A 288358-nucleotide genomic window follows, 5' to 3' on the forward strand; every position below is an offset into this window, starting at 1 on the left:
CTAGCTACAGCTTTCTCACCGTGTCTTCTACTCAATCACTGGAATATGTTTATTTATTATTCTTGACTTCCTTTTCTTCCCTTTTAAAAAAAAAAGCTAAGCATTTTGCACTATTGACTGTGTGCAGCATTTCTTTGCACCGTGCAAGACATTTTCGTTGACATGGGATAGGAGGCAGAAACTTTTTCAGGTCCTTCAGTGTCCAGGGAGAGTGACTGTACAGTCTCTGCACCGCTTGGCCAACACGGGATTTGGAGGACGATGCAGCGGATATTTGGAGAGAGCTGGGAAACTTAGGAAAAGTCCTCAGCATCTTATTAAGGGTGAAATCCTTTCTCTGCAGAAAGCCTCAGAAAACAGATCTGCTTCACATCTCCGAACCCTGATGTATCCCTTTTGATGAAGGACAGAATAAGGGGGGGCTACAAGCCCCCAGCTGTCTATACAGAGCAGTCTGGTATGTGTTCCCACATAATATCATACGGTGGCAACTGAAATTACTCTCTTTTTCCCCCATGAAATGTGGTTGCAATATAATGCCACCTTCTTCTGCATTTCTGCTAACAGCCCACACATAACTGGGACTTAGGAAAATGATATCAGGGTTCAAACCAGAGTCATCGTCCCTACCGCCGCTGTCTTTCTGCAGCCAAGCAGTAAATTGCTCCTCTCTCACTTCATCTTAAGCTGGAGACTGCAACTAAACGGCATCATTGGGATAGTCAGTGGCCCCAGCATGCTCCTGCTGGGCTGAACCACCCAGGACTTCAGGAGGAGGAGCCCTCTGCTCCCTGGGAAAGCCCAGGCTGGGAGGTGAGCTACAAGCACTGAGTCAATGAGCCGAACACCAAGGGTTATGAGAAGGAAGGAGAACTTTCCAAATCATGGCTAAATCCCTACAAGCCAGTGAGATTTTCTTACCATTTACTGAAAGTACCAGAATTTAGTCTTTCAAAACCCACTGATACTGGGGTCCCTTGGCAAGAGACACAGGGCCTCCTGCTTTGACTGAACATGAACTCTGGGCTGATGCATATTTATTTATTATTTTTCCATTTCATGCTGCTGATTGTCCTAGATGCAGAGGAGGAAAATTACTTTCAAATGAGAAGATTTTTCATAAGTCTACAGCATAGCTGTACTTGGAATGCAAACTTTAATCAGTATTTGCTGGAAAAAATGTGTAACAAAATTGCAATCTCTGCTGGGTTCCCTTTCATCCTAGTATCAGCTGTAGGATGGTGTCTCTTGGAAGAAACATGTATTCTGTGTAAAGATTTTAGAGTCTTTGTAAACATCTTGAGGCAGAGACCATCTAACTTTCTTATGTGCCGCAAGAGTAATAATAAATATTGATAATAATGATGAAGTGGCTTGGTGGTAGAGCTGTGCTTCACTTGAGAATTTCTAAATCTTACCCTTTGAGTCAAATGTCTACTTCTTCAGTTCAGAATCATTCAGGTTTCCTGTGCTCGTGGTCAAGAGAAGGCCTTTAACTCTGAAGAGGTGGTTGCTTCTTCAGCTCCGCAAAGCCCTTTGCCCCATGGGACCTTGCAGGTAGTCACGCACCAAGTGGGAGGAGCTCTGCTTCAAGAGCAGCACTATCTCTCTGGGGCTGATTGCATAAGCTGCTGAGGGGTCCACATCATCCCTCACCATCCCACGCCCTTCTGCCCAAGGGCAGTCCGTGCCCCAAGAGCTTTTGCTGTGCACCTAAAAAATTGCAGGTGCTCATGTAAGTGCTTGCAGCAAAGAGCTACCAGAGGAGGCTGGGTTTTTTTCAGGGCACAACCAGAGAGGCTACTTAGCATAGTTTTGCATGCTGCTAATGGGGTTTTATTGCTTCTAGGACCTGACCTACTATTGTTGTGTGCTGCTGTATCATGTGCTATGGATGCTTTTTACTCATTTGGAGCTGGTCCAGGGATCTTTAGCAGGCTCTGCACTGCATGACCTAGGTGTGCTCAGCACGACACCATCCCCTGTGCTGGGACAGCTGGTTGATCGCACTGCTGTAGCCTAGGAGGATTGGGATATTAGGCCAGCAGCCTGCCCTATCTTATGCTGTGTTCTAGATCCTGCAGAGTACAAGGGGATGCCAGGGAGGGATGGAGGGGAGATACGGACACCTCTATGGTCCCAGCGCTGCGAGAGGTTACGGGGTTTCTTTTTGCTCCATTGTGGACTCACACGTGTGTGCAGAGCGCTTCAGGTCCAAGCACCGTGTGCAGGGGATTGGGTGAGCAGTGAGTCATCCCCCACTGTTGCTAATGGGAAACTTGATGGTATCCAAATCAGAAACGGACAAAAGTCCAATGGTTTCTTGGACTCACCTTTCCCCACACTGCTGAGCCTGGGAGTCTTGCAGCCACAGCTGCTCTACCTCTGTCCCTCTTCTTCCTCCGGCAGGGCAGAGCCTCCAGAAGGGAGAGGAGGATGAGGTAGAGAAAGGTGGAGGAAAATACAGAGAGTGCTGGTGAGGGGAAGAGCTCTCATTCATCCTGGCCCATCACCTGGAACAAACACTCCCTGTCTTTAATTGTTCCCGTGGCCAGAGTAAAAGGTCTTAACATTGTAGCTCTTTAAGCATTTACCACAGTGGTATATTTAGTAATATAAATTATATTTTATGTGTTTTGGTGTGCTAGTTTTGACCTTCTTCCCTGTTCTACAGCCTTCAAATTGCTGAAGTGAACATTTGCTGTTTATTGTGCTTTGCATGGTTCTTGACAGTTAACAGCATTTTACATTTGATACAGTTTTCTACTTTTTTTTTTTCCCCTACATGTTTAAAATACTGATCCAGGCAAGAAGATCTTAGTTGAGAGGCTAGTTTCTTCTGAGATGCTTAAATACAGATTGAGAAAACCTTTTTTTTTTTTTGGTAAATGGTAACTTTATGCCTGAATAACCCATAGATACCTTGTCTGTATTTTGAAATTTTGAGGACCTCTTCTTTGTTACCAAAGTAGCAATTTCATACTGGAAGTGGCAAAAATTTTGTATTATGGAGGTAAAAACTTGGTTGACAATGCGATTTTATGTTTGGGTACTGTGACACAAGCACAGGTGTTTAGATTTAAGTCAAAGGAGGTATTCATACGTGTTACTTACCATTATTCTAAAAAGTTATTTTTTAAGGGGAGGGCTTTGATTGTCCAAACACTGTTCCAGGCTTTCACTGTCTGTGATAATTCACGTTGTTTCTCTGGGTTGCAAGAATGGGTGAAGTCACTGCACGGATTGAATGTGAGACTGGAGTGAGTGTCAGACCGAGCTTCTCAAAGACTGATCCAGTTGGACTGAGAAGATCTGCAGTTGTTGTGAGTTCAGTCAGCCTTGAGGAAGCCTGGGCTGGGCTGAGATATCCTCCAAAGGAAAGGCTGCAGCAGCTGAGGCAAAGGGAATCGTGATTATGGAGCAGAGGGCCATCTCTCCAGAGAGGCAAGCCTGTGTCTGCTTGAGAACAGGAGGTGGAGATTGCCCTGAGACTGGTATTTGCCTTGGATGCTTTGAAGTAGCCTGAATTGAGGTAGCTGGACGTGTGACAGCACTGCCAAACTGGACTGGAAACCCAGGGACTGGATCTCAATGAAGAGAAATGAGCTGCTACCTTAAATTACTTACTTGAGAAAAAAAGGGGAAAAAAAGAAACCCACCAAAAAGTGACATCCCCTGTGTTTATCTAGACAGTGTCCTTCCACCACAGAGCGCACTGTTTTGCTGATTTGCAGAGGTGGAAGCTGAGGGTAAATTGTGTGCCCAAGTTCCTATAGAAACTGAGTTACCCACATACCTTACACTAGCAAACAAATTGTTTGATCACCTCTTCAAACCTCCACAGATAGCCCCAGCATGCACTTCCAGTCCCAGGGGCCTGATGAGGATCTTTCCACCTGTAGCTCTCCAGAGTTTCTGTCTTCACCACCACTCATTTTGTTCCTCCAAAATATTCCCATTCTTTCCTCGAATTCAGCTTAGGACAACATTCCCCATCCCCTTGCTTTTGCTTCCTTCCAAGCAGAAGCACCTCCCACCCCAAGAGACAGCACTGGATTCAGGCTTTTCATGTGAGCATGCACTATACAGTTTAATGAGGTGCAGAGAGAGAAGACAACTGGTATGGCAATGCTCTTGTACGACCTCAGACATTGCCTGGAGGTGCCTCTGTCTCTGCACTGGTGCCATGTGAACCTAGACTATCAGTGCTGTCACCGTGTGCTTTGCTGAAGTAGGATGGCTAAAATGTGCTGCTTAGGTGATCAAACACCAAAAAGCTCCTGCCTTCAGGGATGCTGAGTTTTTCAGCCAAAGTCTATGCTGCTCTCCAGTCCTTGAAATGGACCTCTCCTGGGGACCTACCTAGCTTTTTCTCTGCACGGAGTTTGCCATGCATGTCGAGATCATGCTGTAGGAATAACAGAGCGTTCAAATTGTGTTGGTGTGAGTGGCTCTAACCCTGATCCCGGCCCTGTAAAGGCTCTGAAAATGCAGACTCAACAAAACTGCTGAAAATGTGTTGGAGAGCTTAACCATGAGTGTACAACATCTGTAAAATATTTAAAAAGCAGTCAAAAAGGGGAAAAAGTTAAGAGCAAAAGGAGAAGAAAGTGTGCTGCTCATTCAGCAGAAAAGACAATTGTACCTGCTAGTAGCAAGAACAACTTCATCATATGATGCGTGGACTTCTTCCAGCTTGTCACAACAATACTGCACACCCAAGGCTATTTGTTTTATTAGCAATAAACCAGCGAGCACAGGGAGCCGCAGCTCATGTTGGCACATAAGTTAGGCACCAGTTACTCCCTGTGCAGATATACTTCTGTCTAGCAAGCAGGGCAACTGGGGAAGACGTGAAACGGCATCAGGGTCACACTTTGTTTTCCACCTCCTCTGAACTGGGTGTTGATCAAGCCCAAGTGCTAAATCAAGCCTCAAGTGGTGGTATTATCTGCTGTTTTGCTAGGAGTACTTAAAAGACACCTATCATCCTACAGCTGAGTTCACTTTGCTGTAGTTAAGATGGGACCAGTCGTTATTCTAGGAGTGGGCAGGGCACAGCAGCAGCTGTATTCAGATCCCAAATGGCTGCTCAGAGATTAATCTAAGGAGAAACCCACATTCAGCTGTTAATGAATAGAAGGACATTACTTATCTTACTTTGAGCTCAACCAGAACGGAGGCGAGATGTTTTTCCCGATATGCTGAGTTCCAGAGGTAGTATTATAGAATCATAGAATCATAGAATTGTTAGGGTTGGAAGGGACCTCAAAGATCATCTAGTTCCAACCCCTCTGCCATGGGCAGGGATAGCCTGCACTACACCAGGTTGCTCAAAGCCTCGTCCAACCTGGCCTTGAGCACTTCCAGGGATGGGGCATCCACAGCTTCCCTGGGCAACCTGTTCCAGTGCCTCACCACCCTCAGAGGGAAGAATTTCTTCCTTATATCTAATCGAAATCTAACCTCTTTCAGTTTAAAGCCATTGCCCCTTGTCCTATCACTACCTGCCCTTGTCAAAAGTCCCTCTCCAGCTTTCCTGTGGGCCTCCTTTAAGTATTGGAAGGCTGCAAAGGATCCTGTATAGGATCTATCCTATACAGACAGCTTAGCTCCATCACAGGGAGTTGCATCAAAGCACCAATACAGCTGGGGCTCAAACCTTTCTTTGAGTGTGTTGCTAAGGACTTTCACGCTGAACGACACCCAGGAACGACTTAGCAGTCAAGAGGTGTGCGTAACCCATGTGTAATATGCTCAGGTGGTCTGGTTGGTTCAGAAGGCATATAGACTCACATTGCAGTTTGCTAGATTCTTGACAGAACAGTCTTAAAAGGTGGGTCCAAACTGAGTGTGTTGCAATAGTGCAACCTTGGAATTGCAGAGATTTGAATGAGCTTGGCGAGAACTCCATTTTATAAAGGTATATACAATCTCTTGGATACTTGAAATGAAAGAAAGGCACTTCTCTACAGCACAGCCAGAAATAATCCCCCATGTCGCAAATGACCCAGAGGACACGTGCCAGAAAGGATGAGGAAGAAGAAAGCCCACATTACTCTTGTTAAAAGTACTTGAAGGTGGTTCTTTGCTGGATAGCACTCTGAATTATCTCATTTGGGGTAAAATCCCCTGGCTTTCATCAAGGTTCCTGTCTGTTCCAGGAACTGGATGGACAGGGAGAGAAGTGAGCTGCACCTTCTGGAAACAGATTGCAAAATAGAGTGTCATTGGCTTTCATGGTGGAAATATGTAACTAAAGTGTATACAACTTTGCAACCCACATTTTCTCAGCATCTGGGCCTGAACAAGCTATTCACAAGATAAAGGAATACAGAGATGAGAGGAACAGAGAAAGACCAATTAGATGTGGGAAAAAAGTTTGTACTACCTTGATAATCCGATAGTAGCCTCGAGGCTGCCTTCAAGACAAGTCTTGCAGGACATGCAGACAGTAAATCCTGAATCCCAGAGATGGCTACAGCAGATGTAGCCTTGAAAATCACAGGCTTAGTAGTAATTGTGGGTTAATATATCAGAAGAGTGTCTACAGGCTGCCTGGGAAGTGCTTACGTGGGAAGAAGAGAGGGACAGAGCATGAGGTACCTGGACACCATGGAGACTGATCTTTTAAGGCCTCCACTGACCAGCCCACAAAAAGCAATGCCATCAAGTCCAGTTTGGCCTCCTAGGCACCTAAATTGTACCTTATCCTTCCAATTTTCAAAGCTAGCAGCTCTGGTTTGTCTGTCAGGTGCTGATTTTGAGGTGAGAGCTGCCTTTAGAACTGGAGCTTGATGGGTGGGAAAGCAGCTTGGCTGTTGAGGAGGACGATCACATCCCGTTGTGGGCATAATTGCTGCATTCCTTGACTGGGAGAGGAGCGGAGCAAGCCTGCCTGTGTAGGACTTACATGGAAATGGCATTTTTATGGGAATGTCTGAAATGCCTCTTACAGGCACCCACTTAAACACTCCTCTCAATCTGGCCACAGGCCAGCCTGGAGTCCTTTGAACATCTTGCCCTCCAGGCAGAATCCAGGGTTGAGTATTGCTGCTGACTTCCAGGATGCCAGGTCATTGCTAGCCATAGTGAAGAGAGCCCAGCTGCCCAAAGTGTTGCCCACAGAGTTGTGTGCATCTCGTTGGCCACGGTAGCAGTTTTACAGACACATCCGAAGGCAGGCTTTGTCTTCTGCACTTTTTGTGGCACTCTGTCCACTGGCAGACCTCTGTTTTTAGCAGGGTTAGAAATCGGACCACAGCTGGTAGCCAGGCAGTCTGCCAGTGTGCTGGATGCATCAGCCATTTCTCATGATATATAGCAGCTGAGCTAGATTTTTTTTTTTTTTAGTGGAAGCTTTGAAACACGTTGTGCTTACCATGTGGGAAAAAGTCCTGTTAGTCCTGTGCTTGTCTGCATCCAATTGTAGCAGGAGCACGTGAGTTTGGGAGCATGTTTCTGCTCTTGGCTTAAAACTGGCTTTCAGCACATTGTGCATGCACACACAAGGTCTCTTGTTAAGATACCGAGGTCCTGTTTCTAGGTGCACATCTACAATGTGGTTCGCGTAGTCAGGGAAATAAAGCTACGAGTGTGTGTAAATTCAGAGGCTGCTTTTGCAGTTCTCGGGTACCATATGCTGCTCTTGGGAGAGTAGGATTTCAGCCCAACAGTCAGGCTCTTGTGGGATTGTTTCACTGCTGCTTTGCTGCCCTGGTCAGAGGCTTTGCATGAAGTTACCACCTCTGAACAAAAATGAGGACTGAACACAGCTAAGGATGGTGAACAGTACTCATGGTCTCAATATTCTGCGTGGTGTTTCTTTAAGGGATTGATTCACTTTGTCAGTGTTGGTTTTCTCCTCTTTATTCAGGAGCTAAGTTTTAGACTATACTATTTCAAGGCAGAAGAGGATAAGAGAGGAAGTCACAATATTAATCCCTGCACAGCCACCCTGATTATGCTTTTATAAGGTTATTAGCCTAAAAAGGGAAAAATAAAACTCCCATTGCTTTGTGAGTAACAAAACTAATTCAACATAGTTTCCTATGGATCTAGCTCTTTTATCTTTAACTTGCCCTTCCCAGCCTATAGTCTCTTCCCGACCACTTGCGGGGCTAAGTGGCAATGTGTGTAGTGGCTTATTGAGGATTTGTTTGTATCTGATTGACATGCTGGCTGCCATCTCGCAGAACAGACCAGGGGTTGGAGCTACACTGTAGTGGGGGCACTAACTACGATTAATTTTACTTAATTCTTCATTTCTATAGGATGAGTGGGCGTTTAATGTATCTGAATTGTCTACTTCTGTCTCAAGTGTGGTTGAAATTGGCCAATGGATTCAAAAGTTATTAGAGAGGATTAAAAGACAGACAGCATGATCAGATAAGCCTGTTTCCTCAGAAAACTAGGCTAAAAAGGGAAAAAAAATCTAGTGCAAGGACTCCTGCGATGTCCTCTGCACATCCTGCTTTTTCAGCATCTGTGGTAGTTAATACTGGAAGCTCTGAGTATTTACAAATGAGTGATGCAGCACATACAGCAATGCCGTTCTCCTTTTCTCTGACTATTTACGTTACACCTGCAGTATTGAACGTGGCCATCCCACTGATGTAGCATCAGTCCCCTCTGTCTCGGCAGACGAAATTTGTCATGTATGCATGCGAGGTGGCTCCAGGTTATCCACATCTCAACAACCCCTTGCCCAAAACAGGATTTAGCTGCCAGGAGGCAAGCCTCATGGATTAGTCACCATTTGTTGAAGAGCTGTAAGACAAGGCAACAGATTGGTCATTCTGTATCCTTGAGCAGCTGATGAGGACTTTCCTTCTTCTCAGTCTAGGTGTGAACATGGAAATATTTCAGTTGAGTAAGGGTATGACTCTATGCCTACCTCAGCCACAAACATGTATTTGACCAGCAGCTTTCATGGAGGGCAACAGTTTGCCATCTAGAAGACAACAGCCCAGTTTATAAGTCAATTTTACAGACTCTGAGAGGTGGGAAGGTCTTTGAGGTGCTGTTCTTGGTTGCTAGATAAGAGGTTGCCACTTTGCATGTACAGCAAAGCCGATGACCCTTTGATCCCTATGCACATCTCAAACCAAACTCTGTTAATTGTGATCCCATGATCCAGGAGGAGTACTGGAAAGCGGCTGGGTTTAATGGAGCCTTTCATCTGAGAGAAGGGTGCTGGGATGAAAGCCAGCCTGAATTGCAAGAACAAAAATAGTTAAAGCCTGTGAAGGTATTAAAACTTGGAATTTAATTTCAGGCTAAATAAAGGCATTTTCTGGGAGATGGATTTTGAAATGTGAAGGAAAGGTACGAGGCTAAGATTTGGGGTTCAGAGTTATCTTGGCATTTCTAGCCCAATTTCCTGTGTTCCTGTTTATATAGCAGAGCTGGTGCAAATTTTCAAGCAGACACACAAATCCAGAAATAAAAGGAATAGCCGGTTGTGAAGCCGCCACCCACGCACAAATCCAGCCAGCCAGCTGGGCTACAGCACTCCTCCCTCCCTTCCTGCTCCTCTGACATCCCAGTCGTCTCAGCCCTCACGACATGCTTGAGCTCTTATGAACATTGCTGAGGCCCATGAGACAGCTTTCCAGAGCAGAGTGGGGAACGAGCTCCAGAAGATGTCCTGGAGAGACTGCCTTGTCCCCCTGCACCTGTAGTGCTGGGGATCTAGTAGCTTCTGAGCACCTTCAGGGAGAAGAAGTTTTATGGCTCAAAATCAGTGCTTTGAACTCTATTTGGAGGAATTCAGATGAGCTGGTGAACAACGTGGTTGTTCAAGGTGATGGACACCAGATGAAGTTCTCACCTGCCAAGGAGAAGGTTTCATCTGGTGATTCCTTGGGCTTTAAGATCTTCTGAGTGTGTCTCACCCCAGCTGATGGTGCAGCTGCACTCCTTGCATGAGGAGGCAGAGGATGGGCTGCTGAGGACACCTGAGATCCCTTCATCTTGCGAGTGGAAGAGGCAAATAACTTCACACCTTCCTGCCCTCTGTTCAGTCCACAGTGCATTTGTCCAGCGTCTAGCAGTAATTTCTTTAGGGGCCTCTGGGTGCTACCGTCAAAGAATGAAAAATAGCAACAGGAATTTCTGGGGCTGGGCTTCAGCTCAGAGGCTCAGAAATTTTGTGCACACAAACCCTCCCAACCCTTCCCCCTCAGCTGGGCACTTAACATTGTGAAGGAACACTTGGTACCATGTTTTAGGATTAGTAATTTGCTTTGTTGTCTGTGTTAATCTAAAGCCCTTGACTATGCAGCAAAAATTCAGCCAAGTTCCTTCTTGGAGAAGTCTGGAAGGAGGGAATTAATCTGCTGTGCATAATAAAGCACTACCCTCAAAGGGTCATTATCTGTGAGTGTGCTGTCCAGAAGGGACCAAGCCACCTTTACCTTGGCTGCATCAGGTGTACAGCTGGGGAGAAACCCCACTGTCTCCCAGTGCAGCCAGAAGAAAGCTCTGAAAATGGCTTAGTGTCAGAAAGCAGTTTCCCAGATGAAGTCTGATGTTTCCTCTCTTCCTGGGGACTGCAGAGCTGCTGCCTTTTGGCAATTTGCTCTCCAGAGGCAATTGAGCTTCTGCCTCTGCTTTTGTTGGGTTGGTATAGATCGTAGTTGTGTTGGTCAGCTGTAAGAACAGCATCTCCATCACTGTTCTGCACAAAGAACCCCCCATGGCAGGGGGGTTGGAACTAGATGATCTTTGAGGTCCCTTCCAACTCTAACCATTCTATGATTCTATGATTCTGTATGGGAGACTTGGGTTTGCAGGGTGCCATCCAGGCATGGGTCACTGCCCATGTGTCCTGGTTTCGACTGGGACAGAGCTGGTTGGGTTTTTTAGCAGCTAGAAAAGCTCTGTGTTTTGGATTTAATATGGGATTTGTTATGAGAAGAATGTTGACAGTGCACTGATGTTTATAGTTGGCACTGAGACATCAAGGACCTTTCAGTTCCCCATGTTTTGCCAGCGTGCAGGAGCACAACAGGCTGGAGGGGAGCATGGCTGGGACAAAGGGTCCACAACTCCCCTTATGATTTGAACTTAGATTTAGGATTGAGGGCCAAACTGGCCAATGAAGTATTCCGTATTATGCAACATCATGCCCAGTGTGTAGATGTGGGTTGACCTTGAAGAAGCTCTTGCTCTTCTGGGAACTCTTCTTCCAAGGGCTCTCTTGTTTTCTTTTGGGTCTCTCACTCATCTGAGATTGCAGTGCCAGGACTTATCTGTTTCACAATCGTTTACTGGGATGGGACAGGCATTGGTCACTGGGTGGTGGGCAATTACAGTGTGCATCCCTGATTTGTATATATTGAAATCTTATTATACATATTCCTATATTATTATAATTTTATCATTATTACTTTTAATTTATATTATTATTATTAAATTGTACTTATCTCAACCCACGAGTCTCCTTCCCTTTTCCCCTTTAATTGTCTCGCCTGTTTCCCAGAGTGGGGGAGCACGAGCGAGTGGCTGTGTGGCGTTTACGGGGCTAAACCACAACACCGTGCCTAAAGATTGCAAGATGCCTTGCAAAGTACTTTATGCCTCTACCCAGGCTTTGATCCCTTGGCAATGTATATTCTGCATATATGTTTCTACCAAATGCTTCTCCCACCCCGACCCTCACTGAAACCGGCTCAGACTCACTGTTTTCCTTTGTTGTTGATTTGTGGTGGTGTTTTTTCTTCCTGTTCTGCAAGAGATACAGCCTCATATAACATAACTCTGAAAAACTCCTGATACTGATTCCCTCCCACCCTCCTTATTCCCATTCGTTTTGCGTCTCGTTTTGCAATCGTTATTATTTCATCCCTCTGGGGCACTTACTAAGGCTACCCTGATGATGGATGCTGCCAGACCAGATGCATAAATATTAAGAAAGGTGGAAAGAGCCAGACTTGTGATTTCTTTGTGCAGAACAGTGATGGAGATGCCGTTCTTACAGCAGACCAACACAACTATGATCTGAGCTCCAGATTTAAAAGCCTGTGGATGCAGGTTAAGCTAAAGTTTTAGCTGTGAGTGTAACCGGGTAGCATTTTGTGGTCAGGCAGAGAAGCAAACACTGGTGATTTTCACTGGATGGCTAAAGGCATGTTTGGGAGACTGGGCTGGTCTCCAAATATATCCTGTACCTTGTCTAATTTCTGTTGCTGATACAGTGAGACAAATTTGTGACTAGATGATCTTATTTATTTGCAGAGTTTCCTGAATTTTGGCATGTGAAATCTGATGTGAACGGTGGACCCTGTGCCTGGTCCTAGAAATGATTATGTTAACTGTCAATCTGGGATGTTACCCTCATAGTGCAGTATCACAAGTCACCTGTCTACGTGACCAGCTTAATAAATCAGTGTGTGATCTCCTGGAATTGCCAGAGGTTTGGTGTTATCAGAAAGCCTGATGACAATGTTCAGGTACTGGAAGAACAGAAAGTCTTGATTAACGCTGAGTTAGCTGTCTCTTCTCTAATGCTGTTTCCAGTTCAATGGGCGTCTTGATAATAGTGTTTGGTCTGAAGGCCACAGACTTATTGATGGTCACAGATCAAAACCCCATCACTTCTAATAAATTATGCTGCCCTATTTCTGTTAAGAAGTGCACCAAGGAACAACATCCATAAAAGCACGGGGAAAATCGGAGCAGTCTCAAAAAAGACTCATAGCACTGGTGCTCAGAGTGAGAGCAAACATGATGGAAGTATATTCCCAGAAGTGAAATTTGAGGACCACAAATTTCATGCTGGCTGTGCATCTTTTTTGTGGACCCCGCAGCACAGTAATGCTGGTGTGGTTTTTAGAGAATGCCAAATTCAAACTTTTCCTGCCAACAGCTCTTTCTGTATCCCTCTTTGCCCATCTGTCCCATCTTGGATCAGGTGTAGTTTTGGAAATTTGAGGATAGATTGATCAGGACTACTATTAAAAAGGCACAAAATATTTTTCTTATAGCTCAGAGTTGCAGCTAATAGTGCCAAAAGTTGTTGTTAGACTAAAACTAAAGTTAAATGCTCACAGTCTCCAAAACATCAACTCTCTGTTATTAGCTATGAGTATTGAGGGCAGGTGCTACTGGTGTGAACATGCAAAGATCTCAATAACCCTACACCCAGTATAAACTGAGCAAACTGACATTTTGTAAAATCAGGGATTGTGAATGTAAACCAGTCCTTATCTTCCTAGAGCTGGTCTTTCCAGATTAGAGTGGTGTATCTCAGCAATCTTGCCACCCTTCCAAGGATCTTACCTTGTCACTTCTCATGTTCTCAGGCACAAGGATGCTCATCAGATTAACGTTTTCCAAAAATATTAGCTTTCACTTACAAAAAAAATTTGCAAATTACCTTCCTCTATTTAAAACTGGTGATCATAGTCCATTATATTTTCTGTAGTAGGAAAGAGATTGGAAGACATCTTGTTTCAGTGCATACAAAAACTGACTGAAAGTCCGGAATCACTCACTTCTGTCCATTTTCTTACACGGAAGCCTAAAAGCAGCTGTTTGCACAGTTCACACATTTCCTTAAGATGAAAACTTTTGCTCTGTGATAACCTATGAACACCCATTAAAACACAGATTGTGGAGCAGAGCAGATTGTGTGGCACTGCCCATCTGCACATCGGATACCCATGCTTACTTTTTAATAAGAGCAAGGAGCTGGATGTAATGTCATGCAGTCATAATTCTTGGCAGTTGCTATAGTTCATATGTTTATTGGAAGCTGAAGCTTTGGAGCATTTATCAGATCTCTTTACGCTTCCTGCATTAGTGCTTGGGGTTTTTTTCAGCTGAGCTCTCAGGCTGCCGAAGCCCTGTTTGGTAGGGAAAGAGCTGTGTGTCCAGTGGAGTGTTTCATGGGCGGAACGAGTACGCTGAAAAAAAGTGAACAAGTCCAGAAACTCCTTCCTGGCCAATGCATGTTTGTAAACTTAAGAGGGTTTATAGACATTTCGAGAAGGACAGGGAGATGACTCTCCTGTAAGAGTTGGGTGTGAAATGGAAGTGCTAGCCTGAGAGATGATGGACTCTCCATGGAGGGAGAAAGTGGGTTGCGATAGACTGAACTGGGGGAAGGCAGCACTTGCTGCCATCTGAAAGTGGACTGTAATGAACTCATCTGTCAGCCTTGGGATGTCATTTAAAGGGTGGACTCAGGCTTGGAGCCACAGCTTGCAACGGAGGGGGTTATATGGCAGCTGGAGCCAGGGCAGAGTTTCTAGCTGGTTCATCCAGAAACCCTCCTCATACCACATGCTGTCTCAGCCACATGGCCATCTTAGGAGAAGGCTCCAGGCGTGCTGAGGATGTACATCCACCTCCAGTAGTGTTTTCCATTCCCTGAGCTGTGGCACTGTGGCATTTAGTGTTCGACATCCCTGTGCACCTAAGCCAGGCTGGCATGTGCTCCCAGTCATAAAATGAGGGTAATGCTCCTTGCTGTGCAGGGCTGAGGGGTAAGAGGTGCTCCTGGGGGTTCACAGCTCTTGGTGTGGGCTGTGGGAGCTGCAGGGAGGAAGATTTCCTGGCTTTCCTGGGAAAGCCCTGAAAATGCAAGGGTTGCAAGTTTCCCTCTTTTCTTCCTTTCCCATTCCTTCCATCTCGATTTAGGAGGTAGAAGGGCAATAACAGAGGATGCTCTGAGCTTCCTCGCTCCTGTGACCCTAACTCCCTCAATGAGCCAGGTAAGGCTGGAGTTTGCCCTTAGGAAGGTGATATGGTATAAAATTTCTTCTAGTATGAAATTCCTTCTTTTAATAGAAGCTCCATTTAAATAATCAAAATCCCAGAGATGAGATGCAACTGGCCCGTTTACCCAAGAGAGTGTTTCAGAATACTTTTACCCAACAGTTGGTCTGAGATCAAACAGACTTGGCATTGCACTGTTTCCTGGATAACACGCCGTCATTATTTATTAATCTGAATCAAAGTGCTTGATGTTTTCGTGCTATCAGTTAGACAGAGCCTTATCGTCTGCCTCCCTTCTTTTTTAATTTGTTGTGTTTCAAGAAAGTTTTGAAGCTGTTGCAGTGGGAAATCCATAGCTTAAGTGGCAGCTTGCTCATCTTTTATTTATTTTTGTAATAACCCCGTTGTTACTCATTCAAAGCTCCAAAAGATCCTTGTCCTCAGTTAAAAGTTTTATGCTTGGATGAGATTCTAATGGTGACTTTTAGAAGAAAAGTATGTTTTCCTGGTTTTGTACAGGTATTGTCACATTTCTTGCTCTGTGATGTAAAGAAATGTCATTTGTCTGGTCAAAACCGAGTAATTTTAAAATATGTTTCTATATTGGGATCAAAATGACTATGTAAAGTTCCTGATTTTTTCATATACTTTAAAAACACAAGCACAGGGATTTCAAGCCAGTGGGAGAACCACCAATGGGATGTGATTAGGGTGATTTCTGGCCATCATTCTTTGAGAGAAACTATTTTTTTTCCCCCATGAAAAATTATGATTTTCCCTGAGAAATCTGTTCCCTTTTCAGTTTAGAGGCTTCTTTGTTGTAGGAAGAAATTTGTATCTCAAAGTAGATGCTCTTTACTAAAATGCTTCTCTTATTGGAAAAGCATTTTTCTATAGAAATAGAGTTTCAATAGGAAATTTGCAGTCAGCTGTTACATACGGCAGGCAACGCTGCTCCCCCTTCCTCTCGAAAGGGTGGCTTCATACAGAACCTGCATTTCTGCATATCCGTGCCAGTGTTGTGGTTTTACAAGCACATTTTCCTATTTTAAAATGTTTTCCTGTCTCCTGTTTCTGTGTAAAACATCCTCACAAAAAAGGAGGATGATTAATTGGAAACTACAGAGGAAACTACAAAATCAATTGCACTCAAAGAACTGTCTAATGTAGAAACTAAACTAATAAAAAAATATAGAGAAATATGTTTTTTTCTCTCTCCTTAATTCAGTCATAGGAGTCTTAACTGTTACTTGGAAGATTTTTCTGAAAGAGAATTATAGCCCTTACGTTTTATGTTATGGTGCTCAGCTACATGTTATCAGTGAACATAGGATACAATCTATAAAAAAAAGGCTGAAAACTGTCTTGATGGGCTGCAGACCTATTCTGACCGTTTACACCAAAAGATCTGATCCCCAAGCTGGTTGTTCTTCTTTATAAAATTAATCCATAAGATTTTCTGCTCATAAATAACTGTGAAATGATTGAACTTTAAAACATAAGACTTCTCATGTGCTAAACCTCACGGAAGAATAATCTCTTGATAAATTTAGTTTTAAAGTAACGGAAGCATAGATGATTGCAATTCTATTTTTAGGCATGCGCAGTAAAACATTTCCATTTGGTTTGTAGTAATGTTAGTTTAAGTCAGAGCCTCCAAATGAAGACTGAGATGTGAGAACGAGCAGGGGCAGGAGGGTCAGCATGATGAAAAGTCTTGGCCCTGGGTTTGGAGGCAGTTTTGCAAAGAAGATGGACCCAGATTGTATTTGCCGAGGCAGAGAGAAGGAGGTGATGAATGAGATATGAGATGACCAGAGTTGATGGCATCGGTAGCCACGTCAGAAAGATTTGAAGACCAGGGCCTATGTCTCTGCTACTTATCTGTACCAGCCAACAGAAAGCAAAGCACACTTAAACCATGAGTTCTTGGGCTCATTACGGTGTTTATTGGGTTAAATGGAGGCAATGATCTCTGTGCTATCAGGCCATACATAAATAATAGATACAAGTAGACCAGGCATTGAGATGTGTTTCTGTTTCAGATGTGTTGCGAACAGAAGATGTGTCTGCTGTTTCAGAAGGGAGTTGCGATAAATCAGCAGAGCTCTGTCCTGCACTATCTTATTCTTGTTAGTCACTGTGAGAGTAAATGTTAAGCATGTGAAGTGGGATTTTGCATTGCATTCTTAATGTGAACCTCCAATTTAATTTAGATTCACCTGGGAATATTATAAATTGTAAGAATTGAGAGTATCACTAACGCTTTTAATGGTCTGATCTTTCAAGCTAGATGTTCTTGTCTGGACCTAAGGGCTGGCTTACAGGTGATCTTTTGTGTTTTGCGATAGCATTTTACAAGGATCTCTTTGCCAGCTCCATTCTTTCGGGGAGATGGAAAGGGGAGATAGGAGAAGTCATGCTGTAGCCCAAGGCTTCAGTACAAAACTGCAGTCTGGTCTGCTGTGACCGTTTCTTCCAGGACACCATCTTTAACTTCTCTGCAGCTCACTGACTTGGAGATAAGTGAGAAGCAGTTTCCACAAATGATGGTGTGGTGAGTTAACCTTGTCTGGCTGCCAGGTGCCTACCAAGCTGCTCTTTCACTACTCCCTCCTCATATTAGGTTAACCCACCACAGGTGATTATTAGGTAAAGGAGACCTAATATAGAACCATCCTATATAAAGAATGGTTATTAGGCCCTTGGAGAGCGTGAAATGTGTCCTAGAGACTTGGACAAGGGGAATCTGTGAAACGCCATTCAAATTTGCCTCTTTTCTTTCCCCTGCTTACATCTCTCCTCTGTCTGGTGGTAGGCATGGGAAGGAGAGAGCTTGGATCCCAGACAGCTTTTCTGGAGTTAACACTACAAGTTTTGGGAATATTTTTGGAAGGGAAGTAGAGTTGGGGAAGCATATTTTGGAGCCAGGCTAAACACTTGTGTGGGAAGAGAGGAGCTGGGCTATCCCCTCTGTTCTTTTAATTTCGCTATGTGCTTTGACATAATCTGCAAGACAATCCCGAGACTGGAGTAGGAAATTGGCTGTGAACTAGCATGAATGTGCCTTTTCAGCTCTTTTTTGTTTTGTTGAGGAGTCCTAGGAGTCATGGATGCCACTAGTTCGTGTTTCACGCTACTTTTAAAAATACTAGCTCAAACCAACCTTTGCCCGTGTAAATGCACATTTAGATCCCTTCAATTTGTAGAAACAAAACAAAAGACAAAATATTTTCCAGTTTTGTGAATCCATGGTAGGTCTGGGAGCATCAGCATAATGTGGGTGATCGTGTTTCTGGGAACAAGTGGTTGTCATCGACTGATTAAATGTATGCTCTTCATTGAAGCTGAAGATCTATACTTAATGTTGTAAAGTAATTGTGAGCACTGGAAAGCTATTGTAGAAGTGTTAGAGGTTGCCACCCGCTGGGATGTTACAGCCCTGTGCTCTGCTCCTTTGCCACTGTGCATGTAGACATACGTAGCTGTTCCTTTTTTTTTTTTTTTTTTTCCTGAGAAGAGTCATGCAGAAGAAAAGCTAACACACAGCACACGCCTTGCATCGTATTCCATAATAGTCTGAATTTCGTGAGGGGACAGATTTCAGTCCAGATGCCCCTGCTGTGTCAGAGAAAAGCAGACATGCAAGCATAGACCCTCAGTTCACACGTCCATAAAGGTACATATCAACACCTAAATTTAGGTGTCCTAATAAACAAATTGAATCATCAGGACCTTCGCTAGCGTCTAAAGCATAGTTTGTCTCACTGAAGTAGACATGTAAAACAGGAGAGATGACTCATGTCCTAACAGTGTCTACTTCTCCCTGAATGTCTGACATCCTGCATTTCTTTGGTTCAGCTAATCTGTTCCTATACATCAGAGAAGCTAGATTTTAGTTGATTCATTCTATCCTGTGTATGCAGCTATTTCACAAGAGTTGCATATCAAATACATATTTTTTTTTAGCTAAAATTGTCTAGAATACCTTATTTGTCCTAAGCTGAGAAACTATACTGCAGCACAGATAAAGATATAGGTGAATGTATGGAGGAGGAAACAGTACATGAATTTAATGAGGCTAATAGCCTCTTGCATGGCAGATTAAATATTAAGAAATCTGACAAAAATCTTCCCTTTTCTTGTCAAATTTATATTTTTTGTCTTGAGAAAGGAAAACAAAAAATATCTGAATGTCCAAACAGTACAGTCACTTCTGTATCGTTTTAGGACCCTATCAGAGTAGATGCTATTATACCTTATAGACATAATGTCCTTTGGGGGCTCTTACTTTGCCTCGAATATTTGTATATTGTTGTGGGTCTCTAGCATAGAAAGAACTCTGGTTATAGGAAGGGATTAGGGTCAAAATATTGGATGATCTCTTAGTGTGTGCTGTTTATCACTGCTATTGGTAATATTAAAGTTATTTTTAGGAATAGGTTTTTTTCTTTTACGAAGTACAAACAAGTTCCCAAATTATGGAGCTAGTGCATTTTCCATTTAGAAAATGTCCTGTGTTGATACCATCATCAGATGTTTCTCTTTCACAGACCACTTGATGTATTATTTTCTGGTTTACTCATTGACTGTTTGGTCCCATAAGCTAAATTAAGCAAGAGGCCACAACAAGGCTTGCAATACTGGACCACTATTGTATGCTTCCAGTGCATTGTGCCTCGGGCCCAACTGAGTTTTACCAACCACTCAAGCATGCACTGTTGACACATAAATGCATATTTGGATGTAGCTTGTTAGTAAATGCGATGTCCCCAGCAGTTTTATTTGGATGATTATATTATTGCTAATTAACAGAAAATGTCATGACTTTTGGAAAATAATTGTTTGTGCAATGTGTTATTTACTCTGAAAAATTCTTCCATGTAAAAAGATGAGGAAATCATGCAGGGGAGAAGGGAAGGAATGTTCAGGAGAGCCACAGGGTTCTCAGAAGCATGAGTTTCATTGTCATCAGTGGGACATAGCCAAAACCACTCCTGGTAATGTGACTCATTCATGTACCTCTAAAATCATCCATGTTCGCCACTCTTTAGATGCTCCCCATCATTTCCTCAGACGCACTTTAGATTTTGGTTAGTGTCAGGAGACACAAAGTTTAATTCAACTAACCAACCTACCAGCAAAATGTAGTAACTAGAAGGTGGCAATCTTCGTCCTAGTATTAAAGGCTACTAGATATTAAAAAAAACACAGCAATGAAAAATCCCTAGCTTCTCTGCCCCCTTGTTGCCATCGGCCTCATTTACATAATGGTTTAGAGTATTACGTAATTCAAATCAAATCGCTGTCAGTCGGCACCAGCGTCCATTGCATCTTTCCTATGAAACTACGCCGAGTCGCTGGAGTAAACGTATTTGAAAGGAATGACAGAAATGAAATAATTCCGTCTCTCCGACATGAGGGGTCTGACCCATCGCCTATTGCGGTCACACGAAATATTCCCCTTGACTGACATGAGCTGAGGATTGCACCCCCAGAGCCCATGTAAGCTCTTAACTCTGATTCCTAAACTTGGCAACTAAACCCAGGCGGTTTTCAATTGCGAACGGGCAGAATATCCCTCCTCTTTGGACAGCAATAATCTCTCTCTGTCTCTCCAGGGGGGGGGAAATCTTTTCCATCAGAGTGGAAGATCCACTAGCTTTATCCAAACAGTATTGTCAAATTTACAGTGCACTAAATAATGAATCAAATCCTCAATATACCCCAGCAAGCAGCAACCAGCTGCTCCCTGATAGGGTGCCTGCTCAATTTGTCCTTCATGAGTCTCTGTTTCCATTACTGAGCAGGATAATTTTGCCAGTGCACTTCTAAATCTGTGTCTTTTGATTTTTCTCCTGTGTATTTTATTGCAAAAGCACTGAAAAGGCCTGCCCATTGCTGGGGCTCCATTAACACTGAACACCATCCAAAACCTTAGACAGGAACCCTGCATCCTTGTCCTGGGGAACTTACCATGATAGACAGCGATGCACCGACTAGGACAAAAAGGAGACTAAAGTAGCTGTGCCAAAATCACGTAGGGTTGGTGTGAATGTCACATGAGGGTTATCGCTGTGGACAGAGAGAGGCTTTTGGAAAGGTTATGTTGGCTTGGAATAAAGTAGGTGGGAGAGGGAGATGACTTTCTTGGCTAATGTATAGGGAAGAGAGAGGTGGAGAAGGATGCGAAGCTGGATGTAGCTGTAGGTTTACAGATGAAGCGGAGATCGGTGAAGGATGGTGGTCATGGGACGAAGTGCTCCTGACACTGCAGACTTGGCAGGACCTGCCGTCTCACCTCGTGTTTGTGAGGTGTGGAAAGGGGACCTGCCACCTCTCACAGCTTAACACTACGATTTGGGTCTGTCTCTCCCAACCTTTCACATCTAGTATTTTGTTCACTCTTCACCTCTGTGTCTTTTTGTTTCTGTCACCTGAAAGAAGGAAAACCTATATTGCTTTGTTTGCCATTAAAAATGGAGTTCAGTTGTTGTGTCATGTTTGTCTCTTAATTCAGTGCTAAAATTGTGAAAGAGGCACTGGTTTTGCTTATAGAATTTCATCCATCTTTTTTAAGGTAAACATGCCAGTTCTGGTGATGGCTTTTATAAGTCTTTTGGTTTTCCTTGCAGATGAAATGTGTCTCCATAACTTAGATGAGGGGGACCAGTGATGCCTTACTTATAACTTTGTGGTAATACATCAGACATCTTTCCAGCCGTGGCTCCCTCTCCTCTGGAAGCATACAGCAAAGCTTTTTGTGGCCAGCATAAAACCTACCTTCTTTCAACAGCATAACTATGCCATAATGGCTTCAGAATATATTTTAATAGCCATTTTACAACTTCCTATATCCGTTAGAATGTCTTTACAAAACACTCTGTGAATAAAACAGACCAGTTTTGATATATTTTATTCATGTGAGCATTCGAAGCAACTAATGGTGTGAGCAGTGCACATTACATTTGGCACAACATGGAGTTCTCCCGTAGATTTCTTATTTCTTGTTCAAATGCTGGTGACTGCATCCTGTGCTGAAAACATTCCTCTTTCTTGGTAGCTCTTTGCAAGCTCTATTGGTTTAGAGTAGCAAAGGAGAAATCCTTCCCTACATCTGAAGGCTGAGTAGTTTATAGTAAAATACTCTGAGGCAAATCTCTAGCTAATTAAATAGATATCAAAACCTGTTGAGTGCAGAGAATTATAATTTTCAGCAATATATAGAGGTGCGCGCTGGTAACTATAATGTACTGCTTCCCTGTTGCTTATTTATGTTGTTTGGTTGCAGAATAATTTGAAATAAAAACACCTGCAAAGAAAGCAGTATATTTTTAGCTCACTAAAAATATGTTTTATCATAAGACTTAGTGCCAGCATTTAATTCTTGGCATAACATTTGCCATCCCCAAATACTGTTTCAATATCGGGATGAAATCTTCGGAATTCATTTCCTTTTAGCGCATGTTAGCTTTCTAAGACTTTATCTTATCAATAAGTCATTGGCAATGTCAGAATGCTGCGATTCTGATGAGTGAGATGCCAGCAAAACTCATTAAATTGGATTTAAAAGAAGATACAGCATGGGCAGAGCTCGTTGTGACGAAAGGCTCATGGGTTGGAGACTTTGAGATTTCAGTTTGGAGATTTTGTGTTGTTTTTGTTTTGTTTTGTTTTGTTTTGTTTTCCCGATGATGTGAATGCAATGAGTTCTCTTATTTGTTTCTGCCCCTGTTTGGCATGCACGGTGAACAAACGGCTCGTTTTAGGAAGTCTGTGTTATGTGATGTCATATCAACCTGCAGGGCTGCCTTGTGATGTGGGCAGCAAGACAAACTCTGTCTCACAGCTCCTCCTGCATCAGACTGGGGCTGATTTCAATGCTGTGCTTTTCCTAGATCTCCTAGCTAAACATTGCAGCTGTTTCCATCAGAATTTTATGGAATAGAAGACCTTTCCATTGCAGGCCAGCCACAGGAGCCTGCCAGGGACGGTTGGAGTCTCCAGCACCCCTTTTTGCACCTTCAACTCTGAGCTCACCCAACAAAATGTCTCTGGATGAAGAAGCATTTGCAGATTGCCTTCACACGTTGGAAAAAAAAAAAAAAAAAGGGTTTCCAGCTTCCTGCAATCTTGGTTACCCTCTAGGTCATTACTTTAAAACCTCAGTTGCACACTTTCTGATGTTCATGCTCTGTTGTGAAGGTACTCTCTTTAAAGAAGCATTTCTATCTGAATATTTCTAATCCTCATAGATCACTTCCCCAGCTCCTGTGACTTCCCTGGGATGGGTAGAGCTGTGCTGATTTGCCCCAGCTGGAGATCTGGCTGATTATGTGTGTTAGGAACATGTGCTACCAAAAAATCATTGTTTATGATCTTGACAAAATTATGCCTGTTGGAAAAAAGAAACAAACCAGATAACAGTTTAAGCAGAAGTAATGAGTGTGCTGTGTAAAATTTCAAGGACTGTTTTATTCGGTTCCTCCTTGTTTTGATGTGAGCACACAGAACCTCAGAGCGTGTATTAACAGCAACTGAAATTTTTCAGTTAAGAGAGAATTTCCCATGACATCTCCTAGCTGTGGAATTGAAGTGTGGCATAAATATAAGTGAATTAAGTCTCAAAAGGTTGCCTGTTGATTGTCAGTAAAATTATGAAGAGCATCTAAGTCACCTAGACTCCTTTAACCTCTCGATCTTTATGTATCTTTATGTAGAAGGTCTTTATTTGATCTTAATTAAAAACAGGAGTTCTCCATGAAGCCATTACTTCATGGCTCGAATAAAACTTTCATGAGTCCCATATCACTTTACGGTCTTTTTAAACATGATAAAATGTTTGTGCGTATGTGTAAATTTATGTGTAAGAATTTGTGAATCTAGGCCAGTAATGTTAAATTAGATTTGTCATTGTATTGTTCTTTATTTCCCTGGCCTATTATTCTCATGTTTTGAAGTGCTCTGCAGGTCAAAGGAAAATGCCAAAGAGATTATATGGAAAAGAGGAGGGGAAAAAAGATGACTGTGCTCCATGTAGTCTCAAGCACTAAAAGAAACCATTCTCATGACTGTTTTTGTTACCACATCAGTTAAGAATGCAAAGTCTGTATTTAGTTACAAACATTTCTTAAACAAAAGGAGGATTTAAGAGTCCTGATTGTTATTTTGTAAGATTTAAGTCTAGCAGAATCGCAGTGGAAACATACGGACTGTCATCCATCTCCCCAGCCCACAGTAGCTTCTTGAGAGACATCACAGAAATCAGTAGGGTTAAATGAATACAGTCCTACTCGAGATGAACATGTCTGAGGGTGTCTAACATTTAGCCTATGAGTGCCACTTTCACATCGTTGATCTTCAAGTTTGACTCCTTTATTATCATTGCCAAGTGTCTGAAATGCATGCATGCATGTCCTTGATACCACACCAGGCAAGAAATTCTATACAGTTGTGCAAACAGGAGATGGAGGTGCAAGAAGCCGTGGCTTCTCTGATGAAGTCAGTGTCCAACCAGGTGTAGTACATACCAAGAACCTCAGCCTCTGCTTCGCCTGTTGCTTTTAGGGGATGGAACCTCCCTGCTGGCTCATGTCAGCATCTTGGATGATGATAAGGGCTTGGTAGGCACTAGGGTGGTGATCTGAGTCCACTAAGGCCATTCAAGAGCAGGAGGGCAGCCAGCTAGAGGTGAGTGGGACCCACTTGCCCTGTACTTACATGACTGCAGGCAACATATTGCCCAAAGTGGCCTTTTTGGGTGATGGTTAGGGAGTTGGGGAAGGAAGGCTTGTAGAGGGTGCAGGTCATGTTCTGAGAACCTGAAAGGTCTTTTGAGTTGGAGTGGCTGAAGCCTATGAGAGTAAGGCTAAAACTGTAATGGAAAACTACATTTATTTTTCTGAATAAACACAAGCACTGGCAATATCTTATTTGTGTGCACCGTTCTCACTTCTTGCCATGCCATAGAAAATATGCATCTAGCAGCTTTATTTTCATACGCACATTTTGTTTACAGAACCAGTACATTTTTATCAGCAAGGACCAATGTTAACTGAATCTAACAAAGACAAAGCAAGAGGGAAATGTTCATTCTGTGCATGGTGATATCACAGAAACAATGTGTTTGAAGCCTTGGACTTCAAAAATATGCCTGAGAGGAATGGAAAAATCCAGGCTTATATTGTAAAAACGTGAGTCACAACAGTTATTATCTCTTAAGAAATGGTATTCCAGCTCTTTGATTCGGCCATTGATGATTTCCCTTTTTAAGTTGTGGTGCTTTCTTACTCTTTCAAGAAACATCTAGGCTAACCCTGGCTATTTGTAGAAATGTTTGCAATTCATAGATTAAAAGAAATTAGACATAGAAAGGACCCGTGAAATTATCTTGTCCATTTCCTGAAAGCATATGAAATTGAAAAAGAATTAAGCAAAATATATATATTAAAATTTGGAACTTTAACTTATGTACAATAGGAAGACAAAACATGTCAAGCTTTTTCAATTGTAAGGATGCTATAAAATGTAATTTTTTTTAAGGAAAAGTAAATAGAAGAGTAGCAAAAGCTCTAATAAAGTTTGTGTAGGATTTTTCAGTTGTTCCTAGGCAGCTAGGAACAACTTATCTTTCTGGAATTTGCAGATAAAATTGAAAAGACCTTGTTTTGATCAGTTTGAACTTGATTCAATTTTCTAATGGGAGAGAGATTTAAGCAAAAATAATTCCCTTTTTAAAAATAAAATCATTAAAATTTCTCATTTTGATTAGGTCTGTCTGGTTATTTTATCTCCCTCACCATCCCCTAAATCTATTTTTTTTCCTTTTTAAAAAAATTTTGACCAGTTCTCTTGCCAGAATGACTACTTTTGGAAGTTTTTAAGGAAGTCTGAGAAGGATGCTGAATTTTCTAGTGAAGATTCAGTATTTATGATCGGGCAACACTCATGTAAACTGTGGCATTTAGTAGAAACGTTTCACACATTCTCTTAGTCTTTCTTGCATGCACCCAGGTTCTGCAGCTAGGAGATTTTCTCAGTCAGAGATAGCATCTTTGTGTTTAAAACCATTAATGGATCTTTTGCCCTTGGATTTGTCTCATGGCTTTGGGAATCCTTGCCATTTGCAGCCAGCTAGTTTCACAGGATAACTCTGTGCCATGTGGAAAGGGGCCCCAGTGGTTTTTTCAAACCTGCTGCTCTGCGATTTCACTTGAAATCTCTCCATCCTTGTATTATGAGAAAAATGTTGCTCACCAGCCTGGGCTGCAGCACCAAGGACACTGTTGCATCCTCCACAGCCAGGAGGAAATGGCCTGCCTCTTGCAGGCAGGATCAGTACCTTGAGTTGATTAGTAATTAGTCCATTATCTCAACTCAGTCCAGCTGGGTAAGAATGATTGGTGCCATAATTCCCCCTTTTTGTTTTACCATTTTTTGTTTTCACAAAGGCTTTATGGGTGAGCAGAGACCCAGCCCATTCATCCAACTCCAGCACACTTCCCTCCCAGAAATACCACATCGAGGCTTGCAGCTTTACCTTCTTCTCCGAAGGACTCTTGCTCGAGCTCCCAGCTCCAGCTCTGGCTCTTTTGGCTTGGGCTCCTTTGGCTCGGCAAGGGAGTTGGGGCTTCCCAGGGTCTCACGGATGTATCACATCAGGGTCACCAGTTGTTGCTCACCAGCCTGGGCTGCAGAACCAAGGACACTATTGCATCCTCCACAGCCAGAAGGAAATGGCCTGCCTCTTGTAGGCAGGATAGGTACCTTGAGTTGATTAGTAATTCGTTATCTCAACTCAGTCCAGCTGGGTAAGAATGATTGGTGCCATAAAAAAGTGAACAATCATTCCCCATTCACCGTCCTCTCAGCACTCATGATGATCCACACCTCAACTAACAGTCTGCAATGGTCTCCTCTCTGGTCTAGAGACCTAGTCCATGTCCTTCCGGAAGCACTGATCAGCTACTGATTTTTGTTGTCGCCCTCAGCACTGCGGCAGGTTTCACTGTGAAGAAACAAAAAGTTGAAATTACGAAGAAACTCTGAGAATTCTCTGACCACCTGTGCTGATGTCATTTATAAAAAGTGAAATTCTATTTGCTTGCACTGGTGCTGAGTCACAAAGCGCCGAGCATAGGAAAACTCAATTTGTGGGAAAGGTTCTAATTTCCTGTTTTTTGGGAGGAAGGGGATAAAACAAATGATGTGGTGGGGAGAGGGGGAAGGAATAAAGAGAATAGATCTAAATAAAGAAGAATGTCAGAATACTCGAACTCCAGGAAGGCAAATTCATTTCAGCCCTGCTTGTTCAAACATGCAGTAATGCGGAGTATAATGTACAAGCTCCAGTAAATCATTCCTGTATGATAGACTGTGATCAATGACAATTTAATGAATTCATTTTAAAACGAAGTCAGAATAGGAAAAACAGTAGTTATTTGAAAGAGTACTTTACTGAAATAAATTGAGTCAATAAATATGCTATTTGTCATGCAGAGTCCAGTTAAAGTCTTGTTTGCTAACAAAAATGCTGTCATCACAGAGCCTAATGTAAACAAACTATCTGGAACTATCCACTGTAAATAGACAAATACCATCTGAAAGCAGAAAACAACAATTGAGGCTGAACAAAGAATTGTATCCTGCACACATCGACAAAAGCAATAGGGTAGCCCACCTCAAAATCTACTATTTTGTTTGTCACCAGCTTGTATTCTGATTTAGTACGAATGGTCTAGTGGTGGTGAAAAAATAAGGGTTGTGTTTCTTCCATGAAATGAGTTTTAATTGTTGCGTAGTGAGGGTTTCTCTTGTTGGAAAAACATGCCACAAAAGTCACTATTAAATTGCAAAATACAGCTTCAGTGAACTTGGATGAATTTGTGCAGGCTACTGGAACAGAGATAAGCTTCATCCCTTTTCAAACAGTAATTTTACATTAATTTTCACAGCTAGCTATGTTGTTTGGTGCAGATACAAGAAGCTTTTTGTTCTGCTGTGTTTTTAACGCTTGGCTTTATTCGTGTAAATTGACGAGATGTGGCAATTCTCGCTCATTTTCATTCAAGTGGAGATTGGAAGTGTTAACAGTGAAGCACCATCAACACGAGATGATCAGCCTCACAGGTTTGGGTTAGATGTTCAAACTGGTATTGGATGGAAGGAGCCTGGTTTTCAGATCTGATGATTTGGCAACAGTGGCTATTCAGCATCTCTGAAGCTTTGAATGCTCTCATGAAAGTCCCAGGGCTTTGCCAGGTGCATTTGGACTTCCAACATCCTTCAGATTGTAGGATCTGGAGGAGAAGAAAATCCTCAAAAGTCTTGACAGATATCTTGAAGATGGTATTTCCTATCCCAAAGGAAAATAAAAATTCTGTTGCAGAAGTCTAAGACAGAGATTATGAAGAATTTCTATGTGATTTAAGAATCTGAACTTGACCCTTTGCTCTTTAAATTTGGAACAGAACAGCTGGGGCATTTTTAGAGTTTGCATCATGTGACCGGAGATCAGATGATTTAAATCTGCCCTGCAGTCATCTTAGGCACATTGTTCATCCACTCCCAGAACTGCATTTTCAAAAATGAGTTAGGAATTCAAATCCCTGTGGCTTTCAATGAAACTTAAGCTTATATGAATCTAAGTTACACCTTAGTTTGGATTTAGGATTCCAAGTGACTGAAAAACGTAAGAATACTCCACAGTCTATCTACAAAGTCTTTTTAGCTCTTATCACAAGAGATTCCTAATTGAAATTACAGTTTCAGTAATTTCTATTTTCCTCGATGTTCCACTAACCACATAAAAATAGATGAAGAGTTTCCTGATAATAGATTGCCTACAAGTTATTTGGGTTATTTTTTTCATTCTGATGGCTTGGTTATTCTTGCTTTCCTCCTGTCACTAAACTTCAGTACTTCTTGTTTCAGTTGTTTCCACTACTAGGAGTAAAGACCAGTAAAGACAAAGCAGGATGAAAAGATGGCTGACTTCTTGTTACCACCGGGTACTAACAGCTTCCACCGGTTCACGCCTGAATCCTTGGCTGCTATTGAGAAGCGAATTGCGGAGAAGCTTGCAAGGAATGCAAAGCAGGAATACAGAGAGCAGCTGGGCGAAGAGGAGAAACCTCAGCCTCAGTTTGATCTGCAAGCTTGCAAGAAGCTGCCCGATATCTACGGGACTGTTCCTCCAGAGCTCATTGGGGAGCCACTGGAGGACCTCGACCCTTTCTACAATGATCGTAAGGTGAGCGCCAGCTGGCTGTCCTTCTTTGCTTTTGCTAGACCATAAACACTGTCTCTGTTTTTATCTTTCTACAGCCAGTAAAGATATTTTTTTCCAGATTAAGGATCAGAGTTTCAGCATGAGCAGGGCTCCCAGGAAACATGTAAGCAGGAGGGCAAAGAGGGATAAAAAGCATAATTAAAACTTGAGTGTTTTCAGATAACTCTGAGTATGAATATACAGTATCTGAAAAAAGCAGAGCAGTAGCCGAGTTAAATTAAGCCAGAGGTTTTTATCTACCCTATCTTGCCTTCTGCATGAGCCTTGACTCTTCACAGGTCTGTTTATCACTTAATGTTAAGGGCTTCTGGGTGACTTGAGTCTTGTGCTAGCACTCTGCACAAGAGCAGGAGGCACCTCCACAACCGTTCCTGGAGAGCAGCGGCTCTTTTCCTGCTGAGGGATAGTTCAACTCCATTTCTGATGACCAAAATAGAGCTGAAGGGAGATGTGAGTAGCATGTGCAACGCTGGCACTTTGCAGAAGGCTAACTTCGTCCCAAAGCGAGTGTCACCTGATGAGGAATCACGTGTAGGCTGGACCAAAGCCACAACAGTGCAAACAGCTTCTGTCAAAAGACTGTTGACAGCAGAGCTGGGCTGGTTGCTTACTACAGTTTGTTCCTCTTTCTGAACATTTCACAAAACAGAGGACAAAATAAGGCTTAGAACCACCGTGTATTTTTAGGCAGCTTCCAGTTTTTTCAGGTACTGAGATCCCTGATTTGAGGCTGTGCTATTTCCTGTAAACAATGAATTAATATGACCACAATGCTACTTCTATTAAAACAGTGTAGAAACAGGTGCAAGAATTACAGAATAGAAGTTAAATGGATAAAGACAAATAGATTACTTACCTGGAAGGGCCAGAATTAATTTACCTTTTAATTTGCCTGCTATCCCCGGGCACAAGCAGCAGGATATAGATTTGCAATTTTAGTGTCATGAAGGTCTTAAACTCAAGGTGAGTTGCTTATAGTTTATCTGTTGAGTTTCCTGATCCTGTCTCTGAGTGAACATTAGTTCCTCTGTGCATGGTGGGGCATCTTCAGAGCTCTGTAAATTGGGCTGGCATCCAATTCACCTTTGTTTTGGATTTAAGATAACTCACAATATTGGTTTCCTCCACCTGTGTTAACCTGAGTACAATGACAGTGCCTCAGTGCCAGGGTCAGATGCTGCTGTGGAGCTGTGTCTCATGCAGCTTATTACTTGGTGAGACAAAAAACATCGACCGAGAGCAACAAAGTGCTCAAGCTGGAGGAGACGGAGTAACAACGTAGTAAAGTTCATGGCGCCTGGGAAAAAGAGAATCATAAAAGTCCTTCCACCACATTTTAGTCTCCAGGTTATTTTGTTTTTTAAAGGTGATTCCTCTCCCCTCCCAGCTGCGTGATGGAGGTGATGGCACAGGACCCTGTAAGGAGTGAAGGAAGAAAAAATAGTTGGGATGTTGCAATAGGACAGGCAATAGCTTTGCTGGGAGGGTCTTGGACAAAACTCTTTGTTGAGTGAAAAGGAGTTTGGGAGTGTCAGGAGGGAGTGGGGAAAAACTGTGGGATACTGGCAGGAATTTCCCAGTGGAACGTGGGCTGGGAAAAGCTGAGCCTAAATGCAATACTGAATGTTCTCATTTTCTGTTTTGTTTTCCAGACATTTATAGTACTGAACAAAGGGAAGACAATCTTTCGATTTAGTGCCACTCCTGCCTTGTATGTACTTAGTCCTTTCCATCCAATCAGAAGAGCAGCAATTAAAATTTTGGTACATTCATATCCTTTCTGTTGATTTCCCTCCTCATGTATTTTATGTTTTTTTTAAACACAGATGGATGAAAGTCAGAAACCATTTTATTTCGTTAAGCTGTTTTAAATCTTTTGGCTGAATTTGCTTGCACAAGCAGAAATGCACTTGGATGTTTGGTTTGTTTCATTCTATATCGCCATGTGAGCTATGAAATTTATGTTATACTGCTGGCATCAGATAATGTGAACGGCACTGAAGTGTCTGGTGAGTTAACTCAGGATTAAAAGATGTGAAGGGCCTGATCATGTTTGGTAAAGAGCAGGTGGATGAAACTCTGTGTACCTTAGAAAGGAAGGGACCCAGAAGGCTGGAGCACACCTGGGGAGACCTGCACTGATGGAGACCTTTGGTACTGAGCTCTTAAGCAACCTCTCCCATGAGACTGTGACACTGTATGCAGGCACAATTTAATTTTGAACTGCCTCAGAACTGAGTATTTTTGCTTTCCTGAAATGGAATGTTTAAAAAAATTGTTTTGTTGGGTTTTTAAAATTTGTTTATTACAATGTGTTATCCAACTAGGAATGAAAGCACAGACTGGCCTGCTGGACCTTTTGATGGAAGGGCAGTGCTCGATTTCCTCTAGCTTTAGTTCTACAGTCACGCAAGATACACTGCGGTGGTTGGTTTTGGCTTGTTTTTTTTAACATGGCCACAGAAACATTATATTCTGACATAGTTACATCTCTCTGGAAGACCAAACTGACCCAGATGTTCAGCTTTGTGTGAACATTACTGAAAATACACCCTTTTTCATGAGTTGCCTGCTTTTTCTGCTGTGTGCATGAGAGACCTGGCAGTGATAATTGAAAGACTCTACATGCTGCTGTGGTGATTGTGTGATGTTTTAGTGATGGAAATCCCTCTTCAGCAATGCTAATGTCCACCACTGAGAAATAATAAATACTGAGCAAGTAGCATCTTAGAATCATTGGTTTATTATCAAATTTCAGAGGCAAAAGTAGGGAAAGAAACCAGATTCCCAGCGGTTGTCCATATAGTCGGGAAAAAAATAAAAATGAGAATACCTGTATTCTAAAATAAGAAGGAAAAATAGGTGAAGCTTCTAGTAACAATAATTCTATGCAAAAATGAATATGTGCTATCTGCCAAGACATTAGTATGGTTACTAAGAATACACCAGAGCATTTTGTAGAGAGATTTGCTCATGGATCAGGTTATATGTGCAAGCAGTGCAGCACACGCTGCTGCATACCCAGAGCTCAACAGTGGTTATTAGGTACAGTTGCATTAGCACAGCCTTCCTGAAGTTAATTGAGGTCAATGAATTTGCACGGGTACAACTAAGAGAAGAATTTGAAAATTGAGCTGCTTGGAAAAAAGCATGTGTGTGTGAATATTTGCTCCAGCTTTGGAGGCCTGTTCTGTCTTCTGCTCACTTTCTTCTACACTGACTGGTGAAGCCAAGAGGTCACAGGAACTACATGCACTTGGTAGCAGTCAACCAAAAGATAAGTATGCAAGAAATCTGTATCACATTACTTCGAAGGATAAAGACCACGGAGGAGTGAATTTGAAAGATATGTCAGGAACAGAAATATGGTCAGATAAGGAGTGTAACATTTTGGGAGTGGAAGGTCACAATGCAAATAACATTTTAGTTTCAGAAATACCCAAGTTATTACCTTGTGTTGATAATGTCAGGAAATCCAGCAGCTCAATCTTTGGCAAGCGCAGGCAGGAGGCAACAGCTCCAGTCCCAGTGAAGCAGTGGTGAAGTTCCTGCAAAAGGCACTGGTTTGTTTTCTGTCAATAAAGACCTTTCACATCAACCAGAAACACAAAGGCCAACATCCCAGGCAGAAAGGAGCCTGAATTGGCAAGTAGTCAAGCAGATAATATCACAGACATGAATCTGGGAACGAGATCTCTTGTCTTGCATGAGTGTAATCAAACAATCTTTATTTTCACCAAGGCAAAAGCCAAAATAGAGCATTAACAAATGGTGCCCTGTCACTTAAGTGTCTGAAGCAATTTCTTTAGTAGATATCATATTTCTATTTCCAGTTATTGACTGTACCTTGAAGGCCAACAGTAGAACAGAATAGAGAGGACAGAGTAAAATCATCCTATATAGAAGCTCTGGGTGTCACATTTCGTGGTTAAGTAGATGTATATGGAGTTCTTCCTCTGAGACTTCAGGCAGGATAGATCCTGTATGTTCACTGCTCATCCAGACAAGCCAAATTAGCCTAGTCATTCAAAACTGCACTCTTCCAAGGGAAAAAATATCCACAGCCTCCTAGTAATGTGAATTTCTTCAATTAATAACGTATTCTTAAACCTCTTCTAGGTATTTCTCCTCTTCTTCTGAGTCTAGGAAGCCTCATGAAAGGACCATGGCCCAGAGAGCTGCCCAGAACAAGGCCCTGGGTCCATTTCTGTCACAGAGGACTTGAGGAGTGTAGGTCTACATCCCATTGGACGAGCACTTTTTGCCTTCCACATCGTTGTTAGATATTATTAACACCGTTATTTACTATCTCCACTTATTAATGAGATTAAACCACTGCTAACATTTCATTGATGCTTTTGCTTAAAAGACTCCTCTTAGTTCTTCTTGCCTGCAAGCCAAGGACCATTCTTTGCTGTCCTTAGTTTGTCCAAGCAGTTTGTTATCCTGTATAAAAGCCATAGTAACTGCTATTCTTATTTTTTCTAGGTATTATAGATAGTTTTTCGCAATTTGCCACTGATCCAGAATGGGATTTTGGCCAAAATTACCTTCCTTGATGCTAGAATTATGGATTATGGTCCATTAAAAAAAAAAAACAAAAAACAAAAAACAAACAACTTCTTAAAGCTTTTCCAATCTTTGTTCATGTTTTCTGCTTGCAAATTTTCTCCCATCTGATTTTACACACTTTCCTCCATAAGAGAAAATGAGACCTTGTGAAGCACCAATTATATGTGCTATTGATTGGGACTAACCTTTGCTTGCACATATTATATGTAATTTGGCAGTGATCACTTAAAGCGCCTCTAGTATTCAGTCTGCTAATTAACAATTATCCATCATGATGAAGTCTAGAATAGAAGTATGCCGTGTTTGACTCAATATCTTTGTGCTAGAAGATAAAATTTATAACTTTTAGAATCAGTTTGCTCAAAGCCTGTTCTATAACTTCAAATTGGAAATAGTAGGTTTAGTTTATTGCAGAAAGGATCCTGATGAGTGGCTTAGTGTGTATGGTTTGTGGTCCATAACAAAGTCCAACCCATACTTCTGGATATGGTAGCCATGTCAACTCATGCATCAGTAGGCTTTCAAAAACTGGAATTGATAGCAGTTAGGTAACAGACAATGGTGCTAATATAGATTCTCTCAATTTATCTTCTTTACTTTGTTCTTTCTGGGTAGATCATCACTGATTTTTTCTGTTGCAAACAATTGCATTAGATTTCAGATAGGAATGCTAATTTTCATTCTGTGAGAATTTCTGTTTTCTCTTTCTTTTAACACAGATCTATGACTTTGGTGCATAACCAGCTGAAATGTTTCTTTCTTTTATGTTCTTTGTAGTTTTCAGCTTGGTCATGAAACTCAGTTTGAATTCAAAGTGCATTTGATGTCCTAAAGCTGACCCTTTACATTTTCAGCCTGTGTCCTCTGGTATATTCTCTTTGATGTTTCAATCAGAAGGTGATGACATCTGCCTATAAGTGAGCATCTGAGAAAACTGTTAGATTCGGTTTATACCACAAGGAAGCAAGGATGTATAAATCAGACCAGTGATCCTTAAATAGGTGGTTACAGAGGAATTTCTTTGCTTGGAATTCAATTGGAGGATAGTATTTGTTTGGCCTGGCCTGAAGATACCACTCTGTTTTACAGTAGTTGTTTTCGCAGCATTTCCTAGCATTGCACTATATTTAAAAAATAAATCCAGTGTTTTCTAGGCTAGCTGCAGCTTACATCCTAATTGTGCTAACCAGATGGACACAACTTTTAGAAATGTACTGAGTTGAGAAAATGCAACTGGATATCAGATATCCTTCCCAGTTTTTCAGCTGGAGGTGTTGGCCCCAGAAGTGGAAAATGTTTGTGAGATGAGCAGTCCCTGTGAGTTCAATTACTGCTTTTTGCGATAGTGCTGGGGAATACATAGGTTGCTTACTACCAATTTAACCTCGTAGTTGCTTATGTGGTCCATCAGAAAATGTTCCACTCTGTATTCAGCAGAGATTTTGGCTCTGTGAAAGGATAGTTTTAATGAAAAGATTTCAGGACATAGCTTTGAAATTATATTCTTTGATCGCTATTCTTCAACAAAAAATACCACCAACGAGATCAGTAAAGAGATGAAACAAAAAGAAAAAAAACACATTCTTTTTATTTTTTCCTAAAAAAGAAACTTTTATTTGGATGCAACTGTTTTTCCTTGAGAAGGGTCCCAAAGCATTGTCTGAGTTGTAGCCTGTTTTCTTTTGCTTTCTCTTCACTTAAATTCATTAGTTCAAGTTTCTCTAGTAGCATGATACCTATTATTTATGCAGGAGAATCCCATCATGATTTGTAATTTTTTTACAGAAAGTGGCATGTGCTTTTAGGAGAGCAGTTCAGTAAACTATGTTTTCAATTTCAGGAATTCGATTTAGGGTGCTCCTTTTCATATTTATGGCCTCAGCTTGGCAGCTAAGTGCATGGACTATACACTTGGGAGGTTCATTTTAGCCTCCAATTAGGGAAACTGGTGCCTCAGCTGAGGCAGTCAGCTTTGCAGACCAAGACTATGTATTTGCCATGTGGGTTTGCAGACCAAGCCTTGAAACTGGTGCTCTGAAACTCATATTAGCTTTTGGTGAAACTTTATACCGAAAGCGAGATCTCAAGCCCATTAGAGAGATTAGAAAGACCAGATTTATAACTTGGTCTTTAACCCTACTGGCTGAGAAATGTTTCAGGATGCAAAATAAAATGGGAATTTGCAAACACAGGTTTTTCTGTAGCTACTTAAATGAGACTAATCCCTCTTTTCATACAAAGTTGTGCACCTATGCACATTGTCGTCTGACCGACACAGCTGTAAATTTGGGGTATTGTATTCTCAGAAGACTGCAGAGTCAGTACATTTGTTTGCTGTATAAAGACTGTGTAAGAGATGTAGGCAAAGAAAAGAAAAGCAGGGAAGTTTCCCTCATTTTCTCTATGTTTATATAATTATTTATTTCCATATGCACTTGCAAACAAATGTCTATAGTGCTTTTTAAGCATCTTGTAAATTATGAGTGAGCTGTCACATCTTGTGTGAAATGACAAAAATTTATGAATTCTTATACCAGATTCGTTGTTTTCCTTAATTCGCTTATTTACATTGTTCAGTATGTTTATTATGTGCACCATTTTAACTAATTGTGTGTTCATGGCACAATCAGAGACTCCGTCATGGAATAAATATGTTGAGTAAGTATCCTTGCTATTTTGCAGCTGCCCTGTCCTTATCTTGTCCTTCCTCTTCCATTTGTTATGTTCTTCTTCTTCTTCTCATCTTTTTTGCTGTTGTCTAATTTCTTCCCAGTAATACTGACCACAGTATCTGTCCTGACAAAGTATGTTGCCAGGCATTTGTTGCCTGTGAAAACTCCCTTAGAAAGTCAACTAACATTTTTTAGTCTACCAAGCTCATACTTATTGCTGAACGCACCTGCTATGCCACCTCTGACTGAAATCCATTCGAAACTGGCCAGACTTCCACAGTTCTAATGCAAGAGATGTGATGGTTAGACACATTAGAACAGACTGATGGAGTTGAAGTTGTTCAGAAAATACTTCCTGGATACGCTTAGTTCTGTTCTTAAACTGAAACTTACTGGAAGCAAAAATTTCTTTTGGACTGAGCACATCATAAGAAATGTAATTGTTGGTAGGCATACTTTATGAGCAAGCATAAAATGGCAACACTTTTATGAGGATCTCTGTCTTTTTAGTTTGTCAAACTTTCAGAAAAAATAGCAAAGATATCACTTGAAGGGTTTTTGTTGTTGTTGTTTGGGTTTGGGTTTGGATTTTTTTTCAATTAATTTTAAAAGAGACCAACAGGCTTCAGAAAGCCCATTTTATTTCTTTAAGTTGCTTTAAAAGATTTCTGTTAGAAACAGATATTAGATACACAAGCTAATCAACCTACAGTGCATTAAACAATTATTTTGGCTCATTGAACCAATCAGAACACACTCTTTATTTTTGACTGACATATGATAAACACAACCATCTGCTGCTCCATAGCCTGGTGGTTGGTCTACTCAGGGCTGTAAGGAAAGACAGTAAAATGCCCTTATTTTAGGTTTCGTAAAATCATGCAGGGCACATCTTCTAGGCCATAAATTACTAATTATAGATAGCACTGAACCAAATATTTCTTCTGATCACAATAACATCCTAATCCCAGGATGTTTCATGTATTTCTGTATAGTGTACTACCCTCAAGTATGTCTGTGACTTTCTTTTTCCCCTGACGTTGTCCTTTTCTTATTGAAAGCTGTCACACAGTACCATAGCCATGATGTAATCAGCTGAAACATGGACATCTCATCCATGTGAGTCAAAATTTGGTCAGTGGGTCTACAGCTGGGAATTTGAACATCCTGGAGGAAAATATCGAAGTGCTTGTCATGTCTTCCATAGGCAGAAAAATGTGGATGATGTTATCAGTGCATCAAGCAGGGCATGCAAGGATCATAGAGCAGAAATGCAAATGGAACCATGTGGGATGGAGTAAAACCTTTCCCTTCCATGTTTCCTCTTCTTCTGCGTCCCCTCATACCTCTCAGCTTTTCCTTCTCAAATGCAGAGAATGAAATCAAAGGCAAGTACTTTTAAGGAGCAAAATAACCCAATGAACTGTAATTCAAATTGGTTAATATTGGATTTGGAAAAGATACATTTAATCCATTCTGTTCTGATGTTCCAGAGACTCACAGGGGATATGAGAGTAACCTGTGCAAATATTTGTCCTAGATCTTTCTTTAAAACATTTTCCGTACCATTTTGAAAAAAAAAAAAAAACCACTTCAACTTAACCCAATATTATTTTTTTTTTTTAAATCCTGACTTCTGTTGTTAAAGAAGCTGTTCAGTTGCTGGAGGACTTTGCCCGATCCATTTAGAATTAGACGATGATTATACAATCAATTAAACCATCTGACATGCTGAATAAATACAAGTGCTTTATCATTTTAATGAGCTTATGTACTGTTAAGTATTTTTTTTTTAGTTCTTTGCATGTGTTTTCTGCATGTGTTACTGAATACACATGCTTAAAGAGACTGTCATATGGGTGACCTATATTTGAAATATCAGAGCAGAACTAAATAGGAGCCATGAAAAGTCAGACACAAGATAATGCTTAGGAGTATGGTCAAAGAAGAGATGTGAGAAACATTTAATGCTCACTGTTGCACAAAAACAGCCCTGCTAATCTCCATTTTAAGATGAAACATACTGAGGTTCTATAATGTATGTAGCTTGCTCTACTCTGTGACACGATGGCAGGAGGACATGAGATTTGCCACTACCTGTATGTGTGCCCAATTGCAGATCAGTGGAATACAGCTAAAAGAAAACATTTCCTCTTTATGCATAGTGCATAAATTCTTCCTTATATTGCCACCTTTAATTGCTTACACCTTTTGTTTTTGCCAAACAGGAATCCCAACTGTTACAATTTTTTGTGTATGATGGCACCATTATAGCTACTGATGTTTAGGGACTGAACAGAAAACCCAGTTTAGTGTTTCCAGTGAAAGCCCTAACATCATGAATTATGAAATTTGTATTTTATGGGATTTTAGGTGTTTGATTCTTTTTTTTTTCAGTAGACTTTGGTATCATCTGCATCTTCTTTCACAGAAAAGGGGTAGGGAGTGCTGGTGGTGGATGCTAAACATTTATTATTTTTATTAAGATATGGCCTAGAATATCTAGTCCCATTGAGCTAGATGTCTCAGGTAGAAACATTTAAAAAGAGATGTGCGTGCCCTGGTCTATGTCTCTGATGGGAGGTAGAGCCCTGGGTGAATACAGATCTGAATGTTCTAAGTCAGGTACATTACTATCCTCCACTGAGCATTTGCTGAATTTTATTACAAGTATCATCATTATTACAAAAGGTAAGATGTATGTTCTGTCTAAGATCATCACAGTCAAGAGGCTGTTGGTAATAAACAATTTAACTTACTAAGGGAAAAATACACCCTTGTGTCTCTTTTACTGTCCAGCAGGTCAAGATTACCACATATACTATTTGGGTGGGAGTTGTTTTCCTCTTTTTCAGTGAGGGCATTCTGTTGTTTAATTCTGAGGGCTGGTGTGATTTACCATGGACAGTGAAACAGAAGGGAAGTTGCAGGAAGAACATCCTTTTTAGCTAATAAAACCAAATGGAGACATTTTTTAACCTGCTGTCCTTCAAATGGCCTAGGCAGGAAGAGATGAGAGGTATGAATGGAACAACTACCCTCCTCCAGATCAGAGAAACAACAACGAATGAAGTTTAATCCCTTCTTTCACTGATGACTCCAGGCAGAGCTTCAAAAGTCCCATAGCACAGCTTGGCAGCATAGTATTCATGCCTGACTTAATGAGTGAGGACTCATCAAGGTACACCCTGTGGTGAAAATAATCATCATGTGACTGTCATGAGCACTTTCCCATTTCTTACATGTTCCTTGGACCACACATGAAGCTGCTCATATACAGACCAGTGCTGCAGCCATGACTCACATGAGCAACCCCAAAGAGATGGGCAGGGCTGTCTCATATGAGTAGGATGGGGTTGAGTGTGCCTCTGCCATTCCTACTGTCTACTGCTTGCTAATGTTCTTGCTTATCTTGGCCGCTTTATTCCCCAGGTACACTTTCACTGGCATTTACACTTTTGAGTCATTGATAAAAATATTGGCAAGAGGATTTTGCATGACAGAATTCACCTTCCTTCGAGATCCATGGAACTGGCTGGATTTCAGTGTTATTGTTATGGCGTAAGTAGCACTCCTTTATATTTTTCAAGACAGTGACAAGCAATAGAATTTTTTTAAAAAATGGCTATTATCTTTTTTTTTTTCCACTCAAATTGTACCGAAAATGAGAAAATACTGAAGTATATGAGGATGGAGGTTTTTTCCTAAGTGGTTTCAGAGGAAGATGTCAGAGGAATTCTTGATTCTGTTCTCTCAATTCACTAGAGTATTTTGCAGAAATTATTTACTCTCTCTATGCTCCACAGAGCGAGCTGTTAGCAAAAATATCTATAGTAATATTTACCTATATAGTGTAGTTTTGGGAAGCTTCAGATCCCTCAATAGGAAGTGTTATAAGTGTGACTGAATACCCATGTATTTAAATCCCTGTTTATCCATAACACCAGCAAAGCTGTTTTCGTGCTCTTCGCTTCACAAACCCTCTTCACCTTGAAAGTAATTACTATTTTATTACAATAATTAACTTAAAAGTCTCTGAAACTTGTTATATATCTTGGGAATAGAAATTTGTCCCCCAACGTGGTACTGCCCTTCAGCTGTATGCTTCTACCTAGATTATTAGAGTTCACTCAGGACATGTGGGGTTCTGGTGTTTTGAAGGAGCTGATGAATTTGTGACATCTAGATAGCTAAAAATACACAGGGGTAGGGGAGCAGCCAGCCAACACTTGCAGTGGAGACAGGGTCAGCCCAAGCTCTGGCCAAAGACAGATGTCTGACACTGTTGATATCTCCAGCTGAGCTAGAAATCCAAACGTTCTTCATAGTCAAAGAAGAGAGAAAAGCATGTGAAGAGCACATGTCATCTTGAAGTGGAAGCTAGTAGAGATGCCCTGAAAGGCCCTATTTCCTAATTGTAGAAAGATTTCATCTGATCTTGTACTTTCTGCTTAACCACACCTCTGTATTTTGTTCTAGTTTTAGTTTAGTTCTTACTGCCCTCTTTAAACCTCATAATTCACGATCTTAGGTGAGATACAAGCCTGCTAACACTGACATTTAAGCTGAACTCCTGGGCCTGTGACATTTGAATGTAACCAAAATTTACAAAAAATATTCAACCAAACTTAGTTCAAACATCAACGAGGGCCACTGAGGTTGGTAGCAAAAATCTGATAGGGTGCAGGGATCAGGACCAATATTCAAGGAGAGCCTGGATGATGATCTTAGTCATATGATTTAGTTTTAGGTGGCCCTGTGAGGAGATGGGAGTTGTGGGTACCTTCCAGCTTGAGATATTCTTTGATTCTGTGATTCTTAGCAGCATTTAGCAGAACAGCATGAAGATGTGTAAAACTTGTGTGGACTTCATTGGGAAGACTCTCATTGGTTTTAGCAGGCTTTGGATCAAAGCCAACCCTAAGCCAAATCCTCGTATCTGTTACTTCATTTCTAGAGACTTGGCTGAACTGACATCTGGCCATAGTGATAAGCTTTAAAAAAAACCAACAAAAACAAAGCAGATGGGGAGGAGCTTTGGAGGTCAGCATGCATTAGGTATTTTTCTCAGCTAAACTTTTCCTCAAGCAGAGCTAAGTGCAATTCTCCTGCAATATTTAGAGTCAGGACAGAACAACACAAAGTGTCATCAGTCTACTCTCCTGTCCATCAGACAGGTGGTAAAAGCATCTGTGAGTTAGGATGTGAGTTTATTTGCAGGTTTCTGAATTCAGCACTGCATGGAGAGCTTCTGTGTATGGGTTCTCTCTGTTTTACAAGGAAGAAGGTTCTTGACAGTGAGACAGAAAGGAGCAGAGAAGAGGAAAGAGCGTTGGCAATGCATCTCCTCCACTTCATCTTCTCTGCTCAGACGAAGGTTGGGGCATCACCCCCAGTCCTGCACAACTCCTCAGGGAGCATCTCATTTACTGTCACTGAAATTCAAGTCTGAACAGTCAGTGCAGGACAAGGTCTGGATATTAAACTCTATCTACATTATCTTTGAGTGTTTGGAGCTTAGGGAGCTGGAAAGATGTGAAGGTTTGCACAGAGCTTGAGACGGATGGTTGTCCAGAGGTCAGTTCACTCCCTGTAGGTAACAGCAAGGGTTTTACATCCAGAGGAAGTGGGCTTACACCTCATTTTGCTTTTCTAATTCTTCTGGATTTGAATGGCCATTCAGTGCTCCAGGCCAAGGATTCATGAAAACTTCCTTAAGGCTTGTTTAACAAGGCTTTCTTTCTTAGCTACATTTTGGTTTTCTTTCCAAATGATATTTCGTCTCTTAGTTAGAAGATCACCTAAACAGGGGGGCCTGAAACTGCGAAAAATGAAGCTTATCAATATCAAATTATAGCAATGGCTGCATTCTTCAGAACCAGCATCCATTCCTATTTTTCTTACTTTAAGGCATATTATACTAACATTGTTAGAATAAAAAAAGAATTGGAATTCTGGAATAGAAAAGAAACAGAAAAGTGTTTCCTTAAGGCCATAGGCAGCAGTGAGAGAGTTAAAAGTGACTGCAATATGATCCTCGTATGTACAACGAAACCTCCTTCCCGAGTATACAAGCAGCAGATAGTACAGTGCGTTGGATAATGGACTCTATTCTGATATGATTTATCCTTCATATGAATCTCATTTGCAAGTAATTTAAAGTCAGGCTGATTACACAGATATCTCTGGTGGTGTCTGCACTTTAGCTAGTGTGATGCTAGAGGTATTTCTGTATCTGGAAACAAAGATGGCATGAGGGTTCAGAATGGGAGAGCCTGATAAGGGGCCATGAGATCTAGATGGACCAAGGGTTTCAAGCTAACAGAAAATCTGATTCTTTCGGTGGTGGGTGTTATAGTGGAATGACCATCATTTTCTTTACAGTTATTGCAAAATAACTTCCTCTTTTGGGCTGAAACAGCACAGATTGGGTCACAGAGAGCAGTTTTATATAGCATGCTAGAGAGTAACAGGTGCCACAGGTCTCCAGGGCTTTAGTCCTGCCTGGTGCTAACAGACACAGCCATGGCTTGTGACCCTCTCTGGGCAATGAATGGGATCAGGGGAAATTATGAAACTGCCCCTGTTTAGATCACTCTTTCCTAGACAACCAAGTACTTTGCAAAACAGGCAAGGCAGAGGCAGCTGTAACTCTGATTTGGAAAGTACCCTGCCAAAATCTTAAAGACAATAAGCAATTCCTTGGCTAACAGGAAAATTCAGGATGGGAATTCCAGTTGCTTCTTGCTCCCTGACACAGAGGAACTGGTCTATTGCAATTTCATCCAAGAAATGGCCAAAATAAATCTTAGTTAACTATTGTGAACAAGCAGTAGTGGTATTTTCTTCATATGCTTGTTCACATATTATGAATGTTTTTACAAATCTCTAGTCAGCAAAACCATATTCCCATGATGTTACTTCTCCCCAGATTATCTCTTTCCACCCTTGCATGCTATAGAAGATTTTGGGAGAGAAGCACTGGGTAAACCTGGGGAGGAATTCCCAAACAGGTAAATCTTTGCCCAGATTCCCCTATGAGATTATGAAAAAGAGAAGGAATATTGCTCTTCCAGGCTATAATCTGGATTAGTAGATATGAAGAGGATGCTTTGTCCTCCCCAGGGGCCTTTGCACAAAGTCCACTTAAACAGACTTTGTAAAATAACCAGGTGAGGTTTTTTTCTGAACATGTAAAACCAAATACCTCAAAGTAGAAGACGTAAAGGAAATCTAATAGAAATTTAATAGTGGAATTTAAGGGTCCAAGAAGTGTTTTGTTCAGAAAATGCAGTGGTGACTGTTTTTTTACTGTATACTGATTTGGAGGAAATAAATTTGTACAACACTGATAAAACCAAATTCATTCCATAACTGACCCTCCTGGGAGCATTTTGCTCACATGTGGCATGGGTCTCCATGATGACCAAAATAGGCATGACAGTGAAGAGCTGGGATTGGTATTTTAATTATAAATAGTTTTTAGTAGGATTGCAATTATGTTCTTTCAAAATCCATCTTTCTGCAGCCAAAGGACATGGATTTGATGTATAAAACAAAATAAAATTTTAAGCATCTCTTGAAACCAACATCTGCTTTACCACAGAGTTCAGCATCTTAGAATAAATAACCCAGTAGAAACATTTGCACTGATATTTTCCCGTGTTGTCCTATATGTAGTTTGCAGAAGCTATTATGTGAAAATTACTTGCGTATTTGAAGCTTTTATTTTTTTTAAGAGCAGCAAAATAACTCTTAATGTTTCCTAGAAGATAAAGAATTTTTGTTAAACTACATGATGGTAAAATCTTTGAAGTATTTATTGCTGAACAGCATGCTAACAAAGTTCACCCAGTAGTTTTAAAGAATTGATGCCTATTAGATTGGTTTAATAGTTCAAGAAAATGTTTGAAAGAATGTGTACTATGAAAAACCCGGGACAAATGGCATCAAAGAACAGCCTGAAAAGCGAATGCACCTCTCATTCGGCTGCATTCGCTCCCGCTATGTATGAATACATTCTTCATTCAGACAAGTCTCATACTCTATTGTATAATTCCAAATAACTGTGACTTAATTCTACAGGTATGTAGGAGAATTTGTGAATGTAGGCAGTGTTTCACCTCTTCGGACTTTCAGGGTATTGAGAGCTTTAAAAACTATTTCAGTAATCCCAGGTAAGAAGCTCTGATCCTTACATTTTGGCTCTCAGCTACAAGTGATTCTTTCTCTGTCTCTCTTTGTCCCTTTGACTGTTGTTTTTTTTTTGCTGGTGTTTTGTCATTGTCTGTGTGTGACTTTCCCTTGTTACAGATACATAACTGAATTTGTGGACCTGGGCAATGTCTCAGCCTTACGAACGTTCAGAGTACTGCGGGCGCTGAAAACAATCTCAGTCATTTCAGGTGAAAATCAGGTTAAACACTCCGGCTGCAGTTAGAGCCTACATGCCATTTCCAGTAGTAAACACAGTAATTACAAATGACTTAACCATAGATACTGATCAGGAAATGGAGGAATGTAGGGAATGTGACCTGTCAATAGAATACATTTTTCATATGTTTTTCCAATACTGTTTTTGCGGGCAGAAGGGATTAGAGTGCCTCCAAAATTACAGACCTCGCCGAGACGAGTGCTGCTGTAAGAATGGTGGTATGCAGTGGCTCATGAATCACATACACAAAGTGCTCATTCACGACCCATATGAAAATGGCAATGGAACTCTTTTAATGTATTCAGATATTGATTTTTAAAAATGGAAAGTTAATGACCTCAAAATGCATATTCGTGTTTAAGAGCACATTGGTAGAAGAATCTAAATCCATTCCGTGAGCTGAGGTTTCCAGACTGCAGGCGTAGACAGCCTAATTTGTCATGGTGTTTATCCGTTTGCATGTGATAGAAACACTGTTTAAATTTCGGACCCTTGAAGAGATAAAAAACATTTCATTATTGATTTCAGTAGGTTCAGCATTTCATCAACTCACATCTTCTCACATTTTCAAGGATATGATTTCATCCCTCCCCCCAAAATGTCAGTGTTTTACTACAGATGTATTAGCAAAAGAAGCTCTTTTTTAAAAGCTTTTTGTCTAATATATTACTATGTCTTAAAATATTAAATAATATTTACTATTAAGTAATTTATGCAGAGATGAGTCCACTGAGGACTAACCATATGACAAGAATTTCTTGCCAAGCATTATCTATGGACAGGTCTCATTCAGCCTCAGTGTTTAACATCTCCAACCTGCATGACAAGGTAGAGAAGATAGCAAAAACCATGCATGGCAGATCCTATTGGTGATAATCCTGAACAGATGTTGGCAATTACGTGTCAGAAATACTCAAAACATCAAGAGAACTGCTCAGATTCTCATGCACAGCTCTTTAACTTTCCATCCAAAAGCCAAAAGGCTTTTCCATCCATCATATTATGCACACCTAGACTATAATATAAATCTAAACAAATTAAGTGGTGTAAACTTTTAGGGATAACACTCACATGGAGTATAAACTAGAAATGGGAATTCTGGAATTGAGGTGTTAAAACATATGTATGAGTCTAGGGCTTACTCCCTCATTCCAACATTGAAGTAATGAAAATCACTGAAATTATTGAAAGAGCAAGGTACGTTTCATTGAAAGTGTATGTCAAAATATAGCTTTTAAAGATTACTTAAAGATGGTCATTTTTTAAGTCTGGTATTCCTTAAAATCAGCTCCTGTCTTAATTTTTGTCTTTAAGTTTAAAAATACTTTATTAGCAGAGATAATTTACAGATCACGTGGGACAGTGGTGGCTAATCAGAAAGAAAACCGGACTTTCCTAGCTTCCTCTGCTCGCGATTTGAAGACTAACTTGGAGGGACAGCAATCTCCAGGGCACACCTTTCATTTTCCATCTTGTCTCAAGCATGAGCCTCTTCAGAGCAGAGCCTGTCAATTTTGCTGAGTTATATATATAGCAATTTTCTGCTGTCCTATATCAGAGTTGGAGCAAAAGCTTGCTTTACATCAAATGATAAATTTTGGCTGTTTTTTTAGTGGAAAATAAAGGAGTATTAAGATTCAGAAAAAATTTATTTAAAAATACACCAAAGCCCTTCAGTGATATTAAAATCAGAGTTGTTTGATTTTTTGGTTACTAGGAAAAAAAAAGGTAAGGAATATTATTTATTAGGGTAATACATAATAATTCACATTCTCTTTATTTATTTCTGACAGACTATTTGATTAGTTTTTTGATAACTGCATTTGTAGGTACAAGTAACTATATTATTTGCTGACATAACTGCACAAAGATATGCTAATCGATTATCTGGCCTTAGATTTTACTGTCAAGATTACCTGTGCCCTGACTATGTTTAAATTACAGATGTGGAGAGCTACAAATTGCTAAGGAACACCTAGCTGCCTGTAAAACACAGCTAAGTTGTTTGTTTTTTTTTTTTTTCTTAATGTTAGCAGATAATTTCAGACAAGTCTGTTCATTTTTCAGTTAGACACATCTATTTTAAAAGAAATATAGGGCATGATGCTGTGGTTTATTTGAAGATCAGTCTGAGTTTTTAATGAAAACATAGACTTATACCGAGATGAAATATTTTTCCACAGTCTTTAAAATTGAAAAGATGGTGAACACTAATATCTTCTACGAGAATTTCGGGTTCAACTGCTAGAGAGAGGAGAAGAAAGTTATTTTTGCTTCCTCTTTTGCATCTTAGGTGAAAAGCGCTGAGATGTATTCTCCTTTGCAAATATCGAAGCTTTTCCTCAATAAAATTGATCACATTTTTCCATCAGGTAGTTATGTTTGCACAAACGTACTTGGATTCAGCATGCTCAGTGAAATTGTTTACCGAAAGTAACGGGCCAAATCCTCCGTGGTGTAAGGCTTCTGTCCAGCAAAGCACTTAGAGGCTGGTTTTCAAAGGCATTCTGCTTCACTTGAAATCAATGAGTTTCACTATTGACTCCAGAGGGAGTTCGTAAAGCTTACAATTAGTGCTTTTAAAAATCTCACCTACCTTTAATGCCTCACTCTTAAGTGTGCAAGCAGGCACAGGGACGGTTAGGGGACACAGACTCACAGGATTCATAAAGATCTCCCAAGCTCTCTGAGTCCATTCCCCTGGCCTAAGGCTGCATTACCTATGCCTCAGACGTGGCCTAATATTTATTACCTGACTTGTTCTAACAATCCTTCAAAGGTGGATGTCTCACGGTCTTCCTGAGAAGTCTGTTCCAGCACCTCATTGCTTTCACCATTAGAAGATTTGCCCTGGCAGGACGGGTTTGGATCCAGATTCACAACCCAAATATTAGAGTCTCCCAGCAAGCCATGTGCTCCCTGCTCACTGGAGATCTGGAGCTCAGTTTGGTTGCCATCATGCTGGCATCTCCTGCTCCCCAGGGCCATGGTTCACCTGTAGGTCCTATCTCTGAATCCAGACCTCCATCCAGCCTCACTCTCTCTTGGTGCATTATCAGCTCATTATTTTTTAGCCTACACCCTCTATGTAGGACATCAGATCAGTGCCTTACCCTCTGCGGCAGCCTTTAACATGTCATAGGACCTTCATGGATCTCCTCCTTTCCCTTTTCTGCACTAAATACACTCATTTCTTTTTGTTTTCCAGTCCATATTTCTATGATATCAAGAGAAAACATTTTTTTCTTTTTTACAGTGACGGGATATCTGTTTATCCAGACTCATTAAAAGAAAAAAGTTTTTAATTTCTTCATATATCTCTTATGTTCAGGTCCTTAGAAATGCATAACATTTTCTTTATGGGAGCATAAAAGCTTTAACTCTAAGTGATTTTATTTATCAATTAGCATCTTGCACACATTGCTATGGCAACTGGATTCGTTCATTTTCACTCTAGATAGGAACGATGGTCAGCAGCAGAACAACCCACTAAAGTCACTCATCTGTCTCCCATTACCAGTCTCAGTGTGCCCAATAGGAACCCTTCCCATGACAACAGAGCGTTTCAAATCATAGTTTATGTGCATGGAAATGACCAACATTTTTTGATAGCTACTAATTGAGGGCTCTGATGTACGGCTTCGTATGCCTCCCCATCAAAGGCCATCATCATCGTCATCACCAGGATTTTATGAAGTGTCCATATCCAGAGAAACTCCACTGCTCTTTCTGGAACAGGCATGTACATCACAAACATGTCACATAAAATGACAGGATACCGGCGAAAGGTGACCTCATAGAAAACTGGGCCGAGGCACTTTGGGGCCTGATCCAGCTCCCGTTTAAGTTAATGTGAGTCTAAAGGCTATAAATAGTGCTGCAAATGTTAACCAGTACTTCACTGATAGCCAGAACAGAGCTCGGAGCACAAGAATTAAGGCTGTGTTGAAGAGCCTGACCATCGTTCACTGCTTCAATCTCACCGAAGCCCTCCTGCAGAGAAATAAATGTCATCCTTCAGGTGGGTATATCACTTAACTCAAAAAGTGACTGTCCCAGAGGTGAGAAATAGGTGACATATTTGTGTTTTCCTTGGAGACTGGCCTGACTGTCACATTTCCATGAAAAGATAGTCTACGGGAATGCTGACAACCATTCGAGTTTGCCAACATGCTGTTAAACTTTTTGCTGCCCACGTGTCGATGGCTAATGACAAAATACGTTCATCAAGAGTGAACTCCTCTCTGTACACGCACATGACTCATATAGACATTTACAAGACACATGCGTATCCTCAGGAGGAGCAGGCTAGGTGAGGACAATCATGGTGCAAGTCACACTCTTTTTTTTTTTTAATATTATTTTTTGCTTTTTCCCTCCGCTCGTTTCCAGACTGTGCATGGAAGTGTCTGATGTTCTGTAGGTGATTGCCAACATCTGGTATGGATGTCATACTGAATTGTGCTAATACTTTCTCACATCTCATAGGAGGAATGAATGGTGTTGTGGGATCTTGCCATTTCTCATTGTTTGGTGTTGCTTGCATTTTCTATGGTTTCTGATTTGCATTTCAAAACTGATTATTTGATTAACCTCTGAATGTGTTAATTTCTACCTGTATTAACAGGAATGTTTGGGTCAAATCCTTCTTGCTTTCTGCAGATGTCAGGCTGCCTATACAGCCCTCATTCCACTGACTTTGGATGCTGTGGTGTTGCTCATATCATGCAAGCAGGATTTGGCCCAGAAGTGTGAAAAGAATTCAGTGATTCAGGAAAACACTGTATTGATTACTCCATAGGGAGTAGTCTACAGACCCATTGTCTTTAACGGGTGTAGATGTTACTCAGCTTTAGATCGGATCCTCAGTTTTTTCTGCATGTTGCCTGGTTTGATATTTGACTTGCAAGAATTAAGTAAATGCCTTTAATGCCCCATAAATATTATCTTCTATTGAGCTATATTGCAGTGCAGTCATTGGCACTATTTCAAAGGAGGATTATTTATCTAGAAGATTTAACAGTGCTCTAAATTTGAATACATCTAGCATTGCTTTTACAAAACATGGGATTGATTCAGAGAAACGCAGAGCACCTGCAAGAGGTTCTGGGTGTCCTTGTTTCCCCTCAGCCCTTGCTGTTATGAGGCACAGAAAGTTTAAATGAGTGGTGATTTAGACACTTTGTTTAGCCTTGATTTGTGCCAAGCAACTTACGGATGCTACTTAACTTTCTGGGCAAATTTGTTTTTTTTGAAGGGTGAGGAAAAAACAGTTAAACTGTAAGTATACCACTCCCCAGATGGTTTTCCTGGAAAGTTTTAAGAAAGGTCCAGGAGGCAGAGTACAAGTTGTTTTAAAAAGATCTTTAGTTACAGCAATTGTATTACTAAAGTGTTCTCTTCTAAAACTGTTCAGACGCCTGTGTGCTATTAAAACAAAAAAAGAAAAAGAAAGTAAAGCAGAAAGCCCTCTCGTAAAGAAATTATTTGATACCTGCAAGGAATGAACTTGTAAAACTAATAGTATAGGATTACTATTCTATTTAAAACCCCGGTAAGTAAACTGAGAAAAATGTATTTCATGAAATGACCTTCAAATTAACAGTACTGGGGCCTGATTTTGAAAACAGATAGTCTTTATTGGTGGTTAGGATTTTATATCTTGTTTCCTAATATTATCCCTATTCACATTAGGACTCTCATTGTCCTTGCCCATGTGAGTAAGATTAATTAGCGTGCTTGGATGATGCGAATGCAGGCTCCAAGCTTGTATTTGTATTGCGAACAAATAAATGTGCTCAGGGATTCCACAGAGGGTACTGAATTAAAAGAATTTGTGGTTTGGCTTTTTTCCCTTTTTTAAGACTCAGTTTGCATTCAGACTTCCCAAGTTTCACCAGCTTCAGTGAAGAAACATCTGTGCATTCAAAGGACACCCAATGATAAGATTCAATGAAAATGTTTCAGAACATTAGATAAAACTGAAACAAATTCTAGTGCATGTACAAATTATATTTCTTTTTTCCCCGTCTCACTACTTGTTTAAGACCTGGCTGTCTTAAAGGTCTTATATACTTAACACTGGATAAGGATGAGACCCCAGGAAGTCCTTCAGAATTGGGCTACAACTGAAACTAGTTTCACTTCAGTTATAAAATTCATTCAAGACTAGATCATCAGAAGAGCTGTGCTTTTTATTTAGGCATCAAAATAGGTAGCCAAATCTACAGGTGGACTCAAAAGTTCAAAGCTGGACTTCTTCTAGGTACCTGAATAAAACTGACCTCACTTATAAAATCTCTTTCTGGTGAGGAGTGCAGAGAGCATGAGAATCCAGCTTTTGCCTAATATTGGTATTGCAATATTTTTTGCTTTACTTTTGAGTAAAGCAGGGAGCTGTCTAACCTCTACCTATTTACCATGACACAAACTAGCTTTATAGATGCAAACAAAGAATTTATCAGAGAGAGGAGGCTACCCACACCCGATGGGTCAATCCCTTTTGGTTAAACTGTCATTTTATAGCTGTTAATATCATTCACAGGTTAACCTTATAGCAACACCCTATACACAAGTGTAATATTTTAGGCTGCTGGATTCGGGGACTGCTGGACCTGTTGGCCGCTCTAGAAGCTCATCCTCCTTTGAGAAGCTATGATTTCCCCTTCCTTTAACAGCAGAATTTTAAGCAAGAGCAAAATCACATTTTGCCTTCCTACGAGTCCTCGAGTACATTTTACATTATTTTAAATTATACGGCACTAGCTCAACCTTTCTGGCTGCCAAGCTCTTGGGGTGGAATTCCAGGGAACTGAGATTTAATGTGTATGATCATATTCAGTGAGCAAATCAACGTGCTTCTGAGTATTGCCCAGGAGAATTCCTCCTGTTTCCTCTTTTCATTTTCTTTTTCCTATATAACTCAATTTCTCTTATTGCTGCCATGCTGGTGACATGGATTATCAGAACCATTGATTACTACTTACCAAGTATTAATTAAATAGAAACAGTAAAGAAACAACAAAGTTGCTACCATTGTGCAGCTGATATTAGTGTCCAACTACGGCACTCGACTTTAGAAGGATCTGTTTTTGAAAAAGGTGGTTTTCGTCGCATTCGTGTAACATTCAATCAGCTCAAATAGTGCTGATCTCCAGGAACACTGCGAAAGCAAGCAATACCTTTTGACAAAACAGTATAATTATTTATATCTCTATATTTATAGAATAATAAACTGAAGCTAGTGTTACAGGGTGAAATAACACAGGAGAAGATAATTTGTGTGACCCAAGCCTTTTGTGTTTGTAATAAGATGTTTTATTTACATTGTCAGCATATTACAAAATTATTAACTTTGCACAGGTATTGTTGAAGCCTCAGGTTGTTTTACTCAAATAGTTTCCACTGGGTTTATTTGATTGCCCAGGTTATTTGGTTTATTTCTAATCCCAAATTCTTGTTGTCTTAAGCAAATGAATTGAAGGCAGGGGAATTATTCATATGAGGACAGCGAGCTGGATTTGGCACTAAAATATGTAAAATAATCAAGGAATAAATAACATTTCTGTACCTCTTCATCTGTTTATGTGAGGGATAAAGTTATCAGAATCAGCTGAGTGATTTGAAACTAATTCACATTCTCAAAATTCAATGGGATTTAGGCATTACAGCCTTTACTGCAGCTCCATGGAAATATAAAAGACGTTCTGTATTTTCTTTATCCATGAATATTTTTGTATCTTACTGTCCATCCAGTTCCTTCCCTTCATTCTAAATCAGTGTTTGTGTAAGAGTACTACCAAGACTTTAGTCCAGACAAAAGTAGGCCAAACTAAATGTTTGTAGTGATCACTTGTCTCTCGTTTCTACCATCCAGTTACAAACATGTAGTAGAAACCCTTTCAATTTTCCCTTCCATGGAGATTTTCATCATGAAAAGTATCTAACTGCAGACAAATTTCAGCCTCTCAGTCTATAAACTCTTGGCTTTTATCTCCCTAGGGCTGAAGACCATTGTAGGGGCACTTATCCAGTCTGTTAAGAAACTTGCTGATGTGATGATCCTGACCGTTTTCTGCTTGAGTGTCTTTGCCCTCATAGGCCTCCAGCTCTTCATGGGCAACTTGCGACACAAGTGTGTCAGGGACTACACCAAGTTTAACTCCACCAACGGCACGTTGTACTTGGATGGTATGACATGGAACACCTCCGACGAATTTCTTAGTGATCCTGGTAAGCTCTTCTTTACCCTGTTGTCTGTTTTTCAGTCGGTGGGGGTTTTTTTGCTTCTTTTTTTTTTAATTATATTGACCAAAATCTATATGCAAATCAGCAAACGCAGCATTACGTGACTACTGGCTAAAGCAATTTTTAATACTCTACAGTCTGCTATACCTTGAATAATGATTAAATAGGTTCACTGAACTCATTTATTAACTTCTTTTTTTTTAAAAAAAAGCGTTTAATGTAAATAAACTTCAGAATGTAAACAAGCAGCCCAGCTGTTGCTACTCCAAACCCCTCCAAATCCAGAGGACTCACACTGATTGCAACAGACATGGACTCACATCTAAAACAATTCAATGATGCTCTTGAGGGAAGGAAGCAGGCAGACTGATGTGTGTTGGCAGGAACTTATGACCAGTGACCTTTGATATTTTATTTATTTTGAGGAGAATAATGAACCACACAGTCAAATCATTAACTGGAAATTTCACTGTGAGGAAGTGACATAGTGTTATGGGATACCTCTGCTTAAACTGTGTGGACCCTACAGTCTTCATTCCTAGATCTCCAACCATCTGCACTGTAAAAACCCTGAGCCAGATTCCTGGAAGTGCCTGGCTTGACCCAGGACACTGTTGAATACCTGGCACAAGGTTGCCTCCAACTTGTGCTGGCTTCTCAGCATTATAAACCTCTTCAGCCAGGCTACATGATCCAGGAATTGGGTCAAGGGCAGTCCCACCATTCCCCACTGGTGACTTCTGGTCTTTCTGCTCAATACCTCTCCCTGCAGTCTGAGCTGCCCTGGAATCAGTGGTGTTAGAAAGGTTTCACTGAAGGAATAAAAACCTCAGCATTGTGCCTTTAATGCATGATGTGGTTGATGCAGCATTGAGGAAGGACAGCTCACAAACCTTTCGCTGAATGATGGTTGCCTTTGGGACTGACCCTAACCATCAGGTTATGTGTCCTCTCAATATCCCTGTATTAGAGTCTCTTGTCATCTGAAAGGGAAAAGAGCTCTGTGACATAGCTAAAAAACCACAGTGGACCTATGCTGGCTCATGGCTGACATGTTTTTCCACCCATGCTCTCTGTGCTTCCAGCTTGGAGATGAGTGCTCATGGAGCTAGTAAAGATATCTCTGCACCTGTGGTGGATTAAGACACTTCATGGCTCCTCCACCCACAGATAACTGACAGCTGTGCGAGGTGCTGCTCTCCCACACTTGTAGAGGCATTGGGAGATAAAATAGTGATGGCTGGAAGTATAAAATCCTGCAATAAAGGTGAAGGCGTGCAATGGAGCTGTGAAGATAGTCTGGCTTTCTGTAAATGGAAGTGGGGTAAACGTACCACTGGATAGTCTCTATTTAAAAAAAAAGAAAAATATAGTTAATGTCAGGGCCAGCTGCAGCATTGCTTTAAATGGGAGGAATGGTACAGCTGCTCCAGCATACCATGAGCAAGTTTATTTGTGTGGTCCTGATGTGGGGAGGAGGGGAGACACTCCCATGAATCTATTTAGTAAATCCAGCAATGGTTACTATGGTCATGAAAATGCATTTGTTATCACTAAAGGAGATTTACCTATTACAAAGACAATCAACTTGGTGAGATAATGGATTAGAGTGAATTAAAGTTTGACTACATGATATTAATAGTAAATATTAATCGTATCAATTAATGTTTTCGTAATACCTGAAAATATAGACATGGTGCATTAGGGCAAACAGATGTTAATTATGGAGGATGGACAAAAATGATTTAAACAGTTGAAGTGTTGAGTCAGTGCAGCAGGCCACTGAGGAACTAGAAGAAAAGTAAATTTATAGGAAAAATATAAATTTTTCCTCATGACCTCTGAATAAGAATAATGAAGTGTTCCTCAAGATGCTGGAGAAGATGGCTTAGCTATTAGGCTAAGGAGAACAAAATTAAGTAGCATTTTCTCCTAATGTTGGCTATTGCACTAAAGCAATTCAGAAATGGAAGGACTGCCTCATTTTGTAACTAGATGGAATAGTGCTTTATATTTCATTTTGCGTAAGTATTATGCTGAAATGAAGTGACTGTTTAACAGAGTAGTACTGACCACAATTTAATAACAGTCCAAATTTCAAGTACTGCAGGGAATTAAGCAATACATACAGTTAGATTAAAGTGTAGGCAGACCAAATTAGATAAAAAGAGGAATACAATAAGAAACAGAGTAGTGTCAGTGTTTATTTTGAAGAAGAACTCAAGAAGAAAATTGGCCAATGTGTTGAGATAGCAGAGTTCACTTGAAAGGAGCACAGGCAATTGCAAAAGTTCTTTGAAGACTTCAAAACCAACGTGGCTGAGTCACATAGTTTGGATCAAGGATACTAATATAGAAAATAGAAACCTGAAATATTGTGAGAGATTCATAACAATACATTAAAAAAAAGGATGTAAAGAAATAAAGAAGTGAAAAACACTCAAAAGCAAAATTGGAAAAAGTAATTGTTAATTCTGTTCATCAGGACACCAAAGTAGAGAGTCAAAATGGGATGATATGTCAGTTCTGCTCTCCTTGGAGAGCCAAGGTTTGCTTTGGATTCTCTGGGAGTGTTTTTAATGTTTTAAAGGACAGCAGGGAGCCTCTGAAATGGCATCAGCCTCCTCTTGTGCCTTTGAACCTTTTTTGCATGAATGATAAACCAAAAAAGAGTGGAACTCCTTAAGAGAGTAATACAGTGAAGAATTGCCTGGTGCTTGCTTGAGTTGTGATGTACAAAGAAAGATAAGAATTTGGTTTTCTGTCTTTCTGAGCTCCTTTTAGCTTGAGATAACTGGGTGCCACAGGCACTTGGTACAGGAAACATTTTGGTTTTGTAGAAGACTTGAGATAGCTTCAGCTCTGCATTTTTATTCAAAACTGACTTGGTATCTGGACTAACTTGTATCCTCTTAGCTCCTTTCAGCCCCTATGCAGAAATTTTTTCTCATCTGTCTTCTCAGTCCTCTTTTGATTTAATAGATGGGGAAAAAAGTCAATTCATAAACTTTGTATCATTGACTTAACCACAACTATGGGGTAACACTTGATTTTTGGTTCATCCTTGAGGAAATACCCATCATGTCCCCCGGGATCAGGAACTCCTGCCCTTAGCTATACCCTCAAGACTCATGTGTACTTTGCTGCTCTCCCACTGTGATCACAATGACTATCTTGGCTGATGGTGCAGGTGCTGCCTGGCCCCTCTGCTATCCCTGTTCTTGCCTCCACCACCAGCAAAGACAGCGTACCAACACCATTACTGATGGTGGTAGGAATTGTGATGGCAGAAGAAAAATCTCTTTTTCCTAAATCTGGAAAAAAAAAAAAAAGTGGTCCATTTCTGCTCATGATAGATCTATAAGCAATCAGCCGCACCATGTCCCCTTTCAGACCTTTGGCTCTTAATCTTTCTTGCATGAATTTGTCAATCCTACATTGCAAGGTTGCTAGCATTGTTGAGAATTGTTGGGTTCTCTCCTCCAGTTGCGCATCTGCCATGAGGCAATAATATAAACTAAATCTCATAAGGACTAATGATTTCCTATGTACCCACCCACTATTTTGTTTGTTCTTTCCATCATTTCAATGGCTCCTGCAGCTGGAGGAAATGCCAGGTAACTGGAGAAGCAAGGGACAGACCTCTTAAGCATGGGGATTCAGTGGGGAAATTCACACTGAGATATCTCTTCAATTTAGCTTCATGAATCACTTAAGTCCTAGCATACAAAAAATTCCTGATCAGACTATCAAAAAGAGGACTTTCTTGGCATTGTCGTTAAAAGTGTAATTCTGTGAAAGAAACTTCATCTAAGCTGCTGCAGATGCCTCCGGTTGCTCCGCTTAGTTACTGGACACAGCAGTCACGGTAAAGTAAGATATCTGCTTAGTCTCTCCTCAATTCACAGTGGAAATGTAGGTTGAAAATCTACCTTTCGGTGGACACATCTGTCTCCTGATGAACAGGAGGGTTTTTCTATTCTTTCCACCAATTTAAATGACTCCAGGTCTTCACAGTTTACACACCAAACTCTAAGAAGGTGGTTTAAGTAGCTCATCAGGTCTCTCAGCTTCCTCTGTAAGACTGCTCTTTGCCTGTATGAATGGAGTGTGGGATGGGGGACAGCTGAGCATGAGACAGAATCAGGCTAAAAAAATCTTGATGTCAAGTGGTAATGGTGAAGTTAAAATGGAGTCACAGCTCATTCATCCGGGAAAGAACTGACTACTGATAAGTACTTTTCTACTTGCAATTCTAGATTGGGTAAGGGACTGGAATCAGTTATCCCAAGGAGGATTATTTTGAGATATTAATAAACAAACCTGAGAATCTGAAATTGTAGACACAGCAGTACTCATATATAAAAATGAAATAAATAAAAAAAAAGGTAGAAAGTAGTGATAGTTTACATCCACAGCATTATGAATATTATCTAATCAATATATCAGTATTAAAGATATCGAGATGCCAGTTCTTTTTAGGAGAGCTAATAGTTTGGAAATACCAGCTGATTGAAAAACTGCAAGTTTAATTCCAATACTTGTCAAGATTTCTAGGAAAGCGGCTGCAAATAGCATGTTTGAAAGCCTGTCTCAGGTTGTGGTGTTTAAATTAAAGAAATATTTGATGAAGTGAACTTTATGAATGCGAGAGTCAGAGTGGATTGAAAAGTATATGATGTCAGATATGTCACTGGCTTAGGGAGAGAGGGGGCGTAGCAATGGACTGTGTAGTTGATTCAGATGGCTGATGACTGTAGAATCTGTAATGTCGTTTATGTATTCCATTACTAAAATGGATTATTGACTAGTCAGTAAGTAGTAAGTAGAAATCTGTGTTTAAACAGTATGTTCTTTCGTAGAGCAGGGCTCAATGTAAGTGCTGAATGCATAAGAAAAAACAGTTAAAAGAAAAACCTTAAAAATATAGTAAAATTATTATAAAATCACTTTTGAAATTATAATCTCAAACCCTAGTATTTTCTTTTTCTTTGAATTAAATACCCTACTTAAGGCACTCGGAAAGGCTCTTGTTTTCAAAGTGTTTCATATATGTTTTCTCTCAAAATCAGGATCTTGTAAGGTAAATTAAAGCCCTATAATTTCTTTCGGATAATTCTGTCCAAGATATTGAAATAATAATAAAAAAAGATTAAATAAAAGAATGTGTAAGCTTTATTAACCTTTTTACTGAGAATAATTTTTATAGTTTAAAAGAGGACTTTTCAAAGATGCTGGCTTTTTTCTTCTAGACTAGTTTCCAGCATTTTTCATGGTGATGATTTTTCTCTTCCTCTGAAGCCAAACTGTGTAGTAACCAAAGGTCTGGGGGAAAAAAAAGCTTTAATTTAAAAGAAAAAATCCAGATAAAGATAAAAGCTTTGTTATCTCCAGTTAGACCTGGAAGACTTATGGTTGCTTCAGGTTCTATATTTAGAAAGATGTATAAATACATTAAGTTTAGGTCCTTATTTTAGGTACTTAGTCTTTGCAGCTCCAAATTACATCCAAGAAAGTGATAAGAGTGATTTGGAGAAGGAACTTTCTGAGGTGGCTTCGTTTTCCATCTGGGAGATGGCCCAACTAAACCAGCCACGTTAGATGGCTAAGTTTGAGGAGTGCGAACACTCTTCATAGACGACCTTTGGTGGCAGAGCTACTTGCTGAACGTTGATGTGATATCCATCCAAATCATGGGCATCTTGGTACTTGAGAAGGGATCACAGGCTTATGGGAAGCAGCTGGTCTTGCACATGCCATGTCTGCAAAAAGAGCCAGTCTGAACGCTTGGAGCTGATAAATCAGGAGTGGTTCCAGACCCTTAGCCAACATGCAACGATTCTAGAGTCTTTTCAAATCCTTCTCTTTCACGTCCTAGGTGTAATGCACTGTTGAAATAAAAGGGCATGGATGTTGAGGCATATGTCTGTGAACATATAGAAATATATGTGTATATGTTGATGCATGTGCGTGTACATATATATCTTCTCCAAGCTCTGTGCCTGATGGTTAGTTCTGCCTGACAAATTGCTTCATTTTTGCTTTCAGAACCACTGAAATGGAACTATATAAACAGATCTTCTGAAACTCTGTGAGAACTGTATAGAAAATAATGATGTCCAAGTCAGATAATAAATTTAGCAAGTTTGAGGAGAGCTGAAGTGTTTGAGGTGTTGTCTGAGGCGGTAATAGAAGACAGTGAGTGTTTGATGAGTAATTATAGAGGTGGGAGAAAAGAGGGAAGCAATAAATCAGATTGAGGCTGGAATAGGTGTTTTATTATGTATGATTGTATGTGAACCAATGACTAAGACAAAGAACCTCTCTGGGCTTTCAGACTGTGCTTGTCCACGTGGAATCTATTCACGTTACTCCACCGTTAACTGTAAATATTGTGGCTGTGTTCGGGTGCTGTGGATCTTTTGATAAATAGCTTCATAAATGCTCAAACGTTAATGCTCTGATGTGTTACTAACATGGATATTGCACCTGTGCACTTTAATGTTTTAAGCTGAATAGAAAAAGAAAGGCCCAGTGGAAGAAGTGCAAGGATCAGAAAAACACAGGAATTGGTACAGTTGTATCCAACACAGTCTCTTCCCAATGATTTAATAGATTTTTTTTTTTTTTTTTGGTATTCTTGTGGTGAAAGAGTAAGTTCTTGTCGTAGAATAGTTTGTAAAACCGGAGGATTTGTTCCCCAGGTACATTTCTTTCAATCCTGGCCTTGGACTTGATTTCCTGGATAATACCGTGTATAGCAGATTTTGCCATTTCTCTGGTCACCCTCTCCCTTGTACTTATACACGTAATACAAGGGTGCAGATACAGCCCTCTGTTAGCCTTCAGAGATACTGTACATTGACTTTTCATCTTAACCTTTGTCTTCTCTCTCTTAGTCAGTTTTGGATTCAATTAATTAACTTTCTTTATCACAGTACAAGCAGGAGTATTTTTTTCTTTTTTCTGGCATGTCTGTAATCACAAATGCATTTGACCCTTGTAGCAGCTTTTGATTTTGATTCTTTTGTTTGACACATACAAAAAAAAACACCAACCACCAAACCACAAAAACCTCTACAAAACTTCCAGAGAGCATACTTCAGCATTTTGCTGCCTATTCATGTGAAGTGTGTGACTAAACAAGTGGTACTAAATATGCTTTTAGTTCCGTGCTATGCAGCCTACAGCCCTAAGAGCATGAGTCTGTGTGACTGGTCAGACACAGAGACACAGAAGGAAGTTATGTGAAGATGTTTAAAAGCCAGCATGTGTATTTATTGCTAGTCATTGTCTCCTGTCTCATCTTCCTTGGGGTGCTCATGGACTTGGCATGGTCCTCAAGCCAATTTGACAGTATATAAATTCTCCGCTCCCCTCTGGTCCGCAGCTCCGAACGCTCCTGATGCGCTTTTCCTTCCCTCGGACCGTACAGGCAGCATGAACCAGGTACTGTGGATCTTTGAGGCTTTCAGAGCCTCTTCCTAGTGCACGGGAGCCATCTAGCAGAGGGCTTGATTGATATTTTTACTGGCTTTTTCTCAAAGAGGGAAAAAGCTGTTCTATCAAAATTGGGCATGTTCTTTTCTGTGCTATGGTGACTGCTGAGCCTGGCTGGGAAATTGCTTCTTCAACTGGTGTCGAGGATGGGGGGAAGCACTGAGAGGAGCCTAGCAGAGACACTTGACCTTAAGGAGTCTGCTTTCCTCCCGGCACCTTGTTGTATGGTTTTCTACAATCTCTTCTCAGGCCTTCTATATCTCCTGCAGGATAGATGACACCAAGAGAAGTTCCTGAATTTGGGGCTGTAGTTACCCTGAAGTCATGTATAAGCCAATGCTGTATATAAGAGCCTCAAAAAAAGTTGGCTGCTTGGACCCTACCCCTCTACCCACCTGACTGTCCTCATGGTTAACTCATCTTGCTCTCTTTTTAACTGAAGTTTGGAAAACATGCTCCCAGACAGTTATGGGGTAAGGTGGTGGGAGAGAGCTGAGCAGAAGCAGATGCCCAGGGGAAGAGAGAGGGAAGGACGGGAAGCAGGAAGGGAGAAGAGAACACCCAAGAGCCCGTGAAACCCAGCAGAAGGACCAAGGGAGAGCAGAGAAGAGCCAGATCCCCTGTCATGGAGTGAGCAAAAGGAGAGTAACTGATTATTATAATTATTTGCAACCTCTTTTAGCAGGGAAGAACTAACTGGCAGTGCCATTTTTTCCCAGGCATTCTTCCCTAATAATACCCTTAATACAGCCTGTTCCATCGCTTTTGTGAGGCATGTTTTTCATCTTCAAATGCAATTTCATTTATTAGAGACTCCACCGTATGTGACACAGTGTGCACACAGCAAGTGCAGCAAGGATTCGTTTCAATTATTGTGTATTACCAGGAGGCACAGCGTGTTTGTGCCGGTGGGCGGAAGGGCGAGGAGGGGGTGTTATCTGTTTGGTTTCTGTGTCACATATCACAACTGTAAGGTGATGGAGCTTTCTGAATTGCATTTTAAGTCTGGAATCGGGACGTTTGGTGGCTGTCAGTGCTCTGTGCGAGCCATAGCGCAGGGAGAAAGCTTCCAACCAGCAAGCTCCCGTGTGGCTGCAATAAATAGTTTGAGATAACAGACACCTCTCTGAAGTTTTTGTTAGAAAGTCAGCCAGAGGACTCCTCTGAGCAGTGACTAATGATATTTGGATGCTGCTGTTTATGGAAGTGTGATACTATATAGTTGTTTTTTTTTTCAAATGGGAATTAATTTGTTATAAGAGAGTCAAAATATCGTTTTAGTTGGGTCTTCAAAGGAGGAACAGGAGCTGGACTGAGAAATGTTGTTTTCTAAGCTGACTCTAACCTTTTCCATTTTTCTGAACTGGAAACTTTTCCTTCCCTTTGTGTAGAAATGTGGAGGACTTGTACCCTGCAGCTCTACGTACCCCACTGGCTTTCTGCTCAGTGGTGTGATGCAGGTGTGCAAAGTATAAGCTGGAGCATAATTTTAATTAGAACAAATTATTTTTGAGGAATTGGCTTTGGAAGGAAGACATTACAAGAATAGTCTAGGAAATTTTTTGTATTTCTTCACTACTTGCATACAGCAACTTCAAAACTAGAGTCAATACCATGTGCTTTGAGCAGTGTCGGAGGCAGAGCATGGACTTGCAAGAGACACAGCAACTCATGGTGTTATAGGAGGAAAAATAGGGAGATATATTTTCGTCTTCCTAATGCTGATGCAAACCTAAGCTTTAAGAGACCACTGATGGCTAGGGCTGCTAGGACTGCTACCCAACTTCTTTGTGTCCCCAGAAAGCCAGGAGCTCTGAGGATGTTGGAGAGATTGAATTACTCCAGGTTGCTGTAAATGTAACTGAGAACTGGATTAGTGAATATTATTTCCTGAGCTGGATTTATTTTAAGGTCTCTTTGCTGGTAATGGGGAAGAGCAAACATTATTCCACTCTACAGTCACGGAGTTTTGCTGTCTGAGCCCGGTGTCACATCTAAAGACAATCATCAGCAGTCCCTACTAAATAATAATGTAGTGTATAACATTTGTGCTGAGTGATATTTATTATTAACTCTTTCCCCAAAACAGTTAAGGGAATTCATTAGAGGAGTGTTTACCCTTTGATGCTACAGGTGTGTTAATGACGATGCCAAGGAAGATGTGATCCATAGTAGATGGAGGTAAACCTCTACTTTTTTCCATCTAACTGGCACAAGAATTAGTTGCAGTGAGGTTATGGTAGCGTGAGCTTCATCATACCCTGGATGCAGAACAGGGTGTGGGTTTGGGTCAAATCTTTTCTGTTACTGGTGCTTGAGCCACTTTGGCTGAAGCAGTTGTCATCTCGCTGTCCTTTGTAGGTAGACAAAACTCTGTAAGAAGGTAACAAGCTGTTTGTGAGCACTCACTTTACAGGATTATTTTACTGAACTTGACACCTCTAAAACACAAGCCCTTGAAAGACAACACCAACATATGAATTCATTGTACACCTATTTAATGGCAACAGAATCAACATAACACAAGTAGTGCTATGTCAGGAGCATTGGAGATACAGGGTCTTACTATGTATTTATAAGGCTCAGGAACAAATGTGTGTATGTTTTGGAGAAGATCACATCTGGTTATTAAAAAATATATTTCTGTTGAATTTTTGACTGCTGAGTACTGACAAAAAATGTTTCATATTATTGAAAAATGAATGAGTTTATTTGGAAACAATGGAGTAAATAATGTGTGACTGACCAGAAACTCGTATGAAGCCGATGCTATTCTGACCATTTTTTAAAATTCTTTTAATATGATCAAGTAGGTATTTTTCTCTGGAAATTCCTGTAGAAAAGGTCCTAATAGACATTGTATACGCTGTAACTGTGGCATCAACATTTTAGTAAAGCTGGTAAAAAAAATAATTAGAATTTCTTTTGGAAAGAATGGTATGTTGCATAAAGACTATATACATACATGTGTGCATACAAACATCATTGTTTTGGCTTGATTTTACTTTAAAAATTTTTTTAAAAAATCTAATTAGGAGATTTTCAATTTTGTTTTCCACTTTCATTTTCCTATTTTTTTTTCCCACTGACTTGCAGAAGTTTTTCTGTGAAAAAACTGACAAAACAAAATGAACCTAATTGAAATCTTCCAAGACAATGAAAAAGTCATTGCGTTTTCAGGTGGTGTCGATCAGTTTGAGCAGTCTTATGTTTCAGAGAGAAAACCCTACTGTAAACAAAAATGTTCTTTGTCCATGTGAAAGTTAACTGATGGAAAGCTGAGGCCATGGGTTAATATGATACCAAGGTGATTTGTTCTTAAAAGGAAGAGTGATGGCTGTATGCCTCTTAAAAACCTCTGATTGCCCGGCATGCTTGATCGAAATCCAAACCAACTTGCTTTGAACGACAAATTGGTTGTTGTGCACATTTTTGATAATACAGCGATTTGTCTCCTTGGGTATAATACCCTAATCCTCCCTTTCATTTATCAGTAGAAAATCAGTAATTCAGCTTTTCCTCAGGCTGAAGATTATCACCGTAGCTGTGACACTCTGTTGTGCAGTTACAGGCTCCGTGGTGAAGATACCCCCTCCCAGCAGTGTCTACACCCTGGTTCCACAGCATGCATTTCATAGCACTCTTTGGCACCTAACGTATTGCTCGTTTTAGAAATGTAAAATCAGCAGCAGGCATCAGAATTTTGCCTGTTCTTGAGATTTTAAATTTCTTGTTTGCACACAGAGTCTTCTTTTCCTCCTTACTTCTGTACTCTGACTCTGTTCTTATCTTCCGATTTGTTTGACCAGGAGGTGTTGGTTTGGTCTTCAAGCTCCAAGAGCTTCACTCATCCCTCAAAGAAAGTGGTCAACATCCAGTGACAGATTTATAGTCCTCCTGATCTCGGCATTCGCAGCATGAAAAGTTGCAATTCCCAGAGTGTAGTGCATGTTTGTCCATTTCAGAGTATCCCCTGTGGTGACCATTTCATAACAAGTTGGAACTAGATGATCTTTGAGGTCCCTTCCAACCCAAACCATTCTATGATTCTGTGATTCTATAAGTTGCAGAACCTCTGCAGTTGTTTGTCTCTTATCTCATGGTTGTGCCGTGTTTCCTCTCTACCCCAGGGTCTGATGGGTTTGTATCACTATGTATGCCAAACAACATACTCCCTGTCCTGAGAAAAGCAGAATTGGAAGGGTGAAAGGAGATGGAAGACAAGCATCCTTTCCCTGTTTGTGGTGACTGATCACACATCTTCAACCATATTGAATGCCTGGGTGTTACTATCAGTCAAGATGTTTCTGTGGAAAGCCCACACATAAGACAAAGTGGAAAAGCAAGCAGTCTGATCTGGATACGTGCTCTGATAACTGATGGTGAACACCATCACGTGCCCTCGTAACCACAAGCTCATGGACAGTAATTCCCTCTTGGCATGCAGCAGGGCAGGGCTTTTCCGCTGCTCACAGCTTACTGAGAAAGCCACAGCACATCTGTTCGATGGCTTGAGCCATTGAGCATTCTTCACATAGCCTGCCGAGATAAGCTGTCACTCTTGATTTTTAAAACATTTCTCAACAGTTAGCCTAGAACGGAGAACCTCTTCTGAGCATCATCTGCAGAGGCCCCTCTGCTTACAAACATGTGCTGTGCAAGGCAGCCACCCTCATGTCTTATATCAACAGGGGATCATGTCCTCTCTGAGACATGAGTGCATCTACCCTACATCAGTCAACTGCTGTCCTCTGTTTTGCATTTCTTGTGTTTCTAGACCAATGCATTCTCCCATGCTGCCATTCAGGTTTTAGAGATGCTCCTTAGAACATCTCTTTTCTTCAGACTCTCTGGAAAGCTGATTTTGCTTATCCTTTTGAAAAGAAGTTGGCCTCCTGTTCTGTTTCTGTGAGTGCTAGACTTTGCTGGCTGGGGACAGAGCAGGGAGTGTGTGCACAAAGGCTCTCTTTAGCCTGGGGATGCTAATTTCCTTAAGCCTCATTGATAGTCAACCAGGGAATGATCCAGAGCACTCAAATTTAGCTTGCTCCTCTGAATCTCCCTCGAAGTGTCTGTCTCTCTCTATTGCCATTACAGGTGACAGCGTTGATAAATATTTGTCTTTATGAATACTTCCTTGTTTGTTTGATCTTCAACGGGGTGCATTTTTCTGTTTCTTGTCCTTTATATTATGTGGCTTTTATGCTGAGTAGAATCCACCAGACTGGGGGAGTGGGCTGCTTTGTTAGTATTGATACATTTTGACTTATAGCTGTCAAACCTATGAGTCAGGAATTTCTATCACAATTTCAAATAATATGTATCTCATCCGTTTAGAGTCTAAAAGTTAGGAGCAAACTTATGGTTTGTTTCACTATATAGTGCTATTTTGACTTCAGCAATGATGTTCTCAGAACAGTCAGGGACATGGCTAGATGATGTTTCCTGCAAATATTGCCCACAGCCCTGCTGCCACCTTATTAAACTGGTCAGATTTGAAATACAAACAGCAAGTGCTTAAAGAGCTTTGAAAAAACCCTTCATTTTTACCATTTACAAAAATTAAAATTATCAAAACAAAGCAAAAGCATGCCATTCATCTCTCAATTGCTATCCCAATTGAATACGCTAGTTGGTGGATGGTATTTATAATGTTATCGTTCCCACAACGTACTTGTTAAAAAGCCATTTCTCCATTTCTGTTGCAGTGAACTATTTCGTAAAAAATGGTACAGAAGATGTGTTACTGTGTGGCAATAGCACTGATGCTGGGTAAGTGCTTTAAAAATATCTTCACTTCTGGTTTGTTTTTGTTGTTGCCTTTTTTGGGGTTTTTTTTGCTATGTTTTCTTTCAGTTCTGCCCACTTCTCACCAGCATGAAGTAGATATTTCAACTTCCTCATGTCAGTTGTCATTGGAGAGAGGATAATGACAATACTGTGCATAGTAATACAATTTTCTGAACTGCAGGGAAGAGAAGTTTGTGTGTCACTTATTCGGGTCTAAAAACTTTAGGAGTCTTATTACAGTTCTTTTTTAATACGTTTAAATTTCTCAGTTAAAAAAATAGTGAAAACTAAGTAACACTTTGGCTGAGCGGAGAGTATTTTAAAGGAAATGGAAGAGGAATGGAAATAGAAAAGCTGGAGGGATTTAGACTGATGATGAATCCTTGGCTTTTGGCAAAGTGTCGTGGCTTAGCTTAGCCGACAAATAAGCTACCACTCAGCCACTCGCTCGCTCCGTGGGGTGGAGAGGAGAAAAATGTAATAAAAGGAGTGAGGGTCGAGACAAGAACAGCGAGGGAGCACTCACTAACCATGGCCCTGGGCAAAACAGACTCAGCTTGAGGACAAATCAATTCAATTTATTAACAATTTCTTGAGAGGATAACAAGGAACAAAGCCAGATCTCCAAAACACCTTCCCCCCACCCCTCCCTTCTCCCCAGCTCTGCCTCCTCCCCAGCGGCACAGGGGACAGGAATGGGGCTGCAGGTCAGTGCGTCACACGTTGTTACTGCCGCTCCTTTCTTAGAGGAGGAGGACTCCTCACACTCTTTTCCCTGCTCCGATAGATCCCCTCCTCACGGGACAGTCCACAGGCTTCTCCAGCGTGAGTCCTTCCCACAGGATGCAATCTTGACCCATTGGATTGCTCCGGTGCGGGCTGTTACCACAGAGTCACAGCTTCTTAGGGAGCTGCCGCCCGCTCCAGCGTGGGATTTGCCACAGACTTCAGATGCGTGAAGGTCCGAAGCACCTTTCCTGCTCCTTCATCCCCAACTTAAATAGGGCATTCGCAGAGGTGCTGATGGCTCGACCGTGGCCTGAGGGGATGGGGATCCAACCTGGCCAGAGACTGGTCCGATGGGTTTTGAAGCCTGGGAAGTCACAGGGGGCGAATCCCCTCTCCTGCCACCAGAACCCTTTCACATAAACCCAGCACGCAAAGGAAGATAAACAAATCAACAAATGCTAGTCCCCAAAATAACATGCTTCAGAGGTGGGAAGGTACTGCTTTGAGTTGTGGTCTACATTTGTACATGATATGTTTATAGACTATGCATGTTTCGTTTTCTTTTAGTATAGACAGTGAAGAGATCCAGAATAGTTCCTGTGGTATATAACTTACTCTGCATAACGGACTTTATTCATATCCCTACCATCTGTAGATGCTAACCGTTCCTCCTGCGTCCAGTCCTCAGGGTCTAAGTCCGTTGGCTGAGTGTGTGATTTTATTTCACAGGCTCTCATGATCTTGATAGAAATGGAAGAGTTCAGATGGAATGGAAAGAGATGGGATCTTGTGTGGGCAGAGGAGGTTATAAGCCGCACAAAGATTGTAGGCTGTTAGGAGTTGTAGGAAAAGGAAGAAAAGACCTTAGAGTGGGATAATGGATCTAAATATATGAGAATATTTGAACCAGGGACGTGGATGACCTAGTGAAGGGAGGAGGTGAGATGATCTGCTTTTGGAGACAGATGTTTTGAGATGGTTGAAGTACATGTGGAAGACTGGAAAAATATCCGAGTTTAAATTAGAAAGAACTGAATGTGAAAAGGGGCATGCGTGCACAGGGAGATAGGAGGAAGACAAAGAGAAAATAAAATCTAAACTTGCTTGTGGACAGGAGGGTGAGAAAAGACATGGAGTCCTGGAGAGAGACACTTTACTTTCTGCTGCCACTGTCTATATCTGTATTTACATAAAACAAAGGGAAAGCTGAAGTGTCAGCCTTCCCTCTGCATGTCTTCTGTGTCTGATCTGTGTTGCCAGTCTAATTTAGACTGTAAGCTCCTTGGGCAGAGGGCCATGCTTTCCCTTTTGTTTGTTCCAAGGAAGGTACAATGTCAGCATTCATTAATTAAGTGCTTTGTTGATTGTAATACATTGCATTTATCCAGGCTCAGGCTGGACTCCAAGACTACTGGGATGTTTCCTGGGGATCCCAGGATTTGGCAATCTACCTGTGCTGGCGGACTTCAGCCTTTGCTAGCCAATATGCAATAAAATTGAGCAAAAAATGTAGCTTGTATGGATTTAAGGGTTGGGTTCTAGCAAGGCATATTAGCAAGACCACTCTTATTTCATTCCCTAGGAAGTTAATAAATTGTAGTGTGTCAGCAAAAAGCCATGATTGCAGAAAGCCTCCAAGGGAGGCAGTATGCCCATGGGAGAATCACAGCCTGAGACAGCCAGGGGAGAACTTCCAGCTCTCGTGTGTAAAAGGAGGAAAATGCTACTCCCATGTTTAGAGTCCTAGTGCTTGTTTTGATAAATACATCAAAACTATCAGTCTTTGTGTCATTAAGGGAAACCCACTTTCCCTTTGTGCATCAGTTCTTTCTTCTCCAGCCTGTTGCTGTTTTTTTAGTTAAGTATTTAATACGACTGGGTAAGGTTTAGTTTTAAATGCCTAAAAATGGGGAATAAATATTCCTGTTTTTTTAGCTCAGGATTAGCAAGTATTGTCTCATCTGCTATGTATTGCACAGAGTTCCTGCCAGTCATCCCGTTGTTTAAAGACAGAAGATAATTAGGAAGATGATCCTAAGGCCTCAGGGGACTTGCAAAGTCATGTATTCCCACCTGTTAGGATAGAGAGATCATCATTTACAGGCCAACATACCTAACAGGGTGGGATTTTTTTTCTTCTTACCCTTCAATGGTCAAAGCCAAGAGCAAGTGCATTCAGTAGTAGAACACAAAATCTGAATGCGTGGGACATTTTGGGAGAGGTTGCACCATAGGATGAGGGGAGGTAAGTTAAGATTGAGTGGATGCATCAGATTGTGGTTCCCCCACCTATTAGTAATAAAGTTAATGACAAGTGAGAATGCTTAAGCTGAGAACCCATCAAGGCATCCGGAAGGGAGATGGGGAAAGACAGCTGGCAAGGCTATGTCTGAGTGTTCACAGCATTTTTAGAGCGTGCTTCTGCTCCTAATTTGGAGCTTGAATTTATCAGCCTCTGGGGTGCACCGTGTACCCAAAGGAAATGCGGGGAAGGGTGGTGTCGTGTGTGCCCTCCTGGAGGGATTTGTTGTGAGAGCGAGGGATATCTGTGTTGTGGCTGGGATACTAAATCTCAAGGCAATTGACAAAGCCATTTTAGTGCATTTTTAAAAGCATTTTAATGACACTCTGAGGTTTGGCTGGTTGCTGTTATTATAGAAGAGTCAAAAAAAAATCTAAATAAATCTGCTATAGCAATTATTAGGTGATGAGACTCAGATGATCTGATGTAAGAGTGTGTGGTGATGGAGACTGCAACCTGAGCTGGAGCAGCAGGCCAAAATCAGCAGGGAAATGATCATCAGTGGATGCTATATCTCAGACAACCTAATTATCTCCAAGGTGGGGGCTTTATTGCATTTCTAGGAGGGACTGTTTTCTGAACAAACACCCGAACTGCCAATAAAGCAGGAGGTAATGGATCTAGCTAATATTGATTCTAGTTCAGAAGGGATTTGTGTAGATGTATGTCACTCAGCAGCAGCAAACATGTCTCTGGTACTTTACCCGGCAGTTGGAAGAAAAAAAGTTTGTTTATGTTTTTAGGTATTCTCAAGCAACCTCCAGGAGCTACTTTAAAAATCACATTGCAGAGACATGGTAGGAATGCTGGGGAGATGGCAGTTTTCTTGGTTGCATAAAGACTAACCTGTCTGTGGGGTTTCCCATGTGAGGCCTCAGAAACTTTCCTCATTTGATTTTTCTCCATTTAATCAAATAGAACTTTCGTGTTGTTTTTCATTTTGTTTGTCCAACTGCATTTTTCCCCTTGATGTACTGCAAGAATTTTCTTTGTATTTACAAGGAACAAAGAGTCCAATGGAAACAAGAAGTAATGTTTGGAGTAGAGAGAAAATCAAATGATTGTGATCAAAGGTGTTCTTTGGCTCAAAGTGAACGCTAGTGACGCGTGCTCGGTGTTTCACAACAGGCACATTCAGAGCACTACGTTAATGGAAAAATCCTCTGCTCTGAGATGAGCGTCACAGATTGGTCAGACACTGGAAGCAGTGCCAACAGCAAGACTCTTTTAATAAAAAAATGTGGTTTATTTGCAGAATTATTCATGTTTCTAGATGTGTTTCGAGGTTAGATTTCATTGTTCTTTTGGATATGGCTGCACTGAGATTTGTCCACGTTGGTTCTCTTTGCAATTTCAGCTTCTTGTATTTGATTTGGTTAAAATAAACAAAGAAAGCTCAGATAGACAGTCTGATTTTCAAAGGCATTACAAATTCTATAACTTTGCTTTTCAATTTAATTCCCAGTGTAGTAGCTTATCCAATTTTGAACACCTTGTTTTAGCCCTGAGGAAAGTCCAGTAAAGATCCGGTACAATGATCAAATTGTACCTGATCTTAGCTGGGAGCAGAAGCTAAGAGCTGCTCAGCATTCTTGAATCATAGAATCATAGAATCATAGAATCATAGAATCATAGAATGGTTAGGGTTGGAAGGGACCTCGAAGATCATCTAGTTCCAACCCCCCTGCCATGGGCAGGGAAATCCTCCACTACACCAGGTTGCCCAAAGCCTCATCCAACCTGGCCTTGAACACCTTCAGGGATGGGGCATCCACAGCTTCTCTGGGCAAAATCCAGAAAGAATCTTGATGCTAAGAAATCCAGTCTTAGCATCAAGTGGACTATGCTTTGCAAGGGCTGCAGAAAAGCAGGTGACAGCAAGCAGCACCATACACTGCCTGTAATCGGGCATCACGGACTCTTTGAAGGCATCTACCCTACTGAGTGAAAGTGGCCCTTGAAGGTAAAACTACCACATATCCACAGATGAGTATTTATGGTGACAGTGCCAAATGGAAGGCCTAAAGTTGGATACAGTGCTTAAGGGTGTGCTCAGGGACCTATGGCAAGGACAAACCCAGGGCCTCTGTGCGTGGCGCCAGGCAATGGGACGTGACCAACACCAGGTGATAACAAAGGAGCTCCAAGGGCACTGCTATCAGGGGGAGATGCAGTCAGTCCTCATCCCATCTTCAGATCCAGCAAGGCATCCCAGTAGAGTACATCAGCAGTGCTTCTACCAGGCATCGCCCTGCTGCCATCACCAGACCAAATCTCCCTGCGAGTGGGCTGTGGGAACTGTCTCATGTCAGGCTGCACCGACCTGCTTCATGCCACACATGCAATTAGGTCTTGCTTCTTCTCCATTAACTCTTAGCCGTTCATTTTGATGAAATGACCGATACTGCAGAGTCCCGTGCTTCCCCACAGAGTGAAGACTTACAGAGGCTGCAGCAGCATGGAATTATCTGTCCGTGAAAAGGAAGATACATTTCAGCTCTAAAGCATTTCCACTTTTATCCTGTTGTAATTTCACAGGATCATTTTTCTGCTGTGCTTAGACTGCTGTTTGTTCTTCCCCTTCTGCCTGAAGGTTTGGAAGAGCAATAGAAACAACAAGGAAATTTGTCCATTAGGAGAAAGAGAAACAGACAAGATGCTATCAATGTACAAAGTAAACAAGCAAGAAAAAAAGAGAAACTTATCTTTGTTCTTTTCACTTTTTCACTTGAAACTACAACAGGGAGCTGGCTTTTCAGAAAAGTGTGCATGTTTTAAGTCAATTGTGTCCCCTTTGGATCTCAAGGTCAGACTGCTTACTTTTTTTTCCCCTTTCACATGATATGTCCTGTATGTTCAGCTCATGGGCAGGAATAGTCTACAAGACCATACTGACAATGAAAGCACATTTGCATCATGTCTGTACTGATATTACCAAAAAGAATAGTGAACAGGAAGGAAAAGCAGCCAGTAAAGCTACTTCAGGATGCAACAAGAAATCACCTTTGGCAACTGCATCCTAGTAACTGTTGCTATAGAAACTTTAGCTACCTTTATCATCACTATGACCTTGATTTTTCTTAACAGGGTACATTAAAATAATGTACAGCATGGGGCAAGATTCTATATGGTTTGGTAAATTCTGCTGTCACTGAACTTATTTCATAAAAAGGATGAAGGAAGGACCATGTGGTGTAATGGTCCTCAAAGTTTTTAAGTGAGTCCTAACTCTTTCTAAAGTATCATCGGGAAAAAACTTTGTTTCTTCTTGTGTTGAGGAATTTTACTAAGGTAATTAAAACCAACACGTAAAATTGCATCAGATGCCTGTTTTCATAGTCACCATGAGTACCAAAACCAACATTTTTATGGTAGGTTCTCCACACCACCATACTGTCAGCAAACTCATCGCGGCATGTACAGCAATGCAGCACTTTGAAAGTGGTATTCCTTTGCCTTTATGCATCCTCCACGCAGTGATTTAAAGTCACTTGCAAAGGCTTATCACACCCCTCAAGGGTAGAGAAGAAACACCCGTGGTGCTGAGGAGCAGCGCTGCTATCGGGTGCTTCCACCAACACTGTTTTGTGTTGCACAGCCCAGCGCTGCAGCTCTCGCCCAGCCCTTGGCAGGCGCAGAGCCTAGGATGATGTGTATGTCCTCCAGAAGAACACGTCAAACAGCATGCTCTCCCACAGCTCTTAGTCCCCTGACTATGAGCAAACGTGCCCAGTAACACAACTCCAGCTGGGCTGGAAATTTGGGAACTGCAGCGGAGAATAAGGCACCCAGTCAATTCTTTTATTCTGCTGCTAGCAGTTAGGACCACTGCAGCTCTGAATTGCCTGAAATTAAATCTGTATTATTATTATTATTATTATTATTATTATTATTATTACTTATTGTCTTAATATCAGAAGGCCCCAGATTCAGGCCATGTTGTGTTGGATACTGGAAAAGTAGGGTGAGAATAGCCCCCTTGGCTTGGAGGATTTGCATTTCAGAGGTTCAGTCCATGGATGGGTGAGGTGAAGGTGGTGCTCAGGTGTCTTAGTTGCATATATTCATAGATTCATAGATTCATACTCCTGGGCAGTATATTCATTCATATATACTCCTGGGCATATATTCATTCATATATACTCCTGGGCAGCGACAGGAGTGGATAAAGTCAGGAGAAACAACCAGTTGCAGGTGATCTCTGGACTAGCCAACTTCATCACGCAGGTCGTAGTCTGGCAGCGTGTGTTCAACTTGGTGCACGAACGTGGTCTGTCACACGGAATGGACTTTGGCATGTGCCTGGTGAGACTGCTGTGTTCATAACACTCACTAAATTCAGTTCAATGGGATACAGCCTGCTGATGAGTGGAAAAGGCTGGAAAGGGTGGTGGAGGGAGGAAAGAGATACAGTTCCCAAATGTGACTTCTTCAAATGTCATCAAAGTGAGGATATTTTGGAAAGAATGAAGTGTGTTGTTTAAATTACTAGAGCTAATAACTTAATTAGATTAGTAAGGAATATTAATGTATTTATTACCAACCTGCAGACTTCACAGCATACCTTAAATGAATAAAAAAAACCCAACTAGATTCTGATGTAAATCACATAAACTTTTCCATCTGCTCTGTGTTGGTTGCAGTGACACAAGAGTGAGAATGGTTTGCTCATGGTGAGAAAGCCTCTCACTTGAGTATGAGAAAAACCACAAAGCAAGTATATCACCTGAAAGATGCTCCAGAGGCCATGGGCATAACTTTATGTACTATACAGGCTTAGAGGAAACAACACCGGTCCGCACTCCTAGCGATCAGTTGTGTATTTGGAAGATCATTTCGCTGGTTAAACAGCAGCAGTAGGGATTAAATCCAAATCCACTCAGTTCTTAAGGATGGGTTCTTAAGCACTATCTCTTAGTCAAAGCTGTAATAAGCTGTAATAAACCCATCAGTACATGAGAGAAGCAGAGTGACAATGGGCTACAGTCTTCATTAAACAGTAAACTATGATTATGATGATAAATTGTTGCCTTACATTTTGTTCGATGGGTTAGACAGAAGATCTGGTGTCTGGCCATTGGATTAAGTCAGAAGAAATGAGAGTTTTCTTACCTTGCTGCAGCATAACGTCTAAAAAAGCCACCTTGCAGCAGAGGGAGTTAAGGGCTCAGGAGCACAAGTAGTGTTCTTCTCTATCCTTCCAGTTGCAGGGAATGATGATGGAAGAACAGGAAGAGCCAGAAAATCAATACTTGGCTCCGAGCTTGGTGTCACCAGCAGAATTTTGAGGTTTTTGATCATGGGTCGCTTTATATGACACCAGGCCTACTGACAACATGGGGTACACATGTCTCAAAGAGGGAAGAAGGTTTTTGCACAGGAGCCAGCAGGGCTCATTGAAAGAGCTTTAAACTAGATTTGAAGGGAGAAAAGGATAAAAGCAGTCTTGCTAGAGATAAGCCTGGGTGTAGCACGCCAGTGTTTCAGGGATGTTGTCCTAGCAAGGTCCTTTGGTCTGCCGTCTCAGTGGAGGTAGGGATGGAAACTCATGTGGCAGCAAAGATGCAAGGGCTATTCCGTGTTAGAAACCATGGAAGCACCTGAGAATGATCATGTAGGAATTTGGGCTTCTCCCTCCAAAAAGGTGGTGGGATTGATAGCCCAACTGAAGTGCATCTACACCAATGCACACAGCATGGGCAACAAACAGGAGGAGCTGGAAGCCATTTGCAGTAGGAAAACTATTATACAATTGCTAAAACAGAAACATAGTAGGATGACTTGCACAACTGGAGTGCTGCAATAGATATAAACTATAATGGCTATAAACTCCTCAAAAGGGATAGGCAAGGAAGGAGAAGCAGTGGGGTAGTCCTATATGTTAGGGAGTGTTTTCATTGTCTAGAGCTTAATGATGGTGATGATAAGATTGAGTGTTTATAAGTAAGAATCAAGGGAAAGGCCAACAGGGCAGATATTATGATGGGAATCTGTCATAGATCACCCAACCAGGATGAAGGCGGAGACAAAATATTCTGTAAGTAGCTTGGAGAAGTCTCTAGTAGCCAGCCCTTGTTCTCTTGGGGTCTTCAACATACCAGATGTCTACTGGAAATGCAATGCAGCAGAGAGGAAACAGTCTCGGAGGTTCCTGGAGTATATGGAAGATAACTTTCTGACAGCTGGTGAGTGAGCCAACTAGGGAAGGCGCCCTGCTGGACCTGCTGTTTGTGAACAGAGAAGGACTTCTGGGTGATGTGCTGGCTGGAGGCCATCTTGGGCACAGCTGTCACGAAATGATAAGAGTTTTTGATTCTTCGAGAAGTAAGGAGAGGGTTTAGCCAGACTGCTACCTTGGACTTGCAGAGGGAAGACTTTGGCCTGTTTAGGAGCCTGATTGACAGAGTCCCTTGTGATGCAGTCATGAAGGGCAAAGGAGTCCAGGAAGGCTGTACATTCTTCAAGAAGGAAATCCTAAAGGTGCAGGAGCCGGCTGTCCCTGTGTGCCGAAAGATGAGCTGGCAGGGAAGAAGACCAACCTAGCTGAACAGAGAGCTTTGGCTGTAACTCAGGAAAAAGAGAAGAGTTTATGACCTTTGGAATAAGGGGCAGGCCACTCCGGGGATCTGGACAGGCTGGATCAATGGGCCAAGGCCAATTGTATGAAGTTCAACAAGGCGAAGTGTCAGGTCCTGCACTTGGGTCACCACAACCCCATGCAAAGCTACAGGCATGGGGAAGAGTGGCTGGAAAGCTGCCCAGGGGAAAAAGATGTGGAGGTGTTGGTCAACAGGCAGCCGAATAAGAGCCAGCAATGTTCCTAGGTGACCAAGAAGGCCAATAGCATCCTGGCTTGCATCAGAAATAGCGTGGCCAGCAGGACTAGGGAAGTGATCGTCCCCCTGTACTCAGCACTGGTGAGGCCGCACCTTGGATACTGTGTTCAGTTTTGGGCCCCTCACTGCAAGAAAGACACTGAGGTGCTGGAACGTGTCCAGAGAAGGGCAACGAAGCTGGTGAAAGTCTGGAGCACAAGACTTATGAGGAGCGGCTGAGGGATCTGGAGTTGTTTAGTCTGGAGAAAAGGAGGCTCCGGGAAGACCTTGTCGCCCTCTACAACTACTTGAAAGGAGGTTGTAGCGAGGTGAGTGTCAATCTCTCCTGCCAAGTAACAAGGAATAGGACAAGAGGAAATGGCATCAAGTTGCACCAGGGGACGTTGAGATTGGATATTAGGAAAAACGTCTTCACTGAAAGTGTTGTGGAGCATTGGAACAGGCTGCCCAGGAAAGTGGTTGAGTCACCATCCCTGAAGTTATTTAAAAGACGTGTAGATATGGCACTTAGGGACATGGTTTGGTGGTGGACTTGGTATTGCGGTTAATGGTTGGACTCAATGATCTTAAAGGTCTTTTCCAACTTAAACAATTCTGTCATTCTATTCTATGATTCCTCTTGCTGTTTGCAAGGGGTCTGATGTCTCAGGCTGAAACTGGTGTTTTTCCATTTGCCTGAAAAGTATCCAGTGGTGGAGTCTGAAACTTTTTTTGTGGATGCAAGTCAGTGACATGCACAGGTCAGTGCATGTTCTGAGCCTGTGAACAAGCCTGATCACGGGCATGTCCTTCCCTTTGCTCCTCCAGTTTCAGCTCCTGGTCAATGTTGCTCTTTATTCTGAGGGGTTTTTTTTTTTTTTTTTTTCTGTGTGTTTGGTTGGATTTGCTTGCACTTCCATCTTTTCAGACCATTGGCACCCCCTGTTTAAGAAATATCCTTCAAATTCTTTCTGATCCGTCAGATGCCTAGAGTGAGAGCTGCTGGGGGCTCCTAGTCAGACCTATCCAGCATGAAGCTTGCCTCTGCGAGTCAGATGTTGGCTCTTAAATGGTAATTAATGGGGAACTGTAAGTCAGACCTTCTAACCATGGTTAGTCTTTAATATAGCAAAACAAGAAAGAGCAGGGAAAGGAGAGCAACCTGTGACTTTCAGGCAGACTGAGCACCCGCTAACAGCAACACCTGGCTTTGGCTTTGGTGCTGCTTCTCAGCCCCTTTCTCCTACGTGACCAGTCACTCTTACAACACTCATTTTTTAAAATATTGCCCTGTTTCAGAATGGGTAGTTTCAACTTGTCAGGTAGGAGCAAATGTCGGTCTAAGGATCTTTATCTGTTACCCTCAACCACTGCACAGTATGCACTCCTTGTTTGGCTGCTGGTCTCCTCCCTCAAAGCCAAGGGAAGTGAGAAGCAGAGAAAAGCACTCAGGCTTGCAACCTAAAGGAGATCTAAACCTCTTCTTTGTGGCCTGAGGACTTTAACATGAAGAGATAGTTTGAGGAAGACTCTATCATGCACATCATAAGCCATGTCCATCCTTCCAGCTCTGCCAGGCTTTGAAACCCACCGTGTTCACCAGAGCGGTTTCCACTCCTCTGGAATTAGCTATGTGCCAACGACACTAGCTATAAATATTTCAGCTTAGTTTCTGCATTCTTGGGCTTAAGTTGTAACCTAAGCAGGAGCACTAAAGGGCCTTTACCACAATATGTTTTGGGTTTTTGTTAATTTTGGTGTGTCTGTGGCATGGACATTATCTCCTCTTATTGCTTCTTTTATAAGCAGTTTGATGTAACAACCCACAGTGTGCCTTTGCAACCTACACCGAATTAACGGGCAGCCTTTCCCTTACAGATGTTGCAGCTGACATTAGCAGCTGTTTGATGCTAACTCCTGGTACCACATGGACAACCCTCCCTGTATTCTCAGGGTCTGAATGTTACAATCCAGCACATGGTTGTTCTACAAATCTTTTATTGCACAACCCTATTGGTCAATGCAGTCTGGATCAGCAGGTTACTTGGCTTGCCTGGATTAAACTCTTGAGCCAGAGCATTTTGTAATTATGCTCCTCAGCTACAACTCGCTGGCATTCGCAATCTATGTTATTTAAAACAAAGCTGTTTCTTATGTTCTTTAATTTCCTGTACCAATGCCAGCTTACAATGGTGATTACAGCCTGATGGATAGGTAGGTAGACTGATGCTTTTAACTTTTCTGAATCAGTGACACTAATTTTATTGTGATCAATTGAACAGCATCCTCTGAGGCTCCTGTGGAGGATGTTATATTTATGTAGCTTGTTGTTGTTGTTGCCCATCCCTGTGCATCAGAGAGGAGTGAAATCCTGTGAAATGCTTTTCTGAGATAAAAGAAACTAAAGAGTTTGCTGAAAAATCCAAAGGGGAAGGCTTAATATTATACATTGAAGATGCTTCAGGAAAATCTTGAGACTCCTTAAAAAAATCCTCAGAGGAAATGGTGTCAGTTGCAGAATGATGTTCTCATGTGAGAGTCTTACGCCTGAATCTCTGTAGAGTGTTTTTCTGGGAAGGGAAGCAGCATTTTGTTTTATTTTCAGTGTTTTTAAGGCTTTCCCACACCCCATGGGTTATTGCTGCTGTCAGCTACAAAAGAGGGTGAGCAAGAATAAGGAGTTGAAAAGTAGGATATTTTGTCTCAAGTGTCTAGTCTCCGTAAGAAGGATGTGAGCTAACATTAAGAGCAGTTTTGCGCTGGAGTTCATGCTTTTTGTGCTGAAGACACCTTGTCTGAATGCTCTGTAGTATCAGAGAACCGTGTACACTCACTGTGGAGTCAGACAGATCTTTTCACACCGACAATCTAGTGCTGGGTGGAAAAGGTTTGAGAGACACATAAAGACAGAATGAAACATGAAAAAACACTAAATGTATTATGAACAGAAGATGTTAGTCTGAGGTACCATTGCTCACTTTCACAGTCAGAGGAGTTGCATCTCCATGTCCTAGGGCTTTCCAGGCAGTTGTGGTAAAGTGCTTTGAGCAGTTGCTGTAATGTTTTTCTGCATGCAAAGAGTTTCCCCAGGAAGTAACATTGGCCGTGAACCTGAGTGACTTTGTAGCCTCTAATCTTGCAGTGCCGAGAGGTTCCTGTGAAAATACATCTAAGTGCAATGCTCCTAACATCTCCTTTCTTTCAGGCTTTCTTGTTCAAAATGATGAAGAGATTAAAAGGAAAATCTCTCTCACATTGAAATTATTGGCAAAATTTCCATTTTACTTAAGATTTAGGCAATTTATTCTAGATGAAACCTAATTTGCAACCAACTGCCCCGTCTAGAATTAAGTTCACCACTAAAGTAATCACCATCAAGTTTCTCACAGCTGTATTCAGATATTTTATCCATTAGTAATAACATTAAAATATGAGAGATGAGACCGGCTCAATGGAGCCACTTGGGATTGATCTTTTGTGGAAGACTAAGGAAAATCTGTCCACCTCTGGACATGATCACTTAGTTTCCAGCCAAGAACAGAGTGTGAGTACAGTCATTTTTTCATGGCAAAAGGAATAAGCCTTGCAAAAATTTTCATGTCCTATCTGGACACAATGCCCTAGCTCAAGGGAGCAGAAAGGATTTCCTTCTCGGGAACACGGAGGATCCATTTCTCAAAGCTCTTGAACAGTGTCAGCAGCACGTCACGGGCACTGAAGGCTGTCTGCAGCAGCAGATCAGAGGCAGAAATCTCATGTCTCTATGGCAGAGAGTGACAGCAGATGCTGCCTTTGGGAGAGAGATTTAGTGAAAAGGCTGCCTCAAAAAAAGACGTGGATATTCAAGAGAGATTCAATGTGCATCTGCATATTTTAGGGGGAAAAAGCTGAGATTTCTGCATTTTATTCTCTTCTAACTCAGTAATGTTACTTTAATTTTTATTCAAATGTGGCCTTTATCAGGAAACAATAGGTAGTCAAAGTAGGAAAGATCTAGAAGGAGACATTTCTAGGCTGGCAGGAAAAAAAATCTCTATTTTTCTTTCTTTGTGAGATATAGTTACTATTGTCTAAATTCTCACTTTATATAAAGGAACTTGGTTCTACCTAAGGTGACAGAATCACTTATTATATTCTCACTTGTATGTTTCATTTAATTCATTAAACATCAACTGTTTTTTTCTCATTTTTTATTGCTTTTTCTGAAGACTACTGCAAACAAGGACATGCACATGTTTTTCAGTGCTTCAGCACTCCTTTTCTCAGCATTCAAAGCAGACTTACTTAAAAATTTGTGCTTGACTAATGATATTAAATTAAGCTTCTTAAAATGTTGTTGAATGTCTAATGTTGGTGGCTGACACCATAGATTTGTATAACTTCAAAAGCCATAGCCATATATTCTCATCTTGACATGTAATAGAGTTGCTATCCTGAGCTGTAGAGATTTGATTTATATCGATATAAAATTAATATATATATAAATCCTTGATTTTCTTACTGAGACATACTCTGCTTTCTCAGGAGTCAATTTCTTTTTTGGGTGGCATTTTAAAAGTTACTTTTCATTATTTATATTATTGCTATGCATTTTGATTGTGGCAATATTCTGCTTTGGTAAAAAATAGCTGTGGCCGAAACACCCTATGGGTTACTGCTAAGGAAAAAAGAAGCTAAAAGCTGTACATATTGGACACACTCTACATGACCGATGAAGTGTCTAAAATGGCTGGATTTTACAATAATTGTCCTATCTGAAAGCAGTTCGGAAAATTTTGATTCCTCCATCTCACAGGTAGAACATCAAGCTCACCATCTGCTAGGACAGCGGGTATTGGTGTGTTATCAAAACACTGCCTGGAAATTGATGTCTCTCAATGTTTCTGATCTCTGACAAAATGCTTTCACAACCCCTCTTGTTCCAACCACCCCTAGTTGTGTCAGGTAGAATTTGCACCAAATCACACCAGGTTCATCTCTATCTGAATCATGAGGAGAACAGAGACAGCTGGCATTACTGCAAGTCCTGCTGAGATCTGCTGCTCCAGATAGTTAGATGGTTCCCAACTAACAAATTCCCAAATACTGTAGGGCACCAGGACACTGGCAACATCCTTAATCTCTTATTCTTTCCCTACGATACATACAGCAGTAAACCTTTGTGTATTGCTCTATGTCTTCAGTTTCTGATGGAGCATATCTTATATTTGGAAAGCAGCTTGTGATATGCAAGAGATGTAGGGTCTTTTGGCTAGTCATATTGCACCGTTCTGGAGAGAGGGAGACTCACTGACCCGGGATCTCTTCCACCTTGTGTTTCATTTGATGATGCAATTCAATACTTACGTAGTACCACTGCTGGCTGTAAAGCAGAGAGCGTTCTTTTCCTCTTCTGGCATAGGAGGCCAGAAAATTACTTGTAAAAAATCTCATAGTTTAATGAGAGCCAGTGAAATTCATGCTGTCTGCATGCCATTTGATACGTGAATCTGCAAGACACACAAAGAAAACATTTTCCTGGCAGAAACAGAGAAAATGTCATGACCCCAGACTACGGCGGTGAGTGAAACCAAGGACTGAGTCTCTTAGATTAAAGATTTAGTCCTTGCAGGGGGTGAGTACAAGGTCAGGCATAGTAAGCAATCAGGAAGGTGCTCAGATGACACATGCTGATGTCATCCCGCCAGTCTCAGGCTACGTAACTGGAAAATCAGGTTCACCATCACAGTGTTACCCACAACAATAACAGGAGACATCAAATTTCTGATTCTTAGTTAAGAATAAGTGCCAAGAGAAAAAATATTTAAGTCCTAGTTAGACACCTAATTCTGACTTATTCCAAATATATGAAATGCTGGGCCTTTATTTGCCATTGCAGCTGGAGCTATGGTTACCATTTCCCAGTTTATCCTTTCAAAGGAAAAATAAGATTGCAAAGATCTTCGGTATTGTGCAGTTAGCATCCACCTGGTTCTTGTGTTTTCATCCAGTGGAGGATGAGCATCCGTGTGCTTAACCAAGAGCGTCTATGATGCATTTAATGTATTGTCTTTCATGTTTTGCAGTACATGCCCTGAGGGGTATATATGTCTGAAGGCCGGGGAAAATCCTGACCATGGTTATACAAGCTTTGATACTTTTGGCTGGGCCTTTCTCTCTTTATTCCGTCTTATGACTCAAGATTATTGGGAACGTCTTTATCAACAGGTAGGAGATTGTTCTATTACTGTTAACAAGTATAAAATAAACACATCATCTTGTTACAGTTATATATCCAATAATTAAGGACAAGAAAGAATTACTGGTTATTAGGTGAACTGTCCTGTGTGTGTTGTGGACAAGGACCATCAATTGTTACAGTTAGTTTCTTTTCTTAGAAGTGATGATGCCAAAAGACATTAGACTGAATGTTTGGGGAAAGGGCAGAAAACTGGTATTAAGCAAAAAACACTTCGAATTCACTCCTGAATCTAAATGAAGTTCACCACTTAAGAAAGATCACCACGTCATCACTTAATGTTTTTTTTTTCTGGTGGCTGGTTTCATTCTTTTAACGTGAACTAATCTTCTGAGTCCAGTTCAAAAAAGGACCAGAGAAGCACCTGTGTACTTGCATATCTTGTTTTACAAGGCATGATAATGAACACAAATTCAGCAAATGGCAAAACTGCCTGGTACTGAACTGGTTTCAGTTCTCCCTGCTGCAAGCTTCTTATCGTCGACACCTGACAGACAGGGAAAATGGAGTCAGAGTCAACTTACAGTCATGGGTGCAAGGTGGTTTGCTAGTAAATGCTCATTTTAGCATGTATTTCCTGAAATATATGCCATCTCTGAAGAGAAACAGATGATAGTTTGATTCTGAATTATTATGAAGCTGCTGAAAATTTGCTTCTGCATCTCAAAATTGCAAAACCAGAGCATGCTCCTAAGGAAATCAAGGGAGCTAATGTTGACATGCTACTCTGAAGGTATTGAGGTAGTCATCTTTGAAGGTACTTGGGGATTTCAGCTTCATGTGCAGCCAGCTATACAATTTCATTCAAAAAAAAAAAAAGTAAAACAATGAAATTGAAGATTCTTTAAACAACAATATTCACTGACTTGGCACAAAGCTGTGTGTACAAATCTGGAAGGTTGAAACTGTCACGGCAAATAATGATGAACATCACTCCTTTTTATAATTTGACCTCATAATATGGCACAGTGGCTTCTATCACAAGTATCATGTCATTAACCATGGAACATATCCGTAATATAAGCTCAGCCTGTTACCCTATACTTCAGTTGTACCTATAAATCCAGTGGAGAACCAAGCAATGCAGTTAATGGTGCCCAAGGTTTCATTCTTTTTATCCTGAGGTAGATGTCTGAATAACTTCCGGATGAGTTACACCCAAAAATTATCTTCCCCCCCCTCCACTGACTGTAAAGGACCTAGACTGCAGATATCTGAAGGGATACAACATGAATTTCACTTGAAAGTTGCTGTGGACAAAAATAGATTGAGCTATGTAGGGGAAGCTTTCACTGCAACTAATTGTAAGACAATCTATTCTCGAAGAAAACCAGTGAAGATATTTGGTAAGGGAGGAAAACGTTCTTCATTTATAAATTAATTTTACTGCAAGGCACATAATTTTTGACTAAGGTATGAAAATTTATTGGTAAGAAGGTTATTTTCTTGATGTGGTGGTTGTTTGTCATCAAAGGGATTCTGTTTGGGCTATTAACAAAGGCTGAATTAGATTATATTGTAAATCTAAGTTTAAAAATTTTTTTTTCTTTTAAAAAACATTGTAAACAAGTATTAGTGATTCTTTTGTGCCTACAGACTCTCAGATCTGCTGGGAAGATCTACATGCTTTTTTTTATGCTGGTCATCTTTCTGGGCTCATTTTATCTGGTCAACCTGATTCTGGCTGTTGTGGCCATGGCGTATGAAGAGCAGAACCAAGCCACTATTGCTGAAACAGAGGAGAAGGAAAGAAAGTTTCGGGAAGCCATGGAGATGTTAAAGAAAGAGCAGGAGGTCAGTAAACTATGTGACATGACTAGCCTTGGGTAACTTGAACAGATGGTACCTTGAGATTCACATTCTCTTTATTTTACATTTATGTGATAACTGAAGTAAGAGTTTGCTTGAAAGCGACTTAATGTTTATGGTCCTGGACAGAGTTATTACAATCCTTTCTAAAAGAGAAATGATGGCTCTTCCTGCTAGAATTGGGGCCATTTAGGGTTTACATATCCAGAGCTGCATTGGTTCAACTGTACCACACGTGCCAGCAGAGGAATTTATATCAATTGGCATGTAAGACATTTTAATGACGGTATAACTGCATCTGCATTTAAGCACAGAACAGCTATTCTGGTAGCTCAGCCACGGTCCTAGCTGAGCTGCTTCTACCATCACTTTAGCTCATGTTCATTTCCTCACTGTCTCATTCAAACTGCAGTGAATATCCAACTGTCCAATAATGAAGATAAAGATGTAGGATAACCTGTTTGAAGCACATAGAACTTCATACCTGAACAAGTGAGCAGGTAGATCTTGAGGTTAAGCTTTGCGAAGGATATGGATTTAATGTTATGTCATAAGTTTAGACAAAACAGGGAGGCCAAATGGTGGATGTAGCCATATAACCTTAATTGCACTAGTTAATTTGCCTGGGGTTTGTGTGGGGTAGAAAGCCTCTATTAAGCAGCTGAAGAGAACACTTTTGGTGCTGTGAACAAGAAGACAATAAGCAAATTAGTCTGAAATAACACGTAGTTGAGAGAAATAAATCCTTGATACACAATACAAACTAATATACATAATTTTCTTCAGGGCCTAATCCAAAGCCCATTTAAATCCTTGGAAAGAAAACAGAAAATGCAATTCACCCTTGACAAAGTGCTAGTAGAGGCTTATACATTGTTTAAGTCCTTCTAAAGATCCTCTTTGATAGTTTAAGTAATAGGTAAATGCAATTTAGCCTATGTGCAGGCATTTTGAACAGAGTAACTTTCTGCCATAACCTAAGAGATCAAACTGAGCTCCTAGTCTTTCCTATTTTATACAAATTTTCATGTGTTTTAACTCCAGCTGAGCTCTTCCTAATAACAGTCAACTTTGGTAGCCCTAGCTATAATTAAAGATATTTAAGAATTTCCTTTTGAAGGCTTTGGTTTCAGTTAAGCCTTACGTAGACAAAAAAGGAACATTAAGCCCTGAAAGTCAGAATGTGTCAAACCGAAGGTTGCTCATGATAACCTAGGTTGTTCTCGTTTGTCTATATGCTTTATAGTCCTTTCTTCAGCCGTGTGTCATTTTTCCTGTACCCTGCTCAGCACAAAGGGTGGACAGTGCATGACTCAAGAGCATCTCTTTACTTTCTCGTCATTTGTTTCGTAGCCTTAGGCCAGCTCGAGCAGACTTCCCAACTCGGGCATTCAAAGCCTGCTTCAAAGACAAAATGACTAATATCCTCAGAGTTTTTTCAGTGCCACTTGTCACTGCTCAGACTCTGTGTGCTTTAAAAACACTCATTTGTATTTGCAAGACTCCTGGAGAATTATCCTAATCTTACAAAAAAGAGACTTCGGAGTAGAGCGATTGGGGTCCATCGTGTTCACTAGTGAAGTCTAGTAATTCTGCAAATCAGCCCCCAATGTTTCAAATTAGACATCTGGAAGAAGAGACTCAGGAAGGTGAATTGGGTGGCTCCACCACGTAGCTTTTGGATGTCCTTCTCAGGTGTCTCACCCCAGTGAGGGCTACTCAGTTTTAACCTAGCTCTCCAAGCCTTTTTTAAGATCTTGGCTTTAACTTTCTTACTGTACCACTAAATTCTCAGGTCAAGTCCTATCTCCTGCATAATCCCCATGTCAGGGCTCATGTGAGCTAAGCTTCTCTCCCATCCTTCAGCCACCACCCATCCTTGACAGACACACCCGTCCCACACTCCTTTCCTGCCCCAGTTACTGTAGTGGGTTATGGCTTGCAATGCCTGGGGGTCAGGACACGGTCCAGCCACAGGAACCCAATCAGAAAAGGTAGATAGTTGGCATGTGGGGACATCCTCCATGCCCTGAGTAAAAACTTAGTTCAAAATCCTTTTTCAACAACTGAAAAAGTTACGTAGGGCAGAGCATTTCAACCCAAGCAATAGGTAAGAAAATGCTAAGAAACTGAAAATGGGTTTATTCTGCAGTAAGTAGCTTAGTAGCACAACCTACGATATTTTCTAGATCGATAAAATATCATGGCAATCAGAAAGGAAAACCAAAACTCTTTAGACCAGCTTTTACGTTGTGCAGTATAAAGAGAGCACGAATACTATTGATAGGCCTGCTTGGGGACCAGCAGTCAATTTACACAATTGGTTTAACACGTTCCTAAACCTGAACTTAACACCAAAAGTCTTGCTGAATCTTTATGAGGAGAAAGCACTTCAGCCTAGCAATTAAATCAATTGACTTGAAAAAAAGACGCGCAACAGCCTAGACCAGTGTCTGAGCCCTCCTCCTCGCTGCTCTAAGCAGCTTGCACATGAAAGATATTTCCCACAGGAATTAAGTTTTGTTGTGCTCTCAGCTTGACAGAGCTACTGCTACTCCTTGAAATACATGATTGATTCTTTACGCGACTGTTAAGTGCCTTCACTTTCCTTGGACTGATGCCTGTGGGAGGAAGGGAGTATTTTGCTGCGGAGAGCTGATTGCCTGTTTGATTCTAGTGGCATGCAGACAATAGCGCTGAGGATCCATCCGTTTCTCCTGTTCTTGGGAACCCGGAGAGGCTTTATTTATTTATTTATTTATTTATTTATTTATTAAATTCACTCGCTTTATGTATTTCGGCTGGGGGCTCTGCAGATAGGCTTGTCTCCAGGCCACGGATGTGGCTACCGCTGAGACACCGGCAGCTCCGAACCTGACCTCGTGCTTTGTGCTCCGAGCTCCCCGAGCTCCTCCCGCCCGCACCAAGGGTGGGGACCCGGCGTGCTGGCGTGGGCTGCGGCGTCCTCCCTGCACCTATCGATTCTTCCTCCTGGCAGCTCGTTTGCTTCCAGGGCTGTGGCTTTGTGAGCTCAGGCTTTCGCTTTCGGCTTCTGCTGGGTTTCTAGCAGTGGGTCTGTTATCAGGCAGCTCCTGCAGCGATCCCACCAGATAGCCAGCGCAGTGCTGAAGCACATGGCGAAGCAAAGTCCACCTTATCTCTGGTTAAGCCCACCTTTTTTTTCCTCTTTGCATCTCTCATCATAGTTGCCTGTGCTGCTACTTGGGATAAGTGTTTACAAAAACGTGCCAGCTGAATTGCCAGCTGTTCCTAGCATCCCTCTGTGAGAGGGGAGGAAAGCTCCTGGCAGCCAGCTTGGCTCCCCTCCTGTCTCCAGCCCTCTTGGTTCAAGGGGCTGAACTCCAGTGTGGGCTTAGTCTGAGGTTCCCCAGCTTGAGATTTTTTTTTGACTGGCACCAGAATTGTTGCTCCAGAGAGTGTGTGTGGAGCTTAGACCTGCAGGTGTGTGCAGACAGGCTGTTCCTCTCGTGAAAAGTCAAAGGGTCTTGTTTGTGAGCTTTACATAATTCACATTATTTTACGCGGCCATTCCTAATGCTCCATCACAGGATCTGGGTGGCAGACCATGCATGTGTGCATTTGTACCAGTGTTGCTTGTTGTTTATTTTCCTATGCCTAAATGTAGTGGTTAGAAACAGACTAAGACAAGTTCCAGCCATGTGAGATAGTTTTATGATTAGTGACCACTTGGAATTTTTAATTTATCTCCTATACAACTTTAAAACTTAGAACGAAAAATAATTGCTGAGCAGAGTAATTATTAGTTCTCACTGAGATCCTAAACTCAAATAATAAATTTTATGCCTTCTACCATCTTGTTTTAGGCACTAGCCGCTAAAGGAATTGATTCAATGTCACTTAGTTCATTGGAAATGTCACCTTTAGCATCCAAAAATGCCAAGGAAAGAAGAAATAGGAGAAAGAAAAAGAAATCTTTGGGGGCAGAAGAGTATGGGGAAGACCAAAGGAATCCCAAGTGTGACTACGATGATGGTCAGAGGAGAATGGTAAGCCATGGTCTGAAATGCCACTTATTTCACACTGCACTTCCCTGGATAGGCCAGGCTCTGAACAGGCAATTAAAGCTGAAAGTTTCAGCTGTAAAGAAAAATCATATATATAATATCATGACTGAACTGCAGACAGTCTTTGTTAGAAGAGTGGAAGGAAATATATTACCACTTTATTTTCAAAATGAATTAAAAAATGCCCATTGTTTCTTACAAATCTATTTTGTTTTAAATTTTTTAACTTTTTTTTTTTCCCTCAAGATTACCCACAGTCTGGTTTATTTTCCTACTTTAATTTCATTCATCTGATTATATCTATCCTATCCCTCCCAGAGATAAAAAAAGTCTTAGAAGAAACCTGCAAAGCTTAAAAAGAAAAGAGAGGAGGAGAAAAGGAGGAAACTTGTCTCTGAGGGCTTTTTAGATGCTATGCAAAGATGTTATTAACATTTTTATATTCCTTTGCTAGTTGCCTTCCAGTCAAAACTTTGTGACACTTGTTTCTACCTTCTACTGCAGGGAAAAAAATACAGTGAGACTGTTACTAAACAGGGTTTTATATAAATGTTACTGACATGCATGAATATGAATTTGCACATGCTATATGTATCAAGTGATCGTAAATAGCTTCAGATAATTTGTCTTTGGTTAACCGAGGGCAAAGTTTAGATCAGTTCATTTTGGTTTTTTGAATAGCCATGTAATGGGCTAAGTCTTTTCATATTTTGTTGTCAGTGAATTCAGGGGTATTTGGCAGCCGTAAAAAGCTCATAGAAAACACGTAAGTGATGTAAGTAAATGTGACCAATTAATGACTCCCCAGCTCACAAAATTTACGCAGAGCTGGATTTCTGTAAATGACATGCATTTTTTAATTAATAGTTTTTGCTGTTGTCTCATTGGTTGAGTGGGTCGCGTTAAAAATTACACCTTTGTTAAAGCTAGATTTGCTCTTTAGCTTCATTCTGGATGGGTTTCAAGACACCACGTACCAGAATGACCATGGATTGGAGTTGTGCACTGCCAGTTTGTTTCCTAGACGAATATTTCTTGTTTCCACTTTTCGCCCCTGGATGTCATATGCATGAGAAACATGGGAGACACATTTCAAAGCTTATAGTAAATCTTCTCTGCAAGGCTGTGTCTGGCATGGTTGGAGGGAGTAAGGCTGAGTCATCATTCAGATGCAATCTGAGCAGCTGGAAATGCGTTGCCATCAGAAATCAGTCTCAATGACTGTGCCATGGAAACCCAGGCATGGATTTTTGACCAATTAAAACTTGGTAGCAATCCGAACGGGTTGTTTTTAGTTAGAAGGGGCCTGGTTTTTGTACTCTTTCTTGTACCAGTGTCACAAAATAACATCATTACGTAACTCAGTGGTGTAAGCTACAGAGCAAAACGAAATCAAGGTTTATTTGGTTTGTCTGATTTGTGGATGCTGTGGAGATCTGACCTCTCTTCACATATACTTGGCTCCTGAGAAGGTTCTGAAGAAGCTGAAAATTCTGTACAGGCCATAAAATCAAAAGTATGTTCTGCCTAAATGCTCTTTTTCCAATAATTTCCTCTTCAGATATGAGGGAAGTGGATAGACTTGAATTTCTTATGCATTTTCTGAACATCCTTTTTACTCTGCCAGGGTTTAGGTGTAGGTTTAGTGCTTGACTGCGTCTTGCTGATGCTCTGTCAGAGTTGCACTCTCACTAGCTGATGTCAGAGAGGATCATCGAGGCTGATATTTGGGTGTGAGGGAGACTGCTGTGTTCTGAGGTTACCTACCCGTTAAAGCAGCCATGTGCATTGGGATAATCATTCTATAAACTAATAAACCATATCCCTCTTCTTGCTCTTGTTTTTTGTTGTTTTTTTTTCTTTATCACCTTCTTCCGTCGTATTCTGCTTCTTCTTCTTCCCTCTTCTTCTCATTTTCCCTGCAGTTCATTTCCTGCCCTATTTCTTTATCTCTTCTTCCACTGCAATGTTCCTTCCCTAGCTGTTACGAAGATGTGTGATAACGCAGTAAACTGGAGCTGGATCCCCTTCCCTGCTCCTGTCTTCCACTCCTTGTGCTGCCTTCCCAGCTCCTTTGGCACTGATCAGACGGGGGGGGAGTAGAAGCAAACGAGGTATCACGCTACAAGACGAATGCCACCTTGACCCTTCCTATTTCAGTACATCTTTAACTGTCAAGCATTAGACAAATACCTAATGGCTAGGAATGACTATTCAACCTCTTAACTTTGCAAAGGTTGAATACATGTAATTAAGTCTCTGAAGCACTTGATTTAAAATGGAACTTACTGCTCTCCCCAGACCGTCCTGGCTCTTGAAAACATGTTGCAAAATGTTGTTTCTCTTTCCCCTTTTTCCTTTCTGGGGGTTTCTAGACTCTCCTTGGCATTAGTTATGGTCCCAGTGCAAACTTGGTGAAGCGCAGAACCAGCCACGGAAGCATATTCAGTTTCCGACTCCGTGGCAGAGACACTGGCTCCGAAACAGATTTTGCCGATGATGAGATCAGCACCGCTGGGGAAAATGAAAGCCACCGGGGCTCTCTCTTAATTCCAAGATCTGGGAGGCGTCCAAGCGTGCAAAGTCAAGTGAGCCATAGTTCTCACCCTACTACTCCCAACTACACCCAGACGGGCAAAAGGAACAGCTCAGTGGATTGCAATGGTGTGGTTTCCCTGATAGGAGGAGGCACCGGGGCACTCAACCCAGACCCTACTTCTCCTGCAGGGTTACTGCTTCCCCCAGTTATTATGGAAAAACCTGGGACAGGCGACCTGGTGAGTACTTTATAACTTTTGTATGTGATTCACGCTCTTGTTTCCTTCTTAATGTTGTTGGAGTTTGCTGTAATTGATTTACGTGACATGCAGTCTGCAGTGAGAAACCCAGACCCAGCGTCCTAGGCAGGGTGGGAGGATAAGGGGCTAATCCCACAGCCAACATGTGTCTCGTGCTGCATGGGAGAGGTTCGTGACTTCTGGTGACACTTACTCTTCAGAGCTGGCTGGAGGCAAATACCAAAATCTTGGGTTTGATATGAATTCTCTTTTCTTATAGGGACATTTTTTAAGTTGGTTTCTTTTGACATTTGAGTATCTGACATTGTCCAGTGGCTAGAAAAAGATGTTTTTAAAATGATTCGGTGTGAGTCTTACCATCTTGAGACTGCGTTTTCTCCCGCTGGTTGCTATCTGTTTGCATCTAACTTCTGGTCTTCTATTTAGCTACTTGTGGAGGGATGTTCTCACAGTCTAAAGGCAGATCCCAGAAGGGTTTAGCATCCAGTCCAAAAAACACCCAGGACAGATGAGGAGGTGATCAACAGACTTCAAAACTTGTGCAGATTGCCAGGATCTTTGTTGCAAAGCACCACTGCTGCGAAATATTTAATAAGGCTGTAAAGAAAACTATTAAGACTGATACCATTAGGACCTAAGCACAAATTCACTTGGAAAATCATGAGATGGTGGTTTGGAAACAGCTGCTACACAGGCAGGGCAATTTGGACAGGTTGCCAGTTTGATATGGTGGGAATTAATCTCTTTTTATGTAGATAATCTACATTGGAGCTCATCACTCTTAACAGTCTTTAAAGCAACAAAGTTCTAGTCACTACGGTCAGCGTGGGCAGGATTTATTTCATCTTAGAGATCTAAAATGGATCAGAATAATCTCTCTTCCTAAAAACATCTCTTTCTGTTCACTTTAACTACAAGGGCAGCCCAAGGTGAATATTGCACATGTCTTAAGTCAGGTGAGATGAAGCCTACTTAGAGTAACAAGGTGCCAAAACTGGGTTACATTGGTGGGGAAATAAGCAAATGTGAGTCTAACATGTATTAGGCAAGGTATTTCCTGAAGAGAAAGGCGAGTGAGATGGATCCCAGCCGTGGTGTCAGATTATCAGTAAATTGAGAAGTAGCTTTTTTTCTTTAGCGCCAAGCATCTTCTTCCCTTTCAAGCTTTGAATTGAATTTTTTTCCTCACCTATCCAACCGTTCCCTGTAGTCCTGCAAATAGACTCTCACACTGTACATCAGAGGAGGGGCTGTGCTGCGCGTGGGGAGCTGCGGGGTGTGAGAATTATCTGTTTTGTTGACAGTTTTGAGGCTGTTGCTGCTTTTTCAGATGTTCACACCTATGTTCATTTAGGACTTTGGTACTCTCATTTTTACTCTCCGGAGACAAGGAAGGCCAGTCCTGAGAGGAGTCTCTAGACAGCTGAGCAACAGAAACACCATTTGTAGATAGTGGAGTTTTATTGGACTTAGCTTGGTGAAAAAAAAAAAAAAAGCTGTGCATTAAAGGAGCTGTGGAAGAAAGAGTTCATGGATCTGTTTAAAAAAATAATCTGAACGAAACAGAAAAGTCTCAGTAAATGAGCAGTGGATGTCTCCTGTTTCTCTGTAAGGAAAGCAGCTCTGTGGGCTGCTGAGGCTCTCCCAGCTGTCAGAAAAGGCTTAACAAAACATGAGAGCACTCAACCTTTCACAGGAAATATTGATATTTTACAGGATTGGGCTCTGAGGTGACAGGGAGGCTTTGAGCTCTGTTGGCATTTCTTGTCATTTGCCAGCTTCCTGCCTTTAAAAAAAAAATGGATATTGAAAATTGAATGGCCCGGGTGGGTGAGCTTGCTTGACAGTTCCCTGGTCATCTAGGAAATAACACCCAGGCACTATAGTAACAGATGCTCATTCAGTGATGCAACGTGAAGGATGGTGTGTCTTCTGCAAAACAGGTTTGGTATCTAATCTATCCAGAAAACGTGAGCTGGAGTTAAAAGCTAATTGGCAAGAAGCCCATTGCTGTACAGATGTATTGGCTACAGGAACCACAAGTGCTGGGCACAAACGTGCAGCCTCAGCTGTGGAGCACAGGCAAAAGGAAACGGCAAATCCACCACCTCAGTGCACTTGGACATAAATCAACACTCTTCTGGGCTTTGTGTTTGATTATTTTCACCTTTTCTTGTTAAAATTTGAAGTTGAGTTTGCTCTTTGTTAGCAGCTCTGGCTTCTTTTTATAGTCTCTTGATATGTTTGGGGGAGGCAAAAGAAAGATGTTGCAGGGTGAAGTTACCTCGTTAACCCCACTGACCCTGCCGCTGTTATTTTGTACAAGTGTAAGCCCATGGTGAAAAAGGACCCACTTGTGCTATCTGTTCAATCTTCCCTCAGTAAGAAACGAAGGACAGTCCATGAAAAGGCATCACTGTAATACGCATTAAGCCCTGACTTGCAGCTTCCTGAGGTGTGAGTGTGGTTTCACTCGTGTAAACGCAACATTCGAGTTGATGGAGCCAGCAAAACACATTTTACAGCATGAGGTTTTAAAGATGCATTTGTTCAGGTCCCTCTGTGATGCTCAGTAGTATCAGACGAGCATAACACTGACCTGTCTGATTGCTACTGAGGAAGGAGACCACTGGATTCTGTTCTGGGGAAAGCCTGGAAGAGCTCTTCTGATTTAAAAGGCAGAGTAAACATCAAACAAGATCTGATCATCTGTTTTTTAGTTTCCCACCTGCAGCCCTTAAGCAGACCATAGGTTCAGAAGAAGGTTTCAAACTGGGCCCTCCTAAGGTTTTCAAGGGAAAGCACAAAAAAATCACTGGCTACTTTTGAGAATTTTAGCCTGATCAGTTTTAGGAACATTCAGCCTGAAGATTTTGCCCCAGTCAAAGTAGTTAGGACCATGATGAACAACTTGCATGCCTTTGTGTCATTGCAACTGCTACTCCCTGTCCCAGTAAGGGCTGTTTGCCCACGGGAATGGCTGCAGATGGCAGCTGAGCTGACATGATGGCGTCTCTGCAGCTTGAACCCTCTCCCATGAGAGAGGTGGCTGCAGCAGACTATCCCACTATTCCAGCTGGTGATTCAGATGAGTGGTCTCCTGACAGTTGGCTGCAGAAGAGCATGCAATCTAAAAAAGCCAGTTTCAAATGCTCTTCAGATGGCCCTGGCTGCTTGACACAGATGGATGTGTGTGTGTTTCCATGAGAAACCAAGTGTGCTTGCACCTTCCTCCCCCTGATGCCTAAACATAGCCAGTGAAACACGAGAGATTTCAAATAACCTCAGCGGATGGTGCTTAGGCCCATTGGTCTTGTCAGCTGGGGCAGTCTGGCTGGCCAGCAGGTTTGCTGGCCATGCACGACGTAGCCCATGCAGAATGATGTCCCTCCATGCAGTCTTCTGCATCAAAGTGGTCCTGATGAGGCACCAGGGGCTTCAGTGCACGGCCTGAGCAAGAGGAGGGACATCCTATCGTCTGCAGGGAACCCATGCATCTCTGCACACTGTGCTACACCCATTGATGTTCCCGTGCCAAATAAGAGCACCCACAAGGAGTGGTGGCACCGTCACTGGGGAGCTGCCCTTGGAAGCACAGAGGGTTACACTGCACTCCTCAAGCTAGAAAGCCCACCAAAGTCATGTGAAGAGCAAAGTAGTGCAATATGAAGGTATGATCCACAAACACCTTCCACAAAGATGGCTCTGAGTCAGGCAGTCTTCATCTGGATGTGAAGAGCAGCAAGCATTTCAGTCTGAGGGGTGCAGGGAGCTTGTCCCAAGACATCCATGGTAAATCCTAGTAACTCTCCTGGAAATCTCTGGTGTATCCTGCGGAGGACTGAATCAGGGCTGGTCCTCTTCTCCTACCAGCTTTCTTCAAGTGGTGCAGCTGCTGATTTCATCAAAATTACCCCAGTGTAAATAAGACACAAGCAGAAACTGGTGACTATGCTTAAAGTCTAATTATTTTGGCTTGGACTGAGACTGAGACATTTGAAAAATGATAGGTTTTTATGCTCCTACTGATTGCTGGGCTAGGAGTTTGGGCTTTTGCCTTTTTTAGAGTCTATGTGTTACGTAAGTAACTTCAGGGCACACTATGAACTAAAGTTTCTGCGCATTCTTGTAATATATTTGTAGATATGCATTGCTGTGTTGTGTCTTGGTGTTTCTTAGTCATTTCAGAGGTTAGAATAACATCTCCCTTCACAAGGTATTGATCTGTTTGAACAGAATTGGATTAAGTTAATGAGCTGCTGTCTGGAGCTCGATTTATGCATGGGGTCTGATGAGGATGAGTAAGAGGTCACCTGTGGTTGTAAGGAATTTCTTAAGGGGTAAAAAATACACATGGCAGCATCTTCTCTTGCCTCCTGAGGCCAACTGGAGCCCTTTCTGTAACTCTGCAGGGATACCACAGGGATTTTTACTTCAGCCTGATGTTCCAGTTATTTTGGAGGTTAGAAGTGCCAGAGAAATGAACATGGGACTGAAGAGGCGGTTGTTTGCTAGTGGGCAGCTGGCTGGTAGCTGGTGATCCCCACTGCTTTGTTCTCACCCACTCACCAGAGCTTCCCGTCAGCCCAGCAGCGGAGCAGGGCCACCAGTGACACTGCTTTGGGATGAGCAACAAGGTAGACGTTGGAGCTACCTGAGGTCTCCCTCTTGCACATACAATCTTTCCTTAATTTCCTCTTGGTTGCATGTATTTTTTTTTTCTTTTAGAAAACTAGAAATGCTCATTATTGCTAGCTTGACAGGAGTGAAAACTACTGGGGAATGAGCCCTTAAGAAGGGCCAGGCTGCTTACCAAGGTGCTGAACTAAGGATTTAGAAGCTTATCTTTAGATAAACTTTTTTGGGTGTTTTTTATACCAAAAAAACCCCCAACTCCAAACAAAGAAAAAAACCCACCAAAACCAAATGACCTTGGCTTTTGCTCTCCCTAAGCATAAAGCTGTTTTGCTGACCACAATGGTTGGAGGCTTTCTTGTTGACCCTAAAACCACCCCAAGGTAAAATTTCTTTTTTCCTCTTCTTGCTTTGCCGTGGGTCTGGTGAAAAGGTTCAGTGTTAGCAGTTTCCACGTTCAGAAAAAGGTCAACAAAATAAGTCATCCAAAAATCACCACCAGTAAGTCATATGGACAAAAGCTAGCTAGCCCTCTGCCACTGTCACACAGAGAGTTGTCACTGTGGCTCTAGTTTCTGCTCATTTCAAACTTTGCTTTAGCACATCCTAAGTGTAAATCATTCAGATTTGGCCCAAATATTGCAAGCTGTTTCAATTTACAGTGCTTCTCTCTAAATAATGAAGTAACCACAAAATTAAATGCCTTCTTTTTAATGCTGTGCACTATTATGTTCACCTTCAATCTCATTAAATATTTGTGGTAGTGCCTTACTGGGTCCATTGTTCATGGTGTGGCCTGTCCACCTCTTTTTATGCTTGAAAAGATTTTTACTGTACAAAGAAAATTAAACCCATCCCAGTTCCCAAATGTGGTCTTTAAAATGCTGCCACGTACAAGCCCATCTTCACTTAACAGTTTTGACATAGCTCAGAACTGTAGGCACTCAGAAGAAAATAATTCTGCAGTATTATGCATCCTCATTTACATGCAAATTACTGAATAGTGTATTTGTCCCGATAGAATTTAGCTAATTCAAAGGAGAAACATTTCCAGTCAATCAGGGAGCAGCACAAATAATCTTGTCCTGCTGGAGGTGCCTGTGTTTAACTCCGCTGTGATTTCTCATCTGGATCCTAAGGAGACTCCTTGCATAACTGTAGGGACTGTTGTTATCTTTGTTTAATTTCTATAGAAATATAAGTACGATGAACGACTGAGCCTGTGTATATTCTCTCTGTAATGATAATTGCCTTTATGCTGCCTTGTTTGCCCAGTTCCTGGAACTGCTCTCAGAGTGCAAAAACTGCCAGTTCCTTATGTGACTATTAGCTATCTCTGTTCTAAAACAAATAACAAAAAAAACCTACCCTCACATATCTATTCTTTACAAAGAACAAAAGCTCATAAACTTCCCTAAGTAACTTCAATAATTTTAAGCAATTCACCTCGATGGAAACTTTCTTTCCTGGAAAAATACCTTGTAGCACATCGGAAGCTGAATATGTGGTAGATTCACTGCTCTATTGGGAAAGAGACCACATCCTCCTGCAATAGCACAGGAGCATTTCTTACACCCAGACGTTCCCTGCCGGACACTCTGTCCTGGCTCTGGGGATGAACCTCTGCTGTGTGGCGGCTGCCAAGCAGCTGGCAGGGAGCACTGGGCTCCGGGCTCTGCTCTCCAGCGGGGGCACATGCAGCTGGGTGGGTGGATGGGTGGCTATCACATGCAGTAGCATTCGCTCTGAACATGGTCCAGCAGCAAATTGCACCAGCTCGGCCCTCCAGAGATGAAGGAAGGAAGGAAGGAGCCATGTACATGCGTCCTTCAGAAATACCTCTTTGCTGTTGGAGGATAGCATGCTGGAAACAGTCCCCTTGACCGCAGCAGGACTCCTGAAGTCTTGAGGACCACTTCTCATCACAAAAGTGGGAGGATTGAGGATGCTGGGCTGGAAAGAAAAATAGAGTCACTTAAAAAACTTATTAGGTTGGAAATATCACATCAAATCTAGGGAAAAAGTCAGTTTCCAGCTATTTATCAAAAAATCGGAAGAATAAATCTCTGAATGCTTTTCCTTTGACTTTTTACTTCTGCAGTGAATTCTCTTTGCACCTGTAAGTAAAAAGTGACTTTCAGATAAAGGCCATCAATCTGTAACTTCTGCAAGGGATTCTGCACGCATGAATAGGAATATAGTCTCTTTCTTGACAGTCAGAAAACTGATACTTCTGGGGATGAGGTTGTCTAAAGACATGTCCTAAGCTTTGGGTCAGATGGGATGGGAAGATGGTACAGTTTAAAAAGAGACGATCCAGAGGAATTTGGAATTTGAGGTTTTCTTATGGTTCACTCTACAGGCAGAGGGAACTGGGAGAGTTGAATTTTTATTTGTGTTTTTTTTTTTTTCCTTTTTCTTTACTTGTACTTTTTTAGTTTATTCTACTCAGAAATTTGTCTCCGTCATGTTTTTTATCTCCTTGTCTAGTTATTTCTTTTTGAACCCATGTATTTGTTATGTACTCCAAACTGGTGCGAATGATTATGCAATTTTGTAGATGCTTGCTTCATTAATAAAACATTTGTTGTTTCTTTGTTTTTTATTGGATGTTTTTGAGGTGAAGGGAATCAAGCGAACTAATGCATTCGAAACACCATTCCTGATTTCCCCAGCTCCTAAGCCAAGGATAGAGAATTTTCTTGTTAAGTTGTGCACAAGCAAAAGTCTCTTCGAATAGATTCTGATTACACCTCTCCTTTTGAGATGACTGCATCAGTAACTCAATGGACAATGATCCAATGGTTTTAAGAAAAGAGAACATTTTATTAAAAAAAAAAAAAAAGCCATTACTGCTTTCCTGGTGTTCAAGTGCTTGCTGTACAAGTCCTTACTCTTCTGTCATCTTGCAGGGATTGGTATTTTTAACTGCAGTACTTTGAAGTGACCTGGGACAAGTATCCTGGCGATTTTCAGTGTCAACCAGTGGCCAAGTGGCTTTGTCCTTTGCGACCACCTGACAAGGGGGTGTCCTCTGCTCTGAAGAGGTCAGACTCCAGAAAGACAGCTTGTAGAGCTTCAGCACTTTTCTCTTGCCGTTCTCAAGGAATTGCCTTTCTTGAAGAGCAGTTTCACTAGAGAAATGGCGAAGAGGAGGAATCCTCAGTCCCTCTGAGTGCATGTCCCAGGCACAGATGGCAAAGCTGTGGAGCTGCTGCCCATGGCTCATCTTGGCACCCCAGGAGCTGCTTGGGATGATTAGGGCCATTTCAGACGCAAGTGATGAGAGAAGATCCAGAAGACTGAGTCTGATTCCTGTAGCTCTGATACCTGGATAAACCAGGGGTTATCATCTTTGTAGGCATTTCTTCTCATTTCACATTTCCTTGAGCTATATTGCAAGAGCCATCAGGACCCATCTATCTACAGTTCATCTCTCTTGCTTAGTTAGTATCTTGGACCTCACAGCCTGTATGCTTGGAGGAGCAGGACAGGGCCTGGCTAAACATTTATTTTGGGAAACTGAGTGTCTTGACCAGGAGGTCTGTGACAGAGAATGGCATTGAACTTGGCTTTCCTAGATCCTTACATCTCCACCATCACCTTTCCTTCTACCTATGGGAGAGCTGGAGGAGTAAAGCAAGCTGGATTTGTCTCTGCATGAAGTGGGAGCTTGTAATAATAAAAGTCTTAACATCCTGCTCCTGTGAGCTGACAATATAAAGTATTTAATACAGTGAGTGTCTGCAGCTATACTGTGTTTCTGGCTGACTTCAGAAACCCAAGCCTTCAAAAAGCGTAAAACTAATTTAAAATAAAACATTAAATAAAGACAGTTTAGGAGTTCTGTTTTCCTGGTATTTGATTTCTTTTTTTTTTTTTTTTTTTTAAGCTTTTGCTTGAGAAACTTGAGAATTAGATATTTCGGGTTATTTTTTATTTTTTCCTGAGAAAAAAAGAAGAAATTCTTCCCTAATTATGGAGCTTCAGAATCCGTGACACCAAAGATCACCAGAATGACAAAATGTTCCTGAGATTTGGCAGGGTTTCAGAACAAGAGAAAACATGTGTTGAGGAATCCGTTTGCTTGGTATGATATGAGGCCTGTAATGGAGCTGTTACCCACGCCCCTTTTCCTCTTCTAGCAGTATAATTAAACAGTTAACACATTTCAGAAATAATGGAATAATTAATGTAATTAAGCAGGGCTTCTTTCACAAGCAAAGAGCATGGTAAAGCAGCACTGCTATTTCTCCGGCATTAGAAGCGTCCCTTTATTTTCACCTGTGCCTTTCACCTGTTTACATGAAGGCAAAGGGCAGGGCAAAGTTTCCAAAATTGCTCAAAGTGCCATTTTCAAAAGCAGTACCCCATCAGCATGTGTCTAATGGGGAAATCAGTGAGCTTTGGACTTCTCAGATGGGAAAAATAGTACTTAGGCCGTTTTGAGAATGCTGCCCCACATCTGCCTAGTTTTTATTCTGCTGATCCGATGTGTTCATTTAAACAGACCTCTCCCTCGGACGAGGCAAGCAAGAAGCAGCTTTTAATGCCCCACCGCCCGTCGGTGGACCACTCGGACGAACCCTTTCAGAGGCAGAGGGCAGTGAGCGCTGTCAGCATCATCACCAGTGCCCTGGAAGGTAAGACACATCTTTGGTTCCCCAGCTCCAAGCTATATGCATGTTGACTGGCAGGAACAAGTGACACAAAAGATCTTAATACTGAACTCTTGTTGTTTTGCAAGAAGGCGTTATAGATAGTTGTTGCAACCCCTACGATATAGGCAAAGCTATAACAGAAGGCAATATCATCTCTATCTTATCCATGCACTTGTAAAAATTCTGACAAAACACAGGCCATATAATCAGAAAGTCAGATCTGGTAACATTTTTTACCTCCATGGCATTTAATTTGCACAGGACTAAACAAGATGCAGGGTAGTGGAGCACCAGACTGTTTGGGTGACTGTGCATACATTTATATCTCATCTCTCTGGAGCTGATGCAAAGCCTGGCATGTGCAGTCACCAGCTACTTGCAGAACTTCCAAGTCATGGGGGAAGAAAGTCTCCTCCTTGCAGAGCAACTAGTGGGACACATCAGTTTTGTGGGTGGTTGAATCCCACTGTGAAATTTAAGGATGCTCAAAGGACCCTTTTGACCATGCAAGTATTTCTCAGCGAAATTTTCCATTGCTTATTAGGCTTCTCGTTAGGTACAGGAGGATTTCCCTTCCCTATCTTTCCACACACAGGAACTTTGCATTTCCCTTTCACAAATTTATTGGTAGCGAGACAACAACTCTTAGCAAAACATCACATTTCCAGGCTCTTTACATGCATGAAAGGACTTCTTACAGTTCCTCATGTCTCCTATGTTGTAAATTGAGACCAGATAGGTGGTAGCCATGAAGAGTATAGAAAAATGTCTGTCAAGAACGTGATGTGGAGCAAGGGAAATTTTAGATTCTCCTGCAGCCTTATTCTCTGTATTACTGAGGAAGAGGAAGGCAAGGCAAGACAGAGGAACTTGTCTGGGAGATGCCTTACAGAAAGCGACTGAACCTAGCTCTTTGGAGACAGCCCAGCATGTAACCACCAAATCCTTCTTTTCCCTCAGCTTTTTACCATCCCCTGTGGCTATATTCAGCAGTATTGTGGCCAGAACAGATGTATATATGTTTAAATAAATAAAGAGTTGTGTTCTTGACAGGTAAATAATCACTTCAACGTATTCCAGTGTTTAGTGTAGTCTGCAAAGGTTTTCTTTGTTTTCTGTGGGGTATTTAGCAATTAGCTTTATGATTGATTTGCTTCTTTGTAATGCGTTAAGAATGCTTAAAAGGCCTGAGCTGGACTTCTTCTTATTTATTTAATGGTAGTGTCTACTACTTTTTACCACAGAAATAGAGACCATCAAGTCTACGGTAACTCTGAGGATGTACATTTTTAGCCTCATGTAGAAGAAAACTGTTTCAATCCTTATCAAAGATTTTCTAACTCTCAGACTTTGATTAGTCATTGAAATTGAATACTTGTTAACAACAAGAGGAATATCAAATCAGAGTAAAATATATCACAGGCTTTAGCTATAATAATAGCTGTATGATTTGTACCAAATTGTATGAAACAGCCAGACTAGAAAGTCCCTTCCCCTTTAGTTACCTGGTTTCTGCTCTTGGCTCTTGGGTAGTCATCACCTGCCTGGTTTTCCCAGACATTGCAAAGCCTTACAGACAAGGAAAGACCTAATTTTTTTTTCATTCAAAAATAAGAGGAAAAATACCTTCACCACAAACTTTGACCATTTTTTAAAACACAATATAAAGTAACAGAAAAAAAAGCAGTTGAGTCTAATTTTCCTTTTCCTTTTGCAGATGTCTTTCAAAAACTATTAAATCTGTTGTGATTTCTAAAAGTCACCCATGGTGGGAAAGATGTGGGTTCTTTGTTGATTTAAACCCGTTTAATGCCACATCACTGCCAAAAGAGGAGAGTCACACCTTTCTTCTCCCCTTGCTGTGTACCTGCAGTTTGATTAACCTGTACAAACTATTGGTTTTCAGCTGGATCTGCAAGCAGAACCAGCTCACCCAGAAGGTCCAGGAGCACAAAAGCTGGCAAAAGGACAGTGAAATAACTTGGGGCTGAGAGGGGTGAAACTACCCCTTTCAGCAGCAACCTGGACTTAAAGGGGCTTGTGCTGAGTGTGAAGCCTCAGAGAAAAGAGTCATTCGTTTGATGTGTGTCCATCATGAGGGTGCCAAAATTAATAACAGTGGGTTGGTTAGAAGTGATTGTGAGGAGTATGGATACAGACAGATGAGTTCTTCTGGATTTACCTGGAAAATTAGGTCCTTTAGGAAGTGACTGCACCAAACTCTTTATTACTTTGAGATGGGTTTCCAAAAAAATGCAAAATTAGGATTTTGCATTGAAATTCGTAGAATCATAGAACAGTTCGAGTTGGAAGAGACCTTAAAGATCATCTAGTGCCAACTCCTCTGCCATGGACAGTGACATCTTCCACTAGATCAGGTTGTTCAAAGCCTCATCCAACCTGGCCTTGAACACTTCCAGGGACGGGGCAGCCACAACTTCTCTGGACAACCTGTTCCAGTGCCTCACCACCCTCAGAGTAATGAATTTCTTCCTTAGATCTAATCTAAATCTCCCCTCTTTCAGTTTAAAGCCATTGCCCCTTGTCCTATCACTACACACCCTTGTAAAAAGTCCCTCTCCAGCTTTCCTGTAGGCCCCTTTAAGTACTGGAAGGCTGCTATAAGATCTCCCCAGAAAACTCTTATTTGAGGTTTGGGCTATTTTTGATTCAATTGTTTGGGATACGGATGGTTATCACATCATTTTAGGCACTTACCTGTAGACTATCTGTTTGGAGGCTGGAAAGACATAGTTATTTTTTGGAAGCAATTTGATTTCCCAGAGATCTCGGAGTAGTGAAGATGTTTGTGCAAAACTGTACATGGAAGACATTGTCTGATATTTTGAAGGCTTGCTAGAAGACACCTAATACTGCAGTTGTGTTGTCCAATGAAGGAAAATGCACAGAGAATGCATCCTGGCTTGAGAGAGGAGGCTGTTTATAAACTGATTGAAATAACAGGCTTGGCTGAAGTTTTCCTGTTATCAGTGCAGGTTCTAATTATATAGACTAAAACTGTTATGCAGCATTCCATGCCCATAAAGGAATCAGAAAAGGAAAACGTTAAGCAATTCTGCTAATCATTATCATTCAGCCATTAACTGTCTTTTTCAGCTTTTCTTTTTCACCCTTTAACACAAATTATACTTATGAAGCCATTTCATTTCTTTTGTGCTCAAATAAAATGAACATATAAAAGTCGTATTTTAGGTAATATTTTAAAAACACCTTTCTAAAGAACACTGGAGCTTTGGCTTAATTTTCTAAATGACTTATGCACTCCCCTGATTTTGTATGTGGGCCTTTCAGAAGAAATCAGATACTTAATGCCTTTTTGGATTGCAGATCAAGAACAGAAACCCTATGGATAACCAGTGATACTCTGGTTCTCAGGTGCTTAAATCAATTCTATTGGATTTAAGCTCTTTCCTCTCTTAACTGCTTTAAAAGGTATTACTTAAGATACTTAAAAAATGAGATTTGGGAATGAAAATTAAGTATTCCAATCTAAGTTAAATGAGGATAATGTATTCTTATCCATTTGAGCTTGCCAAAAGGGAAAACAGAGTAAAAATCTGAGCCTATATATAATACTAGACTTTACATATTTAGTGTGATTCTCCCTTTTGGCTTGTGACACTTTTAAAAGGTTATTTCTTTCAGAATAGGTCACTGTCTGTTAAGTGCAGGTCAACTGGCAAACACCCCAAAGTGTGTGATTTGCCAGCCTGTTAGGACAGAAATATTTTTATCCTAAATAAAAGTTTGGGGTAATTCAGGGGCTTTCCACTATGTTATGAGTCATTTTAAGTGTTCTCTTGTCACATAACTCTGTGAATTGACTGCTGCTTTACTGCTTGTGACTTAGAGCTCGAGGAATCACACCAGAAATGTCCTCCCTGCTGGAACCACTTTGCTGTTAAATTTCTCATTTGGGATTGCTGCCCACTTTGGCTTTTAATCAAGAAATTTGTCAAGTTCGTGGTAATGGACCCATTTACCGACCTCACCATCACCCTTTGCATTGTGCTGAACACGCTTTTCATGGCCTTGGAGCATTATAAGATGACAAAGGAGTTTGACCACATGCTTTACATAGGCAACTTGGTAAGTGAACGTGAACTTGAAGTGCTACCTGAGGAGTGCATTTACTGCTTTTTAAAGTTTTGGCTGTGGCTTGGAAAGACCCTGTTTTGATGTGCTGTCAGCATCACTTTGCCTATAACATGTTAAGCAAGTCCACACAGTCACCTCTTTCTGGGGGTGAAATGAACGAAGGACAATCATTCTATGATTCTAAGGGTTTATTTTTGTTAAACTAACATATTCTAGTGTTATTAGTAACCATTAAAGCCATGTTTCTGGGCTGTTCCTGATAAGTATCTAGTTTGTTTCTGTTTAAGGAAATGAGATAAGAGAAAGGCTAATGAGGTTTATTTGGTATTTCTGGTAAAGCAATGATAAAGTGGCAGTTCTCAGTGATTAATAGTGACTTTTAAGTTAAAAAAAGCCTGCAGAAAACAACAAGGAAAGATCTTGGAGGGAAATAGAGTGGTGTTTCATTGTAGATAGATATGTATGCAGGAAGGTGCCTATGGTGCATTTTCTGTATGTCGCTGTATGTCCTACTGTTCCTCCCTGCCTCGTCCAGCAATGTGTGCTGGTTCCATGGAAACTCTGGGGCAGAGGGGACATAGAACAAAGCAGGGCTGATGCTTCCGGAGGAAACTCTTAAAGTGCAAGCTGGAGAAGCCCTGGAGAGAGTTGCAAAGTAAGCAGAGACCGCACTTCTCCAAGAAAAAGCAGAGTGGCAGATCTACAGCCAAGCTGCAGGGACAGCAGAAAAGCCTTTCCAGAGGCGATGTGGTACAATTTGTTAACCCAGGGGGCCACTAAAATTCTGCAGTTACTACAAAACGGAAGCTTTTTCTTTAATCATCTTTCTCAGAGTTTGTTTAAAAGTTACCATATTTTACTGCTTTAAAACGTAATGTTTAAAATCCTTTGAATTTTAGAAGGATCTGTATTGGAAAAGGCATAGACCATCTAGCTATGGCATGGTGGAATTGCCCCTAAAATCTAGTGGTAGAAGCAGAGATATCCTATAGGACCATAAGTAAGTCTGGAGTACCCTGGAACGTGGATGCTGCTAAGTTTGCATTTGTGAAGCTCACAGTGGAGATGAAAAAGCCCTTTATTTCTATGAAAACAAAGGCTGCATTATCTCCAAGTGGGATTCCCCTTGCCTAACTTCAGGTATTTCCAGTGTAGCAGTCTCTGAGCCAGTTGCCTTTGTCTCCTTTTAAATTCAACGGAGAGTAATGGACAATTTTAAGGCACAATTAATGTGATGTTTTAAAGACATTTATGTTTGGATAAGGTGAACTATGTCATGGAGGCCAGTGACTGTAGTGACCATCGACTATAGTGGGAGTATGCAGAGATACTACAGATGTGATATCTCCCTTTAGTGAGAAGCATCCTACGTTGACAGTTTTAGATGTGTAGCAGCAATATTCAGACTTTTTTGCATCCATCCTAGCATATATGGTCTATCATGTATGGATTTTTTTCTTTACCCCGATCCTTGTTATTCTCAGCTCTGGGCCTCCTTGAGCAGGTCGAGGTTCTTCTCCTAGGTTGTGGGAGCAGTCTTCAGTTTTCCAGCTGCTGTGTCTTGGCAAATCTATCTCTGTTTTTGTGCTAAGCAAAAATCTGTTTGGGTCTCTCTTGTTTCAAACCCATGCTCTTGTCCTCTGCAGAAAGCAGTAGAGGTGGGTAGCTCAGAAAGTCATCTCACAGGACTGCATCCAGCTCCACTCTGCAGCCAGCCTTCCTTGTTGTTCCACTCAGCAATTTGTGGCCTTCTAAGATGACTTTAAAAAACTTTGGACCCAACATCCATCAGAGCAGGTGGCAATGCTGCCCCTTTCCTCCTCTGGCTCCTAGGATAATAAATGTGTCTGCTTCTTGCTCTGCTTTTGGCAGATGAGCTTCTCCCTTTGCAGACCATGGGCAGTGAAACTTTAGCCCCTGGCACCCCTCCTGCCAACGCAGCTCCTGCAGAACTGCTGGGGCTGAGCAGGGCTTCACCGGATGCCAACAAGGAAATAGAGACAATGAGCAGAGAGAGGAATTGCAAAGCAAATTTTGCAAAATTTTACAAAAAAAAAAATATTCTCTCACTGTGAGTTTCTCAGCACTGCCTACGGCTATTCCTCCTCTTTGTGCTAAAGTGTAAAATAAGCAAAACAGTTGGCTAATAGTTTTTGTAGCAAGCTGATGGACAGGGCTCCCCATCCCCTGAGATCCCAGATGAGTCTGTGAGGGGCCAGACTGTCCCAGCTTCCTCTTGCCAGCTTTACTAAACCCCTGCATAACTGGTTTGATTGCGAGTAGAGAAGGTCAGAGAAAGGTAATTCCATTTTGTAGAGGATTTTGCAAAGTCATTAGTAATGAAAATTGACATTTTTTGCAATTACCTATGAAAGGGAAGGGAGACCCAGCTTGAAGGCAGGCTGCCAGGTGACTGCATCCCCTAAGCTGCAGACAGCCAGACCCCTCCTCTGCCCCCACACCGGCTGGCTGTTGTCTTGCCATTGCATCTAACCTACTTTGAATGATTATACTAGCATTAAATGGGGAGAAATATTAAAAAGGACAGATCTTTGGCATTTTTGCCTTAAAACAAATGTTTTTGAGAGAAATGAAAGAGTGAAAGTGGAATATGGATTTGCTTTCTCCGAGAGCAATTCTTTGTCTGCTGCCAGCCAGTGGAAATCTCCTGCTCTGATTGTCCATCTACTTCATGCAGCATCTGCTACCTCCAGACTCCTTTAGTTCATCACTTACAGGAATCATTTTCAAATGTGATCAGAAGGCCAGCCAAGCACATGTACATCTTTATGTGGTTCATCTACCTGTGCAGTGCTACCACTTAAAAAATGGGTAGATAGAGCAAGATTTCCCCAATTTTTGTTTTTCTTTATAAATGGTGGTTTTACCATTATGCAATATTAAAGCCTAAATGGCTGAAATGATAGATAAAAGATTTTTTTTAAGACAAAGTCCTCAAAATCGGCAGTGTCCTATTTAGCACCAGTGGGATGTTAAGTTACTTGTTTTCTTTCCAGCCTTTATCATATTGAGTATCCAGCGTCTTGTACAAGCACAGTTGTTGCGTACAAGGTGCCGGTGATCTGACAACCGCTTTTTGAAATTCGTAGCTGGTGCACGTACGCGAATTCCTGATGCCTTCAGGAAGGCTCAGACATTTTGCTATCTTACTGTGACATTTCCTTCTCAGAAGGCTATTGATTAAAATGATTCAGGCAAAGAAAGTGATCCTCCTGAGTCATTTCTCAGCAAGATGGTAGCATAATGTACGCAGCGTGGTACCGTGGTTTTTAAGGCAGTCCCCTGGATACAATTTCACAGACATCCAGTTTCCTCTTGTCCTAAGGGAAATTGGAGCATTCTGGTGGGAATCTTTGGTATCTCTGACCACTGTGACTCAGAAATTTTTGGCTAGTTAGAAATATGAGATGGGTCGTTGTGTTGGGTTCTTGGTATTAGACGGTGATTGTATGTTGCTGCGTCCCAAATTATTGTTGCATTCCAAGGTATTATTTTCCTGATGAGAAAGAGAAGGTATTTTACATAAGGAATCACGTAAAAAGGCCACTTGGAAGAATCCATTCCTAAAGCATTACAGAGTAAAGCCAAGCCTTCTTCAAATGCAGGCTATGATTATTTTTATTCCTTAATATCATAATCATATAATCTTAACTTTTCCCTTCCACATCTTAATGGATTTCTCATTTCTGTTGCTCAGAGTTGATCAGTTTTGCTGGGATAACCCTGCAAATATTCAGCTTATTGAAAGGAAAACGTTTCTCCTTGACTGTATGTTACTGATATGTGAGCTCTGGATTCCCTCCTCTATTTTGACCAACACGGTGCATTAGTGTTGATTGTTTCATGGAAAACCATGTGCTTTAATATATATGTACAATAGAGAATTTTTCAGAAACATAAAGGTCTGTGCAGCTTGTACTGGGACTTGGAATGAAAGCAAAATAGTATATGAAGAACTTGATGCACGTATTTTGTCATTTTAAGTTGACTGTAGCCTTGCATTGTGCATTTAAACTGTTACTTAAAGAGGGCATATGAAAGGACACGATCTAATTCTCTAAGATACTTCACAGGAATATGTTAAAAATGAATTTACTGTCAGCCTTCCCTTCCCCTCTCCCTCTGCCTCATAGGTAATCTTAATATGTTGTTTTAAAGAAAAATGTTCCAATTAGAAGTTCCACCATCTGACATTTGAACTGGGTCATAAATAAGCAATGTGTACCCAAGATGCTGTGAAAATTTCCGTGACTATTTGTAAAAAAAATACTAGGACTCAAATTAGAGTTTCTAATCACCTTCACTGCCAGCGATAACCTCAGAATGACTGGAGGTTTGCTTTGCTCTGGTATTGATAATAATTAAAAAATAAAAAGGGATAATACAGAAGGTACACTACAACCCAAATGCCCCTTTAACACTCCCACTCCATTCATTTGGGTTTCTCTACTGAAATGCATAGATTTAACCTTTATAAAAGGCACCTTTACACTTTCCTTTTTTACCACTGGGATTATTCAGATGATGGAAGGAGATGGAAATGTATGTTCCAATCCAGAGCTTGAACCCAGATGTCATTGCAAGTTTACAGCAGTATCAAATATTACAGTGAAAAGACGAGACAAAGTTGTAATAGCGATAAAGAATCAGCCATGAAAAATAAAATATTTGCTTGTGAAATGTTTTTGGCTTTCCTCTGTGTTCACCTGTATCAGTGGAAAGTGTGCGAGCAGGGAGGTGTGCTCAAAAGTTTACTTTCACTTCATATTTTCTTTCTGCAGGTCTTCACTGGGATTTTTACAGCAGAAATGATCTTCAAAGTAATTGCCCTTGACCCCTACTACTATTTTCAGCAGGGCTGGAATATTTTTGACAGCATAATTGTTATTCTAAGCCTGATGGAACTGGGTTTGTCCAGCATGGGAAACCTGTCTGTTTTACGCTCCTTTCGATTGGTAACGGTCTTATTTTATTCTTACCCCTCTTATTACATATAAACTTTGATATGAATGCAACATATTTTCTTAAAAACGCATCTGCTGATAAAGACTTTAATTGCTGCAAACTAGTGAACAGTACGTGACACTAATTATAGGCTGCGGGATAAATGGAATTGTTCCAGATTTACATCAGGGTAAATGAGAACATAATTTGATTCCTTCTGGCTGTGCCAGGTACTTGTAGCACACTTAAAATGTTTGAGTTCGAATTTGTTGCAAAAATCTCCATTTTATACCTGTACATCTGTTAGCATAGTCAGCAGATAATTGATAGCCCAAGAAAGGCAAAAGCCAGTAACTTGTTGTTTTAGAAGTTGTTATTCCTGTGTTATGTTATAAACATGTCACCGTTCTTTTCAATGTTGTCAAAAGAAAACGTCTTTGAATTATTCACGGAGTGACTTTTTTTCCTAGAACTGATCAGCATAACATAGCATCTGTCTTTCAAGGGAACTCCTTAGCTGTCAGCTCCTTTGTTACGCGTGGGGTAGCGGTATTCTATTAATGAGAGACTGTCGACATATTGGAACAGACAAGTAGTTTCCTTGCCAGCCTGACATTTGTGTTGCACTTCATGTACCAGGATGTCCATGCTAATCATTCTGGCCATGATATGGCTTCACAACTTGGAAAGACCAGGAAAATAAGCCCTTATGGTTACACTTAGTGGAAGACCTTTTTTTTTTCCCTGTTTTTTTTTTTTTTTCCCCTAAATTATCTGCGCTGCTTGAAAGCGCAAATTTTTCACTGCTGCTGCTAGTTCCTGAGAATCTCCTGTTAGTTTTTGAGCAATTCCTCTTCAATAGGGCTGAAATTAAACCTTCAATTGAAAACACAGCACACGGGCTAGGAACCATTTACACTCTTAAAATAGGTCTTAAGAGGGATGTGGGTTGTGCATAGACTGCGTGATCCTCAGCACAGAGGTGATTTTCACCCTGGGAACTAACAGCTAATAACATCTGGCTGAGGCTTGCTCTGAAACACAGAGGAATTGCTTCTCTCTTTGTGGGATCAAACCCTAAACCCCTTCCCCCACATGCCTGCCAGGCTGTTTAATTTGAGGAGGAAAAGCAACGTAAAAGAAAATATTAAGACCTGAGATTTTCTCCTTCCATCCTCTCCCCACCATGATATCAGAGGAATAAGCCTCTAAAAGCACGTCTATCTAACGAGGCAGAGCATAGCTCTGGAAAACTTAATTCTCATCCAAGAAGCCCAGCTGATATTTTATTAATAGATGTAGTGAGGTTAACAGGAAGTATGGCTAAAATCACCTTGTTCCGCACACACTGTGGCATTTAACATCTCTGAAGTTTTACTCGCTTTAATAATTCATCGGCTGAAATGTCTGTTGCTTCTGTGAACTGACACTGTTGTTTATGTTTTGTTCACAGCTGCGAGTCTTCAAATTGGCAAAGTCCTGGCCGACCTTAAATACGCTCATTAAAATCATTGGTAATTCAGTGGGTGCCCTCGGTAACCTCACTCTTGTGCTGGCAATCATCGTCTTTATTTTTGCCGTGGTAGGAATGCAGCTCTTCGGGAAAAGCTACATGGACAATGTGAAGAAGATAAGCACGACTGGCAATTTGCCACGGTGGCACATGAACGATTTCTTCCACTCGTTCCTCATCATCTTCCGAATTTTGTGTGGGGAGTGGATTGAGACCATGTGGGACTGCATGGAAGTAGCTGGGCAGCCGCTGTGCCTTCTTGTCTTCTTGTTGGTCATGGTGATAGGAAACTTAGTGGTGAGTTCTCGAGATGTTTTTTATCCCTTTCCTGGCAGCTGTGTGCAAATGTACCATTTTTTTTTTTATCCAGAAAAGGCAAATCTCACATTGCTCCATGGCTTTAATTCAATGAACCAAATTGTCACCTAGAGAAACTTGTTCATATAGCAAATACAAAATTGCTAGCATTGCATTACTAATTAGGAATGAAGGCTTCCTTTTTTTTTTTTTTTTTTTTTTCAGAAAAACAGATAATGTTTTACTAGAAGAAAGGCACATGGATGAGTTATGACGATTTTATTTCTTAAGCCATTCATGAAGCTGAAGGGATTCCAGATCTCTTTTGTATACAGGAGTGAATATCACTTCAACCGTCACTTTATTGGGAGATATTTTTATTTCTCTTCATCGTTGGTCCGGAACACGTGAACCTTGCAGCTAGCACAGTGCCTTTGAGTGGAGTTTCAAATGTCTTTGGCCTGCATGTTCTAGGAAGCTGCAGGTTGTGTTTACAGTAATGTCACTTGCTCACTTGGTTTTTTAATAGACTATCCCATAAGCATGGCTTACGTAAGCTCTGAACCTATTAAGACTGAATTGTATTTCCCTGTTGACATCTTATGGAGCGCTTTGCTGGCTTGCAGTCATCGTGGAAATGTTTCGCCTGTTCAGCTTACAGAGCATCTTTGACATTGTGGCTCTAATGGGCTTACTGTTTAGGTAGTGAGTTGTTTAATAGTAGATGCTGCTATAAAAAAATGTTGGGTTTTGCTTTTAGTGGTTGTTTTGTTTTTAAGTACCCAATGTTTTGGTTTTCAGTGCCGGGATAGAAAAGTTCTTAAAAGAGCTTGTAGAAAAATCAGAGCACGTTTTTTTATTTGCTTTAATTTAGATTTTTACAGTTAGTTTTGCACTGAAAATGCTGATTGCAAGAGCAAATTATATTTCATAGAGGTTTTTTATGAAAATCAAATGATTAACCTATGATTACTTAGAAAGTGGCAGATTACTTAAGTTTTTTTTCCCTGACTTCCCATTTCTGCAGATTTTTCTTGGAACTAAATGTGATTAGAGGAGTTGAGGCAAATTATTACTTTCTGCATATCTTGTTGAGGAGTTTTGTGAGAGATCCAGAAAGTTCTGGATCTCCCCCTGCCCTTAAGTGCTGTATTCTGTATATGATAATAAAATCTAAAAATAACATGTGGTAGATTCTGGGAAAAATGTTAACTTTTGAAATATTCATAGATTATGGAAAGATGTGAATTTGAAACATCTGATACCCTTAGATATTAGCACTCATCAGTGTGCATAAGTTCTATTAAATGTAAAATCTGATTCAGTAGCTATTGCACTAACATTATCTACAAATATTTAACCTTCAGTGCTCAAAAAAGACTGTCTCAGATGTAAAATAAATATTGAAAACCTCTGTCAGCCTGGATGAGCTGAAGTTTCTGGTCAGCTGAAAGGAAAAATGCCACCTTTATCCTTTTCAGCCAACAGTTCTGTAGCATGCGGCAATGACTGGTGAATAGGAATGGTTATTGTCTGTAGATCACTCAAAAAAAAAAATTCATAGGTGTTAAAAGAACAACAGATTCTGAATCATGAGACTCATCCGGTGTCAACTGCATTACACAGAGATTTCATGATGTTGATAAGCAGGTAGAGAGAAGGTCATCTTATTCCTCTGGCATCAGCAAAATTCTTGCTTTCTTCAGTGAGAGTGGACTGAATTCACAAACTCACTTATTTGCTGAACATTATCAGACCCAAAAAGCTGAAAAGCACCACAAGCCCTTTAAAATAAGGAGGCTTGAGCACCAACTTTTTTACCTGGAACTCTGTTGCAATCTGTGCCAGCAAAGTTTCTCTTTTAACTTGCCGAGATCCTTGTTCTTCCTCTGAGTTTCAAGAGTTAGTTCTGATACGAAAAATATTATCCTGAGGTTGTATCTCATTTGGAATCTGAACACTTTCTTAGTCTCTGAAGGCACGGAGGAAATCCCACAGTGTTTTTTCCCTATGTAGCAGGTCTGCACGCTCATCTATATTAAATACTTTTATCTGTCACATCTGCCAGTACTTAGGGTAGTGTCTGTGGTCACTTCCTCAGCTGCAAGGCTAAGTGTTACAGAGCAGACTTACTCTTTTTAAAGTAAAGGCTGCAAACTGGTGTTGGAAGAGTTACAACTGCTGTGATTCTGTGATATGTTCAGTGATTCAGTCTGCAGGTCTTACTGAGCCTCACTAACATAAATTCAAAGGAATGGTGGAAGAAAAGCCAGGAGAGTTAGTAAGTGCCGTGGGCAACTTCATGTTATAGAGCAGTCCAACTGTCAAAAGGAATTGTAGGAAATCTTAAATCTTTGGTTTGTGTTCATATATCCTGAAAATGTCTTGGACCAGTGCAGTGCCACATGGAACTATGTTTACTGCTGGTCAGCTGATATTTGAGTCATCTTCGAAGAACTAAACTTTACAACAAAGTTGGAAAGTTATGTGCTGTGTAACTGCCCTTTTGCACAATAATACTGTGCTACTATTACCAGAAGGCGTTTTTAGAGTCATTGAAGCCACTTTAGAAGGTAAAGCCAAACGAGATAGATAATAAAATAGTTTCTCCCTCATTTGTAAGAAGGAGCTTCTGAAATTGCTAACTGAATAATCATGCTTACTCTTAAGTTTTATAGAGGGCTTAACATATTTCCTACTTACATTTATGTTACTGGGGTTAATAAGGAAAATCACTGAGACAGGAATTATTAAGAAGATTTAGGGGAATTTGGGTAGTGAGGCAGTCCTCTGTGCCCCATACTCTACCAGGTCAGCCAATGCGAGAGTCGAGCGTGACACCAGCCACTTCTCAGGGGACGATTCGTGTAATGGGTGCTAACAACGTGCATGAATAAAACTGACGCTTCAGTCACAGAAGGAACAACCTTCCAACCTCATTGTGTGTGCATGACGTACGCTGGCCAAGCTGTCCTTTTAATCTGCTTCTGGTCACCGAGATGAAGCCTGTTTTCTACCAGCTTCTCCTGGAATGCTACCAAGCGAAGGGTAGAAATGTGCTCACTGTCTCTGCTCATGCTGCAATTTGGCTGCTTATGATACGGACAGCACCGAGAAAACACCAGTTAGTGTTAGCCCAAGCTAATAGACACAATGCATGAACTCACCCTCAGCGCTGAGTTTCTGGATTGCTGTTGTCTCACCTCTGCCTGGCTCAGCATGTGGGAGTGGATGAATTTAATGCAGAACCTTGATTTACATACAACCCCTAGTACTTCCACAGCACATCCACTGCAAGATGGTTAATTCACTGCTACTGTTAATTCCGTGGTGGTGGAATTTTGTCTTCCTGGAGTCACAAGCATGCCAAGATGTAGAGTCTGTAACCAGGGATGTGACATCTTCAGTTTTCCTGAAAGGTGAAATATAAGGCTGGAAGTGCTCTTTGAGGATCAGTCCTTGGCATTTTCTTATCTACTGTCCATGGAAATGCTATTCACTCAGAAAAAATATTAATGACATTTTCTGAGAACACAAAGGTAGAAAGCATCACCAATTTTTAGAGTATCAGGCTATTCTGTAGGAAGAATTGCATAACGATTATTGTTGAATTATTGTGTGATATATGGAATTACGAAATACAGAGTGTAAGGTCATGCACTCAGCCCTGTTTAAGAATTTATGTTATGATCAAATAGCTTACCAACAGAAAATGTTTGAGAGGATAATAGAAGTATATGTATCAGTTGCTGTGAACATCTACCGCTGAGATAATTGCATGGAGAAGCCTTTGTAGTCAGATCTGTTTAATGGAGTCTACGAAGTCATAAAATCTTACCCAAAAAGACATCTAAAATACATCAGATTAAGTAGACCCTAAAAATACTTATTTCTATCCCTGAAGTCTTGGGAGACAAACTCAGCTGTAGATATTTACATGTACAATGTACCAATACACTGCACTCATTGGAAAGGTAAATGAGATTCTAATACGTATCAGGAAAGGCAATTACAGAAGAAAAAGGAGGGTATAAACACTGTTGCACAATGATCTGCAATCCTGGGTATGCAATATACTCCATTAATGACTGATGCTCAAGAAAGATGAAGTACTACTGGGAAAAGCACGGTATAGGAATATTAAGTTGATGAAGGGAATGCAGAGCTAGGCATGAAAGGAGAACAGTTTAAATGACAGGATACTGCTCATTCCAAAACAAAGGGATATGAATCACTGTATGTACCTTTAGGCTCGGATTGGAAAGGAGCCTTCTGACTATCAGCACAGTGAGGTTGTTTAGGTGGACTTTCCAGCAAGACTGACTAGCCTCAAACCAGCAGCGTGTGAGATGGAGCTTAATTAGTTTGTGAAGGAAACATGTTAACAGGGGGCTTGACCTTGTAACCTGAGAGATTTGAAGTGTCCTGCTTTGGTTAAACTCAGTGGAAACTTTTCTCTGAAAAAGTCAGACATACCTGGGGCCCATCCAGGGGATGGGGAGGATTGTTTGAGCAAGGAAGAGAAGTGACTACAGGCATATGGAGTCACCATCCCTGGAGGTTTTAAAAGACACGTAGATGTGGCCCTTAGGGACATGATTTAGTGGTGGACTCAGCAGTGTCAGGTTATCAATTGGACTCAATGATCTTAAAGGTCCTTTCCAACCTAAATGATTCTATGGTTCTATATGTGAAGCTTAGTCTATAAGAAGAAATTCATAGCAATTTCCTGTCCTGAATCACATTCCTAAGCGAGAGACCCTAAGTAACATAAGGAGTCATTGGGTCCCATGTGGCTGTCTAATACGTAGTAGCTATGACTGTAATCCTACTGTTTGACAAGGTCACTTTCTATGTGCGTCTACAAATTTTCATCTATTCAGATCAATTGTTTTCTTTACTGCCTATTTTTTAACATTAAGAACAAAGTAATGGCATGTGATAAAGGTTTAATTTTGATTAACTTTGTTTCCTTTTTTTTTTTTTCCTTTGCTAATATCGCCTTTAGTTTGGTGTTTGCAGTCAAGCAAACAACAAAAACCTGAAAAAGGAGGTAGCTGTGGTGTGTAGTGTATAAACATGTGAGACAGGGCTATTATTTGCATTGTATGGTCTTTAGCATGGGACATTTGTTTCTGTATAAAACTACTTCCTAGACTTAATTACTCTGGGGTAATTAATAATAATAATAGAGTGCTACCACCTGAGCACCATGGTCTCTAATTGAGGAACATAAGAGGGAGTGTATATGGCCACTGTGTAGGCAGACTGGTAGCCCATCCTGGGGATATCCATTAGCTGACCAACTGTATGGATGTAACAGGAGTTTCACAGGTAAGGGACTATCCCAGCTGGAAGTTTGTGGTCAGTGCAGGGTATAAAGAAGTTTGATAATATGGAACAAGATGATCTTCTCCATTTGTCTTCAGTGCCAGAAAATGTTCTTGGGCACATTTCATTTATTAATGTAGAAGTGGCCATAAAGTCCTGTCTCACCCAATACTGATACCTCTCCATCACTGCAAATTTCTCAGCAGATCACAGCCAGGCTTGAAAGAGGTTTATGGTAATGTGTCGGATTTTCTCTTTGTTTAAATTAAATGGAGATAGAGAACTATCACTGTCCCTTGTGGTAAAATCACAAGTAATAGCAAAATAGCTAGGCATCTAACATGTCTAGGTAAAAGTGGATTACAATTTTACATTTCAAGATCTCAGATAGCAAAAGCATATTATGATGGTCAAAGAAGGTCTTCAGATGAGACTTGTATTTCTGCCTGACATGAAGAGACTGTCGCTGAGGGAAGCTACATCAAGACTGGCATTTTTAAAGGACATGAAGCATTATACCGGGGGGTTTCAAGACCATGAAAATTTTTACAGCATGAATAAGGGTTGCTTTACCCCAAAGGAACAAAGCCTCATTCATTAAGATTTCTTGTGCCAATAAACGAATAAAAATGGAACACTGATGACATATGATAGCACATTTCCAGCTATCTCCTTATTTTCTTTTCAAATTATATACAAGTGTAGAACTACTGAAGCCCCATTTGCATGGTTTTTGCTACCTATCCCTAGAGAAATGTACAACTCCAGAACTGCAGCCAGACTTGCTGCCCTCAACGAAGTAATTATTTTTGCATTTAATGACAAACATACTCTTATTCATGGGGGCCACTGAAGAAATCCACTCTGTGAATAAAGGTTAATCTCCTTGGAGTGAAATGTAGTATTCGCATTGTGTCTGATGATTAATATAAGTGAGCTGGAGTTTTAAGATACTATGTGCCTTCTCATTTCAAATACCAGGTTAGATCTGTGTTCTGGAAATTAAAGCAAGTTTGGGGAGAAGGTATTACAAGCCTAAGTTACAACATTTTAGGTGCGGAGTTTTTTAAATTTTCAACAAACAATAGAGGTCTGTGTCCTCAAGCTTTGTATATTGCACTACTACCACCAAGCAGGTGCTCTCCTTGGGACTCACCAGTTCCACTTCTTGTAAAATGGAAAGAAAAGGGGATAAGATGCAACTTTGTAAAGCTGGGGAAGAGCCCTGTTTTGCAAGGCAATGTGCATCCACAGAAGATTCAAAGAGAAGTTCAGGTTGTCCCAGGTCTTGCATGAGCACTGCCTTCCCCTCTGCTTTCTCTGCACCCCTATGCTCGTGTCCTGGATGCCGTTGTTCACCTTATCTGCTCTTTCAGCAGCTCCCAACATTCTGGAAATATGCATTTGTGTTTTGGTTACATCAGCTGAGAAGGCCACTAGACAAACAGGCGAGAATAGGCATGTCAGTAACAGTCATCGTCAGGACACACAAAATCTGCAAAGCGGAGCGTGTGTGGGACGCCGTGGAGGAGGAGGACTCATCAGAAAGCTGCAGGAGCCATAATGAGAACTGGGGGAATACTGGAGGTGATGGCTGGAGAGTTAGAGGGTCCAGAAGAAGTCAGAGAGCTCAAGGGATCATTAGGCAGAAGTGGAAGTGTCATTTGAATCTATCTCATCAACTCGGACACTTATATAAGAGAGGAGAATTCTCTTTCTTGAGTCACGTGCTGCTTTGCAGAAGAGCAGCCCTGAACACATGAATAAGCACATTTGGGGACACAAGCAAAACAGAGTCAAAACAACTGTCAGCATGTTACCATCCGTGCTGCTCCTACTGATGTATGCTTACAGCTGGCAGCAGGTACGGTTAGTGTGATACCCGAGAATTCAAACCTCAGAGGAAAATAGCTGAACACCAGCAGATTTCCCAGCTTCTCCCTTCATATTTTGCTTGCCAGCTACCTGCATAGTCCATGTGTCCCAAAGCAATTTTGGCTGTTTGTATTCCCCATTATCCATCCTTGCTTGAGCAGTATTCGGGAAGCAGAGCACTCAGGTAGCTGATGCTTTTGAGCAAATATCTGGCTATATCTACTCAAGTATTAAACGTCCTCAAGAGTAATGAAAGGTCCACCAGAAACAGACAGCATCATGTGATGAATCAAAAAGATAAATCCTGACAGCAACCATCAATCTGTCCAGTTGCCTCTGTGACTCCTAACAGAGATGGAAATCTTGCATCCTCATATAGGTTGCTGTAAAGATAAACCTTTTGCCTAAGACTCCAGGCTTTAAAAATGGTGTGATTTATCAGTGCCCACATAAACAACTATCATTTATTTATTGAGTAGACATATCTCACCCTCACATGTAACACCAAATGCTGGTGCTAAAAGTCTGGGGAAATTAACCTCAGGATGTTTATGATGGACCATCAAAGACTGCTGGGTTTCAAAAGTGCCATTGTATGGTAGATTAAGTATAGTCCATTCAAAGCTGGCAGGTATAGGGCTGCTTTGCCCAAGAGATGTGAGAGAAATGCCCCTGAGAACAAGTGGGAGGAGAAGCTGCTTTCAAATTGTACTCCTAAAAAGTAATCTGCTTCCTTCTGTCACTCCAGATTTATGAGTTTCTGTATCCTGCCACAGGCAGAGTTGTTTCTTCTGAAGAGTTGAATCTTGGCACTTGGTGACTAAATCTGAGCACTCATCTTGTATTAGGGGACAAGTGTGTACAGTTCCTGTTTTCAAGGTACTATATGGTGTCCATGTTGAATATATACTAAAATCTGACAATTTTTTCTCTGCAACATCCATCCATAGAAAAGTAGAACTTTCAAAATATAAATAGCCAAAATCCTAATAAAAGCTGGCATACAGAAGAGGAGTGAACTTTTTCTCCTGATGCACCTCAAAGGAAGCTGAAAACAAAAACTGGACTAAAGGTCTATTTTCATCTATGAAATAAGGGATTCCCAAAAGCAATAAGCCAAACTAGTTTCATTGGTGGGTTTTGACAGATTTTGGCATTTGGTGCAGATTTTTATTGTTAGAATTATAAGTATTACTTGATCTGTAAATGAGCACTGGAATGTATCAGAGAGGAGTAAAATCTGATAATAATGCTGGTGCTCTTCCATAGCTATGTACATAAGGGAATATGAAACTATCTCCTAATAACTGTCATGGTTGTGAGACATTAAAAATATGGAGGAAGAGAAATGCTAATGCATTAGTTCAATCAACCTGCCCCTTGGAAACCATCCTTACGATTTTTGTTCTCGTTGTGTTTCCAAGTCAGAGCTATTTCTCTAAAAATATTGTTTAAGCATTGATTCCATATATGAACTTCTGAAAAGATTAAATATTTTTAATAAGATCCACCATATATAAGTGTACACATATATATTTCATTTGTGAAGATGATACTAGTGGATTGTTTGTTGAAATTTGGTTGTAGTCAGAGAGTTGAAGAGAAGCTGAGTTTTCGAACTAAAAACTGCAGCCCTGTTAATATAGTAGGCATCATTAGGGTAAAATACTGCCCATTTTTTGTGCTACATCTGTCCTTGGTTAATAGTGTAAGTAGGTTTTTGTCAGTGGTTAAGCTCTTGCTAATAGCTGGGTAGTTATTAAAAACCTGGAAGACACTGAGTCAAATTTAATTGGACAAGAGTGTGCAAAGGTAGGTACAACTAAATGTGCCTCTTTTTATTAATGTCACTGTGCGAGTTGTCTGGATGTCATTGAAAGGGTAATGACAACAGAATTCTTCCTAGCATGTGTTGAGGGAAAGGCAAGGTTTTAATATTAAAATAGACCAGGTGGTACAAATTTAATACATTATTCATTACTCCTAGTCACCTTATATTTCTGTTTAAAAAAAAAAATCAGTTAAAAATATTTTCCCACCAAAATTAAGCAGTGAGCTGTTCATTCTAACAACTGCCTCTGAAAATAGCTTGTTAAAAGGAATATGTGAAACAGTCAGCTAGTTATGGCAGCCTTAACCTTCTTAGGAGGTGCATGATATTTAAAAGAGACTGGAATTTATCTTTCCATGTACAGTGCATATTCATATCTGCATTTCTCCACCTAGCACATATGTGGAAACCTCGTCTGTGGTTTCTCAAGGAAGTATGCTGAAGAATATGTTTGGAAACTGAAAGTAGCACACAGGTTTAGATGTCAGTTTCCTGCCTTTTTGGGTCTTATTGAACAGTAAGGACTTCCTGAGGTCAAAGAGGTCCTGGCTTTGGTCTCCTGGTACCATCCTGCATTTCCTCCTGTTCCCAAAAGTCAGCTTGGTAGGCTCTTACTCTGTTAAACTCCTCTAAATCCAATAAAACTACTGGTCCACATTTGCCAAGGAGAATCTCCAACAGATACGGATCTACTCCATTGATTTTGTATTACTGTAAATGGTGCAAAGGAGAACCAGACCTGTTGATTTTTTTCCACCCTTTTAACCTTTTTATGTCTTTACTGCTATTTAAGTCTCTTTTGTTCTGTTTCCCTGTCTCTAAATTCCATGTGTTATCTTTTCTTCTTCCTGTTTTTTTTTGGGTCATCCCTAGCCAGATTCTTGTTTCAGTTATTTCTCATTGAATATGACCCAAATCTGTCCTTCCTTTATATTTCTTCTACCTAAAATGTATTTTCTTTCATTTTGGCCAGCTCTGGCCTTGGTTATAGTAATCCCCTCTTTGACATTGCCACATGTCTCTGCTACAGTCTTCTTGGTCTCATGCTTTGAGCAAATCTCCTTCTCCTTCAACATTGCTTTGGCTTTCTGCCTTTCATGACATTATCTGCAAGCTCAATCTCGTATGTATCTTGACTTCGCCCTTCCCAATGCACAAACAAATTCCAAGTCTCTGTCCTGAAGCCATTTGAAATTCTTGTAATCATTTCTATGCAAAAGTGGTTTTATTTGTTGACCAAGGCAATTTTTGTTCAGAAGTTTTACCTTCTGTGGGTCATAATCATGTTTTCTCAAGAAAAGAGTACCTGCTAACTGATCTTAGGGTTTGGATTGAATTATACTTGATATCTTCTATGCTGAATTTTTGCGGAGATGAAAAGAGGCACTTACACAGTTGTCTTTGGGGATGGACATACTTCTAGCAGCTCTACTCTCAGTTCATCACCCTTCCTCTCTGTTTGCTGCCTCCTCTCCACCACCAGTTCTCTTCTCTTTCTGGAGCCCTCATGTAGAGTCATTTGTTGAAACCACACAACTAAGAGCACACTAATGCTCCTTGTGCTACAAACTCTTTTGTATGAACATTTCTTCCAGGAGGACTTCCATGTCCCTTCTTCTTTTCTGTAATTCTCTTGCCTCCCACATTTAGATGTCATGTTATCCCATTTCTGAGAGATTCAGCAAGTGCAAAATGCCTCCTGAAGTCTCTTTGCTTGAAAACACAGGCAGGTGGCTTCATTTATAAACTGGGCAGGGCATGGACTCAAACATTATGAGTGTCCCTCCTCTGTCTTGGTAGGACATTCCCTGGCTACCCCATTCCTGCTGGTGCCTCGGCATTCAGGGGACCCCAGCTGCTGACAGCAGCCACAAAGCAATCCCTCCTGGGGGAAAAGCAGGAAAGGGAGGTCAGCTGCTTACCCTCAGGGATGGTGAACAGGCCTTGGCTTGTCTTTGTTTACTACTGCAGATGCAAATTTTAGATCATAAAATAGACTAGCTGCCTAGCTCTCCCTTTCTTCTCTCTAGCAGACTGACAGTGAGCATGAACTCGTAAGACTGCTCTTATGTGCAATTTACACCACCAACTTTCTTCTTTGCTTCTCCAATTTCATGTCCATTTTGCACTAAAGACAATTTTGAGCAACCCAAGTCGCTGGGATTTAAGCCAGGCACACAGAATACAATTAATAAATAAAATAATTTTCAAATTTCCTTATCAGCAAAATACTTTTCTATTTCCTGATATAAGAAGGTAGTCAAAGATGAGGTCATCATGCCTGGAAAGAAGAGTTTGCTTTGATCACGCAGTTGAGCACAGACTTGATTTGAAGGATACCGATAGCCAGTCCTCCATGAAGTGCTTTTCTTATTTTTTTAGTGATGCTTCTCTGCAAAATACAGCTCAAAGCCAGCTTTATCCGGTAGACATACACTGTGAGAAGGACGGACATCCACCTCCTTCCCCTCCTTGCAAAAGAACCAGGATATCTCTCTGGGGCTTTAGGAAGCCCTAGGAAACCTGCAGAAGCAGCCACAGCTAAGCCAGAGACCAAAGGAGAGCCTTTAACATTGCAAACATAGCTGTCTTGCTGGGAGAAGTTTGCAGCTGGACTTGTCTGACAACACTGTTTGTTCATCTAGACAGTGGTTTGAGAAGTCCACAGCAGCTCTGATGGAGCTCTTGCTATGTTGGTGAATTAGTGTTCTTTTGATATCTGATGAAAAGCCTGCGGGACCACTTTTGCTTTTACGTTGTGGCTTTAGTAGTGGAAATAATATATCTGCCTCCACTCACCATCCCGCCCTCCTCTCTCAAATTGGACTTGGAGAATAAGATTTTCAGATCACAAAGCACTTGGTTTCCAGAGACTTGTCTTCTGATACTTCTAAGGGACTTACTTTCAAAAAACACTGAAAGTTGTCTAAATTTTATTCAGTAATTCTTGACCAGCACTTGGGGTGGTACAGTTTGTGTGCATGTTTATACCCACAAATGGATGGCTAACTAAAGAAAAAGAATTGGCAACATGAGGGATCCACCAGGTTGTGGTAAGAAGTGTCGTGGGTTGCCTCAGACCTGTGTTTCATCTTGACAAGGACACAGGTCGCCTTGCTCTGCCTGCTTTTGGGGTGCTTCAGAGGCTGGGGGTGAGGAACAACAGAGGTTAGTGTCCGATCCTTGCAAGATGGGAGCTAGGGAAGTGCCAGCCTCCCCTCCCAGTTCAGCCTCCCTCTCTGAAGAGACATTTTCATCATGTGGTGAAGCGTGTCAGACTGGTAGCTAGAGCAATGTTGATGTGATGCCCTTTGCCTGCCTCCACCTCGCAAAAGGATGTACCCAAGTCAGGTCTTTACAGCTCCACTGAAGGCAGGGAGGGACGAATGGCAGCTTAAAGTGACCTCAGAAAACTCCTGTGTGACACAAAGGTGCTGCCAAGTGTAATTAATGGGCTTAATCTGCCCTTCCATTACTCAGGGAGATTTACTGCTAGGTAAGGTGGCGAGAACAGCACCAAGCAGTCTGTGCCATTAATTATACATACCCCTTTAAACTCTGAAGCGAGAAGTAGGGTGACTGTTCCCCCAACCCATCACACACCATCAAACATGGGTGAGCACAGCTGCCATCCAGCATCACTTCTCTGCCTTGTGCTGCTTAAAGACAACCAGCTGCACAAGAGACCACTGAAACTGCGGAGAAACGCAACGTCAGTACCAGAAGTGCGGAGCGGTTGGCAAAACTCCTGGCTTTGTGGTAAATACCACAAAAATGCTAATGGGATGGGGGGCACGACGTTCATCTCACCTGGTTTCTAGAGTCTACAGTGCAGATAGCTATAACTGTATCAGCCACCCTACCTATTCTTCACAGTCAATGGAGAGAGAAGGCACTTTTACTCCTTTGTTTCATCTCACCTGGTGCAGCCATCAGTTTTTGAATGGGACGTGTTGGGCTCAAGCTCCTCTGGCCATATGGATTGGATCTAACCTGTCTATAAAGGGAACCCTACATGCCTTCGACTCCTCTAAAGGGAACGTGAGTGCCAGCCGTGCCCCAAGGCTGTGCTTTTCGAGCACGCTGTCTGCAAGCACTGTTCTGTATAGGCAAAGGAAATGCACATGGTAGCTGTGAGGCTGGGGGGAAAAATCAGACCTTGTTCTCTTCTTTCTTAGGGAAAATGGAAATAATTTGCATGAAATCACTGAATTTATAGCCATTTTTGTGTTTGCATAAGAGAGAATTATTCCTAGCATCTCACTTCTATTTTTCTTTCCCATGGAGAACATACACTCTCATTACTATCCTGAAGTAGTTTAGGGATCTTACATGGGAATAAGCTGAATTCAGTGTATTGTTTTTAATATTCTTTTTATATTATTTTATATATTTGTATTTATATTTATATTTATATTTATACAGATATACTAGTTATTTCACCAAACAGATTTACATGGAGTTGACAAGAAAAAAATTCCTGTTGCAACAAACTGGTACTATAATGCCCCACAAACATCTCATCTACAACTTTATCCTGCCTTGTTGGATCAAACACAGTACACTTAGGAAGATGTCTGGCTGCAAGACAGGGAATCCATATTCCCATTCCGTGTGTTTTTCCTGCTAATCTTGGGCAACAAGCATGAAGGAGATCAATCCTGCTCCAACCTGTGTCCTCTCCCACCTGCCCTTGGCCACAAGGACCACATGCCATACTTGTGGTATCATGATCATTTAGACAGCGAGAAACTAAGATATGATGAAAATGGGATTATGAGATTGACTACAGGATAAAGAGAAACTGGGCTGGGAGGATATAAGCTTCTTAACCAAGCACAAATAGCTGAAATAATAGAAAAAACGAATATAGAAAATAACTGATCATGTAAATTGCTTTTTGCAGGAGTACTCTCTCTTGGTAAATTTTGCCCTGGGATGAAAATGTACTAAGGATTGGAAAATATACTTGCAAGGAAAGAAATAATCCTCCACTAGCAGAGAGATGGACTAGATGACCTACTACTGCAGTTCTCTGGCTTAAACTTAGATCTCACACTTCCCTGGTGCAGTGAAAGGCCCTTTATGAGCAGTTTTTCTTTGCAGCTTCATGGATTTTGCTACAGTGAACAAAATAAAACAATTGGTACATGTTGTATTTGACTAGAAGTCATCAAAGTCTCCAAAGAGAAAATTGCATCTTTCCCACCTATGCTAGCCAAAGAACAGTGCAGATGTCCACTACCATCAGAAAATAAACAGAAAGGAAAAAAACCAGTTTCTTCCACTGGTCAGAGAGTGCCTGAAGAGCTTCTTGCTGGTCTGTGTCTAACATGCACTGCAGAAGAAGTGGGTTTTAATAGGCTGAGGTGTACAGGTCCTGTTTTGTCTAAGAAAAAAGTGTTAGATGTTGATGATCCTGGCAGGCACCTCACCATGCTGAGCTGTCTGGGCTTTTCTATGCAGCTGAGTGACAGCAGCGACAGTGTGATGCCACAGGGATACAATTTGTTTTAACTGCTTTATTTTTTGCATGGCAGCATTCACTGGTGGGGCATGTTTTCTGTTCTGAACCCTGTTGTCATAGAAAAACCTGCTCAACTGGCTCCTTGGAGATTCCTTTTCCACAGGGAAGCACCCTCAGGTGATACAGGTCCCTCATAGATGCCCTCAGCTGTCCTTCCTATCCTCCATCTCCTGCAGTGGAGATGACGGTATACATCTGCAGTCTGAATATCTTCAGCTGTTTGAAAGGTCTTGTGGGCTTACAAGCAAACAAGCGCTCATGAGAACAGCTCCTGACCTGCTCTGCTCTATGAACCTCCTCCTTGCAAGAGTGATCCCATCTTTGATTCCATCCTACTAGTATGTGTCCTGTGTGGTCTGGGCAGAAGAGAACGTCTGACCTTAGTTGCTGCTCAGTCAAACTTCATGCACAGGAAAGGATCAGGAGTTTGAAAATCAAACTCGTTTTGTTGGCAGTGGATGGTCAAGACAGACTAAAGAAGAAGCCATGTGGGTGAGCTCATATGAGATCCTCTGCAAGCAAGCAAGACCAGTAGCTGAGGACCTCGCTTTGGAGATGGCTTAACCCTGCCTTTGAATTTGTGCGGGTGCAACGTCGTTCTTGCTCCTAGCTAAATGAAATACAGAATTATTTTCAATCTGCTAAGAAACAGCCTTAGACTTTCTGGTGGGTTTCAGGCCATATTCAGCGCAGCGCTGAGCAAGGTGCCGAGTGCTCTTTGTCTGGGTGACACCAGTGAGAGTACAGGGCAGCGAATGCATTGCTGAATCAAGCCGCAGGAGCGCAGGAGGATTGTGAGGCTGCACGTCGTTTGACTGAATGACAGGTGGAAGGTTAATTACACGAAGATTTATATCCCTCCATTTTTGCCAAATCAAGGTAAAGACAAGAATGGAAGGGAAATGAAGGAGTAGTCACATGCTTTTGCTCCAAAAATATTTTAGCTTCAGTAACAGTTTGTAGACATATTTTTGAAGAGGGTTTGATAAGAAGGTGTCATCTGAAATGAAACTGCCTGGTTTTGTCCTGTGTTGTCCAAAACAAAAGGAGGTGACGGAGCTGAGCCATTCAGACTGCAACCCACCATGGCAGCCTATGTGGCTCCCAGCCTCCATCAGAAGCCCCTGCCAAAGGCTCCTTGAGGAGGAGGTGTCCTTCCATCAGCCTGCTTTCTCTCCATAGCTGGGGAGCTAGGAATTAGCTGCACGGCTCCATGCCTCGGTGCTCTTCATTGCCAAGACCACAGAACTGGTGCAGCACTTTGCACAGCGCCAGGCTTGCTACCTGTGTGCTGCTACTCCGCTCAAGATAGGGCTGAAACATCCTGAGCTCTCCTCTCACCTGGTGAAGGTTGGCCACCACTGGCCTGCAGCATGGAATACCAGACTGACATTGAGAAGGACGTTTTGGACACCTGGCTGGGTTGGACAAGTCATGGACAACGCTCTTAGTCATATGATTTAGTTTTAGGTAGTCCTGCGAGGAGCAGGGAGTAGGATTTGATGATCCTTGTGGGTCCCTTCTAACTTGAGATGTTCTATGATTCTATGTTAGTTATTTGGCCTGCATCGCTAAGTGACCTAACTTTAATCTATCTGTGAGATACTGAACTCAAACTAGCTTAGCCCTCAATAGGCACCACCACAGATTGTTTAGCTCTTCAGCATCTCCTGGGATGCTAGATTGCCTCCATCATCTACAGGCGTCCTAGGAAAACTCCTCCAGCGTAAGCACCTCAGGGAGGAACCTGACGTTAGGCTGGATGAATCCGATTGTTTGTGCCTTATAATGGCATAACCAGAGTCACTACCTCTGGAAAGGCATTAAAAGTGAGGAAGCCTATGAAAGCATGCTGTATTGTCATTAGGTTAAATGCCTGCTTAACATCATTATGCTAAAGGAGTTGGGGTTTCTGTGAGTGCATCTGTCATTTAATTCCCAACCTCAAAGACCAAAAAAGTGACCTGCTTTCACGGTCTGGCTGCTTGGTGTCACTGGAAAGCAGATTTCTTTTTAAGGGGATCCATATGGACATACAAATATGCCATTGCTTTTGAAAACTGAATTAGTCTTTAGTTTGCTTTTACTTAAACTGAAAGCATTGCGTTAGCAACCAGGAGGACTGGATATTATTAGTAACCTTTTACAGGAAATGTGATGTGTCATGGGTTGAGCATATATTTTTCTGGAAAACGCAATGTACAGTGAAACGGGGGGAATAAGTAAACATAAAGTGCTTATACAGCAGTTCACTCTATTTGAACGCCCAGCCGTACACCTCTGAGGTTACCTGCTCATAAAGAAAGAAGGGAAGGATATTTGAGATTTATTTTTGGCTGAAAGCATGAAGTGCAAATAGCTCTTTGTGCAAAATGTCAGCTGCATTTCTGAGAAGAAAACAGCATTACCTTAATAATCCATGGTAAATAACAACACTAAGAATGTTGCCACCTATTATATACCCCTGCAGGTGTATCTGGATAAACTTATGTAACTGTAGTTTGACATACAAAATAAATACAGGAAAAGTAAAACGAGGCATTTCAAACAAGTTATTCTATGAACAGCAGAATTAATGATGTATAGAATGAAATTCAGCTTCAGATAACAAAATTTGGGTGCTTACATGGAGATATTCATGTATGAAAAAGATGTCTGAGCTACCGCTACAGTCTGCAGAAATCTAGGACTTGACTCGATTTTGTCTAATGCCGCTGAGGATACTGTATGGTATCCATCCTGGCCTCCAGCTAGACACTGATCTCCCATAACAGTGTTTTGTGTCGGCCAGTTGCCTCAGGATGACTTGGATGTGCTAGGGTCAGTTGGCACTAGATGACTACATATAGACAGCTCCATGCAGCCCTAACCTCATAATCTGTATTTGGTCAGGCTCCAATGTCTACATCATGAACCTCTTTTCATTGAAATGGGGCTTAGATGCCCCATTAGAGCCTCAAGCTTTGGTGCCTGAGTCTGGAGGCACCTGCCATCCTTGAAGTGTGATTCAATTCCCTAAACACTGCCAGGCTGGTGCCTGCTGTGACACCCCATCATGTCTCGGTTAGATGAAACCTGCAGCTTTAGGAGGACACAAATCTCCTGCAGGTATGGTGCAGACATCTCAGATAACCTCAAACAATGGTAGACACTTCTGTTAAGGTAACTGAATTGAACCTATGAAGTCCAGAAGATTTTTATTCTGGATTTCTTTATTCCTTCCCTTCCTCCAGCTCCTTCCCATGTCCCTAGGTTGCCACTGGGAAGGAGACACATACCATGGCTTGTTCCAAGCTTTGTCTGCACTGCTGGCCTGGGCAGTGTCTCTTCTTTACCCACATGCTTATTTTCTGGATGCTTGTAGCAACATGGTTAACTCTGAGACCTCATCCCTCTGTCAAATTTGGTTGAAAATGGCTAAAGTTATTCATTCCTTCACTGATGGACTCCTACCTGCTTGGCAGTATGTCCAGTACTCTGGTTTTCAACTACCTATCAGACAACATCACTTGCAGTACCTCTGAGCGGGATATGTGATGAAAGATTGATTCACACCAGACCACCGCAGTGATTAAGAGGAGACCCACACAAGCTGTCAGTGGCACTCCAGTATGATGGTCCAGCTAAGAAACAATTAGCTTTAATCTCACTTTACTTTCGAGCAGGGTAGTGCTCGGTGCAGCAATAGTTTACTCAGCAATTCGTAATGGACATGGGCATCTGCTGTGCTACCAACTGCTCTCGTTTATAATCACGGTGATTGCAAAGAGTGCTTTAGAAAACAGTACTGACAGGACACTTCAAATGCAGTGTCACCAGAGTGATTAAGACCAGGCTAGATTTCAAAATTCCAGCTCATATATTCTGAATATTTGAAATAAGGGGAAACAGGGCGGGGGATGATAGCAAAAGCTTGTGGCTCTTTGATAAGGCTCAGTACTGTTTATTTTGGTCTAGTAGACTTTATCAATTTAAAATACTATCAGAAAGACAGAAGCAAGGGAACTTACAAGTATTTCTGGTAGCATTAAGAGATCAGAGAGAAAATATCTTCACAAAGCCCATTTTATTGCTAAAACGGCAGAAGTGCTGCAGCACTGATCTCTCCCTTGCAGTGCCACAGAGCTGGCACCCACCCACCCTGTACAGGCAGCAGAAGAGTTGATACCAGGCAATTTGGTCCTAGTTTATTTCGGGTAAATATATTTTAGCTGTTAATGGTTTGAGTCTCCTTTGCCCCATTCCTCATGTCATCTCAGGCATCTACCTCTGGTGTGAGCTTCTTGCCCTCGTCAATCTGGAACAAAAGCTGTAATTCGTTCCTTCTCGAACCACAAGCAGGTGTAACGTCCCATACACAGCAGCTGGTGATCAGCCTGCAAGATGTATTAGTGCCAATACTCTTCTAGAAGAAACCGTTTTTATTTATTGGATATAATGGTATATATTGGCAAGAAAAAAAAAAAAAAAAACACCACAAAAAAAACCCTAGAAGGTAAAATGAGGTTTAAATAATCAAATATGTAACCCAAACCTGTAGTTGTGCCTAATATTGCAGTGCGCTACCAGCAAAGATGGACAGTTCTGAAATTGCAGGAACAAGAGGAAGCCAACTTACGCTCTCCAGTTCCGTTTGGATCTTCCCATACACCTGTGAAAATCTTAATTTTCAAATAGTTTTTCTTCCTGACTAGTAGCAGCACTTCCAGGCCCAAGCCTGCTTTGGGAGCGAGCCCTGCTCAGATTTAGCCACGTGATGGCTTGTTTTTGCCTGGAGAGCAAAAGTTTTGAAACTGTATGACGTCTTAGGTGTTTATTCTCAGTCACAATAGATTTTCTTCATAGCCCAGAGGATATTTAAATCAAGACTATCTGTGAAAATACATACAAATGTTTAGAAATGTTTCCAAATACGCTATTTGATTTGTGCCATGCGTATGTATATCATTATATACTATGAAATATAAATAACAATATTTGCACTGAGTAAAACCAAAAAAGGTCCTGAAAACATTCTTCCTATAGTTTTTTTCTACATATAAATGGTACCTTTCTGGATGTCGGCAAGTGTTCTAATTAGCAATTTTCTCCAAGATGGAATATTGGCAATTATAGGAAATTCATTATACCACCACTTATGAGAATATTTACACTATGTAGCTTCCAATGAAAATTTTATCCCATATTCTGTTTCTGAGCTTTCCCTTTTCATGTTTTGGGGTGTTGGAGTGGGACAGGAAGCATCAGAATGTGTTATTGTCCATGCTAAAACTTCTGCACCTGAAATTAAAGTGTTTGGAAATGTCTAAATGCCTTCCTTTCCTCCTCAAATCACCTAGAATTAGAGGTAGTTCCATGAACGCTGGTGGTGTCATGGTGACATAGATTAGATGAGACTCAGATCCTCCTGTTTCTGAGACCAAACATTTGTCCACCACAATTAATCATTGATTTCATAATCATTTATTGGTTTTCAGGTGCTCAACCTGTTCCTTGCCTTGCTGCTAAGCTCTTTCAGTGCTGACAACCTCTCGGCACCAGACGAGGACGGGGAGATGAACAACCTGCAGCTTGCTTTTGCTCGGATCAACAGGGGTCTTCAGTACGTGAAACGCACGACGTGGGATTTTTGCTGCCACGTCCTCCGGCACCCCAAGACGACGGCTGAGAAGAAGGCAATGATGAAGCTTGCTGCCCAGAACACGGGTGCCCTTAACAATTGTGTGAACAGTCATACAATCGCTGAGCTTGGCAAAGAGATGGAGAATCACAAAGAGAACCATGCTGAGGATGGAATGAATAAAAATGGGGAGAAACACCTAGGAATTACAGACAATGATGATTTTATGACCAATCCTGACCTGTCCATTTGTGTTCCTATCGCTGTGGGAGAGTCAGATATCGAGGAGGAAGATGAGGAGCAGAGCACCTTCACGGAAATGGAGCAGGTAGGCAACTAAAATGTTTGCTAGTTGAAGCTTATTAAGATGGCCTTTGTTCCCACCCTTGATCTGGATCCATGGCTCCTGATGCAAATGCCCTGTGGCCTAATCCTGCCTTTGATATGCTGTTAACTTCAGAAGAAGTTACAGGTGCATATCCAAGAGCAAAATTCAGTCTCCAACAAGAGGCATTCCCTTTCTTCGTATTTTTTGTGCTTGTCTAGATTAACTCTTCTACCCAGAGCAATTAAGCCCTTTCTCACACAGAAGACTGTTTTGGGTTTGTTTTTTTTTATTTCAGCTGAATCATGGGAATTTTACAGAACAAATCTTAGGTCCTCTGACAATGACAGGGGATTTTCTCAGTTGAAAAAATGAGCAATGGCTTGGTTTGATTTGTGCAGCAAGAATTGAAGGCCAGGTAGTTCTCTTAAAAGTATGAGGCAGAGGCTGATATGACAAGGCACCAGACAAAGAGAGAACATATGTAATCATATGTATTTAGACAGGAAAAATAGTTATTTGCCTGTTCTTTTGGTGCGACATGGCAGATTTCCGTATTCCCCAGAGCACTCAGTAGTAAAGACTGAAAAATTCTGTGTGATTAGAAGTTTTCATGTAAAACAGAAAAGAAAAATCTTCATGGGAACGCTTTTCTTTCTCCTTCACCCCCTCTCCCCTTTCTACCAGCTTTGTCTCTTGACTCCACACTCTGTTAGTTAGTTAGTGTTTTCCAGACCCTCCACCCTTGATCCAGCATCCTCTGATGCCAGCTGACACCCACGAAGTTCAGCAGGCACTGGATCAAAGTTCCTGCTCCAGCTGCTCCTCCAGCTGTCAGGAGGGATCCCCAATCTCTTGGTTGAGGGGAAGAAAATTTTGAAGCAAAACTGTTCTTAGAAAGGACTGTCCTAAAAAAGCCCCAAGGAAGGGCTCTGTGTCAGGAGATGGGCACAGATTGTCTGCTAAACGTTAGTTTCTCCTGCTTCATTGTGAAAATCTTCACAGTGTTAGTGCATCTGCTCACTAGCAAGTCTTATGTATTGACCATCTCCTTGGGGGGCTGAAGGGTAAGGGGACAGAAAACTTTATTGTCAAGCCCCACTGTCCAAATAGACACCTAGGTAAAAAAAAAAAGAAGTCTGAAATTTTTGGTAAACACTTTTAGAGACTTTTTAGTATCTTTTTTTTAAGGAATATTTTTATTGAAATGACTTGTGGATCAGTGTGGGTAGCAAGGACAATATTTGATTCTTTAAAGTCCTTTTCTATTCCTTCTATTGTATTAGTTAAACCTACAAGCGGAGTATATTTGAGAAGTGAAATATAGTAGATGGGTTTCTTAGTATTAAATGATCTGCAAATACTGACTAGTATAAATGCATTTAAAAATGTATACATGTGTTTAGTTCTGGAGTTTTGGTTTGTTTTTTGTTTGTATTTTGAAAGAAAGAGGATCACAATCTTAAAAATTCTCAGATTTTACCTTCATCAGTGAAAAACAAAAGTTTGTTGAAACTTTGCACGTAGGTGTCCATGAGGTCTGGAAGCGTGTATGAGAGAGCGTGTGTGTGTGTGTGTGTGTGTGCACATGTGTATGTTTCATCACTATATTCCACCTTCCTCAAGATAAAAAGCAACGTTCACAATTTCAAACTAAACTGCAACGTAGAGCATGGAGGGTTTGGGATTTTTACACCTTCTGTGCCTTAAAAGTATAGAAACGTGAATTTCTATTTAGCTGCACAACGTGTCCATGTAGGTGCTGGTGTGTATATTGGTAGGTGGAACAGGTAGCCATCCGTTTTATACTGTACAGCAAGTAAATGTGGAATTAGACCTTTAGTGAGATCTGTGAGAGTCATGAGGGAGAGAATTGATGTAGAAAAACAGGCATTTTAGTAAAACAGAACATTATGAATGAAAGTTGATCTGAAAATATTAAGAAAACTTTTTCAAATTGTTTCAATAATATCGAAACATCATGTTTTGCTTTATGTAATATAAACATAGAGGATTCTGAGTGAAACAAAATAGGAGGAAACGAAACCCCATAGGAGAATCAAACCAAAATACTGTTTTCACACTGTATCTTTTAATGAAATTTTGAAGAAACATTAGAGTAACATCGGCACACTACCACAAAATATTTGGATTGCAGTGAAATGGTACCGTTCACTGCTGGCTTGTGCATTAGATGGAAGGCATGGAGTTGAGAAATGTATTAATTAGCTTTGTCACTAGTGTTTTCCGGGCTTTGACAAACAGCTGCTGCAGGTCACTGCTGTTCTCCTGTACATAGCTCTCATCAATGGTTTTCAACCTTCATCTACAGGCCTGAGGGGTCCAAACAAGAAACGAGTTCATATATCTGGCAAACGATTATATCGAATTTCTAGAGAGGAAAATGTGTGCATGCGATGGGGTTTCAACTCAAAGATTCAAAATACAAAAATGGAAAGAAGCTCAACAGCAGAAATGATAATTGTGTAATGAGCTTTTCATTTGCTTTCCTGCAAACCCTAATAAATTTCTGCAGCTGTAAACGTCAAACGTCTCCATAAGGAGCAGAGCCGTGAGAAAGCAGATCCCAAAAGATTCAAAGATCTGTAATTTTTAATGGTGCCCGTTCCAAAGATGTATGATCTCTGGACCCACAAAAAAAAGCTCTCTTGATCAGCATGTAGGTCCCTGCAGAAGAAATTACTGCACCTGGAGGTTGGTACAAAAGCCCAGTTCCCTGGATATGGGGTTTTGAGCATTAGAGCTTGCTAACCTTAGTATCAAGGGCAGCCCTGTGGGACTCTGCGGAATAACTTCCCCACTCTCTCCCAGAAGCTTTAATCCTTCAAGCACCAGCTCCATGGGGGTCCTTACCTCCTTCCCTCCAGGATGGCCACGATAACCACAGCAAAGCTCGCAAAGGAAGAACAACATAAACAAGAGCAAAATTTACATGATTGCACTGAAAGGGCACAATTACAGTGAAGTATCTCTTTGTGTGCAGGGCATCATACAGAAACGAAACAAGAACTACCAAGGGTACTCTAAACATTCAAATCTATTCTAACTTTCCCCTAATTATAATGCATATTTTAACATATTTAAATATTTTAGCATGTACAAAGAGAATATGTATGTATATTTACTTCTCAGGAGAAGACAATGTATCCTGCTTCACTTTAAAGTTGTTGGTTGACCTGGAATTTAGCAGCCCTTTGGCAACATGGCCAGAATCTGCCTTCCTCCTCGTGCGTGTAGATTTTGGTGCAATAGCATGTGAGAGGAGGCGAAAGGAGATGTATAAACAGGGAGTATACGTACTTATGCCTCTCAAGTGCGCAGCTAGGTAAACCTACACGATCCTTACATGTCCTTTACGCTTCCTCTGTCAGTCGAAGATCCTGGACCACATTCTGTTCATTGTGTGCTCACATCAGTCCAGACCCATCCGTCATGATGGAGAGGCTAAAGGGAGACTGCCCTCAAGCAGAACCACAAAATTGTTGATCCCGATGGGGTATTTTAGGGTGATGATCAGCTCAGCTTACAGCTCCTGTACCAGTGCTGGGCTCTTCCCGGAAAGTCACAAAACTGCTCTAAAGTAAGCCATTGTGGCTATGGGAAATGGACCCCACAGTGTGACACAGAGCAGTTTGAAATTTCAGATGATGAGAAACCCTTCTGTGACTGCACATTTTCCTCTGAGTAATAGAAATGTCTAAGTTTAAATTTCAGCTGCCATTTCTATTATCAAAGCTTACACTGGCAGCAGCCGTCTTCCTGGAAGCTACCAATTTGTGTCACTGACACTGAGAGGGTTTCGAAGGAGTGAGACCACCTGATAGCTTCTAAATCTCCTTTGATTACTGAGATGCAAGTGAGATGCTCTGCTGGCTCAGAGAGACAGGGGACACATGCCTGTAGCCCACACATACGGCAAAAGGATCAGAAAGAAAAGCTGAGCGATAAAAGTCAGCTCAAGTGCAAGAAGCTGGCAGAAGAGGAGTGAGGCTGAGAAAGGACCACCTTGAAATTCATTAATTCATCTTTATTGTGTGATACGTGTGTTTATGCCAGGAAGTGCAACAATTCCACTTAGGGCTCTACGTATAACCCCCTTCCTTGCTTTGCTCATAGTTTTGGGGAAACCTCTTCCTGTCAGTCCATAAGATTTCTTCAGAATTTGATAAGAAGTTTAACTTTATAATGAGAACAAGGCTAATCACAACAAAAATGTTGTCCACCCAGTTACACTTCAGACATAGTGTCCAAATAACCTTCTATTACATGAAAAATATCTTCCATTTTTCCTCTATCTTTGAGAGGTATAATTCTGAATATGGGTTGTCCTACCAGGAAAATAGCTACCAAAGTCTCAGCAGCAACCACACCGACATGCTGGTTGCATCTTCTCAAGGTTCTTTTGGGTTCTCATTTTGGCTTCCTAGATCATTAAAATGTGGAAATTATTTTCTTGAACCTCCTTGATCATTTTTTCATGTGCGACATCAACTGCCAGTCTTCTGAAGGAGTAAAAATCAGATTACGGGGACAGTAAGGTGATGGGACAATGCACTGTGCACAGTCCAGTCCATTTGACACAGTGGATCCTACCAGAACTTACCTGCAGTTTAATTACATTGAAAGTTTCTGATATCAGAAGGGTTTGTGCCATTTACATTAGAAATATAAGTCCAAAGCTTAAATCTTCAAAATTCCTACTTTAGTATTGCTTAACCTTCAGGGTGCCCACAGCTGTAGCCCAGAGTGGTGTGTGCCTTTTTCACAGCAATATCACTTTGTGATTCAGAGGAATCCTGTAATTAATCGACTAAAAGGAGGTTCCAGATGAGTAATGCCGGGTGTCCTGAATCAGTCCCCAAAGTACAGTGCCCTGCACTTATACTGTTGAACTTTGTCTTGTTTCTCTTACCCTAGACCTTAATGACATCCAGGTCTTTCTGCACACTATCTGGATCCTCTTCTGCATTGATGAGTTCCTACAGTCTGCAAATTTTACTAGTACAACCTCAGAAAATGGCTCTACCTTTTCCTTGTTGTTTGAGTCAGCCCCAAAGGGTTGTTACTACTTTCTCCCCTTTCTTAAATTTAATTACCACGTGTGCTGCCTTATTCAGACTACTGCCCTCAACTTGATCTATCTATAGCATGCCGCTGAGAAGAAGATCCTCGCTGTGGTGGCCGGTGACTCTTGGCCGCAGCAGTCTGGAAAGCATCTCGCGTTCGCCCCCTCTGCAGTGAGAAAGCCACGGATGCTGCTTTCCGCGGAGATAACACCTTTGTGTTTTCCCATGCAGCGCAGCGCCCAGCCAGCAGCACTTGCCTGCTTGTCTTCAGAAAATGCCATTATTGATTTGTTCCGACGGAGTGGCTAATTGGGTCATATGGAAAGTGCTGGCTGCCTGCTGCTGGGACAGAGCGCTTTGCAGCTTCTTACCCCTTCCTCGGCACCAGGCACGCACGTCGCGGGAGCGCTGCCTTTCCCTGCACAGCGACCAGGTCCCGGCTCCCACCACGGCTCATTTGTGCCATCCCAAGGCTGCAAAGCAGGTGGGGGGCTGGCCCATCCTCTTGCCCGAGGATCCATCCTCTTACCGCTGGCTGTGGAAATCCTTAAATAGCAGAGAGATGTTGCCATGCCTGCTGGGGCTCACCTTCCCCTGACCTGGCAGGGAATATTGCCTGTGGGAAGGGGACAGTGTCTTTCATTGCCTCTTGGTTTCCCAGTTCCCACTTTCCTAGACCCCTCTGAGGCAGAGAAGCAGCTCTGTTGTGATTTCCAAAAGGTTTGAGTTTGGGGCTGCACAGAGGACCCAAGGGGTGTACGTTGCCTGAACGTTGCACACCGAATGAGTGTTCATTGCTCCAGAGCACGCTGTGCTTTCTCAGTCATATTCGCATTTTTTTCTCAATTGGCTGTTCTTCCCATGTATATACCTTTGTTTGGGCTCCAGCAAACGCATCTCCCAGGAAAAACAGTTTTCCAGACTTTAGATGAGTAACTGCCTCCATGCACATCAATGACAGAGCAGGCTGCCACCACAATCTCTATTCGATGGGACAGTTTCTATATTGCCCTGAAGTGGATCAAAACTGCAAACTTTTATTCTCTTCTTCCTCATTTTTATTTCAGAATTATTGGCTCATTTTATTTCATTTGACAAGGTGAAACTGTTTCTGATAGCTTTGTTTTACATGATTCTGCCAGTAAGAGATTAATAAATTTAAGGTCAGAGAGGACTGTTCGGATGATCATGGTTTGGCTTTCTCATAGCACTGTGTCAAAGACTTTAACCACTAATTTCTGCACAGAGCCTGTAAGTTTATTTTAGCTGTGATGCATCATTTGTAAGACAGAGAAAGAATGAAACGTCTCAGGTAACAGTTCACCATCTGCATCTGGACCCACATGTTTCCTTTGTATACAGTGGAAATTTTACTGTACAGTTTCTGTACATTACAGACCTGCTCCTAAACCTGAAGTGATTCTGTAAAAGTGAATAGAATTTTTCCAGGTTGACATGAGAGTAGCTGAAATTATTGAAAATTGCTATAAAAATGCCAGTGCGTAACGATTTTGATATAGAATTGTTTGTGACAATGTCTTATGCTCCTAATAATTCTAACGTCCATAAATCAGAGATACCATGAAGTCATGTGTTTATTTGACAGGGTACATTAATTTCAGCCTTTTACTGCAGGAAATGTACTTTATTGTCAGGAACCGTAATGCCCTTTCAAACAGTATTTATATTCTGTATGTTTTCAGTTCCAGTCTGTGGGACACGTTCTCTTTTAGTGCAACGGGATAAAACACCTTTGAATTCTGTTGATGACTCCCCAGTTCGTACTGGCAGGAGAGTGAGCCCACGTGTATACATGCGTGCAGCATGCAATAAATCTTGCAGCACTTTTCCTGTCAGCTTTATGTGGGCAAATATTTTTCTGATCATTAAGTAACATAGCAGGGCTTTTTCATTATTATTATGTACATAGTTTGCCTGGATTTCTCCCTTTTGTATAGCTTGCTTTGCATTTCTTGAAAACTGAATCGATTTGCTAATTATTTTTAAGAATAAAGTGGAATATTTCTGTATTTATTGTCTTCGGAAGAATGGCAGCAAGGCCATTAGAAAAAGAAAGAGGACTGTACATCACAGCAGCAGATTTAAACACCCATGTCTGCATCTTTGCTTTTACATGCAGAAAGACATCCGTGTGTATTTTGTTTCAGTACGGTGGGGCAGAGGCAGAAGACTCCGTGTCAGATCTCTGCTGACGTGATTAGAGCAGTCACACCGCCAGCAAAGGTTTTAGGGTGCTTATTCGGGACGCGGTGGCAGGGAAATATATTTGTCCACAGCGTAATGCCTAAGGTGCAGGAAACACAGGGAGCTGATGGAGGAGAGAAAGAGAGGGGGAGAGGAAAAAAAAAAAAATAAAGAGCTTGGCATTGAAAGAACCGATATCAGGCATAGCGGACTTGACAACATGCATTTGGACAAGCGCCCAGACCACGGACTCCGCGTCAGTCACAGCCTACTGGGTGCCATTTCCCAGTATCCATATCCCTCCCTGGAGCAAAATGCTGCCCAGAAATGAGCATTTCTCACTGTTTCTCCCTTTGGTAAAGAAAATGTCGACATTTAACATTTTGGACAAAATGAACAGCAGCCTGTTCGCCAGCAGCTGCTGTGCCAAGCGAGGCAGTGCGTGCGGGCGCATGTCAGGGCATGGAAATTATGCCCATTAATTACGGTCCAAAATAACAAAATTTAAAATAGTGGTTATTTTGTTGCTGTCTCCTGTAATAATATGAGACTTCTTTAATAATCAATATACGAATGCCTTATTTGGGTGAAAGGTTATTTCAGGCACTCTCACTCGCTGTGCTTTGAGGCAAACTTCCAAAACTTAAACTTCCATCAGAGGAGCCCATTACTCTGAGTTCTTCATTTTATACTGTGGAGAGATCCCAATTACCAAAAGAAACATAAAGCAGAGTGTGATTAAACTTCAAAATGCAATTTAGCAGAAGGTATTAGCTTGAACTCTGAACAATGAACACTTATGAAACACTTTCACTGCCTATTTAAGCCTATTGAATTGATAACAGGCTAAATTAACTTTGGCAGTCCATCTTTTTGCCAAGTTCTCCCACTTAGACTAATTTTAAGAGTCAACCCTTGGAATAATGAATCTATGTTTTATTATGGGCAGCGTGTTGCCCAGTGTGGGAAAAGATCTTAGGCCAGCAAAGCAGAAGCCATTAGAAATAACGTGCCTTGCTCCTCCATGGCCAGAGTTCAAACACTTAAAATGTTCTGATTTAATCCAAGAAGGAGCACTGCTAGGCTGTTGTTTCCGTCCTTGAGGGACAAGCTTTGGCAAAGCATCCGGCGCTTGTGCAGAGACCAGCAGTTAGTGACTGTGATGATGTTTGTCTGGCGAAGTTTTAGTTCACCTTTACTCAAAATGAAAGAAAATACCAGGGTAGGCAGGTTCCAGGGGAGCTTTTGCTGTTAACAGCCTCTGCTGAGCAGCTGAGATTTCTGGCCAGCTTTAGCCTTAGCCATTCTGAATTTTAAGGGCCAGAATCTGGTATTTTTATCCAGCTAAGTACTCACAGGTGCATTATTTTTTTAGAACAAGTACTGCAGTTTTCTTCCAAATACCCTGTGAATTTCAGCAGGAAAAAATGTGTTTCTTAAGTCTACCAGGAAGACAAGTTCTGTGTTTAGCTACATAGGTGTAACTTCAAACTACAATGGCATTAACTCTGACAGATGACAGCATAGTTGGAAACTCCCTTGGGGACCTGTGGACATCCAAGTTGGGGACATAATTTCATTTACTTAGGAGCTGGGCAACAAGCCTGTGCTGTTTCTGAACTCAGAAACTATTGTATCTAACCTGTTTTGCCCCTGTTGCTCTTCTGCATGCATGTGTTAGTGATTTGGGTTTTAATAAATGGGGTCCCTGTGAAGGCTGGGTCATCAAGAAAAAGAAAAAAAATCCAGATGGATTCACATGGCAAATACATTTGCCTTCCAATACCTGAAGGGAACCTACAGGAAGGCTGGAGAGGGACTTTTTACAAGAATGTCCACTGATAGGACAAGGGGAAATGGGTTTAAGTTGAAGGAGAACAGATTTAGATTAGATCTTAGGAAGAAATTCTTCAGTACGAGAGTGGTAAGACTTTGGAATAAATTGCCCAGAGAAGTTGTGGATGCCCGCTCCCTGGAGGTGTTCAAGGCCAGGTTGGACGGAGCCTTGAGTAGCCTGATCTAGTTGAGAGGCGTCCCTGCCCATGACAGGGAGGTTGGATTAGATGATCTCTAAGGTCCCTTCCAGCCTATGCCATTCTATGACTCTATGATTCTATGAAATACAAGCAGCACTTTCTAATTCTGACATTTTACTGCTTCCTTTGCATCACATTGTTTCTGGCTTTTGCATAGTTAAATGGCGAGAGAACAGACTGGGCGTGGTAAATAAGGGCTGAAAAACTGAACAAAAATCAGTCTACTAAGCTAACCTGATGTCTGGCTGTTTCTGCTGAAGTGGAATGATGGACCAGGTGGCGTAGGATGGAGAGTGGGAGTGACGAGTCTCAAATAATCAGGTTTAGACTTTCCCTTTCCTGTTTTCATACCCTCTCTGAGGAATTTGCAGCTATTAAATTATGTACATGTGTTGCAAACTTAAGGTAGGACTTCACACCATTTACGTGAGTATTGCAAATGCTGCAGTCTGTTAATAAACAGCACTTCTAAAGGAATGTAGTCTGTGTCTTAGCTACAATCCCAGCACTGTGGTGTCGTATCACTCCAGGTTTTCCTCTGATTTCTCATTAAACTGAGTAGTAGCAACTCTGCTTTACAGAAGCAATTCTTCAAACCAGGGCAGAGAGAATCTTAAATGTGCACACTTAAAACTGACAGCTGCACACCAGCACTCTTTTATTCCTAGCAGAATAAGTGATATTAATCTTCCCCTTCTCCTATTAAGGAAGCAAGGAGATTTTCCTGATGTATTTGGTGATTTTTCTTCTCATGCTAAATGTGCAGAAAGATAAATTCACTGATTTTATTGGTGCTGCAAGGATTTACATTTAGTTGTGAAAGAGGAGAACCAAGATCATAAATGATCTGTTCTGGTAACAAGAACTCACGATTCGTTTCCCCGGTTCATGGTTATTTATTTCTCTCCCATTTTAGCTCAGAATACTTAAGGCTTTTCAGGAAGACTGAATTCAGCATATCTGAGAGTTGTCAGCCCAGCAGACTGTAGTCTTCTGTTTACTTTACACACAAAAAAGGTGCCACCCAGGCAGTAATGCAAGCTCACCGTATTTCAGCAGCATTGCAATCTGCTTCCTTCTCCACTTACGTAGAGGTAGGATATAAACAGTTTGGTTTTCACGATCGTTTACTTCTTGGCTTCTTTGCAGAGGAAGGGTGCCAGTTACTAGATTCAAACTGTTGCTGAGAAAGGATGCCAATTGCTGCCAGGCACAGTAATTTTATGAAATCCATAGCTGTCTGCAAGGAGGAACACAAACATCAACAATTACTTTACAGAGTAAACAGTCCTCTCGTAACTGCATGTGTCATGCCATTGAACCAGGTTTGCTATCGGTATAAAACTCCTCAGACTTCTATTATGGTATCTGAAAACCGAGTACAGGAAGCTTTGCAGGTTAAAATATGTTGTCATCTATTAAATCACTAATTGCTGCTCTGTTGAGCTGCATTTCTCAAGGAGGCTTGATTTCATAGTGTCAGTCCTTCTATGAATGGCTAAAGCAGAGATATTTCTGTTGTCAGCATCCTCGACTGCTGCTTCCTCTGACGGGCAGCGTCCCATGGTAAAGCAGGGTCCCATCTGTATGACTCATATGTGGGGGGACCAAGGTGAGCTTCCACTGCTCTGAGTCTGCACCTGCAAATGTCCTGACCAGTTCATTCCTGCAAAGTGAACCTGGACATCTTATGAAATCTCATTAGTGTCTCAAAATCGGTCTTCAAAGAGGCAGAGGGATGCATGAATCTGGTGGGGAGCAGAGAAATACGTAGGGTTGAAGCTTGCTAGTGCACTGTGGACTGAGTATAGTGCAGTTTGCATTTGCACTGTCTCACCAGAGACAGAGCGTACCCTGTCCACCTCTTAAAATAACTTAAATCAACTTTATCCTGCCACATCCTTCATCCTTGCTTGCTGGATCTGCACTGACAGTTGCAAGGGGGAGGGCTCCAGGGCCAATTCCCATTTCTTGCCTCCCCAGCTGCTTGGGGCAGGAAGCTTCCTGCTATCAAAGGCTTTGCACATCTTCTTTCCCACAACAGCCGTGGCCAGGGAATCAGGGTACAAATGTTACAAGCCAGGGTCATGATCTAGGGAGTGAGTGAAGCATCAGGAGAACCCATCTGAGTTGGTCATCATCCGAAAGGCAAGTCCTAGGTTCCTCTTTCTAAATTTGTTTGCACAGGATGGAAAAAATGATATTTCCATGGTGAAGGAATAAAGTGAATCCGTGCTGATGACAGGTATTTGTCTTGTTTTGCCAACAGCAAGTCCTCTTTCCAAAGGAGCGGCATTTGCACTAATCCCCATTTGAGCCTGAAACAATTAGCCGATCTGTGCTTTTTGGAGGCAGAACGCAGTGTGCAGCCTTTGTATTTATTTGTGTCAGCAAACAAGTATGTGGGTCCGTGCACAAACACACTTGAGATGTCACCCAGATTATGCTCTGTTTTCAGTCCAATTGCTGTTTTTCTGGTGGTACAACTGACCTGCAGCATGCAAGGGGACAACACTGGGTCCATCCTCCTCCATGTGCTAATTACTGCTATGGTGTTGGCAGATCACCTCTTTTTAGGGCCCATATCAGAGCAGAGGTGAGCAAACATTTGGTTTATGCTCTAAAGGAGCTGAGGTCTGTCCCAGTCTCCCAACCCTCTGTTTGCATGCACAAAGGTTTCATATTGCTGATGGTTTTTCTTTATAAATTATGAAAACAACCGAATCAATAAATATTAACATAATGTGTATTGCCTTGGCAACATGGCACTTGATACAAAAATTAAAAACAAATTATATAAACCACCCACGACGGGGAGATTTACAGGAGATAAACCTGCTGCTGTTGCTTCCAGAAGAAAGAATCATCTGGAATCAGAACAAAAGCAAACAGCCTTAAGTTAAACAACATAAAGCAAAGGCACCTTTCGTCAGACAGGTCTGTGCTGATCTTCAGATGCTATGTGCTGGAAAGGAGACTGTTGCATCCCATGAGACTGGCTTACCAGGGCTGGCATCAGTTGCTTGCAAAAACTCTTTTGGTTCCCTAACACTCCTTTTGGGATCAGTCTATACAACTGGATTCTTTCTAAGAGTCTATTTCTCTTAGAGATTTTCTCCCACCTTATGAATTTGCAGGACAGGTCTGAAGACACATGATGATGAACCAAGTCATTACCCGAACACATGCACATGTTGTCCCCATTGGATAATCTGCCAGGATACATTTCGTCTGTTTTAATTAATGTTAATTCATTGGATACTTGGTACAAGTGTGGTTTCTGGGAAGTGTCTGCATCCACGTTTCCTGGAGTTTAGTCTCTAGAAAAGTGTTGCTAAGCCTTAGTGCCGCACGGAGGGGTGAGTAAATAGAGAATTGGTGTAAGTTTGGTATTTGACTCGAGCTTAGTGCAATAATTTGCTGAACAACTTGAGTATTCGTCAGTTCAACTGAGTTACACAGTCTGTTCTCATACACTGCATAGTTTCTAATGAATCCGAGTGCACAACCTTTCTGCATAAATGAACTTGAGATGTCACCTCAGATTGCATTGCACTTTTAACATGAAACAATTGTTTCTGTTGTTTTAGTGCTATAACCAATATCATGCCATTAAGATTACTTGGTACTAAGTTGTATGCACATTGCATTAAAAAAAAACCTTTTTATGGCTGAGCGCGTTACGTGTGCATACTGTGCCTTCCATGTTAGCTTCTCCCCTGAATATTACACTACTTCCAAAGATTTGCCTTAAAGAGTGTTACTTTTTGACAGGGACGGAACCGTGACTCGATGGTTGTGGAGCAATCTCTGGACTGTGAAGATCAGTGCTAAACTGTGCCTAGAAATTGCATGTAATACATTCTTATGCAGAGGGTACAGACTTGGATGTGCATAATTCGATTTATTAAAGTTAGAATATATTTTAGACCACATGCCCTCTGAAGCAGGAAACAAGTAATTTGATTTTAAATTAATTTGCTAGAAACACAGAACGACATTTGAAAGGACTGGTACAAACCTGACCGTCCGAAAGTATTTATATGGAGAGCAATTTGCTTAACCAACTGCTTCCTTTATGTCATCTGTTCTTTCAGATAGTTATATTTGGAATAAAGTGTTTTTCTGCTCTTCGTACCTCTTGAAGGACTTCCTGTGGTGATGTGGTTTTAGAACTGAGGCAGGTAGGCTGTGGCTCCCCGGGGAAGGGAAACTCACTTAATACATGAATAACGTTGAGTGTCAGTCAAGCCAAGGAAAAAAAAAAGATGGACAAGTGAAAGATAAATAGGTTTAAATAATTACTGCTGAAATCCTGTTATGCTTGTAATTTTTCTCTCAGCATGGAAGTCCTTCTGTAAGCAATTCAGCACAGCCTTTTGAAACCGGCTAGAGTTTTATTAATATTTTAGTAGCAGCGCTAGTAATGGCATGAACGATGATGGTAGTGCTGTGATGAGCTCTGGAGTTTTCAGAGAAATCCCTGTCTTAGGTGAATCAATAAAGCCACATTGATTTACACCAGCAGAGAACCTGGGCCTCCAGATGTAGGGACCAACCCTGCAAACATACTCTCCTCTGCCATTAGTCCTGGGAGTATTTCTAGAGAGCTCAGCAGCAATAATCATCACCCCAGGAAGAAGTGGCTGGATTTAATGGCCCCACTCATACTAGCAAGCACTGGGTTTAGTCAGATGTGTTTGCAGAAAAAAAAAATAATTATTGCTCTGATTCCTGAGTCCATCCCTTTTTAGCAAAGTACTTCAGGATGTGCTTTCCTTTCAACCTGTGGTTAGGTCCCATTGGCATCAGTGGGTGCAAAGTAGTCTTAAGTGTTTTGCTGAATAGGAGCTGCATAAGTTTACGTGTTTACCTGAAGTTTTTCTACATCTACTTTTAGATACCTTTTATCTCTTCCTGTAAACTTTATGTTTCCTTCCCCTTCAGTGTGTATCTTGTCTCCTCTGGGTGTGTTTTTTTCCACATAGTTTCAAGTGGACTCGTAGCACAGTTTTGGGTATTGCACTCGTGCCTTTCTCCAGCCTTGACACTGAGTATCACCACCTGATCGTGCAATTTCAGAGTACACCCCTTGGTTATTCGACTGACCTGTCAGCTCCTTTCTGTGTGCCTTGGGTCACTGGAGGAAACTCGTGTCTCAAAACGGAGATTGCAAGGGTATTTCCTCCTGCCTCAGCAGCAATATCTCAAAAAAAGTTGGCCTATTTGTATTTCCACTTTCTACAGCCAGATATCTTGGCATAGCCAGTCATTAAAGCTCAAAAGTTACAGCATAAGCTTGTGTTATCTTGTTCCTTGCCATTTTCCTTAGATGTCATCCTCTGACAAGTATAGTCTAGGCTATTTTCTCTTCTAGCTGGGGAGTCGTCTTTAAGAAATAAGCATGCTATCAAAGAAAAAGAAAATAAAACCATTTAGGATTATTTCCAGCAGGAAAAACAGCTGCAACTGAGGGCTCAGCGATGCCAAAGCCCAGGCGTCCGGAGTCAGAACTCTGAGATTTGTGAAGAGTTAAGAGAGTTGCACATGGATAAGCAGTTGAAGGCTGAGCCACCACCTCCAGTAGGGCAAAAAGAGGTAACAGAAACATCTTTCCTACCTGATACTGCATGCGATCCATTGCACCAGCTCCGTAGTGCATGTCACCAATTTATGTGGGGTTTACGGCTTGTAAAAATATGTGTTTGTCAAGTGGTAGGAAAGCAATAGCACGTAGTAGGTATTACAGTCTCAGTAAAGACGAGAGAGGATTTTGCTGTCATAAAAATAATTGGAAAGCTTGGAAAATGTGCATTATAAATTAAGAAGATGGGATTCGAAGAGGTTTTGAAAAAATGCAAAATCGTCTATAACATTACTGTCTTATTTTAGGAGCAAATATGTGTGTGTTTTCCCACTGAAGAGTAGCTCTAAGAATGGCATCTGCTGCCTTGGCAGATCTGTACCTTCAGTTCACTGGAGGGCATCTGTTATCTGTCACAGATTACCAGTTCTCCTGCTAGCACATAGGCCCCAGAAAGGTGCAGCAATTTAAGTAGCTGACGTGAAGATACTAACTAAATAGTAAGCCTTGGTACCGTTCAGCAGATGTTGGCCAAAATGTACCTCACTCATTGTTTCTCCGTGTGTACACATTGACATTTATTTTCAGTTTGTGGGATTATGTTGTCCTGATAAACATGAATACCAAACCCACATGTATTTGTGTTGTACACAGTGATTCCAGGCTTTAAATTCCCTATATCCTACTTGCTGACTTGTTGTTTTTTTTTTTTCCCATTCAGATTTAGCATTTTATTGACATAACATTGCCTTTATTATTAGAGGGTGATGGTTTCCTGTTTTTTGAAATCAGGAACTGGAGGTTTTGGGTGATGTCCTAGAAGTTTGGGGAACTCCATAGCTCCTTGAGATTAGAACCAGTGGTGGTCTTGAGGGACTGAATTAATAAAAGGGAAAAGAAAACATAGTATCATAGTATCACACCTCTCCCGGTTCTGCTATAAAACCGCTGGGAAATTTGTGCCCAGCAGGAGCAATGCCATACAAAAATCTTGACAGGACAACAGGAAACAGAGCTGTCACAGAGTCAGAGCTTATCTTCTCCAGGCCTGCTGATGCGTATCGTCATATGGGGTGGAATTTACTCAACTAAATGTAGACATCTGCATCTGAACTTGTCACTAGAGACCCCTTTATAGTCAATGAGTGAGGATCTGGAGCCAATGTAGTTAGGTAAATGTGTCTCCACTCCGACTGAAATCAACATTTAAATTAGGTCAGATGAATCATCTTCTAAAAGTGCCGCCATTGACAATAAAGGGAGCCCAGGGTAAACTAGATGATTTGTACACTGAGGTGAGTTAAATTCCACTCACAGTAACCAGAAATCCTCTAGCCATGAAGCATTTCTGTAAGGAGCAATCCTCTCCGCCAGAATACTTCTTGGCATATTGAATTTCGTCTTCAGAAAGAAAAGATCCTGAACTTTAGGGGAAGGAGACTCAAATATTTGATATCTCAGTCTTAGGAAAAAAACGTATAGATATTTACCAAAGAAACCTAAAACTTTAAAATAGTGAGATGAAGCGTTATAACTAGGAGGAATTAGAAGGTTGTTTCAGGAGTTTTTCTGTCAGAGGATTAGGTATCCTTCATGTTTAAGTGTCTTTCTGAGATAAATAAACCCTGTGATCCTAACATGGAGGCTGGAAAACTGTGTCCTTTTTTAGTGCTAAGACAAAATGTCATGATAAAACAGGAACATTCTAGCCCTGATATATTCAGCAACATCGTGATAAAGAAATAATCCCCATTTCCTCCCTCAACTTTCAAAGGGTCCTGCGACACAAATGTCACCTTTCCATAGTAGAGCATAATCAATTCTATTTGCGGCTGCTTAGAAAGAGGTGGAGGAACATGGCAATAATCCAGGGATGACTTGAAATCAAACGGAAGTTCACATGAGGCTATGAATACCCACATGAAAGACCAAAGCCCAAAGGATGCTATTTTTGAAGGCCAGATCTTGCGTGGACATTACATACTTACGGTCCTCCTATTCAGAAGTAATCTTTGTGCAGGCACACAAGGACATGCTAATCATCTTTTTGATGAATGTGCAAAGAACTTGCGACCAGCCAAATCAAGCCGACAACCACGAGGAAGTCACAGATTTGGTATGCCCAAGAGGCAGGGCTTTGAGTGACTCAGTCAATAACAGGAAGCATTGGATGTGTTCTGAGTAAAACGGTGTTGAGGTCAGTAAAGGATACATTGTATGACTAAAGATTCATCCTGTATAAATCATCAGAAAGACACCATAGAAGAAAAATCATAGATGTCACAGATGGATAAGACCTCAGAGAACAAACTGGTTGGTATCTTTGCCCCATCCCTGGAAGTGTTCAAGGCCAGGTTGGATGAGGCTTTGGGCAACCTGGTGTAGTGGAGGGTGTCCCTGCCCATGGCAGGGAGGTTGGAACTAGATGATCTTTAAGGTCCCTTCCAACCCTAACCATTCTATGATTCTATGATTCTAAAACACTGCCCCATAAAATATTTTGTACAGCTTTGTGGAATCTAACTTTAAATGTATCAGGCAACTTGGATTTCTTCATTTGCCAAAGAGAACAAGTCACTTGCTTAGAAAAAATCTCACGGCTGGGTATATTGCCTTAATAACCAGCTGGTTTTTTTTTCTCTCTTTTTTTCCCTTTCAAAGTGTCATTTCGTTACTCACTTTTACCAATTTTATCCATCATTTTATGAATGTGTCACTTAATTTAATAGACTGTTGGTTTTCTTCCTTTTGTCTTTGACTTACTCTCTAAAGTCACACCCCATTGTTCTGTCATTTCATTATTTCCTGTAAATGACAGTCACTGTGCTCTTTGACTTTTTTTACCTCATTCTTCGCAACTCCCTCAGTTGTTCCTTTTTGTAGTTGTTTTGCCAAGAGGTAAGCACACTGTTCCAAATACAGCTTCCACAGAAGTGTAAAGAGAGGAAATAGTATCTCATTATCTAGACATGATACAGGTTTTCTACATTGTTATATCTCACTGCAAAATCACGTCTAATTTTTCAATATTACTCCAGGTGACTTGGGGTTACAGATTTTCAAGATTTCAATTGAAATTTTCCCAGAACTCTCTCATTTGAACTGTTTTGAGTCAAGTCCCATTTTGCTATGTTCTCTCCATGCTTCACTTCTCTTTTCCTTTCCGCTTCCTCAGTTTCAGTATTCTCTCCTGTTGCATGTTATCAGCTAACATGAGGATTTATATCGGTCCGTATCTCTTCTATATCTTTAGTGAAGATAATGCTGACTCTAACCCCTACAGATCTCCTCCTCTGAAGACAAAATTTTCATTATATTTGGGTCCTTAGGATGGCTTTTCTCCACACAGCAATGAGTGAATCCAAGCCAATTACAATTTATTTTAAAAGTAGACTTTTCTATAATAGACATCCAGGTATTTTCTAAAGGTTTACATATCATATGTCAATTTGATAGATTAAGGCTGTGGTCCTCAGAGGTGAGGAAGAGGGAAAGGGAGATAAGAGAGTTAAGCCTTGAGCAAATATCAACTTTCAATCAGATTTCAGCATCTCACTGCTAAAAGCTTTTCAAAAAACTCATTCAGATCAATTTGCCACTATTACAGACATGAGCTGTGGGTGTGGAAGCCCTGTCCGGGTACTTAAAACTGCCACACCACCTAGAAACACATTAAAAACTATCCTCTGCAGCATGAATTTATGCACTAGTGGGAAATCTCCCAAAGGGGCTTCTGACGGATCCCATTGTCTTTGCCTGGTACACCTCCTCCACTCACTTATTCCAAGATAGAAAGAGGAGATGTCGTATTTGTCCTTTTTTCCATCTTTTGGCCTCTTTGCATCCCGTTTGTGCACAGTACCCTTAGCAGACAGGAAAACTGCCTCAGTGCCTTTATGCCTCTATGACGCTTCACTCCAAGAAAGCACTCTCCTTTTCTCCTTTGAGTCTTTATTTAATTTACTTTAATCACAGGCTACATCAAGTGTTTAGTGATCTGTGATTCCCATGATCATTCCCTTTTCCTCTTTTCTAAGCTCAGTATTGTGTTTACTTATCGCTGCTCGCCTGGGCTGTTTCCAGTTTTCCATGAGCATTCACTGTTGATTGCTAATGGTGTGTTAACTCGGTGTATGGGATCCCTTTATGCCCTACAATGTGCTTTGTCTGGATCTGCTGATTTGCATATGTTTCAGGCTTTCTCAGTATTTCTCTACTTACACTTCTATTAATTCCAGCAGGCTTTCCCCTCTCTTTTTAATGATCCATTTGTTGGATTCCTTTAAAAAGAGTTTATTTTCTTAGGCAACTGAATTTTGATTAGTTACATCTCCCTCATCAACTGTTGTTATATCTCTAGCTTTTTTCTTTCCATTACTGAGTTCATGAAAACCTTCTGAGTCCCTTTAACCTTTCTGGCAAAGAGTAATCTTTGCTTCTTTTCCTAATCTTTCCCTCCTCTCTCATACGTATGGTTCCTTCTATTTCTAGTCCCAGTTTGGACCCTCAAACCTTTGTCTAGTGTTTTCTGAATATGTGCTCACTGCCTCTTCTTCTTTGAAGGCTTTTCAGAAGAAATCCTATCTGTTTCGTCTTGCATGTTCCCCATCTCCCTTTGACGCTGATGGATTCTAGTATTTTCTGAAAACTCTCCCTGATAAATAACTCTCAAGAATTCTTGATTCTTTAAGATGTTTTCCTTGTAGTCTGTTATAATTGCACTGTATTGTGTTCTGTGAATTTCCTAACCTGTCTCTGCTAAATACAGCTCTCATTGACAATGCTATCAAGCTGATGTTGTTCTCACAGTTTTCTTTGATTTCTATCTATGGGTAAGAATTATATCCAACAAAGCTTCTTTTCTCATTGGAACCCCTATTTTCTACATCCTACAGCTGTATATGATTTAGGAGAATTTCGGTGATCTGTGTTTTGACGTCTTCATAACAGAAAAGATAATGAATAAACGCATTCCCTAATGAACAGTATCAGAAAGTTCTGACTGTGCTAAAACTTGGTATGACATTTTTTCCATCATCATATACTATTGGTAGTCTGTAGAGAATGGGCTCTGTACAACAGCTGCATTCCGGATATGGAATTTTTAGAAGCTTTATCCATGTCTTTGACCTGTGCTTTCTGTTCTAACTCTCTTTTTAAAAGGTCTCTTCTCGGTTGTTTGCAGTCCTTTTGAGTAGAGCATTAAAAACCCTAGCCAAGACTATGACCTTCTGGATGCTGCAGCTAATTGCAAACAAGTAGCTTCCGTCCGCACTTGCAAGCATTGCTGGAATGTTCAGTCTTGCCCATTTTACCCCAGCTTCAGCATTTCTCTGAATTCAGCTATAAATTTTGCATTGACTGTGTATACTGGAAAACAGAGGACCCATTTTCACATTAATAATAAATATATAAAGCTGTACCTATTCTCTAACTCCATCACCATCATCCTCATGAAAGTAATATTTTATGTGTACGTGCTGTCTCACATATAACTGTCTCACAGGTTGTTTAAAAGCATGGTAAGTATTGTTGTCCTCATTTTTTCAAATGGAGACAATAGTATTAGAAGACAAAGCACAAAAAGATTTCAGTAGGTACTTGGAGTACAGAACAAGACGGTTAAATAACCCACCTCTCCCGACTTCTTCTTATAGCTGTTTTGCATTGATATGACCCAGAAAATATACAAGCCTTGGTGTTGCCCACTTGTGCCAGATAGTGCTCTGTTCCAGTCAGAAGCAAACTGTGAGCAGGACTGGGAAAACATTAGATCTTTCTCTTCAGTGACCAAGCCCAATAATCGAGTAAAGTACAATTTTGGATTAACATAAAATAGGAATGTTTTGGTTTTGCTAGTAAAATAAAATATGGGGAAATAAATCCTGTTTTCTTCTAAAGAATTTTATTTTAAATTCTGTTAAAAGAAACATTTGACCTGAAGAGAAATTTCTATTTCTTATTTGAGTGACTTATTTAATAATGTATCGTATGTATTTTAACAGCAAATTCAGCCAAATTCTAACTACAACATTAGATTTTTATCAAGTTCCTTTGCTGTATTTAATCCAATTTCTTGCATAACCTCTAAAACAATTTTTTAAAAACAATATATTCCCCAGAAATTTTTACCCAGATCTACTTGAGAGTTCCTGCTCTAAATAGATAAGACACCCAATGCTTCAGGGAGCGGGAATACTCTTGTCCCCATTTTGCAGAGGAGGATTTGAGAAACACTGAATTTAAACAACGTGCCTAAGATGGTGATGTCAAATATTTCAGGCAAGTGATAGAGGCTCTGAAAGGCTTTCAAAAGCCATATGTCCCTCCTCCTACATCACCTTGGTATTAAAAGTGTGTGACCTAAAGGTGAGGGGCCACATCACGTGGTGGGAACAAGTTAGCCCTGGGATGAGGCAGGTGGAAGAGCCCTGTAACACGTGCATGCCTGTAGCATTGTGCAACCAGATCCTGGTGACAGAGGGACTTCTTGGAGGAGAAGCCATGGCAGCAGGGAGTGGAGCATGGTCCTGACTGACAAGGTGCAGATTTCACCCATCAGGTGTGGGTGAGGAGACTCAGGAACGAGGCCTGAGAGACAGGAATCCAACACAGATAATCAAATTCATCCTTCAACATTTCAGGAGCTAGATCCCACTTCTGGTCCACACCCATCTGAAGGTATGAGCCTTCAGGATGTACAAGCCTTAAAATCTTGAGCGATTCAGTTGTCCCAAGCTTCCATCTATCATTAATACTCAGTGGCTGTCCACCATCTTTCTACAGTTTGCTTCTTTTTTGTTTTAAAAAGTAAGTTTTACGTGTTCACTTTTTGTTGTTCTTGTTGGCGGGTCAACTGTTAGCTCACCACAGCGTAGGCAGAGCCGTCACTCGAGGAGTGGGCACCGTGTGACGTGCATGGCGATGTCTCTGTCATGGTGGCTTTAGCTGGGATATTGCTTAGTGGAATAAAAACTCAGCTACTTCCTTCAGGGCCATTGATCAATTTGTTTTCCTCATCTTTGCTCTTGTTGACAACAAGCTTGATGAAATCAGTCTTTCTGAAGGCAGCACAGTGGATTTGACAAATCCTGCAGAACTGCTGGAGCAGATCCCTGAGTTTGCTGAGGAGCTGATGGAGCCTGAAGATTGCTTCCCCGAAGGTAAGGGCTGCGTATTTCACTGCAATGCTGAGGCGAGAAACCCCCTCTTCTCCCAGTGAACATCCTTCCACCTTCACACCACGTTGCTCTGGCTGCTTGCAGTACTATTTTGCTGGATGCACTTAATTTCTTAAATGCTGTAATGCTCCAAACACGTACTCGGAATCACTTGGCAACATTAGTCTTTGGATTTCCAAGGTGAGACAAGCCAAAAGCATGCTCTAAATGGCTGTGCAGCTTCTAACGTGCTAGGCTGTTTCATCGTGATTCGTGCCATAGAGGGTTTTTTAAATATGCTGATTTTTCTAACTTGGCCAATGAAGATTTTTGCTTTCCAATAGGAGTGCATGATCAAATTCGCTAGCAAACTCACCAGATCAGGGTGTTTCTGCTGCTTAAAAGTGTATAGGCAGTTAACTGTCTGGAGAGTCCATGAGTCCCGGGGACTCTCTTCCATTTAGTTTAAAGGATGTTAAGGTTAGCATGTCCAGTGACTTTCATCTGCTCAGAGATATGCTATGTATGAGGTATTTTACTTAATTATTCTAGATAACATTTCACATTTACATAACTTCTTTTCATACCTGAATAAGCCCACATCTTACTAATTTTTTAACACCAGCTTGCTCCAAAACACAGGTTGAAAACCCACTTGTATCAAAAGATATACTTTAAAGTAAATCTACAAGGTAAATAACATCCTAAGTGGTTTCTTTTCAAAGTGAGTTCTGTTCCAAACATTATCTCTGTCAGATTCCTCGTTTTTCTTTAAATCTAGGTTAGGAAAAATAGGGTTAGCTGAATGTTAGTATATTCCTTTGAAAATTCAAGGATTATTGTAAATAAAAACAGAGCTGCTCAGATGGGATCAGACAGACATGGTTTGCTGGGTATATGAATGCCCCTGAAGTCAGCAAAAATGTGCATCTCTATATATGTGAGAAAGATGATTGAATGAGGTAGCAGAGCCCTGCAGGGCTTACAAATGTCCCTGGGATCTAAATATTTTTTTGGCAGCTCTGCTTAAAAGCAGTAGCCAAAAATTAATGCAGTTGACGGAAGAAAGCATGGTACTATGCTGTAACTATTCTGGCCTATACAATAACATTTAGAAATTAGATCTGGTGTTTTCATTCTTTCACAATATATTTCTTAATGAGAATAGTGAGCTGCAATCTATGTTGTGCACTGCAAAGAGAGAAATTGTATTATAATTGCTTAAACAAGGCAGTATTATAAGACTGGTGCTAGTCAGATGCCAGTTTACAAATTCTGAAACTGTGGCTGGCCATGATTGCCTTCCAGTTTTTAAAAGAAATAAAGCAGATATCACACAATCCATCACTTCATTCAGTGCACAGCCCTGATTCGTTCCCAGAGCAGTACAGCTCTATAATTTGCTCTGTCTTAAAATAACCAGAACTGTCTGAAACTCCGTGCAGGACCGCATCGGCACCAACCCAGTCTGTCAGATCTTTTCCACTGCTGTCAATGGGACACAAGGTAGCAAACAGAGCTCTTCCAGATGGATCACTGGGAGCATTAAGCCACTTTTGAAGCCCACTCATCATCCTGGCAGCAGAGAAATGTAGAAATGAAGGTGTTGTGGGCTGAATCCCAAGCTTTCCCTGGGTTACGTTGACCCTGCTGTCTCCTTCTCCCTTCCCTCCGAGCCTCCCTGCTCCTGCCTTTTGCCTTTTATTGCTCATCTCTCCTAGTTCCTCACCAGTCCATGTTCCAGTCAGGGTGTTTTCCTCTTCTCCCAGGGTACGACTAGCTGAGCCTTGGGCTCTGGGTGGGAATTGAAGGAGAACCTGCTCCCAGCCCTTGGCCCAGTTCCGAGTGCCCAGTTGGGACTGGGGATGCAATTGTAGGAGACGTCCACTCCAATACATCTGCTCTGCTTTCCTGTGCAGCACATATCCACGCAGATTTTTCAGAGGCTACTATATAAGCTAGATACGATCACATTCCTCATGGATTGGGCAAAAATGCATAAACTTGACATGTGAACATTCGCTTATAAAATTTCAAGTTGAAGTGCCATAAACTGAAAGTCTGAATGATTCTTACTGCGATAACATTAACATTTGTTTTTATTCGTGTGGGGAAACAAAGTGTTTTCCTATAATCTTCTTCTATTAAATATCTTCCAATATTTTTACTCAAACTTAGCATGGCAATTAAATCTCATGCAGTCATCATCTCAGTCTAGTTAAAAAACAGGCAAACCAACAAACAACAGCCTAATTAGCTGAGATATGACAAGGTTATAAAATACTACAATGGAAGTATTGAAGGGCATGCACTGGGCAAGTTTATCTGGTGTTGCCTTTATTGGCTTGTAATAAAGAGATACAACAATATTTGGTATGTTTGGGAGAATAACCAGCTAATATTTGTGAAAGAAGGAGATTAGGTGAGATGAAGAGGAAGAGCGAGGGGGGAAGGGTTAAGTTCTTACCTTGTTAGCTCACCAGCTATCTAAATTCAAACTATGACATTTCTAAACACATCCAGCATAGGTTATGTCCTGAACAAATATGTTCCAAATTCAGCCCCCTTTTTCAGATAACAAAGGCAATGAAGATAATGCATGTTCTTGAAATAGTTGCTGTAAGTTTGCTGAGGTCACAGTTTTCCGGGAGTTGGGTGACCCAGATAAGCCATAGGTCATTTTTCTTGGGGAGATTTGTTAATTCGTTATCATCTCAAAATAGCTTTGATTAGGGTCAATGGGGAATATTCTTGGGTCAGGAAATGTGAAACCAAGGTAGGGTCACAGCTCTGGCAGCTAGCAAGTATTGCTGGGAAAAACCTGATAGAAATGGAGAGATCATTCTTGTTGCCAGTTGATGGGAAAGCAACATCTAGGCAAGCCATCATGCCAAGCTATTTGGGTATTTTTCTCTCCAGATGCCTTGCAACACTCCAGTCCTGTTACATCCATTGGTATGCGTTCTCCGCGTCAAAAATTGCTATCTATTTGGACATTGTCTTCTCAGAGAAGGTCATCCAAAAAGAGTCCCCTGGCCTCAGCATGCTCCTCTCTCCCAGACCCTAATAGGAGAAAGTTTTCACCAAGTCCTTCAGCGTAATTCCCCGGACACAACCCACTGGCAAAGCTTTCGAAGGCGTATCGTCAGATGGTCATGCGAGAGTGAGCTACCTTCCTCGACTCGCGGTTGATCGCAACTCGTGACACCTAGGGCGCCCGCAACCAGTTTTCCATGTGACCATGTAGGAGCAATTATTGCGGCTGGAAATGCCATGCGCTGCAGCGCAGTTACTCTGATTAACGGTGGGAACTGCGTCATGCCCTCCCCAACCGCAGTTAGTGGTTGTTTAGAAATCAAAAGCGAAGAGGAGCTCAAACAGACCGTTTAAACCGAACAAATCTAAACAGAGCTACAGGGACTGCAATCAGATGATGCTTAAAAGCTAAGTAAAACCAAACCAAGCCCAACAAAACGTGTCAACTGTCATCCTAGGGAAAAAATAACATAACAAAAACAAGTTTTAAGGTATCTTTTTTCCTCTAGCCAGAATATCTGAGATACAACGGGTTTTTTTTCCTTAAGGAAGAGCATGCTAGCATTTTGTTGTATACAGTTCTCAGACATCGTAAAACTCTTACAGTCCTATTGCACGTACAAGATTAAATTAATGTGGGTTGGACAGGATGTCTAGATTTCAACTCGTCCACCCCCTTGCTCAAAGCAGGGCTGACATCAGTGGCGGACCAGGCTGCCCACTGCCTTTGCTTCAGGGCACCACACCGTTATTTGTAGTGACCTCTGAGAGGATGTGTTTTGAGGAGAGTATCAGCAGATAAACAAGAAACATACCCTTGTAAAGCCCTTGGAAGAGTAAAAACACTCAGCAGACTGTGGCTTTGTGAGATACTCTCTTGACAGCATGCAGTTGTAGTACACAAGAAAAGACTCAAATCTCCAAATTCCAAATTCTCAATTCCAAATACCCGAATGCTGGAGACAGTCATGGCAAATCTCTTCTGTTAGCCCTAGAGCTGCACAGTATAAAACCCATCATGCATACCAGTGGGGTAGTGGGGCAATGAGACAGAAAGGGGTCAAGTAAGGAGGGTCTGCAGAGATCATGTTCCCTCCATGCATGGGGAGATAGCTGGTGTCTTACAAAAGGAATACAGCAAGACGTGTTTTCTTGCTTGAGCATACACAGCTAGCTAGACTGGTCATTAGAAACCCAGATTGTCAGATGTATGTATTAAAAAAGTGTGTTATGAATACCTGCCTGCTTGAGTTTATGCTGAGGAAGCTGTGTTTGCTTTGTGTCAAACCAAGCAACGCTATAACAAGCATTCAAAGCTAAGCAAAATATTTTTTTATTCTAAAAATGAATGTCCCAATAATTGGGAACTCTTGTGTAAAAGTCACTACAAAATTACTGTGGTTTGAACACAAGGTACCTGATATATTGGACCACAGTAGAGAAGAAATTAATTTGCCCTCCTGGTTTACTGCAGAGAATCAGCAGCCTGATCCAGCCAAAACAGATCTAATAATTTTATTTATATTTAAATGTATATGTTGGTATGAGCAAGCAGTGGATTTGTAAAGTCTTTACTCATAAGCCTGAAATCATTAGGCTTGGCTGTTATGCATGCAGGGGGAAGTTTTGCAGTATAACTCTCACACTCACAAATATTTTATTCCCCATGCACCAAGGTAATGCAATCAGGTCTAACAGCTCCATGATTATAATGCACTGGGCTAGAAAATGTGAACGTGGAACCAAAGGAATATTTAGACAAAATGCATTGTAAATTAAATTCCTCCTGCTGCCTTTTTTTTTTTTTTTAACTTGTTTATCATTGTGGCAGATGTGTAAGAGCTTTCTCTGTCACACCTGAAGTGGAGACTGCAGTTTAGAACCCGTTTTAATCGTCAGTTCATTATTATGCTACAGGACACCCCAGTAACTGAAGGAAGCAATTCCCCTGTTACAAAAACCAAACAAAACCTAAGTAATATCATGGCAAATCAATGCATCTGGAAAGGTTTCTTGGTAAATAAGTCTCTGTTTCAGGAGAAATTATATGTAATGTGAATTTAAAACAGATGATGTCTTTGGACAAGTTGACCACTAATACAGCTCAGTGCAGCTTCACTGATTTGCCAGCAAATAACTCGACCCTTTGGGGGAACTTTTTCTGCTGTTCTGTGTTTCTGCTGAGCAGTAACCCACTACTCAAAAGGCCGTGGTGGAAATGAGTCAGTTTGTTCTCAAAAGAGATGGAGCCCAACATGAATTAGGGTGGCAAAACCAAGTCCTGACTAAATCACAGGGTGGTCAGCTTCTTCTGCACAACCTGTTCCCTACCAGCATTGATTTCAGGGGGATAGCACACATCTATTAGACAAGGCAGTATGAGTAACACTGTTATTAAGAAAAGCCGAAGGGTTTATGCCTGCCTTCACACTTGCTGTGCTAACAAGTGTTAACGAATAGTCTTCTTGGTGTGGATAAAGTAGTTTCCAAACCTGAAGCTGAGGTCTGCTGACCACCTGCCTTGTTGTAGAACCCAGCTGGACTTATGATTGCTCAGACCCTCAGCAGGTCATGCTTTAGACACATTGGAATGTTTTCGATATTTTGATTTCACAGAAGCAGAAAAAGAAACCAAACCTGTTAAAATGCTGACCAAGGTCAGGTAAACTTCTTTGTTGGGTTATGTGAAGCTTCTAATTCAACATTTACGCTTGGGTCAAGGTCACCAGAACAGCAGGCTACCAGCATGACGAGAGAGTCCAGAAAAGCACAGGCATGAAATAACAGTCAGTGAGGAAAATCAGAACATTTGAAATGGAAATAGAACTTTATTAATTCATTAGAAGACCTGTTTGTGGTCAGTTTTCTTTTTTTTTTTTTTTATTTCAAGTTCCTTATCTTCTGTTTGATTTATGAATAGTTAAAAATAGCATTTCATCTGAATTGCCACCAGCATGATTATTCATGGAAGTGCTACTTGACATTAGTAATTGTATCAGAATCTGGTCTAAACATTTCTGAATTGGGCCCAATCAAAAACATGGGATTTAATAGCGCGGTGATTTTGGGCTGACTCATCTGAGAAGCTATTTTGGATTTTTCAAGGTATTACTGTCAGTAAATAGGACTTTTTTTTTTCAGATCAGAATTGCATGAAAGCCATCAAAGAGCATTAAAAAAGTAAAAGATTAGTGGTCCTGGCTGGCTTTCTGTCTTTAAAAATATCTCTCTGTACCTGTAGATTATCAGACAGAAGCTGACTGAATCAGCAATAGGCTGTTTTTACCATTTTAAAAATATTTTCCATCACAAATGAAGTGACTTTGGAACTCATGGTGCCCTGTTCATTAGTATTTAATTTGAAGGTGATTCCCTAATTTTAACTGTGCCTGGGCTCAGGTAATAATGTAGATAGTGGAAAGACAGAGGCAGACTCCTCCAGGGAATGATTCATCCAACTGTCTTACAGTGGGGAAAATCACTTCCTGAAAGATCTTAACCTTTTGCAACGGTATTTACAGAGGTTTCTACTCTGTAAGAGCATGACAGAGCATGTCATACCTGTACTAGCTGAGCCTAGGCATTCATCTAACCAAATAAAAATCCAAGCATCCATCTAGGAAGCAACTTTCGAGAAAAGAGGGGAAAGTTTCTGGACAAATGTTTTAAAGTCTGAAAATGCTGATATTTTTCCAAATGAAATTGTTTATGGGAACAAGGTAGGCTCATGGAGAGTTTATAGTTTTATTCTGCTAGAAGCAGTGGTTACCTCCAGTATAGAGGGAGATTTCTGCTTCACATGAGAAATCCACACTTACGTAGTGAACAGCTCGCTCGTTAGACTGTTCACGTGATGAATGAGGGATCTAAGCCCAAGTCTTTGGTCTTCCTGATCCAAATCTGAGTTGATGTGGCCTGTGTACCTGCATAGCAGCACAGAGTGTGGACCAGACATCTGAAAGCTGGTAATGACCATACAGGTTGTGGGTGAGAAGTAGTGTTAGAGTTTTCTGCCAGCACTGCTAAGAGATGCAACTAATACTTCCTCTGTCATGTCATGCTGGTGGGATTGTACTGTCGGGACATCTCTAAGCAGGGCTGACATACAATCTCAGGGATCCTGGTACCATGCAGTACTGCATGCCTGAAGTCTGTTCCATGTACCTACTTGCTAAAATATACCCAAATCACACGCATTACTGTCTCTGAGCACTGTACTGATTTTAGCAAAAAGTAGGGACTAACATGATATCCTTTTATCCCTTGACATGATTCCTTGGTGTTCAGCATTGGAGTGCTTAGAGGGATAAAACTTTCCTTTGCTGGAGTGGTACCTGACCTACAAAGAGGCAGAGAGTTTGCTCTTTCAAATCTACCTTCTCCTAGCGTTATGTTCTTCTCAAATAGTTTGATTAAATTAGCGTATTTCAACTGAGCCCAGAATTTCTCTGAGTTCCAGAATATAGTAGTAACCTAGGAACTGGTGTGAGTCTGTGTGACAGAGGCATTTAAAGGACAGATAATTACTTGCATCGCTGTCCCATCATCTTTGCATAAATGGTTTACTATCCTGTTAGTCCCATACCAAAACATCATACATCCTACACCTACCAAAGATCTTGGAAATGCGAGGGAAAGGGGAGATCTGGGAGTGGTTCATGTATGAAACATCCTACAGTTCTGCTGCTCCATAGCGGGGATCTGGGCTAATAAAAACTCACAGAAAATGTCAGGAGGACCACAGCAGACTCATCAGCTCTATTCTTCCTGGCAGAGCCTGCTGCCAGCAAAGCCTCACTTCCAACTGCTTGGGAATCCCAGCATCCCGGGAGTTGCACTTGATCTCCTCACATATCACATGCAGCTCAAGCGCTTCTGTTATGCCACCTTGAATTAGCAGCATCTGCTGACAGCGTAACCTTGGCTCTCACCCTCTTTCCTTCCCCAGCTTCCTTTGCCTAAATATTATTTCTACTTGCAATAAGATTGCATTACATCACCGCAGTGAGATGTCCTCTCTGGTCATTTCTGAGCAGTTGTTGTGTGCTTTAAGACGTGTTAGCGACCTTGACCACCTTTCAGCTATGGAAGCAGTTGGCCTGTGATTTTTTTTTCTTGTGCTGGGACTGATAAAGTTCCATAGCTAAGTCTCTTTCTATATGACACATGGATTAAACATAGGGTAAAAACTGCTTTTTGAAAATGAAGTCGTTTCTGAGGATAATTCTTATCAGCAAATGTTGTGAAATTTGAGTCAAATTACCCGACATAATGCTGAATGGCCAGCCTGGATAAAGACAAGTCCTGGCTACCATCTCACACAGTTTTAAGTTGTTACCCAACACAAGACAATGCACAGCGTGTTTTTTTAAAACGGGAGAGATGGATCTGTCCATTACCAATGACAATATGCTTTTGCTATAACAAATGAATGTTGCTAAGAAGATTAAAAATGGCCATCACTTCACCTATCAGAAACCCATGTGTGGTCCCCATTACCACCACAACATTTGACCATCACAAAGTATTTGTTACTGAGGTCAGAAAGTGCTATGAAGCACCAGTGGGAAACCTGCAGTGTACAGAATGGGTATCTAAATTTCTGCTGACATTGAAGAGCATTTAACCACCAAAATACCTTTTCCAAAAGTATTATTCTAATGATTTGCTTAAGTTCATGAGAGTCCAAGAGATCAAAATCTGCTCCTGCTTTTCCCATCTGAGCCTCTTCAGCACGTTGTTTCCCATTTGCACTGCAGCACCTCCTCCCCTCATCTCCCTTTCATCAGATTGTCACTTTTAATCAATAATTCTAGTGGTACCATAATACCAGAAAATATCCTTCATTCAAAAGGTTGTGGTAACTGTTGCTGGAGTCATTAGTCCCGATCAGAGGTGCTGCCTGAGCTCAGCTAACACAGTGTGATTGACCTAGGGCACTGGTGACTCATGGGCAATATATTCTGCATCATGAAAATCATTAGGAGAAATCACAGGGGCAAAATTTAAGTGATTTTGAATGCTTTTTAATCGGGGAGTGAGCGGGGGAAATGGAAGGCAGAGCAGAAGAGGCTGATGAGAAAAACAAGGGAGGAAAGACTCCATGCAGCAGCTTATTGCTAGAAGAAATCTTGTTTTTGCAGCTCCTTATTGCAGCTTTAAGAATTAAATGGGCTTTTTTTAACAACTGCTTTGTTTTTGTTTTGCTCCTTTTCAGTTTGTGTACGATTCTTCCCATGCTGTTTGGTGGACATCACAAAATTTCCCGGAAAAGTTTGGTGGAGGCTGCGGAAAACCTGCTACAGAATTGTTGAACATAACTGGTTTGAAACTTTCATCATATTCATGATCCTGCTGAGCAGTGGAGCCCTGGTAAATGTTACAGGATTTCCTAGCTGGTTGGAAGAGGACATGGGTCTCAGAGAAGGTGTTCTCTAGTTAGCTGTCTCTAAGATCTTATGAGCTCTTACTGCTCAAAGCAAAGCATGTTTGGGGCTAAAACAGGTCTTCTGCTTTTCTTATTTCACCTGCCTTTACTGTATGGGGGAAAAATTTCTTCTGTTATAACATAAAATTATGATGTCCACACGTTTTGAAAAGCAAATCCTTAAAGAAGTCCGTGTGAGAAAGTATGCCAGAGTACTGCTTCAGCATCCCATAAGTGCTCCATGGTAGTTCCCATCTGGAGGCTTGTATTTTGCTCCAGGGGTGGCTTCTTTTCTTTTCTTTTCTTTTCTTTTCTTTTCTTTTCTTTTCTTTTCTTTTCTTTTCTTTTCTTTTCTTTTCTTTTCTTTTCTTTTCTTTTCTTTTCTTTTCTTTTCTTTTCTTTTCTTTCTTTTCTTTTCTTTTCTTTTCTTTTCTTTTTCTTTTCTTTTCTTTTCTTTTCTTTTCTTTTCTTTTTCTTTTCTTTTCTTTTCTTTTCTTTTCTTTTCTTTTCTTTTCTTTTCTTTTCCTTTCTTTCTTCTTTTCTTTTCTTTTCTTTTCTTTTCTTTTCTTTTCTTTTCTTTTCTTCTTTTCTTTTCTTTTCTTTTCTTTCTTTTTTTCTTTTCTTTAGTACATTTTGTAACCTGCAAAGCAAAATAATAAAAGACACAGGGGGCACTGAATCAGTGCTACATATGGAGCTAGTGGGTGCCTGTCATGTCTTGAATACACCTTAGATTAAACCACTGTACCTTTCCTGCTCAGATAGCTCCTGCTTGCATCCAAATAAATGTGTACGTATGGAGGCTTGTTGGTCATTTCCCAATAAGGGCATATCCCATAAGGGATCCTCTCCTCCTGAGATCCCACTGCATACTGGGATTATCCTCTCTATTATCAGCCCCGGGCTCTCCCTAGCTATGGCAGCACATATTTATGTTGCTCATTTATGTGCCAGGAATGTCACTGAAGTTGGTGGAATTTCTCTCAGGTTTTTATTCGGATGTAGAGCAGAGAGAGGGGTATATCAAGAGTTGTCCAGGCTTTGGTCTGGTGGTCACTGATTTTCTCCTCCATGATGGACTAAGAAATATGCCCGCTAAATTTGCAGGCAGTGCCACGTTTGGACAGATTATCCATGTATTTCTGGAGGTCAGGATTAACTTCAGCCAAACAGATGAATCTGCCTTTAAATAGTAAGAGGAACATCATCTTAGAAAGTTGCTTGCTTCACCTCATCTGGAATAATTACGGGCAGAAAGGCATGATGCAGGATGACTAGTAAGGTAGCAGTTTTACTAAAAAGAGCTGGAGAAAGAACAGGAAACAAACAGGATAAACTACATTACAGCACTGTACAAAAGCCCAACACCCCACTGGGCTGTGTAAATAAGCATGTTCTTCCCACTCCAGTTGGCATCAAGGATGGCCTCAGCTGGAGCACTGGCTTCAGCTCTGGGCATTGCACTTTGGGAAAGATATGGGCTAATTGAAGAAACTCCAGAGGAGAGCAACACAAATTATCAGTGGCCTAAAAAAAGAGGAAAACACAGAAGTACCAGGCTTATGTAGTTTAAAGAAAGTCTCTGCAGGGAGACAAGAAGGTGGAAATACCTAAGTGTTGATGCAAAAGAAAAGGAATGGACTGTTCTCCAGGTCCACCAGGGATGGGCTGAAATTTCACCCTTGGGATTTTATTTCATTATGAAAAGAGGCTGAAAAACTTGGGTAAATAGTAAGCTGCTGAAAATTGTCATAGCTTTGCTGAAATCAATGGAGTCTGACAGTTTTTGCACCAGCTTGAGAGTCAGCATGTTAATTTTTTAACACATTTTAAAGGGGGCATGTCACTTGCTATAATACACTTTAGATGAATACACTTCCTTACATATGTAATTAAAAGTGCCTGAGATACTGAACACTGCAATATAAATCTCATTTAATTTTCATTGCACGCACTCATTTACTTTTTTTTTGCTATTTTCAATTTAGCCAGTACAATTCTGTATAAGGGCAAATTATGCTGCATTTTCTCACATATCAGCACTGCACTTCAGCATTTGGACTAGAGATGTTGGAGGGAAGACGTAACTTCTTTCTTCTGTTATTCTGGGGTGAGCTCTTCCAACAGCTGACCTCATCTGGCTACATCCCTGGGACATACTAAATTCTTCAGGAAGTTTAAAAGCCGGTATATATTTGTGTTATGGTAGTTAAACTAGCTATAGCTTACTGCAAAAAGATCCAAAAACCTCCTTATGCATTTAAGCCATAAGCACCCAAACTGAGAGCCCGTGTTTTAATAGTAATTGTGGGTAACACTGCAGATATCCTGTTTAACTCTTTTTTTTTAACACACAAAGAAAAGCAGCAGAAATAACTCTTAATTATGTTTTATATTGCAAAGATTTCACTCATTGTCACTGTGAAAAAATGCAAAGCACCAGAGTTTTGCCATTTGGGTAATATCCATAGCTTGTACAGAAGTACAGTGCACCTGAGGCATTCAGGTAGCATATTTTTCATCCTTATTAAGCTATTTCCTGACTCACATTGTGTTTTTAGAAGACAAAACACAATGTACTTTTTTGACAAGTTGGTAGAAAATAGGGAGAGCGAAGGAGGGAGAGGAGGAAATCACTTTAAATAGTTTGTTGTTATTTTTGCAGTAATTGCAAAGTACAGCAAGTCATCTGACAAAGCGAGTGAGCCCCTACAAGAAGTGATAAACTCCAGTCTCTCTGTGTATTGTTTTCTGTGGCTTTCTCCAGCAGCTCTTTCACACCCTCGAAATATCATTTTTGAAGACAAGATAGGAGACTGGGTTGCAGTGAAAACGTCACCCCAAAGTGTTGGGACAAATGGACAAGCTTTGGCACAGGCTGCCAAATCTTTCTTGTCAGTTTAATTACTGTTTCCTGGCAGGCAAAAGAGCAGTGTGACTGCTTGAGTGACAAGTAACACACTTCTTGTATCTCCAGGCGTTGGGTGTTTGCTAACTTTTCGAAGTTCCTCAGAAAGTAGCTACAGGTCTTGAAATATGTAAACGCAGATAATTAAGATGATTAGCACAGACCCTCTCAAATAATTTTGTTTCTTGCTGCCAAGTGCTCTGGGTCACACGAAGGGATAAGAGTAATATATTGAAGCTTGGATTATCCAGGTCACAGGGACATGGGAGCAGCTTTTGTGGTGACAGTCACTAGAGTAGCTGGGGAAGCAGACCATAACCACTGCTCGGCACAGAAACCCCAAAAAAGGCCCTGTATATGCACCCTTGCAACTGGGATCCTGCATTTTATTTGACGTATATTATAAAGTGAGAGCTAAATTATGAGACAACTTTATTTGTTTCTTTTTGTAGGCATATTGGTTTATATCTTAAATATTTTAAAGGGGTTATTAAGTTCCTTGTATTTGATACATATACCGAAAATCCTTTGATGATGCCCTGCATAAGACTAGTTAGAGAGACAGATGAGATGGGTAGATAAATACCTTGACCTTTAAAACATAGTTATTCTGTTAAGTGAATAATAATGAGCGTTTCTTGAGGCAGCTAGCTGTAGCTACCTGAAATGTGATGGCTGAACAGAAGCCAGGGAACTCCAGTACTCTATAACACAGGCAGGTTAATAACTCAATTTGTCATCCTTAGCAATAAGACATATTTGACTAAATGTAAGGGTAGGATTCTGTGTCCTAAAGACAGGCGTCCTATGCCCTGGAACATTCGAGATGCCCCAATAGCAGCGGCACAGCCAAGGGGAGCTGAGGCAGGATGCCCTCGGGCAGTTTGGGCTGGCACCCTGCTCACAGGTTCAAGTTCTCAAATTCAGGGTGCTTAAGTTCTTCTTACACTCAAAGCCAGTGGAGGCTGGAGAGAGAGACAGCTAAGCATGTGTCCATGATAAGGGAATGCTGAACAGGCCTCTATTAGTTTAGGGTCAGTCCTATTTGTGCCTGTGCACTCGTCGTGATGATGGCATTAAAATATATCAGAAATCACAGACGATACAAACAATGCTGTAGACTTGCCGTGCAGCAGCAATGCTTTCCAACACAGCTTAGCAGAAGTTTTTAATCAATCTTTCGTACTTCCAGGCTTTTGAAGATATTTACCTTGAAGATCGAAAAAACATAAAAACCATGCTGGAATACGCTGACAAAATATTCACTTACATCTTTGTCTTGGAAATGCTCCTAAAATGGGTGGCTTATGGCTTCAAGAAGTATTTCACCAATGCCTGGTGCTGGCTTGACTTCCTAATTGTAGATGTAAGTATCGTTTTGGAACTATGATGCTTCTTGTGTTGGATTTTATAATGTGTAAGAACAGGCTGCCAAGTCTGGCAGCTCTGGGTTTGCAAAATGACAGCTATCGCTCTGATTCTGAGTAACAACCCTGGGCAAACCTCGAAGGAGGTCTGCAGACTTGATATGTAACCATGCGTCCCCAGGAATCCGTGTGCCAGAGCGGAGACGATCGCTTCGTGTCGTTACTCAGAGGCGTCACCCTGCTAATTGGAGTCACATTCCCTTCTCGTCCCTAGGAACTCGCTCTTTCTCTTAGCATTTAACATCTCGTTCCACACTCCCAGCTAGCACAAGGTCCGGTTACCTCCAACTGCTCCGCACATGACCTCGACACACAAGTCTTTCAGCAGATTAGAGAAGCTGTTCTGGCGTAGTTTCCCGGCGAGGCTGCCAGCGGCATGTGACAGTATGTTCAGTACTGTCTCCCAAGTACTTACCACTGAAGGAGTCCAGAAGAAGGTGTGAATAGTCCTTTTTTCAAAGTGATTTCGCTATTACAAAACTTCTCAAAATACCCCTATCCTTGAAATATCACAATGTTTAGTGCTCCTATGAGGATAATCCCTAAAAGCGAGTAATAGTTGAACAAAAAGGAGCTCATGCCCCAGGAGTGTTGCTAGAACCAGACATGTCCCCTCTGAAGTTTGGTGTTGCCTGGATGTGGGACCTGTCAATTTCAGGAAAAATCAGCGACACTGCATCCTCCAGATGAGATTTAACATTTCATCACAGCCTATCAATAAGGAAGCAATTATCTCCCCGAGGCCATTTCTTATTAGCTTAAGGTATTAATGTGGAAGGCTGGCAGATCTCTGCCATGACTGTGTAACTTATTAAACTTTTGATAAATTATTTTTCCCCATTTTACATCTGAACCTCGACTCAGGGGACAACTGCACTTGCTCTGGCCCCAGTCCAGGAAAGCACTTCAATGGGACAATTTACTTGTCTGAAGTTATGGACATGTCTAAGTGCACTGCTGGATCAGAGCCTTTGGAAGCTTCTCCAGAGCTTTAATAAATTGATTTATGAAAAGGAAGTTCTTTACATAAATCGTAGGTCATAAATTCCTCTGCATACATGCTTGGAAACCTCTTAAAGGGAAGGCACCCATTTTTCACAGATTAGCTTCAATAGAAGAGGAAGGCCTGGTTTAATCATTTGACCACAAAATTGGAAACCACCAATTCCTAAGTTATAGTCCAACTCTGAGAACTCTGCTTACAGTGGTTTAGGTCAAGTGACACGACTTTTCTTTCCTGGTTTCTCCATCTGTAAAATGGGAATAATAGGACTCATCTAAAGTATTGTATAGGCTTCCAGGAGTTTGTTATTGGAATTATTGTTTTAATGAACTTCTGAAGACTAGAAGGGCTAGGTGAGGGCTCAGTATTGTCACAACTATAAGTAGGGCTCTTCCTGGTGGGGGCAACAGTTTGCATAATGAAATCACTGAAGGAGAATGGAGACCTGCTGCAGAATTAACAGTTTACAATGAGTTCCTGCTTGTTAGAAATATATACTTCATAGCATGATATCTAATTAATATCACAGAATCATAGAATGGCATAGGCTGGAAGGGACCTTAGAGATCATCTAATCCAACCTCCCTGTCATGGAGAGTAAAACGGAAGCTAAGCTAAATCCTGTCCTCCAATCAAAAAGGCCCCATGGAACAGAAACTACAGGACACTACAAAGTCAGTATGTAACCCCAAAAGTTAGGCACATGCTTTTAAAATGGTGGGGGTTTGGGGTATAATGACAGATTGTAGAGGCAGCCACAAGTGGGCTGGAGAAAGGGGCTTCACCTCTCCTGCCACACATCCAAAGCACATATGGCATAAAGGAGTGCTATGGGGGAAAGGGGACCACAGGCCCTTGGAACTCCCCTTATCTCCAGCAAATCCACCCCAGAGCCTTCTTACTGACCCTGAGTTTTTTATTTTCTTAACCTCCATTTAAATGTTTTTGCAGGCTCCTGAGCTAGCCAAAAAGTTACTCCATCTCTGAGTTGTTTTAGTTAATAATTGGCTCTAGGAAAACACTTGCCCTTTAGAGTTCTCAATGAGTAAAGTTTTTCCCCATGCCCCATTCTTTTCTTCAAAGTCATTTCCCAGTGTAGATTATGAGAACCCGGTACTGTATTTTTAGCGGGTTTAACAGATGGTCTTCTCCTACCCTATTGCTCACACACTCTGCCACTCTGAATTGGCAAACTAATATGCTATCATTTTTTCAGCACACTTTTTACTTCAATTTACATTTTCTTTTTGGTCCTTTGAGAACCAAATCACTGCAACTGAGCTGCAGAAGGGAGTGAATGGGCGAATTAGCTGCTCCAAAAGAAGCAGATGAACCACTTGTCTGATTTTCTCAAATTATTTGTTTAAAATTATTCACTTAAAAATTCCTGATCTGCAAATTATTCATTAGCAGTTGGGTATCAGTATTCAAAATTCAAGCTGCGATGGTTGATTTTTCATTGGACATGTGAAACCATCTATCATCTGTGTTTTTTCATTGTACAAATGCAACTCAGAATCCTTTTTCTGTTGTGAATAATTCATAAAACCAACTCAAAATTTGCAAGTATTCACTATTTCTAAATGGGAAGTGAACCCAGAGGGGGTAAAAGCATCTTCCTGCAGAATTTTTTTTTTTTTTTTTTTTTTTACTTATCTTGCCTTGTGAAAGACCTTTGATACTGATTTGGGCCTGTGACACAGCAAAGGCTCCATTTCACAATTGTGGATTAATAAAGAAAATTCTGTCTTGCAAAGCCTGAACATCAAAATACACAGTAATCCACAAACTGAGAGCTATTATTTTTGCTGGATGTAGAACCCCTAAAAGATGAGACCCCATCTAGAATACTGTGTTCAGCTCTGGAGTCCCCAACATAAGAAGGACATGGAGCTACTGGAACGAGTCCAGAGGACAGCCACGAAGATGATTTGAGGGCTGGAGCACCTCTGCTATGAAGACAGGCTGAGAGAGTTGGGGCTGTTCAGCCTGGAGAAGAGAAGGCTCCAGGGTGATCTTATAGCAGCTTTCCAGTACCTAAAGGGGGCCTACAGGAAAGCTGGAGAGGGACTTTTTACAAGGGCATGTAGTGATAGGACAAGGGGCAATGGATTTAAACTGAAAGAGGGGAGATTTAGATTAGATATAAAGAAGAAATTTTTCGCTCAGAGGGTGGTGAGGCACTGGAACAGGTTGCCCAGAGAAGTTGTGGATGCCCCATCCCTGGAAGTGTTCAAGGCCAGGTTGGATGAGGCTTTGGGCAACCTGGTGTAGTGGAGGATTTCTCTGCCCATGGCAGGGGAATTGGAACTAGATGATCTTTAAGGTCCCTTCCAACCCTAACCATTCTATGATTCTATGATCTCTGATAATGGGCTTCTCTGCATCTCAAAGAAGTCTGCTAGTATAGCAAAACCGTAAGAGAGTGCTTTTAAATACTTTGCAATACAATAAAGTCCTATCGACAACTCGGCAACAGATTTCTTTGGGAGCAATCAACCACAAATACAGACTTATTTCAACTTAAGGCACCTGGGAAAGATTCCGAAGATGTCTGCTGAAGTTTGGATATACTGAACAAAAAGCATTAATGTACATCTATATACGTTACCTCCCTGCAAATAACAAGTATACTGCTGAAAGTAACCCTCTTTTGCACTGCAGCTATAGCTTCTCTATGCACATGAATTGGAGTGGTGGGCAGTCAGTCCACAGCTCTTTTCAAACGAAGGAGAAGCAGAGACTGTGATGTATCATCTGAAGTGTGGACAGACATCGCTATCACCATCAGGAATGGTGTTTATGCACAATCCTCTTTGCTAGGATGCACAGGCAAATATTTTCACAAAGAATAGATATTTTCCAAGCGTTCATGCTATCAAAACCTCTTCATACAAAACAGATTAAACAAGGAATCTTAACTTGGCCAGAGATGGAGCACATGGCATTCAAGACCAAAGTTTATGAGAACTGCTTTCAACCAGGCGTGTCCTGCGACAGGCAGAGACAGCCGGGTTTTAAAACAAGGGGCAGACAAACTCCACTGATTGTGTATGCTGGTGTCATGTTTGAAGTTCTTTTCAATTGTTTCCTCTGACCTATAAATATTATCTTGAGCTTATCTAGTTTGAGCTTCAGCCAATTAATTCTGAGCTATGACCCGGTCTCCGCTGACAGTGGATGGATTATTCCGTCACGGTGGTCAGTTGGGGAAAGGCATCAATCTGGAGCTTAGCATCATTCAAAGACTGGAGGTGTTGCAGTCAACAGCTTCTTCATTCGCTGATCATACATTGAAGGCAGAGGGGAGAGACCGATACCTTACAGAAGCTGTCATGAGCAAGCTCTCAGCAAAGGGATGTAAAGTCCCTAACTCATTAGTAAGAATGCTCAGAAAAAATGTCACAGCCAAGTTTCATTGCCTGTGGCACACACAGAAAAATCCTCTTAAACGGGCACTAATGTCATGTCTCTACAAAAGTCCATTATCACAAATCCATCATCTTCATTACAGCTTTTGGGTTCAATTTAATTGACCAAAAGTTAGCCCCAATCCAGGCTTAAAAAACAACCTGATTGTCATTTACTGATTTCAGAGATGAAGGGACATGAGGGTTTCTTCACCAATTCTTTCTAAGATTATCCCGTCTTCCAAGATTTGATACTTGGGGGAAAGCTGTTTTTCTTAAGCAATTGCTTTTTTTAGAGATGCTGGCAGCCTCCTTCCCCTTCAGCTGTCTTCGGCAACAGGCCCTAACCCTACGTCCTGCAGCGGGGACAGGAAGAACATCTCTAGTTCTTAATTTTTGCCTGATGCCCCACCAGTTTCTCTCCAGCTGAGTCACCTCAGAGAAAGATTGCTCCTTTCCTCACTTTGCCCAGAGAGCTGGCTCTGCTGCCGTGGAGGCAGGGGCTCACAGCAGCTGTAAGCAGTATATCCGTCTGCAAAATAGTTCAAGCGGGGCTCAGCAATGGATTTTGAGGCCAGACATCTCAAATGAGTTATTCAACAAGTCCACTAGGCCAGATTTTGTAGATGCTTTTCTGAAAGTAAAATAATATATGGGTTTCCCCACTGCGTTTTGTGAATGGTTGTAACAGAACATGTTTCTGGTGTTTGTCTGGAGCTGCTGAGTTTGTACCTAGAGATCTGTATTCCCCGTTGAGCAGCTTTCCAAATTTCCTGTTTGCTGCCAAATTTCCTGTTTGCTTGTTTGAAAACTGCTCACAGATATTCAGTCATCAAATGCACCATTACTCTCGTTGAATGCTTAAAAAATACAGATATTACATTTTCCAACACAGTTTCCTGGAAAGCACTTGCTCTAAGATTTCTACTTCAGATACTTCACTGCCAGATGAGTTAAAAAGCAACTAATAACCTTTGAATTTGAGTTGAACAGTTTAAAAGTCTTTGTATCCCTAGTCAAAAATTGAATTAAATCATGCCCTCGTGTTGGATTGTCTTTAAGTGGCAATTAAAAACTTGCTGTGTGAAGTAAATATTGATGGTTTATGATTACTTTAATTGTTTTTTCCATCTGTATTCCCTGTTGATTAGCAAGGTGATTTCTGTTTGCTCTGCCAGTAATTACACAATCTGCTGTAATGAGTTGTTCCCAAACAGCGCTGAAATCGGAGTTGCATTCTTGGGAAGTTACCCTAAAAACATGTGAATTTTGCCTAGTTTCTGTTCAGAAAAGTGCACAGGAACAGAATGACAAAAATACAGTGGAGGCAAAATAAAAATAATATAGCTTGTCAGTTGGAGAAGCATCTTGTGAGTGAATTTATTAGTGCTGTCTGCGAATTATCAAAAATCTGTGAGTTACAACAGGGCACTGTTACTTCAGAGCTCGCTTTTGACTAGTTTTCTTCCAGTTCCTCAAAGCAAATGCTCATGTGGGATTTTTGAAGATTTTCCATGCACATTCTTCCGGGCTTCTGCTGACGGCATAAAGCTCCCAGATAACTAATAGGGAAGAGAATCCCTCTCCAGAAGCCAGGGAGCCTAGTTTAGAGGGGAAGGGAAAAAAAAAAAAAAAAAAAAAAATGCTGGTTTACCACATGTAGCCTAATTCAGGATAAGTGAAAAAAAAATTCCACGTGAAGACAAGATAAGTGGTTTTAATGTGTGTTAGCAGGTCGGCAGAGGCTGTAAATCTCCCTTCTGCCTCACCACGCTTTATCTCAATGTAACACACGCAAAAACATCCAAACGTCTTGTCTTATCTCGGTTTGCACCTCATGTTAGTTACCACGTAGATGCTAAAAGGAGAGCAGGGGGGCTTTGCCAAGTGGAAGCACAAGCTCGGTTTCAGACAAGGCACGGCAGGACAAAGCACGATGCAGTGGGAGAAAAAGGGACAGTAAGTGAAGGTGAGGAGAAAAGTCCAGCAGTGAGCGTAGCTTGCTGCCTGCCTACACCTTGTGAAACAGTTGCGATATGAAGAATTGCTGCAATTACTGAAGAATTTTGACTACGGAGGAGAGTTTCAACTTTTGAAACTGGTGTGCAAAAGCCATCTCAACTCAGATCGTGCTGAAATAGGTTTTACCAACCATTTTTATTTCTTGAAGCTATTAAAAGATGGAGAACATTTCAATGTCCTTTTTTAGAAGAATATGCTCGAAAAGAAAATAATGAATAAAACCCTTGAGCTCTTGTATGCAGCTCGCTTGGCCCTTTCCATTGCTGTGAGTGTAGCAGCCAAATTCCTTACACAGAGATGCTCTCTCTTGCACGGAAGATCAGAGCTGGGGCAGAGATGTAGACTGTTTTTAACAGTCCAGACAGAGTACCACACGCTCTGCAAGGACAGAGGAGGATTGTCCTACAGTTCCTCTCCCTGATGATCAGCACCTTTGCAACCCCAAGTGTTGCAGACTGCAAAACGTCTTCCCATCACCCTTGTGGCTCCATTCACGATGGCCATGGGCTACTCAAGGGACTGGTGGCAGCAGGGGGGGAAAGGAAGAAGTTAAGGGAGATATGCAGTCTGCAGAGGGGTCAGGGATTCTTTATTAGAGGCGTGAGAGATGAAAGGAATTGGGATGAAACTTGGAAGCTGTGCCCCAGTGGTGTAGAGACTTTGGACTGGCCTCCTACCCTGGTGTGATTGGTTTTGGGGAGGTTTGTCCTAAGGTGAATGAAAATAAGGACTTGTGCTTGTAGTATGTAAGACTCCTACTTGCACCCTTGTGCTTTCTGGCAGATATCAGAGAACCTATTATCCTTCAGAGTCCCTCTCCATCCTAGCATATTCAATACAATATCAGGATTAACTCAGGTTCAAGAACCCAACTAAACAGAGATGATTTTCAAGTTAAGACTGTCATATTTCCCACATCAGCTTGGTATTTTTCATATTGATTTGAAACATCTGATTAAATAAATGCCTTAGGGAATCAAGCAAATCCAGAACAACACCTTGTGGAAACAGCCCAGATTTTTCTCTTTTTTTTTAATTTTTTTAATATCATGTCATTTATAAGTAGGGTTGATCCTAATCCTGCCCAGAAATAAGCATGCCTTCAGCTCAGCACCTCAACTCCCACCGGCTGGTATGGAAGTGGATCAGAGTGGATGGGGCTGAGCCCCCAGGGAAATATTCTTTCAGTAATCACTATGCACACCCCTGGCATTATAACGCTATCTTCAAATAATAAATAATAATCAAGCATATTCCTCTCTACTTCTGACAACAGCATTCAGCATCAAGAAGGTACCCTGGGATGAATTGTGCAGTGTTTTTGGAGATTTTTTTGAGGGGAGAATATCTTTCCTCTCCAACTGCCCTAAATCAAGGCTGTCTCCGCACGGCATCTGGGTGAGAAGCAGAACGTAGCTGATGATGAAGAAATTCTTTTGCTCTAAATCCCAGTGGAAATATCACTTTCAAGGCAACTGCACCACACAACCACCGTTGCTGCAACAAGGAGAAAGACTTTGGGCCTTGGCCAAGCCTTGGCTGTTCAAGGAGTGTCATATGGTCCCCAAAAGTCACAGCAATCCCTCTGCCATCCCTACCCAGTGCTGATAAATGGGACCTGGAGATCTGACAAAGGTGTCTGTTTGCAGTGAAAAGGTGAATTGAGACAGGCTGAAAATCCATTTGGAAAGGGTGAGGTGGGAAAACTGCAAATTGATAAGTCAGTTTGCTGTCTCGCTGGATGTACGGTCGCAGCAGCAGGTCATTCAGCTCGCCCTCGGAAATTAGCTGAGGTTAATTCTTGATTCGCAGCCGTCTGCCTTGGGAATTGACTGGAGTTGTTAGAAAAGTCTGAGCAGGTGTAAAGGAGGTGACAGATTAAGAGAACAGCAAGACGTAAAGAGGTTCTTCTGGAAACCACCAGGAAGCAATTAGGATGCAGGAATGATTTATTTAAAAGCATTTAAGCCAACAGGAGTAGCACATGCTGTTTGCAACAAGGCTGCCCTCTGAAAAGGAAACATTGCCTTGAAAAGCGTGGACATGAGGAACAGGAAACAAGCTGAGAAGATGGAATATTAAGAGAGTTTCGCAGCCCTAATTTGAGTATTAGACAAGGAAACAAAAAAATAAAAAAAAAAAAGAAGAGGAAGTGTCCTGGAGAAGAAAAATGTGAGTGGATGATGTAAAAGCTTTTTTTAACCTGGTTACAAGAAGTAGCATTGGGCTTTCCAGGAGATAATTTTTGTTTATAATTAATCTAGGCACTCGTGTAGCCCGTTGTATTATAATACAGGAGAGCACTCCACAAGCAGTAATGAACTCCGCTGCGGTGAGGGAAGCTGGTCATTAACACATTTGCAGATGTGCTTTCGTCTCCATGCCATGGACTAACTCCAGAGCAGCCTTAAGGAGTCCATAGTCTTTAGCTGAACGTAAGGATTGTGATTCAAGGAGACAGGTAGCAGAGGTGGCAATGCTTGGTTTAGGTCACCTTAGTCTCTAGTGTCCTAATTTTAAGACTTTTCGTTATCTTTATGCGCTTTATTCATAAGATGCAATTTCTGGATTGGCAGGTGCAATCACACAGTTAGGCATCTATACGGCAGAAAATGCAATGTCAGAGTGCAAGGGCAAACAGATATTTTTTTAAAAATAAGGTGATAATAAACATCTGCTTAGAAATAGTAGATGCTAAAGGGAATACCAAATTTATTACAAGCCCCTTTCAACCAACACTATTTCAGAGTGGCAATAAGAAGTTCCATGTATTTCAATTTATTTGCAAATTCCCCCTTCCTGGTAGATTTTCCAGTTTGCTTTTAGGGTATAGACTTAATTTTGTTCCTTTTCAAATCAAGGAGAGCAGCTTGGGACCTCAGGCCTGGCTCTTAAAGACACTGGGCAGCCACTTGGGCTGGGAAGATTTCTTTGGGTAATCTTATCCTGGGCAGCAATGGACAGGAGATACTAAACAGGATTGAAAAGAGGCACCCAAAGTAATCCAAGCTCCCTTTCTTTTGCCTTTTTTTTTTTTTTTTTTAAAAAAACACAATTAGAGAGAGAGAGACAGGTGTTCCTGGGGCACACAAAAAGCTATTTGAAAGCACTGGGAGCCTGCATTAGCTGAAACTGCTTATTTAAATAAGTGGCCAGAGCTTTCAGCTCAGCTGCTGTGTTCCCTCTCAGATGTCCTTTTTTTTTTCCTCCTCCCTCCTCTCTAATTTGAAGAAGCATGTTACTTTGATGAAATCCCTAGCTGCATAAAACTCATGCTGTGGCCCAAACTGGGAAGGAGGTGTCCTCTTCTCCCTGTGACAGCAGCTTGCAGGATATGGCTCACAGCAGTGTGCTGCAGCAGGCAGATGTTTAGTGCAGGTTCTCGTTCTTCTCATGGGTTTCAGGGTTTATATGACCAGCCAAAGAGGATTTTTACCATTTCCAAGATGGAACTCCTTGTTCCCTGGGCTCTGCTATTAATTCCTCTCAGTGGTGGTCCAGGGTTATTTCAAAAATGCCATCTATGCCGGGTAGCATCTGCCTTTGGATGATACTACATAGGTCTGCTTCCAGCTCAGTCCAGGGAATGCTTGCTGGTTACCATCTAAAATGATGTGCTTTTAGGCTGATTGGAAGGAACACAAAAGAGAAAGGAACGGTCCCTATTCCAGTTCAAAACCAGCTCCTTGCTGTAGGAAACACTGTCAGACTTAGGTGAAATGCTGCTCCCAAAGACAGCACCCTTCAGATCACTGCCGCCAGCAAGGTTTCATGGCTAGGGAGTCTGTGCATGCTATTAATATACTATTAAAATGTATGTATATAGGGAGGAACCCCTAACTACCCCCCTACTACTATATATTGCATTTATAACAGTAGTTATGGGAAAAAAGTCCTTGGGAAAAAAGAGTCTGTGATCTTTTGATTAAAGACTGTTTCCCCTGTGCGTGCTGAAAGGAAGCTGCGTTATTGCACTTCTTACCTTATAATTGTTTTTCTGCAGCGTTAAAATTCTCTTCTGACAGCTTTACTGGGCTTTACGTTGGTTTACAACACTGACTTCTTAAGTGACTGTCAGATATCGAAGACATATACACCTATTGTATAACTTTGTGTGTTCATAGTGAACACTTAATTGTCCAAAACCGCTGCTTATCTGTTAACTGAGGAATTACTGTGAGCGCCAATGTGAGCACACTGGAAACCTAACACTAAATAGATGCCACCTGGGTACAAAATGAGTCATATTTCTCATCTCAAGAACAACAATATCCTGCTAAAATAGTAATAAAAAAGTGGCAGGTACTGAAAAAATGTCCTGATTCTCAGACAAGACTTTTTTTTTTGATTGAATATAATCTGGTAGGGGATTGTCAAAGTAAAGAAATTCTGACATTAATCTCATTAGGACATATTAGCAATAACTTTGAACAGTTATCAGTGAGGCTAGTCTCTTTTCAGAGGTTTTTGCCTGTGGTCTGGCAGTCTAAGTTCATTGACTCTTCTTGATTTTGCTCTGGAAACACATGCAAATGTCATACAATGGGGCACTCTAGACTCGAGCTGCTAATGCCACTAAGCCACATAGATGACAGAAGGTTGGCTTTCAAAACACCAGCCACAGACCTGGTAATCCCCATGGCTGGTATTTCTCTCATATTTTTTTCTTGATCATAACACTGAAAATGGCAAAACCGAAAGCTGCAGGGTTCATTTATCTCCCCCTTTACCCAGCTCTAGGAGGCTGCCATACAAATTGCTGTAAAATCTGTATAGATAAACTTGCACGTAGGAATATGTAGAAATACAGAAATATAGGTGTATAGGTATATAGATAGAATATATTTATAGATATGTAGATAAAATTATCTCTCGGCAAAGAAAGTAAGGAACAGAGGCCACAAACTTCCTTAAATGCCAGGATCAGAGAAAGCTCGACACCCTCTGCCTGACTACAAAGGCAAGAAGAAGCCAAGGTGTGCAGATGACATCAGTGTGGCTTTGCCTGGAGCCTGGGCTTTGCTCAGAGACCCTTCCATTAGGCCAGTCAGTAAATACTGACTCTTTCAGGATTTCTACTCTTTCAGGATAGAATAAATTTTGAGAAGTCACTGGTAGCACCAAGGTTGGGCTTCTTGGGCTGTGCTGAGACGACCTGAGGAAAGCAAAAGGGAAGAGCTACCACATGATTGAAATCCTAGTCCACGTGGTTAGTGAGACTTTTGGTGTTAATTTCTGTGGAGGCAGGATTGTGCATACTGAATTATGAGGAACACTTCCAACCTTAGGGATCCTCATTGCTGCACAGGTGGTACACCGGAGCTCATGCTAGCAAATTCCAGTGAGAGCATCATCCTGGGGACTTCAGAGGATGTGAATAAAGAGGATAAGGAATAGCCTGGAGGTAACATGGAGGATATTGTTACTTTGTTAAGGGAAGGAAGGTTTAGACAGAAAGCTGCGAAAGCTTCTTAGTAAGATCTAGCAGGTTCTAGAAAGACTCTCAAGGGAGATGCTAGAAGCAAAGCATCTGCAAATAAGAGCAATAATAAGACTTCTTGGGTCAGAAGAAGTGCACAGGAGGATGAGAGACTCTGTAGCTTACATGTTAACACACGTGCCATGTGAAAGGTGAAGGTGAGGTGAAAGCTCAAGCCCAATAGAAGATTGTGCATTTTATGAGAAATGGTTCTAGGCAATGGTGACTCCTTAGGATTTGCCTGCTCTCCACAATGTTACAGTGCTGCCTGGTCTTCAGAGGTATTTTTTTCCTGAAAAAACTACAAAACTGTTGGCAAAGAGAAAAGATTAGAAATGTGTGCCATATTGTGAATCTGGAGGTTATGTTGACCCTGGAGGTTTTTTCTGGGTGCCAGCAAGTTTCTGATACCAAGCAGAGCACAAAGCAGAACCTTAAGAGTAGCTCTGGGCTGCACAGTCTTGTAACAGGAAAATGAAAAATAATAGAAAGAGCTGACTTCACCTTTTGCCATGATTATGTGGGGCAGTCAGCACCAATTTTGAAAACTGCTTGATTTTTTTCCTAAAAATAGCCTTCCGGGTCACTTTTAATCAAGTCCAAACGGCCAAATCGCTGCCTTAGTAATTCTCCTACAAATAAAATTTGACGGGGATACCTTCAAAACCAACATCCGAGCATTTAAGCAAGTTCTCTCAAACTGAGTTCTGACTCCGGTCTAGTAAATCATTGCCAAATATCACACAGATTTACAGCTTAATCCTCTGAAGAGGTATCTAATGTTGTGTAAATCTGTGTCAGGAGGACAACAGCACTTGTGGTGTGTTTCAAGGCGACATTTACGGCACTCTAAAGAAAATGATAACCCACTCAGATCCAAAGTCCAGTCTTGCAGGATCTGAAGAGAGTATCTTCTGCCTTGAGAGAAGGGGAAGTTACAGGACATGAGGGAGGAAATATGCAGATGCACAAACCAAGGCAATCTGAAGACCTTGAGAAGAACTGACGTTCAGTCATTGTGGGTGAAGCTAGCAAAGAAAGATGTTGAGTGCTCTGTATTTGATCAATCATAGAATTGTTTGGGTTGGAAGGAGCCTTAAAGATCATCTAGTTCCAACCTCCCTACCGTGGACAGGGACATGTTCCACTAGGTCAGGTTGCTCAAAGCCTCATCAAATTTTCTCAATTTTCTTTTAAATCTCTATATTCATGTTACAGATGAATGAGCTTCTCTTGAAATATATGAGTGTACAGATCTTGGTCTCTGTCATTGAGCATGCTATCACTGAGCTGTTTTTCTTATACCTCCAGACTTTCTGGACAGGGAGCTCCAAGTCTTTGTGAGGTTAAGGGCATTTTCTGCACTAATCTTTCCGCTAAAGACAGAAATATGCATCACAGTGTTATTCCTATCATGATATCTCAATAATGCCAATTATATTCCAGTTTATGATGACTTAGTTGAATGGCTTTAGTATATAAGTATGTTGTGCATTTGCTTACTGGTGTTAGACAAATCCTTCAACCCTTTCTCCTTATTTAGGTGACATTAAGTCAATGGGGAGAGTGAATGAAAGGAGAAAGCTTTGGACTTTGAGTTAATGCAACTTCAGAGTACAGGATGTAATCAAAGCTGGTGAGAAATAGGGAAGATAGAAAATGGGTAGTGCCCCAATTTGAAAGTGTTAGTGAGTTTAAGATGGTTTTGGAGCAAAACCTAGATTTTCATCTTTAATTGTGAGCAATGACTGAGTAGGATTTAGGTGAAAGAAGCATTACTAGTGAATATACATCAAACCTATGGCATTACTCACTCTAAAATAACTTCTTAGGCATGTTCATGTCACAGGTTCGTATCTGCCTTCTTAGAGATAGAAGGAAAGGCTTCACTGGTGATTTTTACCTCGCCAGTGTCTCAGGGTCAGACCTTGAATCCAGTTGGCATATCTACTGTGATGTTTTTATAGGACACTCACCACTAAGATGCAGAAGTGTTTATTAAGACCTTCCTTCCACATCAGCCGCTGGGTCTGTACACGGGAGGTGAGTTTATGTCACACCTTGTTAAAGAGTGGCATGTTAAAGTGTGACAGTCAGCCTCTGTGCCCCTTCGTCATCTGCAAATCTGGGCTGTCTTATCCCAGCAGATATCCAGCCCTCTGCATCAAGCCTAGGCTTGGTGTCTCCGAGACCTCCTGCCCTTAGGCTTGCTGTCATTCACATGCCGCAATAAAGCCATCAGTAGGTAGATAATTTAACAAATTGAGCAAGTTTTACAAAGATGCTTAGCTGTGCAGACAGCACTTGTACATAGATGAATGCATATTCTGGAAAAAGGTTGCTCCATAGAGGACACTAGCTTGCAACTTAGGGGACCAGGCTCGTCTTACTCTTCTTTATCACAAACCTCATGAGTGATGCTGGGCTAGTCAACCAGCAGTGGGGTTCAGAGGGAAAATCACCCTACCCTAGAATGAATAGGAAGATTTTCCACCACAGCTGACTGTCTTCATGGGGGAGTCTAGAGTTTCCTTTTACGTTAAGCATCTATTTTTCACATAATATAGAAGAATCCCTGGGTTTAGACTTCGCTTCTATCTTTAAAACGGCAATAAAGAACAGTCCTTCCAGGTAAGCTTTGCACACTTGTATTAGTAAGTATGAGATAATCGAATATTGCAATAACTGAGGCTGTGAAAACATCTGAAGTAAGCTGGGAGTAAGGGAACTGTGATGAGTAATGTGCATAAGTCTCTTTTCTAAGATAAGAACATTTTATAATATGTAGAGATTGGGTTTTGTTCCTTGTTTAATATATTCAAATTGGCATAATACCTATGATTTTGGAGAGCTGTTTATTTCTCACTCCGTTCTTGGTGAGAATTCAGGCTGTGAACACAGATTTGAGCATGCAAACCCCAATTGCTGCATATGTTTCTTAATCTGACCCAAAATCTCCACTGCCATTCAGTTCATCCAGGCTCCAGTCCTGTGCCTGATAGCATCCACATTTCAGCTGGGCACTATAAAAGCTCTGAAAACATGAAGAGAATTGGAACCCCTCCATGCTTTCTTCAGTTTTGGAAATAGACAGTTTATTGCAAAGAAATAGTCTTTGAGAGGTATGGGCCTCAACGTTGAGCACCTGTCAAGTTTCTTTCTGCCTTAGAGGTTATGCAGAAATCAGAAAAAGTGAAGAAGTACAGAATTAGAGAGTCATGCACATAATTCTTTTAGAGTCTATGGTATAATGTCACATCTATCAGCAATCTGGAAGATTTGTTTCTAATCAGTATGTTTAAGATTGGTAATTGAATGGTGATGCTAAAATCTTTTATCTCTGCTGGAAATGGTTACATCTTACAGGTTCTTTCGTCCAGAAAGCCCTAAATTATAACACTTACGTGACTCATCATATTTTCAATAGTGGAAGATACACACACCTTGAGGAGTGTACAGGAAACCTACAGCACGGGCGTCACAGAGTGGGGGTTTCGTAATGATGGTCTCTTTTCTCATCCACTTTGCGCAACCTGACCTTAAGAGGATTTTTGTGTGCTTAGTTAAAAGAAAATCGGCATCTTTGAAAGTCTGTATTTCAATAAATTTTACATTGAAGTGGAAACAAAGGTTTTTTGAGTTTAAGAGTTCTGTGTACGTGTGGATGTAAAAATCTCCTTTTTTTCTCTTTTCGTCTAATGTAATGGCTTCCGTTTAAGGTGTTTTTTTTTTCCACTGTTCCAGCTGTTTCCAACTAACCAACTGTTTATTTTCAGGAAGGAAAATCAGAAGAGAAGGAAAATGACAGGACTGTACTAAAAGATTGAATTTTTGCTTTGTGTCACCTTTCAGGTCTCTTTAATAAGCCTCATAGCCAATACACTTGGATATTCCGAGATGGGTCCCATTAAATCCCTCAGGACCCTCCGAGCCCTGCGACCACTAAGAGCATTGTCACGATTCGAAGGGATGAGGGTAAGAATAGATAAAGCATCAATCGAAGCTCAACTGTGTGACATCAAGCACGTAACAGGGAACAGTTGCACGTGGTTTTGTCTTCATTTTATCTGCCAAAGGAAATGAGTGATAATGCGGTATCAAAACAACAAAATCAGAAATCTCTCCTTTGTCTTGATTGCAATTGTATTGTTACAGCTTTATCCTCTGGTGGACTTAATGATAAACTAATCCTGCTGCCTAACTTGTCAGATTGTGCTTTAAAAAGCAGCTTTTTGGCCAAGGAAGCATCTGGCTGACAATTACCTCTCAATTATAAGGTGTATCAGGGGAATAACCAAGCTACAAGTTTGCTCCCTGCTTTTGACATGTATTAAAATGAGACTGACTGGGAAGGTTCTTAAGGACTTTTTCACTAATAATTAAAGGAAAAATTAGAAATGCTAAAGATAGGGAAAGTAAATGAATGATTATATAAAATCTTTCCTTTGAACAGATTGCGGTTTTAATACGGAATGTCAGAATTAACATTAAAACCATGTAGCTTGTGTTTGTTGCTCCATCTTGTGCATCCACCTCTTTCCCTTCAGCACTCCTTTGCCAGCATGGCGATATCCGTACAGCATACCTGTTTATTTGTTAAGCCTACCAGCCACACTAATCAATTATTGTCTAGATAAGCAATTTATTTAACTTCTTGCATCATGCATGACTTGCAGATTATGACAACTGTGTTCTGTATGAGCCGAGGTTACTGTTGATCTTGTAGATTGCGTAGAAAGATAAAGCAATCTGTGACAAAATTACACATAACATTGTCTAATGATCCCCAATCTCTCTACTAGGCCAACTAAAATCCTACAGCTTTCATACTGAGGTGTATTGAGGGTAAAGCGTTCCTGCAGACAAAATTTTGGTCTGAATCATCACTGACTAAAATGTGTAGTTCGTGCACTGAGCTCCTAGTAATTAACTGTTCTTATTGCAATACCCTTGCACTAAGACAGATTGAAGGCTGGAGATCCTAACGACCGAGATAACCCAGGAAATATGGTGACAGAGCAATTTATGAAAACCCTGTACCCACACTTCACCTGTTCTGCGGATGACCAGAATTGGGGATCTTTGGCTTTGTTCCACAGACCTTGTGATTGCCTGAATCACATTATTTTTGTGGATGAAGATCAGACGAATCTAGTTGCAGACCACTCTCTTCTCTGATAGTACTAAGACAAAAAGTTTCAAGAGGCTCTAGTCATCTGGGCACCCAAACCTGAATTTCTCTGTTCATCACACTCTTCAGCAAACGCAGGCAATATTTTAAAGGTTATTTACAAAATAAAATAAAAGCAAACTGCAGATCCTCAGCTGGCACAAAGTGATGTTGCACTACCAATGCTAATTAAAGCTCTCACTCCTATGTCATCTGATGACCTCACTCCAAGTCTTTATTAAACATACATAAATTGAGCAAACGTTGATATCAGCAAAAGCGGCACTAGTTTAACTACCAGAGTGATTTGTGCAAGGACTCCCTCAAATGAGTTTAAATCTGGCTTATGAATGTTTAGCTTCTACTGGTGGATTTGTAAGTTCAAGTGAAACCTTTTTAACATATCTTAAGCTGACATAAGCATGTTCACTCATGACTTTACATCACTTTAACTAAATTGGCTTCAAACCTGAAAAGCAGTGGAAAGACTAGCCTGAAGCATTGGGCGAGACCGAAGTAGGAAAGAAATAACGTTGAAAAGTTCATTTCTCTATGGAGAAGCTTTCTGAGAATAACAAGAGGTTGGCTTGATGGAGATCCTATGTGGTGTAGACACACAGATCAACCCAGCAAGTTTTCTTCCTAACATGCTCATACTTGTAGGGTCCCCTAGTCTCTGACTGAACATCCCTTTTCTTTCATGTATCATTGCTGCAGCTGAAATATATTCAGTCTTTCTGAGCTATCAGAGGTAGTGAATTAACTTGTAAACTATGATAAAGTGTAATTGAGAATACGTGCTATTGGAAAATCAAATCATTTTATTTTTAGTTTGTCTAACCATACTTAACATGACTAGGGACAGTTAGACCTTTCATTATTAGGAGTTCATATGCTCCAGAATGCACAGGAAAATTGCCAGCTCCGTGATGGATTAAATAATGATAATGTTCAGAAGCAAACACTGACAGTAAGAAAATAATAATAGTTTGCTCTATTATGATGTCTTTTTCCTGAATAACTGAAAGCTTTTTGGAAGGCTAGAACAGGAACAAGAAAATTCTCGTTTATACTGCAGTAAGAGACTTACTTAATTGACACTGTACCTAAATTGTGGAGACAATTGGTCCTGAGGCAAAGACACAGAGTAGCACTTGGATGGCCAAGAGGACCTGTTACCATCAGACCTTTCCCTGTCATCAAACAGGCTGTAACCTGTGTCAGTTTGACACAAGTCTCATCAGCTCCCATCCCATGAGAGGGCTTCAAAATAAGGCTGAACTGTTGCCATCTGGCCCCTCTGTCCCCAGTAAAGATCCCAGTAAGACCAGCAGTCCACCTGATGGTTTCTGCAGAACAGGGGTACCATGTGCGTTGCACGACCCTGCGTCTCCCACTGCTTTCCAGGCCATATTAGAGCCAAGTGTAAATTAATTTAGGTATGCCTGCCCCAAATCATGAAGTCTCCCATGTCTCCTCATTTGCTGTCCATCAGGAAATTATTTCAGAGGTGCCACTTCCCTGCAAGTTTCTTTCCAGCCAGGGAGGTTATTGCAGTATTTTAAAAGGGTGAGTGGGATGATGATAGACCATTTAATGTGAAAACGATACTGGACAAAGTCATGGTGAGGCTGCTACAAGATACATGCAGGAAAGAAATAGCATAATTAATGCTACTTAGCATGATTTCATGGGAATAGTTCTTGTAAAACCGATATGGTCCTTTGATTTGATTACAAATTATGCTGATGACGGTAACTGCACTGATATAATATCTTTAGATTTCAGAAAGGAATCTGATACCATGAGACGTTGTGATGAAAACATGAGCTTTATACCAAGCCAAGTAAACACATTTTAAATTAATTTAAAATGGGGGATGGATCTCGAAAAGTAATTGTAAACGGTGATGACACTGTAAATTTGGTGCTGAATGTCCCTGGGTGAGGGATCCATCAGAATAAGAACTGTCCTTAATCTGGACTTTAACAGAATCTTGAAGAAAATATAAAATCTTTGCTGACGACACACAAAGTGAGCGGAGCAGTAAGTGATGTTACGGATAAGGGAATTATACTGACTGATCTGGATCACAGTGAAAAACAGATCAATGGAACAACATGCATTTTAATAAAACCACATGCATCGTACACCTTGAGAGGAGGAAAGTAGGTCACTCTGGGGGACGTTTCTTGGAAAACAGCAGCTGAGAAGGACTTAGGGATCAGGATGACTGTTCAACAGGACACAAGCTTTTGGGCAGGTCTGATAAATGAGATGACTAATGCGGTCCCTCAATACGCAGGGAAATAACCCAGCAAGCAGAGGGAGAGGGCAGTGCTTCAATACTGGAATTCCACCAAACTGCTGGAAACAGGGCGTTAAAAATGGGAAAGCCTCTGCAGCATCGTTAGAAATCTGAAGGAATGATGATAGTTAGAAAGAAGCTCTGTTTTTTTAATTACTCAAAGCAATGTTCAGTGGCCGCTCACCCGCAGTGAAGACTGGGATGATAAGAGAAGATGTCTAACAGTAGGTGACTAGTGCCTCAAGTTCAACAAATGCAACCTAAAAATGCAACACCTGTTTCTAACAGTCAGGGTGAAGAACATCAGGAATAGACTATCTAATAATAAAATTTTTGTCCATTATTTGAAATCATGACACTGTAAATTAGACGTCTTTGCAAAAACTGTGTCCAGGCTTGGGTAGGAGTTAAAGCCTGGGCCTGAAATTACTGCAGGAAATCTGGTGGGATCCGCTGTGGCAAAGGAAGGATTAACACATTGTGCAAGTCTATTTCTGGATTTAAAATCTGAATCAGCTTCAGCTGAAAAGAGATCAGGAGAGCTGGGCCACCACATCTGTAGCTGGATGACAAGCTATAGATTTGCCCCACGGTGGTTTAGGGCACAGAGTGTCTCAGTTTCTAGGTCATCCCTAAAGAAGTTTCACCTATAAAGGTATTGATGGACATCAAGAGATATGAAACCTTTTCTTATACATGGCTACATATGTTGCTGTTCCTAGATGCAGCAGAAATCCAGCCTTTTCCATGGCAAGGCTTGCAGCTGAACTTTTAACATCAATTTATGATAATAACTTGCCTTTATGTATTCAGGTCTTTAAGTCCTCTTACTTGTCCCAGTGCAAATCAAGAGTTCTTCCAGCAGACCAAATGGCATCACGCTGGTGTAAGAGCCGGAGCAGTGAGAGAAGAATGAAACCCCCTGTTAATAATTCATTCGGAGAGGTGTTTCAGGATTTGCTCCAGCCTCATGTCGTGTTTTGTTATCTACAAGCCATTGAACACAATTCAGCAGAAGGAAAAAAGCAGGATGCAGGCATGGCCATTGCTTGCACTGCTGAAACCTGGATGTCTGTGTCCTGTCACAGGGCTTGCGGGTGGGAGCTGGGGTCAGTGGCGTATGTGACATAAGTGCAGTGGCTTTGTGCTGGTGTGGATTAAAATTGAACAGAGATATTGTCCCACATAGCAGCAAATGAAAGCTACTTTGACAAGGGCTGAGGCTATATCCAAATAATCCCTTGATTTGGAAATTATTTGGCATTTTGGTTAACACAGTAGATTTGGTCTCTAAAGCAATGAAGTTAGAAATTGATTAACATCCAAAACTGAAAGATAAAATTAGCAAAAAAAAAAAAAAAAAAGAAAGAAAGAAATTGAAAAGTCATCAGGAATAGGCTTATATAGGGAAAAAACAAAATTGGTCAAGCAGCTTTTCCTGTGTGAAAATTAGCTTCATTCATAAATGCACAAAATACAAATCTGGGTTTTGAAAGTTCTACATAATTTTGTATTGTATATTGTAGATGAAGCTGCTGCTGCACACACATGAAAACCATTTTACTCTTCCGGGTATTTTTCTTCCTCAGCAGTGCAAAAATGATGGGGAAACGAATGTTACATTATTAGCTTGTCAGAAAATTGGACACTAATAGGAGAGGGAAACAAGAGCTGACATTTTCCATAATCAGATTCACAATTGAATAAAATTAAGTTTTTATGGATCAATATCACCTTGTCTCAGTTTCAGAAATATAGATGGAGAAGAGGAAGAGCCTAGTGTCTGCCTACCAAATTTTAATCTCCAAAGCATGAGACAGAGATGGAGACGAATTCATGTAGTTTGGCTGGTGTCTGCAGCAATGCTGTCAGGCAGCTTTGCCTGGACCGTGCAATGGCAGCAACTCCAAAAGCTGTGAATATGGAGAAATTCTGCTGGCAAAGGAAGGGGAAAACTCTATTTGGTGATAGTGTGCTGCCCTCAGAAAATGAATGGTTTTACACAGGAGTTTACAGCCCTGCTTGAGTTGGTGTGTAGGGACTCGACACAGCCCATGTCACAGTTTGTCACAGGAAAAAAATACTGCATTTTTTTTTAAATTAGGATGGTTTCGCTGTTTTAACCATGCATACTGATCAGACAGGGGAAGTTGGCTTACTATAGTATGTCTCCATCAGTTATTATTTAAATAAGCACAATTTATTGCATCTAGAGTTCACATCCCAAGGATTATGGAGGCCTGAGTTCAGTACAAGCTTTCGGAAATTTTTTTTGGTTTATTTTGAGACAGTGATGTACCCCAGCCATTCCCAATTAATTCTATTATTAGCCATGGTTTGACTGAAGAGTATTATCCAGTAGGATCTGAGAGGTCATGATGACTTTGCAGATTGCTCCTGAATTAAAAGATTCCTCTTAAAAAAAACATCATCCCATGGATGGGATGCCAACAGAATAGCTCTTCCATTACAGAAGAGAAAAAATATTAATCTGTGAAGCCTTTAGTGGTGGTCTAGCTCCTTAGGTAGTATTAGTAGTCATCCACCTGTCACCATGTGAGGGTTCAGCCTAGTTAATTAAGGGTGAACAACAGCTTGTTAGCAAAGTGTCTGTAGAAGTGCTGACATTAATTCTGTTTTTCTCTCCTGTTTCACCCAAGGTGGTGGTCAATGCCCTCGTGGGAGCCATCCCTTCCATCATGAATGTTCTGCTTGTCTGCCTCATCTTCTGGCTCATCTTTAGCATCATGGGAGTGAACCTGTTTGCTGGGAAGTTTGGGAAGTGCATTAATAAGACAGAAGGAGATATGCCTTTAGACTCAAAACTTATTAACAACATGAGTGACTGTATACTCTATAACGTGTCGGGCACGTTTTACTGGACAAAAGTTAAAGTTAACTTCGACAATGTCGGTGCTGGGTACCTCGCTCTGCTACAAGTGGTAAGTGTGACCACCGGAAACTAAACTATTGTGCAGATGCTGCTTGTTCCTGTTGAAATCATCCACTTAAAGGACCCTATGCTTTTCTGGGTTTTTCAGCCTTACCTATCAGGGCAATGCCTTTCATCAAGTATAAAATGAGTCATATGCGGTATATTAATTTGGCCTAGAGATATTGATGGCAACTTCTGGCTTTAATTTGAGTTTCTGTTTTGTCCCTAAGGTAGTCCTCTGGGAGGTGATTGGAATATTGAGGTGAATTATAAACCATTTTGTCTTTTGTCAATATTGTAATCCAGACCAAAGTTCCATTCCAGAAACAGAAAGTCGTGGTCCAGGAAGGATTGGTCATGCAGATGGAGTGCACTGCCCTTCCTGAATGGCCTGGGACTTCACTATACCCTGCTGGGAAAAAGTGAAGTTACAGTACCTTCAGTTACTCAACTGAAGTTACTGCATAAAGCTGGAGTCACAGAGGAATCTTAATTTACAGTCTTCTGCTCACCTTCCATGGTGCCTCTCATTCTGGTTCCTCACCTCATTCCCACCTGCTAAACATAATGAGTCAGATTGAACCTGACTATGAAATGTGGTGGTGATCAGATTGTTTTAACTCCATGCAGCCTGGTCTCTCTGGAAAGGTGGTGAAAGCATATCAGAGAAAAGACAGCTGAGGTTCAAAAATGATGGCAATATTTGATCTATAAAGACTGAAGTAAGCCGCTTTTACAAACTTTTTCAGCAGCAGATGTAAAACATGGATAAACGGGTTGTATGCACAGAGATTTATTGTGTTGTGATGCAGCACTACTTAATGGATAGAGCCACAGGAGATTCCATCTTCTTCTCCAGGCTCTGCTGCTGGACATCTGAGTGATTCTAGACAAATTGCTTTGTGTTTCAATTCCATGGGTCCCTCATGTGAAATAGTGGTAATGATACTTATTTTCATTGTTCCTAATTTACCCTGAAGTCTAGTGATGACAAGGGCTGCATATGCGCTGAGAGTGTTTGTTGTGTTGTGTTTTATGTAAGCAGAGTGAAACAAGTCCCTCGCTACATCCTAGGACAGGGAGGTTACTGTCTTGAAGTGCCTGTGATGGCATTCCTTGCGTCTAGGATAAAAACTTGCATGCTAGGAGCTCAATTCTGTTGTTACATATAGACATCCACCCCTTGCAATGCAGTAGGGTACTTCCCCGGACCCCCACCTGCCCTTCCAAGAGGGCATGAGCCTCCCACAGGTTCCCCATCAGATCTGCCAGCCCTCCTCCTTCCCATGATGCAAATTTACTTTCTCCTAGATCTCTTTTTCTCTGTCACAAATGCATGAAATAGCTCCATGAAGTATCTTTCCTTTCTTGTTGAAATGCTTATCCTTATATATTATTCCTGGTACATATATACTTGAGTTTGAGATCTTCCAATCACTGTCCATCGAGTCTTTGCTTTCCTACCCTCTGGAAAGCAGAAAGGTTAGAACGAGCACAACCACTTTTGGTTCTTTCCATGACATGAAGCTGAACTTGCTGAGAGCAAGAGCTTTTATCTTTTGCATGTAATTATGATATTCAGATCACCCATGCAGTGTAGATTAATTCACTTTGAACATCTTCAATTAGATTGTCCATTCTATATAGTGCTTTCTTTGTCTTTTATTTAAACATCCAATCTAGCTGAGCAAAAATTTCCAGGTTTAAAATATTATGCCTCACCTGAAGCTTCTTATCTCCTCCATGACTGCATAACGGATGCCTAGTTTGTTTGGTGAAAAAACTCCATCAGAGTAGTAACTATTCCTTCACCTTTTCTTTTATGAGACTCAATCTCCAGCTATCTGAAAATCTGCAACTTTTCATTAATTGGCATTGCCTGATGAGTATCCTGACGCACACCCTTCTGCTGTTCTGGAGTTATCAGTTTCTGGGCACTTAACACTGGTGATACTGGTTGCATTCAGCAGGTGGGACTGCCTTCTGCTGGGATTAGTGGTGGCTGCAGAAACATAACGGGTCATAAGGTGGATCTTGTCACGTTTATGAAGAGATGGACTAATACTGCTGTTTTCCAACTGAAAATGGACTTGATGACCCTGGAGGTTTCTTTCAAACCTGTGATCCTGTACTGGGTAGCAGAGAAGTAGGTTTTTCCAGCTTCAGAATTACAAAATAAGTGCCATAAATGTACAGCCTGTGCAGGCTGGACAAGCTGATTATGACAGGAAATGAGGGAGCCCTAAAACCTTGCTCAGCTCCTGTGGCAGGTGCTGGCTCTTTCTTCCAGGGGGAAGGGCAGGAGCCAGATGCTATTAGGGATGGATTTTAATTTTTGTCCTGCACCTGGAACTCTTATGTCTGCTGCTAACGACAGTCTCAGGCAATAAAGTGTAAAGACGACACCCGCAGAGAAGGGGCCCAAACATCTGGATCTCTTTTGCCAGGCTCCAGCCGAGGAGTGTCGGTTACAGGTGCTCCTTGCCAAATATCCTCCTTATGGAGTCACATTTCAAGAGCAGACTACCACAGGAACTTCAGGGGATCAGTTAACAGCTCAGCAATCCTAAAGAGACAGACACATCAATGCATCTTTGTGCGTGCTGAGACAGTGCATAGCACTGATGAGATACGCATTTTGGTTACAACCCTCCGGGATCCAAAATATGAGCTTTTAAGTGGGACTTGTCTTTTGACTGTTGACATTTTCAGCTGCTGCAACGCACCCTTTAAATGGTTCTGAAGTTACCTTTGGATGCCTGAATGTGTCTGAAAATCCAAATGGAAATATGTTAAACAAATCTGTGTGATTCATGTTCTGTCTTCACTTCCAAAGAATCCTTGAAAGAAATGAGAAGTTCATACTATGGAAACTTCAAAGCTTACTGCTATCCAGAGGCAAACTTTCTGACAACATAGTCGAGAACTGTGTGAAACTTTCCCCAAATAGCTTTTGCTCTTTTCTTACCTTGTTTAGGATCCATCATGCTGTTCTGAAGATGCCACTTTGAATTAATGAGTCTGAGAAAACATTCTTGTGAAGTGGTCAGTCAAGTTCCACTCTTCTCCAACTAACGCACGCGCTGTCTCACAACAGATTACTAAAATAGGAGGTAGTGTCTGCTCACTCTACAACCAAGAGAAATGCCTCATTCAGGAGGAGAAAAAGATCTTTATTATCACGACTTTTTAATTTGCAAGAAGGATGATTCACTCCTCTGGGTATTTAACACTCGTAACACTCTAATCTACCAGGAAAAAACTATTGCTACAACCCAGTGCTTCAGTAATGCTTTTTCTATATTCCCAGAATTGCTTTGCAGATCACAGCACCTATGTTCTATAAGTCTGTATTTGAGCTGAACAAAGAAATATCTTAAATTTCCAGTAGGAGTTTTGCATTTCCCTTACAGAATCCGCATATTTTTTTTGAATGTAGATTGAAATTTCAGCAATCTGTTGAACACCACCAGAAAAACAAGTGATCTCTCACGCATCATCTGGCTTGCTTGGAAAAGTTCTCCTTAAACAGGAACAGAGTTACATCTAATACATCCTACAACTCTTTGTCACTCTGAGACTCCAGATACGGAATGGGAAGATAACAGAAGCACTCCTAGACCAGTACAGCAATCAGGAGCTGTAGAGTTAAATCATGCCAGGTTTGAAGTCATGACTGAGCTCGTAAATCAGCTACAAAATGGTCATGAGACAGCAGTGTGTGTCTAAAGTTACTGAGTTACGCGATCTCTTGCACTTCTGTAAACTGCAATGCTAGATTTTACTTCCCCTGAGGATACAAAATGTGCATAAAACCAGTGTATTTCTGAACAAACCATAAATTGGTGCATCGGGGTGGATTTCTCCATGTTTCCAAAGATGAGGAGTAAGCAGTATTTCCATGAGGAACTACAAGTGGAAATTCAAGAAGAGCAAAGGCAGTGCCCTCAGAGCACACGTAGCTCAGTGCAACATGGACCTCTGGGGTGCTCTGGTGGGTTTGGTGCTCGGTGGTTCTCTCCTCAGCAAATCATCTTACGCAAAATAAACATAAAGCGAACGTTTGGTATAAAACTGCTACTATGATGAAATTGAACAAACCGAAAAATTCAACAGAAAAGCCAGCAAATAGTGGAGCTGGCATAGTCAACTTAAATATGTGTAGTCTGCCTGTACTGTTGGTGACAGTTTTAACTTTAAGAAGTTTCTCTCACCAATAGTAATGCTTAAAGAAACATTTCAGAAATAAGACCAATGTTTCTGCCGTCAAACACAGTCATTTTTATTGCACTATTGCAGTCCTTTTCTAGGAAAAAATTCCCCTCGCAGCTATAAAGGCTTGTTTTATTTTAAGGCACCATTTGGTTATACAATAAATGGTTTGATGGCAGCTAGTGCCATCCCACCTATCCTCCTCCCCACTAATTTACTGCATTGCAGCTCTAACCACCAGTCAAATAATAAAATGTAATCCCATCCCAAGATGAGTTTATCGGTAGATAATCTCATCACATGACAGTTTCAGTAGAAAACGGTGTTTCTCTGGATAGCTTCCAGGCAGGATAATATCACAAACACTCCCATGAAGATTTTGTCACTTCCTTATCCAGAGTGTAAGTGGTTACTAATTCCAGATAAATAATTTCTTTCCCCGGTGCTGTATTTCTTTCATTCTCAATATCTTCTACCCTCTGCAGATGAAGTGTCTAGGGAAGCTTTCCAGAAGCCCCATGGATTTTTAATTCTCTTACTTCTGGACAACTGGGAAAACCATCAAATCACAGTACTTCATTCTCCTAATATTTGTTTTTGTCAGATCACTTCATCATCTGTTATCGCTATAAACCACCATGCCTTGCAGTAGAGTCTCTTGTGTCTGTGGTACACATCGAGGGGTGAAGTAGTTACTCAAAACATTTCCTCCCAAGTGAGAGAAAGGTGCAGGCTTAAGATCATATTGTTTTGTGCCACAGGGAAAAGGATTTCTTGTTTCATCCTGTCCAGTATTCCTGAATGGCACTTTGAGCCGGAAGCTCCAAGTGACTGTAATGACGCCAGAAAATCTTTCATCAGATTAGAAAGAGAATCACAAAAAGGAAGATATTAGAACAGTTAAGAAGGATCAGTGTGACAGATTCAAATAATTATGTTTCAATAAAACTGCTGATCATTCCTATAAACACTTTACATCTAAAGTGTTTTTTAGCACACAGTACCATGGAATAGATTTTCCAAAAAAGTTCTGATTTGAGGGGTTTAATTTCTTTCAAGCAGTAGATAGAAAAGAATGCAACCTTTCAAACATTATTTTATGTATGCTTTCTTGAGAAATACGGTTGGCCTCTTGTACAACGTTATCCTTTGGCTCAGTAGACTTCAGAGGAAAATGGGAAGGCAGCATTACCTCCAGGATTTAATTTAATAATAGAGAATGTATAATGGAGCATTTCTAAAACTGCTGGATGTACCTAGCTCAACACAAATGCCTGGGTTTCTCCTGGGAACCACGGGCCAAATTCTTATTAGCATTATCTGGAATCGCATACCTGCACACCACAGAGAAAATTCAACCTAAGTGCCAGTAGGATTCAAAAACATATTGGGTGTCGGTCTTTCATGCAGGCTAATATAAATCTGATTAAATCAATAAGTTTAAAAATACCTCGTTATCTGCTCACACTGATTTTAAACCCAGGGTAAGTCTAAATGGATCAGAAGTCAAATGAGAAACAGCTCCAGAGGACTAATATAAAGGCAATGTGGCTTAGGCCAGAGTCAGACCTAATGCCAGGTACGTTTGGCATCAGGCTGTGTCTAATGAGAGGCATAAACTGAGAGCAGAGAGACACAGTTTTGCTACAGAATAGTAAAAATCACTTCTACATGTTTCTCCTAGGAGCATTGTCACTGCCCTTACTCCATTCCAGGTTCCAGTAAGAGACACTGACTTCTGTGGAATCCCTCCTTGTTTAAACAATTTAAAAAATGTTAAAACCCCTGATTTAAAAAATATAAAATCTGAACAGTAAAGCAGATTGAGTTTCCAGGGCCAGGCTCACAGCAGGTGCTGATTGCCTTTGCTCCTTTCAACTCAGCTGTGATTTATGTGACTCCCTGGGCTTTGGCATTGCCCTGTTTTAAAAGAGGGCAGAATCCAAGTTTCAGTGGTATCCTAGAATTTAGTCACTGTCCATCAGTCTGAACAAGCAATACCAATGGGATCCATCTCACCTGGTGTGATTCTTGTGCAGGGTCGCGCTCCGAGTTGTCCTGTGCAGGCTTATTTCTTCATTACTTCAATTTCTGAAGGTCAAAACTTCCAAAGTTTAATTTCTATGTTTTCTCTCCTTTTTAAAATCTCTTTTAAAAACCTCTGTTTAATCCCTACAACTGCAGAAAATCAGAAAACCTGAATGAGAATCCAAGAGAAAACAATTCTGGAATGATTTTAAATGTCTAAATGAACATAAACTCATGGATACATATTGCTTTTTTAAAGAGAGGTGATTCATTAACTTTGAAGAACATATTCAACATTGTATTTTGAAAACTCATCACAGAGATGATTTAATTTCAACATATGTTATCTGAATATTCTTAATTATGTATTTTGTGGGTTTTTTTCAGGCCACATTTAAAGGTTGGATGGATATCATGTATGCAGCAGTGGATTCACGAGAGGTAGGTCACAACAAGGAAATGAATAATTTCCTTTTCCATTGAGTTTTGTATCATTCACAGTTTTTAACAACAACAATAAAAAAATACATGCAGGTTGCCTGTCCCTGTCTGACTCTGGTTGAGACAGTTGCAGACCTTCACTTTTTGCAGCTGGTGCTGAAGCATCACGACCCTGAAATTAAAACAACTGTAGCCCTCAGTTCCACACAACTGATTTAGCTGTTTGTGCTGCAAAATTCCCAGCACAGAGAGGCACCTCCAGGATGAGATCGAGTCTACCAAAAACCTAAATTCTCTGTTTCTTCTACTCTCCCCATTGACTGCTGTATTTTCCGCGGATCTGAATTTTTATAACAGAACCTCTTTAAAAGCTTTGGGTCTAAATTACATTCCCTTGTAACCCATAAACTCAACCCTCCCTATATCTTCATCTTGAGTAATTTTCTTCTGTACAACCAGCAGCTTCACTCCAGGAGGGTGGAGGAGCTCTTGTCAGAGAAAGAGGTTGATGTGAATCTTCCAGCTTTGGCTTAAGACATGTTGGAGCTATGGGTGCTGGTAACTGCCCTGGGTTGGCAATCAATTCCTACCTACATCCCACTCAGCTTTCAGTTTTCCTAAAAAAATAGCAATAATAATAATAAAAAAGTAATTTTCCTTGCTGTATCACATGTGGTTTGTTTATTTTTTTTTGAAGGAGATGTTGTCTCCTTTTCTTTTTGTGATAATATTAAAGAAACAAGATTATACTTACTGTTAATTTTTTGAGGTAGCTGCCTGGTACTGGGAATTTGACGTGCTGAATTGAGTAACAAGGAGTCGAGTCCCAAATAGAGGAATAATGGGTGAAAAAAACCTCATGACATCAAAGGAACAGAGAAGTACCTTTGCATAATATAGCTCGTGATGTTGATTTATTCTTACACAACATGTACACGTGTGTGTATCCTCCCCGCTGCTGAATGTAACGCATGGGTTACACACACGATAATATGGCATTTAGAGAAATGTGAGCTTCTGGCATCTTGGTTAGATACCTGTAGCTGGTGGGGCAAATCTGAGTGTTTTTGTCAGATTTGGTACATGTGATTTGAGACTATTGGACTGTGTTGCTCAGTCCTTCAACAAGAGATCTTATTCATTTCTACTCTTCGCGAAAGAAAGATTGTACTTCTAAATACACTGACTCTCAACACAATTTTTTTCAGTAGCATTTAATCATACTGCGATCATGCTTCTGCTTTTTATAAGTACCATTAGTTCATATAATATTAGGGATAATCATAAAATTGATTCTTTTCCCTTTCTGAGTTCAGACTGAGAACATTTTATAGGATTTATTCTGAAGTTGCACTTTCTGAAGCAGTGTGATCACTGTGCCAGCGTTGTGAAATGTAGCAGAAGTGACCGTGGCATTGCAAATGCCAGTAGTAAACGTCAAACAGAGACCATGGAACACAGACTTTGCTAGCTGCAGTTACATTGATTTTCCTGTTTTGTAATCTTTATTACTGATGGACAGTTTTCTTTTAACTGCATTAGTATTTTGATAAGTGCAGAGATGGTGTCATTGTCGCCTTTTCCTTTTGCAGTGTGAGGAGCAGCCTGAATGGGAATGTAATTTATACATGTACCTGTACTTTGTGATTTTCATCATCTTCGGGTCTTTCTTCACATTGAACCTCTTCATTGGTGTCATCATTGACAATTTTAACCAACAAAAGAAAAAGATAAGTAGTGCAAATTCTACACATCATCTTGTGATTGCTGCAGAGACCAGGGCAAGGGATGATTTATAGGCAGCAGCTTTGCCATTTAGCCTCAATATCGGCATTGACAGAACAGCCACAGAAGCCATCTTGCAAGATTTTTACAAGAGCACAGTTGTAGCAGCCCCTAATGTCCCCATAGGATGGACATCCTGAAAATACAGGCTGGGAGATCATAGTCCCCGCAGAAATCAGTGAAGCAGCTCCATGCAGATGGGATCTCCGGCATAAACTCTACCACAGAGGCACAGACCACCCCGGTGTCCCTCATGCACAAATACCATGGTCCTTCAGAGCAGTGCAGTGTGTTCTCCTCAACCCATCCCCTCCCTGTCTCAGAGTGCAACCAGGGTCAGGGAGGAGCAGCCTGGCCTGAGAGCTGTGTTCTTCCTGCTTTATAGGCTCTAAACAAAGGTCTGAGGTTCTTCTATTTTCCCCTCTCACACTGGACCTACCTTGAGTGCAGAGACAATCTGAGCCTTGCTCTTGCTTGGTTGGCTGCACTGCTCTGCGTCTCCTGGCCTTTGCCTCCATGTGATAAGCAGCTCCAAGCACTGCATCTCATCAGGCCCTTCTTAGATATTTTGATGAAAGCTACATGAAAAGGGAAATCAGAAAATAGAAGAAGGTGCAGACCTGAACTTCAGATGGAGGCAGTGGACCTCTTTTCATCAAAAGTAATAGCTTTGTTTTCACCCTTTACTTAGGTGGCCAGGATATCTTTATGACAGAAGAACAGAAAAAGTATTATAACGCAATGAAAAAGTTGGGATCTAAGAAACCTCAAAAGCCAATCCCGAGGCCACTGGTAAGAATGACATAATTCAGTTGAACTATGTGTAATAGCTGAATATTTATTTAATAGAATGAATGTGATTCAACTTCCCAGTGTAGGAAGAGTGTTTGCTTCCAGATGAAAACCACTTAGTATTTATATGTTTTGATTTTGGACAGTATTTGCAAGTCCAGTGACCTGTGTGGTACATAATTCCCATTGTTCTGCAATATTGACTAAAATGTCGAAATACATACCCAGTCATGGCAGTAGCCACGTGCCTGCATTGAATGAACTCATGGCCCCAGTCCAAGATCTTTTTTCAGTAGTTTCAAGAAGCATTAGGAGCAAATAAACTCTATCATCCAACCATTTGTCATCATCTTTATGTTTATGAAGTTCTAACCAGAAGTAGTACATTGTCTATTTTCCTCTACTTTCTGATCAATCAGGAGACAATGATGTCATCATTTTGACACAGTTCAAATTTCCTAACTAAATCTTCTCTTTTCCTCCAGAACAAATACCAAGGTTTATTTTTGATGTCGTCTCAAAACAAGCCTTCGATGTCTCCATCATGATTCTCATCTGCCTTAACATGGTTACCATGATGGTGGAAACAGATGACCAAAGTCAAGAAAAAGTGAACATCCTCCATAAAATCAACATGCTTTTTGTTGCCATCTTCACTGGGGAGTGCATCATCAAAATGCTGGCTCTGCGACACTACTATTTCACCAATGGCTGGAACATATTTGACTTTGTCGTTGTGATTCTTTCCATCGTAGGTAGGTGAATCTAGATTTTCATCCAAACTCCAAAGTTAAAAAGGTAGACGTAAATTTAATGAGACAAAGTTGAAGGCTTCATGCAATAAAATGTACTTTCAACTCAGAGAGTTAGATCCTAAGCATATTTTTTTAAATATTTAAATAATACAACTTAATACTGCCTAACAATAACCTGTGTGATCAGCAAAATGATGAGGTTTCTCACACCACAGTACTAGTTTCAATGTACACTTAATGGTTCCTGGTGATAAAACATGGTCTAGAACTGGCACCGTAAACTTAACCCCAGTTCTGCATAACAGGTGAAGACAGAGAATTAAAAAAGGGCACGTGCAGACTGCTATTGTTTTGCTATTTACTTTTTAGCACATCAGTGTGAAATAGCCCTTCAGGGCAGGTTTGGGCAGGTGCAGTGAGTCTGGCTGTTCTCAGTCTTGTTTTCTCTGGAGCTCCGAATCCTCATCTACCCAAGGAACAAAACACAGAGACAAGGTTTTACTGTTAATTTATACCTTTTGCTGTCCAGCAGCCCCAACCATAGATCATATGTTTTAGGTGCTACAGAAATGCAGATAGTAAATGGATACAGTGAGCAGAAGGAACTCAGAAATTTGGCTCTTCCAGTATAGTTTCCATTTTGAAGGAGGGAATAGGTGAATGGAAAGCTGTCATGTTAGGAAAACTGAATCACCTTCTTATTGACTGATGCTTCTGTTGCTCTAAACTCTCTCTGGTGGGCTGGGGAGGCTGAAAAGTCCCAATGTAGGAGATCCCTGGTGCCCAGAGAGCAGGCTGTACTTCAGGGGCGTTGGATCAGCCAAGATCACCCGGATTTCAGAGATTTGCGTCACCCCAGGAGCATCACTACCTTACATCTAGCATCAGAGCCTTGACACTGGATGCTCAAGATATGTCCATAGCAGCTGGTTAACCAGAGCCATCACATTGGTCATAGTGCTGGCCCCAGGTTGCCTTAGTGTCAGAGAACTTGGGCCATGCCAGTGAGCCCTCTCTCAGGCTGGTCTGGGAAACATGAGCTTACCGTGGCTCAGCAGCCAGGAACTGTTGGCATTAGACAATCTGGACCAATCTGATCTGTTGCTGCAGGAAGAGTTTAGCTACAAGAATGGAAGCTCATTTCCTTGCTAGTACAATGTTAGCCCTTAGTTCTCTCCCAATCCATCAGGGAAACTGGAAAAAATAATAAACAACCAACCAATCAAGCGAGTTTCCAATAGAAACCCACACTGTTCTGGTGGTGGCTCAGAAAAACAGGACCAGCACATCAGCGTTTCAGTGCTGACTCGCCAACATTTTACAGACAAAAATATTGTCATATCAGAAAATTCTGACCGGCTGCACTCAGGATCTCAAGTGGGTCATGACCAAAAGCTGCAGATATCTTTGTCCTATCCGAGTTGATCTTGGATTCTCACTCCTGATAGACAAGTTTTCCCTTAATGAAACTGCCACTACCATTGACACCTTTGCTCATAGACTCAAAAAAGTTCGAATGGATTAAACAGACATGAAAACACTAATGGCAATGCCATTCCCTTTATTGTGGGTCTTCCAATCTGGGGAACTTTTAATTGATTTTGACCCTAATCCTGACTGATTGCTTTAAAGAGAAGCCTGGGATTATTTCCTGTGTAATAACTCGCTGTTTGTCTCTCTCCTTTTTAAGGCACTGTACTTTCTGACATCATCCAGAAATATTTCTTCTCTCCCACGCTCTTCAGAGTCATTCGCTTGGCTCGGATTGGCCGGATCCTAAGACTCATCCGGGGAGCCAAAGGAATTCGAACTCTCCTGTTTGCCTTAATGATGTCCCTACCTGCTCTGTTCAACATTGGCCTCTTGCTTTTTTTGGTCATGTTCATTTATGCCATTTTTGGCATGGCTAACTTTGCCTATGTTAAGAAGGAGCATGGGATTGATGACATGTTTAACTTCCAAACCTTTGCTAACAGCATGCTTTGTCTTTTCCAAATCACAACGTCAGCTGGCTGGGATGGTCTTCTCAACCCTATTTTAAACACTGGACCACCGTATTGCGACCCAAACCTTCCGAATGCAAATGGTTCAAAGGGAGACTGCGGAAGCCCTGCCGTAGGGATTCTATTCTTTGTTACTTATATCATTATATCATTTCTCATTGTTGTAAACATGTATATAGCCATTATTTTAGAAAACTTCAGTGTAGCCACTGAGGAAAGTACAGAGCCTCTAAGTGAGGATGATTTTGATATGTTCTATGAAATCTGGGAGAAGTTTGACCCTGAAGCCACTCAGTTTATTGAGTATTCTGCACTTTCAGACTTTGCAGATGCGCTGTCGGAACCTTTGCGCATAGCGAAACCAAACAAAATCAAACTCATAGCAATGGACCTGCCCATGGTCAGTGGAGATAGGATCCATTGCTTGGATATTTTGTTTGCTTTTACAAAAAGGGTGCTAGGAGAATCTGGAGAGATGGATGCCCTTAAAATACAGATGGAAGAAAAATTCATGGCGGCGAATCCATCTAAGATCTCTTACGAACCGATTACAACAACTCTCAGACGGAAACAAGAAGAGGTCTCGGCCATTGTCATCCAGCGGGCCTACAGGAGACATTTGTTTCGGCGCTCCATGAAGCAGGCGTCTTACTTGTACCGGCACAGAACTTTTGATGGCAGCATCCTTGAGGATGATGCACCTGAGAAGGAGGGTCTTATTGCGTTCATGATGAACGAAAACTACGGCAGGCCACTAGACAAATCAGAAACTCTGTCCTCCACATCTTTCCCTCCATCCTACGACAGCGTCACCAGAGGTACGAGTGATAATCTCCAGCTGAAAATGACAGACTCGAGCAAAAGCGATGAGGCTATAGATTGTCTTCTTTCGCCAGACAGGGATAAAGAATCAATTGTTTAAATGTTTGTTTAGAATGCTTTAAAATATTGTTTACAGAATGTAATGCTGTAACTACACAACGATTGAAGCAGCCTTCTTATTAAACGTTAGTTGCAAAAGAAACAATGGATTTTTTGCCCTTAACTACAGGAGTCTAATAAGTCATATAACCTTTGACCCTGCTCTTTTTGACTTGGCTCAAATTTATATTTATATATGCACAGGAAGAATCTTTGCAGGGTCACAGATGTTATATCAATGGTGTGAATAAGAATATACTAGACTGTAAAACAGTAAACACAGTGTATATCTATCCACAGATAAAGCCTGCTGTATACATTCATTTAAGGTCTTACTCATATTAGTGTGTTTACTTATGGCGATGTATGACCTTGCATTCTAAAAAGAAAAAAAAATATCACAGCTGCTGTAGCAAAATGTAACACTTACTGTATATGTTGTGAATGGTCTTTCATAAATTTATTATATTTGATATTTTTTTACTTAAAAGAAAAAAAGTCTCTTTTTCCATGGAGATTAATGATCCTTACACTCTTCATGATGAACTTTTGAGTCAAGGTAATAGGAACTTGCGGGATCCCCATCGTTTGATGAGGAAAGCTGTTGCAAAGTAAACTATCAAATTAGCAACATTTTAACTGTTTATTACACTAAATCCTCCCTCTTGGGACTTGCAACTGCTCATCGGCAGAAATAAAAAAAAAAAAAAAAAAAAAGAGAGAAGGAAATGATGTCAAAATAATGAGAGAAATGGCTTGTTCTATCCTTCAGGAAACTAGACATTAATGGATTCTGTTTGTGAAACTGTTAATAAAAGCACTAATTTTTTAGTGTGTTTCAAGAATCTGCTTTGAATACTGCAATCAAACTCGCCATAGAAGTAGCGCATCACGTTTGTGTGTAGTGCTCCAAAGCACCATCTACGCTGGCAAAGTTTTTGTTAAGGTTGTGGGATAGGTTATGTTTTCCCCAAGAACACCGAGCTAAGCAGCCTTACTGGAAACTCTGTGCATCAATATTACTCCAAAACTACTACTACTACTACTACTACTATTACTACTACTAAAAACAATGCCAACTGGGCTGTGCAGAACGGCTGCGATGGTGAGATCAAGAAGGTGGGAGGGGAATTGCCTCTGGATCTATACGTAAATTTTGAGGTTTTGAAACCTTTCTACTCAGTGTCCATCTTTCATTTTCTTAGAGAGTACAGTTCGATTACTGAGGAAGGACAAGAAGTGCAGGAACCAACAAAAAGAATCTAGTAGAAAGCAGAAATATCCTCATTCCTGTGGGCAAAGGAATATTTACAGCTGATGTATCTGTCAGCTTCAGGCCAAAGAAATGACAATGGGGTGAAAGGTGGATGTGTGGCTGTAGAAAAGTATTAGAGGTTTTGCTTACTAACGTAGATTATTTTTTATTATCAAATTTTCAGCCTCGATAGAATGTGAGAAAGTATTTATGGAATATAGAGACAAATCCATCATTACAGACAAGTTTTGTCTTTCACCTTCAGACTGATTGTATTTGGGTTTGGTTGGACTTCATGGAAAATCCTCAAATTTCTGTAATGAGTCATTGCACTTTAAGGAAGAGTAATTGTGCTTTTCACTTTGGAGAAGCAAAGATATGAAGAATGTATTTAAGGTGTATTGTCATTGACGTTCAGTTACATCCCAGGTTGTAAAGGAGTCAAAATCCACATGGGGCTGGCAAAAAGAATTAAAGCAACATGTGACAACAAAGTTTATCTATAGCCGTTGTTATCTGTCCTCTAAACAAGTCAGAATATGGAAAGACAACATGTCGAAAGGATGACGATGTATCTGTGTAAATATGGGCTAATATATTCTCTCCATTCATTGAGAGGTGTCTCAGGCATTCACTTGAGAGTGGTCTATCAGTTAATTCAGAGGATTTGCCATCAGGATTCCTAGGGTCTATTCCTGATTCTTACTACATGATATTTAGGCAAATAATTTAACCTATCTGTGCCTCAGTTTACCCATCTGTAAAATGGGTATAATAATACTTACCTACCTCACAGGGGTGTTGTAAGACTTTCTGGCTGCAAAGTGCTACAAGGGAATGAAACGTACTATATAAGTATTATTATAATCTTGCCCTTTTAACCCCATGTCTATGGTGTATAACATAGGGCTGTTCCTCTGGGGATTTTGTTGCCTTTAAATCTTGTATGTAATTAGATTCTAACTTAAGGGAACTACTCTTTGTTCCTTAAAGTGAAAACACTCTTTATTCTTTCCTCCCTCCCCACCCCTAATCCTCCTCAAAAGAAAATTGCTCAAGGCTTCTCAAATTAGAGAAACTTTATACAGATTCCCTGTGTATTTATGCTGTAATGTTATTCTGACTGTACATATCACCCAGAAAGAGTATGCGATTTTTATATTTATATGCATATATATATATACACACACATGCGTATACCTATACATATATATGTATCTTGTGAGTTTATAGAGTGGCTGACACTCAGAGGACACGATTTACTGATTAAACTGTTTTCTTCTCAATGGGATTTATTGATCATTAGCAACGAGCTGCTGCCTATAATGAAATTGTTTAATTAGAGAATAGTACATTCATTACTCGCTAAACAAGCAGTTATTGGCTGACAACTGGTAAAATTAGTTTCCTTTCAAAGCTTCAGACTAAAAAAAATAAAGAGGGAAAAAACACTGACAAAAAGTATTTTTTCACATCCAGTATAAACTGCTCAAAACCCAAGAAAAAAGCCAGTCTGCGCTCAGCAGTGTGGTCATGCTGTTTTAAAAATATTTTAATTTTTTGCATCTTATATTAGAAAATATTCAACTGATATGAAGAGTCAGGTCTAATAATGAGCAGGATGTAATGGGACGATTAGCTGGTCACTGATGATATTAGAGAAGAGCTCTTCCTCTGGTCGTTTCACCCTTGCGTTGAACGTTTTATTGTCATTGCTGTGAGACTATAGTACGGATGCAATTACAAATGGTTCTGTCTTCTACCCAAAAGCTGTAAAAAAAAAAAAAAATCACAATGCAAAAAAAAAATCTGAAAGAGGGTCTTAACAATAGCTGTTTACAGTGCACCAATCTAAAACTGAATTGTAAATTACTTTCAAAACCTTTGTAACTGGAAGGTTGGTTTTATATTGGGTTTACTATTGCTTTGTGGCACATTTCTTTAGAGCTGAAGAGGGCATGGTATCTTTGTATGGTATGCAGAACTCCCCTCAAAAACTTCAAATAACCTCACTAGATGATTTTTATTAATGGAGATGCTGATCCGAATCTAGAATGATACAACCTCCCGGTGCAGTTATTTAGTTAAAGACAGTAACTCAATAGTTGGCCCACACTGTCTATAAGCATGGTGAGTGCTACCATTTTTTCTGTTGATTTGTTCAATAACGGCTACCACATGAATCACTCAAGCTACGAAAAGAGCAAGGAAATATCAGCCAATATCATAGGACTTATTAAGCTGTTTGTACCTGGAAAAATTCAAGTTTATTATGTTTCTTTATTAAATAAATAAGGATAACAAATATTTCCTGTGCCTTTTTTTTAAAGCTATTTTATCAATATTTATGTTATTATTTCTCTGAATCTTTTTCAGTACATTTGTTTGGGAAATGCATGGCGGCTTTTGTTAGAAGGCTTATCAATGAAAACCCCTCCAGTTCATTTTGCATTGTAAGACTAACTAGAGGATATTAAAGGCTTGAGCCAAAGTTTGTTGAAATCCATAGAGAACTTCTGGGTACTTTAGATGAATTTGAAGCAAACCTGAAAGCTCCTCTTCAAAGAGAGTAGTTTATAGTATGAGTGCAACATTGATATTTGAATCCATCCTTCCTGGTAGAATTAGCTGGAGGAGGACAGGTTTTATTAGAAACATGGGATCCCACCTAGAGATTGAAAAAATATGTACAAATGAGATTTTCTTAATGGTAATACGAATATCTTTCCAGTTTAATTATACTGATTTTCATTTTGGTTATTATATCTGTTATATGTTAAAATTCATACTAAACAAAGAGTAACATCTTTCTAATGCACATGTGCCTTATCCTGGAAGGAGCTTCGGAAGGCACACAGACGACCCTTAGCTGTTATCAGCATTGATTGAATCAGCCTTATCTTCACCAGGCTAGCACCAATTTGGTTACCCTGTTTCAATGCTCTGATTTCTCTTTAAACATGGCAGGTTCCTAATCATATTAAAACAGAACAAAATTGAGCTTGTTTAAACTGTAATGAAATAGTCCACTCAGTCCTTTGAATTACTTTAATAAAATCAGTTTACAGTCATGTTTTACATTAACCTGGGGCAGTCTGACTTGTGGAAAAGACTTTTTTTTTAAAGAAGCGTTTGCTAAAATGTGTCATATAATAATATGAGTTCTGAGTAATCGTGTGTATAGTATAAATCTGTCTGAAAGAATTTCAGCGAGATATCTTTGGTTGGAAGGAGCAGCTTGCTGAAATGAGAATTCTTTGCGGAGACACGTCAGGTTAGTTAAGGACACTTAACCTTTCTGGTTGGAATTTGTGATCAAAATTCCCATGGGAAGGAAATTCAGGGTCTTAATCCCTACTGTGAAAATGTCCACGCCTAGATTTTTGCCAGAATGGCCTAACTTCTATACATGTGTTCCCATCTCTGTGCTAGGGGCTGCTTTGGGTTAGACACTCCTTATTTTCATGCAGACCTTGGGGAAGTGTTTAAAGGCTTTCAGATTTTTCAAGATGAAGTTTAAAAAAACTTTTGCCAAAGGGATTTTGTGTTTTCCAGGACTGGCTCCCCAGTTAACGTGAATTTTTGCAGGTGTTTTTCTTTTTTAAATTATTCAATCAAGTTCTGTTGATTTAAAGCTGCAGATCTGTTAAATCAAACCTGTGTGAAATCTATGAAATGAGAGCCAGGGCCTCCAATTTCCAGATTCATCCTGAGATTTTTTTTTTAGTGGTTTTAGTTCCTTCTTACTTTCGATGCAAATCATCTTACCGAATACCAGGACCATTTCAGAAACAAGTCTGCTTTAAGACAGAAAGTCACAGCAGCGCAGGCAAACTCAGGCAGTTTTCTTAGAAAAAGCCACAAATAAGCAGCTTGCTTTAGATTTAAAGAAAATTTTTGCAGTAATCACAAGTTTCTGTAGGAAGAGGAGAAATAAAAAATAAGTGCTTTGCAGCACGAAGCCTCCGCTGGGCTCTAATATTAAAGGACACCCATGTAGGATGACAGTAAGTGTCGTGTTTCTGACAGCAGCAATGCATTTTTCTGCTGCGTGTCGAGGTGCTGAGACCAGAGCAGGATTGGGTTTAAAACAAGAGGAAACAGACAGGAGCACAGCGCACACACACACACAAAAAATACCAAAAATACCAAACACCTGTGAAACGGCTGCTTCTTCATGTCAATTCTCCCAGCGAGCTGTGAAAAACCGGCCGAGCCGGGTGAAGAACAAACATGGAAATCCTTCTGAGTGTTTACATATTGCAGAGAAATAGCAGCCTTGTCAAAGGGAAAGCATGCGAAAGCAAATGGTCTGAGGGCAACAGCTATTGGCAGCGAGCGAAAAAATGCTTTGGAGTCCAACGTCACCGATAACCCGGCGAGGGCCGGAGGTGTTGGGCTGCAGTGTGGGGACGGGATTGTCAGCACCTCCGCCCGAGCTATTTTAGCCGCCTGACAAACAGGACTTTGAGCAGCTCCCAGCCCGCCTGCTTTAGCCACGGCAAAGTTTCTGAGAGCGCTGCCGCGGCTGTTGTCCCTGGAGTCTCGTTGCTTTATGTTGAGTAGCGAGTCTCTGCCAGCCCAGGGCATCGGGGGGTCTTTTTCCCCTGGAAAATAACTATATTGAATGCCACGCGACACCGTAAACCGTTATACGCTACTCAAACATCACCAGAGTGGCTTAAAAAGTAAGATTTAAATCAAAAAGAGTGTAACTTGGTTTAGGTTTTATCATTATTACTGTTTTATTTTTATTTCTCCAAAACTTCAAGGATATGCCCTGGTCATATTTTCAATCTTTCTGTTCTTCTAATAACTATGTTAGGGAAAAATCCTGGGACTTTAAGACAAAAACATCAAAGACTGAGACAGTTATGATAAAACCATGCAAAGTGGCCCTAAAAGAAGTTAAAATGCTGTTCTCTGCTAAAAGGTGACTTGAACTATGTACCTGTACTTTAAAACATCTTTATTTTTTGTGAAATTTCAATTACTCTAAAGCCAAATAAATTAACAATTGCCCTTAGGGGCACTAGGTTTCCAACCCTTTTTTTCACACAAACTACCCCAGTTGCTCACATTTGTCTTAGTTTTTAATCTTCCCAAACCTGCAGACCAAGAACAAATAAGATAATTTTCATTTTTAGCTCAGGGACAAGCAGTGCAGGTGATAAGGTTTTATACAGAGGACACAAACCCGGAGTCATGGGATCCAATACAATATAGGGCAATTCAGCCCTTGGTGGCCTCGGTGACATTATGAAGCACAAAGGAATTTTTCGCTTTTTCAAGGACCAGAAGAGTCCTACTAGGAGAAAACCAGGAGCATGGTTCATTTTGGCGATGTCTGAGAAGGATAAAAGCTCCCTGCATCATGCAGGGCTGGCTTTCTACAAAATATTTGTGCAATTGCAGCCCAGGTACAAGGAAAGTGGACTCTAAGCCCAAAGCTGTGTCTTTTTCATAGGCCCTTCTCTAGACAAAACCACATGCCCACTGCAGACCTGTTCACACCCTTTCTTTGCAGGAGCTGCAGACCCACTGCAGGTACTGCTCCAAGCCTGCTCCCAGCAATGCAAGAAATCATAGAATCAGAATGGGCTGAGTTGGAAGGGACTTTCAAGACCATCTAGTTCCAAACTCCTTGCCATGGGCAGGGACACCTTCCACTACACGAGGTTGCTCAAAGCCTCATCCAACCTGGCCTTGAACACCTCCAGGGATGGGGCATCCACAACTTCTCTGGGCAACCTGCTGAGCTAAAGATCTTTGGGTCAGGTAAAGTTTGCATTTAACTTTTGGGCTTTAGATCAAATACCCTCTCAAGAAGACCTACACCCTCCTGCATATCCTTGTGTCTGCTCTACACCTTTATATCACAGAGGAAGTTCGCCATCTCACAGCTGTTTCCCATTTCACACACGAGTGGGGTAAGGTCTACGGGGAGGGATAAATGCCTGGTGCACCTCAGGAGCTGTTTTCCTTCACAGACTGGTGCAAAAAGCTGCATTTTCTCGCAACAGAGCATGGCAGTGCTTGGAAGGCACACCTAGAATTTCTGGAAGGTCTTTTGTTGATCTTGAAGGAAGCTAATATTGTGGGGTTTTTTTTTGCTGCAGTCACAGTTGTGTTAAACCTTAAAGAGGAGGGGACATCACTTCCACCTGTGATTGCCTTACCCCATATGCCAAGCAAGGCAAAGAAAGCTCTAGGCAGGATTCTTTTTAAGAAGCTCCTTTCTCTTACTACGGAAGAGGGGACTGATGGGATGTTCTGGGGCTTAGCTGGGTTTGTTGTGGGGTCTGGAGTTGGTGTGAGGTTTGCAGCAAAGACTTTGAGGGAAGCAGAAGAGATGAAGGTCCTCCTGGGCCTGTGTTGAAGTGAGGGGGCCATGGTTCAAAGGTGAGTTGCTTTGAATATTGCAGGAGGAGGTTTGTAGCTGGGACAAGGGCTTCAGCAGCACTGTGCTGAGGTGCTGCAATGCGCAGGGTCCTCTCTGAAGGCTGTGGTTGAAATGAGGTGAAGACAGCTGTTTCCCTCGTACAGTAGGAGAAGGGAGCCCCTTACCCAGAAAGGGAAGATTGGTGATGATATCATCCCTCAAAGGAAGGCAGGTGCCTCTGAGGACCTGTCTGGCTTTCCATGGAGACAAGCTGCATGCTCACAGGGTCCATGTCCACCTGCCTGTGTTTATCCCTCCAGCCTGTTTTAGTCTGGTTTGATGGAGGGGTGACAGTCTCAAAGATAAGTGAGTTCCTACAAGTTTTGTGAAAATAAACAGCTGGGAAGTTATCCGCTGTGAGACTTCAGCAAGCAGGACAGGTTATAAAAGAGCCCAGGTCTTAAGGAAAGACAAAACATTTTCACAGACAGCAGATCTTCTAATGGCCTCAATTTGTAGTGGGTACGATTAATTCACTCTTTTTAATCACCAGGGACCATCAATTCTATGGCCTGAAATACAGAAAATCAGGTGCTGTTAGTTCTGGTGCTTCAAGATTTGTTTGGATTGCCTTCGCTATTGCACGGAAAGATGCTTGAGACAGAACCTGCTATACCTTCTGCTTTCCATGAAAAGCTGGGAGGATGGCTACGCGCCTTATAAGTAAGATCAGCACTGTACCTCTCCCCCTCACCGCACTTCTGTGAAGTGCTTCTCATCAAAAGTTTGAGAAAATATGGGGAGAAGCAAGGTGGGGGGTAGGGGTACACGAGTACCTTGATTTGCTGTGATATGAGCAGTTATTGAACAGTGTGGTGGGTGGCTGAGGGGGTAAGCCCAGTGGTGATGACATTGGCATAAATGACTTGCAATATGTGATGCTCGTCTAGATAGCATCAAAAATGCTGCAGACTTGTAAGCAGCTCAGGGTTGCGTGCAGTGCCGCGACGGATGCCTCCCTGCGTGGGCAGCACAGATAACTGCTTATCTGCATGGCTGGTGCTCCAATATTCATTTATCCCCATAGAAATGTTGCATAGAAATGTTTAGCTGGGCAGGCTCTCCAGCCTCAGGGTTTCACTGCACAAAAGGCTGCCTTGACTATCCTCTCCAGGCAACGGAGATGTGCAGAGGGCAGCAATCTGGAAGTTCTCCTGCATGCGGGGCTCCAACGGTGAGATTCACCTCCCAGAAAGTGTGTCACAAAGTACCGTGATGAAGTAAATCAAAAAAGATGATGAGGTGGGCTAAAAAATATATCTACAGGAAGTGAGATCCCCTTTCATTATTTGTTGGGGTTTTTTTTAAACTCAAGGCTGTGTTGCGGGACTTGGATTCAATCCTCTTTCTCCTCATCGTCAGAGAAAAGTCCCTCTGAAACCCTGTAATATTCAGCCTCAGTGCTGGTAGCCCTGTTACCAGTTATAAGCCAAACCGGTTCTCTTCTTTCCATAGAACAGGTCACGCTGCACAGCTGGATGTCTGTAGACATCCAGGAAGATCTTACAGCAGCATTCCAGTACCTAAAGGGGCCTGCAAGAAAGCTGGAGAGGGACTTTTTACAAGGGCAGGGAGTGACAGGGCAAGGGGCAATGGCTTTAAACTGAAAGGGGGGAGATTTAGATTAGATATAAGGAAGAAATTTTTTACATTGAGGGTGGTGAGGCACTGGCACCGGTTGCCCAGATAAGTTGTAGATTCCCCATCCCTGGAAGTGTTCAAGGCCAGGCTGGATGAGGCTTTGAGCAACCTGATGTAGTGGAAGATGTCCCTGTCCATGGCAGGGGGGCTGGAACTAGATCTTGAAGGTCATTTCCAACTCAAAGCATTTTATGATAGCATAAGAAAGAAAAACCACAACTAAAATGCCCTGGTTTAAGGCCAAATTTTTTTTGCCATTCAAGCCATAGCGGCATTCCTTTTGCCAGGAGTGTGTTCCTTGCAAAAAAGCAGCTCCTTGCAATAGCATTTGCAACAGAGCTGGGCTAAAGGAGTGATCCCGCTTTCTTCACTGAGAAGGCAATGTGGCCAGCAGAGAAAAACAACTAACTTCTCACAGATGGAGGCTTGCTAGGCTCCAGGAAGGAGGTCTTAATTTTGCTGCAAGCTTTTAGAGGTTAATCAGAAAAAGAAATGCCCAGCTGGGTGAAATGGGGTTTCTGATTCGATTCTGAGCCTGGCATTGGGCTGCCTTAGTGCAGCTGAAGAGAAGTTGTTCCCAGTGAAAACAGGAGTGCGAGGTGCAAGGGGAAGCCTGTCAGGTGTGACCACCAAGGATAAAGCCCTGGTTTTTCACTCCACTGTTGACCCATGCTCTTGCACCATGAGAAGGTCTTGCATTTCACATATGGTATGCATACATTGGAAACCATAATCAACAAAGGCTGCAGAGCTTATTTTTGGGTAGGGTCTCAAGGACTTCTCAGCTTCAGGGGCCAAAGTGTGAACCTGCCACCCAGCAGCAGCGATCTCCTCACACCTCAGTCTCCCTTCGAAGAGTGGGAAGATCAGCCTGAAGATTAGTCAGCCTTCACATTCTTGGAGTGTTTGACATAGAAACACTCCTGGACACTGACAGGGAGAAGGTGAAGAGCTACCCAGGTTCCAGAAGGTGGTAAATGTGGCCCCTGTCCAAATCTAACAGGGGGTAGTAAGGCTGTTGCTTTATAAGGTTGTACGGGACATGGGGAGCAGGGGGGTGACTTGCTGGCTTACACCACTCAAGTCAGTTCGGTGTCACGACGTGTGTTGGGAAGGGTGGACAAAGCACACCCCTTCATGCTATAAGTGGATCATCCTCAGTTTCCTCTGAAAGGAGTTTAGTTCATGTGCTCAGAACTGGTATGGGGCAAAACGGGATTTTCAGTAAAACCATATCATCAACTCCACGAAGACAACCAGGTTGTGTCATCCTTGGTGATCTGTCCCAGGGCAAATTCCAAATAAAGTTAGAGGAAGCTTCCCAAAGTAAAGAGCAAGACAAAAGATGATCCTATAGGAATATTTTTGTCTGATGGTGTTTGCAATTAGCAATCTGAGCTTTTGTAATCATAGAATCATAGAATGGTTAGGGTTGGAAGGGACCTTAAAGATCCTCTCCATTCTCACTGTAGGTAGTTGGTGGTTGCAAGTGTCAAGGTTCTGGTCGCAGAGCTGTGTTCAAACCCCTGAAGCTTAAGGCCCTTACCCAGCTCTAATTTGAGAGCTTTGACTCTCACACCAGCTGACTACATGGATTAAATGCATGTAAATACCTTCATAGCGACTAGCAAAACATACTTGTGACGCTTTCCTAAATTGGGATGCTCTCTCTCCAGGGGTGTCAGTTTGATATTATCACCTACTCAGCAAATAAATCTCTTTATTGAAGGAAGGAGACTTCATGCTCTCCAGCCAGGCCCACAGCCGGCTCCTCTACCCTTTAAGTCTGCTTTCTACTCTGTGAAAGCTGTTTTTCTAAGTGCCGCCGTGCAAAGATGCTGTTATTAGTGCTTCGATATCATCTCTATTTCAGCTCAGCTTGCTATGAGTCACTCTGATGTTTGCACCTTGGTGCTCTCATTGGTCTATGAAAGAGTCACGATGAGAGTATCCATTCCAAACACTCATCTCCCTCCCAAGCTAATGGGGTCAGACAGGTCTGCCTGCAGGACGCGGATTTTCTTAAGGGTGTCATGTCACTGACAAAAGCTGTGAGAAGGTGGTTCCTTCAATACGAATCAAGAGTTCCTTGGCTTGCTGCGCTTGCTGTACAGCCGTGCACCAGGCAATGTCACACATCCAGCATGAGACACGCTTTGCTCCCCCACCCCTCCAAAATGGTTGAGATTCCCTGCAATGGTTCCAAGCGCTAGTTTTCTGTTGATTTCCCTGTTTATAAGGATGGACATTAATTTCTGACTATTGTGGGTTTTTTTTTTTACTTTGGTGGTAGGATTTAGGGGAGCACAATGAAAACATGCTCACTGTTAACCTCAGACGTCAGTAGTTTTGGAGCAATGAGCCTGGCAGGTATGTTTACCTACATGGACCACATCTTGGGCTGTGTTTCCGACGTGTACAGGTTACACTGATGCTGGTAACCAAAAGAAGTCACAGGTTGTTCTTGCCCAGAGGCTAAATAGGATGGCAGGACTAAACTGATCTCCCTGAGCAGGGTCTCGCCTTCCAACCTGCTTAGCTGGAGCAGTCCTTACCCTGTCTAAATCCTGAAAAACATTTTTGGGAGGTGCAGGTTGACCCAAGTCAGAACAGTTCCAGGGATCTTTCACTGTTCATCTATCAGCGCTTGCTGCTAGACCACCCTCCGCCAGAGCAACAAGACTTTCCAAGAGGCGAAACAGCTGCTGGGAAAAGAAATGTAGGTATAACCAGCAGCTGATGATGGGAGACAATCAATAAGAAATGGAAAGGGATGTGAGGGAACAGGAAGATTAAATATGGGTGGCATTAGATGACCTGGTGACATTGCTAAGCTGCTACCACTACCAGAAAGCACCCACAGAGCAAGTGCTCAGAGCAGTTTTGTAGTCCAGATGATGATGTGCAGCACTGAGGTCTGTGCTTGGCCACATCTCGTTTAGTGGTATAGGAATAATCACTTTGACAAAGGGCTCACACACCTGGGGAGCAACCCAGGAATTCCCTGGACAAGCTGCTTCTCCATCTGTTCAGTCCCAATGAGAAACCTAGCTGATATGTCAAGTCACCAAAGTGATATATTCTGGTTTGAGAGTTCTCCTTGGCAGGCTCCTAAGAATTGAGGACTTTGGAGAATGGATGTCTGATGATTTTTTTTTTCTCACAAGTCTGACCAATCTCACCCGTGGCAGGGGAATTGGAACTAGATGATCTTTGAGGTCCCTTCCAACCCAAACCATTCTATGATTCTATATTGTAAATAATAAAACCAGAAAAGCAAAGCTCTGCGTGCATGTGTGTGTATATATATATACATGGAAATACGCAGCTGCAGGAGGAACTTCTGAGAGTGATTTACCTGGAGAGGAATCCACGTCTCCATCCTGGGCTTCTGAGGATATTTGTCTGAGCCAAAACATGCTCTTCATTTTAGAGGATGGAGAAGGTAGGCTACTTTACACTCAAAAATGAGTGCAACATTAATGAAGCCGAAACCACAAAAGGATTCAGTTACACTTGCATCACAAAGTGACCACAAAATCTAATATTGGTGGAGTTCAAATGTCTGCTAGCTTGCAAGAATATGACCATAAGGAATGCAAAGCATGGTCTGGCTACTGCTGTCTCCACTGCTGGGGAGAAAACCTGAGGTGTTAGAAACCTGTCCCAAGCATCTGGTGACCCAAGATGTAAGTGCAGTTTGCTGTTATCTTTGCTTCCTGCTTGCTAAATATCTTTCCTTTTTGTTTATAGAGGACCACAGAAGGAGGCAAGAGGCTCCTTGTGCTAGAGACAACTCATCTTGCTAGAGATGGCAACATCATCACAGGACCCAAGGCCAGAGCAAGACAAATGCATCTGACTCAGCAGTAAATCCACTTTCCTCCTCTCCCCGCGTGCAGCATGACTACTGCTCATCCATAAAGGATGCTCTGGGCATCTCTCGTAACAGCAGCTGTCCCTCTGTTAAGAGCAAAGAGGCATCTAAGAAATCTTGGTATGTCTCCTGCCACACTCAGCAGGAAAACTCAAACTGCACTGCAGGCTAAAAGTGATCTTGCAGCAGGGCCAAACGGTTCAAGACCCAGTCGTCCTTGTCATAGCACATTAAAAATGGGTAATCATTCAGCTGTGCACAGGCAAAGGCTTTTATGTAGAGCAAACGCAGTCTTCTGCCACAAACCAGCATGAGAAGCAGTGGGCAAGCTCCAGGAGTCAGCTTTCTGCTGACACTTGGAGTCTCTATAAAGATTGCTTGCTTGGCAAGAGCAAGGTCTCTGAGAGAAGGAAATAAGTCAAGGATTCCCCTTTTCTTTGGAAGATGCTTTCCAAAGAGCGCTGGCAACTGATGTCCTCTAGCCACCGGACAGACGCAGTCTGTCCTGCATTGCTCATGGCAAGTGTTGTAGGCTTGGTAGGTCACGTGGAAGTCCAATGGTATCAGCCATGCTGATGTGTTCTCCAGAAACACCATAGTTCCTCTTTTCTTTCCCTTCCCCAGGCTCTCAGCATGAAGGTCTCCAGCTCATTGCTGGTTAATAATGATTCTCTGCCAGGACTTTCCCCGATTTTCAGTGAGACAAGTGCAGTCAGCAGATGTTTTTCTTTCAATAGTTGAACAAAGTCCCAAATTCAAATGTTTTGATCAACTTTACATTAAACATTTTGACTGAACCAAAACTACATATGTATTAAGGGCAGCTTCGGCTGAAAACAACATATTGAAATATCATGCTCAAATACTTGGACTCTGCAGTTTTCTCTCTGAATATATTGTTTACTTATCTGCCTTTTGTTTCATTAAGATTGAGGCTAAAAAAATTTCAAGCCTTGGTCAATCTTGGGCACCTGGCTCATGTCAGATGTTCCTGGAGCTACTCTCAGTGCTACAGGCCAAAAAATAAAATTCTTCTCTAGTAACACTCCAACCTGAAGCTGTTACATGTGCTGGAGGTGAAAGTCTCCATTGCCCGCTGGGGTTTTTTGTAGCACCCGAGAGCATCCCTACATTGCTTAATGCAGCGGTGAGTAAAGAGCTGTGAGCTGCTGCAGCATAGCACTGTGCAGAATTGGTTGCAGAGATGAGTGAGCTGCCCCAGCTCTGCCCAGATGCAGCCTGCTCCTCTGCAAATACACTGCAGGACTCCCTATGTCAAGCCCAGCCCTGGCCATGAATAAAGCTCTAAAGAACCAAGGTCGTCTAATATCTTGTCAAATGACTGGAGATATTCTTTACACGCTATTAACAACTGAACTATGTCCAACCTCATGCAAATTTGAAAATGGAGTTAAGAAGTATCATTTTATTCCTGAAATAAAATAATCAACAGGCCACCTCCTACTCATCCCCATTTGGCCATTTCCAGGTTCACCTTTTCTGTTGTTTTCTGATGTCTGGCAAAACAGGCCTTTTGCCATCATCACCTGCATCTGAGTCAAACTGGGAGATGACAGTGGGTGGTACATTCCCATGGCTTATACCATGGGACAACCCATCTGCCCATATGGAGCTGTGCGAGAACTCTCAACTCACCCCAGCCGCTCTGAGAAGGGGTATTTCTGAGAAGAAAAGAAAATAATAAAAATAAAGAAAAGAAAAGAAAAGAAAAGAAAAGAAAAGAAAAGAAAAGAAAAGAAAAGAAAAGAAAAGAAAAGAAAAGAAAAGAAAAGAAAAGAAAAGAAAAGAAAAGAAAAGAAAAGAAAAGAAAAGAAAAGAAAAGAAAAGAAAAGAAAAGAAATATAATGATACCTGAAGAATGCTTGATTTACTGCAACTTTTTTGGCCCCTTTACCATGTCTGCTTTCCCCAGAACAGCCCAAACAGGAGACCACAGTCCTAGAGAATTTTAGTGGTACTGGTCATGCTAACAATCTCTTCCAGCTACACTGTGAAATATTGCCTCTCTGGATATCACTGTGTCCGTGGGACTGTCAGAGCCTGTGCAGTCACTACGACTTTCAATCCCATCTCTTGCTACTTTCTAAACGAAGCAGAAGAGCTGAGGCACGAACACATGCCAGGGGCTCCCCAGTGCCAGAGTCACTGTGTGCACAGAGCACCATAGAGTTGCCACTCTTCTGCTACAATTAAGGTCATGAAAAGGACCACTGCTCTTCCTCCTGTGGTTCAATGCTTCCAATATTCTCACGTAACTGACTGAACCATTGGTGGTTGGATTCAGCTGACAGCACTGCCCTCAAACAGCAAATACTTCATCTTTCACTCTTCACTCCCTGGGAACAAACAAACCCAGGGCTAAAGCCCAGCCGGTAAGACCATCCAGCTCCACACTTGAGTGTCTCACTTCAAGAATGCAAACCCTTAAGTACAGCCTGCCCACACGTTTCTGGTGGGTTAGAAAACATTTGCATTGCGACAGCTATTGCTGAAATGTGGCCACTTCTGGGAAGAGAAGCAGCTGCTCTTTGCTGAGGGAAGGGAGGCTTTGTGGTTTGGACGGTGGCTGGAGCCCAAGATTTTATTCTGGTAACACCACTGCTGGGAGCTGCAGCATCATGTAGACATGCCTCTGTGAGATGGGCATTACATAGCTCAGGTGCTGGTGGCAATGTAACCACAGACATGAGCACAGAGCCCTCCATGAACTGATTCATCTGCTTGCTTGGGTGAATTATGCGGTCCCTTCTGACCTCTGTGCTCTTAAAACCAGATTGCTGCAAGCCAGCAGGCTTAAAATGAGCTCAAGTACTGCTGGAACCTTGCCCTAGAAGACCCTGAAAAGCAACCAAAGGGTTACGTTGCTGGTTAGTCCCTTGAGGAACCTCTCTGCGTTCTCTGCCCTATCTGAAATGGATGGATGGATTGTGTGTGTGTGTGTGTGAAGGTGGTGGAAGGGTAAAAAAAGGAATAATTAAAGTGTCAATTAGAAGTTAATACATGTGTCTGTAGCTCAGCAAGGTCCAATCCTCCCTTGGTTGAGGTTCCAACACACTTAACCTGTCACTGTTCAGGACCTTAAACGGAGAGGTGGCTACTCAGTTGAGACTGGAAGGGCGGAGGAATCTCCTAGGTAGATCTTCCCAAGGGACATTATTAGGCAAATTTAAGGCACCCACATACGTTTCAGAGCTCCTTTTTCTTTTCTTCTCAGAAATACCCCTTCTCAGAGTGGCTGAGGTGAGTTGAGAGTTCTCTCACAGCTCCATACGGGCAGATGGGTTGTCCCACGGTATAAGCCGTGGGAATATACCACCCACTGTCATCTCCCAGTTTGACTCATATGCAGGTGGTGATGGCAAAAGGTCTGTTTTGCCAGACATCAGGAAACCACAGAAGAGGTGAACCTGGAAATGGCCAAATGGGGATGAGTAGGAGGTGGCCTGTTGATTATTTTATTTCAGGAATAAAATGATACAGTTGGATCTTATCCCTAGTATGGCTTAGCTTTCTTCTGTAAAGGTAGTATAAGGGCATCAGTGGTGGCACATATCTCAAACCAGACAATACCAGTCTTACTAGAAATGCTTGCTCATTTACTCTTATGCCTGGATGAGTTTTATTTGGCAACCAAACTAGATAGGTTGTGGGGTTTTTTAACAGGATCCAGATGTGAAGCAACCTTTAAGCGCTAACAAGGAGTGGTTCGGATCTGCTGGGTACAGCTCTTCCTCGTCCATCACTTTAACGCGATGTAGCAGCCCCGGGTTTTGGAGGGACGTGCTGGGAGCCAGCAGACTGCAGTGGCCGCGTCTGTCAAGCTGCAGGATGCTCGGGAGGCTGCGTTTGCTGTCCCACGGGGACAGCAGGGATTGGCGTTCATCAGACAGACACAGAAAGTCTCTCAAGGGTGGGGACGGGAGCAGCGCTGTTGTGAACAGCCGCTGGAGATTTCACTTCTGCCTCTTCCCTTCCATCTCCTACCTGCCTGGAAAAATCCCGTGCCACCGAGAGGTCATGTGCGAGATTTGCTGAAGCAGAGTCGGAGCAGATTTGGGATTGTTAAGACAGCCTTTCGATACCGAAGTGTTGAAGCCCTATCTGGGAGCTGTACCCAGCGCGCTGCGATAAGGGCCCGTTCCATTTTCGTGGCGGCATTATGCTGCGCATGCCACAAAGCCAAGTCACAGCGCTGAAAAAGATAATGGGACACTCGATACACCAAACATGTGGCGAATCACAAAGGAACACGAAGAAATATTCAATCAGATACTCAACCACAGGAACACACTAACCACCCTGGACGCGGTATATCATCTTCCTCCAAACCAGACGCCCGTGCCTGACAACTGTTACAGTCCATCAGTCGCAAAACTTCAGCCCACGGTACACCTCCAGCACACACGTTGAGTCAAACCACTGCAGGAGAGTATTTGCTGAATTTTGGGGGGGAGATAGTGGTTGTTGCTTTGGAAGGCTGCCTGCTCCCAGTTGAGCGCCGGATCCCGTTGCAGCCTCCGCTCCGGTCCCCGTCTCCATGCTCTGTCTCCGTCCCAGCTGCGCGGGATGGTGGGGAAGAGCCGGCGAGCAAGAGGCTGGAGAGCGGCAGCCTCGCTGCCATCCCCCACCTGGCAGGGATGGCTGCATTTGTCAGAAAGCTTCCATTAGTCCTGCATGCCAGCTATAATCTCCCAGCCCGAACACGGCAGCATCTGCTCCGCAGCCAGTATTATATAACCACAATTGGCCTGCGCAGGGCACGTTAAAACCGTGGGCAGGAGAGAGCCATTGACTCCACCGCAGAGCTTGGCTTTAGTAAGAGCCTTTCCGTGACTCTACCAGCCTACATTGTTGGTTTCTTTTTTTCCCCTGGTTCAATCTGGGGGCTGTGTCTCTTGCAAGTATTCTAAATGCACATTTATCCATAGGCACCAGCTGCTTGAACGACCAATCTTAAATTCTCAGTGCTGAACTGCACAAAGCTAAGAAGAGTTTTTTAGAAAAATACTTGGGAATGGCGACAGTGGGATTACATGCAAAGGAAACTCCAGTGTGTTCAGATTTGTTGAGAGGCTAAAAATATATGTCTTTTTTAGCGAAGGAGGAAGTGACTGGCAAATAATATTAATCTGAGACAGCCTGAAGCAGATAGAAGGATTACAAAGCAGCTCATTTAGAACTGCAGAATTCATTTTCAAGCACTCCTTCACAAAATACTCTGTGACTCCTGCGCACCCAACAGAAGCTTTCTGAAAGCAGCGTGAAAAACACAGGGAGGGACTTTAGCCCCATTATGCACAATTGCAAATCTCTGAGTAGAACATCATTAACCGTACTCAAATGACAGCCAGGATTAACTTGGCTGAAACCAAACAGTATAGAAACATGTAAGACTAAATTCAAGGATGCCTCGGAAAGAGCTAGGATAATCTGCCGCAACAGCAGCTCTAGGCACAAGAAGCCAAAAGGTCCAGACAGGCTTCCCTGCTGCTCCATGACACTAATGTGTTGGCTTTTACTGGCTTTAAGTGATTCTGCCCGTTCAGGTGTATGCATGTGCTTGTGCACGCGCACACGTCTGCACAGGTACACACACGTACCTTTCCCCTCTGGGGTGGTGGAAGACCCTCTTACTATGTAGCCATGGTCAACCACTCAGCCTTACAGACCCTCGTGCTCCTCCCGCACCGAGAGGCTGCCAGACGACTTTTTGAACAAGCGTGAGCAAAATCTCAGGAGACCACACCGTCGTCTTTATCCAGGATGCTGCAACTTGGAGATTGCAAAGAAAGGCCATTTCACACAGCCTGCCTTCACAGGAATTGGGAGTGTGCGGGAGAAAAGGCCAACCTGCCTGAAAATACACGGGTCATGGCACAGAAAATAGTAGCTGGGGCAGAAAAGCGTCGTTATTTTGCTTTCAATCTGCCAGGCTGGCTCTTGGAGGGCCCCAGCAGCACCCTCTGGTGACCTGAGCTGTCCCAAACAGCCAGCAATTGCTGAGAAGGGACTGGGCTCTGCAGGGCTCTTGCCATTACTGGAATAAATCAATCAAAACTCTGACAGTCCCCCGGGGATCTTTAAGGTCATGGAAAAGTGATGGGGGAGAAGAAGAAATGCATTGTGAGGCTCCTAGGAGATGGGCGAAGGTTACCTTCTCTGCCCAGTCGTCGTGTACTGGGGCTGACTCTAAATGCACAGGCAGCTGTTTAAGCAGGTTATGGTGATGTGGGCAGGAGAGACGTTAATAGCTGCTGCCTGCCCCAATTTCTGCCTGCAAGGAGGTGCTAAGGGGTTATCAATGCTACAGCCTCTCACAGGGGCAGCTCAGCTGCCTCAGCAAGAGGCACCGTGTCCTCCTACCATGCTAAATGAGCATCACCCAGAAATTTAGTCTTTCTGTTGTCTCCTGCCCAAATATCCCTTTCTACTGATCAGTGACCCGGCTTGTCTGCTAATTCTTCTTGTCACATCTCAGTGCACGGGAAATCCCGATCCGCAGTGTGCTGTGTGTCTCCCCGGTGATGCCAGCTCCTGCACACAAATTAGATCTCCTCTGCTTCCCACACCGTCCAGGGAATATCAGATCAGATTCACAGTCTCTAGTCTCTACCTTGCAAGCATTTAAAAGCATGGGCTGGAAGGATCTGAAAGATTGCCTAGAGCTCTTAGAATAAAATCCATGGTTTGTAACTTTGATTTCTGCCATGGAAGTCAGTAACGTGCCATAAAATCACAGGATAATTTAGACTGGAAAGAATCTCTGGAGATCCAACTCTCTGCTCAAAGCAGAGTCCACTTCAAGGGTTTGATGTTAAATCAAGTTGTTCAGAGTCCTATCTAGTCAGGTTTTGAACATTAGCAAGGAAAGGGGTAGCACAGCCTTCCCGAGTCACTGTTCCAGGTTGCATCACTCTTTTGGGGACTTTTTCCCTCCTCACATATAAAAGAAATTTCTGTTGCTGCAAATTGTGCCCTTGATTCTTATTATTTTTCTTTTCTCTTTGGGAAAAAATATGACTCTATTTCCTCATTGATGTCACATGAGGTAGATAAAAACATTGGTGTGGTTCCCTCTTAGTCTTTTCTTCCATCCAGGCTGAGGAAAATCTGCTTTCTCCCCTTCTCCCACTCTGTGCCCTCCAGCATCCCAAACATTAAGCTGACCCTCCACTGGTCGAGGTTCAGTTTGTCACATCTCACTTCAATTGGGAAGCCTAAAACTGGACACAGTAATACAGATAATCTTACGACATTTGAGAGAAGAAAACAATTACATCCCTGAGCATGTTGGCTCTACTTGTGCTCCTACAGCCCAATATGTGGTAGACCTTCACTTTTGTGAGGGACTGCTGTAGACCCTGTTCAACTCATTACCCGTGACTCTTTCTGCAAAGCTGATCAGTCCCCAGCTGGTCTGATTGTGTGGGGTTATTCTATAGGACGGGCATTTTCTCATGCTGAGCAAATTGCAAGAGCGTTTGTGCTTGCTGCAATCTGTGAGATCCCTGTCTGCTCATTTCTCTGGCTGAATGGCAGCCTGGACCTCCAGCATATTGTCTGCTCTCCTTGGTTTCCAGGCAAAGTAATAGCTGGCACATGAGCAGGCTTTTAAATGGCACTTGATGCCTGGTATGTGTGGTTTTTGTGATCGGAAAGCAGGAAATTCGAAAAGGTCATTGATTGATTGGTAGGATTGTGCCTCTTGTTTTTGAGGTGACAACACCACACTTCCAGTAAGCACATTAACTGAAGGATGAGGACAATGTCTTACACTGTTAAGGAAAATACTCTGCTATACATTATCTGGTAAAGCAAAACTCAGACCCAGACTCCTATGTCTCAGGCCAGGTCCAACCAAGATTTTAAGGAGCACTTCATCTTGTCCTTGCCATGGGTGGTCTGGGAGATGGAGAAGAGCTGCACTGATGGTCCAGGTGACTTGGATCTTCCCTAAAGGAGCAGGGGACTTATTCTTAGGTGCAGGAGCTGATCTGGGACTAAGGCTTCAATGAGCTGCCTTTCTCTGGTCAACGCAGGAGGTCACTAGACAGTGGTTATCAGGTGTTAAGTAAGGACAGTTACTTTTGACTGACAGGTCTGAGAGTGGGTTTAAGTTTCACCGTGGGGAATGGCACAATTGCAGTAGTCTGAAGAGATCTTGAGCAAGGTTATTTCCCTTGAGCTGGTGGTCATGTTGGTTCTGCACTCTTCTGATCGTCATTCCCTAGTCTTGCTCCACTTGTTTACTTTGGGAAAAGGACAAGAAGAGGAATTGATTTTACACTTTCTTGCCTGCATTCAAAGTAGCATGTTTAGCCTTCGATTTTTTATGTCACTGGCTCTTACATATTTTTAATTTAATGACTCTTATGCACAAAAGCACATTCAGTTATCTTCTCTAACCAATTCATTTATTGTGCCTCACTGTTTTACTTAGTCTCTTCTTAAAAAGACAAGCAAACTCCCTTGTTTTCCACCATCATGTACACGCGGAATAAACAAAGTATTGAAAATATCTGAGCTGCTTTGTGCAGTAGGAGCTGGGGTATGACATGACTCAACAAGTCCTCCTAGGTCTGGAGTGACTTCTGCAGACCCCTTTGAGTCTGCATCTCATGTCGCATGCCCCACAGCACCAGACCCAGAGGAGAACAACACTTTGGGGACAGAGAGACATGTGTAGCTTTGCATCTGAGTGCTGCACTGATCAAATCAGCTCTGGAAATAGCTAGAGAACATGGTGGAGAGACGTGCTGACCACACACAGGAATGCATGGACCCACCCTTTCTCATGATACTCATGCACTTACATAGACTGTGCATATAGACCTCTGCATATATGCCTACACACACATACAGACAAAACTGTTCTCCCTTGCATTCATCTCCAAATGCAGACCAGTACACGCACCAGGAGTATGGTACAAGGGGCTTGAATGGCCCCGCTGGAGTTGGTCAACATTTGGTGGAGCTCATTCATGTCTTGATGTCCATTAGAAGGTATCTTATGGGAGCCCTGTACCCAAGACGTATGAAGTCTGAGGATCAGACCATCTCAGAAAATGCACTAGCTGTTCCCTCTAAATGAGACGAGACAAATAACTTCAGAGTTCAAATAACAGTTCATTCGTTTTTGTATCATTATTACCTAATCTCATCAGTAGTTCTTGACACACTTGTGAGCCAGGCTCATTAGCTCAGAGTATGCTCTTCCTAACAAAGCAATGCAGAAAGGATCATTCAGGGGTTATAGCCAGGGTGGTTATAGTTTCAGGGTGCTGGAACAACACAGGTGTTTTGCTCTCCAAGTTTGGCTGTCCATGGAAGAGAGACTTTCACTGAGCTGAAGAAAGGTCTTTTGTTCCTATTAATATAGAGCTGACTACTTCTTGAGGAACTCAAATTATCCTTTCAAGTATGAATTACTTTACATCTGCAGAGGGATGTAATCTGCTACCATGCTGCCAGGTCACCTACCTCCAGTAGATTAACTGTGGTGGAGGTTCACATGTGAGTCGATGCTGGATTGGCATCATAGTGATTGGAGTAATTCGACAGAAATGCTTCCTAAAAGAACATAGTCTCCCAGAATGGATATTCTCCTTTCTTCTGATGGGGAATCTTAAAAGAAAAGTATTTCAAAAGGGGATTCTTATTTTAGAGGAAGGAGGAACTTTTTAAAATAAAATAGGAAATTTTCCCAACACTAAATAAATTAGAAGACAAAGACTGTGATGTGGACATTAATCTACTCATTCACAAAGGGTAAAGTTGAAATTTACTTCTAATTTTTAGCATTGGAAACATGACTTATTGGAACCAGGAATTTTATTTGGAGGCTGAAAAATCCTATTGAAACTCCCTGTTTTTTAAAGTAATGTTTCTCCTGGAATAGCAAATCTTTTCTTCCAAATTCCCCATTTGGGTTTTCCTGTGAGTTAACATGATTTTTGTTTTCATGGAGGAGGGATAATCCAAGTAGAGATGAGGGTCGTACAACTACACTATTTCTGCTCCAGCATAAATGCAGAAACTTGCACACATAGTGTTTCAGTCAGCAGCCTACTTCTGCAGCTGGGGATGGAGAATATTATTATTTTGAGTGTGTCATTATTATTTTTAGTTCATACTGACTTAGCACCTTCCTCACCTGCTTCACCTAATTTCCAGCTTTTATAGATGGGATGGTAGATACAGTCCCAGAACTAAACCAAGAGCAAGTTTTAAACCTTTTTCTTTACAAATTTCTTCTAATGGTTGAGCTGTCTGTTTGGCCATCTGCTTTTCTTGACCTACAAGACAAATCTACTAGCATCACTGTTAGCACAAACCTGCTCTTTCCATCCATGGAGTATTTCAGCACTGACTTGGCCAGTCTGGGAGGCGGCTTGCCCAGTTCCAAGCACAATGGTTTTGGAGGACGGCAGATCTCCTGACCAGATGCATTGGGATGCTACAGAGGCTGGCAGATGTTCTCTGCGGGCAGCGCAAGGTAACCTGCAATGGCAAGGTGATCTTAACACTTGTGACCTGGAGCCTGCCTCAATGAAAGCAGTTTTCTTCTGAGCTATGAGTATGAATCAAGAAGAAGGGAAGAAAATAAAATATTTCCCATTGGGTTTGAGGATAGAGGACAAAATAAAGTGCTGCTAGAGGCAAAGTGCGGGGCCTGAGGCTGGCTTCCTGTCCAGAGCCAAGTGATTTCCTACTTAAAAGCTGATTAATCCAAATGCTTTTCAATTTAGAAGGCAGAGATCAATCAATAATTATCCCATTTAATCCCAACATAAATCCTTTAATTTTTTTTTAATTAAAAGCAGCCAAGCACCACTGGCTGGGATACACCAAATTGCATTAAAGCCTGGAGTCCCAGGGGAGAGGCACACGCAGCAAATTGTGCATGTGATTTTCTTCTTTCACTGCTGGGTTTAATGGCTGTTCTCTCTGCCTCCTGGTAGAAAATGATGAGCTTGGGGATGTGTCTGGCAATGAGCAGGCAAATTAGACATTACTTCCAAGCATGCAATGACTGACAAATCAGACAAGTGTCTCCTTTCTGGAAGGGGGACCAGGAAGAGGGAACTTCACCAACTCCTCCTTTTCCGCAACAGGGCCCTCCAATAGAGATAATGGACCTTGATCATGGTAGGATCCGTGGTGTTCAAATTTCCCAGCTCCATATGAGCAAGGTTTAGGCAATCTTTAAATCTCTTGGGTTGAGAATTTCAAGGGAACCTAGTATTACAGTACATTCTATTACTTGCCTGCATAGAGCAAAAGTCTCTCTTCCTGGCTAGCAATTATCACAGTGTAATTGTGGGTCTAATCAATTGTTTAATGTTGTCGTGGTTTTAGGCTGATCCAGCAACTAAAACTCACACAGTCTCTCCTTCTCCAATAAAGTAGAGAGGAGAGAAAAAAAACCAAAAGGACTGAGGGTTGAGGCAAGAACAGAGGGAGCACCCACCAACCATGGTCCTGGGCAAAACAGGCAGCGCTTTTCTCAAAGCAAAACAGTTTATTAATGATTACTTAGAAGGACAAAGGGAAATAAAAACCAATTACTTGAGAGGACAGAAAGAAACAAAACCAGATCTTAAAACCGACACCTTCTCCCCCCCCCCACCTTCCTTTTCCTCCTGGCTCTACCTCCTCCCCCCAGCAGCACAGGGGGCAGGGACTGGGGGAGTGCAGGTCAGTTCATTCCGTGCTGTTACTGCTGCTTCTTTCTTAAAGGAGAAGGAGTCCTTACACCCTTTTCCCCTGCTCCAATGGATCCCCTACCCACGAGGAAAAATCCACAAACTTCTCCAACGTGAGTCCAGCCCACTGGAAACAATCCTTCCCCACAGATTGCTCCGGTGTGGGCTATACCACAGTCTCGGGTACTTAGGGAGCTGCAGCCACTCGCTCCGGCGTGGGTCGTCATCCCCACGGGCTGCGAGTGGGTCGCTGCTCCACCGAGGCCGTCCTGGTTGCAGGGGGGCAGCCTGCTATCTCACCATCAGCCGCAGGGGAAACTCGGCTCCGGCACACCTCCTCCCGCTCCATCCTCACTGACCTGCTGTCGATGCAGCTGTTTCTCTCAGATCTCAGTCCTCTCCAGGTGAACTCAGCCCAGTGGGCACCCTTGGAGTGGGGTGCCCCCGAGTTCCCCAGCTGGCTCCGCCGCCGCCATTCTCCGTGGGCGGCGCCGGCCCGACGCAGGCAGCCGCCCGGCCGGGAGCCAGGGAGCGGGGGCAGTGCCCTCCTCCCTTCTCTGGTCGATCCTGGGCGAAGCACCTTTTCCGGTTCCCTTGTCCTGACTTAAATAGGGCAATTCGCAGAGGCGCCCTATTGGCTCAACCCCGAGGGGGATGGCAGTCTGATCCGGTGGCCAGAACTAAGCCTAACCCGGATCCAAAACTGGGGAGGTCACAGGGAGCAAAATCCCTCTCCTGCCACCAGAACCACCCCCCCCTCCACATCAAACCATGACAAATGTAAACATCAAAAATGTCCCAAGAGCCATGTCTCAGTTGTCATCAAATTGTAAAGCCACCATGCTGGTAAACACTGCAGGATAGCCAAGGAGTGTACGGCAAATGCCTTTGTTTGCAGTCTTAATCTGGTGGTTGAGTTACGAACACTGCTTGCAACCAATTCTCAGATACACCCAAGTTCTACCTCTGTTGGTCTAAGTAATTAAGCTGAAGTCACACCTTCCTTCTTTGATGCCAAGGAAATCTTCATTAAATCGTTTTTATACAAGTGTGCTCCTGCTACAACTTTAATGGTAAAGTTTAATTAAAATGACACTAATTAAAACAAGCTAGGCTGTGTGACTGAAAGTCTATTCCGTGCTCCTTACTTGCTGTAACGAGTCAGTTGTGGGACACAACTATGGAAAGCGTCAGAGGCTCACGAGGTTGGAGGATTCTTTCTGCAAACAAAAGCCTGTGTCTAATCCACCTTCTCTTCCTCCAGCTTGATGTGAACACCATCAGAGTTTAAAAATACAGGAATTAGCTGAAAATGGTGATGTTGCCTTTTACATAGCAAGATGACGATGTATCCTTAGGGCATTGTGTTGGAGGTGAAGTCCTTCCAGTTTGTTTCTTCTCAGCAGATGCATCTGATAGGAACAGCACCTCAGTGTGACTAACTGTAAGCCAGAAATGAAGAGTAAGGATCGTAGAAGCAAATACAGCCAAAACCATGAGACATTTCCCTTGGCTTTTGGAGCAGCTTTCAATGTAATGTAGCTACAATTTTTCTCTTACCCTAATTTGATGGCCTTTTAAAGACTTCTTTGCATTTTAAAACGCTGTTTATATTGAGCTAAAAAAGGGCTTTGCAGCACTGTCCAGTAACAGTAATGTCTTTGTTGGCAACCACAGAACAAGGGGCTCGTATTTAAATGCCTCCTTTCTGTGCGTTCCAGTGCTCTGTTTTTGAAGTGTGTGTAATTTAGATGTCTCTGTAAAAGCAACCCTTCCTTCATTTCTTGGAGTTCGAGGGTTTATTTTCTGCCAGCTGTTCTTTGAAAAGCTTTGAATACAGCGAAGTTTAATTATCCATAGAGAAGAAAAAAAAAGAAAAAAAACCAACACCTAGTTATTTTCTGCAGCACCCTAGGATTTGAAATGATTGAGGCTTTTCAGAAAACAAATTGTCAAATAGATGTCACACCTGGTGAAAGTGAAAGCTGTGGTAAAGCCACACCACTCAGGCATCCCTTAAAGTGTTAAGCTTTACCTAAGAAGCACCCTGCGAATATTTTTGATTATAGCAGAGGCTACAGCATCTTTGACTCATGCATCACAGAGCATTGCTCCATGGGCTATTAGGGGTGTCCTGAAGAACAGCTGAAGATCGAATCCATTAACCTGAATGTTACGTGCTGACCTGGCCCTCATCTGTCTCTGCTGAGGAACATGATACTACCTAACATGGCAAGTCACCTGCTGGGGTGGCTCACAGATGAGGATGTTTCAGCGATGCTCATTAACATAACCTGTGGGAAAAGAGTGCCTGTTCTGACATTTCCATGTGTACCAGCTCCCTGAAGGGAAAACGTGTTTCAGATTAATTTAAAACTTACAGTGATGCCTAAGGCAGCCATTGACATGCAGAAACAGAGCCCTGGATGTTAATGGAGAGATTGAGAATTGCAGTGTTGGTATTTTCGTTGCTTTTGAGACTGCAGACAATGTATGGGAACAGCAGAAGGTATCACAAGACCTTTGGCCAAGACCCCAAATATGATCAACATCTGCATCCACCTTCCCTAGACTTTGAGTCTGGGCATGTTTGCCACCCACCTCCCTGGATCAGTCCTTTTCCTCACAAAACCCCCTCTGAAATCTACCAGAAGCTTGAGAAAACAAGACAAAGCAGCGAGTGTACTGTTTGCAGTCACTCGTGCCAGGCTGGGCACATGCGGAGCCTCTACAGCTCCTGTATTTGAGTTTTATGTTGATGGTGGGAACAGGACTCACCCCCATAGCTCTGACCAAGCAACAGCCTATGTCTCTTCCATCGTTTCCTCCTCAGATCATTAATGCCCCAGGATTAACAATTCTGCTGACTCACTGAGTGGCTGGGGAATGTCCCCGGGATCGGCTGCAGCTGTTGCTATCATGCTGGAGATACTCTGTAAACTCATTAGCCGTTATCAGCACAGTATCTCTCATCCACACAGAGCCACCCTGACAACACCGGCACCGGGTTTTCTCAAGTGTGTTTTGAGGGCACCAAATGTGGATTTTGGGTACCTGCTGCTATGGAAAAAGCAAGGTGAAGGATGCATGCCCCTCTCTGAGCAGAAGGCGTTGAGGTTTGAGGTGGCCATCAGCTCCTGGGTTATACCCTTGCTGAACTTGGGCTTCGCCTCCACTGCAGCTCTTCCTCATGCATGTGTGAACATTACCCTTATCACAGAGAGCTCTGCAATACCTCGAGAGCACAGCTGTCAACATCCGACCCTTGGACTTCTGAGATGAGGAGAGACCTGCTGGCACCTTGGACATAACGTCTGAGAGCTTGATGTGATTTGGTGCTCTCTGGGGATCCTGTAGAAGAGGAAGTTTTCCCTGTACAGGAGCAATCCTTGCAGAGAAGATGTACTATAACCTACTATCAGCTGAAGTTTCCTGTTGAAATTCACCAAGTAAGGCCAAACTTTGTTCCTTTAATACCGATGCTTGTTAATTTCAGCAGAAATGGGTTTTGGCATGCAGCCAGTTCAGGCAATAAATCCATGGTGCTAGGGAAACTCATACATGCTCTGGCTGGAGTCCACGTCTTCAAGCAAAGGTCGCTTGAGTAGATGCAAAAAGGACAGCCCTCACTGGAGGAGAGGAGAGCCTCGCTGCATGGAGCGAGAGACCTGGAGATGTGTCCTCCAAAGTGAGGTGGCAGGACGGTGTTGCCAGAGGGGTTGGCAATGCCTACATACAGTGGAGGTGGTGCAAACTGCTGCTCCAGCTCCACAAACGCTCTGGGAAGTTTCTCTGGGGTCTGTCAGAGGAACACCTACAGAGTAAATATCTATTATACGCCCTGGCTGGCAGCCAGGGCGCTGGGCTATGCTGCCGTGCACCACCACTGACAGCTTCTCCCTACCCCTCCAGCCCAGCATATTAGGAATGACTGGGAAGAGCTACCGCACAACACATGCCAAAATCACAGTATCAGTGCTGTCAGAGAGCTCATTTAACAGGGTATGCTGAAAAGCAATTTAAGAAAAGTCTACAATATGTGTTTTTCCTGTTTAAAAAAAAAAAAAATCTAATAATATCAGTAAAGCTGTTTCAGGGAAGATGCTGTGTTATGCTGATTTACACCCTGGAAGAGAAATAAATCACAGTTCAGGGATCTCACAACGCATCTTTTTTACTTAACCTGAGCAAGAAGCCCATGCCTGTGGCTTCCAGGTGAGTCCCTTCTCCATGTATGTTATCCACAAACACTTTTTCCTGCCACTTAGCGGGCAAGACATAAAAACGCTCTTATAAGGATAGAAAGCAACCTGCTTGTTTCACAAACATGAGTATCCCTAGGATTGTCACAACATGAGGCAGCCTCAAGTTACCTTTGCCCTGGAACTTCCAGTATCTTTTCATTTTTTAGTATATGTTTCACTAATTAAAGGAATCTCTTCTACCCTGTGTGTGACCTGCTCTGCAAGGACATCAGCGGGATGCACTGTTGGTAATAATGATGTTAATGAGTTACGGTTTCACTGCTTCTGGCTTTGTGCACCTTTATTGCATCTCCTTGACATTTAACTTGTGTTGGGCTGAATGAACAGCCCTAGTAGCTGAATAGTAAATTCACATTTTAATTTTGTTTCTTGCCCCAGCATGGACTGTAAACTCCAGAAACGGACTTGAACAAAAAAATCATCATCTTTCTTGCTGTTAGGATCACATTTGCCTTCAGATGATGCTCAGTGGCTGACACCATGACTACATAGAAAATGAGGTCAGGAGCTGATGTATTCTGGGAAAATGCCTTATTCCTTTGTAAACTTCCTATTTTTCTATTATTTGGGAAAAATGCAAGGAAATGGAGTTCAGGGCAAAACAGTATTTCTAAATCTGTGTTGAAGTATGGGGATTATGTTCTTCTGGTATATACTTGGTACCTAGCTAGTGAAATCCCTCTCGTTTCTCCTCCCTCAATAAAATTTGACAAAGTCCTTCAGGTTACTTCTCCCAAGGCTTTGCCAGTTTTTTATGCAAAGGGCTCAGATTCATAAGTAGAAACTCAGGGAAATGTCCTGCGTTTGGCTTTCTGCACATGCAACTGAGGGCAGAATTTATTCTGCCTCTGGCTCCAGGGGTCATCTTCATTCCCGTCAAAAGTCTGCTGCAGTGAGAGTGCTTCAGGACACAGACTTAACCCCACATGCTCCACCAGCCTTGTTAAAGCAAATGCCTTCTGTGAGATGTGGATGTGGAGCTGGTCCATGGTGTGATCTATGGCCAGGTCTCCCAAGTATGGGCTCAGTCAAGAGAGGACTTTTGGTTGCTAATGCCACATGCACTTAAATCAAGAGCCATTAGCAGTAGGGTTGCGAAAAGGTTTTGACAGTGATTGTTGCTCAGCTGACAGGACAAGTGGCTTCCAGACAGGGTCTTGACTCTCCTAACCCTTCTTCATACTTGGTGCAGGATTTGCTTTCTGTAGCAGATTTGGGGAGGTGGGGAACAGACTTTCTTCTTTCTTTCCAGCTTTTTCCCTAGGACAGACTTTACAGGAGAGGGACGGAGCGCTCAGTCTCTCTGTGGAAGACTCAACCTTGATATTGTGCTTCAGACTGACCCAAATACAAACAAATAAGGCAAAGGTCTTTCCATAAGAAAGCTCTTGATCAATGACCTTCCTTCTGTGATCAAAGATGTAGACCGCTGCAAGCAGGTTTGAAGGAAGTCTCATGGAGAAGTTGCCTGGCAAGGACTGATGATAGCATAGCACCCCTAAAAGCATTGGCAGCCTAAAGCATTGGGATTAATTTTACCATACATACGTTCACTGAACTAACATCAGCTTGCACCCAAGGCCAGCGTACCCTCCAAGGCAAGTTCACCTTGGGATTCGGCTCATGTGGCTGACATGTTTCTGATCACGTAGCCCTAGTGCCTGTGCCCCTGTGCAAAAGAGGGAGATTGGGGGAAATGAGAGCTGAGAACTGTTTGTCTGCCAAAATCCCTTTTCACCAAGAAATTGACTCTGCGGTGAAGCCATCTGTTCCAAGAAGTGTTTGCTTGTGATTAACAAATCTCAGTCTTGCAAGGAAAACAAATCTTTTTACTTAAAAAAAAAAAAAACACAACCAACCAACCAAAAAAAACTCTTTGAAAGAGAAAAAAAGCAGTAAATATCTTCAGTGAAAAAAAAATATTCTTAACCTCTGTGTAATATATACATGCAGGAATATCCTTCTGTCCGGCAGTGAGTGACTCCAGTCTGAGGGAACATCCATTTCCGTGGGAGCACAATCCCCTTGGCTGCTGAGATCACTAACATAAATGATCCCAAATTGTTACGGGTTACCCCTTTTTTTTTCTGTTCCTACCCCCGACAGGGTAATAAGGAAATATTATTTTAAACAATCAAGGAAATATTATTTTAATCAATCAAGAAAAAGTTCAACCTCTCTATTTTTCTTCCTGCTTCTGACTTTTCAGCTTCTGACTTTTCAGCATCTGCATATTTTCAGGCTGCAACACGGCGGGCATCTTCTCCTCTGAAAGACAAAAAACTTGCTTTACAAAAATCCTTCCTAAAAAAATAGTTAAAACGCCTAATCACTAGACTCCCAAAGCCAGGGCTTTAAGGAAAACACAGACTACTGCAAAACAGGTAATTTGAAGAGTAACCACTAACAGAGTGTGCTCCTTCGTCCATGGCTCTCAGATAGAATTAAAGGCTTCTATTACTTCTCCCCAGATTAAGAGAGACTCCATTTTGCCCGCTGAAATAGTTTTATCCCTTTATTTAGCGGCTGAAATTATTACTTTGTTTAGTAAGCGGTGCCCATACTGAATTACCACACCCTCGGGCGCTCTCTGCCCTTGGGCTGCCAGCATTTTCACAAGATGCAGAGGGAATTTTTCCCATTTTAACACTTGATACCCTGCTCCTGGTTTTACAAACATGTCAGACACCGGTGCCAACGCAAACACGATTTGCATTCAGTAACCTTTGTGCCTGCGGCTCCTGAGAATACATTTCCCGACTTTGTATCGCCTTGTAAAATACTTACAGTGGACGGTCAATAATACACAGATATTACTCCATGGAGGAACCATTCGATATGCAAAGTCAGGAGTTCAAAGAGGATTAAGGATCACTGGCAACGAGCAAGCCGCATTGCTTGTGGATGTGGAAGCAGCCACAGCTGCTCCCACTTTTCATGTGCTGGAATTATTTCAGCGTCAGTACAGGGTTGCTTTGGAGTTTTACCTCTCCAAATGCCTAGTTGACCCATATTTGCTGTATTTAGCAGAATCAAAGGTCACAGGGTTAGGAAAGGTGTCCTGCCTAGCAGACATGAAGAAGTTGTTAGCCACTCAGGGTGAAAAAATTCACTGCATGCGTGGAAGAGGGAAGACAGGCTCTCTTCTTCTAGAAATCTACCACCTACCCCATATAAAAAAAAGATGAAGGATTTCTCATCCCATTCATGTCATTCCTCTCAGGGCAAGTGGCTGCGTATTCTAGTATTTGAACTATCACATCAGAGAGGGTGTTCTGGCTGGCTCAATTCAATTGTATGACTATTTTCGTGCTAAAAGTACAATGATTGTTAAAAGAACAGAGGTGATAGCACACGAAAGGTGTACTATAGAATTATATTACTTGGACAGTAGTATGTTCTTGAAGGAGCCACTGTTTGGGAATATCATAACTGCCTTTTTCATGTTGGTAATAGAAAAGTAGATATAAGCAGTAACCTCTTGGGTCCCTTTCTCCATATCTTGTTTCCAGAGCACCATCTAAATGCTTGCAATAGAAGATAAGGTGTCCAGAATCTGAAAAACCTCACAAGAGATGAGAATTGCCTCTTGCAGAATCTATCATTCTGGAAACAGTGATTTAGATTCTAATTAGCATAAGTAAGCATTATGAGATACCCCTGGCTACCAAGACAATGGGGGCACAGTACCTCTTGGCACCATTTTGTTTGATGAAGCCTTGCTGGATGACGGCTGCCAAGGGAGTGTTCTTTCCTGCATGAGCTGGCAGCTCTTCCCATCCTCAGGAACATGCCCCCTGGCTCCCATCTGTACTGCACTGCCAACCTATGAGTGGGGAGAATGAGCCCTTCCAATCCCAAAAATGTTCACGGTGTCTGGACAATCTGTTCTCTGCAGGGTGCGGGTGTCGCAGACTGACCCAGCAGCTCATCTTCAGTTGTCCCTGTGACATCTTGCTTGCAGATGCAGGCAGCCAAGAGCTGGTAGCTCCTTAGACCAGCTGCACACAGCCGTCTACTCAAAAAAAATATCACTGGGTGATATTTGATGAGGGAAGGGTCAATTATGCAAGTAAAGCCATGCTGAGTGAGGCCATATCTTGCTTTGACTGCGTTTGTGTTATACAGGACTGCTAAATGCGCAGAGGGGTGAACTAAGTTCTACAAATGCAGCATGTAATGCTGGTTCTCCGATGCAGAACGGAGAGTTGAAGTGCGCTGATGAAGTCTGGGACTTTTCTTTTATGTAATCCTGCAGTGAGAGTTTGCACCAGTGTTTGTAAGCTGGAAGTTTTTGCCTCCTCGTCCCAACTGCTGCTGGAAAGTGCTTAACTATCTTCATTAAATTAAATTATGGAGAATCTAAACTTTAAGGGAATTAGAAAATTCAAACATGAATTGTGATCCTTTTTACTGCTGTTTTTAAGGCTGAATGGGGGAGTGCTTTCCTTCAGGGATGCTCACTGCTGTTCTGCCGGTGGATTATGTCACTGCAATATAGCCCCTTCTCCTTCTGTGTTTATTCATGGCTGAGATTCTTGTAAATGTAAATCCAGAATATGGGGCAGTATTCCCTCTAACTCTGCCAGCTTCCTTGACAGTAATGTCTAATGGTTAGAGTAAACCCTCTGGAAGGCAAGTAAATCCTTTGTGAACCTGCTTGGTGTCTCCCCAGTGGAGTATAATTTGATTTAGCCATAGAGATGGGGTTTAGAGCACTCAAAGTTTACCAGCTGCTTTGAGATATGGGGGTGGAGTGCCCTGGGTAATGCAAAGCTGTAGGAAAGTTGCTTCAGGAGTTAGGTGGCACTGGGCAGAATGCAGTTCAATTCCTTGCTCTGAGTTTCTCACCTAAAACTGCATGTCTCAGTCTGAGATAGAAACCCTCAGCTCCAGTGGGAGTCAATAGAAACAGGCAATTTCAGAGAGCAATTCCCTATAGACAGACATATTAGGAGAAGACGAATCACTCTGTAGCAGCATCTATTTCTCTCCATTAACTTAAAGACAGCCTGGAGCAATAGTTCAGCTGAGGTCCCTTCGCTGAAGACTCTCATCCTGGCTCTGTCCACACTGTTGTGCTCTTAGAGCAGCCACAGATACAGTCAGAGACTCGACATCTGTACTGTGTCCTTGACATATGGTAATTCACCATGACCACCCTACAGACAGCTTGTCTATGCATTCATGTCCAAAGACACAGGGGTTTGCCCCTGTGTACACCATGCCTGGACTCATGCCCACAGTTTGTTATCTGCCCAACTGAACTGCTCCACAGTAGCTTCAAAATTCAAGATTTATTCTTCTAGGTCTCGGTTCCCAACAGGTAAAGTAGGAATGATTGCATCTCTGCTCCCTTCAGGGTTTTCGTAAGGATAAATACAGTCAGGCCTTGAGAAAACCAGCTCCTATAGGAGCTATGGGGAGAGATGGCATAAAAACACCTAACTGCCATTTTTGAGAGCCCCTCTGACAGAAGCCACTGGCATTTTGTTATTTGGGAAAAGGTCGGCTCATACCCCAGGAAGAAATTTTTCAAACAACTTCATTGAATGTAGAATTAAGTTTGTCATTCTGCTTTTTCAGATTATCTAAAGTTTAAACTAATTTTTACAATAAGGAAAAGTTTTAAATCCCTGTACTCTTCACTTGCTCTCTGCGAACATAATTTGACCCCTGATAAGCCTCAGACAGATGTTTATCTTAAGTGCTTTCTCATGCCAGATAATAATGGAAACTTGGGATGAAGATGTCGAGTGACCTTATAAAAAAGCCTCAATGTAGGTGCTCATCTCTCTGTTCCTGGTGCAAAGTCCTTGGTGTGATAAAGATCAAAAATAAGCAATAGAAAATGTTGTGAAAAGCCAACTGCTTTTCCATCTCTCTAATGAATAAAGGAAACTGGCAACTCTTCAGCCATCCAAGGTCTGAGAGCAACATCCCATGGCCCTTCCACCACCGAGCAGAGGAGGCTGCGGACCATGAGACATTCAAGGTGGCCTTGGCCATAGCAAGAGTAAGTCTTTGCAACTTTGGAGACTTCTTGGCATGTATTGATTTCTGCACACCATTAATAGGAAGGGAAGGAGAGAGGATAGCTGATGGAGAGAGAAGTATGAAAAAGTAGGAGACAGAAGGGTTAAAAACAAATCAGGAATAGACTGATTTATGTAAGATGACAACATAGGCTTACGGGCTAGGCTTACATAGGTATGCTGCCAAGGGAACAGAGAGAACAGGCAAGTGCAGGAAAAAGTGAATGATGTTATGTCCTTTTCTACTAATATCTATCCTTATGTTAGGTACTGAGGAGCAGGTTTTGGCAGAATCTGATTCTTAGCTTGTAAAGGCGGGTAGGGAAAAGGATTGCTTTGGTTAGGATAAAAGGACCTGGATATTGTAGAAAATCAAGAGCTGCCAATAAAAGTCAGTGGAGTTTTATGCTTGGTTTCCTGGTTACAAAGATGCATCCCCAGCAGCACCTTTAATACGTAGAAACAGTACAGCACTGCTGGAGGGACTGTGCTGTCATGCCTACATCTAACTCAAAATAGAATAACACAAACGTCACCTTGAAATGCAATGTTTTAGCTCTGGTGACTCTTCAGTTGACTTTCAGCTTTCATTCAGCAGCTGACTCATTTCCACATCACAGAGACACCCCAAGAAGAGCTTGGCCAACGCTGATCACCCACGGCAGAGAAGCAGGATCAGGGAAAACGTTTGCAGCATTGAGGTTACAAACATGCACCAAAAATTATATTTGCCTTTAGGGGGAACAACTCCAGGAAGAAAGCGTGAGGAGCAATGGAAGGATGCAGTCTTTACCCTTCCAATTTTGTCCCTTCTGCTCGCAAAACAAGTAGACTTGGACTGTATTTTTGCCTCTTTGAATGTCTAAGGTTCGTTGCTGGCAATCTGTCTAAAGCCCATCCTGTTCCTTGCTCAACTTGATCTTGAACAAAACTCCACCCTGAAGCAATAAGGAAGAGGAGGTGTGGGCATCGTTAAACAGACCTGGCTGCAGAAGAGAGTGTAGAAAAGAGGAGTCTGGGATTTGGAATCATCTCTCTTCACCATATGTGGGAGTTCACCTGAAGTTCACATCTGACTTCAAGGCGAAGTTGGAGCCGATGTGTGGGCTCATATCCACCTGCCTGCAATGTAATGAATTTAGCAGGGGAGCTCATTTTGATGGGGGAAGATCACAGAGATTTGCCAGCAGGAACTGAGCAGCGGGGAAATCTCCAGGCAGAGACAGTGAAGGAGGAGGAGGTGTTTTAGGTGACACCATACACGTAGGTGTGAAACACATTGATTTTTTCCAACTCCAAATTGTAATGTACATATTTCAGTTATAACTCCCTGACCTTATCACATAAAAAGAGAGTTGTTCTTGTTGAAATATTTTTTTTAAATAAGAACTTCTTTCTGTCTCTTGTGTTTTTGAGCTCAGAGTCACAGCAGTGGGATGAGTTTTTACAAACTACACAACCAACCAATTGTGAATGCAAAGCGAGGACTGAGGCTAAGTGTATAACATACATTGCAGGCAGATTTGAGCTTACTTCGACAAAGCTGAGCCAAGCAATAACAGAAGCCCCTTGGCCAACCTCTCACCACCTGGCTTACCCTCACCTGGGTGATGTGGGGTGAACGGGGACTGCACACCAGCAGCGCAGCAAGGTTCTTCCCCAGATGCCATGCAGTGCTCCCTTTAAGCTGTGTGTAGGGAACACAGGACTCAACACTGTCTCACATTCCCTCCTCACATCTGAATAGATAACCTGGGTTGCTTTTCTCTACCACCATCACATGAGACAACATGGTGAGCCTCTTAGCTGTAGAGGCACCCAGAGCTATTAGGTTTTGCATCAGTCTCTGCAACGCTGGCTTTAATCAGCACTTTCCTGCCAGCCCTGTGGACCATTCCCTGTAATATCAGGATGGTGGAAAAAGAGAAAGAAAGAAGCAAGCAAAACCTGCAGCCGTCAACATGGTCTTCATAGCTGTTTGTGCGCTCTGGCTGTCTGGCCTGAAACATGTATACAGACCGCGTCCTAAGTGCCCTGATAAGATTGGGGATCCAGAATGTGTTGCCCTGAGAACGCTCGCTGCTGTTTATCTGCCAGCTGAAAAACTTTCCAAAGTTTCCCGGCCATCAGCCCTGACACCCTGATTCAGACCAGATGACAGGCAGAGGCGATACCGAACAGCTTTCGTGCCTTGGGCAGATACTGAAGTGCCTGAGAACCCAAAAGCTTCGAGCGAGCTGTTGAGTCGGGTCTGGTGACATGGTGGTGGCTGTTGATACCCGCCACTGCTGCTCTTGTGGCATTCCGTGAAAAGCGTGGGATCTGTTCCCTCCTGAGACCTGGGGTGCACCTCATCCTCCTGCAGCTGGTCGTTGGGAGGTGACAACCCCATCCTCCCCTCTCCTCTCTTCCAGGCTGTCGGATGCAACTTGAGCGTGAATATATGCATCATCAGCTTGTGAGCATATACATTGCTCCAGCACAGATGTGTTTAATGTGATGGATGTGGGAAAGATGCCAGAGGCCTTCAGTGTGGGCATCTGTGTTCTTCAAAGCGTAGGCACTTTGAAGTGCCACTGGGTAGGGGCTATTTTAAAGCTGAGGGGATTGACATCGAGCTGTGTCTACTTTCTATCAACGTGCAGGACAGGGGAAGCACCGAGCAACCTGCCGGCAGGGTGCTTGCTGTCATGCTCCCAAGACCACCCACTCGCAGCCTGTCTGTCTCTGATTTGTTGACATTATCCTGATTAATTAGATGTTTAAGTCATTTATATAGGAGAATAATTTCTGGATTTATTTTTCCATTTTTCAGCAAAAAAAACCATAAATCTACTAGGAGCAAAACTTAATCTTATTACTGTATACATCCCTATAAATCCTTACATACTCAGTGGGGTGCTGTGTGGTTTAATGGCTTAATTAGTTAATGTTTATAAAGCACTCTGATATCCTTGCAAGAAAGATGCTATAGAAGCACAAATTTACAATATTTTCATCACCCAGTTAAAATCAAGCTACCTATAAGAAAGAGATTTATTTACATAACTTCAGCATTTTAGAAGCCTTCCAGAGCTTGCAAAATCTCAAAGAAGAAATCAAACTGGCTGCTGCTCCTGCTACCAACTGCTGACAGTCCTGGAGGTTTCTGGTAACCCATGACCTACAGGAAGGGAAAGTATTTTCTACGGGAAGCCAATGTTTTTCTATCCTACATGATCTGCAGGGTGGTGAAACGTGCTTGGCACCGGGGCTGATCGCAGAGCCCTGCAGTTGGAATTCCAGACACTGGTAGCACTAAAGAAACCGTGCAGAAACTCTGGAGTTAGGTACTATTTCTGGAAGCCCTCCTCATCAAACAAGCTAAAAATAGTAATAAATGCCCCAGGTCCTTTGCTAGAGGGGTAGCAACCAAGGCCCATCAGATCTACTTCCCACCTACGCAGATCCAACTCTGGAGTAAAGGTCTACATGGAGTTACTTGCTTTCCTTTCATTCATGCCTCTGATGTCTGTTAGTAGCAGCGGTTCTGACGAGCAATTCACATGTTTTTTGGATCCAGAGCAAACACAGAGACGTCGATTTTCCCCCATGTGTACAGCTTTGTTCATGTGTTTTGCAGTTTTGAAGTCTCTAATCCTCTTCCTAGCTGAGCTGGGAAATTGGCTTGTGCCACCACTATGCAACCAAGTTCAGAAAAAAGTGGGCAAAAAGCTTCTATTTCAGAAAAATAGCTGTCGCTCCTCAGGAAAGAAATCCCGGAGCTAAAAAGGGTATTCTAAGAAAATGTCAGCTAGAAGGGCAGTCACGAGCAGAAAAACAAACTCTTAGGCATTATTGGGAGGGATATCAACGTGCTGCTCCATAAATGAGGGGTAGGTCTCCATCATACCTGGTTCCCATTTCCCCCTTTTCCCAAAGGATGGTGCAGAGTTGGTGCAGAGAAAGGTGACAGGCAGGATCAAAGGTATGAAACAGTTCCCATGTGAGGAAGGATTGAAGAAACCGTGACTCTTCTGCCTGCAGGGCAGATAGATAAACTGAAGGAGGATGTGATAGAGGGATATAAAATCATGACTGGCCTGGAAAAAATGAATAGAGAAGGAGACTCTCGCTCCTCTGATCCAAGGACTAGGGAGGTGTCAAAAAAAACAGCAAGCAGCAGGTTGGAAAGAAATAAAATGAGATATTCTGCACCCTCTGTGCACTTCAGCTTTGGAGCTGGGACGGTGGAACACTGTAGATATCACGTTTTTTTACATGGGTTCAAAAAGCAACAGTGTGAACTGGTGGGTGAAAAGTCCTCCGAGGACTGCTGAGCACAGAGTTTGCTGGGGTGCCATGGGGCACTGCCCCATCTTTTCACCGTGCTCTTCCTCATGGGCAAAGGTGGGACACTGAGCAAGACAGGTCTCTGGTTTGACGCAGTATAGGGATTTTTATGTTTCTGTTATGCAACATTTATTTGCCAAAAATGAGCAGTTTCCTGTTAGTATCTCAAGACGGCAAGTCTGTTTCTATGCATCAGGAGTGAGGCCAAGACACAACATCGGGAGCGATCTCTGCCTGCTTGAGCAGTTCCTCTGCGATGGTCCTCACCCGGCCACGAAATGGGCCTCCTTCACACGGGCAAGCAGAGTAACTCCAGCTATGCTTTTAGCACTTCTTCCATACTTTCTCTGTGAGGCTTTCTGCCAAGGGGTTCAGCCACAAAATATTACTTAAGTATTTTTCAGACAGCATCGCCTTAGCTCTGCAGCCCTGGGAGATGCCGTTCCCTCCATGTTATGGACATGAGTGCAGAAACAAGACCTCTTCCAGTTGCAGGGAGAGCCCCAGTTCAGCACTAGCCCATATTAAGGTTTCTCCTATTCAGACTCTGAAGATGACTAGACAATTCAACCACAAGGACAGTCTTGAAACACATTTGCAACATAAAACCTCTGCAGACTTACTCAAGAGCACCCACCGAGACCTGGCCAAAGGCAGGAGCTGAACACTGATTTTCTGTATCCTTTTTCCTTACCTAAAGGAAGAGTCTCTCCCTGCTTTTGATTTTATGATTAAGTTAGCATCTCCTCCTTCATCCTTGATATGAGGACACTAAAAAATCCTTACTGATCTACTGCCTGACTCTATTCCTTCTAAAATGGCTACCAAAACATGGGGTCACCATTCCCCTTAATGGTGACCAGTCACCATTTCATTCTCTCTTCCTTCAGCTACAGTTTGATTTGGCTGGACTTCTAAAATGTAGTCACAAAACGACTCTGATCTTGCTCTCAGCTAAGTCTAAATAAATTTGAAAAAATCACCTCTGCCTTTCATTCAGGTTGCCAGCGTGAACAATCTGGCTCTGAAGTGTGGGCAGGAGATATAGCCAAAAAAATGAACAGCTGGTATAGCTCCAAATCCAAAGTTATCCACAGACCGTCGTAGCCTTCTGGCTCACTAGAGACAGTCATGTGCAGGTCAACATTTGTCTTCAGAGTTAGTGAAATTTGGAGTTGTCTAACGCTCTGCTTTTAGTGTAGGCAAAATGCAACAACAAAACAAATGCATTCAATCTCCTACTTATTGTTTTGATTATATATATATTTTATCCTCTCTCCTTCACTGACCATTTTTTCACTCTTCCATAGCATGGGCCTTTCAAGCATTACAAAGCCAGCGTTGCTTCTAATCTGGTATTGGTTCAGCCCTATATATCCCTTTATGTACTGGGATAGCACAGGGCTTGGATAACAAAAGAAATCCTTGGATTTTGAAGTCACTTTTTAGTTTATCATTTTATTTGGAGATCATTTAGGGTTCCCCCTCAGCTTTGAAATTGCAGCCTATATATTTGTAGCTATTTTGTCCCTCAAAACACCTTGTCACTGAATTATTCCATGCAGGAACTTTCTTATAACTTATCTCCTCCTCTGACTTGTTCACACTTAAAGGTCACAGTCCTCTGCCTCTGATATCACCCGTTCTCACTGCAGAAAGGGTCGGAATCCCAAACTGAGGCAGGAATTTGAGGAGGAGGAGACAAAGAACTCCAGGATAAAAGCATCTTTTTTTTTTTTTTTCCAGATAAATTATGGGCTGTTGGAAAGCACAGAAAAGGGGATAGGATGAAGAGGATGAGAGTGTCCGGTTGCAGCTTCAAGCGGGCAGCCAGGCAGCACGGATATTGCCAATCAAAGCTCAGCTCACGACCAAATGCAGATGTGTACCCCATCTCACTTGCACCCTACACGGTCTTTGCTGCCCACCTCCTCATTTCTGAGCAATGTTTTATTCAGAAAACGTGCCACCTGGGTGGCAGCCCCTATTCTGCCCATAAGCAAGATGTTCTGTAATAGGCCTTTTAAATGCAGCTGCAAAATGTTCAACTGAGTATCTGTAGTTGTGACAGGACCACAAGACAGGGTGAAGTCAAAACACCTGCATTTTTTCATTAAACTGAATAGACCCCCCAAAAAACCAAAAAGCGTTTCAAATCTCTGAGCTGGATTTTATTAAGATACAAACTAGAACAGCAAGATCTCTTAGACAAAAGAAACGGGCACTTGATGGGTGAGATAAAGGGAAGCAGAAGAGCTGTGGGTGGACTTGGTGAACACTTTTGTTCCTGAAGGTCTTTCAGCTGCTCAGACCCTACAACCAGGTGTTCTCAGCTACACCCACATGTCTTGTTTCAAGGTCAAAATCAACTAGAAAGGCTCCCAGCATCCAGATTTAGACTGGAATCCAAAACGCATGAGGGACAAGTTAATTTTGCCTCTGATAAAAGGGGAGACCTGGCCAGCAGTTTTTGCTGTCATTGCAGTAGCAGGCAGAAGGGAAAGGCTAGGACTATTCTCAGAGGAGATCTATACAGGTTACACACTCCAGGTTTAGTTGAAAATATGTTAAAGATAATTGAATTTCCTCTGGAAAAAAACAGAAGCTCAAGTGAGAGGATGCAGTATTTTGCCACACTTTTAATGTAACAAAACCTGCTGTAGAGGCTCTGCAAAAAGCCTAAGCAGCAGGTTCTCCCAAACCAAATCAAATTCCAACAGGACACATTAAGCAGGGAGGCAGACAGGTGGGCGATGATAGAGTGATGGAGAAAGGGATGGTTGGGCATGTATAGATGAATAGGGATTTGTAAATATTAAATATGAGTCTTAATGGACTTGCACTCTCTGCCCATGTATTTACAAGGAAGAGGATTAGCAAGCAGTTTGGCACAAAGACCTCCACCTACAGAGCAGATATTCTGCAATTAGGGGGACCTGTTCATTGAGGAAAACATGTATTTGGATAATCTGAAAACAACTGTTGAAAATCTACCTCTCACACACATGTGTTGACTTGCCAAACACTTACTTTTTCACTGTCCAGGAGGAGCAGAGACTGAGATCTGCCCCACTGGTCTGAAATAGATTCTGCCTCTGCAAAGACTGGTGAAGTGCTGTTATTGTGAAATGATGCGCACGTGCCAGGTTTTACTGTTGATTTCCAACAGACCTATGTGAATAATAGACTTTACTCCTTTTTTGTGAAAGGAGAAAACTTAAAGAGGGTAGCAGAATACTAAATAAGAACTAATTTTGAGTTTTTTTCTAACTCAAAGCCGTTCTGTGCTGTGCTTTGCTTTGTTTTGTTTTTCTCATCAGTTCACAGCAAATCCATTGGAAAAGTGAACATCTGTGTTAATAACTGTGCAATGCTTTTGTGGGGGAGTCACTTTGATGAGCTGCATTCTACTTGCATCCAGAGAGTGTCAGCAGTGCCTGGGTGTAGGTTTTGGCTGGGATAGAGTTAATTTTCTCATAGTAGCTGGCATAGAGGAAATTGTTAGCCTAAATTATCTGCCTGTCAGAAAGAAGGTAGTGAAGAATATGAAAGCATCATGGCAGTGACTTTAAGGAAAGAGGGACTTGCCAACTCCGAGCATGGAGAAGGAACGAACGCAGACAAGTAGAGGCAGAGTGCAACCTCCGATACAGAAGAAAATAAAATGAAACACATCATATTCCCTCATGCATATGGGCTTTTGTTATGAGTGCAAAGGGAATATTAAACTCCATTTCATCAAGTGAATGAATAATAATTGTGAGGAAAAGGATTATTAGGAAAGACAGAATGGGACACGCAAAAAACTGCTTGCATGTGGAGTGAAAAGAGAGTAAGAGTAGGAGGGGGCAGACAAAGATCCTCACACAGGCAAAGCACATGAAACAGTGACAAGAAAGGAGCTGGTTCTGGAAAGTTCACAAAGGAAACATGACAAGGATATAACAAGCAAAGGAAAGGGCAGTGGGGGAAAAGAGAGCAGGAGACCACTCAGGCAGAGTGAATGAGAATGAGAAGCTATGGAAAGGGGTCAGAGATGTGGAGCTGCAGCCTGTCTCCAGGGAACAAGGATATACATTCAGGAATTCTGTGAGAAATTAATTGATTTTAAGTCTCTGACATGAGTGGTATGCTCAACCCATGATAGCAGTAATGTGAGCCTGGCTTCTGTGCAATGTTCTCCAACACGGAGAAACTCATTATCAGCACACATACACTTCCTAACCCTCTGACTCTACTCTCCTTTGGGGCTGCTGGACTGTATAATTTTTCCAACTTGAATGTTTTGTTATGTTGACTGAAGAAATTAATATGTTTGCCCCATCCCTGGAGGTGTTCAAGGCCAGGTTGGATGAGGCTTTGGGCAACCTGGTGTAGTGGAGGGTGTCCCTGCCCATGGCAGGGGGGTTGGAACTAGATGATCTTTGAGGTCCCTTCCAACTCTAACCATTCTATGATTCTATGATTCTATGGGGCTATGTTTTGGATTTGTGATGAATACAGTCTTGATAAAACAGAGATGTTTTTGTTACTGCTGAGCAGTGCTTACACAGAGTCAAGTCCTTTTCTGCTTCTCACTCCACCCCACCAGTGAGTAGGCTGGGGTGCACAAGAAGCTGAGAGAGGACACAGCTGGGACAGCTGACCAAAAGGATATTCCACACCATATGACAGCATGCTTAGCATATAAAGCTGCGGGAAGAAGAAGGTGGGGACGTTCGTAGCGATAGTGTTTGTCTTCCCAAGTCATCGTTATGCATGATGGAGCCCTGCTTTCCTGGAGATGGCTGAGCACCTGCCTGCCCATGGGAAGTAGGGAATGGATTTCTTTTTTTGCTTTTGCTTTACCTAGTAAATTGTCTGTATCTCAACCATGAGTGTTCTCACGTTTTCCCTTTCAATTCTCTTCCCCATCCCTCTGCAGGGAGTGATTGACCAGCTGCGTGAGGTTGAGCTGCCCATTGGAGCTAAACCATGACACTGGGAAATGGCATTTCCCCAGCAGCTCTCTTGGTTCTCCACATCTCTGAAACAACTTGGCTGCTACAGGACCATGCAGTAGCCATCTCAGGTTGCTGTAGCAACTTCATTAAGTTCAAGCTGAATTGAGCTGATTACATCCCAAGATAGCAGCCACCTAAGTTCGCACTCCCCACTGCCCGGCACAACTGCGATGTCCAAGTAATTTATTGCACTTCTTGTTGGGAACCTCACAAGCTGTGAATTTTCTATCTTCATCATGTAAGTATTAGAGAAAAAGCTCAGTCTTGACTCCTTGCACCATCTGAACTATCATTTTAATCAGTATTACTAAACTATACAGGAGCATGAAATGTTCATAGCCTGCAGTAGGTTTAATTTTTCTATACCATTTTCATAAATTCCTGTCCCTCATCTCTACCTGGTGGATTCTGTCCATCTCAGACAGCATACTGTGACACAAACACCTTCTGTGCAGAAATGGTGGTGTGGGTTTTACCTTTGTTCTCCATAAGTAAATTTTTGTTCTGTTTACAAGATAAAATTAACAATCTGAAATCAACTCTTTAACAAGCTGAAGCCAAATATTTTGAAGTAAGAATTGCTATTTTGGTAAGAAGCAACTTCAGGTTTGCCAAATTTCAAAATTTGCAGATATATAGACAGATGTATATCATGAAGCCGCAGATAAGCACATCTGGAATGTGTGATCTGATCACTACTTTATCTGTCTATCTTTACCAAGGCAAAACTCATAAAACAATCCACTCTTTTTAGTAGATACAAACTTTCAAGAAACTTCTCAAACTGCAGTTTCAAAAATACCAAATATCAGTTCATTCCATTATATTAGGATATTATCACCATAACACCAATGTTATGTTTTGCTGCTGCTGTTCTTAAGCCCTCTGAAGTTTGTGTAAGACAAATTCAGTGCACTTCAGATTATTTAACACCTAAATGAAACTGAGTTTGTTCATCCCACTGAGTTGCTAGGCAGCCGTTACAGAGCATCATGCATTTCTGTTAGCAGGTGAAATTACTGAAGAAAGGGTAAATAAAAAGAACAGAACTGAGTAGATAGATACATTTTAAGTCAGGCACTGGCTTAGCACTCATGCTTTTTTACCTGAGTGAATAGGAAACTGTGTGTACTTCAAAGACATAATTGTTCACCTGGGGTGCACAATTGTCCATCGCATGGACAAACAAGTGTTGCCTATGTCTGTGATTTCCATGCATGTTTATTCAGATGCAAGCACACATATAATTCTTAAGCTTTTAAAAATTAATGCTGAGCAGCACTTGGAGGAATGCAGCATGTTGTGGCACAGTGCGTCTCCCACACTGACGTGCAGGGCACCTCCTGGCATGTTACTTAGGACCAGTACCAATAAAGGATTAAGAATCTAAATGTGATTTAGGCAGGTTTAGGTACTGAAAATGCTATAAGGAAGGAGGCCAGAGAACCTCTTCTGTGCAAACGGGCCACTGTGCTCCTTGGATTAATTTGGGTTTATTCTATTGGTTGCTAATGTGCAACCAATTGGTTGGCAATGTGCACTGGCAGCCCAGAAAGCAAATCGTATCCTGGGCTGTATCAAAAGCAGTGTGGGAAGCAGGTCGAGGAAAGTGATTCTGCCCCTCTGCTCTGCTCTCGTGAGACCCCACCTGGAATACTGTGTTCAGCTCTGGAGTCCCCAACACAAGAAGGACATGGAGCTGCTGGAGCGAGTCCAGAGGAGGGCCAAGAAGATGATTCGAGGGCTGGAGCACCTCTGCTATGAAGATAGGCTGAGAGAGTTGGGGTTGTTCAGCCTGGAGAAGAGAAGGCTCCGGGGTGATATTATAGCAGCTTTCCAGTACCTAAAGGGGGCCTACAGGAAAGCTGGAGAGGGACTTTTTACAAGGGTGTGTAGTGATAGGACAAGGGGCAATGGATTGAAACTGAAAGAGGGGAGATTTCGATTAGATATAAGGAAGAAATTTTTTACATTGAGGGTGGTGAGGCACTGGAACAGGTTGCCCAGAGATGTTGTGGATGCCCCATCCCTGGAAGTGTTCAAGGCCAGGTTGCATGAGGCTTTGGGCAACCTGGTGTAGTGGAGGGTTTCCCTGCCCATGGCAGGGGGGTAGGAACTAGATGATCTTTAAGGTCCCTTCCAACCCAAACCATTCTATGATTCTATGATTCTATGATAATGCAACAATGAATAAACAGCTTGAAGAACAGGAGCGTCAGCAGAGGAGACCCTACTCCTACAAGAGCGCGCAAACCACATGGTTTCTGAGCAGTAAATTAGGCAATTAGCGATCAATAAGATACAGTAGTTACAATGCTGTTCTGAAACTTTTCAGCATTTTTTCCCCTTCAGAAGTCTCAGATGGTGACAAGTTGCTACTCAGTTCGCTCCCACTCTCCCCTAAGGAGCAGAGCCTCAAGAGATCGGTGCCTTTTCTATTACACGACACTCTCCAGAAGAAGAATTTTTGTCTGGGAATTTTAGAAGTTTCAGAACAGCTCAGGTTTTTTATCTTACAAAGTGCACCATAGCAGTAATTATCAATTAAATGAAGGGAAAAAAAAAAAAAGAAAGAAAAAAGGTAAAATCCTTAGTACTGACATTAGTTTTGCAAAGGCTTAAGAGCAGAATACTGTCAGAAGTGACTTGGTTTTACCAATATGTCAGGCTAATAGTATTTTTGATACCATTTTTTTGCAAAACTCTTGAATGACCATACAAATCATGATCCTGCCCAAAAATCATCAGTTGTTAAGATATCCCTCCACAGCATACTCTGACACACTTTATGTTGACGCACGAGAAACAAAGTTGAGGTTATATTGATGAAGGGAAAAGGAGAGTTTCTCCTGGGAAAAGAGAATTTCCCTGCTGGGAGGTGACTTGGAACTGGGTCCTCTGGATCTCGATTGTGAACAGCATCCTTTCCTGGAGCACCACAGGGTTTACAAAGTCAGATTGATTTGGAGCTGTTCTTCAGCTGCACAGTGACTATGATAAAGTTCAAAACGAGATGTATGTCAGCAAATGTCGCAACCAGTCATTTCATGGTTTTTTTTTTGTTTTGAATGTAAAATAGCTGTGTTGAGCTGAGTCCGATAGGACTGGAATTTTTTCATAAATTTACAAGTTCTGGACTTGGAAGGAATACTTCATATTTATTCCAAAATAAATTTTAAAAGTCTTTCTAGAAACAGAGTTTTGTAGATACAAACAACATTCTGAAAATGCCTTAACAACATGTCATTTTGTTCTGGTAGAACCTACACTAAGTGCTTTTTGTCAATTTATTTGAAGATGAAAGAACTTAGTTTAAAAAAAAAAAAAGTTGAGTAATTGTTTTGGAAGTGGAGACGGGAAAAAATATCTAAAGATGTGCCAGGTTTCATATACAAGATATGGATTTTTTTGACTAAGTGTAAATGTCTGTGTCTCGTCGGACCACCAACCAGCACAGCCAGCAAGGAGCGAAGCACTTCATGGTGTCCATGGCCTGGGTCTGTCCTAATCCCTAAATCAGGGCAGAAAAAATGGTGTTAGAAGTGCCTGTCTCTCTCCAGTGACTTCAATGGGAGTTTAAGGTGAGTAGCTCTTTTGCAGATGCTTACGTGGTAGACATTTACAGTGAAATGAGGTGAATCTCCTCCAAAACGTGGTTGAATTTTGAAGAGGATTCATCTTATTTCACTTCAGGTGCTGGCCTGTAGCAAACCTATGTGATGAATTTACCACTCTGCAGCACCGCAGCCGTCATCCCACCGCCCATGCGGGATGCAGGGGCAGCCGTTCTTGGTGCACGGGGACCCAGAGGGGCACAGAGGTTGCTCTGAGGTCCAGCTTTAAAGAGAGTGGCTGGAGGATGAGCTCTGTCACTGCACTGTGGCTCCCCATCTGCCGTATGACCTCATGCAGAGTTCTTATGGATCAGATATTTGGGAGATCTGAGTCTGTTCAGCTATGCCATATAAGGGGATTTCAGCAGAGCATGCCTCCATCATGCCTGTTGGGTATTATCTGTATAACTCCTTCGGGCTGGATTATCTCCTTTACTGAAATCTGTTCCATATAAGGGACTGGGAAAGGGCTGTGCTTCTCAATCTGCTCGTGCCTCAGAGTGGCGAAAGGACTGTGTGCCTGTGAGGAGTTGGCTCCAGCCCCAAAACATCCCCATGCCGAAGATGGCTGCAGCAGTTGGCATGGAAGCTCATTCTCTCTGTGATTTGCCATCCTCCAGTCCTTCCCTGCGAAAGTTCTTCAGAAAATGGGCAGTTTGGTCATAATATGGTCTTTAGCACTGGGTAGGTGATGTCAAAAGGGCTGGATGCAGGATAGGAAATCAGTTCTGGAGTATGTTATAACTGGAAGAAGTCAACACACAAACCTCATGTCAGCATCTAGGAAAGAGTATGGTCAGTTTTGTTGTCATGGAAATGCTACTATTAAGTTCTACACACGGCAATTTCACTGTCTAATCTCCTTTATAAATACTACAATTCAGTAGCTACAGGTAAGATTGTTGTACTGCAGCAATGGAGAGACTTTGAGAAGCCAAAGAGTTTTCCACTCATTTCTGGGATGCATAATGTTAATGACACAAAACAACCCATGGTCAAAGCAACTTTCTCATCCCCCCCCCCCCCCCATTAGTAAGGGGTTTGTTTTGTATAGAAGTGATTCATTGTAGAATTTTACTCCCATAAAAGCTCTTCTATCCTTCTTTTGTACGTACGCCAAATGGCAAGGAAAGCCAGAGGCAGTTAAAATATATGGCTTGAATTACAGGCCTGTTCCCACAAGACCATGTGATAAGAAAATGGGAAATGGGTTAAGATGTGCAGTAAGGCAAAGTAGATGCTGTAGAGAGGCCACCTTCTCAAAATTGGCTTCCTTGTGCTCAACCCCCTCCCTGTGAGCCAAGGTCTCTCCAGCCTTGCTGTACCACTCCTTGCAAAGTGGGTACAAGCCAGCAGGTCGACGGAAATGATTCTGCCCCTCTACTCTGCTCTCATGAAACCCCACCTGCAATACTGCATTCAGCTCTGGTGATCTCAGCTGAAGAAGGATATGGATCTGTTGGAGCGGGTCCAGAGGAGGGCCACAAAGATGATCCGAGGGCTGGAGCACCTCTGCTATGAAGATAGGCTAAGAGAGTTGGGGTTGTTCAGCCCAGAGAAGAGAAGGCTCCAGGGAGACCTTCTAGCAGCCTTCCAGTGCCTAAAGGGGCTACAAGAAAGCTGGAAAGGGGCTTTCTACAAGGGCATGCAGTGATAGGACAAGGGGCAATGGATTTAAAATGAAAAAGGGTAGATTTAGATTAGATATAAGGAAGAAATTCTTCACAATGAGGGTGGCAAGACACTGGAACAGCTTGCCCAGAGGAGTTGTGGCTGCCTCATCCCTGGAAGTGTTCCAGACCAGGTTGGATGTGGCATTGAGCAATCTGATCTAGTGGAACGTGTCCCTGTCTGAGGCAGGGGGTTTGGAACTAGATGATCTTTAAGGTCCCTTCCAACACAAACCGTTCTCTGATTCTATGACTGCACCTACATTCCGCTTCTGGTCCCCATCATCCTGCAGTGTGAAGCCATGTCTGCTTGAAGGCCAGGTTTTATCTCCCCAGACCAAATCCCAGCACTTAAATCCAAAGTGTTTTTTCTGGGGGTGCTGGTGGGAGAAAGCAAGTAAACAACTTCTTGCTTGCAAAGCAAAGAAGAAAGTAAGAACATCAAAATAGAGAAGGACGAGGGAAAATGAAAAAGGTTTTCCATTTGAGAACTCTGCTGTCACATCAGATCAGGGAAGGCAGAAAAGGTCAGCATATTTATTATTTCAACAGTGGATTTCCTCTGGTGAGCTTTTGGTGGTGCCATCCTCTGCACTGTGATTAGATAAATGGATAAGGATTTGGGGGAATGCTGCATCCTACACTAGCACTGAGAAAGGAATGGTCCAAATGGAAGTTCACTCCTGTTCAAAGCTTCAGGGTGTACCAAATCTTTCCATTCTTTTTGGCACAGAACTGAAAAGAAAATTTAGGAAATGCTGTATGCAGAATGATCCCAATACAGATGTTGATCAAAAAAGAGTTAATGTTATGCAGTCTGGTCTCTTCAGTAGGGCACGAGAATCCCTCAGAAGGTCAAGGAGAATGAAATCATCTGGACATCACTGTTGTGCTTCTCTATCTTACACTAAATTTCTGTTCCACACAATCTCAGTTCTTTAGACTGTAGGGACTAACACATTAAACATCGTACTCAGCCCTTTCCCATGAAATCCTGGGTTAAACTCTGCACTTCTATTACTTTTCTGATAACTGGGTTAGACATGAGCAGAACTTGACATCACTGTGGGTCTGAGTCACCAGGAACCCCGTTAATCACCAGTGGAACTGATGCCATGGCAGCCTGCTTTAAATGAGGTCACACTTCTGTACTTCAGGGCTGTTTAATGTCCTCAAAAGCCAGAGTTTGATCCACTTTCCCTATGCTGGTTTCTCTGGCAGAGAACAATTTGAATGGATGAACTGGTAATTCCCTTCTGGCTTTTGGCCAAAACTCTCCATAGGAAATTTTCTATTAGCTGTCATTTCTTTTTTCACAAAATGCTGGAAAGTACAGTTTTTGAAAACTGGAAAAAAATGGTGCCTTTGGAATGGTGTCTGTCCTTCTCTTGGCAAGGGGAGGTTGGGAGAAGGAGAAATCTCCTTTTTTGTTTAGCTGTCAATGAAAGTTAATCAAGCAGTTTAATTTCCAAAATTCATCTAAAGCAATGACATTTTAATATCGTTTGTCAATTTTTCCTTAAAAAATGCTTACCAGAATTTTTCCTTCACTGTCCTCTTGCTTACAGCCCTGCACTCCATAGAGGAATGAATCTCTGGGTAGGACATATTGAGGAACCTGTTGCAAGGTGGAGAGGAGAGGCAGCAGGAGGAACAAGCTTGCTTTTTTTTTCTCTCCATATTTTACACACCAGCAAAGAACATCTCAGACTTAGTTCACTACCTCTACATTGGGATAGAGTGAAAAAGTGACCTCAGAAATAGTGCAACTTGTGATTGCAAGGCTTTGGTTCAGGGATTTTTACCTTTTATGTTTCCATTGCACTTCCATTTAACACTCTTCCTTCTGCAGGTGAACTTTCCATACATGCTTTCAAACCAATATTTGCTGGTGTTAAACGTTTACAAAGCAAGAGCTGCTGGTGCCAGTCTAGATGATACATTGCAAGGATCCAGCTGAAGGGAGAAGGAAGGAGGGAGCATGTGAGTCTCTGAGTTAGAGCTGTCTCCAGCCTCACCACAGGCCATAAGTTTGGACAGCTAGGAAGTGGGGCCAAAACCCAGTAAGAGTTATAGCTTAAATAGACAAATACATAAAACAACATTGCTGACTTGTTTTCCCTTGCCAGATCTCATTGCTCATCGAAAACAGTCAGTAATGTTAAGTATTTACTGTATGTACGTCAATTTATGAGCCTTCATCCACCCAGGCCATGTCGCCAGAGATGTCTTTAAAACTTTTGCTTACAGAGGAAATTTGTCCTGCAAGGTTATTTGTGAGCTGGTCAACAGATGCTCTATGTCTGACCTCTCATAACTTGGTTGCAGTACCATTGCAGGGGTATACTGCAGTAATGCAACTCCTCTTCTCTCAGTGAAAAAAAAATAGTGCAATATTGTGCTGGCACAAGCCAGATTGTCCTTGTCTGGCTCCTTGCTTTGGCACAAAAATCTGACTCAGTGCTGTACCAAGCATGGGTGATGGCTCAAGGTATTCCAGTTTGTTCTTTAGGGACCCACCACATCTTGACACTTTCTCTATCCACTCTTCTAATTCAGCAAGAGGAAAGAAATAATCGTTCAGGAGCAGAGGTTTGTCTAGGGCACAAACAGTGTGATCTTGTTGCCAATACAGCCCTGTATAATCCAGGGCAAAAATAATTATTGCACCTGGCAAGCCAAGGGATGTGCACTAGCCCAGTCTCTGCCATTACTGCTCTTATTTCACCATATTTGCCCTTTCCAGTGATTATGTTTATGCTGAGCCCCACAATGCTGCTTTAGTCAGTCTCTCGGTCAGATGTGGGTCAGGTGTGGGTCAGGTGTGGGTCAACACAGATTTCCCTGAACCTCAGCCATGCATCCTCCATCAGAAGTAAAATTGGGGAAAGATGGGCACCAACTGGAATTGTCGTTATCATAACGGAATGAGCAGCCACAGCCCTCTGAAGAGGATGGCAAGCATTGATTTTTACCTAATTTATTGTTATTTAAGCACATGCCTAGCCTGTCTCCGGGAAATGGATCCACAGGCTTCAGCTGATCTACTCATGTGAGTAAAGTTAAGTACTTCAGAGCTTGCAGGCTTTGGGCCTAAATCCATAAGAGCAAAGCATCTTGCGGCATTCCCTGAATTTATCTAGACCAGAAACCCTTATTTCAGCTTGAAGCTTCCCAGAACCTCTGCCTGTGCTTTCATAAGAGGATGACCTTAAGCCCTCGACATATTCTGTTGAAATGTGATTTAAAGTTCTGGCAGAAAGGCAAAACTATTTTTTTTTTTTTCAAAGAAAAACACAATAAACAAACATAAGCCGCTGCCTTTCTCTGGCTCTTCACTTCTTCTAGTAGATGGATTCCTCAGACAGACAGGTAAGACACAATTGAACTTGTGAGCCTAATGCACATCAGTTCATGCACCCTAGACTAGCTCCCAAAACTGCACATCGCACCATCTGTCGTGCATAGGTGGAGGGTATATGGTAAAAAAAATGTGCCTGATACACAGAAGAAAGTCATTAGCACTGGAAAGGTTGCTGTTACCTGAAAAAAGGCAACACGTGCCTCAGGGAACAAAAGCTCATTAGAGTGTTCGTCTCCATTTCCTTTATTGTTAACCATCATGGGTAAACATAAGCCAAAATGTCTATTTAAAGGAGCGCAATGCTCAGTCATACATAATTTTCAAGCACTTCCTAGATGTCTCTTCTTGCCAAAAGCTGTTCTTTCTTTCCTTCACAGCTTTGGACTTTCCCTCTATATTTCTCCACCTCTCAACCTGTAACAACATCTCTGTCTTTCATACTTCAGTTTCTCAGTCCTCCTCCTCAGAAACCATCACCCAAAGCCATCAGCTTCCTCTCAGAGCTGGTCTTCACCAGCCAGGCTCTGGGCTGCCAATGCAGGGCTGGGAACATCCCAGGCTTTACCATGCAGGTTTTGGGTCAGTCGATGTTACCGAAGGTCCAAATTATGTCAGTCATGCATTTGTTAGAGATCACCTTATTCCACAAATATTTCCACTAATTCCAGCTTGACTCACCCAGTTGAGTGATGGGTTGTGCATCCAGATATTCAGCGAGGTCAGGACTACACTCCTTCCATACGGCACAGGGATTCTGCAGTACCAAAATCTCCAGCTGTCTTCCAAATGAAACATCTCCAATGGAGATTACCGTTTTTTGCATTTTGCTTTCACTCATCGGACTAGAGGAGGACAGCATCCCCTTTTCATTTAAATGTTTTATTTACAAACGTCTCCAGCACTCACTCCGTAATGAATGCACTGATCAGAAATACTTGAGACGTTGCTAATCCGAGATATAATTGAATCTTTGTTCCATAACTTGAAACTGCTATCAATACTTATTGAAGCACAGAAGATACACTTGCCCAGTGAGTGCTTACAAGTGACTTAGGTTATTATGTTGCGGTTGATTTACAACAAAACCATCTGAGTTACGAACTGCATGAAGAAGAAGTAATTAAATTTGAGACGTTAAGGCTGACGATGTTTTGGATTGTGATAAATATAAAGTCAAAAAAAGTCTTCCTCGGGGACACTGGCGACAAGAGATGCTCAACCGCTCCATAGACACATGTTTTACAGTGAGACAAGCCTTCTGTTGACAAAATGGGAATTATTTTTTTAGAGATGGTTATTCCACAAGTTAAACCAGTATGGGCTGCTATACGTTATACTGGGAAGGATGGCGAATAGTTGGAGAATTAAAAAACCAATAAAATCCTGCATCAGATTGATCTCCTTTCCTTACATTTTAGCTCTCAGATTTATGAAGCAATTTTATCTAAGTGTCTCCCAGCAACAGAACTCCAAGCCTTAGATGCCAAGTGCTCTTTCATAGCAAGTTTGCTGCTATTGTTGCTGCTCAGCAAAGGTTAAACTTTCAAACTACATTACCAATTGAACCTAATAAATAGTCAATGGAAAGGGATAAATTCCTCTAGAGTCTGATTCATCTCACTTATGTCTCTGAGATATCTAATTTAAGAGGGGACGAGTTGTCCTTTGTGAGGCACCTGTCTCTCATCACAGACTGCAAATGGACCTTTTAGCACCTAACTTCATGAGAAATAATATTAAAGGAAATCCCACATGGAAAGACTAACCGAGACAAGAGATAACCTCTTGTTCAGTTTGTGTGACTGGTCATGGCTTCTATCTTCCATGCTGCACACGTGTATCTTTCTCCTGTTGATAAGACCTGGGTGTATATTGCCTGGTCCATCAATACAGATAGCAGAAAAAAAACAGAGGCACATGATGTGCAAGATTAACATCCTTCCAGCTTCAGGCATCTGCCCTGTAGACTCCTGCATCTCAGCTGGCATAGCTCTGATTATGGTCAGTGCAGAGAAACACACACTTTGAGGACATGATTCATCTGATTGGCTTTAGAGGACAAGGTGAATCATGCCTCCAAAACTACGGACTCTTCCAACTCCCAGATTCCACAATCTATGAGAAAGCCATGAATAGTTCAGAAATAGATGTTATCAGTAGTGTAAGATGTTTAATCAGGTGTAATCCACTTTTACAGTCATTGCAACTGACGACTAGGATAGATCCAAATCACAGACCAGAGCAGGAAAGCTTTGGGCTGCTGCTCTTGAGCAAGAGAGCTATTGAAATATCCAGAAAGAGGAACCATAACTGTTTGCATTAGATTAATGTACATGATGTCACATATTTATTTTAAAGTTCCACATTACAGTACATACCTTCTGAAAACATCCTCATAAGGTTGCTTCAAAGTCAGTACACTTCTCAAACAGGTGATGGATGATACACTCTTACTCATTTATTCTGTGTCTCTTACTCTAAAAACAAGACAGATTTTAGAAGGGAAGCTGTTGCTCTGATTCTAACTCCCAGAAGCCTCATGCTTGGGAAAGAGATGAATTTTCAAGGTTTCTTTCAGCTCCATATTTTTTATGAATAGCTGATTCCTAATTTCTAGGAAAAGGCACATTTGTCACAGACTTATCGCGCACAGTTGTCAAGATTACAAGATCTGTTCCTACTGCTTTGGTGTTAGCAAAAATAATTTGTAGTTCCAGAAGAGTCATTGTTATTTGTGGACAGCTTTAAAGGATGCTTTTGTATTTCTTCCTGAATTAAAAGCTGCAGACATGAAAGCACAGCAAAATTTGAGTCCTTAAAAAAACTTGCTTCTGCAAATACATAAACCAGATGTTCTTGTGATTTCTAAGCTGACATATATTCACTTCAGTGGAGTTAAAGGGATTTCCTGGATGGATAAGGATTTAAGCCATTAACCCTGGTCATTCCCTCCACCCAGCTTCCCAAAGTATCACTTGTCCTCAGTGCCCGTCTCCTTGAATGCCTCTGTGTTGCATCCTCTTCTCCTCTGATCTGGTGGCCATTTTTCCAGTCAGATATTTTGATGACTCTTACCATAATACTTGTGCAGATGATGAAGTATAACATGTATCATTTATTCTCCAAGAATGCCATCATACGAGTATTATCAAGTGACTGGCAATGGGTTCATCATGCAGAGTTTCTGCCTTGCCTGGTGATAAAAAAAAAAAATAATCTGCTGAGCTGGCTGGGATGACAGATGCCTTTTTCTTTTGAAGCACCAGTGCTGTGCTTCTGACTCAGGATTCCCTTCGACTGTAAACCAACCCAGGGGCATGTGTCCACCTCTGCAGCCTGCACCAGCATCAAAACTGGGATTTTCCTCACTTTTATTAATCAGATTGGGATACTGGCATTAAAATCTGACAGTGAGACAACATTAACTATTTCATGGCTGATCCCACCTGTAAATAGAAAAAGGTTCAAACTGAGAAAGAAGTCCAGGAGATAGAAATTTGGAGTCAGCTGCAGGAAAACAAAGATAGAAGAAAGAGTAGGATCAGCTGAGGGGAAAAAGTGAGATGAAAGATAAGCGGAAATAAAAAAGGGAAGAAATTGCAGTATCCTAAGATGAGGCAGTAGTAAAGCATTGAACACATAGCTCATCACACAACTTCTGCTGAAGGAAATATTGTCCCACAGCTAAAAAACACTCATTGTTACTGTTGATTGTTCTCTCTGCAGTGTGGGATGAAGAGACTTGCCTTTTTACTCGACATACAGTATAATAAATAAAATCTGATAGTATAAATATAAAATCTGATCTCCACAGGCAAATGTGACACTCCTTGACCAGACAATGTTAGAAATAGTTCACCTTAATTTTCTAGCCTAAAATGCATCTACACTCTTTGGATGTTCATGCAAACTCAACTTCCCCCCAGGTTTCTAGTTCCTGTCTAAATCAACTGCAAAAATGGAGGTTTCTCCCTACTGTGTGCCCATGTGCAGCTTGGAGCCAAGTTTTGCAATAAGGCTGACAGGAGAGTAGACCTCTATTAAGAGAGGTGGCAGCAAAGAACAACACAGTGATTAAATGCAAAATTGAAATCATAATGAAAATTGGGGCTCTGAAAAGAAATTTTAATTAAGTAAGCAACTGCAAATCAAACAAATGTATTCATTATTTAATCAACTAGTGAGTGCAAAAATCTCAACTAATCAGGAAAGTCTCAGGGAGCAGATAACGAAACAAATCAAGGAACCAATTTAAAAGCCATAAGAAAATAGCACATATCCGCACTATAAAAGAGCATTTGTCTGAGAAACAGAAGCTGAGCTTTTTTTTTTTTTTCCCACAAACATCGTGTTTCTTATCTTTGTAAGGCTGTATGGTGTTTTGTGAAAAAAAAAATCCTATGCTGGGACTTGGGATCCTGTGTCTTTTTGTGTATTTGCTTTTAATCTGGTCAGGCATAGAAAGAGCACTGCAAAATGATGTTTTTCTTTGCCCACTTCCACCTGTTTTTCACCTGCTGCACAGACCCCCTTGCGGTATCACGATAATCAAATTGTTTTATAAGGAGATAAAACTTTGAGTTCCCCCAGCTACCACTCAGGTCTGTGTATGACAAAGAACCAGAATCATAGAACGGTTTGGGTTGGAAGAGACCCCAAAGATCATCTAGTTCCAACCCCCCTGCCATGGCCAGGGAAACCCTCCCACTACACCAGGTTGCCCAAAGCCTCATCCAACCTGGCCTTGAACACTTCCAGGGATGGGGCATCCACGACTTTTCTAGGCAACTTGTTCCAGTGCCTCATCACCCTCAGAGTGAAGAATTTCTTCCTTATATTTAATCTAAATCTCCCCTCTTTCAGTTAAAAGCCATTACCCCTTGTCTTATCACTACATGCCCTTGTAAAAAGTCCCTCTCCAGCTTTCCTGTAGGCCCCCTTTAGGTACTGGAATGCTGCAATAAGATCACCCTGGAGCCTTCTCTTCTCCAGGCTGAACAGCCCCAACTCTCCCAGCCTGTCTTCATAGCAGAGGTGCTCCAGCCCTCGGATCATCTTCATGGCCTCCTCTGGACTCGCAGTATTCCAGGTGGGGTCTCAAGAGAGCAGAGCAGAGGGGCAGAATCCCCCTCCTCGACCTGCTGGCCACGTTTCATTTGATGCAGCCCAGGACACGGTTGGCTTTCTGGGCTGCAAGCGTACGTTGCCAGCTCATGTTGAGTTTCTCATCCACCAGCACTCCCAAGTCCTTTTCCTCAGGGCTGCTCTCAATCCATTCTCCGCCCAGCCTGTACTTGTGCTTGGGATTGCCCCGACCCACATGCAGGACCTTGCACTTGTTGAACTTCATTAGTTTCTCACAGGTCTATCTCTCCAGCCTGTCAAGGTCCCTCTGGATGGCATCCCTTCCCTCCAGTGTGTCCACAACATCACACAGCTTGGTGTCGTCAGCAAACATGCTGAGGGTGCACTCGATCCCACTGTCCATGTCGCCAACAAAGATGTTAAATAGCACTGGCCCCAGTATTGACCCCTGAGGAACACCACTCATCACTGACCTCCACTTTGACATTGAATCGTTGACCGTTGACTCTTTGCATGCGACCATCCAGCCAATTCCTTATCCACCGAGTGGTCCATCCGTCAAATCCATGTCTCTCTAGTTTAGAGACAAGGATGTTGTGCAGGACATGGAGCATCAGCAGCGCAGAGCATCTGGGAGAGGTGGCTGAATCCACCTGGTCTGCTTCACATACATGAGTAGAGCCAGCAGAGAAATATGATTTATTGTTAACTAGAGTTTGCCACAAATCTGCCAACTTGCTCCTCCTTACAGGAAAGAAGGGATACTGAGCACCTCATCTATATGATGAAGACCTGCATAAGACTGTGCTCTTAGGCATGTTTTCATCTCAAATTTTTTTCTGCCCTGCACACATGAGTACAGGAGCACTGTTCACTTCGATGAACTCCTTGCAAAGTCAGCAAATGTCTCAGTGTGACCACGGAGAGCCCTTTCAAGCCTCGGAGTTACTTCAGGGTAACCAAATGAGTCACAAGCAGCCAAGTAATTTCTATTCCAGGCTTCCTTACTTAAGGATTTGGATCTGTGTACAAAAGCGTGAATCCAGAGAGAATTGGCCCTCATATTTTGTGAGCGTAGATTTGTTTGCAGTCAAAGCAGCTGGATAGGGGCAGGAGATAAGTTAAAGAATAGTACAAACAAGTCATTTACTGCACAGTCTTGTAAGTATAGCCTGTCTAGAGCCTAATAAGTATCACATATTTAATTAGCGGCTTCATTCGGCATTGTGTGAACAGTGATTCACTATGCCAAGCAAGAGGAGATTGGTAGCAAATAGACCTTGTACAAGGTATCTGAGGAAAAAAAGATGTTTAATGCAAAGAGTAAATATAACCTACATAACAAAGACCTGTGTGAAAACGGCGGTGCTTTTAAAACGCAAGAGGTAGCAAACTCTTCTGCAGAATAAATTGAAATTGAGTACATCTCTGTACCAAAAAGAAAGGAGTCTGATTTTATATCCAGAGCAGAGAACTGGGACACCAGATATGGGGTTTCTTATTCTTTCTCTGCCACTGGAACAAAGCACAAACATTTTTCATTTTCTATTTCTGCTTGTCTACATTATTTGGTTGCTCCTACTGCCACAATGGCCAAACATTTCACTCACAGTATTTTCCACCTCATCGCACCTGTTTCATGGCTGGAAGTGCACAGCCCTACCTCCACACAGGTGTCCTGATTGTCTGAACACTGCTTGGATCTCCAAGGTGAAAACCTCTAGTTCTGCAGAGGCAGGGCTCAGGAGGCCCTTGAAGTCCAGAGCTGCTAATGTCTTTTTACATCAACATTTCCAGGTAGTTATAGGTCTGCCGATAGCACTCCACAACATGTCCCGGTCTCTGGAGGACCAAGTATTCCAGCATCTAGCTCATTCCTCACTCAGGCTTATCACGCAGCACAAACTAGGAGCTCCTTAACGGGGTCTGCGCTGCAAACATGCTCTGAGCACGCTTGCAAGACCAGGCTTTGCTATCTCCGAAATTAAACAGTTCCCTGCTCTTCTTCTGTAGGTCCACAGCTGAGGAAGTTGCTTCATTTATGGAAGACTAAAATATGGTTCTGTCTCCAACAACACAAGCTGAACCCATTTTCTGGGCACCATGGCCACAAAATCACAGGGGATGCTGAAGCAGTGATGTGTGCTTCATTCCCTGATGTTGATGCTATGCTGGTCTCTTGAAATAATTAAATTATAATTGGGCTGGGCTGGGAAGAAGGGAGAAGTGTGATTCTATAGCTTCATGATTAGGATGCTTCCCTAGAAGGAAGGGTAGCTGGCTTCCAGTTCTCTTCATAGAATCATAGAATCATAGAATAGCATAGGCTGGAAGGGACCTCAGAGATCATCTAATCCAACCTCCCTGTCATGGGCAGGGACGCCTCTTTACTGCTTAATATTAAGGAAAAAGCTTTGCTGTGCTTTTCCCCAAGTGCCTCCAGAGCCACAAAGATCTTCCACCTCAAACCTTTCGTCCAGCTTTGCTGTCAGTTTGGTGTTCCAGCACGGAAGAGCAGAAGCATTGCAAGCTCATCTGGGTGCTGACTTGCATAGTGTCAGCCATTCCTGTCTCTGGGGGGTTCATGGAAGCATTTGCCCATCACAAGCCCATGGCAGCCCCAGGGAAGCCCAGTTCAAGTTTCACATGTATTTTGCTGAATCAGGGTTGACTTGTCTTAAACTGCAGAAACTGCAACACGAAGGTAAGTTTAGATGGGCGTCCAGCCGCTGAGTACTGCTGCTCAAAGCAGTCTCAGCATAGGACATTTTATGCTTCAATGATCCCAACTGAACATTGTCCCAATTTTAAGATTGGGGTAGAGTATCCCTCTGCCTTGCAAGCAGCAATTGCCCCCCAAGCCCACGGTTCACACACGTGCTCTGGCGCTGGCTTCACCACCCCCAGCCAACATCCCAGAGCATCTCCTGCTCCCTCCTAACCGCATTAGCAGGAGGTAATGACGTTGTTCAGATAGAAAGGAAATAGTAAATTTGATTGTGACTTACTAGCAGGATTGGAGAGCTGTCAGCAAACACACACACATGTATACATGCCCATGCCCACAGAGCGACCTATGCCTACATACACACCAGGGTTTGTCTCTGGAAACACACATTCTATTAATTAGCAGAGATCAGAAACGAGCCTCTTAGTCTACTATGGGAGACAATGTCATTCTAGGCTAAGAATAAGTCTATCAGTAGAAAACTGGATGAATAAGACTGATTTTAAGGAGGATGAGGTCATTTTTAGGTTACATCATGCAGCCATGTTGCATCCCAATTTATATACTCCGAGAGCATATAACAATTTCAGCTTTGCTACAAGAGCATATTTGAGTAAGCCATTGCAGGAAAGGCTAGAAATCCTTCTGTGCACAGAAAGCTGCTTTATGAACATCTCCATCCTATGGCAAAGGAAGCATTATTATCTCCAGAAAATCCATCTCCCTAAAATCCCTGGTTATAGCTGGAGCTGCAGGTCAGAATTCTGCTTGCTAAAGGGAAATCCCACTCAGCACACATCTAATTATGTTTCTGTCTTCCAGATCCCACGTAGCAGTCCCTGATAAAAGAATAGACAGGAGAGAGGAATCAGTTGCAGTCCGGTTTATGATTTTACATTATTAAGCCATTGGGGACTGCCAGACAATCTGAGAGCTTAGTGAACTGAAGTCTCTAAGACCTGTTAAGTACTCAGGAGGCACTATGCAAACCCACAAAATAGCAGCATTAATCGTCAGGCAGACTTGTCAGGCTACTCAATACCTGAGTGACAGATGAGAATGGAGTGGAAAAGAGAATAGGGAAGGGCAGAAAGCAAGAATTAGGAGGTTTCCACAGACACCTCCTCAAAGTCTCACAATCATTCTTCAAAACCTTCCTTTTTTTTTTTTTTGAGTGAGACTTTGCTTTCCATTTCACAGGAGTAAATCCATGCTTTAGCACTGATTTCACCGGAATTACTTCAGATTTACTGCAGTGTAGCTGCACAGCATTGGCTCTTTATAATAATATGCCTCATTAGTGGCTACTTACAGTGTAACTGAATTATAGGACGTCTAGTTCTGGGCAGTTGCTGCAAAATGGAGCACTGACGTGACACCTAATAAAGTACTTGTAAATGTCTTCTGGGAGCTATAATGCTACATTATTTATGAAGTGCCATTGTGTTTTAAAGACAGAAGACCAGATGTTAAAATCTGTTTTTTTCACACAACGTCACTGAGGATTAAATCTATTGTCTTTACTGAGCATATCCCAATATATAGAATGCACATGTTGGCATGGAGCATCCCTGTGGAGGCACAGAGGTCAGGCACGCCAGGGCACACCAACACCATCTATGGAGACAGACTTGTTCGAAGTGGATGCGTCCCGGTTTGAGCACCAAGCCAGACGTTAAAAACTTCTGCAAACATAAGTAGGGAATTACATTCTGATTTCCCATGAAGCTAGAAGCAGTAGGATTTTTTGTGATTACTTACACACTATTTCTGCTAGGTGAAGAGAGCTCAGGGAGAGTGGGACACCTCTTAAACAAATAATAGTCCCCCATTGTGATTTTTGGGAACAAGTGGGTTCCTACCAGGAGTTTTCCCTAAAAAGCAGATCTTCATACACGAGCACTGGATGTGTGTTAAAGAGAATTCTGATGTGAGAAAAGAAATGCAGCGTAAACTTCAACCCCTACAGCAGCAACATGCCATAACCCCACTTGCTGCATTTGCTGTTTGGTGCCTGAGGGCAGCACGTTGCCAGAGTCCTGGAGCACGTAGGCAGAGGTGTCTCCTGCCACGTAGGAAGTTTAGTCTGGTCCTACCCTGAGGCGCTGCCACCAGGCGCCTGCAGCTCCCAACCAGCTGTCACATCAGCAGTGTTCACCGGGGGCTGTCTGCTGTTTTGCAGTGCTGTGAAGATCTCTCTCTGTCCAGTGTCCCATGAAGGAGAGCCAGGCAGAGCTTACATCAGAGCCCTGACAGTGGAGCAAAACCTCTCTTGGGGGAAAAAAAACAAAAATAAATTTAAAAAAAAAGTAGATTTGGGAGCTTTGAGGACATTATGATTCTGTAATTATCCTCCTGGAACCAAAGGGGAACCAGCTGTTCTCTGAAACCCACGCGTTGCCTAACCAAGTCTCTCACCAGGCTGATGCCCAAAGTGCTGCTGAGGCACTGCTGGGCAGGTAGCTCTTGTGAGCTCCCACGCACTTGGCAGCAAAGGGGCCCATTACTCTCTTGGGCTCCCCTCCAGCTCTTAATATCAGATCAGGTGAAGTCATTCTAGTGAAGATCTTTTCCCTTTTTTTCACCTACAGATAGGAGCAAAAAACATCTTACTGGCTAAACCAACGTGTTTCTCAAAGCACTTTACTTAGGTGATTTGAGCATTCATGGTCCCTTCCCAACAGGTATGTCCAGTCCCTGCAAACATGGAGAGATGCTGTAAGCAACCATGGGAGCTCCAGCACCACCAACACTACACAAGGATGCCACATTACAAAGCTTAGGGCTTTAGACCCCTGGAATTACCCTGTCTGAAGCTTTGCTAAAGTTTTGAAGAACACCTAAAATAGGGAGCATGACTGACCACAAATGTTGACCTACTTTAAGTAAGCATTTCCCTAGGGAGGTAAACTGCTTGTTTTGGGCATATCAGAGGAGTCTGGGATGAGTGGTCTTGTTCTTTGCTTCTCTCCTGCCTGGACAATCCTCTACTGGCATCAAGTGACAGGAAAGGGGTGTAAGGCAGCATGGGCAGTCCTACTCACCACGATCATCTTCTGTCCTCTCCTCTTCTCTCCTACTTCTCGTCAGGAGGGGCCTAAAATACCAGTGGAGAAGGAACAACCAGTGCATGTCTGCTCTCAGGTCTCCCAAAGCCTCCAAGACCTCCAATCTCCATTCCCACCTCCCTTCTTCCCACACCAATCTCAAGCTTCTCACTGGTGCAGAGCTAACCAAATGCTGCTTCTGCCCCATGAAGGTACCACTGATCCCTTTACGAACCTGCAGCAAAGACCCCCAAGGGTCTCCCAGCCATCACCTCTGAATTCCCTCTGAGGCCTCCAGGGATTTTAAAAGCTAGACGTTCTGCTAAAATAATTCTATGGCTAGAATATTTTAGTTCATTTTCTACAGGGAGTTAGTTTAAATTGTGAAATGTTTACAACCCAAAACTGCTTCCACAACCCTGGCAGAAGGAAAAGTAGAAAACCTAAGATGGACAAACTGTGGGGGAGAGACTGTGCAGTGCTGCCTGAAAAAGTTAATTTCTGTACAGGGGGTTGCTGGACTCAGGACTGCCTTCCAAGTTCTCCCTACGAATCATCCAAAGAGGTGCGAAGGGGACAGGGTTTTTGGACAGCATTTTACAGAGGAAACCTCCAAAACTGAGAATACAATTATGATAGCAAAGGCTGGGGCAGGTGTGAGGGCAGTGAGGTTCCTCTCCAACAAAAAGGCTGCAGCTCCAGGCAGCCATCACCCTGCAGGGAGGCAGCAGTGGGCTTGTGCAAAGAGGTGTCCTGGCCAGCTGGAATGGACATAGGGTGGCACAGGAGCCCCGAGGAGCTTTGGATAGGACTAAAATCAGCCTGTGTTGTCAAAATGTCCCAACAGAAACACACTATAAAAATAATTGCTTTTCTATAATTGTTTAAATCTTTAAGAAAACAAATCCCATTTGAGGTGAATCTTAAGAGCACATGGCCCTCCCACTGGGGAAACCCTTGGGTGTTCAATAGATCTGGGACCTGATCTCAGCTGTGTGCCATGTAGATGGGATGGTCATTCTTTATTCAAAATAGATGGAGCTGGTAAATAATCTTTTTGCAATGAAAACAGCTGAAGTTGCAAGACTGATCAGAAGAATACGTGAGGCTGGTCAGAACCAAACTGGGTAAGAAGATCCTGGCCTTGGGACTGGGTGCCAGAGCAGAAACCTGTGCACCAGTGCTAGCAAAGTGTTCCGTGTGTGCGTTTGGCTAGATGTGGCTGGCAGAAAAGGAGCAAGCAGGTTGTTAAGCAGAGTGAGAAGGTATTTACAGGATGTCCCTTAGAAAATATAATACAGAAAGGTTGAGGTGCTGACTGGAGGAGAGCTCCCCTGCAGCACTGAGGGACCAAACATGTGCCTCAGACACTATGTCAAAGAAATACCTGATTATAGCCAGTTTCCATCCCTACAGGAAGCAACCTGGGGATCCCTCAGCATTCAATAGCTGCTTGGCTCGAAACGGGCAACAGTAGTTCCCACGTTTCAGTGAGAGCAGTGCCACATCTCTGATGGGTGTGGAACACTATCTCGGAGCTAACTTTGCATTTCTCAGGAATGCAGTTAGACATTGCTGTGTTCTACATCTTTCTAAATACCACCTGCTGCAGCAGTCTCCTCCTAGACCCTGCTCAGGTCAGAGCTGGGAATTTCAGATAGCTGTTTGGGTGCACCGCTGGCACCTAGCATGTTGTTCTTCTGCCATAAACTTCTGAGGACCTCGTAAACTATGTGGGATAATTAGTCCTTGACTCAGCTCCAGTGGCGCAATGAAACTAAATTAAGGTTGAATTTAATCACGGGACAGTTAGTATCGAGTGGCAGAGGAATCTCCCTTTGCCATCTCTACCATGATGTGGAACGCAGCTGCTGCTGGAGAGGGGAAGCTGCCTCTTGCAATGCAGGTGGCAGGTGACATCAAAGAGATGCTAAGGAAAATGTTATGTACTCCCTGTTCAAAAGAATACAAACTACAATGGGCTCCGTAGGCACACACTGTTTCCTGCAGGAAAAGGGCTTCAGAGCTGTGATATTTTTCCCCTGTGTTGGTACCACACAGGAAAGTGTGAAATTTATCAGTTTTCTAAAGCAGCCCCTTTTGTAAATACAAACTGAGTTTGGCTTGGAAAAAAAGTTTTCATTCCACATTTCAATGTGTTTACCTTCAGAGACTGTTTTGCCATGAGGAGCATCCAAATGAGACAAATCTTTTCCCAGCTGGGCTATGACCCTGGGAAAGCTCATCCCTGGAGGGAAAGAGCAGGAGCAGGGGGGCACGGGAAGCAGAGGAGGGTATTGATTTCAGACCTACAGACTCCTGCCAAAGAGTCGGCTCCAAGACTGCGAGCTCCCTGTGTCGTGCCATTAACCGGTGTCGTTTCCCAGAAGCGAGACTTTCCTGTGTCTCCCCTTGCTAATCGGCGCGGTGCGTCGCAGCGCTGTAGCTTTGTTTTGAGATGGTTTGGGGGGAGGCAGGGAGGAGATCAAATTAGCCTCCTAGGCATGTACACAGGGAGGAGGTGCACATGGGCACGTTGCCCTTCTCCTGCCTATCAGGGAGGGGTGTAAAGCCAGCTGCCCCCCATGGGTACCCCAGGGATAGGACCAAAGAGATAAGAGATGAATCTGTGAGCAGTTGCTTCCTGTGAAGCCTATAACATTTATCACAAAATCACAGAATCATAGAACAGTTTGGGTTGAAAGGGACCTCAAAAATCATCTAGTTCCAACCCCCCTGCTATGGGCAGGGACACCCCTCCACTAGACCAGGTTGCTCAAAGCCTCATCCAACCTGGCCTTGAACACTTCCAGAGAAAAAGGTACCTGTCAGGAGTGGGATTTGAACCCACGCCTCCACATGGAGACCAGAATTCCCAACTGTGGGAAGGCAGAGCCTTGAGTCTGGCGCCTTAGACCACTCGGCCATCCTGACAGTAAATTTCTGAACTGGCTTCTGACCTTGCTTGGTGCAGAGCAATTCTCCCAGTTGAGGAAAAAAATATTGAGGCTCTCTGCCAGAGGTGTCCCCCCAGGGAGGACCTGTGCTCCCCCTGTCTCAACGGACTCACATGGGGACCCGTGGCAGTTTTTAAGAAGAGTTGAGCACCGCAACCACTCCCAGGAGTGTTCTCCAAACACATCTGAACCTAAACGCATCCAGGCATAGATCTGCCTCTCATCTCACCGAAATCCAGTGGGCCATCACCATCACCCCAAAGGGGACAGTGGGGAGAACATCAGGGATGAACTTGACCCTCCTGTGTTTGTAATAACTATGTGTGTGCAAACACTGCCCTCTGCCTCCTGCAGAAAGGCTTTGTTGCTGCGTTGGGGATCGGTTGGGGATTTTCTTTTCCTTTCCTTTGAAGCAGGATGATAAACCAGCGTTCTCCAGCCTGGCTGCACACCAGCACGCAAGGTGCTGAGAGCGAATCTTTGGCATGCCTGACAGTGTTGGTAGTGCCAGCCCAAATGTTTGGAGCCATGAGGTGAGTGGGCTGTAAAAGTCTTCAGCCCTACAATAAGTAAAACTTGGGGATTTTCTTATATGTCTTATGAAAGGGAGGAGTTTGTGCTCGCTTCACACCTCACGTTTTCAAACTTTTTTCTCCCGGGGTAAAGGTTAGGAATATTTTTGTTGTTTTTTATTTATGTTGAATCTCTCAAGGGAAGGGGAAGATAAAATGGCATCAGACTTTACACCCAAACTGAGACACCTGGCCGGGGTGCTCCAGTAGGGCTGATTCCCAGCCTGTCCCAGAAGGGCTGGCAGCGCAGATATGCAGAGCAAAGACAAAGGTGACTCAGAAGATGCAGAAGCAGAGCAATGAAATGAACTTTCCCAAAGTGACAACCAGTCCAGGGCATGGCCAGAAGTAAAATCCGTGCCTCTGCCTGGCCAGGACAGCAGGATGAAGTCTCAAACCCTGCTTGCCTTGTAGGTGGGGTGTCCTCACCCCAGTCCCAGAAGGGTACACCAATTGCCGATGCCTCTGGAAAACTGTCTTGCAGGGTGTCCATCACCCAAACCCCAGTGCTTCCCTTTGCCCCATGACAGCCAAGGGCAGCGTGGACACCGGCTCCCAGGGGTTTTCAGCAAGAGGGAGGCGCCTGGCTCCTCTTCACACCTCGGAAAATCCCCTTGGCCTTTTATCTGCATCCGGCTATATATGGTCCCCAATGGCTGCAGTGTCAGGGTTGAAGAGGCACAAAGGGCAGGGAGGCAGTGAGCCAAAGGGTGGGAAGAGAAGAAAAGGCGTGAAGGTTGCACACAAGCTGCAAATGAACCCGTAGGAGCAAGCTGGGTCTCCCAGCAATGACCTGCCCTTCTCTAGACATTGGTTTCCCAGTTGATGTGGTGGCTTTGCTCCTGTTGCATTCTCTTTTGGCATGGGGGATATAAAGGGGAACACTGTATTCTAAAGAAATGCATCCTTTTTTTTCTTTCCCTTTCTGGTCAATAAAGCTGCAGTTTGACTTTAGGGTGAAGATTTGGATCAATTCTCATTTTCTACAAAATGATTCTCTCTTATACGCCAAGGAATAGGATTGAAAATGTAATCTATCTTGTTGAGAGGTAGAGTCAGGGTCATGAAAATTAACCCCCAAGTGCCATTTAGTGTGCCTTTTCGCATGCCAGCAAATAGCAGAGAACGTCTTTGGATTTCTAAACAGTAATTTAGAAAAAAATAAAATCAGTTTTGTCCAGGCATCTGAAGGGATCCTGCCACCGAGTCACTTTTTCTCTGCAATGTAAAATAACTGAGAACAACCATTTTCAGCAATGATATGCTAGCAGATACTATTGCCAGACGAAAATTAGGATCTGCGTGACTTTGTCTCAGAGCATTATATTTAATATTTGGCTATATGAATTGGAGCAGGATTGGACTCCTTTATATTAAACAATTTGCATTCTGAAACCACAGGACAAAAAGAAAAAATTAGGAATAAAACGTAATGAGCTCTCTCATGTAAGGTCAGGAAAATGTGGCACTTCAAAATGACCTGAACTGATGAAGAAAACGATAAAGTTTAGCTGGCTCAAGGCAGAGAGCTTTGTGGAGGTACTACCCACATACTGCCCTTATACTTACACTTTAGACTTCATACTGCAAGCAGGAGTACTGGAAGCAGACTTTTAATCCAGCATGCCACTTTTACAGTTGTTAAACTGATCACCAGCTTGTAAAGGAGGCCCAGGCTGGATAAACGTGCATGGTGATCCACCAAGGTCTGCCAGAAACACTGTGGTTTGTGGGTCTCTCCTCTAAAACTTATGGGAATTAAAGGAGACGCTGGGAGGAGAGCACAGTGGGTGATATGGAAAGAGTACCAAATAAACCCGTGCGAGGAAGGAGGACATTGAAATGGGTCAGATATCTGGGAAGACCTCCTCCTGGGGCACAGGGTTTGTGTCAGTACTAGGAATCACCGTTGGAACAGTTCTGCAAAGAGCAGCTTGAATATTACCTGCGAGTCAGGCTGGTCATGTGCCTTCTGTGAAATTCATTCAGCAACTGAGTGTTGGGGTTTTGACCAAATGCTTCTTTTTTTTTTTAATCAAAGAGAGTCTGCTTTCCATTACGATATCCTTTCCGTTTGGAGTGATTATTTAAAGCAAGGAATAAAACATCATTCAGAAGTTTTCTGGAAGTGGATGGCAGGAGTTGCCCTAGCAAATAGGGCTCGGTGGCATCTCAACATACTGGTTTGTCATGGTTTGATGTGGAGGGGGGGGTGGTTCTGGTGGCAGGAGAGGGATTTTGCTCCCTGCGACCTCCCCGGTTTTGGATCCGGGTTAGGCTTAGTTCTGGCCACCGGATCAGACTGCCATCCCCCTCGGGGTTGAGCCAATAGGGCGCCTCTGCGAATTGCCCTATTTAAGTCAGGACAAGGGAACCGGAAAAGGTGCTTCGCCCAGGATCGACCAGAGAAGGGAGGAGGGCACTGCCCCCCCGCTCCCTGGCTCCCGGCCGGGCGGCTGCCTGCGTCGGGCCGGCGCCGCCCACGGAGAATGGCGGCGGCGGAGCCAGCTGGGGAACTCGGGGGCACCCCACTCCCGGGGTGCCCACTGGGCTGAGTTCACCTGGAGAGGACTGATATCTGAGAGAAACAGCTGCATCGACAGCAGGTCAGTGAGGATGGAGCGGGAGGAGGTGTGCCGGAGCCGAGTTTCCCCTGCGGCTGATGGTGAGATAGCAGGCTGCCCCCCTGCAACCAGGACGGCCTCGGTGGAGCAGCGACCCACTCGCAGCCCGTGGGGAGAAGATGCCTGAGCCCGAGGATGGTCGTGTTGGGGGCACGGCAAGGCAGAAAGGCATCTGGAGTCTTCGTGACGACCCACGCCGGAGCGAGTGGCTACAGCTCCCTAAGTTCCCGAGACTGTGGTATAGCCCACACCGGAGCAATCTGTGGGGAAGGATTGTTTCCAGTGGGCTGGACTCACGTTGGAGAAATTTGTGGATTTTTCCTCGTGGGTAGGGGATCCATTGGAGCAGGGGAAAAGGGTGTAAGGACTCCTTCTCCTTTAAGAAAGAAGCAGCAGTAACAGCACGGAATGAACTGACCTGCACTCCCCCAGTCCCTGCCCCCTGTGCTGCTGGGGGGAGGAGGTAGAGCCGGGAGGAAAGGAAGGTGGGGGGGGGGGAAGGTGTCGGTTTTAAGATCTGGTTTTGTTTCTTTCTGTCCTCTCAAGTAATCGGTTTTTATTTCCCTTTGTCCTTCTAAGTAATCATTAATAAACTGTTTTGCTTTGAGAAAAGCGCTGCCTGTTTTGCCCAGGACCATGGTTGGTGGGTGCTCCCTCTGTTCTTGCCTCAACCCTCAGTCCTTTTGTTTTTTTTCTCTCCTCTCTACTTTATTGGAGAAGGAGAGACTGTGTGAGTTTTAGTTGCTGGATCAGCCTAAAACCACGACAGTCCTTTTTGGCGCCCAACGTGGGGCTCGAGGAATTTGAGATAAGAATAGTGACTGGGAGAGGTAACGGGCAAAACATGGACTTCACAGTGCTGAAAAACAGAAGGACCTTGGGAAACTTTGATTGTTGTGACTGGTGAAGGGACAAGGGGTGGATTGTTTGTAAAATGTGTCTTCTTCTTCTTCTTCGATGTTGTTGTTGATACTGTGTTCTTTTTCTGTAACTCTGTGTTCTCTTTCTGTAACTAAAGTTGTGCCTAAATATGGAATTCGCAGAGGCGAGGGGTGGAATGTCATGGTTTGATGTGGAGGGGGGGGTGGTTCTGGTGGCAGGAGAGGGATTTTGCTCCCTGCGACCTCCCCGGTTTTGGATCCGGGTTAGGCTTAGTTCTGGCCACCGGATCAGACTGCCATCCCCCTCGGGGTTGAGCCAATAGGGCGCCTCTGCGAATTGCCCTATTTAAGTCAGGACAAGGGAACCGGAAAAGGTGCTTCGCCCAGGATCGACCAGAGAAGGGAGGAGGGCACTGCCCCCCGCTCCCTGGCTCCCGGCCGGGCGGCTGCCTGCGTCGGGCCGGCGCCGCCCACGGAGAATGGCGGCGGCGGAGCCAGCTGGGGAACTCGGGGGCACCCCACTCCCGGGGTGCCCACTGGGCTGAGTTCACCTGGAGAGGACTGATATCTGAGAGAAACAGCTGCATCGACAGCAGGTCAGTGAGGATGGAGCGGGAGGAGGTGTGCCGGAGCCGAGTTTCCCCTGCGGCTGATGGTGAGATAGCAGGCTGCCCCCCTGCAACCAGGACGGCCTCGGTGGAGCAGCGACCCACTCGCAGCCCGTGGGGAGAAGATGCCTGAGCCCGAGGATGGTCGTGTTGGGGGCACGGCAAGGCAGAAAGGCATCTGGAGTCTTCGTGACGACCCACGCCGGAGCGAGTGGCTACAGCTCCCTAAGTTCCCGAGACTGTGGTATAGCCCACACCGGAGCAATCTGTGGGGAAGGATTGTTTCCAGTGGGCTGGACTCACGTTGGAGAAATTTGTGGATTTTTCCTCGTGGGTAGGGGATCCATTGGAGCAGGGGAAAAGGGTGTAAGGACTCCTTCTCCTTTAAGAAAGAAGCAGCAGTAACAGCACGGAATGAACTGACCTGCACTCCCCCAGTCCCTGCCCCCTGTGCTGCTGGGGGGAGGAGGTAGAGCCGGGAGGAAAAGGAAGGTGGGGGGGGGGGAAGGTGTCGGTTTTAAGATCTGGTTTTGTTTCTTTCTGTCCTCTCAAGTAATCGGTTTTTATTTCCCTTTGTCCTTCTAAGTAATCATTAATAAACTGTTTTGCTTTGAGAAAAGCGCTGCCTGTTTTGCCCAGGACCATGGTTGGTGGGTGCTCCCTCTGTTCTTGCCTCAACCCTCAGTCCTTTTGTTTTTTTTCTCTCCTCTCTACTTTATTGGAGAAGGAGAGACTGTGTGAGTTTTAGTTGCTGGATCAGCCTAAAACCACGACATGGTTCCAGTATCTGCTTTTATTCTTCATGATAACACAGGGAGAGGGAAAACTGTGATGCACCAGAGATGTGTTTTGGGATGCGGGCAGAGAAATGTTTTCAGTTCAAAACTCAAGTCTTCAACTCTCTTCTAAAAGAAAAAAAAAAAGATTTTTTTTTTTTTTTTAAAAAAAGGAAAATTTCAGGGTGGCACTGCAAACAAACTACCTGAGCTGATGAAGAACAAGTGTCTTTGGATTTCATTCATCTGACGCATAAACCAGAGAGTTTTGAAAGAAACTCAACTGATTTTTATCCTCAACACTGAACTAGGTAGAAGCAGTCAACTCTAAATTACTATAATTTTATTCATTACCTGAGTTCCTACAGCACTCGAGAGAGTCCAAGCTGTGGATCACGATATCTTTGTTCTGGGGACTGTAAAAATGGTGAAGTAAAAGCCCTCCTAGGAGTTTCCAACCTAAAAAAAATACAACATTCAATAACAGATGCCATAGATTACTGGGAAATGATGAAGTGACATCTGTCAGCATGATGGCTGTGATACTCGTCCATCAGTGACTTAATCACTACTGAGGGCTCTCCTGCAGCAAAGGCAAGTTCAAAGGACAGCAATGAGGACACTTTGCAGGTAATTTCTAGGTGCCCAAAGGAAAACACAAAGGTGTTTGTTCAAAAATTGTATGAGTGGGAAGCAGAGGCTGACATGGGGCAGGTTAGAGCTGTGAATTAGAGTCAACAAGTGACAGGTCACAGAGGTCTGGAAAATACAGTCAGATTGCTGTGCCTGATGCAAGGCAAACTAGTGGAAAGACAAAAGCAGAGAGCTGTGCCAGCCAGGGCAGGGGATGGGGAAATGCTGTGAACAGCACCAGTAGGATTGTGCTTGCCAAGGCTCGAGAAAAGGTTGCTGCAAATTTGAATAACATAAACTTGTAGCAAACATTTGCCTTTTAGCTCTGTGGGAGCACAGGGAAGGTTGTGTGTTGTGGATGGTAGGAAGAGCAAATCGGACAGAACAAGAAATAATCTGTGTGGGGAGAGGTTGGAGGGGTAGAAGACGACTCTCGTTAAGGGCATTGATAGCAACCCAGTTCATGCTGTCCACAACGACTTGCCAGGGATGGAGTCAGCAACTCAGTTTGGATACCCAAAACGTCAGTGAGATATCTAAGTCCCACGAATCTGAGGAACATATTTGAACTCCTTCCTGCCATCTTCACGCTCAGCAAGTGCATCTTCGCTAGAGCAAAAGCTGTCAGAGCCATACACGCACCAGAGCAGAGGCACACATGGATGGGAGATGTATGCACAAAGCCACCCACTGACAGTCACAGCCATGACACCCGTGGGTGACAAGGAAAGACGCCATTCAGCACAGATCCGTCATCCTCCCCGCATCCCTGGTGGCCATTTCCCAAAGCAGTGTTGGTGTCAGCTTTTCCGCTCTCACAACAGCCGCTGAAGTGCTGCTCTAGTACTTCAAAAGGGTCTGTTAAAGCATTGCTATGGCTGTCACCAAACAAGCCATTGCTATCTATCTTCAGGGATAAGATAAGACATCAAAGTGATTGATTCCCGGCTCTCCACGCCAGAGCCGAACGTGGGGGCTGGCGGCAGCCCACTCATCCCCCCATCCCGCAGGAGTGTGGCTGCATGTGAGAAGGACTCTCAGATTCCCAGTGGCTTTTTTTTTTTTCAGTCAACTTTATCTCCTTCTTAATTTGTGCTTTTGAAATTATTTGCTTACCTTTAAATAACAATAAGAAACACCCACAGAGAAATGTCTTGGTGCCCTGACAAGCAGATTTACAATGGGAAATGGTGACCACCCAGCAACAAAAATTATAATTACAGGCACATAATCCATTCTATCAGTCCACCAATAACCACAGTGTGAAATGGCCCCGTTAACACTCCCAAGACCTAATCATTCACCTTCTTCCAAAACCCTGTCAAATAAACAGCTCATGGAAATGCTTGTTATTTTGTTGGATGCAAAAGCCTGCCTGCTAGCCAGTGGAAAACTGAGGGAAAGTTTTAAATGAGAACTCTTCCCTGATTTATTTTAAATTTGCTAGCAGATAGTCATTGATGGTCTACTTGAGAAGCAGCTGTCAAGCTGTTTTGCCCTCCCTCTCCACTCTCCTCATTGCCTAACACACATGTTATCATTTCTCCTCAGCAGGACTGGGAAGAATACGTATGTCACACTGCAAACTCAAGGAAAATAAGAACATCTCTTATCTGAGCTGAGCTACCCTGAGAAGGTGCTGGCTGATGGGAGATAGGAAGACGCTTGCTTGAGGGACCTCTGAAAGCTCCTTATGGCCTGTTGTGAGGTATCCAGACACAGGCTGCAGCAGAGTGATCCAAGGGCTAGCTTAATATATGACTTACAAAATTTTTAAAAGCAGAAGGAAAGATAAATGCATTGTCTCTGCTTCCCCCCAGAGTGTGTCCTGGGCTGTCACAAGGGCCCAGGTTGATGGTTCTCCTGGTCGATGGTTATTCCCACCAGGGATGACGTGGCTTGCTGTGTTGATATGGCATTTTGAGGGACTCTTGTGGTTTGTGCTGCTTGAGTGAAGGTCCTCAGCCAACATTTCTTTCATATCCTTTCATTTTGAAGCTCCTGTTTGTGGAGCCCACCCATAGACACGTAGGAGATCACGCAATCAGGAAACAACTTTGGAAAATGCAAGTCTTTGTGCAAAGCAGAGGACAGAGGTGAATGGAGCTGGCCTGGAAAGCCAGAACTGCATAAAACCCACTTCTTTTTCATTGAAAAAAGACATTGTGCTGGGACAATATCAAACTCCCTAATGCACGGTCTGGAAAAACAAGCGTGTGCTGCCTACTATCCTGAAATCAGCTCCCGCTGCACAACGGCAGCCAAACAAAAGCGAGAAATAAAATCCCAAGGCTGATGGACTGGCAGAGGGGAAAAAAAAAAAAAAAAAGAAAAAGAAGAAAGAAATGTTACAATCAATTAAGCACCAGAATTATTTTCCAAGGAGGCAGTCAATAAGGCAGAAACAGGAACGATACAAATAGCCTGGAGGAACACGCTGGCGGCTTTCGCGCAGCCAGCTCTTTTCCATTAGCGCAGAGGGATTGCTTAGCCGGACACGCGGGGTCACTTTCCGCTTCGGTTCCTCCCAATCAACAGCTAAACTAACAGGTGCAACCTGGTGTTTAAATTTGAATACGGGTAATGGAGAGCTGCCAGAGCAGCAACAAAACCGGCAGGTTGGATGCTGATTGAGATGAAAGCGGGGATACCGGCACAGGGGCTCCAGGGCTGAGGAGAGGTTCAGCCCATCCCCAGGGCCACAGCTGCTGAATATCCTGTGTAACCCGAGTGGGGAATCTGAACACAATTACAAGAGGTCAAGTGTCCACATCAGAAAGCTATGAAAATCACGGGAAGTGATTATTAATAGCCGTAGCAGAAAGGCTGAGGACTTAGCAGGTGGTCCTTTCATAAGAGGGATGTACCTGTTTTGTAGGGGAAGGCAAGCTCTCACCCCTTGGTCTTGTCAGTCAGACCCTTTCTCTCCAACATCGAAAGTCTCGGTCACGAGATAAATAAGACAGGATTGGGTAGGAGTGGGAGGTTGGACGGATTTCCTGCTCTGTCCCAGCCTTCCTGTGTAATCATGGGCAAAGCCACTCCGCGTCCTGCCATTTCCCATCCCTGATAAGCAAATAATTATTGTCTCTCCTTATTTAGTGGCCAAGCATTGGCCTGGGGAGACACGTGGGAATCATGAGCTGAGATGGTTGTCAAGGACCCCAGGAGCATTGGGTCATGCTTAATCCACTGTCTCATCACTTGTCAGCTGTATGGGCAAAATCCAATTTTCTACCCTTACCCAATTTTCTACCCTTTCTTATCCAATTTTCTTTACCTCAAAAACGGAGGGGTGGGACCTGCTATGGGGTAGAGTTGGTCTCCCCTGAAGAACAGGGCTTCCAGTGTCCCCAGCAGGCATGAGATACAGCAGCAGCTTCTACTTTGGACTGGATCTCCCACATCACAGGAGCTACCACAACTTAAGCCAGTATTTTGGTCACTAGTATCAACAGGTTTCAGAGCTTTTACCCAGACAAAACAGGCAAGAGCACGGTGATATTCTCTCTCCTGGTGGGTGGCTGCCCTGTGCAACAGCCACGTTTCTGCAAATCCTGTCCTTGGTTTGGTCTCCTAACTTGGGCTCCTGTATTTAACCTAGAATTCAAATACCCAAAATACTTAACTTTACAATAACTAACTCTCCTGGAAGAAAACAGAATGCAATAAAGACTTGAGCACAGTCTTTCTCAGTAAAATCCAACTAATTTTCGAAATGGTTTAGCTTTTTGGGGAAAGAAGACATGGGGCCAGACTCCATTCAGCAGCAACCCCAAGGATGATGCCAGATTTGAGGCAAGTTGGTCCTCTGGTTAGAAAAACTCTCCCTTTTTGGGTGGAAGGGGGAGAAGATGAGGTATGTGCTTTTTTGAGGTGTTTGGACGACGGATGCAATCCCTGATGTTTTGTTTGAAATAACTCCTACTCCTTCGTGGAAGAAGAGGAAGAGCCCAAAATACTTGCATTTCCAATGCACCTAATTTCTCTCGTAATCTGCAGCCCGTAACTGTTAACTTCCTGCACAATAAAATATGTAGACATAAATGGTCAGAAAATTCCCCATTTCTTAAGCAATAAGAATGATCAGCGTTTCTTTGTTCACTCTGAGAGTCTGTAAAAAAAAGGCCTAAAATTTGAAAATGTAGATTACTAGCAAACCTTAAAGGTCATCTTGACACATATGGCATTTAATGAATTCCTGGACTGATCTTTGTCTTAGTTCTTCTGGAATTGGATTATAATGATCATATTTGCAGAGTCTCGTTTTTTTGGAAATAAAGTGTTTGGTTTCATTAAATAAACTAGGGATTTTGCTTCAGGAAGAGTGACTTGCTTTATGAAACTAGCTTAACTGCGACTAAAATATGGGTCTATGCGCTGCACTAATCATCCAGCTCCATGATTGTTTCAGTAATTCAAATAGTCTGACATACAAGAAAGGAAAGTAAATTTAGCTTCAAATTGAAGGCTACATGTGGTTGGCATATTTGACTTCAGGGGATAGTTATAAGCAGATTATTCTTGGGGAACTTCAGCAGGTGTGACTAGGACTGTATTTTTTAAAGAGATTCTGCTCAGGCACCAAAGTAAATAGTCAGTGCTTATGATGGTCCAACTTGGAGATCCTCTGATAATGTAGGTCCGAACACTTAAAAAAAAGTCTGATCCAGGGCTTCCTTATGCAGAGGGCATGATGTTTTTATAAATGATTAAATCTACATAAGAATTACTGCTAATTCCAACTTCAGAGACCTACATTGAAAATGTGGTTATTTAAAATTGCCATTCAGCAGTTCCTTAATTATAGTTTACAAAGCCTGAGTGCGTGGGAACACCCGCTGGAAGACCCGTAATTCTTTACAAAGGGTGCAACTGAAGACATGGCACTTTTTTCCCCGCTCCCTCTGAGCCAGCCTAGGGAGCTCCCAGCCCATCAGCTTTCTGGGTTCCATACTAAGGCATCAAACCTCTCCAGTTTCTGTGCGCAGCTCCCTGGTGCCCAGCTCAAGGCCACAGTGTCCATGAGATATCAGGGAAATAAAGAGTCAGGCTGAATATTGTAGCATTTAATCCAAGTGGGTCAGATTTCCAGGAGGATTTATGTCCTAGCAGAAACTTCAGCAGTTAGTCCCATAACATGTGTGAAGCTTCTGAAGCCTGATCTTCTCTTTGTTGGTTGAATAATACAGACTCCTGCTTAGCCAGACTAAATGGGATTTTAATTGAATGTTTCCTTTAAAAAATCAATGGTAGGACAACAATGGGGTCAATATTGCACGAACATTGGCTCAGTCCCCGCAAATGATGACACACACCCCCAAGAACATCCATGCAGACAATACAGCTCTAGTGTGATAACTTTAATTACAGCATTATTCTTCTGAAATTGGCTTTCAGCTCTTGAGTCCTTGGGCTATGGGTAGACACATGCTTGGGGAGGGGGCACATAATTATAAATGTTGTCGCTGGTGCCCATCGCCTCACCCCAAAAGCCTGGGATGGCTGCAGGAGTCACCGGGCACATTCTCATGACTTTCCTTCACCGTGAAAGGTGAATCAGATGATCACTGTGGTCTCTTCTTGTCCCTGTCCTTGCTAAAACAAAAGTCACCCTGCTCCTCACCCTGCGATTGGTTCCCGAAGGCAAGTGCCTGCTTCACGTGGCATCTTAAAAAGCCCATGCGCCGCAGTTGGGATGCGGGCTTTTGCCTGTCCTGATCTGATTGCAGAAGACAGCCGTCTGTGGAGCTGCATGGGATAGGGTTGCTTTTAAGGGCTGGCCTGGTCTTTGGTCTAAACAGTGGAAAAAAACATCCCTCAAAATGAATCTGAGGGGATGGGACTCATCGTAAGCCCTTGGCTGATTCGATGCAAGCTTCACCCATGCACGTACACAGCTGTGCCCCAGTCTTAGCTTCGGGCACCCTTTCTCTACCAGTGACAGCCCTCCCCTAATGGGAGAGCATTAGTTATGGTGACCTGAACAGTAGTTTCATGACGATGTGCTCCCGGGGCAACTCAGATGACCCACCAGAACTATTTCTGCTCCATCTTGCCTCCCTGGATAGGACAGGTATTTCCAGCTCATCTTCTGCAGGTGCTTCACGGCAGGCATCTGCAGCCACGGGTCTCTGTTTCTGTATCTTGCTGCCCCTTCTTGTGCCCATGTTCCCCCACCTGTCCCTCCTCAGTAGTTCCCTGTGAGCTGCCTCGGGCCATGAGGCTGATTCTGAGCCCACAGATACTCACCAAAAGCCAAGCTCAGGAAAACATGTGGCGTGTTGCAATTCCTGCTGGTTTTCTTTCCTGTGCCCCCACAGGCGTACATCACACGTTGCTCCCCCAGCCACACTGAATTTGCTTTGCCATGCAAGCTCTTAGCCCTTCCCTGGGTTTCCTTGCCCCCCCACCCCAAAGCACGGCCATCTCTGCAAGTCTGCCCCCTTTCCTCTGTGTTCCCTCTACATTTCCCACATCATTTCCTTCACTGTGTCCAGTTTTACCAGATTTTAAAGCTCTGGCTCAAACAGGGATGTTTCTTAGCTGTATGATCCCTCTAGAGTTAAATCCCTCTGTAGACTTTTTTTTTTTTTATTTAACCCAAAATAAGGATGCCTTTCTTCTGGTTTAGCTTATCCTGCTTGCAGCCTGCTTTGCTCCCGGCTACATCTGAGCCACTTCTCAGTAGTAACAGAGAGAGAAATATGCTGAGTGGCATGAGCAAAGGAGACAAAGGTTGCTGTGCAGCAGCATCTGCATCTGGGACCACTCCATGTCTCTCTTGCCCCTTCTCACCTGAGTGGAGCTGCACATGGATGACAGAGAGCAAAAAAAGATGTGTGCCCAGAACAGTCCGCACAGCAGGAATCGAACCCTGCGGTTGTGGAGCTGGAAATCTAGAGAATTGGTACTACAATTGAGATGCAGTTATCCCTTTCAGATTTACTGCCAATTCAGTGAGGATAAATATCAGTCATCTTCCAGGTCATTAGCAGCCTTCTCCAAGCTTTGCTTTCCAAGCCTGAGGCCCTAGGTATTTTTGAAATATTGCAGCAAGACAGATGCAATTTCTGGGACATAGATCCCAGTGTCAGTGTTTTGGTTGAAACCTCTGATTTTCCCTTTAAAATAACATTAACTACTAAAATCAGATATTCTGTAGTCCTTACCACCCTAGGATGGTCACTTATTGCCTTATCGGTGTCACAACAAGGATGTCAGCAGCATCAGGGCGTATTCTCTCCCTTTCACCCCCAGGCTTATTTCACTCATGAGCTGATGGAAGGAAATGCAAAAGCTGGTGTTTGACTTTTGGGTGAGCTTTTTTGGGGAACATGTGTCAGCTGCCTTGCCACTGAGCAAGGCAAAGTTGCCGCTCTGCGCCCACTCTGGTGTATCTGGTTGACTTGGTACCTGTGATAACCTCACCAGCTGCCCAGGCTTCTTCAAACGGTGCCTTGGCTGCAGCATCCATCCCCTCAGCTCTCCAGGGAAAAGGGCTATTAGAGAGAACATGCTTCCCTTCGGCTTCACCTGGCTCACGCAGGCTTGGAAAGCCTCCATTCACAGCTGGTTGTAGCAAAGGTCGGGATTTTCTGTCGGGCTTTTTCTTCCCTCTCTCTGGCCTGGAAGAAAGCAGCAGAACCACAGGTGATGCAATTCGATTAGAAGCTCCCGAGGCTTAAATTAAACAGAATTATTTATCAAATCTCTGGGCCATTAGCCCCGTCTCTAACAAACAGCTGTGCTACAACCTCCCCTTTCCTCCTCCCACATGCATTTCCCTTCTCTTACAAAGGCTCAGCAAGAGCCAATAAAATAAAATAAATAAATAAAAACCTTTTCAGTTAAAAAAGAAGAAAGTGGCAACGACAATAACTAAGGAACAAACAGCCGTGGCGCTGGATGTCGGATGCTTTGCGTGTTGCTACGTGACTCGGGCTGTGCCGTGGCCCTGGGGAGGCCACTGGAAGAGCCCCCCCACGCATGGGCCATGTGGGTGTTGCGAGGACATCGGTCCTGCTGTTGACCTTTCCTTGATCCTCACGAAAAAAAAATCAAACAAGCAGAACCTATGGCATGAAACCTCATTGCTGAGACTGCAAGCATTTCATTTTTTTCTTTTCTAATTTATTTTTAGTTCTTTGTTCCCTAGTTAAGGACAATTTAGATTTCAGGAGACCTGGGTTTTCTCACACTTTCACCAAAGAGGCTGGGCTTTATTTGGGGTGAGACTTTGCAATGAAAGGCAGACTCTGCACCATCTTGTCTCTGGTGCGGGGTGCATCAAGTCAAACCATGTTATTCGGCAATGTACAGTAAATCCATAGTAGCTGGCAATGTGGCAAATGAGCTACATGTTGCTGAAAGGAAATCAATAAACTGGTTGAGTTTGGAAATTTTACTTCTCTGGTTTTGATATTTTATGCCATAGGTTCTGCTTGTTTGATTTTTTTTTTTGCTCTGGGACAAAATCAGTCTGACAAACATGAAATTTGTTTACACTGAGAAACTTCGTTCCTTTCTGTTTTCCTGCTTAAGCAAATTAAACATTTTAATTTTTAGTCCTCTCCAGCATGCCTGCCCTGCAGGAAAGTTACTGGTGCTGAGTAACTTTCAGAGAGATGACGCTGAGCACACATTAAAAGAGCAGAACTTGTCACTTGGTATTTTACACTTCCCCTACCCTTGGCTGATTATCAAAGATTTCAGTTCTATCTTAGCACTTCCTTCCAATTTTGTCCAAATTATTTGCCTTGAACATTTCTTGGCTTGAAAGTGTCTCGAGTTCAATCCCTCCCATGGGAATCTCAGGACTTCCCCCTCCAGCCAGAAAATACTGCGATCACGGCCTGCTCCGGAGAAAATAAATCATTTTTCACACACAAAACAGGCAGGGGAGAGGCATGAGTGTGAGACGGTGGTTTGCAACCTCAATGAAACCTCCAGAAAGGTTGCTCATTTTCTGAGCCAAAGTTTAGAACTGTTTGTGTTTAACCTGCACCAGTTTCTTAGTTCCCAAATGAAACACAAACACATTTAGATATAGTCCAGCTCAGTCAGAAAAGGTAGAAAACGAGAAGGTAAGAAATCTATGGAGCTTTTATGAAGCCTTCTGTATTTACTTATACGTATAAAAACAAATTTTACATATATAATGAAGATATGGTTTTATCATTTTTAAAAAAGCTGGAGTTGTGTTTCATTTCATATCTAACTACAAATGTTACCCATTGAAATTCTTCTAAACTCTAGTTTACTAATTGGAAGCCTATCATGACGCCCAGAAATGGTATTTAAAGTGAATTAGTGTTGAAATAAATAAAGTAATGCACGTTATTAAGAAAAGTATAGCATTTGTCTAATTAGGTAAACAAGTAATACAATAAATCTCACTTGAAAGCATTTTCTGGCTGCTTCCTGAGCTCTGAGACAATTAAAAAAAATAAAAAAGAATGAAAAACCCAACCCAAAATGTAGCAGGCCAGAACTTTCCTCTTGACAAAAGACAAACAAATCTCCCAAGGTTTAGCGGTCACTTCTAAAGATAGAAAGAATTCAGGCTTTCCGGGTGGCCTCTACTTTTGACAAAGCAAGTCACCCTATTTCTGCATTAAATCATAATCTGAAAATAAAGGGCATTTCAAATGTCACTTGATGTAGTGCACTGACATAGTCATATTTTGGTAGGAAACCTATCTTTAGCTAGACTTCTCCTAAAAGTTTGTACAGGACTCAGCATCCACTTGACATTCTGCTGCAAGGGCCACAGAGACAACCTTAATTCTGGCATTTCCACACTTGCATGAGCTCCGCTGCGTAACCTTAAGACCTTTGTTTGTACGTGGCAAATACAGATCGTATTTCTCCTTTTCCTTACGCTCGCTCTAGTCCTTCACAGCCATGCAAAGTCGGTGCAAAACGTCATGACTGCTCACGCAAACCATGCAAAGGTTGGTCAATGCCAGTAAGGATGCCTCAAAATTAATTACCCCCTACTTTGGGGGGGGTGAGGGGAGTCTAAAATTATGAATATAATCCTGAATTTAACAAACATAAAAGAGCATTTAATTATTCTAGTTCTATTGCTATCCCCAGACACTTTCTTGTTTTCGACAGGATCTGCTCCTCCAGGGCAGGAGGTAATTGCTTATTTCCTTGTGCACTTCAGTGATCGTTCTGGAGCAGTTAATGATTTATTAGGAGAGCTGGAAGTGTTCAGCTGCTCTGCTGTGTCCAGCGCCTTTGATGCTGGTAACAAAAAATTCGACATCCCAGAATCAGGGCCGCTAATCAGGAGTGCTGCCAGGCAGTGACACAGGCTCTTTGCAGAGATTCCCCTCCTGCGAGATACCTGTGATGAGTCAGACTCTGGGAAGAAAAGATAATTCTGGCAAAGCAACGTCTCCCCCGCCCCGTGTTTACCTGCTGCAAAACCTCCTCCAGCGCGGCAGAAGCATGGCTGAGTCGGCACAAAGCCTCTGGTCTGGCTGGAACCCTCTCCAGACGTTCAGGTTGTCAAATTAACATTTGCATCCATTTAATTTCCACATGAGTCATCATTAAGTGATTCAGTCTCTCTCTGAGCAGCCTTCAAATAGAACTGACCTTTCTTTCAAAACTTGACCTCAGGTAGGGATCTAGAGGAGGAACAGGAGAGTGATTCAAACGCAGATGCCAGGGTCAGGCAGCTCCGCAGATGCCAGGGTCAGGCAGCTCTGGCTTTTCAGGGTGTAGCTCACAAAGGAGGAGAGCTGTCACTGCGCGGGAGATGCTCATGATACGTGCTCTCCTGCCGCCTCGTATCGGTTTGTGGAAAGGACGGTGTGCGGAGATAGGGTAGGAAAGCAATTGCAAGACAGCAAAAAACATGTCCATGAGACCCTAACTCTGAGATTGAAACATACCTTTGAGGTAAGACCTATGAGATGTATGAGACTTACCCAAGCCCTGTATAGTCTCTTGGCACTGGGGTGTCTTTTTTGCCTGGAGCAAGCTGGACCCACTAGAGTTAAATATCAGTAGATGGGACTATGGAGAAGTATTTGTGGGGGACACACTTTTCTGAAAACATAAAGGTCCATCCTTTTTCAGCTTGTCTGTGAGCTTCTGTAACCATGTGTTTTGCCTCCAGACACCTCTCTAGTTCACCTAAATAATGATTTAGCAACCACCTGAGCAGTCGGGCAGGTGAGTTTGAAGACTGGTCCGTCCCTGTTCAGGTTCCTTGTAAAAGCACCATGTGTCCCCCGCCCCTAGGGAAGCACGAGGGGCCACAGTGCATGGTGTGACGGGGAATGCAGAAGCCAAATGTGGTGCTAATATTTGTGCTTTGGTAGACGGGGAAGACAAAGCTCTGAGGGGAGACAAGCTCCAGAGCAGGAATCCACCGACACTTGGGTAAGATGTGCCAAGCCACCCCTCTGGAATCATCTACCACTCTTCCAAAACTAAGAAGGGAGCAAACATCTAAATTAGGTGGTTGATCTGAACTCCCACCGTTGTCAACACCTGCCCCAAAGTGCCTAAATTTGGTTGGACAAGGTTGGGCTCAGCCTGGCAGTGACGTCCTGAGTGCAGCGTGCCAGACTTATCCCACCAGCATCAGCTAACGGGCCATCAAACAGCAGCTTCTTAAAGGTTACCTGGCAAAAGACCTGTGCACAGGTCTACATTCCAAGGTGGCCCATGGTGATCATCCTCCACATCTCCCTTCCCTGCCTCTGTCATATATTCTATATTTACAAAGGTGCAGCATTAACAGTTGTCCCTAAGCACCTACTTCTTTACACCATCCCAACATGTTCAGAGGAAAACTCAGGTGGGAAGGGACCTCAGGAGCTCATCTGCTCTGGTCCTCCTGTGTTGGAGGGGACTGAAAGTCTTGCAAGGAATAAAGAGGACCTGCTGGTTTTAGCAAGCTCCTCGAAAAAATTATTGTCTTGGGTCCATCTCACCAAGCAAAGTGAGGTCTCCTTTGCTCCAGAGTTGGAGTGTCAGCCCCCATTCCCAGCACAGCACCTTCCTCCTCTTCTTTTTGTGTATCCCCACTCTTCAGCATCTCCCCCCCACCAAGAAATCCTGCTTGCCTATCTCTTGTATCATCCAAAACACTTGATCATCTCAGGTCCTTGATTTATGCTGATTTTGGGAGCCACTAGCAGCTACCCAGGCTCCCTGCCCTGCTACAGTCAAGAGGGACACAGGCCTGATGTGGAATGTCCTGGCTTCTCCTGAAGGCATGTTTACTAGTAACTCTCCATTTTCTGAGGTTATTGGCTTGCTCTTATCATGAAAGCTGCCCCTGGCAATACTCATCCTTCCTTCGTAAGAAAAACATCCCGGGCCTGAAGTTATATAAGCGTCACATGGATTTAAGACATTTTTTCCCCACTCACTCATAAGTGTCAGATGGAGTTTC

The 288358-nt window shown here is 42.3% G+C and overlaps 1 protein-coding gene and 1 non-coding gene across 2 annotated transcripts; one reads left to right on the forward strand and one right to left on the reverse strand.

The window, feature by feature from the left end:
* The first annotated feature begins 28708 nt into the window (after nucleotides 1-28708).
* On the forward strand, nucleotides 28709-202917 carry LOC104380089 (sodium channel protein type 5 subunit alpha). The gene is given in 28 exon segments (XM_086615079.1): nucleotides 28709-28975; nucleotides 30667-30785; nucleotides 36155-36244; nucleotides 39691-39819; nucleotides 44572-44663; nucleotides 52694-52924; nucleotides 66148-66211; nucleotides 82141-82282; nucleotides 83910-84107; nucleotides 87968-88150; nucleotides 90544-90945; nucleotides 100112-100244; nucleotides 104134-104372; nucleotides 109184-109357; nucleotides 110800-111156; nucleotides 131198-131668; nucleotides 146445-146591; nucleotides 153620-153740; nucleotides 162991-163145; nucleotides 167301-167474; nucleotides 183302-183424; nucleotides 189588-189869; nucleotides 196490-196543; nucleotides 198136-198277; nucleotides 199020-199120; nucleotides 199606-199615; nucleotides 199618-199875; nucleotides 201566-202917. Coding segments are annotated over 28 exon segments (6093 nt in total). The 3' UTR covers nucleotides 202801-202917.
* Nucleotides 202918-269709: 66792 nt separating this feature from the next.
* TRNAL-CAA (transfer RNA leucine (anticodon CAA)) lies at nucleotides 269710-269817 on the reverse strand. The gene is made up of 2 exons: nucleotides 269780-269817; nucleotides 269710-269755 (listed from the first exon to the last, which is right to left on the reverse strand). It is a non-coding gene; the product is annotated as a tRNA-Leu (tRNA).
* Between the last annotated feature and the right edge of the window lie 18541 nt (nucleotides 269818-288358).

This window comes from Tauraco erythrolophus, chromosome 7, assembly GCF_009769465.1.
Source record: "Tauraco erythrolophus isolate bTauEry1 chromosome 7, bTauEry1.pri, whole genome shotgun sequence".
Classification (NCBI taxonomy): domain Eukaryota; kingdom Metazoa; phylum Chordata; class Aves; order Musophagiformes; family Musophagidae; genus Tauraco; species Tauraco erythrolophus.